The sequence below is a fragment of the Conger conger genome, chromosome 11 (genome assembly GCF_963514075.1).
Source record: "Conger conger chromosome 11, fConCon1.1, whole genome shotgun sequence".
Classification (NCBI taxonomy): Eukaryota; Metazoa; Chordata; class Actinopteri; order Anguilliformes; family Congridae; genus Conger; species Conger conger.
The window spans coordinates 6055364-6320700 of record NC_083770.1 but is presented as its reverse complement, the minus strand read 5'-3'; the positions used below and the strand labels follow the sequence as shown (position 1 = coordinate 6320700).

General features: G+C 42.7%; 7 protein-coding genes across 11 annotated transcripts; 4 read left to right on the top strand and 3 right to left on the bottom strand.

The window, feature by feature from the left end:
* Positions 1-32478: 32478 nt before the first annotated feature.
* Positions 32479-97736, top strand: LOC133140507 (NACHT, LRR and PYD domains-containing protein 3-like; the record flags this gene model as incomplete). The annotated part of the gene is made up of 16 exons (XM_061260509.1): positions 32479-32588; positions 32951-32963; positions 41755-41858; positions 49599-50150; positions 50358-51003; positions 59196-59532; positions 60405-61885; positions 62015-62340; positions 72426-72686; positions 76379-76483; positions 80023-80283; positions 83234-83407; positions 94642-94803; positions 95129-95175; positions 95374-95444; positions 97713-97736. Coding segments are annotated over 16 exons (4674 nt in total), but the record flags the coding sequence as incomplete, so codon positions are not given.
* A 3717-nt stretch (positions 97737-101453) lies between these two features.
* On the bottom strand, positions 101454-146327 carry snrnp200 (small nuclear ribonucleoprotein 200 (U5)). Its single transcript, XM_061260314.1, has 45 exons — positions 146048-146327; positions 143433-143596; positions 142628-142799; positions 141548-141740; positions 140337-140392; positions 138188-138286; positions 137665-137817; positions 136495-136594; positions 133124-133260; positions 131576-131656; positions 130588-130761; positions 130249-130386; positions 129758-129913; positions 128873-129043; positions 127666-127859; positions 126723-126846; positions 126182-126331; positions 124976-125086; positions 124371-124502; positions 123521-123709; positions 122852-123049; positions 122577-122729; positions 122037-122117; positions 121304-121387; positions 120491-120597; positions 120162-120280; positions 119568-119722; positions 118835-119024; positions 117215-117388; positions 116181-116341; positions 115765-115992; positions 115463-115654; positions 114293-114471; positions 112991-113142; positions 112115-112223; positions 111431-111539; positions 110912-111101; positions 110463-110627; positions 108747-108868; positions 108270-108413; positions 106803-106979; positions 106068-106228; positions 105168-105249; positions 103727-103819; positions 101454-102193 (listed from the first exon to the last, which is right to left on the bottom strand). Exons 1-45 carry the CDS (start codon positions 146090-146092, stop codon positions 102044-102046), a joined length of 6414 nt encoding a protein of 2137 aa, XP_061116298.1. The 5' UTR covers positions 146093-146327; the 3' UTR covers positions 101454-102043.
* Positions 146328-155828: 9501 nt separating this feature from the next.
* Positions 155829-180542, bottom strand: LOC133140506 (sodium-dependent phosphate transporter 1-B-like). The gene is made up of 10 exons (XM_061260508.1): positions 180191-180542; positions 179330-179470; positions 176588-176673; positions 169093-169189; positions 168210-168329; positions 165761-165946; positions 158332-158827; positions 157095-157280; positions 156069-156153; positions 155829-155984 (listed from the first exon to the last, which is right to left on the bottom strand). The coding sequence occupies exons 1-10, from the start codon at positions 180540-180542 to the stop codon at positions 155829-155831; spliced, it is 1905 nt and encodes a 634-aa protein (XP_061116492.1).
* Positions 180543-186939: 6397 nt separating this feature from the next.
* Positions 186940-195815, bottom strand: ppil3 (peptidylprolyl isomerase (cyclophilin)-like 3). Its single transcript, XM_061259329.1, has 6 exons — positions 195679-195815; positions 195310-195384; positions 195144-195237; positions 191524-191591; positions 187470-187588; positions 186940-187206 (listed from the first exon to the last, which is right to left on the bottom strand). The coding sequence occupies exons 1-6, from the start codon at positions 195679-195681 to the stop codon at positions 187080-187082; spliced, it is 486 nt and encodes a 161-aa protein (XP_061115313.1). The 5' UTR covers positions 195682-195815; the 3' UTR covers positions 186940-187079.
* Positions 195816-196056: 241 nt separating this feature from the next.
* On the top strand, positions 196057-208574 carry entr1 (endosome associated trafficking regulator 1). 3 transcript variants are annotated; one of them, XM_061259326.1, is made up of 8 exons: positions 196058-196241; positions 197454-197578; positions 199140-199562; positions 202046-202119; positions 202347-202458; positions 203227-203289; positions 205662-205801; positions 208260-208574. In XM_061259326.1, exons 1-8 carry the CDS (start codon positions 196196-196198, stop codon positions 208351-208353), a joined length of 1077 nt encoding a protein of 358 aa, XP_061115310.1. In that variant the 5' UTR covers positions 196058-196195; the 3' UTR covers positions 208354-208574. The 3 variants fall into 3 exon arrangements, with proteins under 3 accessions (XP_061115312.1, XP_061115310.1, XP_061115311.1); XM_061259327.1 differs by having other exon boundaries at positions 196101-196241; positions 197501-197578; XM_061259328.1 differs by lacking the exons at positions 205662-205801; positions 208260-208574 and adding an exon at positions 203709-203821 and having other exon boundaries at positions 196057-196241.
* A 23161-nt stretch (positions 208575-231735) lies between these two features.
* Positions 231736-235824, top strand: LOC133141314 (glycine N-acyltransferase-like protein 3). Its single transcript, XM_061261834.1, has 5 exons — positions 231736-231810; positions 234394-234501; positions 234650-234770; positions 234885-235017; positions 235274-235824. The coding sequence occupies exons 1-5, from the start codon at positions 231736-231738 to the stop codon at positions 235671-235673; spliced, it is 837 nt and encodes a 278-aa protein (XP_061117818.1). The 3' UTR covers positions 235674-235824.
* A 17765-nt stretch (positions 235825-253589) lies between these two features.
* LOC133141058 (glycine N-acyltransferase-like protein 3) lies at positions 253590-259911 on the top strand. 3 transcript variants are annotated; one of them, XM_061261435.1, is made up of 7 exons: positions 253628-253647; positions 253742-253852; positions 255255-255359; positions 257794-257901; positions 258051-258171; positions 258295-258427; positions 258683-259911. In XM_061261435.1, the coding sequence occupies exons 3-7, from the start codon at positions 255285-255287 to the stop codon at positions 259080-259082; spliced, it is 837 nt and encodes a 278-aa protein (XP_061117419.1). In that variant the 5' UTR covers positions 253628-253647; positions 253742-253852; positions 255255-255284; the 3' UTR covers positions 259083-259911. The 3 variants fall into 3 exon arrangements, with proteins under 3 accessions (XP_061117418.1, XP_061117419.1, XP_061117420.1); XM_061261434.1 differs by lacking the exon at positions 253742-253852 and having other exon boundaries at positions 253590-253647; XM_061261436.1 differs by lacking the exons at positions 253628-253647; positions 253742-253852 and having other exon boundaries at positions 255255-255364.
* The last annotated feature ends 5426 nt before the right edge of the window (positions 259912-265337 follow it).

The following is a 265337-nucleotide window of genomic DNA, read 5'->3' as shown; positions in this document are numbered from 1 at the left end:
TGTGTGTGTGTGTGTGTGTGCGCGCGCATGTGTGTGGGTGTGTGTGAGTGTGTCTGTGTGTGTGAGTGTGTGTGTGTGTGTATGTGTGTATGTGTGTGTGTGCGTGTGTTGTGAGATCCCAGGTCAAAAAACAGGCAGCAAAAGGGTTTAAGTGCAAAAACTGAGGTTAATTTATTTTCACAAAAACAGTGAAGGGCAAGGGGCGATGAGAAAGAACAAAAAACACAGCCGTTTCAAAGCTTCTGGCTGGTGGGTTCCCGGTCTCTAAACTTCCCTTGGCTTAGGGGCACAGCAGTACTCCAGGCCAGTGGCAAACTAAATGAAAAATCGCAAAAAGTTAGCACAGACACAGAATTCACCCCATAACGCACCCCTCCCAGCTCTGGAGAATCCCTGTGTTTAAAGCCCTTGGCCTCATCACTCAACGCAGCCCATCTGGGCTTGAGGGGGTGTGGCCAGGAGCAGTTCACCATCACCAGGTGTGCCTTGTTGGGTCCTGATGAGCTTCAATTATTCAATTATTGTCCTCTAAACTGGTTCTCCGTTTCCCTTCAGGGTCCTAAAGCCCTCCAGCAACTCAGTAGGGAAATACCTTCCCTCAATCACCAGACCCAGAGGTATTCTCCAGCGTCAGGCCCTTGATGAGGGCCAGGTTGGCCCAGTGGTACCCTGAGGGCACCTCGGGGTGCCACTGTGTGTACTTACAGCAGTGTGAGTGTGTGTGTCTGCGTGTGTGTGTATGTATGCGCGTGTGCGTGCGTGCGTTTGCGTGTGTGTGAGTGTGTGTGTGAGAGAGAGACTTTACCAAAACATCTCTCACACACATAATGAGGTGAATATTAAAAATATTTAATTTTAATTAATTAATCTCAGTAATGTCTCTGGTGTGCAGATGGCTGTCGGCTCACACTGGATCCAAACACAGCACACAGAGAGCTGTCTCTGTCTGAGGGGAACAGGAAGGTGACACACATGGGGGAGAGAGGAGCCATATCCTGATCATCCAGAGAGATTTGAGTCACAGGTTATGTGCAGAGAGAGTGTGTGTGAGCGCTGTTACTGGGAGGCTGAGTTCAGTGTGTCTGAGAGGGGAGGGGTTTCTATAGCAGTGACAGATAAAGGAATCAGCAGGAAAGGAGAGGCACACACACACACTTCACTCAACACACACACACACCCCTCTGTGCTGGGTTTGGAGTGTGGTGGGCCTCCTCAGTGTCCCTCTGCCAACAGGAGTAGACACATACACACTTCACTCAACACTCACACAACCACACACACACACACACACACATACACATACATACACACATACACACACACCTCCACCCCAAACACACACACCCACATCTCCACCCCAAACACACACACACACACACACACACGCACACTTCCACCCCACACACACACCTCCACACCACACATACACACACACACACACACACCCCTCCACCCCCATATACATACACAGACCTCCACCGCACACACACACATACACACACATACACACACACCCACACACCCCCATATACACACACTCTCATGCACATACACACACACACCTCCACCCCACACATACCCTCAAACACACATACACACACACACACACACACACACTTCACTCAACACACACCCCTCTGGGTTTAATGTGTAGGGGGGGGGGGGGGGGGCTGCTCAGATAGATAGATAGATAGATAGATAGATAGATACTTTATTCATCCCGAGGGAAATGTTAGTAGCTCAGTGTCCCTCTGCCAACTGGAGTAGAGACACAAACACACACACACACACACACGCACCTCCACCCCACACATGCACACATACACACACACACCAATCCACCCCACACATGCACACGTACACACACACACACTCATACACACATGCACACACACACTGAGTGCAGTGTATCTGAGTGGAGAGAGGTTTCTATAGCAGTGATATATAAAGGAATCAGCAGGAAAGGAAAGGCTGATGACTGTTGGTTTGGATGGAATAAAAACTCCTGGAGTCTGAGGTGCGATAAACACAGATACGCTGTCTGTCACAATTATAACCACACACCCCTACCTGCCCCCCCCCCCCCCCCTCCCCCTACCGCAGAGCAGGAGTGTGTGATGATGATGCTGATACAGGAGTGCGTGTGTACAGGGTAGGAGTGTGTGTGGACTGTCCAGCTGGCACTCTGTCCTTCTACAGCGTCTCTGACACACCCACACACACACACACACACACCTGTCTGTGCTGGGTTTGGAGTGTATGACATGCTGAGGAAATATTTTTGTCACTTTTCCTCCTCGTCCCTTTTACGTGGGTGAAGTTGTTTTGGCAGCAATGATGTTATTTATTTATTTATTTATTTATTTATTTATTTATTTTTGCACAATAGCAAAGACAGACAACAAAAAAGAGATTATCACAGTTTAAAATGTGCAAGGTGAGACATGAAACCCTACTGGGCTTATATGGGAGCCTCACCCAAGAGACACAATGGTCAGAAACCATTGCATACAAATTATAGAAAAAAGAACTACAAAATTAACTATTATTTAAAGCAATCAAAGATAATTATAATTGAGAACAATAACTCAATATACAATATTTATACAGAATATAAAATGAAGAAAGAGATAAAGAGAGAGAAAGAAAGAAAGTGTGAAAGCATGAAAGAAAGAAAGAAAAATACATATAAGATACACAATACAAAATAAAAGCAATAATAAAGTAAAACAATAAAGTAAAACAACCAGTCCCACCAGAATTATGCGGGTTATGCGGGTTTGTTGTTTATATCGGGTAATTGATTCCAAAGACAAGGACCCTGATATCGCAAAGTAAATTGACCAAGAGTAGTTCTAAAGAAAGCAGTATGGAGATCAGAAGACTGTCTTGTGGCATAACTGTGGACTTGGTTGTTGGAAAAGAATATATTACAGAAACTAGGAGGCAAGAGATTCATTCGTTGCTGGAAAATAAATAAGCAGACTTGATACACATTTATATCATAAACATTCATAATTGCAAGTTTTTGGAACAGAGGTTTCGAGCTAGCCCGTGGTTCAGAAAAAGTAGCTATTCTAACAAATCGCCTATGTAATGTAAAAAGGTGTTTAAGGTTTGATCTGTAGGTGCTTGCCTGTACTACATTACAATAGGAAAGAAAAGGATAAACTAAGGTGTAATATAGAGAAATAAGAATTTTTCTAGGTAAGACGTGTCTTATCCTGCTGATGATACCAATATTCTTGGCAACTTTGTTAGAAGATGTTGAAGAAGCACTCAGAGTCAATAGTTGTTCATTGCAAATCTTTAGTTTAAAATAAAACTGATTAATCTGGGGAACCTGTGTGCTCTGTGCAAGAAGCTTCAAGAGACCAGAGAATTCCAAAGTAACAGTAGGAAATATCCTAGTCCTTATACAATATAGCTAACCATTTGTCATATAAAACCACATTGTCTCTCTTAACCCGCCTTAATATTTTCTGTCACTCTATGAAAGCTGAGCTGTCTTAACCTTTCACCTCTATAATGACGAGGCAAATTGGCTGGTGATCACTAACTCAAAACATTTATCTGCAAAGACACACATTGCTTGACCTGCATCACTGAGTCTAAACAGGTCATATCCAATGGCATGGTTTTTAAACACCTGATTAAGTGTTCTCTGTACTTTCATTAAACAAACTGTACTTTGCAGCTCGATGTGTTTGAACAGACACACAGTTCTAATTTCTCATGCTGACTGATTCACTTATTCTCAATTCTAACCATTTCACAGTTTTAATAAAAGCATTTAAATCAAACTTCATCATTATTCTAAACATTCCTGGTTTTCAATAAGAACATTTTGATTAAACTTCAATAGTGTCCCTATGCCAACTGGAGTAGACACATACATACACATTATTTTTTATATTTTAATAAAATCATATTGTATATAGTCATGGTGTATTTATATATATTAGGTGCTTAAAACATGAGTATGAGATTAAGAGTGTGAAAAGATGGTAAAAGGCTTTTGAGGTAATAATTCTGTCTCCTGTATCTGCATCTTTGTATAAAAGAAGCCAGTAGCAAACTTCTCAAGTTAACTGCATTTTACTAGTTTTTACAGTCGATTTCATTCATTTTCACAAGAGTTCCATTGTGCAAAGTCATTAATGTGAACAGTAATGGATTGAGTTTCCTTATTTACTGTGTTATGATTGCTTTGTTTGAACCTGTTCCTGTAAAATCTGTTTGTGATTAAACTTGAATGATAAAAACATTTAACAGCTTGCTGTTATTTATTACTGCATGGACTCCTGTGCTACAGTAGTACTTATTTCATATTTTGTATGGGATTATGTTTGGGCTCAATATGAGTAGTGTTATGTTCCTGTTATCTGTCTGTCAGTTTATCATTGTTTATTATCGTTATTCTAATTTATTATTTTTCATATTCATGTCTGGTGTTCTGTTTACATTCATTAGTCTTTGCACTCGTTTTCCCCTGTGATGTCTGAGTTTGCAATTCAGGTGTTTACGGTAGTTCCGGAGTTCAACCTTCCTTCCAATCTTGCATTCCTTACTTCCGACTTCACTAGTTAATGTTGTTAAGCACTATTCTCACTAACAACTACTCATTTAGATATTGCACAGTACTAATAATATTAATACACTTACTGTCTGTCCAACAAACTTACAGTCACTTAATTTGGGTAGTTTAGATTTAATCACATAACTAATTTACTAACGCATCTCCTGTTTCAATTCTGTCCCTATTATTATTACTTACTTAGTTTCAGTGAAGTATTTGCACCTGTCTCTCCGTATCTCTGCATCTCCTGATTCTGTTTATTTACCTGATGTTTGTTTATACCGCCCTCACTCCCATGCCCTGCCTAGTTTGTCTCATTCCCTGTGTATTTATACCTGTCCTTTTCAATTGCACCTGCTAGTTCGCCTAGTCCCGAACCCTTGAATTCCTTCCCCCCAGTTCTAGCCCCCTTGTTCCCGAGCCCTTGCCCTTGTGGCATTCTGTCTTGTTTCGTTGATTTTTGTATCTGTATTTCTGTTCATGACCCCTGCCTGCTTTTTGGACTCTTCTTTTGGATCAGCCTTTGTATTTTTGTCTGTGTGGACTGACCCCCTGGTTTTTGAACTTTGCCTGTTTGTGATTACGCTCTGTCTGCCCCTTCCTCTGCCATTAAACCTGACATTTTCTACAGCCCTGCGTCTGCTTCTGGTTCCTTTGGTCGCTCTGAAAGAAATGCTTTTCCTGTAGGTTTGAACCTGGATCTGCTGCACATCAGTTTAATGGCTTAGACCTCTAAGCCAAAATCAAGGCATAAGTGTGGTTTGCATGACATCCAGTCTGAGATGTTCCTGAGACCCTACAGTTCTCATTTATTCAGACTCATTTCTAGTAGCTGTAGTCACACAATGCAGATTCATTCCAGTATTTTACAATTGCTTTAACTAGTGAGCCAGTTCTCTCTCACAGGGCAGATGCATTACAGTATTTTACGATTGCTTTAACTAGTGAGCCAGTTCTCTCTCACAGGGCAGAATGCGACACGCAGGGCAGCCTGTGTCATCAGCTGGAGTGCTTCAATTTAATTGGTTGCCTGCTTCAACTGCATGTCCGAAAAGCCAATCAGATGAAGCGTTGCTTCCAGCTGCTCCAATCATCTGTCTTGTGGGTCCCCGGGCCCCTGAGCACCCACAGGGTCGACCCCTCTGCTGGAGGGGCGCCAGGGGGGCAGCAGAGCTGGCCTTCTGGATGAGTTTGAGCCTCTTTGTGTCCCTGGAGTGGAGGCTCCCAGCCCAGTACACACAGCTGTAGAACAGGACACCTGTTCAGCCACAATCATCTGCTAGAACATGGCCAGCATCCTGCCAACCAAATGACACCTCCATCTTCATACTAAATTCATTAAAAACTAAACCATGCGCCATACCAGAAACTGGCAATGGCCAAAAGTACCACTATCAGATCTGTGGGTCGTGTTGGAATACTGGAAACACAAAGTGGATGCATTCCGCCATCTGGTGGCTTTGTGGCGCTATTGCAAGGGACTGAACCCCAGGTTGAGATTAATGGCAGAAGCTGAAGGTTCTCTAGAATTCACTGAATAGATAAAGTGAATAACAGTGCTGTATCAATTTATAGATTGCACTTGTATTGCAATATTAGGGACAAACTCCACAATAGCTGTTATCCACTTATCCCTGGTTATGGGTATGCATTTTGCCCTTTAGTTGTACGTTGCTCTGGATAAGAGCGTCTGCCAAATGCCACTAATGTAATGTAATGTAATGTAATGTAGCTGGGGCTTTAATAAGGCCAAACTAAAGTTTACACAAAACACACTACCTGAAAACTGAAATATACCTTGCTCTATTTTGGAGTCTTTCACTTTCAGTTGCCTGCCTAAGCCTGGATCACTAAGTGATTTGCCTGGGCAGGTTTTTTCAAGCAACATTCAGAAACAAAAACACAACAAGTGTACCAAGAGCACAAGTGTACCAAGTCCCATAGCATATATTAATCATAATTTAATTTAACAGACATTTAATGTTTTCACAGCTGTCTTATTTCTTCATTCACCATGATAGTGGCTTTCACAGTCCTTAAATCCAGTCCAGTTTCACAAACATCCAGGCCACGTCTTTGGTCATGCAGGGTCAGTTCAGCAATCTGTTCCTCCACCAAAACAGGTCAAGTTCTAATCTGGCCATAAAACCCCATTCCCCTGTTCTGTGTTCATCTTCATCTCCTGCATTTCATTCTTATTCTGGTTACCTGTTACCAAGATGCCAGTGCGAGACGTTAAATACTGTGAGTACCATGATCCACTGAATGTACACTGGAAATTACATAGTGGACCTTATCGTCGAGTCAACTTTATTATTCCACAATAGGGAAATGAATTTGCTTCAACACAGCAATACAAAATGAAACCAAAAGCATTGACATACAAACCCAAAGAGGAAATACATTCAGCTCCATCACACAAAGTAATATAATCCATCATACCTGGGAAATAAGAAAGCATTACTGGGCTTCGACTAATGTTGCTCTGTGTGAGAGCTCATTACACAGATGGACCCCAGCTGGGATAAAGGAGACCACATAGCGTTTAGTCCTTCTCCTGTGCTGCAGGAGCCCCCACTGTCCCTATGGCTGTGCCTGCTCAGCTGGCTCCAGTCACCAACAATCTGTGTGACCTTATTTTCCATGAGTTTAACATCCAGCTCCTCAACAGAGATCTGCTCTACACCAACAACCTGACTAGCCAGTCACACTACTCGCTCCAGTTTGGTCTGGTCTTGTGCTCTCATGTTTCAAAACAAACTTATGAGGCCAAACCATTAGATACTTCAGAGAACCAATTCATAAAATGGTTCCATTATAGTCTCCTTAAAAAATTACAAACGCTGTTGACTGTGCAGGTGAATTTTAGTTGGTTACGATCTGCAGCCCAAGGTACTTGTACACAGTCACCCTCTCCTCTGGTTCCCCTCTAATGGCTGTGGGTGGGTAAACTGTTTACTAACAACGCCATTATTGAAAAGCTCCCGTCCTGTTCCTTATTATCTGAGCCTGACCTGTTGGGATCTCCTTAAAAGCAAATCCACACTCCACAGAATAAGGTTGCTGTTCACTTGCAGCTCAGTCCGTTTCTTGGGCAATATATGAGACTGGATTGTGTGGAAAGCACAAGTACAATTTTATCCAGAATACAATATGCACCAGGGGAATACCCTCTACACATGCAGAGCATTCTCCAAAGACTCAGTAAGCTGTCTCAGTGTTCAAAGTAGTTTCTAAGCATCACGCCACATATGGTCACATCTCACAAGCATGGCTCTGTCTGCGGTCACACACGCATGTAACATCAGTCAATACATACAGAAACACAGAAACATACACTTCCCTTCACTACCATAAGCCTCCGGGCAGCTGTACTCTGCAGAACACAGTCTGAAGTCCTATAATCACAGCAGGTTTCCTCCGGAATCTACAGGAACTGAGGCAGTGCAATGAGAGAATGGGCAGCTGTTCACAATGCAACTAAAATAGGCATGAAACCTGTTTTTTAATCAATCAAACATTGTCTGTAAAACACTTTAGTTTACAGCCCGATCTACTACAATTATTAAGACATGATATTTCGAGTCATGAGAATTACTGTTGGAAAAGTAATGGATTGCATTATTTTAAACGGCCACTAGATGGTGCTGGAAGTTCTGTTTGACTGGCGTTTCCTCGCTTAAACCAGAATCTAATGTTTGGGTTGTTACAGAGACAATGAACAAAATCTGCATAGCAATGCATCCAACAGTAATAATCATTCCTGCAGAGTTCTGAGAGCTGGACTTCTCAGCTTTCACTGAATGGACTACAGCAGCATTCTCTGGTCAGAATCAGAATCTCTTTATTTGCCAAGTAGTTTTTACATACAAGGAATTTTCTGTGGTTTGTAGGTGCATACAGACATCATAAAGAATAATACTAAAGTAGAAACATAGATATGAAAAAGTAGAATGTAAATATAAATAAAAATAAAAATTTACAATACAGGATGATTCTGAAGCAGGGCATGTGAAATATTATTAAAGTGCAAAATCTAAAGTCTATGGGGGCGGGATAAGAGTCTGTGACAATGGGGGGTCCTGGACCTTGTTGATGTTGATGACAGGGAGACAGTATGTTGATGTAATGTGTCTATGGGGTGGAGTAAGAGTCTGTGACAATGGGGGGGGCCCCAGGCCTTGTTGATGAGGCCAGCTGCAGATGAGAAGAAACTGTTTTGGTTCTGATGGACCGCAGCCTCCTGCCAGAGGGGAGTGTTTCTAATAGTCTGTGTCCGGGGTGAGAGGGGTCGGCCACAATCCTTCCTGGACGCCTCAGGGTCCTGGAGGCATACAGGTCCTGAAGAGATGGCAGATTGCAGCCAATCACCTTCTCTGCAGACCGGATGATATGCTGCAGTCAGCCCTTGTCCCTGGCAGTGGCAGCAGCATAACAGATGGTGATGGAGGAGTGAGGATGGACTCGATTATGGCGGTGTAGAAGTGCACCATCATTGTCTTTGGCAGGTTGAACTTCTTCCCACTTGAGGTCCTGGGAGATGATGGTTCCCAGAAATCAGCAGGACTCCACAATGTCAACAGGTGAGTCTCTCAAGGTGTAATGACGGGGACTGGCAGAGAACCAGGAGCGACTAAGGATAATACCTTATAAGCAGACACGCTAACGTGTTCGCCACAAAATCCTGGGACATAAGGGAACAGGGAGAAAACAAATACAGAGGGAGACCTCTCCCGGAACAGGAAGGGGAACAGACCCCAACCCGGAGACAAACTCTGACCAAACCAGAGGACAAGCCCAAAACTGTGAGGGAGCAGGGGCGGGAGACCAAGAGCGACCACAAGAGGGATCACAAAGTTACCAACGATAAGTTGGATAATCACTGAAATAACTAAGGAATATAATAACCGAAAAAGGGAACCAAACTCCCCGGCGATTCGCCAACTGAAAATCTGACAAACTAGAGCGGTCAGGAAATAAAAAAAGAGATTTCCGAATGGCAGTCTCGAACGGCTCAATTTTAGCAGCCAACTATGCTACTCACTCCTCTCAACGGAGGCAAACCTAAACACCAAAAAATAGGGAAGGTTCACGGGAACCAACCAAGCCAGGAGCAACAATATAGGTCCCTATATTTATAATTAATTTCTCATTTCTAAGACAATTCAGTCTTTCAAAACCTCTCTATCTGTCTATCTACCTCTAGACTTCCATACCGGCTCAGTGCATGTGTCAAGATGCAACACTAAAGCTCAGAGCAGTGCCAGGAAGAGATTTAAATGCATGCACCTCACTGCAATCGGCCATGATTACACCCGCATTCCACATGCGGGAGGCAATTTTCCTGCTGAACCTGGCCGGCACACCCTCTAGAGCAGGGGTCGGCAACCCTGGTCCTGGAGAGCCGCAGGGTGTGCTGCCTTTCGTCTCCACCTTAAAATAAGCAAGCGACTCAGACCCAAGAAACCAGGTGAGGTGAGTTAACTGTGTAATCAACGGCTTTCATTGATCAATTAATGCCAAGCAACAACGAAAGCCAGCACACCCTGCGGCTCTCCAGGACCAGGGTTGCCGACCCCTGCTCTAGAGGTCTAGAATAGGAAATACTGGATCTCCAGAAGTAGACAGTGAAAACCATGACAAAAACGGCTAAAAGAAAATAAAAGTGGGCAAACAGGGCAAACAACCCAACCAAAATAAGTGCTAGGAGACGAGCACTGAAACCCCAGACCGCGTGCTTTACCAGCTTGGTGCAAGGGCAAACGGTTGACACCAAAGCACCGACAGACTGCCAGCAACTACTTTAAATACCCTCAGGAGGTAGGCTCCCCTGGCACTAATGAGGACCAGCTGAAAATAATGAACCCCTGCCCCTTGGTGGCCACAACCAGTCACTACCTCCCAACCCTGGGGGCGGGTGGGGCTGGGTTCTTTCTGAAGTTTACAACTATCTCCACTGTCTTCACAGCGTTGAGCTTCAAGTTGTTCTGACCGCACCAGATCAATCTCCAACCTGTAGGTGGATTTCAGGAGCTTGACAGACTGGTGACTGGAAGTGCAGCTGTTGGTGTACAGGGAGAAGAGCAGAGGGGAAAGAATGCAGCCTTGGGGGGAACCGGTGCTGATGGTTCGGGAGTCAGAGATATGTTTTCCCAGCTTCACGTGCTGCCTCCTGTCAGACAGGAAGTCTGTAATCCACCTGCAGGCGGAATCAGGCACGCTCAGCTGGGAGAGCTCGTCCTGTAGCAGAGTTGGCATTATTGTGTTGAAGGCAGAGCTCAAATCCACAAACAGGACCCTGGCATAGGTTCCAAGTGGAGAGCCATGTTTACTGCATCGTCTACAGACCTGTTGGCTCTGTAGGCAAACTACAGGGGGTCCAGGAGCGGGTCTGTGATGGATTTGAGGTGGGACAGCACAAGGCGCTCAAAAGACTTCATCACCACAGAGGTCAGGGCGAAGGGTCTGTAATGATTGAATGATGATGTAATGATGAAAGTCATTACATCCTTGGGTTTTTGGGGACTGGGATGATGGTGGTCTTGAAGCAATCTGGCACGTGGCAAGTCTCCAGTGAGGTGTTAGAAATGTCTGTGAACACCAGAGACAGCTGATCAGCACAGTGCTTCAGGGTGGATGGAGAGACTGGCCCGACTGCTTTGCGGGGGTTCTGCCTCTTGAAAATCCTGTTGACATCTCTTTCCAGTAAGGACAGAGGTGTCTCTGAGGTGAGTAGCTGTGGAGTGGGCCAGGCTCCTGCTGTGATGGAGGAGGTGGGGGAGGAGGGGGGCTGGAGCTGGAGCTGGTGGCTGGGTCAGTGGGGATGGTGTCAGGACTGTCCCATTGACCTTCAAAGCGACAGTAGAACTCATTCAGGTTCTTGGCCAGGCGTGAATTGTTCATGGAGTGGGGAGTTTTTGTTTTGTAATTAGTGAAATTCTGAACCCTTTCCAGACAGATTTAGAGTCATTGGCTGAGAACTGGTGTTCTAGCTTCTCTGAGTACAACCGTTTAGCATCTCAAACCTCTCACACCTGAGTGTGACAGTGCAGAGTGGGGGACGGCATGATAAGCACTGCTTGCTGTGGTGTAACAGTGATCCAGAATGTTATTCTCTCTGGTCGGGCATTTAATAAACTGTCTGTATTTGGGGAGTTCATGGCAGAGGTTTCCTTTGTTAAAGTCACCGAGGACAATAACTAAAGAGTCCGGGCTTGTCCGCTCCACACACAGTATCTGAGCGGCAAACATGCGCTGTGCCTCCTGCACGTTAGCCTGCGGTGGAATGTAAACACCGACCAGTATGAATGAAACAATCTCACGGGGGAGTAGAAGGGTTTGCAGTTAATGAAAACAGATTCCAGATCAGGAGAGCAGTGTTGTAGGATCACTGTGACGTTGTTACACCAGCCACTATTAATGTAAAAGCACACACCTCCGCCTTTCGTTTTGCCAGAAAGTTCTGTGTCACGATCTGCTCTGAAGAGTTGGAAGCCAGGCAGCTGCAGCGCAGAATCCACACAGCCAAGTCTCCGTGAAGCACAAAACAGAAGATGAAGAAAAGTCTCTGTTTTTATCCAACAGTAGCTGAAGTTCATCCAGTTTGTTTCCCAGTGAACGCACGTTAGAGATAAATATTCCAGGTAACGCTGTGTGACATCAATGTTGGCGGAGACGCACAAGCACACCAGCGTGTCTTCCTCTCCTCCGGCGTTTCACTGTATGTACAAAGGTGAGCGCACCTTTGACCACAATGTTCAGTAGTTCCACAGATGTGGCGATGAAAGTGGGAAATAAATCCGTAGGGGTTGTGGCCCTGATGTTCATGAGCTCTTCTCTGGTGTACCAGCTCCCAGAATTGTCGTAAAACACTGAATTAACATACAAAACAAGGCAATATAATGCCACACCGAGGCGACCGTCCATGGCACCATCTTGACATCACAGACATCAGAATTCTTCCCAAGTCATAGCATTGTGAGACTTTGGTGTCCAAAAACAGAAAAAGCTTTTGAACCTGGCAGAAGCAGGTGACATACTGGTGCACACAGGCACTAACCCCCTGAGGGCCCCGCAGGAGAGAGGGGCAGAGCCACTCACACCTTCCCCTCCTCCAAAGCCATCGCCTCCACCGTCCTGCCCAGGACACGTTTCCACCCTCAGACAATCCCACAGATCAGTGCTGCCATTTCCCCTGGATGTGCCCTCGTGCCGAACCTCCACCTGCACAGACCCACAGACCCAGATCAGCACAGACCCACAGACCCAGAGCACCAGCAGCACAGATTGTTATGTGTCCAGACCATACTCTCCAGCGTTTATTTCTGATTGATTTCTGTTACGACGCATTTTGTCTTAGACTTCCATCTCTTGCTTTATCCTTCTGTTTTGTTTTGACGCGTAGTTTATTGACCTGTTTTGGCTCATCAACTTTCGCTTCTGGATTCTGTTTTTGTTTGGCTTGCCCGTTTGTTATTGACCCTTTGCCTGTGACTTTGACTTCGTTTTGGATTATCCTTGTTATCTCTGTTTGCTGGTGTACTGACCCTCTGCCTGGACTATCATTAACGAACTGCCTATTCCCTGCTGATTCTGTTCGCTGGCTATTGACCTTTGCTTCTATACTCTGCTATCAAGTTAATAAAAACTCTGAACTTACTCCTGCGGTCTCGCTACCTATTGTACATAAAACTGTTGTGTACACACAAAAAATGGCTTAAAATGTGTATATGGTGGGGTGTCTTGGTGGCGCAGCCTGTAGAGCACTGACCGCATGCTCATTGCAAGCGGCGACGTCGGCGGTTCGAATCCAACCATCCGACATTTGTCGCATGTCTTCCCCTCTCTCTCGCTCCCATTCTTCCTGTCTCTCTATACTATATACTGTCCAATAAAGCTGAAAAAGGCCTAAAAAATATCTTAATAAAAAAAAAATGTGCATACGGCAGTTTTTATGAAAAAAAATTACTTGATGAGGAACTGCACATGCGTACATTACGGAAACTTTGACCCATTTTGGAGGCAGAGGGAAATAGCGACTCTGCAGACAAAGTAGTGAAATAAAGAATATGTGTTCAAATGACAATTTAAATGATATAGCCTGCGAGTGAGCGGAAAATACATTCCTGAGGAATTGTTTTGTTACCAATAAAGCACCTAACCTTAACACATAACCACAACCTTTTAAAATTAATTTTCATAATGGACTTGGGGCATTAATTACTCCACAACTGCTTGATTCAAAGTGTTAAGCAATTCCACTCATTGTGAAATGGTTATAAAAGGGTTGGGTGATGACCATGCGTAACGATGCACAATGGCTGCTTTAGCACTTTTGGAGGACTTTACCAATGGCAGGCTTCGGATGGAGAGGAATTTCAGGGACCACAAGTATTTTTAGGCCCATGATGATAACTGGTTCATGAGACGATTTTGATTCTCAAGAGCAATTCTGTTTTGTTCTGAATTGTGTGCTGAACTGGGCCCAACATTAGAGTGATCAACCTCCAGAAACTGGCCAATACCAGTCCATCTACAGATTTTGACCACTCTTGGGTTTCTGGAAACCGGCACGTTCCAGAGGGAATTGGGGGACAGGTTGGGGAATTCACAACCCTCACTGAGCCTCATGATGCCATCCGAGTGGGAATGACCCGGCCATGCCTGCGGTTTCCCTACAGTGCGGGGGAACAGGCCAACATCAAAGCACAATTTGCAGCGACGTCCGCTTTCCCAAATGTAATGGATGCGGTCGACTGCACTCATACTGCAATAAGGGCACCACACCAGGACGAGTTTGCTTTTGTGAATCCCCCACCCCCCTTCAATTAGCCTGATGACCCTGACCCTGACCCTCACCCACAAGACTATCAGCCAAATGCTGAGCTCTGCAACTGCCTGTGGATGGGATGTGTGGCCTGTGAAACAATGGGTAGGCTGCCATGCATGCTATAACATTTTTACTTCTTTGAGAGAGGAGCTAATTCCAGACAATACTGTTCTTATCTCTCTCAGCTCCACAGTGGTGTAATTGTACAGGTTTGTGTCTGTAGCAGCACAATATTGTTCTTATTTCTCTCAGCTCCACAGTGGTGTAATTGTACGGGTTTGTGTCTGTACACAGTGGTGTAATTGTACGGGTTTGTGTCTGTAGCAGCACAATACTGTTCTTATTTCTCTCAGCTCCACAGTGGTGTAATTGTACGGGTTTGTGTCTGTACACAGTGGTGTAATTGTACGGGTTTGTGTCTGTACACAGTGGTGTAATTGTACGGGTTTGTGTCTGTAGCAGCATCAGTCAGGGCGTGGTCACTGGTGACGGCACGTGGCGCACGGGGCTGGCTGAAGGGACGGGGCGCATTGGAGTCGCTGGAGTCAACTTTGCTCTCTGACATTGCCTACATAGGGATTATCAAGGACATTTCTATGCTTATCAATATTAATTAAAGGTGTTTATTTAACCATTTATGGCTAATTGAAAGAGTGAACTAGGTGGTGTTGGGCTCGTACGGGTAATTCAAAGTTGTTTTGGGATTTATAAAAGGAAATTGTGCACTGGCAGGTGTACGCAAGGTTTTATAAATCAGAATATTTTTTGTTGTACATACATTTCCTCATTTCTACGTACGCTAACATTTAGTGTAGATTCCTTGCAGAGTTTTATAAATGAGGCCCCTGGTCTGAGTGGAATTTCCTTGCTGAAACCATAATCTAATGTTTGGGCTGTTAGAGACAATGAACACAACCTGCATAGTAATGCAGTAAGCAGTAATAATAATTTCTGAGAGCTGGCCTTCTAATAGCTTGTAACTTACAGCAGCTGGATTACAGCAACTTTCTCAGGTCAGACCATCACAGACATCAGAATGAAGGTTGGCTGTTGAAATTCTGTTGCACTATGAGTATTGTAAAATAGTCATATGGGAATCATAAATGGTTGGATATTTTCACTTGTGAGCAAGAACATGGACTCTGACTCTGATTCTGAATGGACCATCTATGTTGTGTAAAAGTATAGATTTGGTGTGGGTTTATAAACATCAGTAGACAAAACTAGTATCATTCATTTGTCCACTGAATCATAAATGACTTTCTCATTGACTCTGACCAGTGAGATCTGATTCCCCAGTGTACCTCTGTCCATTGTAACATCAATCAAACAATGGGCACTGGTGCACAATGCATAGTTACAGGCCAAATATGTATCCTTTGGTTACAGCTCATACAGACATGATACCATGTCTGCTGATGAGATTTGTGTGCTCAATCATTCTATTTCATTATACCTGGCTGTATATTAAACACCTTTTTGACAAAACATTGTCTATAATAATGTTGATGAATTTATCAAGTTGGAAATTCAGTTGATTATCCATTGAGTACAACTGTGGCTGTTTGTAATCAATTCAATTTTTATCCATTAATTCTGGCGATGACCTGACGTATAACTCAGAAAGGTCAATAACATCTGCCCAGCATCAAGGACAAGTGACTGAAAGAGAATGAGAATTAGTCTTGTTACCTTTGGCAGGGTTTGGAGGTGATGACTTCATACAAAGTGAGATCAGGCGTGTTGCTGACAGTGACGAGGCCTTGCCAGACCAGCTGAACTCGTTCTACGCCCGTTCTGATGCCAAGAACAGCACAAACTTATTCAAAATTACACTTAAAAAAAGATCTTAAGACCTTACTTAAGAATGCAATCACTCTCCGCTTAGAAATAGTAGTCAGTAAAACATATTTATCAACTCACTCAAACTTTCTCTCAGATAAGTAATATTCTCAAGAGTAATTCTTAAGTGTGTTTTTAAGAAATCACTGGTGCCTCAAATGAACCGATTACAATGAGGTCATCAATCATTAAAATTGCAAAGAGGAAGAACCAATCTGTTGGGAAATCTGTTCTCTTGATATGTTGATAATGTTTGGCTTAAATCCAAAAATGGATTCAAAAAACAAACAAATGGACAGTGAAGGAAACTGTGGTGTTGGTGGAAGAGGTTGAAACAAAAAAGATATAAGTGAAGGAAAATAAAGCCCCACACTTAGGAGTAGATGAGAGAGAAAATGAGGCATGGAGGCAGATCGCTAATAATTTAGACGCCTGCTTCACCTGTGCAATTCGAAAGCATAAACACATTCTTCAAATGTCGAGTTCAAAACATTTATAGATGCAATTGTATAGGACCTGTTTATCCAGTACGTGAGATGAAACAACAAGAGCCCATGTTCAGAGCAGGAATATAGTTAGGTGTGTATGCTTTCGTGATGAAATGAGGAAGTCATGAGAGAAAAAGCAGGATGGCTGTCAGATTGTGTTTACTGTACTCGATTTGACTGTCTTTGTTAAACTAAGTATTTCAAACACCATTTTAAAGACGGATGAGAAAGAAGCCGGAGTAAAAGAAGGAATGAAATTAAATAAAATAACGGAGTAAGTAAGTGTGGATTGGGATGGAGAGAACAGAAACTTGAGGTGAAGGGGTGTATGGAGGAATGGGAATCTGTAGATATAATCGCAATTACGCGCTTAATTCAATAAAACTGAAAACTTCCCATTTATTGTATTAACGTATTTTGATATTTTAAATAGTACAGGCGAGGCTACATTTTGACAGTGATACGACTCCGGCTGGTGTAACAGCAAAACAGTCCGAACATTTTTCCAAATAGTAGCCTATCGAACAGACATTTTGCAATAAAATCAGACGTTAATCCAGAGTAAATGCAATAGTATATTTATTGGTCTAATGGCTCAGGAAAATATTCTGACTTGGAGTAAATAAAGTGACAGTGAATTCAGTTAGTAACTGAATTGATGTGTCGATGTTTATAAAACAACCGTCCATAGCCTATTTAATTAGCAATTCAGGTGGTCGTTTTGTGGGAATTGTTTTCTTTTACACTAAAATGTATTCATAAACTTGTTGAGTAGCCTAATAAAGAATTCAGACGCATTTGGAACAAATGTATCGTTTGAATGACAAGCCAGGTGGCTCTTGACCAAAACGTATGATGGTTTATTTTACCAGCTTAGGTTCTCACGAAAATTACTTCCAACTGCCACGGAACACGGGCAGCAAGCACAGTGTATATTTGTTAAGTGGGATGTATATGGGTCAAGGCAATTCTTTACGTGCCAATGTGCAGTTGAAAAACATCCTAAAGTAAAGCTTGTTTTGTCTAATGTTTTATTATAATCCTATATGAAACGTGCTGATAGTAGGGTTGCCACCCCAGTCCTGTAAAAATCCTGGACACATAAGAAGCTGGCAAACGGAGTAAGCCGGACTGTCAATCGCGCTCGAGGGTGCGTGAGGCTAAAGGAATGTGGTGCGCAACTACCTGGTGCTTGGTGCCAATTCCTCTTTCATTACAAAAATAAAGTGTGTAATTCGTGAAGGTTAAGAACGTCTCTGTTCCATTTCTTACATTACATTTAGGAACGAACACTGGATACGCTGTCTACATTTCATTAAGCAATACTAATGCATGCAACCCTCGAAAATACTTCCGGGACATTTCGTTTCATTATTTTTTCCAGGACAGACAACAAAACTCCGAGACAGTCCCGGAGAATCCAGGACGGGTGATATCAATATCAAAATGTGGGTAGCATGGGATACATAGGGCACCAAACAGCCGTATATCTTACGTAGCCTGCTGTCTGACAGCAAGAGATCAGCCGACGTTCGCTCGCTACCTGGCATATATACGCAGTATTGTAACTTAACTGAGCTAACGTCATGTAGCTGCTATGTAGTTAGCTAGCTGTCTAAGCCAACGAAGATAGATCAACAAGTTAACGTTTGTTGGTTAACGGGGCAGGTTACAAGCGGTTGCAATTTTATCATTCTCCATAGAGAAGAAGGCTGTAAATTCAAACATTGTCACGTGTTGCTTACTTAGGGGGTGGTTCCACATGCAGCACAGAGCATGTTTTCAAACAGTGTAATATTTTAAATGTATTTTTCAGCCTCAACATGCATTTACTACCTTTCAACTACAACTACTTCTTTTTTTTTCTTCTTTTTTTTTTTTTTTTTTACAAATATAAAGACTCTAATCTGGCTCCATATATTGAACGCCTTAATTTAATTGGGACTAATTATACGATTGAATGTGCGGTTACCACACATGCATGTATTAATTATGATGCCGATTGATATTGTCGGCGCCTTAAACGATAAACACGAAATGGCTCGATGTTGCTACTACAGTGGTTGCCGCTTTGCTCCTGAATGGCATGATCCCTGGACTAGAGTGAGTCGTGTTCTCATAATCATTGGTTTTAATATTTATTCAGTCGAGTGGATGTAAGGGTTTCACGTTTAGTGTTTTTCCTCTTATTATTGTCTGTTGGATTGGGAAGTGTATTATCTCAGTTTGATCTGTCCCTGTAGGTAAACTGTAGGCCTGAGGCTTGTTGAAGGCATCAGGGTGGGCTGCAGGGACTGTAGTGGTATTAACCTGGTTATACCCCATGTCATTTTTGGTGTTGTATTGCCCCTTTGCTGAGTTGCAGTGATGCCTACTTTTATTGTTATACCTATCTGCTGTACCTCATTTAGGCAGTGCTCCAATTGTGGGTCACTAAATTATCTCTTCTTATAATTCCCCCTCACATCGTGTGTGCACTGTATGTGGCTATTTACACGAGTGTGTACTATTCCCCCTGGTTTTGTACTATTGCCCCTGGTTACATACTATTCCTCCTGGTTATGTACTATTGCCCCTGGTTATGTACTATTCCCCCTGGTTATGTACTATAGCCCCTGGTTACTATTCCCCCTGGTTATGTACTATAGCCCCTGGTTACTATTCCCCCTGGTTACGTACCATTCCCCCTGGTTATGTACTGTTGCCCCTGGTTACGTACTATTCCCCATTCCCCCTGGTTGCGTATTATTCCCCCTGGTTACCTTGGCCTTGGTGTATAACTTGGTGCTCTTTTGCCCCTGCAGTGTAGCTTGGTATCCCCTACAGTGTGTCCCCTGCCTCTCTCCTGTCCTGGGGCCTTAATGCTGAATTGTGTTTCTTGGTTGTTGAGCTCAGACTGCTGTGCATATTGGAATAATTAATACTATATAGCAGTGGATGGGTTGTCCCCCCTCAGTTGGGAAGCCACAATTAATCCACTACTATTGAAGTGTTGTGTTGTGTGCACCCCAGCCCTCTGGGCATATACCTCCTGGTCTAGTGATGAGTTTCTGTATCTGCTAACTCCTGATCATTTTTAAACCGCAAATGAAAGGCTTATTGCTTTCTACTACAAAATTAAGTCATTTATATTTATGTACGCCTGCCTCTGGTTTTCTCCAGAATGCCCCCGTAATGTCACATGTCAACAAAGATGGAACACTTTGACTGCAGCATTTTTACAATGTCAGGATGTTGTTGACGGCAGGTTACAAAATGGTTTTCCAAATAACGTTCAGGCTAACAGTTCCTTTACTATCATAAACGTGCAATTTCTCAATAGAATATAAGTTAGCTTTAAACACAAGGATGTAACATGTTGATGTTATGAGGCCATTGTCAATCCAGGCATGTCAATCAACAAGCGTTGGTGGTGGTAGTGGAGGGACTTGTCAATCCCTGTTTAGCCAGATTCTCATTGTATACACATTGCACTGAACCCTGCTTCAATATGGTAAGGGAAATAATCGTGGTATAATGCACTTCTTATGCAAACGTGGTCATGTTGGGGGAATAAATTATGAATGGATACTGAAGGAAAACTCATGGACTAGTCAGGTCAGCTGCTATTGTCTTAATGTTAGCTAGCTAGCTTCCTTCTTGACCAATGAGCAATCGGTCATATATTTAGCCGGCTTGGCAACCTTAGCTAATTAGATTTTAGCAAGTGATCTATTCTAATTTGTTAATGTGAGATTATCTGAATGCATGACACATTTGGTATGAATTAATTGTCACCAAACTGTTAAGATGATGGCACATCTCCTCTATTTTATGACGGAAGTGGGGGTGCAGGGGGTGGCGATCCAGTGCCCCTGATCACAGCACTAAATGTTAAGCAGTTACAGTGGGTTCCATGATGAATATGTACTAAAAATAATAGTTATTGACATAAACTAGTGTAATGTATGTATTACATTTCTCAAATATTTCTCCAAAAAACAGGTTCCGCAATGATTGCCACACCTGGTTTAATACTTGTGCAAAGACCCCTGGCAAACATGACAGCCTTTTTCTATTGAAGGTTAGAGATCACATATGGAAGGTTTTTTGACCAGTCCCCTTTTCAGAATCCTTGATAACATTGGGTTTGCCCTTATGGACCCTCTCTTTAGTTCAGACCACAGGTTTTAAGTCTGGAGACTGAGATGGCCATTGCAGAACATGGATGCTGTTTTTACTAAACCATTTCTGTGTGGATTTGTATGTATGTTTTGAGTCATTGTCCCGCTGGGAAATCTACCTACAGCCTCAGCAACAAGATTTTCTGGTACTTTGTTGAATTCATTGTGCCATTGATCTTAAATAGGGCCCCTGGACCACTGGCAGCAAAACATTTCCAAAGGATCTCAGATCCATATTTGACAGTAGGACTGAATGAATGTATGAATTCATTTTACCTCCATACATATCGATGGTGTGTATGGCCAAAACGTTCAATTTTAGTCTCATCCGACCATAGCATTGTATTCCAGGCATAATTCCAATGAGGTTGGGCAAACTCCAGATGCTTGTGCTCAGTATGGGCTGTCTTCATGACACCCTTCAAAAGAGTTTGTTGGTATGGAGATGCCATGTTATGCAGTGGTGGCTGGTGGTGATACTGGATGGGGGTCTAAAAACTAAAAGTCTAATACCTATCAATAACTCACGGTCAAGCATCGCATTTCAATATATGCCATTTCATCAATACTTTTATTCAAAGCACCTTACAGTACAGTGAGCTCATATAAATTTCAGGATGGCTGGCACCAGTGGGAATTAAATCCATAACTTTGTCTGTCATCTCAGTTTGCACAGCCACAAATATTGCCTTTGATATTTCATCAGCCAGTTATTTCCCATAAACAGCCAACATAGCTAAGTGTAACTTAGTGACTGATCTGTTAAACAAGTGGTCAGCTTACTGGCAATCTAAACAAAGAGTACTGGTCAACCAAGCCTTGAAACTTGTAAACTTGCTAACTTGTTTCCTCCATGAAATTTTATACAACACACAATTTGTGACAGTGGGTGGTGTCATGACCACCCGGCTCAAGTGGACACACATAATGGGGAGACCACACCGTTTGTACCGTTTCAAACAAGATTATTTATTAAAGCACAATGTACAAGCTAAAGCATAGCTCGAGCAAACCAGTTGATATCAAAAGTCAGTAAATGGGAAGCAAGAAAAGGCAAATCAAAAGTGTGGTGAAGATCAGTGAAATGTATATGTAGTGCAAAGAGGCCAAAAATGGCAAAAAGGATCAAAAAGGTGCTGCAGCCAGCCTCCGTGAAGCAATGGTGCTGGAGCTGAGCAGAGCAGAGCCAAAGAGACCGAACAACTGGCAGGAGATGTTTTTAAGCAGTCCCGCCAATTAGCTGCTGGCTAGCCCAGATGGCCCAAAACCAGACAGCTCCCCCTTCAGACTGGAGGGAGAGAGACCGCCCAAACTTAATCTGTCAAAGGTGGGGTGAGCACACCCAGCACGGCAAAGCCGGGCGTGACATCGGTCTTATCTTTACTTTACTCAATACGGAGTAGCTATCTTCTAGGGATGCTCCAATCTAGATATTTGGGGCTGATATCGATATCTGATTATTTTCCTCAGGATCGGCTGATACCGATACTGATTTTTAAAAAGAACGTGTTTACTCCCTGCTACTAACTGTACCAGCTGTGTCTTCTTCAAATGGTCTCACCCACATTACTGTACCCATATGATGACACCGTCCTTGCATGGACTTGTGGCTTAGATGAAGGTTACCCATTATTTAACACTCATTAAACTCCAAATAGGCCCTCCAAATATTATTATCAGATATATACATCAATATGCAGTATATCAGACATGCTAAGTGACATTTTTAATAATAACTCTCTTTTAATTAAAACAAGAAGAAATCAAAGAGACTTGTACTGTAAAATATAGTAACAATCTTGCCTTCTAGACCTGATGTCTAGATATGGTATTACAATTGGGACATTTCATACATTCTCTATATGAAAACATTTTCAATGAAATGTGCAAAAAAAAAAAAAAAATGTGCAAGGCTATGTAAATGCTACAAATGTGAAAATGAATGCCTGACCCAGTCCCACATAGCCTACTCGAAAGGCTTGAAACCTTCGCTTTGGCTACTGTTCACTAAGCATAGAGGGCAAATTCACCTTTATGAATATGAGCATCCCTGCATTCATTGAAGACAATCTATTTCTTTTCTCATCACTAATATGTGCTGCTGTGTTAAACAGACGCTCGCTGTTAACACTCGTGCAAAGTGCGCCATGGAACAAGCTGCTTCAGCAAGCGCTGGGAAACGGCCAGAAGGCGGTGCGCTTCCTGCGATCAGTGCCTCACAGAGATACAGATTCAGATTCAATGTCGCTGAATCTCTTTCTGACAGCTTCCAACAGTGTTTCTGTAGCCGTCTTCACACCCTGGTCAGTGTCAGAACTTCTCTCGAGCAGATGCCATGATGGCTGGAATAACATCAGCTGCCCAGGCTGTTGATGAACTGATGTCTCGTGTAAGCTCCTTGAATGGTGTGAGGAGGAACACTATATATTCCATAAGTTTCCACAGGCTGGTGGTGTAGGTGCATGGCAAGGTGTAGTCTGCTGCATAGGACAGCAACCCATGTTTTTGCTTGAGTAAGCTTTTTCTTAAGCTGCACATCGTTTGGTCCTCAATCTCTTTATTTTGAGTTTTTCCTCCAAAGATATCTAAGAAAATAGATGAATTGCGGAGTACATAGTCCATTGTGTTCATATTTGTGGCCGCCATTTTATTAATTTGCTGCTATTCACACGCCTCCAATGGATAAGAAATTGAAGGGGCGCACAGACCTTCAGACTGTAAGGGGCTGAATACGTGTAGCCCAATTGGATAACAAATCCTGTCACTATATGAAAAGCACGTCACACACTTGCTGACCAAGACACTTACTGAACAAGTCCTTCAGGGGGGTGTTCTCTTGGTGATTCATCAATGGGCATCTCACTGGCCCAAAACCACTGTCGGTAGGTTTCAGTGCTGATGTCACATTTCTTCACCACTGCCTCTTTTAACAGGTCATAGTCCTTAGTGCTGCTAGGACTCAGGGCAACAAACACACGCTGGGCTTTTCCAGTATAAAACTAACTGACCAGTCCTCTCTGGGCCATTTATAGACCTCTGCCAGCCTCTCAGAGGTATGTAGTTAAAAAGGGTTCTATGTCCTCAGAGTCTTCCAACTTTGCCACTTTCAGCTCATGGCTCCACACATCTCTGTCTCTGGGTCTTATAGATTTTCCCTGAGGAGAGGTAGGGAAGTGTTAGCCACACATCTCTGCCTTTGGGTGTTTGCTAGGTAACTATTTGCCTAACTAGGTGGTAGCTAACCAACTAAGCAAAAGTTACCATGCTGAACTGAGAAAGTTGCTGATATATTTTACTGCAGTCTCCACTGGTGGATGAATTGCTTGCTTTCTTCTAGCTAGCTTGCTAGCTAGCATGGTGCTGAAGTGTAAGCCATCTTGGCATACTTGTTTGGTCTTCCATCTTGTTACATTTAGATTTTTATTGACTTTATTTTTCATTCGATATCATACATTATCAAAATACCCAACCCGCGTGGGCTTATAAACAGCCCAGATAGCAACTGACTCTGAACCAGATCCATGCCGGTACTGGCTGACTTTGGTCCAGAATCGGGGCCTGGAGTCAACCCGACCCAGAGTCGCTTGCTGTCTGGGAGGGGTGTATGCTGGACTTATGGCTGCATTATGAAAATGTCATCCCACATGGGCTTATAAGTGTATACTGGAGCCCAGAGTGTTGTAGGGGGCATGGGGAACCAAGGAAAAAAGATTGCCTGCACGACTGATGGCAATAGGACAGACAATGCGAAATTGAAGTGTAAAAAATGTAAATGTCAACATTTGCCCATACTATATCTACACAAAGGTCTTAGGCCATTTATAATGTTGGAGAAACACATTTTGTCAGCTTAGTTGTCTTTCCATATTACTGTCATTCCTGAATACAAATCACAAAATAGTAGACTTCATTCAGTCTACTAAATGAATCTAAAATGTACTTTTGCCTATTGACACTAATTTTTAAAAGCACAGTAAATACAATTTATCCTACAGTGCACAAATTCTGTTTCTGTTCTTGGTCTCTTCTAACCTCTCCTCTCAAGTCCTGCAGCCTCCTCTCTCTTTCTCTCCACATCTCTAGTGCTCCCATGCATAGTGGTAACACAAAAACATTAATAATGAACAATGATTAAGAATACCTTTCAAACACACATACCCAAATGCACCTATAATCACCTGTCAATTCCTAGCTACTTTTGTACAGTAGTGTGCAATAAATTGGGCACTCCTGGTCAAAAAAACCTTTTACAATTAATATCTAAGTGAACAGAAGCAAACCTGACCTTTAAATGGTTCAATGTTAAACAGGACACATTTCTAAAGCAAGATTACTTTTTATTTACATTTTTTACAGTTTCAAAATAATAAAAAAGGAAAAAGGCCCTGTGCAGAGGTTTGGGAACCCTTTTAGTTAGTGCTTTTTAACTCCTCCTGTAGCCAGTCTTTCCATTATTTTTCCCCATTATTCCTGGGAGAACACCTTTAGTTTTTTAATATTCTTCGGCCACCTCGGAAGAGATCTCTCCACAGATTTTCAATAATATTTTATTGAAATCATTTTCAATAAAAGTCTGAGTGGTGGCCATTCCAAAACCTTCATCCGTCTTTCCTGGAGGTAATTTGTTGTAATGGTTTGCCTTGCTTAGTTGGGCATTATCTCTTGGGGCTGTGTGAGGGCACTCCCGTCACATATGTCCTGTCATGTCTCCCTTGTGTAGCCAGTTATCTCTGCACGAGGAGTGGTTAATCGCAAGCAGGTGTTTTTCATCTATATACAGTGCTCATGAGTACACCCCCTTCGAAAAGTAACATTTTAAACAATATCTCAATGAACACAAAAACAATTTCCAAAATGTTGACAAGACTAAGTTTTATTTAACATCTGTTTAACTTATAACATGAAAGTTAGGTTAATAATATAACTTAGAGAACAAAATTTTTTGTTTTACTCAAATTAGGGTGATGCAAAAATGAATACACCCCACTGAAAGTCTCTGGAGCAAAGCTAAATTTTAGCCTACAAATGTCTAATTTAACAATAATCAACCACAGGTGAGTCTAATTATTCATTACACAGGTGTCCAGCAGACTGTTGACTATAAAAGGGTGTTACTTCCCTTCCCATTTCATGTTGTTGGCAATGGCACCACATGGAAGAGAAATGTCGAGAGACCTGAGAAAGAAAATAATTTCTTTACACCGCAAAGGCAAAGGCAAAGGCAAAGGCGAAGGCTACAAGAAGATCAGCAAAGCTTTACTTATCAGTCAGAATGCTATAGCAAAAGTGATACAAAAATTTTAAAAAGATGGAACTGCAGGCCGTCCATGGAAGTTACCACCTCGACCGCAGCGTCTTCTGATGAGAAGGGTCGAAGAAAATCGGCATGCAAGTTCACTGTAGTTATCTAAGGAAGTAGAAAGCCAAACTGGGGTGACTATTTCTCGTGACACAATACGGCGTACACTGCAGAGGAATGGCATGCGTGGGTGCCGTCCACGAAGGAAGCCTCTCCTAAAGCCCAGGCACAAAAAAGCCCGCCTAGAGTTTGCCAGGGCCCATGCTGACAAAGATGAAGACTACTGGGACTCTATACTCTGGAGTGATGAGACCAAGATAAATGTTTTTGGAACTGATGGCTTCAAAACTGTATGGTGTCGTAAAGGTGAGGAATACAAAGAAAAATGCATGGTGCCTACAGTGAAACATGGTGGTGGCAGTGTCCTTATGTGGGGTTGCATGAGTGCTGCGGCTGCATTTCATTCATGACATGAATTCACAGATGTATTGCTCTATACTGAAAGAGAAGATGCTACCATCACTCCGTGCCCTTGGTCGTCATGCACTTTTCCAACATGACAATGATCCTAAACGCACATCTAAGGCCACTGTTGGATTTCTGAAGAAGAACAGGGTGAAAGTGATTCAGTGGCCAAGTGTGTCTCCTGATCTGAACCCAATTGAACACCTGTGGGGAATTCTGAAGAGACATGTTGAGCATCACTCTCCATCCAGTCTCTAAAAGAGGTCATTCTTAAGAATGGAAAAAGATCGATGTAGCAAAATGTTGTCAACTTGTTCATTCCATGCCTAGAAGACTTGGTGCTGTCATTAAAAATCATGGGGGCCATACAAAGTACTAGATGTAGTAGTTTTTGTTGTGGGGTGTACTCATTTTTGCATCGCCCTTATTTGAGTAAAACTGAAAAATGTGGAATCTAAGTTATATTATTAACCTTACTTTCATGTTATAAGTTAAACAGATGATATATTAAACTTGGTCTTGTCAACATTTTGGAAATTGTTTTTGTGTTCATTGAGATATTGTTTAAAATGTTACTTTTCAAAGGGGGTGTACTCATTTATGCTGAGCACTGTAAGTCAGGTCTTTGTGAGACTTGGTGCTTTTGTGTTACACTTCACTTTCTGCCATTCACAAAGCCGGTAAAGAGAGTCAGGAGACTGGAATGTTTTTAAAATTAAAAGGATTCCAGGAACCTCCTTAGTTAGGGCTGGCAAAGATTTTGGGGAACCTGTTGGCAGTTCCTAGTTTAGGGTCTGTCTGTCTGACATTTCGGCAGTTTGATATCTCTCTAAAATCTCCTCTCGCCTGGTCATCAGCTCATTTCAATGTTTGAAGAGCTGGAGGCAGAGTCGGCTTGTGAATGTTGTTCGTCTCACTCTTTAGTTATGCAATATGCCAGGTATATGGTAGTGGAAAGAAGGGAATGTTTTGAAGTAAAAGTAATCCTGGATATTCCAGTAGCTAGGGAACCAAGTTATGGAGTGCCGTTCTTTACCAATTTGGTTGGTTCCTAGCCTGGCATTTCAGCAGCGTGGTCTCTGCGTGAAATTCTTTCGCTGTTATGCCTTCTAGTTCAGCTGAAGGTGGAGTCTGACTTGCGCAGTTACTTATTATTTGATAGTTGTTTCCGCTCCAGCACGGGCTGCCCTTAAATAGACAATCACGTTGTCTTCCTGTTGCTACACACCTAGGATGTGCACTCCTGGGATTACTAGAGGAGTGCAAGGCGGACGGTTATTTGGTTGATGTGTCCGAAGTTGCCTGCTTTATTTCAGTTTTCTTATTCTGGCTCCATTCTTTCAGGGTGACTTTATGTTGGCAGTTTGCCATGAAACCTTTCCCGGATTTTTATTGCACTTTATTACTAGTGGTTACCTCACGGTCTGTGAGTAAATTAAAGATCCCCTTCAAAGTCGCAAGACTGCACTCCTTCACATTTCACAAAAGCTCCCCTTCACGGTCGCGCTTGGTCCTCCAAACCCACACCCTTATATTCATGGTCTCTCTGATGACACTGTGGCTTTTATCATGGTGCACATACAGACTATTAATACACATAACTATTGAATAACTATATAGCGCTGGTTGGCACTTCCATTCAAAATAGCACATTTTGAACCTCAGTATCTATTGTACACATAGTAGCTAGCTAGATTACATTGCATATCACATTGACAGGGTAGCAGCCGCCAGTCTCACTGACTGTCCAAAGTTGCAAGCATTCGACTTGTGAAAAAGTGTCAGATACAGTAAAGCCAGGGCAGCCAAAAAGGGGCCAGCTAGGTTGCCGTACATAAACATTTCATCTAAATCCCCAGCTATGCTAGTTTATTTGGCTAGTCATACACACCAACAAAGTGAATTCACTTATATATAATTTTACTTACTATAATTAGGCTTTTAAGAAGTTATACTTTGCTAGCTCGTTGATATGGGATATTTCTCATTAACGTTACACATAACTCGCTTGGTTTTCCTCCTACCTCTCTGGTCGCTCCTACCAGGTGACTTGGAGGGGCGCAGTCTCCGACCCTCAACCCCTACGAACTGGAGTCCCGCAGGGCTCGGTTCTTGGGCCTCTCCTCTTGTCGCTATACACCATGTCTCTTGGTTCTGTTATCTCTTCCCACGGCTTTTCTTATCACTCCTACGCTGATGACACCCAACTCTTCATTTCCTTCCCCCCCGACACCCAAATCACCACACGGATCTCTGCCTGCTTGGCTGATATCTCTGTGTGGATGACTTCCCATCACCTGAAGCTCAACCTTGCCAAAACTGAGCTTCTCTACATCCCTGCTAAGTCCTCTCCGTCAATCGACCTCTCATTGACTGTTGAGGACTTTGTAGTTTCCTCCTCCCGTACGGCAAAGAATCTTGGGGTGACTCTTGATAACTGCCTCACCCTGGCTCCACAAGTATCCTCCACTGCCAGAACCTGCAGGTTCTTTCTCTATAATATACGCTGTATCCGTCATCTCCTGACTGAGAAAGCCACCCAGCTCCTAGTCCAGGCGCTCGTCATTTCCCGCCTGGATTACTGCAACTCCCTCCTAGCCGGTCTCCCAGCGTGTGCCATCAAGCCCCTCCAGCTGGTCCAGAATGCTGCAGCCCGCCTGATCACCAATCAGCCCAGGTCGGCTCATGTCACCCCGCTTCTCATTGGCCTCCACTGGCTTCCCATTGCCGCACGCATCCGTTTCAAGGCCCTAGTGTTGGCATTTCAGGCTGCTAAGGGGACTGCCCCACCTTACATACAATCCCTGATCACTCCCTACTCCCCAGCTAGACCACTCCGGTCTGCCAGCTCTGGTCGCCTTACGGTTCCCTCTCTACGAGCACCTGGCGGTCGAGCTGCACGTTCACGCCTGTTTTCCGTTCTGGTTCCTCAGTGGTGGAATGACCTGCCTACCACTGTCAGAACAGCAGAATCCCTCCCCCTATTTCGACGCAGACTCAAAACCCACCTTTTCAAACTCTACCTTAGTCCTCCCTCCTGATTTCCCCTGCCCCTCCTTTCTGATATCCCTATCCTTGTCTAACCCCCCCCAAAAAAAAAAAAAAAAAAAATTCTGATGACAACTACGTTTAGAACAGCATTTCCTGTGTATTTTGCTAGTTTCTGGATGTGATGCTCTGACTTATGGTAGAACCTATGCACTTGTACGTCGCTTTGGATTAAAAGCGTCTGCCAAATGACTAAAATGTAAATGTAAACATACAATCTCGCTAGGAAAGGAAATTTAATATGCAAATACCATGTTGATGGCAGACAGCTGGTGTCTCCTTAAGATTTGACTGAAGAAATGAGTTTCAGACAGCAGAATTATTGTTGAAATTGAAAAGAATGACTCTAACTATACTTTTAAATCATGCATTGTTATGTTCGTCAAACTAACAAACTAACATTTACTAGTTTTGGGTGTTTGTCATTTCATCACGTAACTAATTTACTAACGCATCTCCTGTTTCAATTCTGTTCTGTAACTCCGCCTCCCTATTCTATCACTGATTACTTGCTTAGTTTCAGCGAAGTGTTCGCACCTGTCTCTCCTGATTCTGTGCAATTGTCTACTCCGTAGTCCGGAGCCGTTTGTATTACATATGTCTCTTTTTGAATCCAGTCCGCGTTTTCGTTTCCCCCTCGTCATTGTATTATTACCCTTTCTTGTGTCTCACCCAATGTTTATACCTGTCCTTTTCAGTTGCACCTTGCTAGTTCATCATATTCTGCTTTTTCGAGTCCCAAGCTCTTTTACTCCCTTACCCCTGTGGCATTTTGTCTTGTTGATTTGTTTCCTGGATTCTTGTGTATGACCCCTGCCTGCTTCCCTGGACTCTTCTTTGGTTTTTGTGGATCTCTGAACCTCTGCCTTATTTGGACTGAGCTCCCGGTTTTTGATTATCCACCTGCAATTATACCTGCCATTTTTCGGCACCCCTGTCTGCTTTTGGTTCCTCTGTACCCCCAGCCGTGACAAATTAGGGCTTTCAATTCCTCACTATTTGCCATTTCAGAATTATTTCCCCTATTACTCCAAAGCGATTTGTGAGAAATGAAGGTAAAGGATTACATCTATGAAGGAACACTTATTTCATGAAATAAGAGCATCTCTTTTGGTTTATGACACGGTGCATTATCATGCTGGAAGTAGCCATTAGAATACGGGCACATTGTGGCCATGAAGGGATGCACATGGTCAACAACAATACTTAAATAGGTTGTGGCATTCAAGTGATGGTTGATTGGTATTAACAGGCCCAAAGCCTGCCAAGAAAACATCCGCCTCAAGGTTTGATGTGTTGTGCATTCTGAGATGCTTTTCTGCTCACCACAATTTGAGTGGTTATCTGAGTTACTGTAGCCTTTCTGTCAGCTCAAGCCAGTCCAGCCATTCTCCATTGAGCTCTCTCATCAACAGGGAATTTCCATCCGCAGAACTGCAGCTCACTGGATGTTTTTTGTTTTTCGCATGAATAAGTAGATGCACAGATGTTATTATTATTTATTTTATGATTTTTTCCGAATTTTCCCCTTTTTTCTCCCAATTTGATAGCCAATTGTACCCCGTGTAATTCAATTAGAGCTAGTATTAGCTACACCGCCCCCACACCCCGTCCCTCGGCGGCCCTACGAGAGCGACACGCCTTCTTCAAGCCCACACTGCTTTGGTTTACAGTAGCCTACCAAAATACTGTAGCGGCAGTCACCACAGGTATAAGGAAATGGTCAATGCATTACAATAGTACATAAATGATCATCCACACAGGGGTTCGTTTTTGTTTGCTGAGGCTTGTGAGTCGGTTCAGACTGGCCAAACACCTCGCATGGCTCTGTGCAAGGACAGGGAAAATGTACCCAATGGCCAATGCGTTCCTCCAGCGAACATGACTCTGACGCTACCCTGTGGCTGATGTGCTTCATTTGTCTTTTCTACCTCCTGTTTAATGTCAAACCATTTTGGTTTTACCTGTTACAGAGTGCATGGAGCTTCAGGCAGCATTAACAACAGCTATGTCTTTGGTTTTACCTGTTAGAGAGTGCATGGAGCTTCAGGCAGCATTAACAACAGCTATGTCTTTGGTTTTACCTGTTAGAGAGTGCATGGAGCTTCAGGCAGCATTAACAACAGCTATGAGGAACCACATTTTCTTCCAGAGTGCTCACCGCACACTCGCTGAGGTGGAGAGGGAGAGAACAACGTTTGTACCAATTGAATCAGGGATGATTAGGTGTGAGGTTGAAAGAGCCAGATTAGGAATTTAACCAGGACACCGGAGAACCCCCGAGTCTTTGCGAAGTGTCATGGGATCTTTAATGACCAGAGTCAGGACCTCGGTTTAACATTTCATATGAAAGACGGCATTTCCTCAACGACAGTGTCCCCATCACTGCACTGGGACATTACTGTTCATTCGACCAGAGGGACAATCGCCCCTGACTAGCCAAAACCAACAAGTTTAAACCGGTCTCCCTTCCAAGTACTAACCAAGCACCCTTAGCTTCAGTCATTTGGCAGGAGCAGGGTGCATGATGGTCCAGCTGCTGGCACTGCAGTATGACAGTGATTGACAGTTCTGTTTAATTACACTTGAGTGTGACTGTCAGCTGTAGGTGGATGTTATGTGCTGTTTGATTATAGTGAAATGTCACTGGCACCTTTCAGGTATATGTGAGGTGTATTATGTCATATTCCGATTTGCTGTGAGTTAGAGCTGCAGTAAGAGGATGAGTTTAACTGGTAGCTCTGTCTCCATGTTTTGTTCACAGGGTCCGGGTAGAAAGAGCAGGGTCACCTGTACCCAGCTGTCTGTCCATGAAGAGTGATCATTCAATGGGTCCTCCACTAGACTTCAGAGGAGAGTTCACAAGTGATCAAAGGTAATGAAATGGGTATAAATTGACACAACTGTTTAATTAAACGTCAAGGTCACAGACAACTTTCAGGTGTAGGTGCATGTTTTATTTTTAGATGTGTTGTGAGTTACAGCTACAGTGAGAGGATGAGTTTAAAGGTACATTAGGTTTATTTTGGACTTCTTACAGTCAAGAGAGGAATTGCAGAAACAAACACCCTGAAACCACAACACTGTTTATCACACGCCTTCTCTGTGAATGCGCTGACGTTAAAATGCCATTGGCTGAAGCAATTGGAACCAATGTTCTACCAATGAGCTTGAAAAACTGTACAGCTATACAATATTTTGGACGGCCCAACTGTATATTTTGAAACCCGAATTTAGGGACAGGCAGCGGGTGAGTCAGCATGCCAGTGGGCCTTTTTCAATGATAGGAGGGGATTTACAATGGACGTCCACCACGAATGACGTCTAACTTGGTTCAGCCAATCCCGTAATGGCGGGAGCAATAAACGGTCCCGTATAAGAGCAAGACACGTTCTTGGGATCTCTCTTCTGCTTCTTCTGCTTCTTCTGCCTCTTCTGCTTCTTCTCTTCGACGCAGCCTTTGTGGCCATTCGCTTCAGCTCATCTGCTCCGAGACTCGGACAGAGGCTGAATGCTGCACAGCGCACTACCAGGCCTACGGACACACCCAGTTACCTCGCGGTAACTTCGTGGCCTATAGCGAGTGGAAACTGGTGTACGCGGAACGCTACATCAGTTTACCCCTGCAAAGCTCACCAAAGAACAACAGCAACAAACTTTTCCACCCGGAAAAGGGACCAACGAACATCCTTCCAGCAACCGAGCGGACCAGACGACAACACTCGGCTAAGACGCCCCAGCCTGCGCATCTCTCCAGGACACACAGCACCATCGCGGCTCCTACAAGGACAGCACGTCTTTTGGATCCAATGCGTATGGACTCAGTAAGAGAACAAACATTCAGGCATAGCCAGTGTTTAGTTTAGTTTAGTCTTAACTGTTTTTGTGAATCTGTGTTTCCATATTTGCCGTCTTATCATTGGAATGTATTTTGTTAGCTATATATGTACGTGAATTGATCCGCCGTCTTTTGCGCATATATAGAGTAAACTACGCAAGTAGTCTTCTCACAGCTAACAATACCTAACACGCCCAGAACTCTAGCTTACCCAAGCTAGCTACTCCCACTTTTACCTTTCCTTTGTTCAAGCGACACACACACGCACACACACACCCAACTAAATTTCCTTACTAACTTCCCGTTAGTTTATCTGTTCTGTGTTTTACGTTTGTTTAATAAATATATTTTATTAAACCCCGGTGTCCGTTTTGGAATCACATAGACATGAGAGCCGAGTTAAAGCAGTCTTTCGAAGAACTTCCAACCTTTAGGTTATTGGTACGTTTAATCATTACATTACATTACATTACATTATTGGCATTTGGAAGACGCTCTTATCCAGAGCGACGTACAACAAAGTGCATATCCATAACCAGGGATAAGTTTGCTGAAAGACCCTAGAGGGAAGTACAATTTGAACTGCTACCTGTACAACAAAGATAAGGACGAGGGCCATTTATTTATTTTTTTTTATTTTATTTTTTTTAAACAAGAAACAAACAAACAGAGCAAACAGGCTGCTTACCTAGCCAACTAAAAAATACCGATACACAAAGCAAGTCACAGAGACGACAATTAAGGTTCACAGGGAGGTAGGGAGGGATGGGGAGAGGTGCTGCTTGAAGAGGTGTGTCTTCAGCTTGCGTTTGAAGGTGGGGAGAGATTCTACAGTTCTGACCTCAACGGGGAGTTCGTTCCACCACCGTGGAGCCAGAACAGACAGCAGTCGTGAGCGTGAGGTGGAGGTTCGGAGAGGGGGAGGTGCCAAGCAGCTTGTGGAGGCTGAACGAAGAGGTCTGGCAGGGGTGTAGGGTCTGATGATTTTTTGTAGATAAGCTGGGGAAGACCCCTTAACTGCTTGGAAGGCTAGCACCAATGTTTTGAATTTGATGCGAGCCATGACAGGCAGCCAGTGGAGGGTAGTAAGCAGGGGGGTGACGTGCGAGTATTTGGGAAGGTTGAAGACCAGACGAGCTGCTGCATTCTGGATAAGTTGGAGGGGTCTGATGGCGGATGCTGGGAGGCCAGCCAAAAGGGAATTGCAGTAGTCCAGGCGGGACAGAACCATCGCTTGGACCAGGAGCTGGGTCGAGTAGGGGGTGAGAAAGGGGCGGATTCTCCGTATGTTGTATAGGAAGAACCTGCAAGACCGGGTCACCGCCGCAATGTTCTCGGAAAGGGACAGTCTGCTGTCCATCACCACACCGAGGTTCCTTGCACTGGGTGACGGCGTGAGTGTGGTATCGCCGAGGGAAATGGAGAGATCCAGATGGGGAGAGGTATTAGTAGGGATGAATATCATTTCAGTCTTGCCTGGGTTGAGCTTTAGATGGTGGTTGTCCATCCAGCTCTGGATGTCCCTCAGGCAAGCAGAGATACGGGCTGAAACCTGCGTATCAGACGGTGGGAACGAGACGAAGAGTTGGGTATCGTCCGCGTAGCAGTGATAGGATAGCCCATGTGTAGTGATCGCAGGGCCAAGGGAGCGAGTGTAAAGAGAAAAAAGAAGCGGGCCTAGGACTGAGCCCTGGGGAACTCCTGTGGCGAGGGGCCGAGGTGTCGATACCGAACCAGCCCAGGCAACCTGGAAGGAGCGACCAGAGAGGTAGGACTCAATCCAGTCCAGGGCTGTGCCACAGATGCCCGTTGCTGATGGAGTGATCCACAGTGTCGAATAATATTGGTTATTTTAATTATTAATTAAAATACTAAATTTGTGGTTAGATATTTCTGATAATAGTAATTTTATGAGACTGATTACTTTTTGCAGTTATACTGCTACACAACGTTTAACTGGCGCCCCGGTTTCGTAGAGAGAAAAATCCCTGCGTTATTTGGCGGCCCGTGCGAGGACCCTACATAATTTGGAGTCCCGTGCGAGGACCCCTACATATTTTGGCGCCCCGTGTGAGGAAGACTAGCTTTGGCTCAAATTCCATGTGTTGTGACTTCATAACGAATTCCCCTCCATATTTGGAGTCTGCATGAGAAAGACGAGCTTTGGCTCCTGTCACGTGACTCCAGAACGAATTCTCGGCATTCTTTCTCAGCTAAATTGCCACAAGTGCAATTTTCTGAAAAGACCACTAGATGTCACCCTTGTACCATTTTTGAAAGCATGCATCAGCCGCTTTCTCAATATACTGCCCCCTCGTGTAACATTGTGGCATTACATTCATAATCTTACACGGTAGTTTGTTGATTGGAATTTACCTTCCGGTATAATACGTATTATCAACAATAGTATTACTAGCCGCACTGTATTATTAATTATAATTACTTTGTCAAAGTAATTTTAATAATTAATTGAATGTTACTTTTAAATTCTAAATTCATTGTAATTTCAATCTCTGGTATTTAGGATTAATGTGATGAGCATCACAGTTCCTATTTTACGGTCTGAATATCCGCCATATGTTCGGTCATTTTGCTGTTGTTGCATTGCAGTACCGCTAGTGCAACTCGAGTCCCTGTGTGATGCTACAGCTACCTTGTACTATAGTTAGAGAATAATCAAAGAGCGTTTTAAATTCTTTTTCCTTCATCACAACTTGTATGTTGGATTGTGATATTGGGAAACAATTCATTGCCAACTGTTTGGAGCTCAAGGCCCTTGTCAAATTGTTAACTTCAAGAGTACCCTCTTAAGTTACTGATTTAGCTTTTAGCTTTATTTGGCTTGAGATATGGAACCCATATCTATTGATGAGTACCTTTCCTTTTTAGCCCATGGTTTAGCACCTGGCTACATAGCTTTCCTGAATCAGATGAACCTCACTGATTGTAGGAAAGAAATGTTCTCACTTATTAACGAGAAAGGTCACTCCCCCACCCAGTCAAAAGACCCAATTCTAAGTTGCCTGGTCTTGAATTTTACAGATTAGTCTTGCTCTTCAGAGCAACAAAAACTTAGAATCAGAGATGGCATACCTCAAAGGACAACACACCAGTGTTTTACTTGAGCTTCAAACTGTTGGCAAGAAGGCAGTACAATACTTGCGTGATCTGCATTCAGCCGAATCAGATCTTAGTTCCTACAGAGAGGAATTATTTCAGTTGAAAAGTGGATGCCACAAGCTACCACATCCACTCTCTTCTGTAAGCCTGCTTTCTCAGGCTTGCCCAACTCCAGCTTCTCCTGCTTCCTCCTTACACCACAAGGCGGGGGAAGGGGGGTCACAAATTGATTCGGGTTTGTCAGATCCCGGTTCCACAGCTTGCTCTGATGGAGACTCGTCAGTCTCCTCAGATTGCAGTGCTGTTGACCACCCATGCAATGGTTTGCCCACCTCTTCCCTGGAGAGGGAAAGGGGGGACTCCATCCCAACGGTGGTCCATCTCCGCAAGGGAGAAACAGTCAGGCAAGTACAGGACTCCACCTTCCATGCCCACCCCTCTCGTGAGGAGGTCAGGGAACCCTCCCGTGGACACGGTAGAGGAGATCTAACGTTATTAATTGGGCACACAAAAAGCAACACTAATCCCGCTAGCTTTCCCTTTATAACTGAGAGGATAGGTGACAGCTCTGTACAGTACACTGACAGCGACAATTCATCTTCTGCCAACCATTGTGAGAATGACAGTTTTGTAGCTCCACCCCCTAAACCAAACTGAGGACGTCGAGCTCCGCATGAAACGCATTCACATTCAAATGTAATTTCAGGCTCTCCTTCTCCAAACAGGCAGACTAGTGCAACTTCACATGGTCTTCGCTTTGAGGAGCTAGAGGCCATGGCGAAGTATGTCCACACATTTGACCCCAAGGACTCCGAATTTAACATTCAGAGTTACTTGAGAGAAGTTGACTACTGTCTCTCGGATCTGCCCAGGGCAACCGATCGAGAAAAGGTACGACTTGTATGGAAAACCTCTACCAGAGAGATCCATACATTTATGGAACAACTTCCACCACAGGTTCGTTCCAGCTATCCCAAGGTTTGTGAAGCGTTGGTAGCTGAGTACCTGCCACGGTTTGATCAGGCCACAGCCATGATCAAATCTGTGGAGGTTAAACATAGCCGTACAGAACGACCAAAAGACTTTTACCAACGACTTAAACATGCATTTTTCCAGGGCAGAAACGGACCAGGCTTAGATGAAGATCAAGCCTTCAAATCCCTTTTTGTGCACAACCTGCACCCCTGCGTCCGAACTCATGTTTCACTGTTTTCAAGGGGCCAACACTCAGCCCTTGAATTAAGAAATGAAGCCCAAATGGTCTGGGACACTTTAAGGATTGTGCCCAGGAACGAGGTATTGGAAACAGCTAAGCACGTTGTTCCAACCAAGCCTGCCGGCACTTCCCAAGTTGCCCCATTAAAGTTTAATGGCTCAAAACAACGGCATGTGAGTAAGTTCCCGGTTAAGAGCCACCGTGGTCGCTTCTCACACTCTGATTCCAGCCGGAATTGGAGAGAAGACCGACCCGGTAGGCCCAAGCCTCAGAGTCACCAGCATGTCTCTGATAGGGAAGATACCTTGTCTGAAGAGAGCTTCTTCAGTTCCTCTGAGGACAACTAAAGCCTCTAACCTTTGTTCAGTAGTGTGTATGCCTTGAGTAACCACTCCAAAGAGCTATCTGGTCTTGTTCAACCTCCATCAAAAGACTGAATAAGACTGATCTATAGCCGTGGTCTCCTCACAGGCAGACTCCCAGCTGAAGCTTTGACCACTTTCTTTTGCACACCTTTCCTACCAAAGGGGGGAGGTAAAATATACTGGTAGTTTATAGCAGCCACTTAGATTTGCATGTAGCAGCAGCAAACGCAGATCGTAAGTAGGTACTGTAGAGTTAAATCCGACACCTGTTATAACTCATAAACGTTCATTGCTTCTTTCTACACCTACTGAACCATCATAAAGTATTGCATGTAGAAACTACAGTGTAATCTTTACAAGTATATTGCCACACCCCAGTGTGCCTTACTCCACCTCTTCCCCAAGCAAGACAAGACCACTTGTGAGCTTACTACATCATTTAGAAATGAGACCACCTCTCCATTTCCTTCCTGATGACACAGCCATAAGGTTAAGCTTGGATACAGAAAGCTGCCCTAATTTGAAAATGTCCCCACATATTTCAGATGACAACCCTCGTCAGCAACCTGACTGGAGGGACTAGAACAATTGGTCAGTCTGAACAAGACTTCCAAAAAGGCTACAGCCTCTCCATCCTAGACCCCTACATCATCTGAACATTTTCATGGCTGGGTCATTCCTGTTGGTGCTCCACCTTCTGGACACCATCCAATAACTAACAAAACACCTGAACTAACAAAACGACTAACCCTTTCACCAAGGTTTCTTATGTTTTGTGACAATGTATTCACTGTTCGACCTTAGTGTTTCACATTGTTTGTATCACGTGTTTTAGACCAGTTTAGTTAATTGTTGATAAATGCCTGGATGTTTGTCAGTCAATTGTGAACTGTGTTACCGACCCAATGTACTTGACCTGTGGACTGTGAACTGACTTTTATGCTCTCAAGGAACACTGGCTTCAGCCGCATCCTGAGACCACAGGGGGGATGTAGGGACTACAACTTCCACATTCCCACAGGAAAATTCTGCGACGTCCACCACGAATGACGTCTAACTTGGTTCAGCCAATCCCGTAATGGCGGGAGCAATAAACGGTCCCGTATAAGAGCAAGACACGTTCTTGGGATCTCTCTTCTGCTTCTTCTGCCTCTTCTGCTTCTTCTGCCTCTTCTGCTTCTTCTCTTCGACGCAGCCTTTGTGGCCATTCGCTTCAGCTCATCTGCTCCGAGACTCGGACAGAGGCTGAATGCTGCACAGCGCACTACCAGGCCTACAGACACACCCAGTTACCTCGCGGTAACTTCGTGGCCTATAGCGAGTGGAAACTGGTGTACGCGGAACGCTACATCAGTTTACCCCTGCAAAGCTCACCAAAGAACAACGAACTTTTCAACCCGGAAAAGGGACCAACGAACATCCTTCCAGCAACCGAGCGGACCAGACGACAACGCGCGGCTAAGACGCCCCAGCCTGCGTATCTCTCCAGGACACACATTCACAGCACCATCGCGGCTCCTACAAGGACAGCACGTCTTTTGGATCCAATGCGTATGGACTCAGTAAGAGAACAAACATTCAGGCATAGCCAGTGTTTAGTTTAGTCTTAACTGTTTTTGTGAATCTGTGTTTCCATATTTGCCGTCTTATCATTGGAATGTATTTTGTTAGCTATATATGTACATGAATTGATTCGCCGTCTTTTGCGCATATATAGAGTAAACTACGCAAGTAGTCTTCTCACAGCTAACAATAACTAACACACCCAGAACTCTAGCTTACCCAAGCCAGCTACTCCAACTTTTACCTTTCCTTTGTTCAAGCAACACGCGCGCTCGCGCGCGCCACACACACACACACACACACATACCCAACTAAATTTCCTTACTAACTTCCTGTTAGTTTATCTGTTCTGTGTTTTACGTTTGTTTAATAAATATATTTTATTAAACCCCGGTGTCCGTTTTGGAATCACATAGACATGAGAGCCGAGTTAAAGCAGTCTTTCGAAGAACTTCCAACCTTCAGGTTATCGGTACGTTTAATCATTAATATTGGTTATTTTAATTATTAATTAAAATACTAAATTTGTGGTTAGATATTTCTGATAATAGTAATTTTAAGAGACTGATTACTTTTTGCAGTTATACTGCTACACAACGTTTAACTGGCGCCCCGGTTTCGTAGAGAGTAAAATCCCTGCGTTATTTGGCGGCCCGTGCGAGGACCCTACATAATTTGGAGTCCCGTGCGAGGACCCCTACACTTGTAACAATGTTTTAACATTTTACATTTACATTTTAGTCATTTGGCAGACGCTTTTAATCCAAAGCGACTTACAAGTGCATAGGTTCTACCATAAGTAGGGGCGGCCTGTAGCGTAGTGGTTAAGGTAAATGACTGGGACAGGCAAGGTTGGGGGTTCGAATCCCGGTGTAGCCACAATAAGATCCGCACAGCCGTTGGGCCCTTGAGCAAGGCCCTTAACCCTGCATTGCCCCAGGGGAGGATTGTCTCCTGCTTAGTCTAATCAACTGTACGTCGCTCTGGATAAGAGCGTCTGCCAAATGCCAATAATGTAATGTAATGTAATAAGTCAAAGCATCACATCCAGAACTAGCAAAATACACATGAAATGCTGTTCTAAACATAGTTGTCATCATAAGTGCATTTTCTTTTTTCTTTTTTTTTTGGGGGGTGGGGGGGATTAGACAAGGATAGGGATATCAGAAAGGAGGGGCAGGGGAAATCAGGAGGGAGGACTAAGGTAGAGTTTGACAAGGTGGGTTTTGAGTCTGCGTCGAAATAGAGGGAGGGATTCTGCTGTTCTGACAGTGGTAGGCAAGTCATTCCACCACTGAGGAACCAGAACGGAAAACAGGCGTGAACGTGCAGGTAGAGAGGGGACCATAAGGCGACCAGAGCTGGCAGACCGGAGTGGTCTAGCTGGGGAGTAGGGAGTGATCAGGGATTGTATGTAAGGTGGGGCAGTCCCCTTAGCAGCCTGAAATGCCAGCACTAGGGCCTTGAAACGGATGCGTGTGGCAATAGGAAGCCAGTGGAGGCCAATGAGAAGCGGGGTGACATGAGCCGACCTGGGCTGACTGGTGATCAGGCGGGCTGCAGCATTCTGGACCAGCTGGAGGGGCTTGATGGCACACGCTGGGAGACCGGCTAGGAGGGAGTTGCAGTAATCCAGGCGGGAAATGACGAGCGCCTGGACTAGGAGCTGGGTGGCTTTCTCCGTCAGGAGATGACGGATACGGCGTATATTATACAGAAAGAACCTGCAGGTTCTGGCAGTGGAGGATACTTGTGGAGCCAGGGTGAGGCAGTTATCAAGAGTCACCCCAAGATTCTTTGCCGTACGGGAGGAAACATACAAATCTTACCTATTGTACTGTTAACTGGAAGATGTGTCTCCATGTGCTGAGTTAGAGCTGCAGTAAGAGGGTGAGTTTAACTGGAAGCTCTGTCTCCATGTTTTGTTCACAGGGTCCAGGTAGAAAGAGCAGGGTCACCTGTGCCTAGCTGTCTGTCCATGAAGAGTGATCATTCAATGGGTCCTCCACTAGACTTCAGAGGAACATTCACAAGTGATCAAAGGTAATGAAATCGCTATAAATTGACACAACTGTTTAATTACAGGTCAAGGTCACGGACAACTTTCAGATGTAGGTGGATGTTTTATTTTTAGATGTGTTGTGAGTTACAGCTGCAGTGAGAGGATGAGTTTAAAGGTACATTAGGTTTATTTTGGACTTCTTACAGTCAAGAGAGGAATTGCAGAAACAAACACCCTGAAACCACAACACTGTTTATCACACGCCTTCTCTGTGAATGCGCTGATGTTAAAATGCCATTGGCTGAAGCAATTAGAACCAATTTTCTACCAATGAGCTTGAAAAACTGTACAGCTATACAATATTTTCGTACAGACTGACGGCCCATCAACTGTATATTTTGAAACCCGAGTCAGCATGCCAGTGGGCCTTTTTCAATGATAGGAGGGGATTTACAATGGTCTTGTAACAATGTTTTAACATACAAATCTTACCTATTGTACTGTTAACTGGAAAATGTGTCTCCATGTGCTGTGAGTTAGAGCTGCAGTAAGAGGATGAGTTTAACTGGAAGATCTGTCTCCATGTTTTGTTCACAGAGCCCAGGTAGAAAGAGCAGGGTCACCTGTGCCCAGCTGTCTGTCTATGAAGAGTGATCATTCAATGGGTCCTCCACTAGACTTCAGAGGAATGTTCACAAGTGATCAAAGGTAATAACAATGGTCTTGTAACAATGTTTTAACATACAAATCTTACCTATTGTACTGTTAACTGGATGCTCTGTCTCCATGTTTTGTTCACAGGATTCTGGAGTCTCTGGAATCCAGCTCTTTAGAAGAGAAGAGTTCAGAAAAATTATCTGCCCCAATACAGGTGTGAGATCTTCCCCATAATTTCATTATTTTGAATCCATTATTGAATTCAAACATACACTCAGTGAGCACTTTTTAACATATTAATTATACTTTGACCAGTCTGGCCATTCACCTTGGACCTCTCTTGTAAACAAGGTATTTCTGCCCACAGAACTGGTGCTCAGAGTGCTTTTTTTCCACACCATTTACTGTAGACTGTAGACTTTTGTGCCTGAAAATCCCAGGAGATCAGCAGTTTCTGAGATACTCAAACCACCCTGTCTGGCACCTACACTCATTGCATTGCACTGCTGCCTCACAATTGGCTGATTAGATTACTAAGTAGGTGTTCCCAATCAAGTCCTTAGTGAGTGTATATCATGAATATTTTCTTAAATGCCTTTTTTGCACTTAACATTAACATATTCAACACAAAAACTATGTTTAAAGTGAGAGATAAAGTCACAATGGTGGCAAAAGGAAAGAAAGACCCCTAAAAAAAAACCCAAAGCACCAAGAACATTATCTTGACCTATGCACTGACAAGGCTTCCAACACACAGTGCATTACCACATATACCTATATATGTGGTATATCTTCTGTACCACATACAGAAGGTATACTTAGCTAAGAATGTTTCAGGAAAGACACTGAAACGTGGTAGAGCCAAAGGTAGAGCTTAAGGTATAACTTAAGAACGATGCAGCGTTAAGGCTTAGAGAAACACAGCCCTATTTGGTTGTTGATTCAAAGAGAATATTTGTTTGAATCCTCAGTAGCCTGCTCAGTGGTACATCTTGTTTGAAGCAGACCACCAGAGTTACAGTACCCATAGCAGGTATTAATGCATCGTGTGTTGGAAGCCTTGTTAGTACATAGGTCAATATAATGTTCTTGTTTCTCAGACTTTTTTTTACCGGAAGGTAATGTGATCATATCTATATAAACAGCGGTTGCCCTGACCAATGATATCTTGTGTTATCAGAAAGTAAACCATTCAGCATCTGCATTTTACAATATTCTACTTGCGTACTCTGCTATTTTTGTCATAATAATTGAACTATTAATGACTAATACGATTTGTATTTGACCATTTAAAAAGAAAAGAGAACCGTAAGTAGTTTAAGACTGTTGCCTATAAAACACATAATGGCCCTTACACGTAAACGTCACAGCAGCAAGAGCTTCAGTGAAGTAGCCAACAAGCCTTGCACCCCTTGAACCACATAGCTACCGTTTGGCTTGTGCCATTGTCGTGAGCCACGGACCCCTTGCCGAGCTCAGACCTCACGTTCCCACGAGCAGTACCTCACAATGAGGTGTCTCGGGGACGAACTCAAGTACTCCGAACGTCCTGGAGCCCTGGTAAGTTCTACTGAACTTCCAGCCCAGTCTCGAAGTGAAGGGTGTGATGCAAATCTGGTAATCGATGTCCTGTATTCAATGTATTCCTCTAAAGACTCTTTATCACCTATGATTATAGTAAGATATACTTTATTATAATCAATCAAAAGAATAGAGTTATACAGATTACAGTGTACATATCATCTTTTGCAGTTTGCTAATCACATGCAAGTTACATATACCCCTCTTAGCTCTTTCTAAATTACCTTTCCACCACGATGTTTAAAAATCAAGGTACACCCTTCCTATATCCATCCTCTTTGGCCTTAGCCTTATCCTATATCTCCCCCTTCTTGACGTTTAAAAAGAAACTATTCCTAGAATATTATATTTATCTAAATATGATAATTTCTCTACATTTTTCTACTTTATATAGTACCCTAATGAGAAATAAAAGATATATAAAAGTAAACTTATAATATGTTACTTTTCCTACTTCTACAAGTAATATAGATTATAATTACCACTCCAGCTTGGTTATAATTGTTCTGCGTGGCTCTTTCTTCACCAGCTCGTAGATATCTTCTGAAGCCAAATTCTGGGATCCTACTCTAAGGTCTAAAAGCTTATCCCTTATATATCTTTTTTGCATACAAAAGTGTACCTTTTTTGATAAGAAATGCCCCCATTATGTCAAGCGGGAAGACATTTATCTCTTATATAACCTGTTTTTTAATGACCATATTAATTATTTCTGTTTTTCCAATTGTCATTTTCTCATACCTCAAAAGAACTGTCCCCAATATTTTATTTCATGGGCCCCTCTGGTTTGGGAATTTCCACCATCTTGATATACGAGTGGAAAAACACTAGCCCTTATGTTGTTTTTAATGAACCTATTCATCACTGGTGTCTGTGTCAGTTTCATAATCTCTCCTTGACTTCCTCCAAACTTTGATCTCATGCAAGCCAGACGTTAAAGCCTGCCACCATCTCAACACCCTCTTCAGGTGCCCCTTTTTGTGGCGCCTTAAGGGATCTACAAAGGACATCCAGCCAATAGCTGAGTGTAAATCATCCGCCATTAATCATTAATTTTCTTTCGGTATTGACATCCCTTCCGTTTTCCTTATTTTTGTTTTTCTTTAGCCAGGCATTGTGCCCCTCCCCTGTAGGGTTGGGGTATTCTCAGTCAGAACTTTAACCTTGCTCCTTAAAACCCTAAATCTAAGTCCCCCAACTTCAGACTCCTCTACTGACAAGTATGGCTGCTCATTCTCTGAACCACATATTTTTCTTCTTACGGGCGTTCTTACTACCACCTCGATGGCGTGTGCGAGGGGTTAACAATGCATTCCTTTCTAACCCATCCCCCGTCAATCTCTCATCAGGGGGGCCTAGGGCCGGGTCCTCGACACCATTGCAAGTGGAAATTTAAAAGTTTGTTTTAAACCAAGTAGTTAGCTAGGTCACTAAGCTAGCGCAAAAAGAGAAGAGATGAAAGAGATGCATGCGCTTTACTTGCTACCCAAGACCATGTAAATATTATGATACCAACTACAACACATGCTAGATGCCAAAAGCTGATCGGCTTAGAAACACATTCAGTTATTTCCCCAGTGTCTGTCTGTCTGTCTCTGTCTGTCTGCCTGTGCTATTATTTCCATAGGGTCAGTCGCAGTTGCTGTAGCTTCTCCAGTCAGCACCTTTTAAACGACAAAATTATCCTCAAAATATTTGCTTGGTTGAAACGCAAAATAAATTTGAATCTGTATTTTTTTTTTCTGCATATATAATGCAGAATACTGCATTACTGTGACCACTGATATAAAGATATATCAGTAAATATAGTGTGTTACATACACCAATCAGCCACAACATTAAACCCACCTGCTTAAACCAGTTTCTTCATGACTAGAAATTATTTAAACTGTATTTATTTACATTAATGGCATTTGGCAGACGCTCTTATCCAGAGCGATGTCCAGTTGATTGGACAAAGGAGACAATCTTCCCCTGTATAAACTTGTCTCTGAACACTTAATATTTAATTATGATATGTGTACTTATAGAAGCAGATAATCATGAGTGAATTGCATTCAAAAGTTAAATTTTTTAATGAAAATGGAAATCTTGTTAGCTCATTGGGCCAGGGGGTGAATTGTTTTATTTAAATATCTTGTTACATAGTGGTGTTCATTATCACGTCAGGTGCTCCAGGACATGTAGAATCTTAAAGAAATAAAGACCACCCGCCATATTTAAAAATGCATCCACCTTATCCTACCTGTTCTGTCCTTCTTACAACGCTTTTTGCAATCTGACAGGCAGCTTAACTTCCCTAAATCACCATACTGGACGAAGATGACCGTTCAACTTCTTTAATGATGATACTAGAGTTGGGGTAAAACTGAGACAAAATATACAAGAAGTATTTGTCATAGTTCTTAAACGTACAGTAAATGCACCAAATGCTACAGTAAGCTAATCAACAATGCTACTGAACTAGCTACAGACTCCTGGGAAATATCTGCATCGAATAAGTAAATAGTAATTCCTTTAAACTATAAATATTCTATACACAGTGATAGAAGAACATTTTGTCAACTTAAAACATAAGTTAAAAATGCTCGTATAGAGCGTGAAAGAAGCAGATGGACCCATATTCAACTACAACTGAAAGCATGTCCTTAATGTGTTTTTTGGAAGCATTCTGATGACCTCATCAACAGGTGACAATCACAGTTCAGTTAAGGGCAACACTACAGTTCCCCACAGAACCACAGGGGGGAGACTAACTGAAGTGTAAGGAATCCAGTAGGCAATAGCTCACTATCTATCCTATCAGTTTCACCCTTCTTCCCTCCATTGGAATTACATGGCACTGCATGTGGTGAAACTTCTGTAGGGTTGCGTGAGCATATTAAGTTTTTTCTTTCCAGCTTGCCATAGCAAAATTGCCCAAAGTAAAACATAATTATTATTTTTTTATTTTTTTAAACAAGGATAAAAACAAGAAAGTCTGACTTTTTTCATTGTGATCGAAGGTCTGTTGTTTTTTTCATTTACTAATGGTTTAGGTTCGGACTTGGGGAGCTTGACCACAAGATCACATCAATAGCTTGCCACGTGATCAACCAACCATGGGTGACAAAGTTAGGCTAACTTTACTGTTCAAAGTAGCTAACATTACAGCATGATTGAAGACAGTTACTAGCTAGCTCTGCCTATCTTGCTAGCTATGATAGCTATCCATGTAATTAATGTAGCAGCGGGCAGTGAAAGAGAATGAACTGGGAAGATGTCATGCCTCATGCCAGGATGTGCTAGCTGTTGATAGCTGCACATCTGGAGGTAACGTAAGGCAATGTTGTTTTGTAAGCTTGGCGGTGACAGTCTGCTGCTGTTTTAATGTATATGCTTTACAGGACTTAATAACACAGCTAGCTAGCTAGAAGTACCATTGTAGCTAAATTGTCCTATTTATCATTACATAGTTAGCTAGCTGACGCAATTAGCTATTAATGTTAACTTTACTTTACCACCAAGCCAATATAGACTAGCTAGCTAAGCATAGAAGCATAGAGCTAGCTAGCTATCCAAACAAGACACAACGACATTCTAGACATTTGATGGCTAGAATAGCTCCAGAGTAACCAGAGATGCTGTTTTTGTGGTGTAAAGTGTGTTACCCATTGATCCAGGGTCAGACATACTGTTCCTTAGTTATTTAGGAAAATCAGATCCTAGAGCAGCAGGGCAACATAAGCCTGAAGTATAGATAGGTAGCTAGGTAAGTAACATATTAGTTGGGGTAACAAATATATTGTGGCTGTTGCGCTAGACATTTTTCAGCAGAAGTCTATCGTGTATCAGTCGCCAAAGTGGTTAGATAGCTCACCTCGTTATTCATGGAGAAAAAACAACAGACCGCCATCTTTTTTCTTTTGGTCTCGGAACACTCGCTGACCATTTATTTTTTCCCCTTTGCGCATGCTCATAATACCATCCCTTTTAAACAGTGCACGCAGGCGTGCTCTAATGATGATGAGTAGGCTATTCCACATGACTTTGCTCTCATATTGTCAAATATGTTTAACACTCCCACTCAAAGACATGTTTATAGTGGTATACAAAAACAAAACAAAAATACAAAAATAAAACTTTTGGCATAATGGCAGTATTCTAAAACCTGTACATCTGCCTGCCAGTTTACATTACTCTCCAAACAAATACCCTTTGAACCTCTCAAATTTAGCCTTCGTCACCGGCTTGGTAAGGACATCAGCAACCATATCTGCAGTGGAGCAGTATTCTATAGATATTTTCCCTTCTGCGTGTGCAGACCGTACAAAGTGATACTATATATCAACATGTTTGCTTCTGTCTGCATATTGGTTTCTTAGATAAAGCTATCGCCCCCTGGTTGTCCTCATATATTTTAACTGGTGCATGCTTGTTACTACTGTCTATTCCCTTTAATAGCTGTACAAGGTACATACTCTCTTGAGTAGTGGCCGCTAGTGCCATATACTCAGCTTTGCACTGTTGTCTGTTTCCTACTCTTCCATGATATAACTGGACCATTGTCAGTTCAGCTGAAACAATATCCAGTTGTGCTTCTTCTATCACACTGATCAGATGCCCAATCAGCATCACTGTATCTCTTAAGCTGTAGGCTTTCCTCACATTTATGGTCGTTTAGTTCTTGATCTATAGTACCCTTTAAATACCTCAGTAGGTGTTTTACTGTCGCCCCAATGCTGTTACTTTGGTTCTGCTAGGTGCTGTGACAGTTTACTCACCACCCAGCTCAGGTCGGGTCGAGTACATATCATAATGTATATCAAGCTACCTACTATTTCTCTGTATCCTGTTGAGTCAACAACCTCACCCTCACTGTCAAAGTCTAAGTTTTGCTCACATGGGATGGACCTCGGTTTGCATTCAGACATTCCAAACCTTGTTAACATTTTCTCTGTGTCTCTTTTGGGTCATTCTGATCTCTCCCTCACTCTGTCTAAAATCAATTCCCAAGTGTTTAAGTGGACCCAAATCTTTCATCTTAAACCTTCTCTTCAACATTTCCTTTACATCACTCAGTGAGGCGTTGTTACTTGCTGCTATGATTAAGTCATCTACCCATACTAACAGAATCACCTTCTCACTCTCAGATTCTCTGCTGTAGACACAATGATCAGAATCATTTTGTATAAAACCATTTTCTGTAAGGTGATCATGCAGTAACATGTTCCAGTTACGTCCGGACTGTTTTAAACCATACAATGACTTATTGAGTTTACACACTAAGTGTTCTCCTGTTTTTACCTTGACCTCAAAACCTTCCAGTTGTTCCACATATACCTCACAGTCCATCGGAGCATGGAGTAGGGTACAGCCACCTGCATCAATGCTCTGACAGAGGTCATGTTAGCTGTCGGTGAAAAAGTCTCTTTGTAGTCAATCCCTTCCACTTGACCATACCCCTTTGCCACATATCTGGCTTTACAAGTCTCTGATCCATCTGGGCTCTCTTTCACTGCATATACCCAGCGACCTCCCACTGCTTGTTTGCCCCTTGGCAGTGTGGTGAAAGTGAAAGTCTTGTTCTCTGTCAAAGAGTTCATCTCCTCTTTCATCGCGTCAGCCCACATTTTTGACTTCTTAGAGTCCATAGCCTCTCTAAATGTTTTAGGTACAGTCTATGAGGTCCCAATTTCAACAGTGGAGAAACTGGAAAGAGGAGTCACCGGCTACATTAAGAAGTGGCTCGGAGTCCCACAGTGCCTTTCCACCATAGGCCTCTACGGAGATTGTGCCCTCAAACTGCCTCTCACTAGTCTCACAGAGGAGTTCAAGTGCGCTAAAGTGAGACTTCAGATGACACTGAATGAATCCCGAGACGCAGTAGTGAGTAACAACGCACCGACCTTGGCAGCAGGCCGCAAATGGAGACCAGCCAGAGCAGTGGAGGAGGCAACAACAGCTCTCAGACATGCGGACATCGTGGGACATGTTCAGCAAGGAAGAGGAGGCCTCGGGTTAACAAGTAACTGCCCAGCTTGGAACAGAGCCACAGCTCCAGAACGGAGGAAGATGGTGGTGGAGGAAGTAGGCCACCAGGAGGAAGCCGCAAGGTGGGCTAAGGCGGTCTCCCTTGTTAAACAGGGACAGTGGACACGGTGGGAGAGTGTGGAGAGGAGGAAGATCAGCTGGAAGGATTTATGGGACATGGAAGCGAGACGAATTAGCTTTATCATCAGAGCTACATATGACGTCCTTCCAACACCAGTGAATCTTCAGCAATGGATGGGTGAAGATCCAGGATGTGCCCTCTGCTCCAGGCCAGCCTCCCTCAAACACATACTTGCAGGGTGTAAAGTCAGCCTCACCCAGGGACGTTACACCTGGCGTCACAACCAAGTCCTAAAGAGCCTTGCCTCCACCCTGGAAAACAAACGAGTCGCCACCAACTCCCTGCCACTATCAGCATCTGACCCCCGGCAAACAACCATCTTTGTCCGTGAGGGGGCTAAGGTAATCAGGAGCAGCTCCACACCACTGGAGCAAGGCCAGCTTCGCTTAGCCTGCGATTGGAAGATGCTGGTGGATGTTGGCCGGCAGCTCGTATTTCCTCCAGAGATTGCAACCACCACCCTGAGGCCTGACATGGTACTCTGGTCCCCTTCTCGCAGGAAGGTCTTCATCATTGAGCTTACTGTACCCTGGGAGGACTCCGTGGACGAGGCTTATGAGCGGAAACATCTACGCTATGCCGAGCTAGCTGCTGAAGCACAACATCGCGGCTGGAACACTGAAGTCCGCCCTGTGGAAGTGGGGTGCAGAGGGTTTGTGGCAACATCTACCACCAGATTGCTCAGAGACCTGGGAGTGAGAGGCCAGAGCCAGCGCCTAGCCATCAAGGCCTTGTCGGAGGCAGCAGAGAGAAGCAGCCAGTGGCTGTGGATGAAGAGGCAAGACCCCTGCTGGGCCCCGAAGTAGCAGGCCAGGTTGACATAGAGGGGGGTGCTTCTGGGACGCCAGAAGTCACTGTTGAGCCCTCCGGAGGCGTCGTGGGCTCATCAACGAAACGTTGAGGAAGGAGGGTGCCCACTTGAAAACTCCTCTGTGTCAACCTTCCATTGTCATCAAGTCTACTCTCTTGGTAAGTGCTTGAGTTGGCACATAAAGGATATTTACATCTTGTCCTGTGTTTTGAAATCATAAACCACTCTGTAAAAATAATTTACATTTTCACTCTCATTATTACACTCCACTTTACACTGGTAATCCTTTAAATATTCTGGAGCCTTTCTTTGTCTAGTGGGATACCTCTGCATACTTTCTCCCTGTTCTCTCTTAATACCATCTGTCTGGGTCGGACTTGCCTCGGTAGTCTCAACACGGGACTCTTTACACACCTTAGGCGGTCCCTGATCCTGGTGATTTGATGGTGTATCACCATAACACTCAATGTCATCCTCCATGTCATAATCTGTCTGAGTCTGGTTATCTGCGCTACCTTTGGTGATGAATTTCACCAGCCTATGTTTTAGGACTTTTCCTGTCTCAGGATAATACACATTATATGCTGGACTATATTCATCATAGCCTACAAATATTCCTTTTTCACACCTAGAATCCAGCTTCTTTTTGTCCTGCTTATATACATAGCATTCAGATCCAAATATCTTCATGTTAGATAGGTTAGGTGTTTTGCCTGTGAAAACACGGTAAGGTGTCTGCTCTAATCGTTTACTGTAACACCTGTTGCGGATCTGAGCCGCTGTCTGTACAGCGTATGTCCATAGTTGCTTTGGGAGGTTATTCTCCAATAGCATACATTTTGACATTTCAAATAGGGTTCTCCACCCTCTTTCAGCTGTTCTCATGCCTTATCCCATTACTTCTAAGTGAAGACTGGAACTCCTGCCCGGTAAATTCTGTACCTTTATCAGATCTTATACATTTTACCTTTCCATGTGGAGCTACGTCTGCTATGAATTTCTCAGTAGCTGTTGTGGTATAATTCTTTGCTTTGATAAAATAGGGAAAAACCATGCCACTATAATCATCAGTAAATGCTGTTGCATACTGGGAACCATCTTTATCAGCTGGTTCTATTGGACCACATAGGTCTGTATGAACTAGCTCTAGCACTGTCATAGCTTTAGCGTCTGCCTGTCTGTTTCTATTCTGCGTAAACTTTCCCTGTGTGCATATTTCACAGTTTTGATTAGACTTTTCATGTTTCCCTTTTATTGACATTCCTTTTTATTGATTTTCCTTTATTGTCTCCCCTCATTTTCGCCATCCCGGTCACTTTGGTTCCGTCAGCAAGCTCGATCAAGTGGTCCTCTGGTCTGAAACTTTTGTCAACTGTCTTGAACTTTGTGGCGTCGTTGACCATATGTGTTGTGGCGCCACAGTCGACCATGAGACCTTTCCTATTTCCATTTTGTGTCGGACAGTCACTCAACTTGAAAAAACAGAACGCAGGCTCTGCCTCCGCACCATCCGCTTTCTTGACCTGGTCGCGTCCTCGTCCCCGACCGCGCCCTCTTCCTCGCTGTGGTGTGTCCCATCTGCGTTCCTCCCGTCTCCCCTGGAATCCGTCAGGACACGTTCTGGCCATGTGTCCTTTCTTACCGCACGTGTAGCATTCGACGTCAGCAAGGTCCATTTTCCTTCCTCTTCCTCGCCCACATGCTCTCGTTGCCCCGCTAGTCTTCATCAGATTGTCTTCCTCTACTTTCACGTCACTCGTCCTGTATCTCTCAGTGCTCTCATAACTTCGCAATTTACTTTTAAATTCACCGAACGTTACAATGTCATTGGTTTGGGTAACATGCACAACGAATGGCTTAAATGAGTCCGGTAGCCCCTTTACTACCATGGCTATCTGCAACCCATCGCTAATTTGTTCGTCGGCTCTTCTCAATGATGTGAAAATAGTCTCTGCCCAAATAATGTAATCTGTAATCGTTTCATTACTAGCTTTGTGGAGTGAGGAAAGTTTACAGTACAAACTCACCACGCGAGGTTTGTCCTTCCCAGCATAGTGTTCGCGAATAATTTCAAGTGCTTTTCTCCCGTCTCGTTTTGCGTCCCTCATTACCAACGATAAACTTTTGTTATCTAGGCATTGCACTAACTCCGCGTATGCCTCTCCATTCCTTGCTTCATCCTCTGCGAGGGCTTCTTCGTCTTCCTCGTCTATCTTTGGGTCTTCCAGGATAACTTTCCTAAGACCGCACAACTCCATATGCGCCAGAAACCTTGTTTCCCAAAGTTCGTAGTTTTTCTCATCGCCGTCGAATAATTATCTAAACCACCTTTGGCCTGCATGACTGGGCCCATAACCTGTTGCGCTAGATATTGTTCAGCAGAAGTCTATCGTGTATCAGTCGCCAAAGTGGTTAGTTAGCTCACCTTGTTATTCACGGAGAAAAACCAACAGACCGGCATCTTTTTTTCTTTTGGTCTAGGAACACTCGCTGACCATTTATTTTTCCCCTTTGCGCATGCTCATAATACCATCCCTTTTAAACAGTGCACGCAGGCACGCTCTAATAATGATGCATAGGCTATTCAACATGACTTTGCTCTCATATTGTCAAATATGTTTAACAGTGGCAATGCGGGTTCACCCGTAGCTAGCATCGGCTAAAAAGAAGGCATGTGGAATGTTCAAACCGAAAAAACGGCAAGGTTTATTGCCCTTAATTTAACACACTAAACTGGGTTGGGGGGGGGTGTCCAAAACAATAAACGGGGTTCATCTGACAGCTCTCAGACTCAGCTAGTATCTGTTAATTTGAGCACAGAAGATGCAGACTCGCTTAATACAAAATAACTGCCAATCACAGAGCTGCCCTCGGCCATATGAGCTTGCCAGACAGAACTTGGTTGGCCACCTAGAGCGGGCGGGGAGTACAAGAACTGAACCGAGGACATTCCTACCCCCATTCAATACCCATTAAGACCCCCACACACTGTCCATATCCTGCATGTCCTCCTGGGTCGCTACAATACATTTATTTAAGCTGACTATCTTAATTATAGCTTTGTACAGTTGTATCGCTAGCGACTAGTAACTAACAAGATAGTTAGCTATCAATAGCTAATGTTAGCGGCGCTAACTGCCATCCTGAAAGCGGTCAGAAATGGCCTGTCATGACAACGACTGGGTCCCATTAGCCGGAAAGTGCCTACTCCTTAACTCCACTGCCACCCACCTCCACACTGTCCCATTTTTCATAAAGGAATGAAATGGCTAAAACCCTGCCCTCCTCCACTCCCCCAGCATATTGTACAACGTATCTTTCAGCAGAAGTCTTTACAAATTTCGGGGTGACATCATCATGCTCACACCCACATAGGCTACTTTGAAAACCCAACCCACAAAATCTAGAAAGGGGAAATGGCAGGGTTGCAACTTGAATTCCCCATGAAAAAATATTTAGCCAAATGTTTGTGTCGTTATTATCATGCATATCATCCTACCCAGATTGTGAAATGTCAGTTTGTTTCTGTGGGTCATATGCAACAAACAAATTTGGTAATTTAAAGCAGGGAAGTGGGTTTATGTCTTTTATTGCAGTCACTGGTGTAGCGGTATCAAACTCTGTTCGTCAATCACCAGTCCATTTTACCAAGTGTCCCTGACGTTGCTGCAGCACTAAAATGGTTTTAAGATGGCTTTTCCCTGTAGTAATGTGATCCAACGCGTTCGCAATCTAGATTCAAATGATGTGATACCACATTTTCTTTCATTGCTGCTAATTGGGCTACGAATAGGCAGCTACATAGTTTAGCCTATGTGGATTGCAGAATATAGGACATTTTAACAATCCACACCTGGCAAATGCTGAGAGACAAGGTAGCCTATACGTGCGACAATACAGATTTCAGAACTTTCTCATACTTGTCAGTTCTGGAGATGGTTTTTGATGTCCCCAGTGAACAGAATAGGCTACTGATAACCAGTGCACCTTCCCCTGTTAAGGTCAGGTGCTCGTAAAAGATAGCATGGGCTACAACATACTGTACGCCTACCAAAACAAACTTGGAAATAAAAACGGACACAGGATAACCGTGTTTTACTTTCGTAATGGAATTTGCCATTTGAGCTCAGGCTTGTTTTTTTCATTCTGTGATGCACATAATGAAGCGATTAGAATGCATCAATGTAATTCACTCCTATAGCATCTCATAAGACAACTCCCCCTTGGTTTTCTTTATTTAGGCAATTCTTTTATTTTTTCTACCTTTATTTAACCAGGAATACCCAATTTATCGAAATCCTTTTTGCAAGGGGACCTGAAAACGGGTCAGCTTGAAAATTCAAGCACTTGTTAGCCTGTTGTTGCTACAGTTGTCCATCCATCCATCCATTATCTGAACCCGCTTATCCTGAACAGGGTCGCAGGGGGGCTGCGACCCTCTACTGGTTGTAGAAAAAACAAAACCAGCGTGACTGTTAACAAGCAGGGCAGTTAGTTATTTAAGTAGCTTACGTAATTCATGCATGGATGACTTTATTCAACCAACAGTTTCCAAATGGCATATTTACATTTACATTTTACATTTTTGTCATTTGGCAGACGCTTTTAATCCAAAGCGATTTACAAGTGCATAGATTATTCCACAAGTTAAAGCATCACATAGGGATTTTACTCTCTACGAAACCGGGGAGCTAATTAATGTTATGCAGCAGTATAACTGCAAAAAGTAATCAGTCTCATAAAATTACGAGTAGTATTTTAATTAATAACTAAAACAACCAATATTAATGATTAAACATACCGATAACCTGAAGGTTGGAAGTTCTTCGAAAGACTGCTTTAACTCGGCTCTCAAAACAGACACCGGGTTTAATAAAATATATTTATTAAACAAACGTACAAACACAGAACAGATAAACTAACGGGAAGTTAGTAGGGCAAGTTAGTTGGGTATGTGAGCGTGTGCGCGCGCGAGCGCGTGTGTCCTTTGAACAAAGGAAAGGTAAAAGTGGGAGTATTAGTGTTAGCTGGGGAAAGAGACCACTTGCTTAGTTTTACTCTAATTACATACGCGAAAGACGGCGAATCAATTCAGGTATATATGTGGCTAACAAAAATACATTCAAACGGTAACACAGACAAATAGAAAAACACATTCACAATATCAGTCAAAACTAAGCTAAACACTGGCTATGAATGTTTGTTGTTGAGTCTTACTGAGTCCATACGCATGCTGAATCCAAAAGACGTGCTGTCCTTGTAGGAGCTGCGATGGTGCGGTGAATAATGTCCCGGAGAGGTGCGCAGAGCTGGGATGTTCCCGTGGGCTGCGCGTTGTCGTCTTGTCCGTTCGGTTCTAGAAAAATGTGTCCGCTGGTTCCTTTTCCGTGTGTAAAAGTTTGTTGCTGTTGTTCGTTGGTGAGCTTTGCAGGAGGAAACTGATGTAGCGGTCCGCGTGGTGCACATAGAGAGGGAACCATGAGGCGACCAGAGCTGGCAGACCGGAGTGGTCTAGCTAAGAAGTAGGGAGTGATTAAGGATTGTATGTAAGGTGGGGCAGTCCCCTTAGCAGCCTGAAATGCCAACCCTAGGGCCTTGAATCGGAATGCGTGCAGCAATAGGAAGCCATTGGAAGCCAATTAGGAGCGGGATGACATGAGCCGACCTGGGCTGACCGGTGATCAGGCGGGCTGCAGCATTCTGGACCAGCTGGAGGGGGTTGATGGCACAAGCTGAGAGACCGGCTAGGAGGGAGTTGCAGTAATCCAGGCGGGAAATGACGAGCGCCTGGACTAGGAGCTGGGTGGCTTTCTCCATTAGGAGATGACGGATACGGCATATATTGTAGAGGAGGAGGATACAGTGGTGGATACTTGTGGAGCCAGGGTGAGGCAGTTATCAAGAGTCGCCCCAAGATTCTTTGCCGTATGGTAGGAGGAAACTACAGGGTAGGGAGAAGGAATTGCGAATGTCATCAACCGTCTGTGAGGGGAAGAAGGAGACAAAGTCACCAGGTGTGAGTGATGAGGGAGGTGGGGGGGAGGGGGGGCCAGAAGGGAGGAGAAGGTTGAAAACAGTTTGCGGGGATAAGAGGCGACCGCGTAAATTTTCGAATGAAAGAAGGAAGATTTAGCTAGAGAGACAGAGGAATGGAAAAATGATAGCAGGGCATGGAAGGAAGCTATATCACTGGGGAGACAGGACCTTTTCCATTTTCTCTCCGCTGCCCGCAGTTTGGTTCAGACAGCTCATAGAGCATCAGAAAGCCAAGGACTGGGGGCGAGGCCTGAGCTTGTGTGGGGACACAGAGAGTCAAAGGAAGATGAGAGGGAGGACATGAGGGTTGTAGCAGCATCGTCGGAAGACAGTCAAGAGAAAGACTCTGTGGATGGTAGGGAGAAGAGGATTGTAGATGAGAGGGTGGAGGTAGACAGGTGGCGTAGGTTCCACCGACAGGTGACAGTGGATGGTGGGAGAGCTGTTTTGGTAGACTGGAGAGAAAGGTAGACTGGGTGGACTCTGAGTTGAGGCTGAAGTCACCCAGGAGGATCAGGGGAGTGCCATTGACTGGTGAGGAGCTAAGGAGGATGTCCATCTCATCCAAGAAGCTCCCCAGAGGACCCGGGGGAAAATAAACAACAATAATAAAGAGTTTGCACAGGAAAGTAACAGAAACTGCATGAAATTCAAAAGAGGAGAAGGATGAGGAGAAGACACAAGATCTCCATGAGGATGAGATTAGGAGACCTGTGCCACCTCCTCTGCCAGAGGATCTGGGTGTGTGGGGAAAAAGAGAAGGCAGAGGAAAGGGCAGCTGGCTGTGTTCTCTGATGAGAGCCACGTATTTATTACCAATACATGAGTTACAGATGTTACAGTGGGAAATAATTGTTTACAATGCGAACAGTCGCGATAACTGACATATGAAGCACCATATGGCATAGGCTTCACTCATGTATACAGAAATGTTTCTGCATTAGCGTAAGTATGTTGAGATGCAACCGACAATAGCCAAGAACATAAAACTGTTACAGTACACAGTGTTGAGATCAGACACATTGGGATTCTGGGACTAGCCAATGGAGCTGGTCTAACTGGTCAACCAGCTGTTTCAAAACCTAGCTCAAGGTGTCTTTTTCAGCATGGTTATGTAATGTTATACAAGCGACGAGAAAACAATGATATGGACCAGGTCTCGTTTTGTTGTAGCCTATCGAGATCGCAAAGTAAGCCTTTGAACTACACACAAGCTAAATGACACAAAGTCTTTGCTGATTGACGTCACTCTCATTCTGCCATTTTGTTGACTCGGTATCGCTCTGGCAATGTATGTTCCGTGAGGCGCGTGGCTCGCAGTTGCGCCTTGTCTTACATTGTAGAGTTCACTGGCTAACAGACAAGCTAACTTTTCACGATTCATTTTCAACGCGGCCTCGTTCGGAGAAATTTTAATCACAACTGTAGCACATGAAAACCTTTTTTTTTAGAAAAGGCTGATTTGTCTGAAACTGTAAAACGCTTTAAAAAGATTGTAGAAGGAAAAAAAAAACCTTATGAAAATGCTAATATTTTCACTATTAAACAGATTTTTATGACATTTTCAGGATTCGTTGGAATAGCTCATTTAACTTACCAAAAGATTTTTCATGTATATATAGGTCCCAGAACGGCGAAACTACAAGGCTGACGATTTTCCTGTTTTGCATGCAAGTGTGTTTCAGACTCCTTTTGCTGGTCTCAAACACAGAGTAAGCCTCCAAACAGAGCCTTTTAAACGAGAAGCATTCAGTTCACCATGAGCATTTACTGAATGCATTGCACAGAGCAATTCTATTCTTAGCAAAGGAATGATTTATCATACTTCATATCTCTACAAAGCCTTCAAACAGGAACAAAAGCTGCACTTCAAATATGAGCGTTTGGCACTTCTGCGCGTTTGTTGTCTTAAATTATCTGTCCCTTTTCTGGTCATCAAAAGCATATGACACACAAGGCAATGGTTGTGGTGCATTGAGCGTTCATTACACACTGATACAGCACACCTCATCATGTGTTTATTTCACACACTGATACAGCACACCTCTTCGTGTGTTTATTTCACACACTGATACAGCACACCTCTTCATGTGTTTATTTCACACTGATACAGCACACCTCTTCATGTGTTTATTTCAGTCTCTCCTGCACACTCTGGTGGAGCTGAAGAGGAATGGAAAGTTTAAACTGTTTCAGAGTCATCTGAATCAGGACTGCCCAGAATGCTTTAAGACTCTGTCTGAAGAACCTTCTGTGCTGGAGAAGTTCATGAAGATGAAGGAATCCTTCAAGTGTCATCAAAGCCATGATTACTCAGAATGCAGTGAGAGAGAGCAGGAGGATCCTGAGGTCCTGTACATTGTTGAGAAGATGCTGGAGACCTGTGGCAGTGAGAGGTCTCTGAAGATCACACTCCACATCCTGAGGAACATGAAGCAGAAGGATCTTGCTGACTCACTGGAGAAAGAGCAGCACAGTAAGTTTTCTCTCATTGCTACTGTGTGTCCATTAGAGTACTGGCATGAGTTTAGCAAACAGATCTCCCAGTGCAATGTTCTGATTTATAGAATTCACACACTCATGATAATGCTTTACCTTGATAATCTTGTATCTAGAAAACACCATGAACAACATGTTCACAAAGGCATTTAAGTGAAATTATAGCCTCAAGTAGTCATTACAAGGGCCAGCAAATGCACGGAAGATTAAATGTATCTGAAGGGGATTCAATGCAAGGACTTTCTGCTCAAAAGTCAGTAACTAAAGCACTGTCCCATCAGACAGACTGCCTTGAGTTTGTGCAGTAACTAAAGCACTCTGCCATCAGACAGACTGTCCTGAGTTTGTGCAGTGACTAAAGCACTGTCTCATAACTAAAGCACTGTCCCATCAGACAGACCCTGAGTTCATATTCAGGGCAGAATAGATTTTTAAATGACAATGTAACCTTTGAAGACGGTATTTACCACAAGGATCCACAGCACAAACCTGAGAAATTACATGGAAAAGGACAATTGAAACCATTGTCAGTTTTCATGTTTTCATGTTTATCGTATAAGTGCAACAGTATGTACTTTTTGCTATTATGTATTATATTATTTGTGATTGATTATCATTGAGAGGTCTGTAATACTGTGAGAGGTGTGTGTTACACTGTTAAAGGTATGTAACATTGTGATGTGAGTAAAACACTGTGAAAACTAACTGCACAAGCTTTTTCTTTTTAATCTGTTATTGAATGGGAAATGTTAATCTTATTTTAAACATAATTATATTTTATTTATATATATATATATATATATATATATATATATGTATATTTCCTACATGTATATTTCCTCTCTTCAGATGAATCCATTAAAAGAGCCCAGCAGGAACTGAAAACTCATCTGAAGAAGAAGTTTGAATGCATATTTGAAGGTTCAGCAACGCAGGGCCACTCGACCCTCCTCAATGAGATCTATACAGAGCTCTACATCACAGAGGGGGGAAGTGAGGGGGTGAATAATGAGCACGAGGTCAGACAGATTGAGATGGCATCCAAGAGACAAACCACCCAGGAGACTCCAATCCTCTGCAATGACATCTTTAAGCCTTTACCTGGACAAGAGAAACGCATCAGAACTGTGCTTACAAAGGGCATCGCTGGCATTGGGAAAACTGTCTCTGTGCAGAAGTTCATTCTGGATTGGGCAGAAGGAAAAGCCAATCAGGATGTTGATTTCATGTTCACTCTTCCTTTCCGAGATCTGAATCTGAAGAAGGAAAGAGCATTCAGTCTGATGCAACTTCTGCAGCACTACTTTCCACAACTGAAAGAGATCCAAAGTGTTGAAGGTGATGAAGTGAACATTGTGTTTATCTTCGATGGCCTGGATGAGTGTCGACTTCCTCTACATTTCCAAAGCAATGAGATCTGCTGTGATATAACAGAGTCATCATCAGTGGATGTGCTGCTGACCAACCTCATTAAGGGGAATCTGCTTCCCTCTGCTCTCCTCTGGATCACCTCCCGACCTGCAGCAACCAATCAGATCCCTCCTGAGTGCATCCACCAGGTGACAGAGGTACGAGGGTTCAATGAACTGCAGAAGGAGGAGTACTTCAGAAAGAGAATCAGAGCTCAGAGCCAGGCAAGCAGAATTATCTCACACATACAGTCATCCAGGAGTCTCTACATCATGTGTCACATACCAGTCTTCTGCTGGATTTCTGCTACTGTTCTGGAGACAATGTTGGGTAAAGTAGATAGTGGAGATCTGCCCAAAACTCTGACTGAAATGTACACACACTTCCTGCTCATTCAGACTAATGTGAAGAATCTGAAGTATCGTGGCTCTGATGAAACAAACCCAAAGACGTCAGCATCAGATACAGAAATCATCCTGAAACTGGGGCAGCTGGCTTTTGTACAGCTGGAAAAGGGCAATCTGATATTCTATGAAGAGGACCTGAGAGACAGTGGCATTGATGTCAGTGAAGCTTCAGTGTACTCTGGGGTGTGCACAGAGATCTTTAAAGAGGAGCGTGGGTTGGATCAGGAGAAGGTCTACTGCTTTGTGCATCTGAGCATTCAGGAGTATCTGGCTGCTTTGTTTGTGTTTCATTCATGTGTACATGAGAAGAGAAATGTGCTCAGAGCAGAAGAATCAAAACCTCACCGTGACAGAGTGCAGCTGTCTGAGTTACATGAGACTGCAGTGTATCAGGCCTTATGGAGTGAGAATGGACACCTGGACCTTTTCCTCCGATTCCTTCTCGGCCTCTCTCTGGACTCCATTAAGACCCTCTTAGGAGGACTACTGACACAGACAGGAAACAGATCCCCTGTACCAGACCACCATACACAGACAGAAAGAAGATCTGATGGAGGAAGATGGAGGAAGATAACAAAACTTTTTAAGAGAAAATGGGCACAGACAGGAAGCAGATCCCCTGTACCAGACCACCATACACAGACAGAAAGCAGATCAGAGAGCATTGAGAAAACAGTCCATTGCATTAAGACAAACATCAAATCTGTATCTTCAGCAGAGAGGACCATCAATCTGTTCCACTGTCTCAATGAACTGAATGACAACTCTCTAGTGGAGGAAATCCAGAATTCCCTGAGATCAGGAAAGCTTTCTGATAAAAAGCTGGAACCACACCAATGTTCAGCTCTGGCCTTTGTGTTACTGATGTCAGAGGAGATCCTGGATGAGTTTGACTCTCAGACCTACACCACATCAGCAGCAGGCCATCAGAGATTGGTACCAGTAGTCAGGAACTGCAGGAAGGCCATGTGAGTATTATGTAATTATTCATGTATAAAATTGATAGCATATTTTCATACTTTATCATTCTAGTCAGAATAAAGTGCAATACAATTGTCAGGCAACTGAACATTTGATTATAATTTCTGTGCCCTCGTTTAATGTGCTGAATCCAGAACATAAGCAGTATGAAGTGCAAAAACGCTTTACTTATATATTTTATTTTATTTTCATTATTATTTCCATACACAAAGGCAAACAATATACTAAGTATCTGCGTCAAATTGACCCAGAATGCATGTTCCTTTACCTTCACTCGGTAAATAGTGTTGCAGTCGAGAGATTATGCCACACAAAATTATTCTCAACAAAAATATTTATTCACAAGTTTGACAAAATATCTGTACTATAGTAAAACCAAGACAAATGCAAGCGTTTACAGTAAAGCAAAACAATGATACAGCACTGTAAATTGGAGGTGGTCAAGCTGTAATCTGTAAAACAAAAAGAATAAAACAAATTTAAGACATTTCCTCCAGCTTTTTGCTGCCCATCCACTCACTCCTCTGCTGGGCCACAACTGTTCATCAACATCACAGCAGCTGATATTTTCCCTTGCCATGCAACGTTGGAAATATATGCCACTGACATCCCCTGCAAGCTTCCGGTGTGATGTCCTTACACCCAGCATCCATGGCTTCTAGCAAGGACATCTGGGTATGAGGCTGGCGGTCATACACTTTCCATCTCCATGCTGAAAATAATTCCTCAATTGGATTGAGGAACGGTGAATAGGGTGGGAGGAACAGAATTGCCATCCTTGGATGGGCATCAAACCACTCCCTGATGAGAACAGATCGGTGAAAGCTGACATTGTCCCAAATGACTACATACACTGGCAAGTCAGCCCTCACCAACCCCCTCTCATCCTCAGCAATGAGACTGGCATAAAGGACCTCCAAGAAAGCCAGGAGACGCTGGGTGTTGTAGGGCCCAACGAGGGGGATGTGGGAAATGACACCATTTTCTGACCTATACGATTTCTGCCACGTTGTCTAACTTTTGTTAAACTGAAGCCTGCCTCATCAACATATACAAATGTGTTTCATTCACCTCCAACTCCATTACTCTCTGCAAAAATACAAAAACATATAGTTTAGAAAACCATGCTACTTGAGTCCAGTAAAGTACACAAAATGTACCTACAGTACATCCAAAATGTTGGTTATATATTATAAAAAGAAGGTATTTATGGAACGTTACTGTACAATAGTAAGACATTACAGTAGAGTACATTCATGAGGCCTTACCTGTACCTACTGGTGCCTGAGATTCTCCACCCGGTCACTATTCTTTTCAAAAGTGATAATGGGTTTCTCCTCAACACCCGTTCTATTGTGGAAAGGCTCAGTGTGTTGAAGTTCCCAAATATGCCATTATCTTCCATCACAGCACTCTGAATTTCTCTGAGTCTAATGGCATTATTTACCCTCACCATGTTGACCATTTCATTTTCCTGTTCAGGTGTGAAAACATTTCTTCTTCCCCCAGCATGGGGTAGTGTTTCAGTTCTATAAATGCAAACAATACAGTAAGAATTGATAAACAAATTAAATGTAATGTAAATTCTCAAATTTAACAGGCGTATATGTAAAGAAATATGTAGCATGATCACGTACCTGTTTTCAATCCTAAATGTCCGGATTATTGAGGCCACTGAGTGTCGCCAGAGATTGGGCTGGACCCTCTGACCAGCCTCGGCAATGGTTAGGCCATGGTTAAGTACATGGTCCACAATTGTAGCCGTAGGTCATTCAAAATTCTTTGCCTTCCCGCGCCTCTTGCCTTCCTCTCGCACGACCACCACTTGCCAGACGTCCTTGCTCTTCTCCCTCCATTTTTCATCCAGCCACAAGTGCGAGTGATGGCATTCAAATAAGAAATGGTAAAATCCATTTTGATGAGGGACGTAATCAATTGATTTTTGTGTCAATTACTGATATTTGGGTTTACTATTTCGCAGAAATGTACTTTACGTTAGCATTTTGTGTGAAAGCAATCAAAAATGATGTAGTGTTTTGAACAACACAGTGCTCAGTTTGGTTGACCACTGGACATGTGACATTTCATATTTATTTTTCCTGAAAATGTATAACTAATAAGTAATAAAATGAAAATCCAGAAACGACACAGCTGGATACAAACATAGTCAAGGGCAAGTCTGACTTGCAGCCAGAATTTGACTCTGTTTGTTCTCCTTTTAAGAGCCACTCAGAACAGGCAAACCAGATGCGAGACTCAGATGGAGGTTTCTTTGTAATAAAAGTCTCTATTACCAGATAGCAGGTCAGACAGGCGAGGTTCAAAAGCCAGCAAACAGATACAGCAGGGATCAAGCAGCTCATGATAGATAGTCCAGGTAATAGGTCACATTTCCAGCAAACGGATGTATCAATGGTAATCCAAAGAATTGTAGCGGTCACAGGCAATGGGTCGAAAACAAACGGGATAATCAAACAGAAACACAAACCAGAAACAAAAGTCGAGAAACAGAAACGGGTCAAAAACTACGGATGGAAATCAGACAGAAGGAATAAGCTAAACTCGGAGGTCAGGTATGAAACAGGTCGTAACGGGTATCAATCAGAAAACGCTGGAAAGAATGGAATAAACAAATGGCTTTAAATAACACAGGTAATGAGAGGGAATGGGAATCAGGTGGGGAAACAATCAGGAAGTGAAACAGGTGAAACAAATGATTGAAGTGAAATGAACAATTTCGCAATTTCCTACCAGTTTGCGACCAATTTATTCATTGTTTCAGAGGATAGATGGACAATTATGTGCCATGTGCGACGGGTGCGTGAGGGGTTGTTCCCAAAATGCACGACTCAGACAACAGAGATGTAATAAAGTCCCGTCAGGGCTTTATTCAGGGAATGTGCCATGAGTGTAGTCGAAAAACAAGCAAAGTTCATACACGTGAAATCCAGCCAACAACCAAAGTACACTGCCGTACACCATGCAAAAAGTCCAGTAGCTAGGAAAGCTGTCAGCGGGGCAGGAGTACAGGCGGATGGCAGGCAGGCTCGTGGTCGATGACAGCGCAAGAGTCAAGACCGAAGTCCGCTCCGCGGGGCAAAAGCACAAAGACAACAGGCAAAGTCATGGTACAGGCAGGCAATGGTGAACAAAACAGAAGTCAATAAACTCTGGTCAATAAACAGGCTTGGATCAAAACGGGTAGACAATGGCTTGCCAAAACCACTAAACTGTGCACTGAGAAACAGGAGGCAACAATTTCACAAAGACTTTTTTTTTTTCCAGAATCAGAATCATCTATCCATCCATCCATTGTCACCCGCTTATCCGGAGTCGGGTCGCGGTGGCAGCAGGCTAAGCTGGGTATTCCAGGCGTCCCTTTCCCCAGCAACGCATTCCAGCTCCTCCTGGGGGATCCCGAGGCGCTCCCAGGCCAGGAGAGATATATAATCTCTCCAGCGGGTTCTGGGTCTACCTCGGGGTCTCCACCCAGTTGGACGAGCCCGGAAATCCTCCAAAGGGAGGCGCCTGGGAGGCATCCTAATCAGATGCCCGAACCACCTCACGTTCCACCACTTTCGATGTGAAGGAGCAGCGGCTCTACTCCGAGCTCCCTCCGGATGTCCAAGTTCCTCACCCTATCTCTAAGGCTGAGCTTGGCCACCCTAAGGAGGAAGCTAATTTCGGCCGCTTGTATAGGCGATCTCGTTCTTTCGGTCCCTACCCAAAACTCATGACCATAGGTAAGGGTTGGGACGTAGATCGACCGGTAAATCGAGAGCTTCGCCTTCCGGCTCAGCTCCCTCTTCACCACGACGGTTCGGTGCAACGCCCGCATTACTGCTGATGCCGCATCGATCCGCCTGTCGATCTCTCGCACTCTTCTACCCTCACTCGTGAACAAGACCCCGATAACTCCTTCACTTGGGGCAATGACTCATTCCCAACCTGGAGGGAGCAATCCACCGTTTTCCTTAAGAGAACAATGGCCTCGGACTTGGAGGTGCTGACTCTCATCCTGGCCGCTTCACACTTGGCTGCAAACTGCTCCAGTGCGTGCTGAAGGTCATGGTCCGATGAAGCCAGCAGAACCATGTCATCCGCAAAAAGCAGAGACGCAATTCTGAGGTCACCAAACCGGACACTCTCCTCACCTTGGCTGCACCTTGAGATCCTGTCCATGAATATCACAAACAGGACCCGTGACAAGGGGCAACCTTGGTGGAGTCCAACACCCACTGGAAACGTGCTTGACTTTGTGCCTAGGATGCGGACACAGCTCTCACTTTGATTATACAGGAACCAGATGGCTCGTAACCACTCCTTCATCTCTTTCTCTCTTCCACTCTCCTCTAACACCCATCCATCTCTCCCACCATCCACTGTCACCTGTTGACGGAACCTACGCCACCTGTCTTCCTCCACCCTCTCATCTACAATCCTCTCCTCCCTTCCATCTGCGGAGTCTTTCTCTCGACTGTCTACCAATGATGCGGCTACAACTCTCATGTCCTCCCTCTCATCTTCCTTTGACTCTCTGTGTCCCCTCACCACCAAACTAGCTCGGGCCTCCCCCCCCAGTCCTTGGCTTTCTGATGCTCTACGAGCTGTCCGAACCGAACTGCGGGCGGCGGAGAGAAAATGGAAAAGGTCCTGTCTCCCCAGTGATATAGCTTCCTTCCATGCCCTCTTATCATCTTTCCATTCCTCTGTCTCTCTAGCTAAATCTTCCTTCTTTCACTCGAAAATTAACGCGGCCGCCTCTAATCCCCGCAAACTGTTTTCAACTTTCTCCTCTCTTCTGGCCCCCCCTCCCCCCCCACCCCCCTCATCACTCACACCTGATGACTTTGTCTCCTTCTTTGAAAAGAAGGTCGATGCTATTCGCAATTCCTTCTCCCAACCCTCCACCCCTGCTGACCCGCCTACCCTCCCCAACTCCCTAACCTCCTTTTCTCCCCTCTCTGACGCCGACACACTGAAACTCCTTACTTCCCACCGCCCGACCACCTGTCCTCTTGACCCCATCCCCTCTCCCCTCCTACAATCTATATCTGAGGACATTCTCCCTTTTCTCTCCTCTCTAATCAACACCTCCCTCTCTTCCGGCACCATGCCCTCTTCCCTGAAGAGGGCCAGAGTCACTCCCCTCCTCAAAAAACCTACTCTTGATCCCTCTGCCCTGAACAACTACCGGCCTGTCTCTCTTCTTCCCTTTCTCGCTAAAACCCTGGAACGGGCGGTCTGCTCCCAACTGTCCACTTATCTTCTCCACAACAATCTCCATGACCCCAACCAGTCTGGCTTCAAGAGTGGCCACTCCACTGAAACCGCCCTGCTCGCGGTCACTGAGGCACTCCACTCTGCTAAAGCAAAATCCCTCTCCTCTGTCCTCATCTTCCTCGACCTGTCAGCCGCCTTCGATACAGTCAACCATGAGATTCTGCTCTCATCGCTGTCTGGGATGGGTGTCACAGGTTCTGCACTCGCTTGGTTTTCCTCCTACCTCTCTGGTCGCTCCTACCAGGTGACTTGGAGGGGCGCACTCTCCGACCCTCAACCCCTACGAACTGGAGTCCCGCAGGGCTCGGTTCTTGGGCCTCTCCTCTTCTCGCTATACACCATGTCCCTTGGTTCTGTTATCTCTTCCCACGGCTTCTCTTATCACTCCTACGCTGATGACACCCAACTCTTCATTTCCTTCCCCCCCGACACCCAAATCACCACACAGATCTCTGCCTGCTTGGCTGATATCTCTGCGTGGATGACTTCCCATCACCTGAAGCTCAACCTTGCCAAAACTGAGCTTCTCTACATCCCTGCTAAGTCCTCTCCGTCAATCGACCTCTCACTGACTGTGGAGGACTTTGTAGTTTCCTCCTCCCGTACGGCAAAGAATCTTGGGGTGACTCTTGATAACTGCCTCTCCCTGGCTCCACAAGTATCCTCCACTGCCAGAACCTGCAGGTTCTTTCTGTATAATATACGCCGCATCCGTCATCTCCTGACGGAGAAAGCCACCCAGCTCCTAGTCCAGGCGCTCGTCATTTCCCGCCTGGATTACTGCAACTCCCTCCTAGCCGGTCTCCCAGCGTGCGCCATCAAGCCCCTCCAGCTGGTCCAGAATGCTGCAGCCCGCTTGATCACCAGTCAGCCCAGGTCGGCTCATGTCACCCCGCTTCTCATTGGCCTCCACTGGCTTCCTATTGCCGCACGCATCCGATTCAAGGCCCTAGTGTTGGCATTTCAGGCTGCTAAGGGGACTGCCCCACATTACATACAATCCCTGATCACTCCCTACTCCCCAGCTAGACCACTCCGGTCTGCCTGCTCTGGTCGCCTTACGGTTCCCTCTCTACGGGCACCTGGCGGTCGAGCTGCACGTTCACGCCTGTTTTCCGTTCTGGTTCCTCAGTGGTGGAATGACTTGCCTACCACTGTCAGGACAGCAGAATCCCTCCCCCTATTTCGACGCAGACTCAAAACACACCTCTTCAAACTCTACCTTAGTCCTCCCTCCTGATTTACCCCGCCCCCCCCTTCTGATACCCCTATCCCTGTCTAAAAAAAATAAAAATAAAAAAAAATAAAAAAATTTCCACTTATGATGACGACTATATGTTTAGAACAGCAGTCCAGGTGTATTTTCCTAGTTCTGGATGTGATGCTTTGACTTGTGGTAGAACCTATGCACTTGTAAGTCGCTTTGGATTAAAAGCGTCTGCCAAATGACAAAAATGTAAATGTAAAATGTAAAATGTAACAACGGCCCCGGTGCCCTATACTCCCGCAGTACACCCCACAGTGTTCCCCGGGGGACACGGTTGAAAGCCTTCTCTAAGTCCACAGAGCACATATGTGGACTGGATGGGCAAACTCCCATGACCCCGCCAACAACCCCAACAAGGTAAAGAGCTGGTCCACTGTTCCACGACCAGGACGGAAGCCACATTGCTCCGCCTGAATCCGAGGTTCGACCGTCGGTCGGAGCCTCCTTTCCAGCACCCTAGAGTAAGCTTTCCCGGGGAGGCTGAGGAGTGTGATACACCGATAATTGGAGCACACCCTCTGGTCCCCCTTCTTGAAAATGGGGACCACCACCCCGGTCTGCCACTCTGCAGGTACTGCAGTTCTCCTCCCCTGCTGAAAACAGCCTGAGACAAGCCATGCTTTCCCTTTCTGAGTTGTCGGATGGTTTGCCAGAACTTCCTCGAGGCCAACCGAAAGTTTCTCCCCCTTCTCCATAGCCTCCCCGAACTCCTCCAATACCCGTGTTTTTGCTCCAGCGACTGCCGAAGCCGCAGCCCTTCTGGCCACCCGGTACCTGTCTGCTGCTTCAGGGGACCCCCGGGCCAGCCAAACCCGAAAGGCCTCCTTCTTCAGTTTCACAGCCTCCCTCTTGGGTTCTTGGGTTGCCGCCCCGACAGGCACCGATGACCTTCTGGCCACAGCTCCTACTTTCCGCCTATGCTATGGAGGCTTTGAACATGGCCCACTCGGACTCCATGTCCCCAGCCTCCCCCGGGATGCGTTAGAACTTCCTACGGAGGTGCGAGTTGAAGACCTCGCGGACGGGGGCCTCCGCCAGACATTCCCAGTTCACCCTCACTACACGTTTGGGTTTACAGGGTCTGTCCGGCAGCCTCCCCGGCCACTTGATCCAACTCACCACCAGGTGGTGATCAGTTGACAGCTCTCCTCCTCTCTTCACCCGAGTGTCCAAGACATACGGCAGCAGGTCTGATGATACGACCACAAAGTCGATCATCGATCTTTGCCCTAAGGTGCTCTGGTACCAAGTACACTTATGAGCTACCCTATGCTCAAACATGGTGTTTGTTATCGACAATCCATGACCAGCACAGAAGTCCAATAACAAGACCAGATCAGGCAGGCCATTCCTCCCAATCACCCCCTTCCAGGTCACTCCGTCATTGCCCACGTGAGCATTGAAGTCGCCCAGCAGAACTATGGAGTCTCCAGGTGGCACCCTTTCCAGGATGCCGCCCAGTGACTCCAAGAAGGCCGGATACTCTGAACTGCCGTTTGGTGCATAAGCACAAACGACAGTCAGAGCTTTCCCCCCAGTGACACGCAGTCGCAGAGAGGCGACCCTCTCGTTCCCCGGGTAGAACTCCAACACAGTGGCGCTCAGCCGGTGGCTTGTGAGTATCCCCACACCCGCCCGGCGCCTCTCACCCTGAGCAACTCCTGAAAAGAACAGAGTCCAGCCCCTCTCCAGGAGTTTGGTTCCGGAACCAGTGCTGTGCGTGGAGGTGAGCCCAACTATATCTAGTTGGTACCGCTCTGCCTCCCGTACTAGCTCCGGTTCCTTCCCCACCAGAGAGGTGACATTCCACGTCCCCTGATCCAGTCTGCGACGCCGAGAATCAGCACGCCCGGATCCCTGCTTTTGCCTACTGCCCGCTTGGCAAAGCACCCGACTCTGATGCCGACCCCTGCAGGTGGTGAGCCCACAGGGCGGCGACCCCACGTGACCAATTCAGGCTGTGCCCGGCTGGGCCCCATGGGATAAGGCCCGGCCACCAGACGCTTGCCGACGAGCTCCCCTCCCGGGTCTGGCTCCAGAAGAGGGCCCCGGTTTCCCTTTTCTGGGCGAGGTATCTCTGTCCTTGTGAGGCCGTATCATGGAGTCTTTGAATCGCTCTTAGTCTGGCCCCTCCCCCGGGACCAATTTGCCTTGGGTGACCCTACTGGGGGCTAGCTAGTGCCCCCGACAACATAGCTCCCAGGATCACCGGGACACACAAACCCCTCCACCACGTTAAGGTGGCGATTCCTTGGAGAGGAGAATCAGAATCAGAATCAGAATTCACTTTATTCGCCATGTAGTTTTTACATACAAGGAATAGAAACAGATATGAAGATGAGGTGGAATGTAATGTAGACTATAAATAAAAAATAAAAATAAATATTTACAATACAACATGATGCTGAAGCGGGGTGTGAGAAGTATTATTAAAGTGCAAAATATAAAATATAAAGTCTATGGGGGCGGGATAAGAGTCTGACAATGAGGGGTCCCGGGCCTAGTTGACATTAATCACAGGGAGACAGTGCGTTGATGTAACGTGTCTGTGGCGGTTGTAATGGTTCTGTGACAGTGGGGGGGTCCCCCGGGCCTTGTTGATGAGGCCAGCTGCAGATGGGTAGAAAGACTTGACATGAAACTGAGCTTATATGCAGGTGTAGACAGGTGTAGGCAATTAGCTTGAGAGCAGCATGAGAATGGAAATCAGATGTGGAGGATTGACAAGTTAACAAGATAATTAGTAATCGTTAGTAATAAACCTATCCTGCCCTAGCGTTAGTAAATTAGTAAATGACATCTCGACAGCTAAATGATGTCTTGTATATGAACCAGCTACAACTGCAGACTGCAAGTGTATCCTAAAGATTGTACTGTGCTCAAGTTCAGGAGTGAACCAATGTAATTTCTAGAGCTGCCAGAAAGATAAATTAAGGTAAGTGGTTGGAACAAAAACCAGCTCCCAGACCGGCCCTCCAGGACAGGAGGTGTGCACTCCTGGTTTGGAGTCTGTTATTGGCGTTTGTCAATACGAGGACCAGAATTGCGGCAATTAAAAGTCAAGGAAGCCATTAAAAACAACCTCAACGAAGGCAGAGAAATAAGAAGAAAAAAAACAGTCAAAGCCATGGGTGAAGCAATAGGCTTACATCAAACAGTTATAGTTTCAGGAGGTAGATGAATGTATCTGATATTTTATTGTTATGATGCAGATACCTTTTAACGGCACAGTCCATAGTATTGTTGTGCATATTTATGTAGGGTGCCAATAATTCTGGAGCCCACAGGATATGAGCATGTTGTGTGTATGTCAGTCTGCGTTTAGCTGTGTTAGCTTGCAATGCTGTGGGAAGTTTGTCACAGAAAACCCTGTCCACTGAAAGATGTGTGTTATATTTTACATCTTACCTTTAGCTGTGCCAAACAATATTGCAAACTAACTCACTGCCTATTCTGAAAGATGTTATCTTTTACATCTTACCTAACCTTTTAATACTATAATATATTCATTTTTCTTTACAGACTGAACAGCTGTGCCTTAACAGAAGAGTCCTGTAAAGTTGTGACCTCAGCTCTCCAGTCATCAAACTCACCCCTGAGAGATCTGGACCTCAGCTACAATAACCTGGGAGATGCAGGAGTGAAGTTGCTCTGTGCTGGACTGATGGGTCCAAACTGTAAACTACAGAGACTGGACCTCAGCAACAATAACCTGGGAGATGCAGGAGTGAAGCTGCTCTGTGCTGGATTGATGAGTCCAAACTGTCAACTAGAGAGACTGGGGTGAGTAGTGCAGTACAACCTTAACTAAATAGAATGAGTGATTATGGCTCTATGCAGTGAAATGATAAAAAGCTCTTTCTCTCTCAGTTTACTACTCTGTCCATCAGCATTCTTTCTTTGTCCATATTAGTCTGATCCCTCTCTTCTTACTACTCTATCTAAAACCCCATGAGTCTTAGGGTTGCCAGGTTTGTGGTTCCTGACCCAAATGTATGGTTTCAGTGGAGTCTGTAGTATCAGGGCACAGGTGATGACTGGATGCTGGATGTCTGATTGATGTGATGAAAACTGACCATTACATTAATGCTCTTATCCAGAGCAACATACAGTTGATTAGACTAAAGAGGAGACAATCCTCCCCTGGAGCAATACAGGGTTTTGGGCCTTGCTCAGGGGCCCAACGGCTGTGCGGCTACACCGGGATTAGAACCACCAACCTTGCGTGTCCCAGTCATTTGGCTTAACCACTACACTACAGGCCGCCCTGCAGAGTAAAATGTTTCAGGTCTGTCACACATTGCAATCGTCATCCATCTCCACTATTCACTATATGCTATGAACTCATATCAAATCCTTCATTTTACCCCACTCTCTGATGAAAGGGAGCTGTACTCCTCACAATACACAGTACATTTCCACCAACAGAAAAGGACTTTTCTGCTGACTTCTGAGTCGTCGGATGGTTTGCCAGAACTTCCTCGAGGCCAACCGAAAGTCCTTCTCCATAGCCTCCCCGAACTCCTCCAATACCCGTGTTTTTGCTCCAGCGACTGCCGAAGCCGCAGCCCTTCTGGCCACCCGGGACCTGCCTGCTGCTTCAGGGGACCCGCGGGCTAGCCAAACCTGAAAGGCCTCCTTCTTCAGTTTCACGGCCTCGCTCTTGGGTTCTTGGGTTGCCGCCCCGACAGGCACCGATGACCTTCTGGCCACAGCTTCTACTTTCCGCCTGTGCTATGGAGGCTTTGAACATGGCCCACTCGGACTCCATGTCCCCAGCCTCCCCCGGGATGCGTTAGAAGTTCCTCCGGAGGTGCGAGTTGAAGACCTCGCGGACGGGGGCCTCCGCCAGACATTCCCAGTTCACCCTCACTACACGTTTGGGTTTACAGGGTCTGTCCGGCAGCCTCCCCGGCCACTTGATCCAACTCACCACCAGGTGGTGATCAGTTGACAGCTCTGCTCCTCTCTTCACCCGAGTGTCCAAGACATACGGCCACAGGTCTGATGATATGACCACAAAGTCGATCATCGATCTTTGCCCTTAGGTGCTCTGGTACCAAGTACACTTATGAGCTACCCTATGCTCGAACATGGTGTTTGTTATCGACAATCCATGACCAGCACAGAAGTCCAATAACAAGACACCACTCGGGTTAAGATCAAGCAGGCCATTCCTCCCAATCACCCCCTTCCAGGTCACTCCGTCATTGCCCACGTGAGCATTGAAGTCGCCCAGCAGAACTATAGAGTCTCCAGGTGGCACCCTTTCCAGGATGCCGCCCAGTGACTCCAAGAAGGCCGGATACTCTGAACTGCCGTTTGGTGCATAAGCAAAAACGACAGTCAGAGCTTTCCCCCTAGTGACACGCAGTCGCAGAGAGGCGACCCTCTCGTTTCCCGGGTAGAACTCCAACACAGTGGCGCTCAGCCGGTGGCTTGTGAGTATCCCCACACCCGCCCGGCGCCTCTCACCCTGAGCAACTCCTGAAAAGAACAGAGTCCAGCCCCTCTCCAGGAGTTTGGTTCCGGAACCAGTGCTGTGCGTGGAGGTGAGCCCAACTATATCTAGTTGGTACCCCTCTGCCTCCCGCACTAGCTCCGGTTCCTTCCCCACCAGAGAGGTGACATTCCACGTCCCCTGATCCAGTCTGCGACGCCGAGAATCAGCACGCCCGGATCCCTGCTTTTGCCTACTGCCCGCTTGGCAAAGCACCCGACTCTGATGCCGACCCCTGCAGGTGGTGAGCCCACAGGGCGGCGAGCCCACGTGACCAATTCAGGCTGTGCCCGGCTGGGCCCCATGGGATAAGGCCCGGCCACCAGACGCTTGCCGACGAGCTCCCCTCCCGGGTCTGGCTCCAGAAGGGGGCCCCGGTTTCCCTTTTCCAGGCGAGGTATCTCTGTCCTTGTGAGGCCGTATCATGGAGTCTTTGAATCGCTCTTAGTCTGGCCCCTCCCCCGGGACCAATTTGCCTTGGGTGACCCTACTGGGGGCTAACGCTAGTGCCCCCGACAACATAGCTCCCAGGATCACCAGGACACACAAACCCCTCCACCACGTTAAGGTGGCGATTCCTTGGAGAGGAGAATCAGAATCAGAATTCACTTTATTCGCCATGTAGTTTTTACGTACAAGGAATAGAAACAGATATGAAGATGAGGTGGAATGTAATGTAGAATATAAATAAAAAATAAAAAGAATAAATATTTACAATACAACATGATGCTGAAGCAGGGTGTGAGAAGTATTATTAAAGTGCAAAATATAAAATATAAAGTCTATGGGGGCGGGATAAGAGTCTGACAATGAGGGGTCCCGGGCCTAGTTGACATTAATCACAGGGAGACAGTGCGTTGATGTAACGTGTCTGTGACGGTTGTAACGGTTCTGTGACAGTGGGGGGGTCCCCCGGGCCTTGTTGATGAGGCCAGCTGCAGATGGGTAGAAAGACTTGACATGAAACTGAGCTTATATGCAGGTGTAGACAGGTGTAGGCAATTAGCTTGAGAGCAGCATGAGAATGGAAATCAGATGTGGAGGATTGACAAGTTAACAAGATAATTAGTAATCGTTAGTAATAACCTATCCTGCCCTAGCGTTAGTAAATGAGTAAAAGACATCTTGACAGCTAAATGATGTCTTGTATATGAACCAGCTACAACTGCAGACTGCAAGTGTATCCTAAAGATTGTACTGTGCTCAAGTACAGGAGTGAACCAATGTAATTTCTAGAGCTGCCAGAAAGATAAATTCAGGTAAGTGGTTGGAACAAAAACCAGCTCGCAGACCGGCCCTCCAGGACCGGAGGTGTGCACTCCTGCTTTGGAGTCTGTTATTGGCGTTTGTCAACACGAGGACCAGAATTGCGGCAATTAAAGTCAAGGAAGCCATTAAAAACAACCTCAAGGAAGGCATACAAAGCCATGGGTGAAGCAATAGGCTTACATCAAACAGTTATAGTTTCAGGAGGTAGATGAATGTATCTGATATTTTATTGTTATGATGCAGATACCTTTTAACGGCACAGTCTACAGTATTGTGCATATTTATGTAGGGTGCCAATAATTCTGGAGCCCACAGGATATGAGCATGTTGTGTGTATGTCAGTCTGCGTTTAGCTGTGTTAGCTTGCAATGCTGTGGGAAGTTTGTCACAGAAAACCCTGTCCACTGAAAGATGTGTGTTATATTTTACATCTTACCTTTAGCTGTGCCAAACAACATTGCAAACTAACTCACTGCCTATTCTGAAAGATGTTATCTTTTACATCTTACCTAACCTTTTAATACTATAATATATTCATTTTTCTTTACAGACTGAACAGCTGTGCCTTAACAGAGGAGTCCTGTAAAGTTGTGACCTCAGCTCTCCAGTCATCAAACTCATCCCTGAGAGATCTGGACCTCAGCTACAATAACCTGGGAGATGCAGGAGTGAAGTTGCTCTGTGCTGGACTGATGGGTCCAAACTGTAAACTACAGAGACTGGACCTCAGCAACAATAACCTGGGAGATGCAGGAGTGAAGCTGCTCTGTGCTGGATTGATGAGTCCAAACTGTCAACTAGAGAGACTGGGGTGAGTAGTGCAGTGCAACCTTAACTAAATAGAATGAGTGATTATGGCTCTATACAGTGAAATGATAAAAAGCTCTTTCTCTCTCAGTTTACTACTCTGTCCATCAGCATTCTTTCTTTGTCCACATTAGTCTCATCCCTCTCTTCTTACTACTCTATCTAAAACCCCATGAGTCTTAGGGTTGCCAGGTTTGTGGTTCCTGACCAGAGTGTAAGGTTTCAGTGGAGTCTGTCGTATCAGGGCACAGGTGATGACTGGATGCTGGATGTCTGATTCATGTGGTAAAAAACTGACTTGCATTACATTAATGATCTTATCCAGAGCAACATACAGTTGATTAGACTAAAGAGGAGACAATCCTCCCCTGGAGCAATACAGGGTTTTGGGCCTTGCTCAAGGGCCCAACGGCTGTGCGGCTACACCGGGATTAGAACCACCAACCTAGCGTGTCCCAGTCATTTGGCTTAACCACTACACTACAGGCCGCCCTGCAGAGTAAAATGTTTCAGGTCTGTCACACATTGCAATCGTCATCCATCTCCACTATTCACTACATGCTATGAACTCATATCAAATCCTTAATTTTACCCCACTCTCTGATGAAAGGGAGCTGTACTCCTCACAATACAGTACATTTCCACCAACAGAAAAGGACTTTTCTGCTGACTTCTGAGTCGACGGATGGTTTGCCAGAACTTCCTCGAGACCAACCGAAAGTCCTTCTCCAGAGCCTCCCCGAACTCCTCCAATACCCGTGTTTTTGCTCCGGCGACTGCCGAAGCCGCAGCCCTTCTGGCCACCCGGTACCTGTCTGCTGCTTCAGGGGACCCCCGGGCCAGCCAAACCCGAAAGGCCTCCTTCTTCAGTTTCACAGCCTCCCTCTTGGGTTCTTGGGTTGCCGCCCCGACAGGCACCGATGACCTTCTGGCCACAGCTCCTACTTTCCGCCTATGCTATGGAGGCTTTGAACATGGCCCACTCGGACTCCATGTCCCCAGCCTCCCCCGGGATGCGTTAGAACTTCCTACGGAGGTGCGAGTTCAAGACCTCGCGGACGGGGGCCTCCGCCAGACATTCCCAGTTCACCCTCACTACACGTTTGGGTTTACAGGGTCTGTCCGGCAGCCTCCCCGGCCACTTGATCCAACTCACCACCAGGTGGTGATCAGTTGACAGCTCTCCTCCTCTCTTCACCCGAGTGTCCAAGACATACGGCAGCAGGTCTGATGATACGACCACAAAGTCGATCATCGATCTTTGCCCTAAGGTGCTCTGGTACCAAGTACACTTATGAGCTACCCTATGCTCAAACATGGTGTTTGTTATCGACAATCCATGACCAGCACAGAAGTCCAATAACAAGACACCACTCGGGTTAAGATCAGGCAGGCCATTCCTCCCAATCACCCCCTTCCAGGTCACTCCGTCATTGCCCACGTGAGCATTGCAGTCGCCCAGCAGAACTATGGAGTCTCCAGGTGGCACCCTTTCCAGGATGCCGCCCAGTGACTCCAAGAAGGCCGGATACTCTGAACTGCCGTTTGGTGCATAAGCAAAAACGACAGTCAGAGCTTTCCCCCCAGTGACACGCAGTCGCAGAGAGGCGACCCTCTCGTTCCCCGGGTAGAACTCCAACACAGTGGCGCTCAGCCGGTGGCTTGTGAGTATCCCCACACCCGCCCGGCGCCTCTCACCCTGAGCAACTCCTGAAAAGAACAGAGTCCAGCCCCTCTCCAGGAGTTTGGTTCCGGAACCAGTGCTGTGCGTGGAGGTGAGCCCAACTATATCTAGTTGGTACCGCTCTGCCTCCCGTACTAGCTCCGGTTCCTTCCCCACCAGAGAGGTGACATTCCACGTCCCCTGATCCAGTCTGCGACGCCGAGAATCAGCACGCCCGGATCCCTGCTTTTGCCTACTGCCCGCTTGGCAAAGCACCCGACTCTGATGCCGACCCCTGCAGGTGGTGAGCCCACAGGGCGGCGAGCCCACGTGACCAATTCAGGCTGTGCCCGGCTGGGCCCCATGGGATAAGGCCCGGCCACCAGACGCTTGCCGACGAGCTCCCCTCCCGGGTCTGGCTCCAGAAGGGGGCCCCGGTTTCCCTTTTCCAGGCGAGGTATCTCTGTCCTTGTGAGGCCGTATCATGGAGTCTTTGAATCGCTCTTAGTCTGGCCCCTCCCCCGGGACCAATTTGCCTTGGGTGACCCTACTGGGGGCTAACGCTAGTGCCCCCGACAACATAGCTCCCAGGATCACCAGGACACACAAACCCCTCCACCACGTTAAGGTGGCGATTCCTTGGAGAGGAGAATCAGAATCAGAATTCACTTTATTCGCCATGTAGTTTTTACGTACAAGGAATAGAAACAGATATGAAGATGAGGTGGAATGTAATGTAGAATATAAATAAAAAATAAAAAGAATAAATATTTACAATACAACATGATGCTGAAGCAGGGTGTGAGAAGTATTATTAAAGTGCAAAATATAAAATATAAAGTCTATGGGGGCGGGATAAGAGTCTGACAATGAGGGGTCCCGGGCCTAGTTGACATTAATCACAGGGAGACAGTGCGTTGATGTAACGTGTCTGTGACGGTTGTAACGGTTCTGTGACAGTGGGGGGGTCCCCCGGGCCTTGTTGATGAGGCCAGCTGCAGATGGGTAGAAAGACTTGACATGAAACTGAGCTTATATGCAGGTGTAGACAGGTGTAGGCAATTAGCTTGAGAGCAGCATGAGAATGGAAATCAGATGTGGAGGATTGACAAGTTAACAAGATAATTAGTAATCGTTAGTAATAAACCTATCCTGCCCTAGCGTTAGTAAATTAGTAAATGACATCTTGACAGCTAAATGATGTCTTGTAGATGAACCAGCTACAACTGCAGACTGCAAGTGTATCCTAAAGATTGTACTGTGCTCAAGTACAGGAGTGAACCAATGTAATTTCTAGAGCTGCCAGAAAGATAAATTAAGGTAAGTGGTTGGAACAAAAACCAGCTCGCAGACCGGCCCTCCAGGACCGGAGGTGTGCACTCCTGCTTTGGAGTCTGTTATTGGTGTTTGTCAACACGAGGACCAGAATTGCGGCAATTAAAGTCAAGGAAGCCATTAAAAACAACCTCAAGGAAGGCAGTCAAAGCCATGGGTGAAGCAATAGGCTTACATCAAGCAGTTATAGTTTCAGGAGGTAGATGAATGTATCTGATATTTTATTGTTATGATGCAGATACCTTTTAACGGCACAGTCTACAGTATTGTGCATATTTATGTAGGGTGCCAATAATTCTGGAGCCCACAGGATATGAGCATGTTGTGTGTATGTCAGTCTGCCTTTAGCTGTGTTAGCTTGCAATGCTGTGGGACGTTTGTCACAGAAAACCCTGTCCACTGAAAGATGTGTGTTATATTTTACATCTTACCTTTAGCTGTGCCAAACAACATTGCAAACTAACTCACTGCCTATTCTGAAAGATGTTATCTTTTACATCTTACCTAACCTTTTAATACTATAATATATTCATTTTTCTTTACAGACTGAACAGCTGTGCCTTAACAGAGGAGTCCTGTAAAGTTGTGACCTCAGCTCTCCAGTCATCAAACTCATCCCTGAGAGATCTGGACCTCAGCTACAATAACCTGGGAGATGCAGGAGTGAAGTTGCTCTGTGCTGGACTGATGGGTCCAAACTGTAAACTACAGAGACTGGACCTCAGCAACAATAACCTGGGAGATGCAGGAGTGAAGCTGCTCTGTGCTGGATTGATGAGTCCAAACTGTCAACTAGAGAGACTGGGGTGAGTAGTGCAGTGCAACCTTAACTAAATAGAATGAGTGATTATGGCTCTATACAGTGAAATGATAAAAAGCTCTTTCTCTCTCAGTTTACTACTCTGTCCATCAGCATTCTTTCTTTGTCCACATTAGTCTCATCCCTCTCTTCTTACTACTCTATCTAAAACCCCATGAGTCTTAGGGTTGCCAGGTTTGTGGTTCCTGACCAGAGTGTAAGGTTTCAGTGGAGTCTGTCGTATCAGGGCACAGGTGATGACTGGATGCTGGATGTCTGATCGATGTGGTAAAAAACTGACTTGCATTACATTAATGATCTTATCCAGAGCAACATACAGTTGATTAGACTAAAGAGGAGACAATCCTCCCCTGGAGCAATACAGGGTTTTGGGCCTTGCTCAAGGGCCCAACGGCTGTGCGGCTACACCGGGATTAGAACTACCAACCTTGCGTGTCCCAGTCATTTGGCTTAACCACTACACTACAGGCCGCCCTGCAGAATAAAATGTTTCAGGTCTGTCACACATTGCAATCGTCATCCATCTCCACTATTCACTATATGCTATGAACTCATATCAAATCCTTAATTTTACCCCACTCTCTGATGAAAGGGAGCTGTACTCCTCACAATACAGTACATTTCCACCTACAGAACAGGACCTTTCTCCTGACTGTAAAGAGCTCATTCCCACCTTCAGAACAGGACTTTTCTGCTGACTATGAAAAGCTCATTCCCACCTACAGAACAGGACTTTTCTGCTGACTGTGAGGAGCTCATTCCCACCTTCGGAACAGGACTTTTCTGCAGACTATAAAAAGCTCATTCCCACCTACAGAACAGGGAAGAGAGTGATTATACTAGGCAAACTAATGTATTTCATATTTCTTAGCTAAATGACTCTCACTCCGCTACTCCATCGGCCCAGGTGTCCACTACTGAGTCCAGTCTCTAAACCGCCTGGGATACCAGCCAGAACCGATGAGTCCTTCCCAAGAATGTATTTGACCATTTTCGTGGACTCTGATAAATCGGCTGGGGGCGGTGCACTTCCTATCCGTGCCACCTGGGTTAGAATAATGAATTAATTAATATAGTTTTCCCCATTTTGGAAAACAAAATTGTGAATGGACACAACGCTCGTCAATGAGAGTTCTTATCACAAGTGTTCCGTTTTTCTGCGGTGATCATAGCCTGCAAAGTTTCTTAGGTCACCCCCACAATCGATCAAGCGTGCCAACGACATGCATGCAAGAATATTTTTCTTTTTCTTTCAAACTAAACTCGAAATTCGTCTTTCAAAGGTTTTTCTTGGCATTAAATCAATTGACGTGTCTTATTTTAAGATGAGTCAGAGTGTATGCATGCTGTTTGGTTGTCCGGGCTAATTGGAGTTTTACGTTTACTGGGTGACATATTCGTATCAAAGTGGTACTTAGTTAACCCAAGTAGAGGCATCGCTCAACGTAGTTATGGTTTTGATGTAACTCATTAAATTAAGCCCTAGTGAGCTTCAACATCTGGCACATTCAATAAACCCAGGGCCATATTACAGATCATGGTTACATATGTGAGAGCTTTCAGTATCTGGTCTTGATTCAATGTGTTTGATTGCCTTTGGAAGTTTGTCAACCTGAGGACCTGAGTTGTGCCAATTTTTACCAACTCCTTAAGTCTCACCTTGTGGGATTTTGCATTCATTTAAAAAATCTAACATGAACTCCTGCCGGGATCCAGGAGTTGTATGTTCATGTCCTACTGGTCCTCAAAACATTATTTGAACTCTCTAGTGCTGTGGTTAGAAAGCTATTAACATTTTTATTTAATTGACAACCACTTTTCAGACGGTCCATAAATATGAGCAGTCCGAGTCACAAAAATCAAGATTTTTTGCGAACATATAAATATTACTAAATAAATAAATAATGGGCTTTATGTTGGAAGGTCCCTCGTCATAACACACTTATCCTGCGATGTGTTATCTAACAGTAATATCGAAGTTATATTTCATAATATTAAAGGTGCGATGAGAAATCAAACAGCGTTGTGCTGCGTTCTCTGAGCTACCCTGATTACGAGACGGTCATTTTGATGTTTTTCTGTTTTGTTGAAGAGCTATTTAAGTCGGAAAATGACATTTCGAACATAAAACTAACCTTACCGCGCAAAATTGGGGAAGGTTGAAAAGGCTTATGGGCCAGTTTCAAATAAGGTCTTACAGTTTAGAATAAAATAAATAGGTAAAAAAATTTGAAATTAAAGCGAATTTTACCTTCATATGAATGTATTTTTAATGGAACTTTATTTTATTTTATGTTGAAGTTCTTCCTGAACAGTCGTTCAGTATTGCTAACGTCAGCTACTAGCAATAATGTATCCGCACTCCACTAACGTTAGCTATGCAACGCTATTGCAATAATGTATCCTCACTGCACTAACGTTAGCTAGCTTGCTACTTTACGTTACACCTGAAAACACCGACACAAAAGTAATTTGTCTTTGCTGCAGACGTTTATCTGGACACTCATAATGTCCTTCTGAGATGACAACGTTAAGTTAATTTCAGTTTGATAGCGGTGATCTAAACGCAGAGTAATATTAAAAGATGTGTGAACATCGTGGATATTGGCACGGCTGGAACGCAAACTGTGATTATATAAACAGTTTCTTGTGTTTGCAGATGAAATTCATGTTCGAAATCAGATTCTGTCAAATATGATTATGATATGGAAAAGGTTTGGTAACTGAATCCTTGCAATAGGCTCCCAACCTTGATTTTTGGTGGAACAGTCAGAATAATTTCTTAATGTAATTTACACAACATCCCTGTTTTTGTATGTACCGCCCAGGGATGCATAGGCAAATGGGAAGTTACATATGCATCAACTGCCAAGGTGAACATTATTACAATCAGCAGTGAATTTTAATGTTTGTGTGTGTGTGTGGTTTCTCCACAGGCTGGGTTGGTGTAATCTCACAGAGGGCTGCTGTCATGTTCTGGCCTCAGTCTTGTGTTCTCCTCACTCAGAGCTGAGTGATCTGGAGCTCAGAGACAACGAGCTGCAGGATTCAGGTGTGAGAGCGCTCTCTGCTGGACTGGAGGACCCACACTGTAAACTGCAGAGACTGGGGTGAGTACAAACACAAACCCTTTAGTCAGGGTTGTAAATGTCTTTTTTTTTTTTAAAGGGCAATAAAAGTGAAATCCATGGGCGTTTTCAAAATAAATGGGGGCAATTTACATAGTAGCATTTGAGCTTTTAAAAAAATAGTTGTAGTGACCAACTAGTATCATGTGCAATTGGCATCAATAAAAGTCAAAACTACTGGCAGAGGAGGAGGAGACTGTGTTCTCACAGAATTTTTGATCAAGAAGCGATCCATAGTACCTATGAGATGGGCAATGCAATGATCACATTTGTTCTATGATGGGGATTATGTAGGTGCACACATTTCCTTTACATTTTCTTTTCCAACTATAAATAACACAAGAAGAATAAGATAATTCTATATTACAGTATAAAATAGGCTATAATATTAAGTAATATAGTAAAATCATTATATTCTATATCAATAATTATGGCTTTGTGTTTGTCACCGAACTGACGTATCCCGTGATTCCTGTGCAAACATCACATTACATTTTAATCAGCATACACTTTTATCCAAAGCGCCGTACAAAACGAGTGCAAATCAAGGTCATAGAACAAACAACAGAACAGGTCCGATAAGGTGCAATTTGCATAGGATCGGTTATAAAGCCATAAACATAAGTCTAGTTCGTAAGGTAGATAGAACAGGTCTGTAAGTAATATGGTCAGGAACTACAGTACTGGGAGAAATATACATATGAAAGTCCTAGATTAAAGTAGATAACACAACATGAGGCTAAAGTCTTGAGACTGGTGAAGATAAGTGACAATAGATTAGCGGACTCCCGCAGAGGAGTCAAGGTACAGTGTGAAGTGGTGAGTCTTCAGAATGTGGTAGAAAATGGGCAGTGAGTGAGCAGTTATAGCAATGGGGAGGTTGTTCCACCACTGGGGAGCTAGAGTAGAGAAGCTCCGCAGTTGGGACAAGCGAGAGCCATTCACTCAGCTGGGAGGATGAGCAAGTCGGGCTGACATTCGGACATTTGGACATTCCCCGGCTGTGTCCAACACTCCGACCCGTATGTTGCATGAATTCCTGGAAGTATCCACTGTAATGTTCCAAATTGGGGATGATTTAGCAGCTAGTCACAGATGAGTTAGTCACTGTCCAGTCAAAAACTTCAGAGTTTAGGGGGCAGTCTATAGCCTCGTATCTAAGGTGCTTGCAGTAAGATCAGTGCTGCTGTTGAGCCCTTGAGCAAGGCCTTCAACCCCACATTGATCCATCGGGGATTGGCCATTTTACTGACATTTATCTTGGCTTTTGTGAATGGGATTCAGTGTTTCCCCCAGGATTTTATGAAACTTATGAGGGGACCATGGACTGCTTTGGGAGTGTGGTTTTACTCTCTTGTAAAACTTCCAATCCTAAACCCCATGCTGATATATCAGCTTATAAAACGCGTGAGCCTACTCTTGAGCCATCAAGTAAATTGAGTAAAAGCTGTCACGTGTTGTACAGGTTTATGAAAAGCATTCGGATTCCCTCTCCAAAACTATTGCACTGCATGTTATACACCAATTAGCCACATCATTAAAACCACCTTCTTAAACCAGTGTTTTCATGATTAAAAATGCCAAAAATCTAATCTAGAACAATGAGACCTGTTACTCCATGCGTATTGCTTTTTCTTTGGATTAAGTTCACACCATATATCTATGAGATCAAGAGATTTGGGAAAATCTGATATCAGAGATTGCCACTCATCAGGGACAGCGTTAAAGTCACCTGCGACAATTACTTTGTCTGTTGAATATACATTCTTCCAATCATCAATCATTGTACCTAAATTAGAAAACAATCTCTTATTTTTGGTCCGGTTATTAAAACCATATATATTTACTAAAATATACTTGCAGTCGTTGAGTACATTACATTACATTATTGGCATTTGGCAGACGCTCTTATCCAGAGCGACGTACAAAAAAGTGCATACCCATAACCAGGGATAAGTGCGCTGAAAGACCCTAGAGGGAAGTACAATTTCAATTGCTACCCGTACAACAAAGAGAATTTTTTAGATTTTAAAATTTTTTTTTTATTTTAAACAACAAATAAACAAACAAACAACAAAGCAAAAATGACCAAACTTAACTATCCAAAAACTGCTTACCTAGCCAACTAAAAATACCGAAACACAACATAAATCACAAAGACAACAATTAAGGTTCACAGGGAGGTAGGGAGGGATGGGGAGAGGTGCTGCTTGAAGAGGTGCGTCTTCAGTTTGCGCTTGAAGGTGGGGAGAGACCTTCTACAGTTCTGACCTCAACGGGGAGTTCGTTCCACCACCTTGGAGCCAGAACAGACAGTAGTCATGAGCGTGAGGTGGAGGTTCGGAGAGGGGGAGGTGCCAAGCGGCCTATGGAGGCTGAACGAAGAGGTCTGGCAGGGGCGTAGGGTCTGATGATTTTTTGTAGGTAAGCTGGGGAAGACCCCTTAACTGCTTGGAAGGCTAGCACCAATGTTTTGAATTTGATGCGAGCCATGACAGGCAGCCAGTGGAGGGAAGTAAGCAGGGGGATGACGTGTGAGGACGGGGATTTTGGAGAAGGATTCGAGAGGGGGGAGTGAGGCGGTGACAGTGGTGGCAAAGGAAGAGGGTGAGAGGGAGTGGAGGTTATGGCGGGCTGAGGAAGTGTGGGTGGGAGGAGGGGGAGGAGGATGGGGAGGAAGAGGGAGGGAGAATGAGATGAAGTGGTGATCAGATGTATGCAGAGGGGTAACTGTGAAATCGGAGCATGAGCAGTTCCTCACAAAGACAAGGTCTAGGACATTGCCCGCCTTGTGGGTTGGAGGAGAGTGTTGCAGGGAGAGGCCGAAGGAGTGGAGTAGCGGTAGGAAGGCAGCAGCCTGGGAGGCTTCAAGGTGGATGTTGAAGTCTCCTAGGAGAATCAGTCAGCTCCATCCTCAGGGAAGGAGCTGAGAAGGGTGTCTAGCTCATCAAGGAAGTTTCCCAGGGGCCCTGGAGGACGGTAGATAACTGCAATGAAAAGGTTAGTAGGGTAGGATACTGCAACAGAATGGAATTCAAAAGTGGATATGGACAGGTCAGAGAGGGGGAGAACAGAGAATTTCCATGAGGGGGAAATTAAAAGACCAGTACCACCGCCACGGCCGGAAGGCTGGGGAGTGTGCGAGAAGGAGAAGGAGGATGAGAGGGCAGCGGGAGTGGCGGTGTTGTCAGGTGTGATCCAGGTCTCCATTAGGGCAAGGAATTGTAGGGACTGGAGGGAGGCATATGAGGGGGTGAAGTCAGCCTTCCGAGTGGCAGACTGGCAGTTCCAGAGTCCCCGTGACAGCAAAGTCCTCACAGGGGGTCAGCGGGGGGTAGCTGAGGTTCGAGGGGTTCCGACGCCGTGGAGGCCCACGTCGCAGGGGGTGTCTTCGAGGGAGAGAGCAGACTGGGATGGGGTGAAACATAACATCACAAACTGGGACGGAGCGACGCTAGCTGACACGCCTATTTGAATCGCCTACAATTGCTCACAAGCAATACCAAATCAAAGCTAATCTACTGACAAATTCCACAGCTATTTAAGACAAATGTTCAATCACTCTACAGGTATGCAACTAGTAGAAGTGATTAACAGCAACAGAGACAAACAAACTGGCTCAAGCCCTAACCCCTGCTGTTCAAATTAGCAATTTAAAATCAAACGTTACCGCGTCTAGAGAAAAGTCCGCAGCGATACTAGAACACCTGGTGAGAATGATGCACCAAAGACCATACCTGCCTTTCGCCCCAATGTATGCTGGGATAGGCTCCAGCCCCCTATGACCCTGTTCAGGATAAGCGGGTTAGGATAATGAATGAATGATATCTATAATAGGCCCAAGTTACAAAAGCGCTGAGTGTAAAGTGGCCTGTAAAGTGTTGTTGTCATGTAGGACAAGGCATCGTTCCATAACATAAGGTTTTTTTGAATAAAGCAAAACGTAGGCCTAGGCTATAGGCCTACCTCGGGCAGTTTTGGCAAGGAGAGAAAACGGTGAATTTCTTCAGTATGATTCGCAGATGTTCATGCTTGCACCTCGTTTGCATGTACCATAAAGCCAATCATCAAATCGGTATGGAACAGTTGGGATAGCGAACAATAACGCTGAAGACGTTGCCTATGGAAAGTAAACATAAAAGCAGAAGTAAATGAACGCAACCACATGAATGAATAATATGGCAAGCGATCAATGTTATAGGCCACTGATAGTAGTGTAGGGGAAACACTGTTTCGCAAGACAATATGGGCAACAGTTTATTTTGTTAAAATTATTTTGAACCAATTTACTCATTTCCGACACAGAACAGTATAGAACATTCCATGAAAGTGATCTTCATTGGAACAGAAAGAAAATCGGATATTGTTTTTACCGGCGGACGAGTTTTAAAGAAGAGAAGAACATACGGAATGATGCAGATGTAAGTTCACATTAGCACATTATCTTTTAGTTGCGCTTATTATACTTATGTTCGCGCATAGCCAGCTATTTTCAAGCCACACTGCACTGTACTTATAGAAGCGGATTTATTGCCTTCCCTCTTGAGGTTAGATAAACAGCGTTTTTGTTCTGCATGTTGTTGATGGTCGGGTGCGTGCAAAATTGCAAACACAATACTTTTGGGGATAACCAACTTGAATTTGGCCTTTCTATAGTGTAAAAAGTCAAAAAGGGCTGTGACAATGACATCAAATGCATTAATTTGTGTAGTCTAGGCTGTTCCTTCAACAAAGAAGAATGTGGAGGACCGACAGGAAAAACAACAGGACTCGGCTAGACTTTTCTCATGTTTACACACAATGGGCCTCATTTATCAATATTTTCATAAATCTGTGTCTATATTTATGGAACTAACAAATTCTGATTGATTTATCAAATGCCTAGACAGTTTTTTTTATATAAACGTGTGTATGTTGATTAATACCAATCAATTGTAAACAGAAACTGTGCACCAAACTGGTGCCTCTAAAATACCTTATGAGGAATTCAATTTCAGGCAATTTAAAGAGATGGCCAGGGAAAGATGAAAGACACTCGATCTGTCTTTTGAAATTTTGTGTAAGCATACTAACATGAAAACATAATGTAGCTAATTGGCTTACTTTTGTTTATATTGGCTACATAAACTGCGTATGTGCCACATAGGACAGGAATAAAGAGGAATGGAGCTGGTGGAAAATGTTGTGCGGTGTCGTAGGTGCTGTATACACACCGGAGCCGTGCTGCGTGCAGAGTGAAATGGGTGTAAGCAGTAGAATGTCAGGGCCGGGGAAGACTAAAGCTTGGCAAGATATTGCTGTTTTATTTTATCTTGATTACAGTAGCCTAAACACAGGTTTCACATCTATTACTCATTATTACTCAACTACAGTCATGTGGCAAGTTAGCTTGCAAAGTTAAAAATACCTTCACATATTTCTATGACTTTTATGGAAATTTTGTGAACAGCTTTTGTCGGCCAACAGGTGTGAGAAATATCGCGACTTGAACTCAGCAGAGGGCACTGTTGACTGGAATGGTTAAGTGTCCATATTCTAATACAGTGTGGATGCATCATGATGCATCATGTTTATTGAGATTAGATTGTAATGTCTCACATGTTATAACCATATTTGTGCTTGTTATACATGTATATAATGCTACCAGGTTAGATAATTATCCATTTCAGAACCACATCTTCAACTGAAAGTGTGTGCTAACTGTGTGGCAGTGATAAATAAAGTGTTGAGGATTCAGTGGCATCCTCTTGTGTTTCTAACCGGACACGTTGCAGTGGGACAGCATGTCTAACCACTTTTAAGAGATAGTGGTGATGTCCTTAAGCCACTACAACAGTTTTTATGTAAACATCCACAGGACAATATGGCTTTACAACAGAGAAAGTGATCATGAAAAAATCAAATGGAAAATAAGAAATGACAGATTCAATAGTTGGGGCCTTATTGAAGCTTATTGAATCTTATTATTCTTATCTGAATAATGACTATTTACATTTCTTGCATGTCTTGTTTCTGCTTAAACTAGTGCTAGGGTTAATATGTATAAAATCGCCATGCTCCACCTCGATGTGGCCAATAATATGTTGTCCGGTCTCCCGTTGCACAAGATGTGGCTTTAGACGATCTCACACTCCTTAGTGGAAATGTCTGTATCTCGCGATTTGAACAGATGTCTTTTTCTGTGATCACCCCAATGAACTGGGCACAGGCAGTTTCATTGCTGTAGGTTGGGTTTACATTTAACCCGTTCCTTGATGATGTGGGACTTAAACTTAGTAAACGGTAGCTCTTCTTTGGCTATATTATAAGCAGTGTTAAATTGTATTATCATTTCTGGCGCTGCGGGGAGGGGGGCTCCTCTGCCAGCCACGCACCTGTCACGCCCAGGACGTGATTCTTGGAGATATTGTGCTTTATTAACATTTCAATTCGGAACGTCGATGCTCCGACAGCAAAAGTTCCCAGCAATGCTTTGACCGCACTCTTTGCAATAAATGCAATGCATATGTTGGCCATTTTATCATGTCTGAGCCACGGAAATTGGACAGGCCATTCTTTGCGAAAGGCAGAGTATATTTTGGACTTTTTGTATGTGGTCTGCTCTGGCTCTGGCTCAGAGTCAGTTGAAGATGTGACAGGGGAGACAGGTTTTGGAGCAGTTACCTCCACCGATGATGTTGGGTCTGGGCTGGGCGTTTCAGGGCCGGGGTGTAACGGGCACCGCAGTCACACAGAGACAGACCTGCTAAATGTCAGGCAGACAGATTTTTGGTTGCATGTCACACTCTGGAGGACTGTCTAAGCTATGACAGGTACGCCTTATTTATAGCAAACTTTGTTTACGTGTTTTATGGAATTCATATTCAACTCCAATTAAGCATGAATTAATTAGGATTACCCAAATTAATCATCACCCATTTTAATGTTGAATCCAGTTTTTGAAATGATGAATAATTTGAATTTTTAATTGGCTTATTAAAATAATTTTTCCACTGCAAATGAAAATAAAATATGAATGAATGGATGGAACAATAAAACCACAAAACATGCTTTAGAACTGTGTGCTTTCATTTCCACACACCATACGAACAGCTGAGAGCATTTATGGAATCCGTTTGGATCCTGAAAGCCTTGATATTATTTGTGTAAATGCATTTCCGAATGATCTACAGTGTTTAGTTTGTTTGGCTCACGTTTGATAAATAAGGCAACACAAATATACAAGACATGAAGCATGAGAAGGAGTCATTTTGCAGGGTCATTTTTTTCTAGTGGCGGCGTGGATGGTGCAGTGGGTAGCACTGCCGCCTCACAGCAAGGAGGTCCTGGGTTCGAATCCCCGTCGGCCGGGGCCTCTCTGTGCGGAGTTTGCATGTTCTCCCCGTGTCTGCGTGGGTTTCCTCCCACAGTCCAAAGACATGCAGGTTAGGCTGATTGGAGAGTCTAAATTGCCTGTAGGTGTGAGTGAATGGTGCGTGTGCCGTGCGATGGACTGGCGACCTGTCCAGGGTGTATTCCTGCCTTTCGCCCAATGTATGCTGGGATAGGCTCCAGCCCCCCTGCTACCCTGATCAGGATAAGCGGGTTCAGATAATGGATGGATGGATGGATGGATGGATTTTTTTCTAGTTATTTCACCCATTTTGATAAATGAACAATTGTAAATTCCATTTCAGAGAACATATTCTTCTCCATAAACATTTTTACAGTACATAATCCAGAATATCACAGTTCACCCTAATCAAGCCCTTCTCCATTTAGAAAGCATTAAAAGGTTGAATGACTGATTTAAAACAAATATTTTAAAGAAACAGAATTTTGTGTTGAGAGTTACGAGTTAACTTCTTTTCACCTGCAGTTGGAGTAATTTAAAATGAGTGTTAAACTGCGGCATTCCACAGGGAGTCCTTCTCCCATGGAATTCTGTGGGTTTCCGCAGTAAGTTTTATTCGATATACTGTAGATGGCGCGAGTCTACCACAATCAGTCACTGAATAGTCCAAGGTCTGAGACGCCTGGAAGGCAGTGGCTTTTAGAACTAGAGGCAGATTGGCAAACCTGCAAGCTCAGTAATGAAGCTACAGTTAGATTTGATACAAATACATGAAAGAACAATGAAGTGCACAAATTCCTACAGTTGTCCATGGTAAACTGTCAAAATTAAAAGTAGCCTGCAGTAGGATTTGTCTAGCCTACTGTATGCCTACTAAATTGTGAGCATTTTAAGCATAGCCTATTGCCAAATGTGAAACATGTTTAAATCCACAGGCCTCTATCGATATATTTTAGACTACTCATAAGTATTTGTTCCAAGCAGAGGCATAGGATTTTGACTTAGAAGCATGGGGGAAACATATTTTCATCTAGGGGTTATGCTATTGGGAGAGCAGGATGTGAGAATATCTCAAAGTGGAAATCTATACTCTTGGTTTTGTAATTGCTAGCCTGTATTGAGTTTTAGGTGGACATGGTTTTGTAATAGGAGTTAGCCAGCATGCAATTAAATGGCTAAAATAGTTTGTATGAAGCTAGTTAAAGAGAAATAAATTATTTGCTTACTGAACTCAGCAGATGGACACACTGCGCAATCTATCAAAACATTATTGTAGTTGTAGCCTGGATATTTGCATTAGTGGTGCATATAAATTAGTGCTCGACTTTCACATATCTGCTGGAACAAACTACTCAAAGCCTATGTGGTGGTGGTTTCCTTCTATTGGAAACTTAGAGCTTTTAATCCCTTTAATCCTTTTTTCATAAATTCGTTTTTACATTTTTCAATCACTACTGTTACGACCAGGCCCCTTTGGCTTGTCGCAACACAAAAATGGGAAAACATTTATAAAAATAGATTAATTTATTAACAAAGGGACCAAAACAAGCAATATGGGCAGCATGGAACCCTGGTGGTAGCTGTTCTTACCAAGTTCCTCCCTCAGGAGTCTTCATATAGGGTTCCCCACAGGTGCCTCCAATCCTGCAATCAGAGTTAAAACCACCCAACACACCACTCATTCTACTAGGGGCAGACTAGAGTCCTAGGGACGTAACACCCCCACCCTTAAATGATGACTCCAGTCACCAAACACTGACATGGGGCTCCAAGGAGTCTCATACACCAGGCTCTGGGGCAGAGTCACACACACACAGACCAGGGGCAGAGTCACACACAAAGACCAGGTGCAGAGTCACACACAGACTCTCCCAGTCAAACCAAAGACTTTGGGGACAGGGACAGGCAAGACGGGCCACACTCACCCCCAGACTCCAACCAACCTCCAGTCCCAATGACCCAATCAGCCAAATAACTCACATGATCGGTCATTCACAGCCACACGCCGTGATACAAACAAGCCAACAAATGTTCCTGACCTGTAGCATTCCTGCCGTGTGCTCGCTCCACTGAACCAGCACTACAAGTAAATATCACTCCGGCAAAGGCAGCATCAAGACGTTTTTATTAACCATTTTACACCAGTGGTAGTTAAATGGAGTTGATCCTCCACAGCTCAAATGCATGGACAATTTGCCAATTAAGCAAGGACTTGCCCTTCCCACCCGGAAACTGAACTACAACTCAAACCTAGACAAAGCACAAATGTCTATACCACATAGGCAAGTCCATAAATTCAACAGCTGCCGCAAATTAACCAAACGATAACAGCACTGCAAACATTTAACAACCAAAACAGCAGAATTTAGCAAAAATGTTACAATACTTACCAAACAGGGTTCTCTCCATGCCTCAATCTGCCCAAGCTCATAAACACAACAACCAGCCTCTCTGTAACACCACTCCATAGCTTAACCTTGCCAAAACTGAGCTTCTCTACATCCCTGCTAAGTCCTCTCCGACAGTCGACCTCTCACTGACTGTTGATGACTTTGTAGTTTCCTCCTCCCGTACGGCAAAGAATCTTGGGGTGACTCTTGATAACTGCCTCACTCTGGCTCCACAAGTATCCTCCACTGCCAGAACCTGCAGGTTTTCCTGTACAATATACGCCGTATCCGTCATCTCCTAACTGAGAAAGCCACCCAGCTCCTAGTCCAGGCGCTCGTCATTTCCCGCCTGGATTACTGCAACTCCCTCCTAGCCGGTCTCCCAGCTTGTACTATCAAGCGCCCCCACCCTCCTATTGCCGCACGCATCCGATTCAAGGCCCTAGTGTTGGCTTTTCAGGCTGCTAAGGGGACTGCCCCACCTTACATACAATCCTTGATCACTCCCTACTCCCCAGCTAGACCACTCCAGCTGCCAGCTCTGGTCGCATTATGGTTCCTTCTCTATGAGCACCTGGTGGTCGAGCTGCACGTTCACGCCTGTTTTCCGTTCTGGTTCCTCAGGGGTGGAATGACTTGCCTACCACTGTCAGGACAGCATAATCCCTGCCCCTATTTCGACGCAAACTAAAAACACACCTTTTCAAACTGCACCTTAGTCCTCCCTCCTGAGTTCCCCTGCCCCCCTTTCTGATATCCCTATCCCTATTGTCTAACCCCAAAAAAAAGAAAAGAAATTGCACTTATGATGACTATATGTTTAGAACAACACTTCATGTTTTACTAGTTATGGATGTGATGCTTTAACTTGTGGAAGAACCTATGGACTTGTAGATCGCTTTAGATTAAAAGCGTCTGCCAAATGACAAAAATGTAAAATGTAAATGTAAACAGGTGACACCAATTAAATGGTTTATATGTGCTGTAAGATGTGTGACACACACAGCTCTGTTAATTTATATATTAATGTGTAGAATTTGAATAATATCATATTGGAATGGTTTTTGGTTCAGTCAGGCCCCAGTCAGCCTCACAGACAGGCCCACAGAGAGCCCCAATGCCAGCCTCACAGAGAGGCCCAATGCCAGCCTCACAGAGAGCCCCAATGCCAGCCCCACAGAGAGCCCCAATGCCAGCCCCACAGAGAGCCCCAATGCCAGCCCCACAGAGAGCCTCCATGCAGTGCAGAGATAGAGGAGGAAGACCAAGCCCTAATAAACAAATCAGTTCAAATTGACACAACATCAGTTCCCAGCTCCCGAGAGGAATTTTGCAGGGCATTGGTGTCTTTTGACATGGACTGGTTAGAGTCAGAGTCTGACATGGATGACTGACTATATATAATCCTAATAGATTAATTTGTACATTGTCATATTAGTTTACATGTTAGTTTATGTGAATGTGCTGTAAGGTGTGTGTTCTTCTCTCTGCAGGCTGTCAGGCTGTAGAGTCACACAGAGAGGCTGTGATTCTCTGGCTTCAGCTCTGTGTTCAAACCCCTCACACCTGAGAGAGCTGGACCTGAGATACAATCACCCAGGAGACTCAGGAGTGAGAGCGCTGTCTGCTGCTAAACTGGACACACTCACACTGCTGTAAGTACACACACACACACACACACACTCACACTCACACTGCCACACTGACACTCACACTAACACACACACACTCACTCACACACTCACACTGCTGTAAGTACACACACACTCACACTGCTGTATGTACACACACACTCACACTGCTGTAAGTACATACACACACACACACTTACGCTGCTGTAAGTACACACACACTCACACTGCTGTAAGTACACACACACACACACTCACACTGCTGTAAGCACACACGCACACACACTGCTGTAAGTACACACACACACACACACACACACACACTCACACTGTTCTGTGTTTCTTACAGTGTGGAACATGGAGGAGAGAACAGGATCAAACCAGGACCCAGGAAATGTGAGTCATGCAGAACACTTTCTATAGATACACACTGTACTGTGTATGTATGTGTGCTTGTGTGTGTGTGTGAGAGAGAGAGAGAGAGAGAGAGAGAGAGAGAGAGAGAGAGAGACTTTACCAAAACATCTCTCACACACATAATGAGGTGAATATTACGAAATGATAATTAATCTCAGAAATGTCTCTGGTGTGCAGACGGCTGTCGGCTCACACTGGATCCAAACACAGTGCACAGAGAGCTGTCTCTGTCCGAGGGGAACAGGAAGGTGACACACACGCCAAGGAGACAGAAGCCATATTCTTATCATCCAGAGAGATTTGAGTACTGGGAGCAGGTTATGTGCAGAGAGAGTGTGTGTGAGCGCTGTTACTGGGAGGCTGAGTGCAGTGTGTCTGAGGGGGGAGGGGTTTCTATAGCAGTGACATATAAAGCAATCAACAGGAAAGAAGAAACTGCTGACTGTGGGTTTGGATTGAATAAAAACTCCTGGAGTCTGTGGTGCGATAAATACAGATACGTTGTCTATCACAATGATAACCCCACACACCTACCTGCCCCCCCCTCCCCCTATCGCAGAGCAGGAGTGTGTGTGTACAGGGTAGGAGTGTGTGTGGACCATTCGGCTGCCACTCTGTCCTTCTACAGCGTCTCTGACTCTGACACACTGACCCTCCTGCACACATTCCACACACACTTCACTCAACACACACCCCTCTGTGCTGGGTTTTATGTGTGGTGGGGCAGCTCAGTGTCCCTCTGCCAACTGGAGTAGAGAGACACACACTCACACACCTCCACCCCACATACACACACTCTCATGCACACACACACCCCTCTACCCCACACATGCACACATACACACACTTATACACACACACACCCGTCTGTGCTGGGTTTGGAGTGTATGATATGTTGAGGAAATATATTTGTTGCTTTTACTCCTCGTCCCTTTTTACGTGGGTGAAGTTGTTTTGGCAGCAATGATGTTGAAGAAGCACTCAGAGTCAATGGTTGTTCATTGCAAATCTTTAGTTTAAAATAAAACAGATTAATCTGGGGAATCTGTGTGCTCCGTGCAAGAAGCTTCAAGAGACCAGAGAATTCCAAAGTAACAGTAGGAAGTATCCTAGTCTTTATACAATATAGCTAACCAATCATTTGTCATATAACATCACATGGTAATAATTCTGTCTCCTGTATCTGCATCTTTGTATAAAAGAAGCCAGTGGCAAACTTCTCAAGTTAACTGCATTTTACTACTACATTTTACTACTAGTTTTTACAGTCAATTTCATTCATTTTCACAAGAGTTCCATTGTGCAAAGTCGTTAATGTGAACAGTAATGGATTGAGTTTCCTTATTTACTGTGTTATGATTGCTTTGTTTGAACCTGTTCCTGTAAAATCTGTTTGTGATTAAACCTGAATTATAAAAACATCTTGCTGTTATTTATTACTGCATGGACTCCTGTGCTACAGTAGTACTTATTTCATATTTTGTATGGGATTATGTGTGGGCTCAATATGTGTTGTGTTATGTTCCTGTTATCTGTCTGTTAGTTTATCATTGTTTATTATCGTTATTCTTGTAATTTAATATTTTTCATATCCATGGCTGGTGTTCTGTTTACATTCATTAGTCTTTGCACTCGTCTTCCCTTGTGATGTCTGAGTCTGAATGTTTACTAGCGCAGTCACTCCCCTGTCTGCGTGCTCCACTATGCGGGTGTTTACGGTAGTTCCGGGGTTCAACCTTCCTTACAATCTTGCATTCCTTACGTCCGGTTCTTTCACAAGTTAATGTTGTAAAGCACTATTCTTACTAACAACTACTAATTTAGATATTGTACAGTACTAATAACGTTAATACACTTAGTGTCTGTCTAACTAACAAACTTACAGTCACTTAATTTGGGTAGATTAGATTTAATCACATAACTAATTTACTAACGCATCTCCAGTTTCAATTCTGTCTGCTTGCGTAGTTTCAGCAAAGTATTCACACCTGTCTCTCCGTATCTCTACATCTCCTGATTCTGTGCAATTGTCTACTCCCTAATCTGGAGCCGTTTGTATTACGTGTGTGTCTTTGTGAATCCAGTCCGTGTTTTTGTTTCCCCCTTGTTATTGTATCATTACCCTTTCATGCGTCTCACCTGATGTTTATTTCTCAGACCACCCTCACGCCTAGTTTGTCTCATTCCCCTGTGTATTTCTACCTGTCCTTTTCAGTTGCACCTTGCTAGTTTGTCAAGTCCCGAGCCCTTGAATTTGTTCCCCCCAGTTCTAGCCCCCTTGTTCCCGAGCCCTTGCCCTTGTGGCATTCTGTCTTGTTTTGTTGATTTTTGTATCTGTATTTCTGTTCATGATCCCTGCCTGCTTTTTGGACTCTTCTTTTGGATCAGCCTTATTACTTTCGCCTGTGTGGACTGACCCCCTGGTTTTTGAACTTTGCCTGTTTGTGATTACGCTCTGTCTGCCCTGTCCTCTGCCATTAAACATGCCATTTTCTACACCCCTGTGTCTGCTTCAGGTTCCACTGTCCCCCCCAGCATGACAAGTACATCAGGATGGGGCTAAAATATGCACAGTTTACTTAATGACATTCATCTACAGTAGTGTAAATTAACTACTGTATAAGATGCACAAGTTATTGCTTCTATTACTGCAGTGTAACCACTAGTCAATACATTTTGTACAGTCACTGCTGGTCTACTGAGCAGGTATGTTTGGTCGCTCTGAAAGAAATGCTTTTCCTGTAGGTTTGAACCTGGATCTGCTGCACATAAGTTGAATGGATTAGACCTCTAAACCAAAGTCAAGGCATAAGTGTGGTTTGCATAACATCCAGTCTGAGGTGTTCTCATTTTTTTCAGACTCATTTCTAGTAGCTGTAATCACGCAATGCAGATTCATTAGAGTATTTTACAATTGCTTTAACTAGAGAGCCAGTGTTATTGGACTCACTTGTATTATGTACCCAGGGGGGCAGCAGAGCTGGCCTTCTGGATGAGTTTGAGCCTCTTTGTGTTCCTGGAGTGGAGGCTCCCAGCCCAGTACACACAGCTGTAGAACAGGACACCTGTTCAGCCACAATCATCTGCTAGAACATGGCCAGCATCCTGCCAACAAAATGACACCTCCATCTTCATACTAAATAGAAAAACTAAACCATGCACCATACCAGAAACTTGCAATGGCCAAAAGTACCACTATCAGATCTGTGGGTCGTGTTGGAATACTGGAAACACAAAGTGGATGCATTTCGCCATCTGGTGGCTTTATGGCGCTATTGCAAGGGACTGAACTCGAGGTTGAGATTCATGGCAGAAGCTGAAGGTTCTCTTTAATTCACTGAATAGATAAAGTGAATTACAGTGCTGTATCGATTTATAGATTGCACTTGTATTGCAATATTAGGGACACAAACTCCACAATAGTGCTTAGCTGTTATCCACTTATCCCTGGTTATGGGTATGCATTTTGCCCTTTAGTTGTACGTCACTCTGGATAAGAGCATCTGCCAAATGCCACTAATGTAATGTAATGTAATGTAATGTAATGTAGCTGGGGCTTTAATAAGGCCAAACTAAAAATTACACAAAACACACAATCTGAAAAGTGAAATAATCCTTGCTCCATTTTGGAGTTCATTTCACTTTCAGTTCCCTGCCTAAGCCTGGATCAAAGTGATTTGCCTGGGCAGGTTTTATCAAGCGACATTCAGAAACAACTGTACCAAGACAACTGTGCCATAACATACATTAATCATAATGACATATTTAACAGACATTTAATGTTTTCACAGCCGTCAACCTGTTTCAAACAACTGAATGTACACTGGAAATTACATAGTGGGCCTTTTTCATCAAGTCAACTTAATTATCCCACAATGGGGAAATGAATTTGCCTGAACACTACAATACAAAATGAAACCAAAAGCATTAACACACAAACACAAAGAGCAAATACATTCAGCTCGAGCACAAAACACAAACTAATACAGTACATCATACCTGGGAAATAAGAAAGCATTACTGGGCTATGACTAATGTTGCTGTGTGAGAGCTAATACCTGCTAATACCTCTCCTCATCTGGATCTCTCCATTTCCCTCGGGGATACCACACTCACGCCATCACCCAGTGCAAGAAACCTTGGCGTGGTGATGGACAGCAGACTGTCCCTTTCCGATAACATTGCGGCGGTGACCCGGTCTTGCAGGTTCTTCCTATACAACATACGGAGAATCCGCCCCTTTCTCACCCCCTACTCGACCCAGCTCCTGGTCCAAGCGATGGTTCTATCCCGCCTGGACTACTGCAATTCCCTCTTGGCTGACCTCCCAGCGTCTGCCATCAGACCCCTCCAACTTATCCAGAATGCAGCAGCTCGTCTGGTCTTCAACCTTCCCAAATACTCACACGTCACCCCCCTGCTTACTTCCCTCCACTGGCTGCCTGTCATGGCTCGCATCAAATTCAAAACATTGGTGCTAGCCTTCCAAGGAGTTAAGGGGTCTTCCCCAGCTTATCTACAAACAATCATCAGACCCTACACCCCTGCCAGACCTCTTCGTTCAGCCTCCACAGGCCGCTTGGCACCTCCCCCTCTCAGAACCTCCACCTCACGCTCACGACTACGGTCTGTTCTGGCTCCACGGTGGTGGAACGAACTCCCTGTTGAGGTCAGAACTGAAGAATCTCTCCCCACCTTCAAGCGCAAGCTGAAGACACACCTCTTCAAGCAGCACCTCTCCCCATCCCTCCCTACCTCCCTGTGAACCTTAATTGTCTCTGTGACTTGCTTTGTGTATCGGTATTTTTAGTTAGCTAGGTAAGCAGTGTTTGGATAGTGAACTTTGGTCACTTTTGCTCTGTTGTTTGTTTCTTTGTTCAAAAAAAAAAAAAGGCCCTCGTCCTTATCTTTGTTGTACAGGTAGCAGTTGAAATTGTACTTCCCTCTAGGGTCTTTCAGCGAACTTATCCCTGGTTATGGGTATGCACTTTGTTGTACGTCACTCTGGATAAGAGCGTCTGCCAAATGCCAATAATGTAATGTAATGAGAGCTCATTATACAGACGGACCGTGGCTGGGATAAAGGAGACCGCATTGCGTTTAGTCCTTCTCCTGTGCTGCACTGTCCCTATGGCTGTGCCTGCTCAGCTGGCTCCAGTCAATCCGTGTGACCTTATTTTCCATGAGTTTAACATCCAGCTCCTCAACAGAGATCTGCTCTACGCCAACAACCCGACTAGCCAGTCACACTACTCGCTCCAGTTTGGTCTGATCTTGTGCTCTCATGTTTCAAAACAAACTTATGAGGCCAAACCATTAGATACTTCAGAGAACCAATTCATAAAATGGTTCCATTATATGAAATAAAAGCATGAATTAACATTTCTGCATCATGCTTGGTTAAAAATGGCCACACTTTGGCAATATTTCTTAGATGAAAAAATGCTACTTTAGTCACCTTGTATTTGTACTTTTGTACTTTAGTCACCCATTGACTGATTCCAGACAGACAGGTGGTTAGGGAGCATAGAGCGCTTGAATCATTCGGCTCAATTGAGATGTACAATTGTGTCGTCGGCATAACTATGAAAATTGACGTTATGCTTTCTAATAATATCACCCAAAGGTAAGGTATATAGTAAAAAAAGAAGAGGGCCAAGACAACTTCCCTGCGCAACACCAAAGGCCATGTTGTAATTCTCTGACACATTGTCTCCTGGACTAACATAGCATTTTCTCTCTACGAAATATGTTCAAAACCAGTCCAGACCATTTTCAGACAGGCCAACCCAGTTTTCATTCATTCATTCATTATCCTAACCTGCTTATCCTGAGCAGGGGGGCTGGAGCCTATCCCAGCATACATTGGGCGAAAGGCAGGAATACACCCTGGACAGGTCGCCAGTCCATCGCAGGGCACACCCAACATTCACTCACACACTCATACCTATGGGCAATTTAGACTGTCCAATCAGCCTAACCTGCATGTCTTTGGACTGTGGGAGGAAACCGGAGTACCCGGAGGAAACCCACGCAGACACGGGGAGAACATGCAAATTCCGCAGAGAGGCCCCGGCCGACAGGGATTCAAGCCCAGGACCACCTTGCTGTGAGGCAGCAGTGCTACCCACTGCACCATCCGTGCTGCCTCACTTGTATTATGTAAAATAATATTATAATAACACTTTTTTGCTCTTGGGTCTCTGGAGGTTAATGCACATTGCTGCAAATTTATTGTGAAAACATCACACTTGACATTTATTTCAATTCTTTATTAGAGCTGACAATAACAGAACAATATTACAATATATTCCATAATGAATGTTTTAAAGTAGCCTTTGAAAACAACAATTCTATCTTCTTAAGCAAAGCATTATCTATTTTATCTTGACAACACCAATACAATATTGTAGAAAAATGTTCCCACCTAATGAAATCTAAAAGAATGCCAGGACAAAGTGGTTCAGAGAACAACAAATAAAAAACAGCTGGTTAAACTTTTTAAAGGTTTTTGCCTTTTGGCCAATCACATTGAGAATCCAGCCTGGTTTTGTACGGAAAACGAGTTGTCACATTTACTTGCTGCAACTCCACTGCGAATGTGAGAAAATCACAGGGAAATTTGCTAAAGACATTTTTCTTACGAAATAACAGATCAAGCGCAGATTCCAACCTGTACTGAAGGAGATTTAGGTCGTCCCATCTCTTAATTTGTGAAAAGGCATACGTTTGACATAATACAAAAACGTTGGTGGGTATGAAGGACGAACAACAGTAAAGGGGCCATCCTAAAGTCCAGCGTTTTTCGGTGAAACCCAGCCTGACCCAGAGGCTGAACTTTCCCAGCTCAGTCCGAGTCGCTGTCTCCCTCACTCTCCGCTTCCTTCACGTCCACGCTGAATTTGTACTCCTGGTCACACCCCATATACGCATCACTCATGAAGTACAGCGTGTAATTGTGAACCCCTTGTGCTGGTGCCACAAAGTCCAGCTTCACCTGGTGTGGAAAAGATGGAAACCATATTGTCAGTTTAAAAAATTGGACACAGATTTGTGAACTATATATATACATGGGCGACATTGGCTCAGGCGGTAAGAGCAGTCGTCTGGCAGTCGGCATGGCGACATGGCTCAGGCAGTAAGAGCAGTCGTTTGGCAGTCAAGGGTTGCCGGTTCGATCCCCCGCCTGGGCTGTGTCAAAGTGTTCCTGAGCAAGACACCTAACCCCCGAATGCTCCTGACGAGCTGGTTGGTACCTTGCATGGCAGCCAGTCGCCGTTGGTGTGTGAGTGTGTATGAACGGGTGAATGAAAAGCATGAATTGTACAAGTGCTTTGGATAAAGGTGCAATATAAATGCTAGCCATTTACCCATTTATACAATGATTTTTCCCAAGGAAATGTTAAAACAATGGGTGAGGATTAGAATATCAAATTTGATCTTAATTGGAATATGAAGGAGCAACGCATTAACGGCTTCTGATTTGCATTCGTTTTCACATTTTCTTCACATCAAGTAGGATGTGCCCTGCATTACTACTATGAATAAATAAATAAGTAATCTGAATTGTGAAATGGTTTGCATATTAAGTGTTCATGAATATCTGTTACCTGTCTAAAATAAAATGCTGCAACATTTGACTGCAAAATCTAAAGCTGAATGCATTCTCTTCTTGATTAACTCAGATGGCCCACAGTGTTATAGAGCAGCGGTCTCCACACTGGGTCCTAGAGAACCCCTGTGTATTCTGGTTTTCAATCCAACCACAATAGTCATCTAAAATTGAAACAAGCTGTTCATCTTTCTTAATTAGGCATTTCATATTTAGATGGCTTATTTACCTGAAACCACATTATTTCAGAAATAGCCTTGCAATTTCATTAATAATAAAACGACCATGTTCATATTGTGCTTAGCTTACTGCACCATCTTGCAAACAATTACACAAAAACTTTTAAGAGTGAGGATAATCAACAGGCTCCTAATTACGTAGTTTAGCACACTGCAATTGTTGCTATATCAACGCAATGCAGGTTTGCCTGGTCATCATTTGCTTTGCCTTCGAATTCTTCATTATCTTCCAAATGGTTAGTTTTGGTGGCCAGGTGTCTACACTTTCACCAATTAGGAGCTTAAGGATTCACCTTAGTCTTTCATTTTATCAGTTAACAATAACTTACCACTATTTATGCAAATTATCAGCAAAATGTATGAAATGTTAGCAATATAGCACAAACAACACAATAGGAACATGGGACTTATCCATACAACTTAGAGCCCAATTTCTTTTGGTCACAATGTCTCAAAACACTGCTGACGTCCCCTCCCAATTATGTACATAATGAACTGAAGGAGAGGGGGGGGGGGAATATATAGTTAATGATATGCTGAGGTTACTAGTGTCGTTCACTAGAAGTAGGAATACAGACAATAGCTATTACATTGTGCAGTCAGTTACTTTTTTACTACTGAGCGTCATAATAACATAATAACACCAGTATGTTACAGTTCCCATCTGAGGCAGATTTACCTTGGCTTTCTGCTGCAGTGTGAGTCTCTTAATGGAAATCAGACTGTTGGATTTGGGGTCTCCGATCACCACCCACCAGCCTTCCTCACGTTTCTGTCCCAACACAAGCACACAAAACAATATACAACAAGCACCACCAAAAACAAAGCAGATTTCAGCACGGGGTATATCATCCGTACAAGCCATCAGCAGGAAAAACAACTAAAAGGCTCTTGATGACACTGTACCTTAACATCAGTGCTAATACGGTGAACAATTTAATAGCACACACAGAAGCAGTAAAACAACAGTTACATTTCCAAAAGTGATGGAACCCATTAGGCATGTGTGCTGCATTTCCTGACAGGTATAGAGGGAGAAGATTACAAACTGACAATTAGAAAAATAATGATAATAAATGTTCCAGTTTATTTTGGTAGGACTGTTTTTTGTCCCGTATTTCTATTTTTGGACGTATTTCTCCACATTATAATGGCTCCCTTGACTTTCATCAGCGGAGTGTTTGTCCTCATAATTGACAAACATCAGTTACTAACATAAAAATGTAGGTGCAAACACAAAAAAAGTTGTTATTTATTGGCCCTTTAGTTTATTTTATATAAAGTTGGTTCTTTGTTTTGCAATGAAATACTGAGAGCCCCAGCCACGGTCCAGCCCCCACTCACTGAGACCCGTCCCCAGCAGTAGCTGAACTTCACAATATTTTGAAGCCCGATTTCTCAAAACTATAACGCATAATTTAACAAACCATATCTCTAAAACAGATTGGTCAATCCCAACAAGTAATAACTAATTTTGTAGCTCTGACCTTCTAGTGCCATATAATTCCACAGTTAATTACATCAGGAAAGCCATGATTTCATAGTATTGCTAGAGCATTTGGACGTCATTGTTTTTGCATCCCCAGTAATTTGGTTTTCTATTATTGGTCATAATCTTGACAGCCCTATCCTACCCTATTTTGATGGGGAAATGTTTCCTTTTGAAACCCCTGCACATGCACATACAGTATAGCCGTAGTATGCATTCTGTTTGGGACTGGAGGCCTTGAGAAAGACTGGGTTTCATTACATTACAGGCGTTTAGCAGACGCGCTTATCCAGAGCGACGTACAACCAAGTGCAGATCAAACACAAGTACAAGTGCGAAGAGGACCTGAGAGCACGGTACAGTTCCGAGTCCTAGTGTAAACATACAGATACAATCAGAACCCTTGAAGAATACATTAACTTCTACTAGCATACCACGGTTGGCAGCTAGAATACCCAGAGTAAAACAATACAATACAATATCTGATACAATACAACAATATCTATACATGACTATATATAAGTGCCATTATAATCGATGGCATGCACAAGGCTAATCATGGTGCTGAGGTAGGGAGGGAAAGGTTAATGACCGTAGTACAAGATAAGCAGATTGATTATTGGATCAGTACCTGAGGAAACAGAGGAGCGATTACGGGGCCCGTCACTTCCTCTTCTCTCTCCAGCTGCACCAGAACCAGAACTGGTCCACCACTGCGGACGAAAGTTTCAAGATATCAGAGAGAATCACGGACACACACAGCAGATTCACCTGAGTCAAAAAGTCCAAAAATCAGTAAGTGGAATAAACTGTCATCCAAGCCCTTTCCGTCAACCCCACTTCATGGATTCCCACCTGAGATACAGTACCCGTTTCCGATTGGCCGACAGGGGATTTTCGTGAAGAAAATGGTACGAGCATGTTGCATTTGTTTCTTTTGATTTCTTAAAATAACTTTTGAAATTCTAAGCCCAAACACTTAGGAAAACTCATTGCCTTTACGGTGTTGAGCAATTGTATTTACTGTGTTGATTCATTGCATTTATGGTGTCGGCTGTGCTCTCGTGTTAATTAGATAACACCGTCTTATTTATTCTGGTCGGTGGTGGGTTGGGGGCTTCCATCTCAAGACAAAAATAAATAAATTCCCCACCAAATATAACTCCAAGAAACACATGGCTTTTTGGGAATCACTGGCTGTTGACAGAGCATATGGCTGCCACAGTGATATGAAATGAACCAGTCAAGCAGAATTATCCTGACCTGCATATCCACAAATTGTTCATGTGGCAGTTCAGAACATGATTCTCTGCTGTAATTCCCACTGGAACAGTACGGGTAAACTGGTGACGTTCCCACAGGAACAGTACGGGTTCAGTGGTGACGTTCCCACTGGAACAGTACGGGTACAGTGGTGACGTTCCCACTGGAACAGTACGGGTACAGTGGTGACGTTCCCACTGGAACAGTACGGGTAAAGTGGTGAAGTTCGCTGATCCTGCCTCGATACAAGCCGCCTGTCCCTGCTCACCTCTTAATACCCTCCTTCTCAGCCACCTCGTAGGACAGTTCGATATTGGGGTAGCGGTTGCAGAATCGTGCCACATCAGCCATCTGTGCATCAGAGAGCTGGAGCAGCCCAGTGCGTTCTTCATCCTCCATTTCCATGATGTCAAAGATGCTCTCGACGCCCTGTGAGACAGAGAACACCATTTCTTGTAGCATCTACTGCACATCTGGCAGCAGCATGACGGTTTGAAGTACAAACAAAATTATTCTAAAATGACTACAAATGAGAAGTAAAAGCCTAATTAAGATTAATGAACCTTTAAAAAAATTTTTTTTATCATGATAATCAGAAACATGTGTAGCACATTATACTTTCCAGACTATGGTAAATTAACTTGTGCGGGAGCAGGTACTTTCCCTAAGAGGTAAACCTATCCGTTTGACGTCTAGCTAAACCCGCCGTCATATGAGCAAACCCCCAAGGGGCAAATGCAGTTGGTATTAAAGGTAAGGGAACTTGTTTCCTAGTTATTGTAAGTTACGCCCAAAACACCTATTAGTTAAGTCCAGCCCTTTTGGACCTTTTGTCTTACTTTGCGCTTGAGCAATCGGCTGTGGAACTAGCAAAGGTGTGCCTGACCACGCCCTAAACGGATTTCGCATTCTGGCTTCGGTCAGCATTCTGCCATAACCATTTATTAATTGCTTTCTTTTTATTAAAAATGACTTGAGGTCGCAACCAGTGGTCTGCTCTTACCTTGTCAGTGCAACGTTTGATATGTTCAGAGGTGAAATAGGGCAGCTGCTTGAGGTAGGAGTCCTTGGACCACATGGCTTGCGTGACCATCTGTGCCAGCTCCATGGCGGCCAGTGCTGGGCTTAACCACCCGTTGCTGGACAGCACATCCACACAGGCCTGGATCAGACGGACAGCCTGCGGCGGGGAGGAAAGACTAACAATCACGCCCAAATGCAAGACTTCTGCGCTGACACTAATTCACAGGTGGACACTGCATGCGGTGGGAAAATGCAGAATGCAGAAATCAGAATTGAGCATTCAGCCAATAAAGACGCTTTGTCTTTATTAAAGCAGAAGAGTGGATTAAAATTCCTCCACAGCGATGTGAGATGCTGATATAGAATTATAACAGTGTTGGGTTGCAATTATTGCTGCTTAAGGTGGTGAAACCAGTTATTACATTTAAGGGGCAAATTCCTTTTCACAGGGGTGACATGGATATTTCATAACGTATTTCATGAAACATTTCATAAAAATAAAATAAAAACACTAACATTACATTTTGTTTAAAGATCTAAAACCTTTTAGTGTACAGCACTGTAGATTTAACTTTGACATAACTATTCTGTGTAGATGAATCTAAAACCTGCTAGTTTGTAAAACTGAAAAAACAGGTAATTGATCTCATCCGAACACAAACAATTTAGATCATATGGCACAGGGTACTCATGATGGTATGCTGAATATGGCTCCATGTCACAAATACAAAATTTGGCTAGGGCAGAAATAAAGTTTGTTTAGTTTATGAAACTTGTCGGCAGAAGTGGAGTTATTCAACATATTCTATTTAATTATTTCAAGATAAAAATGTGTTGGTGTTACTTTTACACTGAAAAAGGTTTACACCATAACGGCAGAAAAAAAAAACATGACTTATCAAAAGACAAAGACAACTTTCCAGTTTTGAAACAAACACTTATATTGTACTGGTATTGGAAGTAAAAACAGGTTCAATTATCTTAAATGTTCATTTTGCGAAACCAATATTTCTTAAACCAGAAAATGGTAATTTTCTTATATAAACATACTATTCAAATTATAACTTTGAATTATGCGCTTCAATCAGTTTTTGTGTCAATTTAAGAAATATATACAACAAAACGATCAATTCTGATCTGGACATTTGATTACTTTCTGAAGTTTGTTCGCTAGTTTCTAGCTCATGTTTGGATTTGCCACTTAATTAAGTGGAGCCGGTTAAAATTATGAAAATGTTCTTTTACTGAATCAAACAAGTTAGATTTACAAACTTTGCCAAGAAGACTAGTACACTGTGAGGCACAAGAGAAAGCTCTTAGATGATTTGCAACAAGACATAATTATTTGACGCTCATTACTCAAGTAAAAGAAAAAAGAAAACAAAATGAGAGCAATGGTGTAGACAGGAATTGTGACCCAGTGAACCAGCGCCACCCTGGTTCCCACCTTGCTCAGGATTTCCTCCGTGTCGGACTGCAGTTCAGCGCTCAGCTGCATGCGTGAGAGGTGGGCCTGCAGCAGCAGGTTGGTCTTCACGTGCGGGTCGTTGAATTTGGGGTTGTTCAGTTTGTGCGGCACCTTTTGGGCCAACTGTGAAACAAAAAAAAAACACATCATGGTTATATCAGATATCCTGAACGATATTCTGGAAGGAAAGCGACTGAATCTTATATTCAACAGTGGTGTGAAAATGTACGCATGCATCCGTCTTTTGGGGTAGGGAAGCTGCCTATTTTTAGGTTGGTAAAAAGGACAGGTCACTGAATTAGAAAAATAAAACTATAAATGCTTAATTTAGTATATTTTCAAATACGTTTTAAACGCCAAAAATATTACCAACATGAAAATAATCCTATATAATCCTAATATTCAGGATATTTGTACATAAGCAAACTAATTAAAATGGGACTGTGTGAGCATCACCTGGCGGAGCAGTGTGTCTTCATGGTGCCTGATGGGAATGTTCTTGTATTCGGCAGCATTGGAGATGATCTCAATCAAACCACGGATCTTTGTCTTGGCATTCAGGGACATGCTGAACAACTCTGGAAAGCAAGCACATTATTTTTTAGTTTTTTTCATCTGAATGAAGCTGCCAACGCTGGTACTGCACACAATTCCTAACATTTTTGGGGTATTTTACAATAAAATTGTGAGAATGTTTGAAAATTACAAGTCAGCAGGAAAAAAAAAAAGGCAAAGCGAAGGCTCAGGAAAAAAATTATGTTGTTTTAGTATTTAACTCAAAGTGCATTCAATCACTTACGCTGGTATAGATATGAAATTAATACTTAAGCCAGTAAGCACCAAATCAAAGCTTCATAAGTTGTCACAACGCAGTAGCCTACAGCGAGCTCATTTATCTATCAAGACAAACACCATTTAGAAAATGAGCAGATTTATACTATGACAGATGATAGCTAGCTAACGCTTGTCGGGTTTCACAGGCCCATTTCATATCCCGAACATAACTGCTAACAGCGTGATTGTATGCATCTACTGACTTGTACGCCTGGTTTTTATTTGGCGTTCATGCTGGGTTTCCGGCCAAGATGTACACAGATATACGCAAAAAACAATGTTTTGCTTCTCTGCCAATTTTATGCAGAAATATTGTGAGAATTGGATACAATTGTAAGTAATGCAAATCACAAAGAATGCAGGGATTGGTTGAATATACATTCATTCCTGGAGGGACTTTCCTATGCACATTACATAACCTGGCGGATTGCCCGGCACTTTTCGCTTCCTTAAAGGCACATAGGTCTTTTGTGTTAAAACATTGTTACAAGACCATTGTAAATCCCTTCATATCATTGGAAATGGCTCACTGACATGTTGACTCACCCTCTGCCAGTGTTTATGGTCCTTAAATTTGGATTTCAAAATATGCAGTTGACAGGCCAGCACACCAAAACATTGTATAGCTGTACAATAATTCAAGCTCACTGGTTGAAAATTGGTTCTAATTGCCATAGCCAATGGCGTTTCAACGTCAGTGCGTTCACAGAGAAGGGTGAGGGATAAACAGTGCTGTGGTTTGAGTGTGTTTGTTGCTGCAATTCCTCTCTTGACCGCTAGAAGTCCAAAATGACCCATTGTACCTTTAATTTGGAATTGTCCGTCAATTCGCGACAGGATAATTTGAATTTCTAAAGTTCACTTCTGTCGGTGGTGTACATTGCTGATTTGTGGGAGACTCCGGACCACAGGTATCAGTGAGCAGGTGCCAAATTTAGGGAGACTCCCAGACCTTCCAGTAGAGGTGGAATGCCTTGCCACGTCATATCGGCCAAAAAGGTCATGCCAAAAGTAACCTGAACTGAATGATGTGGTGGTTGCAATTTGCTCATATATCAGCTCTGAAGAAAGGGAGTATGAAGTGTAAGTCCAATTGTGCAATTCTAGTTATTTTGATTCCATATCAGTACTTACCTCATTTAGGATTCATCATGGGTGAATACAAATCACTCACCGACGGTGGTGTAGTTTAATGTGCAAATATGAGTCACTAACTGACGGTGGTGTAGTTTAATGGGTGAATATGGGTCACTCAGCAATGGTGGTGTAGTTTAATGGGTGAATACAGGTCACTCAGCGATGGTGGTGTAGTTTAATGCCTGAATACGAGTCACTCACCGATGGTGGTGTAGTTGATGTAGTAATATGCAGCAATCATGCCCAGGTTGAGTGGTGCAACATCCATCTCGTCTTCAATGCTGATGCACTTTGACTGCTCAAGGTCATGTAGTGTGTTTTCCACCAGCTCGGACAGATGGTCAGAAAGATGCCGGTGAGACATGCCTATGCAAGAAGAGCATACAAAATATTAGGCATGAGGAGCGAGAGTAGATCATTTTGTGATGGCCTGAAAATAGGGCCCTAAATGCATATTAAAGATCTTTATGTACTGCATGCATTTCTAATACTTGAAAGCTGGCTAATATCATGTGACACGTAACAGAATCCTTATCACTTTGACCAATACAATCACAATCAAATCTGACAGCTTCACAATCTATAATTTAATACCAAATAAAATGTTCTGCATTTCCATGTTCGACAAACAGAACGCATGACCCGCTCACCTTGGAGGTTGTAGTAGTTGGGGTTTTGGGTCATGCGGCGGTACAAGAAGGTCCAGGTCAGGTAGTCTACTGCATCTTGCTTGTTCTCCACGGTCTTGGTGACGATCTCCGCATTGAAGTGGTCATGCAAGCAGTGGTCCAGGTGAGACTCCACTGGCAGGGGCTCATAGAGGAACTTCTTAAAGAAATCCTGAAAAATAGTGCGACATTTTAAATGTGCATAATGCGTACATTTTTCTGAAAATAGCTGCACAAGGAAAGAAAATGTAAAATACTGCATATTGTGTTTAAAAATAATGAATACTTACTGATCATATAAAAAAAAAAAAAAAGAAATTCCAAGAAAAGTGATGTGTGGCATCCATTATACCGTTAATCAATATATACTGCCGAAATTAAAGAGTGAAACTGAATTTGAGTATTAAACAGAACAGCTGCTGCAGTAGCTGATAACGCACGTTACACTTCCTGTATGAACTCGGATGAAGTGAAGAAAACAGAAAAAAACGATCTTGTTACCTTCTTGGAGCCCTGACACATGATGACACAACGCCCTTCGTCGTCCAGCAGGGGGCGATTGGCCTTACCCACCATCTGGAGCACATCGTAAATGGGGTAATCCACGTAGCTGTGTGTGAATTACCATAACACAATCAGATATCGTCTAAAAATATATTATACACAGCAGAGTGCCTAGGTCATAATAAATACATTTAAACGTGGAAATCCGTAGCTACTCTCGGTTTGCCAACGCAGTTGCCAACCATTCAAAGGCAACAACGAAACCACTGTACAAAAATAAATAAAGCTGGATATTTGTCATTGAATACGGGATTTCAACAAAGCAGATTTGTTGAAAAGAAAACACATCATTAAATATTTTCTGTAGTTTGGTGTAGTTCCCCGGGAAGCAAATTTTGACAATTTTAACAGATATATTCAGTGCTTTGTGCTTTTGTAATGCATCCAACCATAAATGCCATGCACTGTATCAACTTGCTTGAGCCCACACTAGAACAGAAGTGAAAGCCCTTGTGTGTTGTAGCAGTTTATTTAAAGTGTTTGAAATCACACATTCCAATGCATAAGTGTGTTATTCGAGAGATAATATCATTGGGAATGAATATGATTGCAAGTGTTCTACTTCTAATGAGTATGAATAATTTCTCCTCATAATCGCAACATGTCCACTGAGGTACTTACGCATGGATCTTGCCATTGTAGTACTGTGTATCCATGACGACCACCAGGTGAGCAGAAATATTTGTTCCCCAGCAGAGTGACCGTGAAGCCACCACCACCTGCACGGCACCTAGTGTCAGACAGAGCAGCAACACAGCGTAAGACTCGAGCATTAATGTCATATATGCACAACTGAAAACTTCTACTGAACACCAGAGTAGTGGTTGACTCCAATTCATTCCCAAAATTGGAATTCCCAATAGTAGCTGGACAACGTACCCATAGCGACAGCAACTTCCGTCACCCAGGGCGAGGAAAAATAACACTTTTACGTCCAAGCTGACGTCTGGCCTACTGTGACTCCCTGGCTTGTTCATATAAAATACTTTTGTGTCTCGGATCACAGTACAGTAAAATTCAGTACTGGATTACAGACCCAATTATTTTATGTCATTTGTGTTTTTAAAATTATTCACCAGCTAGCCGACACACAAGAACACCATTAACCCCTGAAACGGAGTATAAGGTATGAAGCGCACATCTCTCATCATTATCTACCAACACACAGAAAAACATCTCAGAGGTGCTGTGGTGGAACCTCCTGGAGTTGGCCAGGAATGGCCCATTACTTTTCGCCAAGCAATTGAGGTGCTTAAGCCAGAGTGGAGAAGCACGTCTTTGTGCATTGTGTCTTCTTCTGTTATTCTGTCAGTTGATGTAGAGGCAATTAATCACTACCATAGTAATCATGTATTTTTTTCATGGACTTTGGAAAATGGCGAAAGTTTAATATTCTTCAGTTATGGCCCTACCTGACAATGCTTGTCCTCCAACATTTAGGTGAATCTCTATTACGATACGCAAAATGCCTTCGATTGCATTCGACTTTTCCCTTACCAGAGTTGAAAAGCTGTTCCACAATTCTCCTTTCAGTGGCAGACAGGCCCTCGTGCAAGTACCCCACCCCATTGGCGAGAGTTTCTCTCAAGGTGCTATCAGTCACTTTCTCCAGGAAGGGAGCCAGGTCCTTCTCAGTGCAGTGCAGGAACCTGACATAACAAAACAGTCACAGACAAAAACACTGAGCATCCATAAGAGAATATTAAGCAATGTATGCGGCCAGAATATAGGATACAGAATATCCGACCACTGTACTAATAAAATAAGTAAAATCAATAGTGTATTTTGGATCAGAGTGAGGGTATTGTGCTTTGAGGAATGAAACTGCTAAAGCAGAATCTCTGAATTATTAGCCCCTCGGGAATGTGAAGTGAAATTATACCAATTTTAATTCCAATTACAATTTATTGGAATGATTACTTGGATTACTGTAAAAACGTATTTTTGAAAATAATGTAATGACTATTAACCAAGTTGGAAGTCACACGTGAAAATTGTTTTTCTATGTAGCATATGCAGATGTGCTTGGTAGCTAACATGTAACCAGTACAACTTCCACTGCTGCTAGCACTCTGAATAAATGTACCTGATGTTAACAAATGTTATTTCTACACAATCGCACACAATTCATGGATGCCTGCTCAGTTGGAAGTCACTCAAGTGGTTCAAAAAATCTGCATATTGAGTTGGCAACAGACTGCCCAGAATTCGTCATTTTCATAAGAAGTAATTAAGCCACCAAAGATGAAAATATACAATGGTTTTCTCTGTGGGCTTGCGTACCCGCAAAGAATCAGCTACATAGGAAACATGTTTAACAACAGACTACATGTTCAACTTGTTATTCAAGACCACTGTAGTAATGATATTGAAGATTATAAAAATATGACATTTATTTTTGATGAAAATGTTCGCCCTCCAATTATTTCACGTTTCTTATTGATAATAAAAAAGCGTTTAGGCAGAATCAAATTTCAAAGCTAGGTTTTGCACAGGGCAGATAAAAGTAGATATTCACAATAATGCATACTAAAGAAATTCACCAGATATTGCACTCTTTACGGTTTAATTACAGAATATCCCGCATGAAAATCATGATGAAGCTCCATTAAGCTGCTGTTTCTGGGCCATGCTCTGTTTTCAGAAGCCAATCAGCAAATATATTATTTAAAAATATGGGAAACTGTGGGAAGGGTTAGGCAACATGGGTAGATCCCTGGGCCATCAGCTATGCTGCAAAGCAAATAGGATCATTTCTATTCCACTAAATGAACAGTACATTCCAGTAAAGCCTCTCACCTCTGAGGAACGACGTCTGCTGCACAGAAAGTCAGAATATCGATGGCAGTGAGACGCGTCTGCCGGCGAGACGGCACAAACACCACGACAGGCTTGGAGGGGGAGTGCTTCATGACGGCGTGGTACACAGGCTTAGCCATGGACAGCAGCCGGGTCTGAGTGTGACTCACGTTGAAGCCCTGCCACAATACAATCAGTCCACAGATAGGGGGGGGAAACGACAAAATTCAGATGGGACACAAAACACAGAGGCAACAAAAACACACACAAAAAAAACACACCATACAACATTAGGAATATGAGAGATCTTCCCTCGTCAGCGGAAACTATTAATTTGCAGGTTTTTCAGGAAGCAACCAAAGTTTGGATGTCGCTCCGCTTACTATAGAGTACCAAAGTCTTATGTGAAAACCATTCTGTCAGGGAGGTGGGTCTGTATCATTTATGATATTTAGTTATATTTGATAGTGGATGGATGGATGGATGTTTTGAGGAGCTCAGATTGTCTCTGGAGATGCAGCATGACACATGTGACAGCACAGATACAATACAGAGGAAATACAGCATGCATATTGCAGTGGGATATGTAGTCATTTCAAAGCGCGGAAATTGTAGGTGGGCTTGTACTTTCGGCCTCTTTGGATAAATTAGTACTTTTCCAGCGTCAGTTTATGCTTGGCCACCATGAGTAAAAAGCCTGGACACATTTTTGTATTTCAAGTGATTAAAAAAAGTCAATGGGACTGTTGAAGGGGAGAATTTCTTTATGACCCAGGGGACTTGGATAATCTATTGCATAAACTTGTGTTTAAATACCTCTTTGTTTCTGAATACACATTCAGAGCAGACTTGTGTTGTTATTCAGAAGATAATCAAGAAAACAAGCTTATTAATACTACAGAGAGACTGAATAAAGCACTGAATTAAGCCTGCCTCCACTACACCACTTTGCAAGCTGTTCTACACATTGACAACTGTTTACAGAAATATTTCCTGCAGAGAGTGTGGGGTTGTCATTGTTAGAGCAATTGACAGTCAACATTTCCCATTTCACTAGGCGCTCCTGCCTCAGGAGATCTGCTGGGCAGTGGGAAAGGCGTCCTACTCTGGATTTACTGCGTTTACAGTCGCGTGGGTGTCCACACACGTTCTACGTCTCTCCTCACACACCTGGATGTGCATCTCCAGGGGCACGGGCCGAACGTTGGGGTGGAAGTTGAAAGTGGCCGTGGTGCTGCAGCCCAACCAGTGAGCGACGTCCTTGGCGTTGGAGAGGGACGAGCTCAGCGCCACGATGCGAATGGGCCTCTCGATCTGGGAGGAGATGTACCGCATCCTGGAGCAGATCACTTCCAGCACGGGCTGCAAGGGCAGGACGGACAAAGGGAGAGAGGAAAAAGGTTTGCACACTTGCGTATACACACAATTTTTAAAATATCAGAATGACTTCAAATATAACCGTCTCGGCATACCCCGTTCTCGCCCCCTATGAGGTGCGTCTCGTCCACGATGAAGAGGCTGACGTTCTGAACGTTCTTCCTCTGTTTCCAGCGCCGAGACAGGATGTCCCACTTGTCAGGAGTGCTGACGATGATGTCGCCCTTCCCCAGGAGCTTCAGATCAGTGCTGGTCTCCCCCGTCAGCAGGACCACCTTCTTATTCAGGGCATTCTGAAACTTCTGGTGCCAGTCCACAAACACCTGAGGGGGTGAGGGGAGGAGGCAGGGGAGCGGGAGAAATTTAAGAGGGAACAGAAAAGTGTCCGGGATAGCACAGGGAATGAATCAAGGTGGGCGACCGACCAAGGAAATTGTTGGGAATTACTTTGGTATTTCCACCAAACTGCACACAATATAGCACTGCTCCGCCCCTGATGACATGGGCTTACCTGCTCAGCCAAAGCCTCCATGGGCGTGATGTAGACACAGCGGCCCTCTGCGTTGTGCAGAAGCATCCGCAGAATGGCGAACTCGGCACAGATGGTCTTCCCGCTGCCCGTGGGAGCGCCCACAAACACATTGTCATCGCTGTTGTACACAGCGTTGAACACTAGAGGGAAACAAAGCGGAGGAGTTAAAGTTATAATAGGGTGCCTATGGGCCAGAGGTGCTTAGCCCATTAGAAGCTGAAATGAAAAGATGATAGTAGTCCAGTTCATGCTGTGATTGAAACTCTAGTACAATTACAAGAACGTGCCCATATACAGTACTGTGCAAGTTTTAGGCAAGTGTGAAAAAATGGTGTAAAGTAAGAATGCTTTCAAAAATAGAAATGTTAATAGTTTGTTTTTATCAATCAAGAAAGTGAGTGAACAGAAGAAAAATCGAAATGTAATCAATATTTGGCATGACCACCCTTTTGCCTTCAAACCAGCATCAATTCTTCTAGGTACACTTGCACAAAGTCAGGGATTTTGTCGGCATATAGTCAGGTGTGTGATTAACCAATTATACCAAACAGGAGCTAATGATCATCAATTTAATATGTAGGTTGAAACACAATCATTAACTGAAACAGAAACAGCTGTGTAGGAGGGTTAAAACTGGGTGAGGAACAGCCAAACTGCTTCCAAGGTGAGGTTGCTGAAGACAATTTAATGTCAAAAGTCATACACCATGGCAAGACTGAGCACAGCAACAGGACACAAAGTAGTTATACTGTTATACACAATTCCTGCCCACATCCACACTCTGCTGCACCTCGTATGATTAGTCAGCAAAAAAGCAAAGATTAAAACAAAAAGAAGGAATACGATAAAGAAGGAGTTAAAGCCTGCCCGTGACCTCTCTTTGGCCCAACCCTCGGGACATTTAGGACGCCGGTCCTGGAGGACCTCAGCTGCCTTCCAGACACATACAGCCGCTCTGTCTGCTACAATACCTACCTGAACAAGCCCGAGTGGGCCCCGCCCCGCTCACTCACCCTGTGTCTGGATGGGGTTGAAGAAGGGGAACTTGTCCTGGTAAAGGCTTTCGAAGGCAGAGTTCCTGAGGGCGGAGACGGGCAGGGGCTGCAGGTCCAGCAGCTCCGTGGGCGGAGGGTACTTCTCCGGCAGGATCAAGTGACGGAACGACACAGGCAGCTGGGTCTCACAGGCTGAGAGGAAAACAAAAGGTTATCCTTCTCTGTTTCTGTGTATATATCCCCCTCCTGCATGGAAAACACTGCATTTTAACTGATGGGAAGCTTGCTCAAACTTTTGTGATTATTTTCATACATTTCAACTTTCCGATTTTCATAGCAAGGTAAAGTTGTTCAATTGATCAACAATGTAGAATGATTGGATGTTGGACCAGAATTCAGCCTGAGTGACGGGAAGCATTTGTGAGACCAAAATATTTTGGTCAAATACAAAGGAAATCATAGCCTGTATCTCTTTTTTTTTTTTTTTTTGGAAACGTAAAAAGTGTTTTTATATGCAAGCACTACTTTCTATCAAGTTATACCAAATGAGAAACAAAGATGATTCTATGGAATTGCTGCGGTAAAAGTCAATTAACATCAACTGACACATCAGCTGTCTCCCATATTGGGACTTATAGAGTGCAGCCTTGTTCAAGCATTTAAATGTAGAAGAATATTTTGATAATGTTAGTCATCACAAACCATAATGGAAAATACCCAACTTTTAAGTAGTTAATGAACTTAGAAAAAGCGTAATTTCATTAGCTGCTGAATTGGGGGAATAAATTGAGTATTTCTTTACTGCGTTACTGGAAGGGATAGGAATCAATCCCGGGCTCTATCAAGAAAGCGGTTCTAAACTGGTCAAAAATGGAGAATTGATACTATTCTAACACTATCGATTCACTCATCAATCCTGTGTTTGTCTCATTGTATTTCTTCTATTGGTTTATAAATTAAACAAAATGAGAGATGGGTTTCTCTGTGAGCAGGGCTGACGGGTGTTTTGATTTTCCAAGACATTTCACAAGATTGCGCCCAATGAGAAAGTTCCCAGCAGCAGCTTTAAGCATAACATATAAAATATTTTTAGCAATCTCCTGTACATAACATACAAATGCATAAAATGCAAATTTGAAGCATAATTCAAAATACAGAAATACACTCAGTGAGCACTTTATTAGGTATTTATTCATTTTTTAGACTTCTACTACTGTAGCCTATGCATTGTGTATTCAAAGATGCTCTTCTGCATACCACTGTGTAATGTGTGCTTATTTGCGTTACTGCCACCTTCTGGTCAGCTTTGACCAGTCTGGCTCTTCTCTGACCTTTCTCATTAACAAGGCATTTGTGACTGTTGAACTGCTGCTCACTGGATTTTTTTTTCACCATTATTTGCAAACTCTAGAGACTAGCGTGCGTGAAAATCGCAGGAGAACTGCTGCCACACAGTTGGCCGATTAGACAATCGCATGAATAAGCAGCTGTAAGAAAGTTAAAAAAAAAATCCTAATAAAGTGCTCGGTGAGTGTATATGCTATGCAATGCGATTGAGAATAACAGTCTTATCTGAAACAAACTGCAGCTGGTTCTGACTGAAAGGCTGCAATGACTGCAGAGCCTGTGGTGACTCACAGAGCCATCGGTCTGACGCCACGCGGATGAAGTACTGTGGAGGCAGCGGCTCGAACACGGGGACGAAGAAGGTGACCAGGTGCTCGTCCTGAGCGTATTTCGCCTTGAGAAGAAAATACTCATGGTGGAGAATGACCTCGCTGTCTACATCTTCAACTAAGATCCAGAAGGCCTCAGAAGAACCATGAACCTGCAAGGGAGAATGAGAGGTTTCTCACGTTAGGACACGCATAGAAATGAACGACTGCCCTTAGCAAATTGTAACTCTGTATCACAGTAAAATGGAGTATGAAATCAGCAGTTACTTGTCAATGGAAAATGCTTATGAAGCATGGAGCAACAATATTGTTGAATGATGCTAGTGGTAATTATGTTGTTACCATGTAGCTGGATTTGTTTAGAGACCTTAGAACAGGGATGTTTACTCAATTCCCAGGGGGCCACAGTGTTTTTGTGGTTTCCTTTCAATCAGCTGACAATTGAGTCAATTAGCCAATCCATGGCTTGAATGAACCACAGGTGCTGAGAACAACCCAAAAAGCAGCAAACCAGGACTGGAGTTTGACACCTGTGCCTTATGGTATATAATATATGGACAGCCTACTCATATTACCCTTCCGTATATTACTTGGTGCATTACGGATATCGGGTTACATATTCACAGTTGATTAGCCAAATCGGTTACATGTACTTTCATTTCGATTATAGATTACAATGTATGCAGTGAACAGACCTTGTCGTCCCATTGGAAATCTGGTGTGATGGTGAGTTCCACTTTGAGCGTGGATCGAGTGATGGGCTGCAGGTGAACGGCCAGGTCCAGCTTAGGAAACTGGTGCACATACTTGTGGATGGTCTTCCCCATCTTAGGCATGCGGATCAACTCACCTGTAGGATAAAGTTAAAAACCGAAATTGACTTTGTGAACAAAGCCTTGGCATCCATGGCTTAAAGGTACAATAGGTAAGATTTTGGTGTTAAAACTTTGTTACAAGACCATTGTAGATCCCTTCCTATCGTTTAAAAAGGTTCACTGACTGACATGTTGACTCACCCTCTGCCTGTGCTTATAGCCCTTAAATTTGGGTTTCAAAATATACAGCTGACGGCCCGAAACACTGTACCAAAAACATTGTACAATAATTCAAGCTCAATGGTTGAAAATTGGTTCTAATTGCCACAGCCAATGGCGTTTCAATGTTGTGGTTAGAAGGTGTTTGTTGCTGCTATTCCTCTCTTGACCGTTAGAAGTCCCAAATGACCTACTGAACCTTTAAATGACTTGAATATGAAAGAAGCCAGGGGAGTGAAAATGCCACGTCCTCACCGATTTCATTATGATTGAGGTCATAGAGACGCTCGAACGGAAAGTTCTTCTTCTCAATTTTCTTAATGACTTCCTCTGGAAGCTTCCGAAACTGACGGAGGGGAGACATGGACTGCCACCTGGGAAGAGAGACAAAATAACAGGAAGCTTTTTGAAAAGGGAGTTACCCAATATTAAGATTCTCTTAGAAATTGTCCATGAGGAATAAGCATATAAGCAATAAGTCTTTAACAGGCACCCAGCAGCCTAAACACACCCATATTTCAGTATCAACAGAGAAGACACACACAGATGCACATAGGGAAGAATATGCTAGGCGGGTGACGTACATTCTCTTGTCGATCATCTTGCAGAGATTCATGGTCTTGTCAGTCAGCTGCGCCCAGCCTCTGCTCAGCACAATCTCAAATATCGCCCGCATCAGACGCCCAGCACTCTGGAGAGAGATCCAATAAACTACTGTTCAGCAGAAGAATACATTTACCATAAAAAAATTTTCCATTAAAAATGCATTAATTTCAAGTTTTTCTTGTCTTTCTTTTGTGAAATTTTGAAAGATAAATGTGGTAACCGTTGAATAAAAGCGTTATGGAACTCAAAGCTGTGGTATGTCGTGGATGTTGGCACAGCCAGGGGGTGTAACGGCACTCCGCATTGTGCCGTGCCTAACCACCCCGCTAGCTAGGAATGAGTTCCATACTGTATCAGCATAATTTACAGCTGAATCTACCCCCAAGTCCCATGGAGATCCATTCAGATGCAAAGAGTTTTATTATCGCTTGTAGGACAACCTGAAAATAAGATTCTGATGACGTCGATGGGTCACAGACATCAAGAAGTCATGGCATGCAAAGGATATGCAACAAAGTACTAAACAAGACTACTTTCATTTACATAACATTGCTATGTCCCAAACATTATGGTGCACTGAAATGTATAAACACTGCCGTAATTTCTACATGGTGAAACCAAAATGAACAAAAATGCCCTTTATTAAAATCTGACAATGTGCACTTTAACCATATTAGAAATCTCTAATTATGGAGTACAGAGGCAAATAAATAAATGATGGGCGTTTGTCCCACACATTATGGAGGGCACTGCATATGTATCAGTGCATGTTAAGACAAAGGGAGCTCTACCTGGGTGACGTAGACCATGTCGGCCATCAGCGCAAACCCCTCCAGCTTGAGCTGAGAGATGTAGGCCTGAAGTAACACATTAATCTGCAAAAAAAAAAAAAAAAGTGTTTGCTTTAAACACACAAACGGACCGCTAACTTTCAGCTCTTGTCCATATGTTTATATGCCTTTTTTTATGCCTACTTACGAAACAAAAACAAACTGAGAAAGTAATAATTGATAATACATAAAAATATAGAAATAGCATTAACAAAATGATTAAAGCTATACAAAAGACCACAATACTACACAAGCGTAGATTATTGTGCAAGTGTAACCAGCAACAGCAGTAGTCATTTTAATAGTATCCATCTAGTAAGACATACACTCATGAAAACACCCTGAATTAAACTAAAATCAAATAGTTGTAAAGGTAGAGTCAATATAGTTATTTTTTGCTATATACTGAAGCGATATACATGCATATATTTTAGCATTTTAAATGGCTGTTTGTGTGTTATCACTAGAAAGGCTGGCATCTTTTTCACTACCTAGCAAATACAGAAAATACACCATATATATACATAGCAACAGCCAAGAGACACAATTTGAACAGAATGCCCATTGTTAAAATTTAGAGGGCCAGCGAGGTAAAGCAAATCAGTTTTAATTGCGGTATGTTGCTGTAAGCGACTCCTAGTCATCACATTGCAGTACTCCTAGGTCAGAGCTCGTGCTCCTAACAGTAGACTACCTTGGCGCTGGGCTCCTCGATGCTTTCCTTCACAGGTATTGGAACTCTCTCCAGCAACTTCTGTAGTTCCAGTTTCTCTTCCTGGAAGAGAGTCATAGGAGGGGGCAGTTTCATGCACACTGAATTTGTATTTGCATGAATTACAAGCAGTTTTGTGTGAGACAACCAACCACACATTAGCCTACAAGGTGTTCTTAGGACGACATTCATGAGGGTATTATAACAGGGCAACCACCATATACTGAAAACAGGTACGAGGCGCAGTGTTCACAAATGTACAAACATTCTACTATCTTTCTGTCACAAATTTATATTTTCCCATCAACTTGTGGGAATAAACTAGCATGCACATTCTCCAGAACACATGCAGACAGGCAGTTATTTGTGAAAACTGCCACAGGTTGTAAAGCCACAAATTATTTTTCGATTATCAGAGAGCAAATGTTAACATTCCTACATTTCAAGCAGTTCACTATTTTAGTGTTTGAAGCGACCATTTGGCAAGTAACTTAAGCAGAACACTGTAGACACAGTACACACCTCACGAACAGTGATATTCCTGAATTCAGAAGAGAGGGAGAAGACTCGGAACAGCTCGATTTCACTGAGAGTGGGCTTCAGCAGCTGGTTGTAGGTCTGAACAGAGTCGTGCGTGATGTAGAAATGACTGGCAATCCTACCAAGGTCAGTCACCTGCATGGTCACATAAAGAAATTGCAGTTCAACGGCAACACATCATTTCTTTATTTGCCGTGTTGCTGGTGAAGACGTCACTAAGGGACGGTTACGGCACCGGAGGTGCGCTGCCACTGTACCTGGAAGCTTCCGGTTCTTTTGTCGTACTTGATGAGGCTGTTCTTGTCCAGCACGTTGGCGGCCGTGTGGACCAGGTCCAGCCTGCGCCGCTCCAGCAGGGCGTCGGCGCCGCGCTCGTCGTGCGACACGCTGTACAGGGTGGGGTTGCGCAGCATGCGCACGTACAGGTAGGTGTAGCCCAGCCAGTTCACCGCGTCCTGGGGAGGGAGGGGGGAGGCGGGGGAGCAGGAACATTAACGGGAAGCAGGAGACAGGGTGGGAGAGTGAGGGAACAACCGAAAATGATAGGAGACGTCCAGTTTTAAATTGAGCACCATTTACCCTGATTTTGTGTCAAACACGACCCGTGATTATTCCTCGAGAAAGAGAGACATGTTTTATGCCCAATGTGAACTGTATATGGAAAATCTCACACTGACACAGGTCCTGTCGTAGAAGAGGACCATCTCGGTGTTTTCAAGAGCAGGCTAGATAAGATTCTAGATGCCATCAAGCTTTCAGGAAGACTACGCAGTTGGTATAGTTTAGTGGTAGGAAAAGCCTAGCACTGCTGGGCCTGTTCTCATCATTATTCTATGTCAAGTGTATCAGCTTTGGAACTTATACAGAAATCAAAGCATTCAAAAGAGCACAGTAAGATTCTGCTCCAACGGAGACGGGATGTGTACCTGGACGTTCTGCACATTGCCCAGCACGATCTCAGCATTGAGCATGTCGGGCAGCTTCCCCACCATCTGGCTCTCAATGGGCAGCTGCTGGTTCAGCAAGGACAGGTAGTACTGGAGCTCCCCGTGAGACGTGATCAAAATGCCCTCACCCTTCGTATCGTACTGAGGACGGCCGGCTCGCCCGAGCATCTGTGATCATGGGGGGGGGGGGGGGGGGGGGGGTGAGAGAGCGTCAGTCAGGGGGAACCCTGAGATAGGGTGGGTCTACAGAGCAGGAGGGGAGAAGGGTTAACATGCACACTGAGGGGCCGCAACTCAAAAGATTTTGGGGTCCAATTAATCGACTTATTTAATTCTCAGAGGACACAGAGAACAAACCCTCATTTACAACGGTGCCATGATTACAAAATACATTCAAAGAACAATAATAAAGAGTAATTCTTTTAAAACAAAATACTAAATGAAAAATAATATTCAAAAAATATTTCAACAATGACCTGCAATGGCCAACCATGCCCGGAGGTGCACGCATCCTTGTCAGCTGTTGAAAGTTCAGACAAATGGCTGAACTTTCAACAGCTATTTTGTATTTTGTCTTTTTCTAGTAAAAGACAAAATAAGAATTACATTACGACTGATTCACAACCCCCTGAGGTTAGCCTACTAGTTGTATGTTGTGCTGGAACTTTCAGGGGCTCCGTACTTAGTCCATTTTGAGAAACTACTGGGAACTAAACGTTAATGTTCAAAATGCTGCACGTACACACAACACCCGCACACACCACACATGCACGTGCACACACACCACGCACGGACATGCACGCACGCCCACCACACGGCTCATACCAACCTGCAAGATGTCCAGAGCTCCTAACTCTGTCCACCGACCCTTCTCTGGACTGTAAACTTGCGTGCCCTTAATGATAACTGTGTGCGCTGGAAGGTTCACACCCCAGGCCAAAGTGGCTGTGGACACCAACACCTAAAATCAAACAAGGGGGAAAAAGTGCCAGAAATATGGTTTAATGTTTAGATTAGTGTTTACATTAATGTTTCGAGAGTCGCCTGTCTCTCGCTGTGGTGATGGAGGGGGAGAGTCTTCCACTTCCAAGCTCAAACCTTCAGAATCTATGGCAACTACACTTCTGTCACTGTCCCTGTCAACACATCTGGCTGACCACAGCAGGCAGAGGGGGGATTCAGTTGGGGGAAAATGTTTATTTATTTATTTATTTTATTTTTATTTTTTTTTAATATATATTTGCAAATGGTTTGTGGGACTTTTAAATACTAAAACCAGGAAGATGACAAAGATAATGAATAATTCACATGCATTACTAAGCTTTTGAAAATCAATTGAAAAGTTAGTTTTCTCCCAGAGTAGCAATACCGCCAACTTCTTCTGAAAGGAAGCAGAAACCGGCCACAGGACAGAGTTCAAAAGGGCAAACTAACCTGGATGTGGCGGTCAGCAAAAAGGTCCTCAACCAAGGTCCGGTCAACTCGTGTCATCCCAGCGTGATGAATGGCGAAACCGTACGGCAGCAAATCTTTCAGCTCGAGGTTCTAAGGGGGAAGAAAGATACAGTTTGGCACTTGGCTCCAGGATTCCTGACAATTGGGTTCTATGGGGAGACCTTTTTGGATCACTTAGGCCTATAGTTAAACTCCGTATTCCAGCACATTTGATGTGAAATAAAACCATGAAATCCAATGTGCTGGACAACACAGCCAAAAGAACAAACTGTACCACTGTCCAAATACTTACAGACCTCACTGTACATAATCAGTTTGAATGTACAAATCGCAAAAGGGAATTTAGGTTCATCATGAGCGCTATCTCAAGAGATAGACAGGAGTTAGCGCAAATATCTGACTAAAAGATAACATTAGACACCCCAGCTTTAATTATTTCGCTAACAACTAGCAAAAACGATGCAGGAGGCCATTTTAACAGATATGGCAAGCTATGTGGTTTTGCCCTTGCTGTACAGGATCCAGCATGTTACTTTCGGAAGAGTCGGTGTGACTGGCGGCTACTTTGTGCCTGCCTGTGTGCGGCAGCGCAATTATTCTCACCTTATTGAGATCAATGGAATTATTCATTCCAGCTGGCTTGAGTCATAAGTTAACATTATCTCTCCCATGTTAAGTCTATGGACAATTCATTGTCAGAATTTCAGAATTATGGGATTCAAATGTAAAAGCCTACAGTCATGAAAGTATAAAGTTTAACCTATTGTTTGCTAATGTATAAATAGTTATAAGAAGTTAATTTCAAGCTTAATCAATGGATTTGTTTGCCAATTCATGTAAACAACTCCATTAGTTAACATCAATTAATGTACCTTTTTGTAAAGTGCTCATTTTTAGGGGGCATCCACAACAAGCCCATGGCAACTGTGGTCCAACTGAGAAATGGCATTGAGGTTTAACAGTGGTGGTATCGAGGTTCAAATGTAGTTGTTCTATACTGGGAAGACTGGTAATGAGTGAGCCCTTCATCTTGACCGTGCACTGCTTCAGTCCTGACTGGTAATGAGTGAGTCCTTCAACCTGACCATGCACTTCTTCAGTCCTGACTGGTAATGGGTGAGCCCTTCAACCTGACCGTGCACTGCTTCAGTCCTGACTGGTAATGAGTGAGCCCTTCATCCTCACCTTGCACTGTTCTGCCTCAGTCCTGAGGACCTCTGTGGAGGCAGACCCCTCCCGGAGGAAGAGGCCCAGGGTGTCCTTCTCCAGACACATGTCCCGAATAGCTCTCGCAGTCTTTCCAGTCTCCTTTCTGGAGTGTACGAACACTAGAACCTGGAAGAGATTAATTACTGCATCACTAATACTTAATCTCAACCGCGAAGCCCACTTGCTTTTCAAAATAATCTAATTTCAGGCATGCACCGTGTGATTTTGCAAAGATATTCTCATGATATGTCCCAATCTAGTTCCCACATTGCAGGGACATCATGAGCATTATCGCTCGGTGTGAGAAGGTCTACAACTTGTAATTAATCGTCTCAGCTTTCTCCATACTTTCAATAGCAGTTTTCCAGGTTCTTCACAGGAATGTGATGCAAAACAGTGGAAACTGTAAACAATCAGGCAATTTCAATGAATTCACTTCAGGGAACAGTGAAAACATCCAGTGCAGTCAGGCCTGCCAGCAGGCCGTAGAGCTGCATCACTACAGAGGGGGAGTTACCTGGTTCTTGCCAGCATGTTCCATGATCTTCTCATAGACAATTTCATTCATAATTTGGAAGCGCTTGATGGCCTTCTTCTCAGTGATACCAACGTATGTCTGCTCCAAGGGCACAGGGCGAAAGCTTGACAAAACAAGGAAGAAATTAAGCAGAACAGTCAGAATTATGGTAAACGCACAAACAGCACAATAACACTGCTTATATAACTAATAATTGTTCCAATATCAATGGGGCTTTGGCAGCTTCAATACTGATGATAAATTAATGCAGAAATGCTATTGCAGAAAAGGATTGCAATGCATTACATTTCAAAATTCGATATAAAAAAATGCAAAAATTTCTGTTTTTAAAAGTTTGTTCAAAATTCTTTGATTGTGGACCCCTTCAGTACCACCAGGAGGAATCTACCAATACATGCCATTTCAGTTTGGATTATTCAGTATGGCAAAACTATTGCACGTAAAACACAACCTGGAAAACGCAATAAAAAAATGAATGGAAGGATTCATAGAAAAGATGGTTTTATTATTCGGCCCAAGTACTGGAACCCGATGTTTTTGTTCCAATTTCGAGGTGTCCAAGTACGCAGTGCCGGAACACTTGTGTTTGTTCTTAAAATCTTTATGACCTAAAAGTGTTTGCACAGCAAATTAACTGCAAATCATAGAGCAACCATACTTAGCAGCTAGGCTCCTATGGTTGCCCAGGCCACAGCAGAAACCAAATTTTATATATATATATATATATATATATATATATATATATATATATATATAAATAAATAAATAAACAAAATGTATTTTGGATCTAGGCGTGTATTCTGTGACATGCCAGGGGCTGCAGTAATTTCAGGCAGATATGCATCCTGCCATAAAGCTGCTATAGATATCGTTTACATTGGATATTTTGGCGTTGACGGGAGCCTGGGGCTCCGTTGCGGACCTGTTGTCGAAGTAGAAGAGGCCGCGGGCGGGGTCCACCCGCAGGCAGGCCGCCACGTCCTCGTAGTTGGGCAGAGTGGCGCTCAGGCCCAGCAGACGCACGTCCTCCTGGGTGAGCTCCACGTTCCGGATGGTTCTGGCCACCAGGGACTCCAGCACGGGCCCGCGGTCATCGTGCAGGAGGTGAATCTCGTCCTGGGGGCAGAAGGTGTACGGGATAAATGTTCATTTTTTGACTTATTCAGTTCATTTTTTTTTTTACCAGGGACAGCGCTCATTAATCAACATTTTCAGTTTCCACATCAATGTAAATGTGTCAGTTAGCTAATAAGCTCATTTTCATCTGTAGACCCTAACCTGCATGTTTTTGGACTGTGGGAGGAAACCCACTCAGACACAGGGAGAACTCCACACAGAAAGGCCCGGGGCGGGGCTCAAACCCAGGACCTTCTTATCGTGAGGCAACAGTGCTACCCACTGCGCCACCAAGTTGTAAATACATACATTTGCAACTGTGCCTCAGCTTCTGATATATATACATCTAAACTTATATATTTTTAAATAACACAAACATGAACATGTCCATTATCACATTTAGCAGCTTTTCATAATATTGTTAAACTCTGAAGAACATCTGGCTGAACAAAATGATAAGGGTTGTGCATGTACCACGGAAGGCCTTCATTTTCCTTTATGGAGGGGGGATGCAAGTTAGGGTCGATATTTTAAAAGCATTGACAATTATCACAGGTGAAATCTGAATGTTGAAATCTCATTGTTGCTAGTGGGACTGCAATAACTGACATTTTATTACTTTATTACTCAATTTAATATAGATAGGTTATGCACATTGGCTACAGTCTACAAAAAATAAATCAGATCTGCCCTGGAGATTATCACAATCTCATCGCAATTAAGAGATGACAGATTGTTTTTCCTCTGTCAGCTAGACAGAAGACAAGTCCTGGAGATCAACACGATTTGGCCGGTTTCTGTTGCTACTCAATGAATGAAAGCTGCTCGACAGACCCAACTCACTTCACCGCCCAGACCAGAGAAGGTCACTGCAAGTGATAAAGCAAGCCCTGCAGATCTCCAGGACCTAGCTTGATGAACGGTGCGGTTAAGACACTTCTGTATTCTAGGTTAGAAGACGGTTTTCAGCAGGGGTCGAAAAGGAAGCGTAACGCCATGAGGGGGGTACTCACGATGATGATGAGGCGCACCAGCTGGGTGTAGGTCCGCTCCCCACCTTTGCGTGTGATGATGTCCCACTTTTCCGGAGTGCAGACGATCACCTGGGTGGCATTGATCTCCTCCTTACACAGCTGGTGATCTCCCGTCAGCTCGGCCACGGTGATCCCGTAACTAGCCAGACGCTGGGGGATGGCAAGAATAACAGACACAAGAGATCCATATTCTCACTCCAGAAAGCCATTTAAAAGACTGTCCCTTCAGGTTTTCTTTTTACCATCAGAGGTTTTGAAATCATTGCCTCTAAGGTTGGGGCAGCTGTGATCACATTGCATGTATTGCTCAAGTCAAAAGGAGTTAACACAACCTATGTGAAAACAAACTTAAACATGACACATTCCACAAGTTCAATGTGGTTACGTCTTATTTACTGAATTTACCATATGTGGCATGTTTAAGCATCCTGCCAGTTAGTACATAGTAATACCTCCTTTGGCAGAAATGAGAGCTTATTCTAGCCAGCTAACAGTCATTCTATTCTTGCTTTAGGAGTTTCTCTATCTCTTCCCAGCAGAACGACTCTATTCTTATATGGGCTAGCATTGCATTGCATCTGAGAACTGACCACAGAAATGCAATAATACTCAAGTCTGGGAACTGGGAAGGCCATTCCAAAACTTTTGTTCCTTGAAGTACTTCATGGCTGATTCGGGTATGTTTTGTATGTGAGTGAAGACTGCTTAACCAGGTTCAAGCTAAATAAATTTGGCATTGTGCCCATGGCGGAAAATGTGTATTAGAGGCAACATTTCCATACATCATTCAAGTGCTTCAGAGTTACAGCGACTCTGATTCTTCACCTCACCTGAAGATAACACAAGGCACTCAATCGCCCTCACCTTGCTGAAGCTTCCCACCATTTCCTGCACAAGTGAGCGCATGGGTGCTATATAGATAATCTTGAAGTCATCCACATTTATGGTGCCATCCAGATTGATGTGCTTTCCAATTTCCCGCAGCATGGCCATGAGTGCAACGTTGGTCTTTCCTGCCCCCTATAGACAGATCACAAATTGAGGAAAGTGAATGAGTGACAAGCAAGAGAGTGAGATACCAAGGAGTTGGTGGCATGCTATTGACTGAATATGACAAAGGCTTTAACATAATGCAACTTAGAAATGAGAATTACTCATGCAGGGTAACTTCGGGAAAAGAGGCACCAAGAAGCGAAGAAGATTAACTGAACAATACAAGACTCCATTCCACCCCCCTTCAAAGCTTCACAATGGCTACATTACCATGTAAACTAGACAATTCAAAATATGAACCAAATTGTCAACGTGATTGGCAGCAGTGTTGTATTACTGTTCCACTTCAAGGTATAACTTACTGTGGGAGCGCACACCAAGAGGTTCTCATCCGTCTCCATGGAAGTTTTGAATAGTTTGCTCTGAATGCGATTGAGAGTCTTGAATCCTTCAAATGCAGCTTGTGCATATTTGGGCAGCTTCTCGATTGCTACCAGCACCTAACGGAGGGGTAATATTGATTATTAGACTGTCATAAAAGAAAATGATAAAACAATATGTCAATACATGAAAGAACCCGTCACCTGTCCCAGACCATTTTTAAGATTATCTCCAAGAGGAAAATGCACAGAGCACGGTATTATATTCAAAGGCCAGGACAATAATAGACAGGCACACATGAATAGAAATGAAAGACGAACCTCATCGTCTCCAAAAGGTTTTGGCTTGAGAGCAGGAACATGCACCTCCTCGTAACCTTTGCGTTGTTTCCGGAAGGAGCCGTCGGGCAACTGACAGCGCTTGTTGGCCATGAAGTGGCTGCCTTGAGTGAACGCCAGGTCTTCTAAATCCAGCAACTGCCGAGGAGCCAGAGACTGGAGAAGGAAATAATGAATAAACAACTGGGCAGCACCGAACGGACAAAACTAACGCAGTAACAACATTCTGCAAACTAAAGGTATCCTATGCAATTATTTTCGATAACTAAATTTTCTTTTTGATACCTTTTATCATTGGCAGTTTTTATGCAATAGCAAGCAGATTGGCACACTTGGATCCTCATGTTGACAAACACCAATAACAGACTCCAAAGGCAATTCAACCCTCAAATCAAGACTTGAAACTGAAAGCTCTGATAGCTGCACTAAGGAAGCGATTGAATACACCTGACTAATCACAAACAGCTGAAAAGCAATCTATTCAGTTACTTTTGGGCTCTGAAAATGGGGGGACTAAGTAAAAAATAAAAATAAAATAAAATAAAAAAAGATGCACTTCCAACATGGATAACTCGATATGGCTGTAAAAACCCACAAATTAAAGGTGACCGTATTTAATCTCACATTCATAGTTTCATTTCAGATTCAATGGGCTGGGGCACAGAGGCAAAACCACAGCAGAACTTGTACCAAGGTCCAAATACTTCACTGCACATGTGTACACCTGCAGAAGATTTGCTCCAACGTACATTTAAAAATAATAACATCACTTTGAAAGTTTCTAAAACCTGAAAAATTAAATAAATTAAAAGAAATTGGACAGCTATTCACTCACCCAGCAACCTTGAGTATGGATCACTATTAATGTTATTTAGGTTTCCATAGATGTCTGTGTGCAATCAACCTTAGACAGAAGGTGCATATGTATTGGTGCATATGTGAATGCCCGTGTTCCCATGAAAGACCTCACCTCTCCGTGGTCTAGGTCCATGGCCTCCAGGTCATTGTCCAAACGAGACTTCCTCACCCTCTCCCTGCGGGATCTCTCCTCCTGTACGTACATTGTTATTGTTATTTGTATGAAACATAAAATGCATATCAGTGCTGGCTTGATCACATCTGTGCAGTGCAAACTGGATCTTCCAACACGCCAGAAGGAAGAAATGCAAACATGAAGGAGCCAATTCATGATAAGGCAGTGACACTATTGATTTGAACATTTTTATTTCACTACCTTTCTGTCCAAACAATTGATCCTTCAAAAAGTGAAAAAAAGAAAAGCGTCTAAAACTGTCATTCAGGTTTGGCCTTTTACCTGATAAATTTGTGGTTGAGATATTAGTGGATGTAATTTCTGACAAATTGCACCTGTTCATACCTCAACCATGAATTTTAAAGCAGTTGCTTTCATAAAGTGGGCAACAAGTTGATATATTGAAACTTCAGCTTTGGATCCACACAAAGATGGATCCACACAAAGACGGAACGGAAGTCTGTTTTATCAGGTTCTAGCGAAGGTGCCCCCACACCGTGCCAGTTTGACTCAATCACTACTCAAATCCCATCTCAAAACACACCTGTTCAAACTGGCCTACTCTCTGTAACTCTCACTGCATTGTGTGTTCCCCCCTCTTTATTCTTAGGGTTACTGTTTTACCTTCTTGCCTCGTCTTGTTTACGTCATATACACATTACACTGTTTTTAAATTGTATCTTAATTTGATAGGCTGTTTTTATTGTATTATTTTATCCATTGTAAGGTTCGACTGTGGGTGTCTTGAAAGGCGTCTGAAATACAATGTATTATTATTATTATTATTATTATTAATGATAATAATAATAATAATAATATCAAGAAGAGTAATCATATTGCAGCAAAATTATCTGGACACTACTCAGGGGGAAAACAGGGGGGGAACTGCCCCTTCAACAATACCAAAATAATTTGAAGTATTTGCTGCCATAGCTGAAATAGTTCAAATCTCAATTTACTACAATATGTTTATTGTAAGCAAAGGCCAATTCATGTTGCTGCCTTGCTGCCAGTTGAATGAACAACAATTTACTAATATGAATAATATATATATATTTTTAACCTCCTAAGACCTAGCGTACACATGCGTGGACTCCACATTTTGGGCTGTACAACCATAATACTTAATTCTCAAGACCGAGAGTCCACATATGTGGACATCATTTTTCTCAAAAACTACATCATGTCAAAAGATGATGCTTAGTTTTTATACTTATCAGGTCCCAATAAGCCCAAATAGCAAAGAGAAATTAAAAATGCATACCAAAAAAGAGTGCGGGTCTTAGGAGGTTAAGGGCACTCGTTACAGAGACTAACTAGCTTATTAGCTAGATACAGTAAGTATGATTTTGAGCTTCATGGCTGAAGTTACAAACAAGCAAATGTTCAGATGAAGCATTGATTAACAATATAAAATACTTGCCTAATTTTAATTTAATGGGTTGTAATAACAACATTTGTTATTACACATTACCAAAAACTCACACGAATTATGTCCTCCTTCTCGGTCTCCTGCAACTGGTAGAGTACTTTGGACAAATCTTGATCAGCCTCCATCTTTCCCATGATCCTTTCCTTCTCTGCTTCACTCTGGGCACTAGCCAACATAGTGCAGTACTGGACTGTTTATAGAGAAAAAGCACAAGGATGAGTAGTGAAAACACAATGACAAATCCGACTGACACCACAAAACAAGCTCAAGTATGGATTATTTTAAGTTTTCTTTTTAAATTGGGTGACCTCCGATGATACACATTTAGTTTTTCAATGACTTCCCAATACTGTTAAATATTATCAAGCTAGAATAATGGGCAGGCTAAATAATATCCAAATGCTCACATGATCTTGACACACACACACAAGTTTGTTCACACATTTGGACACTAATCTTCATTTCAATACTAGTATCAGATAAAGGTAATTAAGTTAAAAAGAGTTCAATAAGAATGCTTTCAAAAATAGAAATGTTACTAGTTTATTTTTATCAATTAACAAAATGCATAAACAGAAGAAAAATCTAAATCAAATCAATATTTGGTGTGACCACCCTTTGCCTTCAAAACAGCATCAATTCTTCTAGGTATACTTGCACACAGTTTTTGAAGGAACTCGGCAGGTAGGTTGTTCCAAACATCCTGGAGAAATAGCCACAGTTCTTCGGTGGATTTAGGCAGCCTCAAATGCTCGTCTCTTCATGTAATCTCAGACAGACTCGATGATGTTGAGATCAGGGCTCTGTGGGGGCCATACCATCACTTCCAGGATTCCTTGTTCTTCTGAACGCTGAAGATAGTTCTTAATGACATTGGCTGTATGTTTGAGGTCGTTGTTCTGCTGCAGAATAAATTTGGGGCCAAGCAGATGCCTCTCTGACGGTATTGCATGATGGATAAGTATCTGCCTGTACTTCTAAGCATTGAGGAGACCATTAATTCTGACCAAATACCCAACTCCATTAGAAGAAATACAGGCCCAAACTTGCAAGGAACCTCCACCATGCTTCACTGTTGCCTGCAGACACTCATTCTTGTACCCCTCTCCGGCCCTTCGGCGAACAAACTGCCTTCTGCTACAGCCAAATATTGAACATTTAGACTCATCAGTCCAAAGAAACTGCTGCCATTTTTCTGCACCCAGTTCCTGTATTTTAGTGCATAGTTGAGTCGCTTGGCCTTGTTTCCACGTCAGAGGTATGGCTTTTTGGCCACAATTCTTCCATGAGAGCACTTCTGACCAGACTTCTCCACACAGTAGATGGGTGTACCTGGGATCCACTGGTTACTGGCAATTGTGAGCTGATGGCACTGCTGGACATCTTCCGATTGCGAAGGGAAGTAAGCATGATGTATCTTCCATCTGCTGCACTAAGTTTCCTTGGCTGACCACTGCATCTACGGTCCTCAACGTTCCCCGTTTCTTTGTGCTTCTTCAGCAGAGCTTGGACAGCACATCTGGAAACCCCTGTCTGCCAGGAAATTTCTGCCTGGGAGAGACCTTGCTGATGCAGTATAACAACCTTGTGTCTTGTTGCTGTGCTCAGTCTTGCCATGGTGCATGACTGACATTAAACGTTCTTCAGCAACCACTCCTTCAAAGTAAAGATTTTTCTTCTGTTCACTCACTTTGCATTTTGTTAATTGATAAAAAATAAACCAATAACATTTCTATTTTTGAAAGCATTCTTACTTTACAGCATTTTTTCCACACCTGCCTAAAACTTTTTTCTGAACTTTTTTTAGTACTATATATGGTCAAACAACCATGTTCCTAAGAGAACATTATGATGTGTTCCTCTCATTATTTAATCGGATGATTAAGATTTTGTGGTATTGGAAATGTGCCCTAATTTTTACAGTTTTTTAATCCGGAGATGGACAGGTAGTGTCTAATTACAGACCCATCAGCATTTTGCCTGTTCTTTCAAAGGTGCTGAAAAAGAATTCTTACCATACAACTCACAAACTACCCTGAAAGTCAACATCAAACAATTTCCAATTTGGATTACAAAAGAAACGCTCAACTTTATCCTCCACTTTGCTCTTCACTGAACACATCCATACAGCTCGTAACAATGACAAATGACCGTATCCATATTCATAGACTTCAGGAAAGCTTTTGACACTGAACCACACACTCCTCAGGTAAAAACTACAACATTTTAACATTTCATCTGCTGCTACCACTTTCATCACACCTTGCTTTTTCTTCTGTATATCTTTTGATTTCCCGGATACTTGCCAAACTCACACTGCCTTCTGTTTGCTGATGATACAGTTATATACACATCTGATGAGACCCCAACACAAATCACGACAAAGCTCAACAGTGACCTGAACACTCTCCACTCCTGGCTCAAACATAATCAAATCTGACTTTAAATGTGAAGAAAACGGAATGCATGTTTTTCCACTCTCCAAGCAAGCAGTTCTCTACACCTGATCCCATCAGCATAGCAAATGAACCCCTAGAAGTTACTCATCAGTACAAATCTAGGCCTCACTCTTGACACTCACCTGACTTAAACCGCATATTAACAAACTCACAAAATAGCTCAATTGAAAAAGTAACAAAAAAAAATCAACAGCCCTATTTTCAAGAATTCAGCCTTTCAGGCTCATATACCTACCTAAACTCAATCATTCTTTCTTTTATCGCTTACTGCCCATCAGTCTGGTCTTTAACCACAAACGATACCCTGGATCCAATTATTCGGTCTTTTAAAGCCCATAAAATACACTCATCTGCAACACCACGGACACAACATCGTATAGTACTGCAGAACTCCCTCAGTTTTGAAAAATTGCACGTTATCAGCCATGAAACCATTTCATCAAATTCAAAATTAGCTTTTGCCTTAAACAGTCTGCACTCTTCTACCCACTCACTCATCTGATAGGAAGTCGCAAGTTACAGATCCAAAACCCAGCAAAATAACCCAATCTCAAGTTTTAAAAACAATTGTGGCAAAAAATCATTCTTCAATCAGAACACTCCCTCCCATTATCCCTCAGAACATTCACATTCAATAGATACTATCAGTAATCTAAAATATGCACATCTCCTGCCCAATCAATCATGCAACCACTAGTCAACTGTCCATCTATCAAATTAAATAATATACATATACTTTTTCCTTTTCTCTCGATGTTCTTCATCCGTTTTCCATATATATATATATATATATATATATACATTCTATCATTTTACTCTTCACTCTCTCCCTTTGATTATTTTGCTATAACTCTATTTTCTTATTTCCTTCCTTGTTCCTAATTCACATGAAGAACATATTGTCTGAGTTGGGCCCAAGACTATGTTTCATTGTTTTTATAAATAAATAACTGACGGGTACTCACTCATGCGTCGATGCTGCCGGAGAATCTTTATGAAGTCAAAGGTGTTAAAGCCAAGCAGCAGAACCAGCTGATTCTCACACTCCCTGTCATCACTGGCAGTCTGGGCAAAAGAAATTGACAGTAAAATTAGCATGCAAATTTCAATAAATTATTTTGCAAATGGGTTTTCGGCATTTTTGCCAGTAAGCAGTGAGGTGTGATTTCATGGTCACATCTGGTTCGTTTGTTGGTTCATCACGGTTTTTCTAAATAACGCATCAGCAGAGAAACACACACAACCAGCTTGACGGTCTTACTAATGGTGAGAAAAACTGAACTATGCATTGGTCTGTAGTACTAACAGTTCAACTGCAAGTTAAAAACAAGCACATTGTAAACTTGTTGCCCCATTACTTGACACCAGATGAATACAGAATACAGCTTTTAATGGATAATGGACAAACAGCAGACTAACATGAAGTGAGGAGAATTGCACAACACTGTTCTGAAAAAAGTCAACAAACAGAAAAGGAACTTCTGCCTACTTAGTAGTTTACATCACAGCTAACGTCATTACCTTCATTTAGCAGATAGCCCAACTCAGAATAGCTTAAACTATAAAAATATATTAACAGTTTGAATTGAAGGATACTGATTTGGTGTAACATATATTCACTGGTTTTGGTGCTTTCATCATTTTTAGCAAAGCATACGAAATCCACTTCACTAGAGCGGTTGTAGAAGCTAATATCGTCACCTGTTTACTTTTCTAAAGCCTAATAATAAAATGAAAGCAGTTTGCCTGATTAAGATAACGCTTTTGTTTGGTTTTTGTCAGGAAATCGCTGTAAGAAAACTAAAACTGATTAGTAGCACACCAAGAGGGCAACCACTCTTCAAAGTAAGAGTTGTGCCCATTAGTCGTTTAGCAGATGCTTGATATGCAGCCTGTAGTGTGTGGTTAAGGTAAATAACTGGTACCCACAAGGTCGGTGGTTCGATCCCTTAACCCTGCATTGCTCCAGGGGAGGATTGTCTCCCGCTTAATCTAATCAACTGTACGTCGCTCTGGATAAGAGCATCTGCCAAATGCCATTAATGTAATATAATGTAATGTAGCAGTCTGTATGTTTTATTTGCTGACAGACAGTCTTCAGTGGTGCTGTAGATGGAGCTCTTGTACGTTCTGACCTTGAGAATCTCCAGGACCTCGTCAGCTTTCTTCTGCGAGACGATGGCATCGTCATAGAAACGGCTGAGCTGCCTCTGCAGCCAGAACGCATCGATATCACGGGGATGCAGGTCTTTCTTCTTGGCCGTCATCACATCACCTGCAGCACCGAGCTGGAAGGCAGAGGGAAAGGGAGGCATTTCAAAACTCTTTCAGAACAGTATTTTCCAGTCCTCAACACATCATTAGGTGGCACTGCTGGACATCAGAACTGGCTCAAGTGGTCAGAGTTCCCGAGTCAGTCAGCAGTGATGTTGAGCAGCAGTACGCAAAACCCATGTTGACCCGTGACATTTAACCAAACATTAACAAACACAATAAACAAAACTTTCAAACTAGGCATTGCAGGTCAAATATGAGTCAAGATACAGCAACTGCATTGCTTATTTCTCACCTCAAATGTTTTCAGAAATGTATTTTAGTTTAGGAGGAATAAGAGAAAGTTTATCAATGATCCACCATATTATAATGATTTGACCTTACATTTGCCGTGAGGGTGCAGCCAACATCTGCCTCCACTCCTTCACTGTCCTCATCCGATCCCTCGTCACGAACCTCTCCAAACTGGTCCTCGTCACCTTCCTATCGGGTGGCCAGGACATAAGCCAGGCAGACACCAACCAAGACATGGAATCAGTTTACTGCATTGAGAATGTACACTGTCAGCCCAGGCCTGCTCAAACTCTGTCCCTCCAGCACACTGGTTTTCCTCCCAACCATGACTGCCACAGTAACATCGTTATTTTTATTTTATTTTTTTACTACACTTAATTGTAGATTTACCTTTTCTATGGCTTATTAGATTTACCCAACAACATACAGTGGGCTCCAGAATTATTGGCACGCCTGGCAATGCACAAAAAATACTTAAAATACTAAAATTCCAAAAATACTATGCTTTTGTTTCAATGTAACCAACCAGACACTCATCAAACATTCATGAAATTATTATTTTCTTTTTTAAATAAAATTCACTAAAACCAGGTGTGCCAATAATTAAGATTCTCTGCGTTTAGTAAACAACTTATTTATACATTTTGGTTTCACCATGCAGTATTCACAGCAACTTTTATACGTAGCCCCCCAATTGCAATGTTTAAGACAAATGAACATAATGTCAAATAAAATAGTCATGTTAAACTATAGTTTTGTAGTTGGTTGCATATCCACTGCATACCATGACTTCCTGATGTTTGCGACCTATCAACATCATCAGTCTGGATATTTTATTTTCAGGTTGTCCTATAAGTGATAGTAAAACTCGGATACAGTATGGAATACATTTGTTTGCTAAATGGCTTAAATTCATCAAGGGTCCAAAGTATCAAACCAGCCTCAACCAATTGTGCTGCTACTAGATATACAGTAGATACTTCAAGGGTTGCTTCTCGTGAATAATTATTTCATTGAGTTCAACAGGAAAATTAGTCAGGAGAAATTACTATGTACATTTTTAGTATCAACAGCATATCTGGCAGCAGCACGATGGTTGAGGCTCATTTGATATATTGGACCCTTGGACACAAATGTACAACAACCTGAAAATATGATATCCAGACTCTGGTGATTTTGATAGGTCACAGACTTCAGGAAGTCATGCCATTAAAACAATATGAATATTTATTTCTTTCATAATATTTACATGTTAATTTGTCTCAAACATTGAAATGCAGGGCTATGTATAAAAAGTACTGCAAGTACTATATGGTGAAGCCAATATGTACAAAAATATCATTTACACCGTTTGAATTGTTTGATTACAAACAGAAGATAAAACATTAGAAACATGACTTTTTAGCACATTGTCAGTGTAGGGATGCCAATAATTCTGGAGCCCACTGTGATTTTGATTGGGCAATTTGTGGGAAAAGGGGAAGAACTTATATTTCTAAACTGATTACATTACAGATTTACAAGTGAAATCTCTTATACCAGCACTCTGAAACTAAACCATTTGTGAGAAATTAGTTCAGAGAAAAAGCAAATGCAACTAACCAAACTTGTTAAAAAATAGGTTCAAAGACAAAATGACAGAATACAGACTTTGTGCTTGAACAAGAGATGATACTCAGTGAGCAGTTTATTAGGTAGAACTGAACACCAGCTGGCTAATGCAAATATTTAATCAGCCAATAATGTGGTAGCAACTGAATGCAGACGCATGCAGACATGGTCAAGAGGTTCAGCTGTTTTTCAGACGAAATGTCAGAATGGGGATGAAATATGACCTAGGTAACTTTGACCTAGGAATGACTGTTGGTGACAGACAGGGTGGTTCAAGTAGCATAGAAACTGCTGATCTCCTGGGATTTTCACACACAAAAGTCCCTAGAGTTTGCAGGGAATGGAGCGAAAGAAAAAAACATCCAGTGAGCGTTGTTAATGAGAGGTCAGAGGAGAATGGCCAGACTGGTCAAAGCAGACAGCAAGGTGACAGTAACACAAATAACCACACACTGCAACATTGGTATGCATAAGCTCATCTCTGAAGTCTAAAAAATAAGTGTAATAAATACCTAATAAAGGGGATTTATTGTATAGTGTATATGGTCCTAATGAAACCAGCATAAACTGGGGAGCCCAGAAACAAGTTCGTTTTTCATTGATAAAGCAGTGGAATGCATGAACTCACCTCCTCATCAGATTCAAACTGCACATTCACACCATACGTTTCATCAATGTTATCATCTGTGAAAAAATATTCAGATAAGGTTCCGATTAAACAGAGCATAGATCCAAGGACATCCATAAACAAAATCGGCGCAAATGGGAATTGTTTGATCATAAATTTAAGCTTGTGGAGTACAGAGCAAAAGAAAATGTCTTTGCCCCAAATATTGCCTCACTACACATATACAAAAAATTCAAAACCTGCAATGCAGCTCAATAAGCATTGGTACTTAATCACTGCACTTATTTTTTTTATTAGATATTTTTTATATCTAATAATATCTAAGTATTGCACTGAAGTGTATAATGTGAAATGGCATGTTCAATATTTTTGTCTAGTCAAATATATTATTTAAAAGTTGACTTCATTGCTTTTAATGGGTTTCAAATGGAACCTAAATCTGGCTACACGTTCAGAACAGAGATTGTGCACAGTCGCAAGGTGACAATGCTGTCCACATCATAACTGACAGGATCAGGTCATTTCATAATTTTAGTTTTAGGAATATGTGAAAATGTTTTAACATGCAACAATCATTCTTCTGCAGAAAAAATGCAAAAAGGTCACCTAAATAAATAGAACAAACACAAAATGCGGCATTTTTTCCAAAGTACAGAGGTTTTAGGTAGCGGTTAGGATGCACCATTAACAGTTGCACCAGACGCCTAGCATTTATCCACTCCAAGCACACTTGGTGTGCACCAAGCTAAAAAGATCCTGCTTTGCCCCTCAGGACTCGGTTCCCAACTCCCAGCATCCCAAATAAAGGGAACGATGGGCTACTCATCTGACTACAGTTCCCTATAACAGGAATGGACTGCCAGGCTGCCTCCTTGCCATTATTCAAGCATACATTCAAAACGCTGAATAGCACTCAGGCCTTGATAATATCTAACATTGGCTCTCAACTCCTGTCCATTCCTCCTGAGAGCAAGTGGTGGATATATGGGTGTCGTTTTCATCATGCATCCTTGATTGCTTTGCTTCATTACTTGGTAATCAATTCAATAGTCCATTCAACAATATCAATGCAAATGGAAAGGCTTCCCAAAAACCTGCCAATTCTCGGTTAAACAACGAGATGAGCCATCTGCTACCTTTACACTTTTAGTTTGAAAACACTTTTTGACTGAGCCAATCGACGGTAATGTTTTTCTTGCCCCTTTCCATACCCATGTTCTGCAGTTCCTTGTCCCCGCCGTAGTCTGTGATCTTCTTCCCCAGGTTGACCAGCACGTGATAGCGGGTGTCGTCCGCCGGGCCCAGCAGCTGCTCCACCTCGCGCCGGCGCTCCTTGTCCCGCATCCTGTCGTTCTTCAGCACCGCCAGGACCTCATCTGCCGCGCCACACAGAATGTCCCTGGGCTGGGGGGGGGGGTTAAGGGCCGCACGTCAAGAGACGATCGAAAACATCACACGCCTTGCTGAGACACACACAGCGATTGAAAACGGATTTTCAACCAAACATTATTCAGGAGAAACGACCCTTGAAGAATAGGACCCTGACTATACAGAGCCATTTAGTCAAAAATGCGTTCCATACCGTTTCATTTACATCTGAGTCTAGTCCCATCCCCCAATTCCCATTCAGATCACTTCGAAAGCAAAGAGGTTTTAGTATTTTGTGTAAAATAACCTTAACAGTCTGGTTGATGGGTCACAGACATCATGGCATGCAAAACGTATGCAACCATGTACAAAAGACTTTTTTTTTTTTTTATCATGTCATTTCGTCCCAAACATTTAAATGCATAATACATGGCACATTTCTGTTTTATTAATTATGAGGGAAGTTTGGTTCCACATCATGGAATGCAGGGTCACGTCCACAATTGCATCACCTTTGAGTAATTGAGTAAGAAATGAAAATGTTACAATTGTGACAGATCTCTCCTACGCTATTTAATTGAGGGAAGGAAGCTTCTGTATTATTCCAAGGGGCCACAGTAATGTCAAAAATCTAAATGTTGTCTTACGTTTGTCTGGAGATTGTTAGTGCAATAACCAACATAGGCATATTCAAGAAACAATTATTTTTATTTGTTAACCAATTATTGTTCAAGTCAAGAAACACATTGGTAAATTTTATTTTATTTGCGTATGCTTTTGTGTGTATACCTTCAGACTTAACTGTCAAATTTTCCAAGCCTCCTCCTTGCGCCTCCTATTTTTTTTTTATGTAACCCAGAGCTCCACATTTTCACTTTAATATAAATATGAAAAGGTGATTTTCTTTATTTCCCCCAACTGACCTGATCCCCAAGGGCTGCCTGGATGAAGCTCAGAAGAACTTCATAAGTCTCCCTGGTCTCCTTGGTCTTGGGCTTGTACACGATGCCCACCATTTCATCGATGCCCTCCGACAGCAGCGTGAAGCCCTTCATCTTGTTAATGTCATGTCGGTCTTCATCCCTTTTGCGTCTCCTAAGCAGGAGAAAAGGTTTAAATAAGTCAGTTAAATCTCAATTGGTAGCCTGGACATTTAAGGGGAGGTGACATTCAGCAAAAACTTGAAATGTGAACAGGCTATTTTATGAGGGTCTAAATTTGTTTTGCCAAGAGCCCAATTTAGAGGCATCATTATATATAAAAATTTGTGTACCTCCCAAATCATGTGCAAGCAAATAACAATTCGCTGGTGAGCATGTACACTTAAGTCTTCTACTGCTGTAGCCTATCCACTTAGGGGTTTGACGTGGAGTGTGTTCAGAGATGCTCTTCTGCATACCAGTTATTTGCATCACTGTCACCTTCCTCTCAGCTTCGAACGGTCTGGCCATCCTCTGACCTCACTCATTAACAATGCGTTTTTGCCTGCAGAACAACTGCTCACTGGATGATTTTTGTTTTTCCACACCATTCTCTGAAAACTCTAGAGACTGCTGTGAGTGAAAATCAACAGTGAGAACAAACAAAAAAAACCCTGCTGTGATCATTTTCTGTATTAAAATGATCCAACTTCAGAAATGCATTTGTAGAAATCATTTGCATTTCACTATACCATCATCTCACAAACCCATTCTCCAACAAAAAAACAAAACAAACAAAAAAACTTACTTTGCTCTTCTCTCCTCCAACATTTGGGGCTTAGTCCTCTGAGACTTGTCCCCCATTTTGGTGCCCTCCAGTTTCCCAACCAGAGACAGCACTTCCCCCGTGGGTTCATCACGTCGAGTTCGATCAATCAGCGATCGATCTGCTTGCAAGACCAAGTTGGAATTCTAAATATGACGAATGAACAGTATTACAATAAAGGCATTGGACATACAGCACACTTAAAGGACAGCATGTAGGCCTAGACCAGTTAAGTCCCATCCATCTGAAAACCTAAACGCCATTGTGTGAATCAGAGGGGAAAAGAGCACGGCCACTCTGGATAATGAAATTTGGCAGACAAATTAAGTGAAAGAAGCATTAATGACATGCAGTGCCCTCCATAATGTATTGAACAAAGACCCATTATGTCATAATTTACCACCGATTTGCCACAACTTTAGATTTGGAATCACACACTTAACATGTGGTTAAAATGCACATACATTTTGGTTTCACCATGTGGAAATTAAAGTGGTGTTTATACATCCATCCACCCGCCCATTTCAGGGCACCATAATATGAGACACTTGGCTTCACAAGTAATTGTAATAGCTCAGGTATGTTTAATGGCCACCTTAATGCAGGTATATGAGTGCTTTTAGCACCTTGTCTTTCTTCTCGTCTTTCGATCACTTTTGGAAACTATCATTGCTGTTTATCAACATGAGGACCAAAGTTGAGCCATTATGAGTCTGAGAAACAAGAATAAAATGGTTCGAGCCTTTAAACTTACCAAAACCAACAGTTTGGAACAGAATTAAGCTGAAAGAGAGCTTACTAATGATGGTTATTTATTGTTGGCTACTATCTGAACCCAACTGAGCATGCCTTCCATATGCGGAAGGAGACTAGCCCCAGAAACAAGCATAAGCTAAAGATGGCTGCAATACAGGCCTGGCAGAGCATCACCAGAAGAAGACACCCAACAACTGGCGATGTCCATGAATCACAGACTTCAAGCAGTCATTGCATGCAAAGGAAATGCAACAACATATGAACAACATCGCTATGTCCCAAACATTATGTTGCCCTGAAATGAGGGGAACTACATACATGTATAATAAATAATGATGGGTCTTTGTCCCAAACATTATGGAGGGCACTGTATGTTCCTGTAAATTGAGGCCCTGTTTCAACTAATCAAAACATGAAAAAGCAATACAGTATTAACTAAATCTTTTGTACATATGTAGGCCTATTATGTATTTTTTTATGTAAGAAGTTTCATATTGATTGGTAAAGTTCTACCTTCTACTTAGTTGATCATATAACACTTTTTGGGCATTTGTTGCCAAGACATAACTTTGGCATAGTATATATATTTTTTTATAAATTATCTACTAGACTTCAAGTGGTGCTGTAGTAAGCCATCAAATATAGAAAAGAAATTGCTAAGTGGCATGATTTAGGCTGGCATTAATGAACGAGCACAACTTGTTTTCTGAGCAGTAGCCTAGAATGAAAAAGTTCAAAACCCGAAAGTAGACATAAAATTGTGTCAGACTACATGTTTTCAGGCGTTTCCCTGCTTCCATGCCAAAGATATAGTGTTCCAAAATCGACAAACACCCCAATTTCCAGTAGCGGGTGACTTGGGGAATTAAGAGCCAATATCTCGAGAACAACAAATCCAATGAGTCTAATGCTTGGGATGTCCTTTATTGAATATATAAAGAACATTTACACAAAGTGAACTCCCACATACCATCCTATAATCCTTGTTTCAATGTGTGTGTAACCTACAACAAATTTCAGTCACAGTAGCCTGTAAAAGTGGGTTTGTTTGCTCAGGCCGTGCATTTTGTCGGCGTTTACACCAGGATAAATGGGTCATATACTAACCTATGACATTGATGCTGGTTGTTAATGCTAATCCAACATGTTAAAATGTTGTACACATGTGGGCAGGTTGCATGTGAACCAGTAAATGTACAGTATGACCTGTTTCACACGGTGGACTTTATGGTGCACTGTAAATTAAGACAACATTTCACTTCTTTGCCTGCATTTTGTACATTTACAGCCAATAAGGTATTATGCATGCGATTACGCAGGTGCACATCTGGCTACACAGCTATTATTAGCTATATTTGCTATACAGATTGCAATTTGCCAAACAAACCGCCGAATAACATTAAGACCAACTTCACTGCGCAGCATCTAACAGCGTTGCGTTTCTACAAGATTTAAAAGGAGACATTTACCAGTAACTTTACTGGCTATGCAGTACGTGGACTACCATTATCTAACTTCGACAAAATGAGAAGTCCGAAAAAATATACAAGAAGCGACCGATTTTCCACACGACCTACAAGCAAAACTTTGACTGACATGTAAACAATTAGCCAACGAGCCAAATCTGTAACTGTATTAAGACCAATTTAACAAAAAAGCGTGGTAGGCGGCCATCTTGCAAATTCGCAGCTTGTATTCTTCCCTCTCAAATTTAATGTAGCAAACGTCACGTAAAAAAACAAGCCCTTAGATGCGTCATGTTGCCAATTCTTGAAATAGCTATACTGCCTTGAGAAATATACACTAACGTTACGTTTTATGCGTCGCTAATAAACACTTACCGCTTTGTATTCATACTGCAAACTTCTTGCAGTAACATCCGCCATCTCTTCAAAGCAGTCGCAACTGATTCACAAAAGCCGAATGTCTTATAAAGTTCGATGTGCAGTTAACAGAGCTATTAACCTCTCTATTATTAATCGAGAAATCCGATAGGGAACACAAATCCGCTTATTAACAAATTACTGAGAGGTAAACATACACATCTAAGTCTACTGCCAATGTAACATCGGCAGCGTTGGCCGTACGTATGAGCACTATCCCATGAGTCCGTTCCTCGGAGAACAGATTGCCACTTGGTTATTTCACTTCCGCTTCCGGGTTAAGTGTGTAGCAACCATAGACATATAGCGACTAGCAAGAAAGCAGATCGGTTGCGGGAATTTGAAAGGGTGCCTTCAAGTGCGGGAATTTGAAAGGGTGCATTCAAGTTATTTTTGGTGTCAACAACAAAACAAGGTGGATATGACAGAGAATTCTACATTTGGACAGAAGAAGGGTTTTAGCTGGGGGTTTAGGAAAGAGGTTATTTTTTCTTTTTTTTCTTAAAGAAGCAAACTAAAAGAGAAGCAGTAAAACATTCAGTAGGTGGCGATAATGCACCATACCTGGTCTTTCACCCGCCATAATACTAATAGAAGAACTGTATGGCGCGTCCCATTAGTCGAAAAGTGTGCACTTTCACTCCACTACCACCCTGTGCCCCAGAAACTGACCTTTGTGGACTCCCTCCCTCCACTGTCCCATTTTGTAGAAGAACAAAACGGCTAAAACCCTCTGCGTAGTGTACAAAGATGCATGTTTCAGCGGAAGTCTTTCCACATTTCTGGGTGACTTCATGCTCACACCTACATACTATGAAAACCCAACCCACAAAATTGGGCACTGTCTAGATCCAGAAAGTGGAGATGGCAGGGAACTTGAATTCCCCTAATTATGCAAAATATTTAGTAAAATTTGTGTGTCATTATTATCACGCATATCATCCTACCCGGATTGCAAACTGTCTGTTTTTGTTTGTTTTTGTGACTAATATCCTACAAACAAATTCGGCAATTTAAAACATTGAAGCTAGTTTATATATGTGTTTGTACATAAAACCAGCACGACTCTCAATAAGCATGGCAGCTAGCATTATTTCAGCAGCCTACGTAAACATGCATGGATTCATTTAAGCAACCGACCGTTTAAAATGACATTAACTGCTACATTACAAGGTGTTCAGATGGGACACATTGGGATTCTGGGATTACAGTAAATAGTTATAGTTTGTATAGATTTTTACTTTGATCCAATGTTACTTTAATTAATTAGTGTCTTGAGGTGAACCACAATGTCAGGTTAGAGTTTCTACAGGCTACCATGCAACTTGTGCTTGAAGGGATTTTGTGGCTTTAAATGGGCTGACCAGGTGTAGGATCTGTAATTGGCTATGGGAATATGTGGGGGCTCCGCAAAATATTAAAAATAAAAAAATAAAATAATAATAATAAAAAAAATATATATATAAATAATAATAATAATAATAATAATAATAATAATAATAAGCTTGTGTAGCTATAAATAGTAAATATTACAGCTACCGAGTAACAAAGAGATATTTTTGTATGTACATGCATTTCAGATATATTCAATTGCATTGTTGTCAAAGATAGCTAAATGGGCTACACAATAGAGGAAAAAGACAGAAACGTGTCAATATTTTTAAAAATAGTTTCAACCATAGTAATTACGTTTTACTGTGGGAAACATAATCTGTTGTTATAGATATATATACCTTTTTACTCTCCAGTTCTCCAGTTTCTAAACACTGTCTAAAAATACTTGCCAGTGGTTTAAATATGATCTCACTTAACTCTTGGGAATATACCACTGGGGCCTGCTGCCTTATTTGCCTTTAGTTTTTGTAATTCATCTAGTATTTGTTTATCCCCTGTCTCAATATCGGTTAAAACATTCTTAGTATTGAATATTCCTTCCAGCCTATTAGTAACCTCCTCCCTGGTAAACCCCTCAACAAAGTAGCCATTTAAGGCATCAGCAATATCTTTACTCTTGCACCTTGTGCAATTTGCCTTGCAAATAGCCTTTTGGCTAAACTTTGTTCTTTTTTAACCTTCACAACCTTTAAGAACACAATATTCACTCTTACTCTTATACATAGCTTTACTCATCCACTGTGGAGAGACTTTTTTCAACATACATTTCTGCACCTTTGGAATGAATTTACACTGCACATCTATAACCCTTCTGAACTTGCACCACTTTTCATTCAAAGTCCAGCAATCAAGAACTTGCTCCCAGTCTACATTACTTAAATTTTATCGCATCTTTCTAAAGTTGGCACACCAAAAATCTTAGACTTAGATCATTAGATCATTCCACAACACTTACTGTGGAATGATCACTTGTCCCAAGTGATTCATGCCAGTAAGCCTTTTTCAATGATAGGAAGGGATTAACAATGGTCTTGTAACAATGTTTGAACACAAAGATCTTACCTATTGTACCTTATAAATGCATATGCATTAAGGACATAACGCATCTTGCGATGACTCGGCTAGATCACACACATACTGTGGTTCTAGCCTCATGGGCCAGTTTGATACATACAACGCATGTTTCCTGGACAGAATGCATCATATGTGCACATGAAAATCGTTGCAAAAGGCTTCGTAAAATCTGGCCCTTAATGTGCAAATGGCCTTTGAGCTCATGTCCCTGGTTCCTTTATTTTTTTAGCTGTCAAGTCCCAGATAGTAGAGGCTATTTAAAATACACTTTCTTTCTACTTTCCAGAAGTAGGTTTATGTGCGATTCGCAAGAGACTAATTTTCATGAAACGCGTTTTGATAAGATATTGCGATCTGCGAGTGAAAATCCTCACAAATCGCTTTCGTGAAACGAGCCCCTGGCCAAAGTGGCTAGAGTAAAGGACTGGCCTGTCCCCCTATGGACCTTTCTGGGCCTGGTGTCCTTCTACTGGCAGTTTGTAAGAAGACTTTGCCACCAGTGCAAACCTGCTGCACCGCCTCACAGACAAAGGCCACCAGGATGGTGAGAATGGGTGAGTGCCTAATTCAGCCTCTCTGAACCATAACGGAAATATTGCGTCACCCGAATAATGGAAAGCCCTGCGCCGCTTCAGGCCGTACCTCTACGGAAGACGTTCTCCGATGCGGACTGACAGGAGGAGGGCGGCCAGGCATGCCCCAGAGTGGTCACCCTCCAGGCTGACGATGACACTGAGCCGTACCTGGGCCTCGACGGAACGCAGCTGCAACAGGTGGAGCACAGTGATCCGCTGCTGTCTCATGTTCAAGAATGGCTGGAGGTGGGGAGGCGGAAAGGGTGGGCTGAGATGTCGGCACCTGATAAAAAGATTAAGGAGTGTTACTCCCAGTGGGCCATGGGCTGCTACATCGTAAGTGGACAGCGCCTGGGGCCGGTTCAGGGAGGAGCTCCACGGTGACCTGGGGCGAAACTTTGAGGCCCAGGCGCTCCAGGATGTCTGGACCTGTGTGGGCGTCAAGAAAACCTGAACTACCCCCCTCCATCCGTAGGGTGATGGTTTAGTAGAACTATTCAACCGTACCCTAGCCACTCAACTGGGTATCCTGCCTAGTTGTCACCAACACGACTGGGACCACCATCTCCCTCTGGTGCTGTGGGCGTACAGAATAGCTGTACAGGAATCCACACAGTGTTCTCCTTCGGTCGGAAGCTGCGAACCATAAACGTTTTTTGTGACTGTTTTTCTGGTAAATGGAATTCTCCTTCTTTGTCTGTCTGGGTGTATCTTGAAATTGCAATATGTAACCTGTGTGTAGTTGCTATTTTGTAAGGTTCCTAATAATGAAATATTGTTACTAAGAGATCTTCTCTGATTTACCAAACTCAGCTGGTCACAATCCTCATCATGGGCTTGCTAAGGTGTAGGTAATATTGCTCTCTGTGTGAGCACTGAAGAAAGCAATGCGCTGAAACAGTTCCTCTTGCTCTTACATGTCTTGAAGATTTAAACATAAAATATATATTTTATATTCTGATGCCGTTTTCTTCAGTGTGGGGACAGCGCTTCTCCACATTTTCAAGCTCATATATTTTGGCTCCACACACCTTGTTTGACTGAGCGCAACTATACTCACCTCTTCACTTGGTTTTTGTCCTGACATGCAGTGTGAATTGTGTTACCTTATATACACAAATGTGTGCCTTTCTAAACTGTCCAATCAATTTAATTTACCACAGGTGGACTCCAATCATATAATTCTCAATTATAATTAAATTAAACAGGATGCGCCTGACCACAATTTGGATTGCTACAACAAAGGCTCTAAATACTTATTTAACGGAAAGATTTCAAGTTGTGCAAAAAGTGAAAGGGTCTGAATACATTCTGAAGCCACTGTAGACACTGTATATACCTCGGATGGTACTCTTCAAGAATGCAGTAGTGGTTCCAGAAATCAGTTTGATTTAAATGTTTTATGGATTTTTAAATAGTGTCATGTATTGAAATGAACAATGATGATGGTGGAGTTTGCCATCCCATAATAGCTCATTCCTACAGTAAAAATACTGGTCCAAGCGATGGTTCTGTCCCGCCTGGACTACTGCAATTCCCTCTTGGCTGGCCTCCCAGCGTCTGCCATCAGACCCCTCCAACTCATCCAGAATGCAGCAGCTCGTCTGGTCTTCAACCTTCCCAAATACTCACACGTCACCCCCCTGCTTACTTCCCTCCACTGGCTGCCTGTCATGGCTCGCATCAAATTCAAAACATTGGTGCTAGCCTTCCAAGCAGTTAAAGGGTCTTCCCCAGCTTATCTGCAAAAAATCATCATACCCTACACCCCTGCCAGACCTCTTCGTTCAGCCTCCACAGGCCGCTTGGCACCTCCCCCTCTCAGAACCTCCACCTCACGCTCACGACTACTGTCTGTTCTGGCTCCACGGTGGTGGAACGAACTCCCCGTTGAGGTCAGAACTATAGAATCTCTCCCCACCTTCAAGCGCAAGCTGAAGACACACCTCTTCAAGCAGCACCTCTCCCCATCCCTCGCTACCTCCCTGTGAACCTTAATTGTTGTCTCTGTGACTTGCTTTGTGTATCGGTATTTTTAGTTGACTAGGTAAGCAGTGTTTGGATAGTTAACTTTGGTCACTTTTGCACGTTTGTTTGTTCAAAAAAAAAAAAAAAAAAAAAAAAAAATGGCCCTTGTCCTTATCTTTGTTGTACAGGTAGCAGTTGAAATTGTACTTCCCTCTAGGGTCTTTCAGCAAACTTATCCCTGGTTATGGGTATGCACTTTGTTGTACGTCGCTCTGGATAAGAGCGTCTGCCAAATGCCATTAATGTAATGTAATGTAATGTACATAGAATCAGTGACTTCTGGAGAGACGTTTTCAGAACTTTAGTGGTGCTTGCTGAAAACATATTAATTTACATTTTTTATGGATTTGAATTGAATGGCGACTATGACGGAATATGCCATCCAATAATTCCACATTCCTACAATATAAATACACAACATCGATGGTCCTCTTCCAGAATGTACTGGTGAGTCCTGAAAAATGGTTTACATTTTTTTATGGATTGAAATACTCAAACCCATACAAAACTCTTTTTGAAACTTTTAGAATAATGTTGGTGTAGCAAGTTTTAAAAGATCCTGTGCTTAATTTTCTTAAGAACTGACTGGACACTGTTGTGTTGACAGTGTGATTCCTGCCGGGTGGTGAGACCGTGTTTTTTCCCTTTAAAATTACAGAAATTATCTCAGATGGCTTCAACAGAATGAATATGATGGAAAACCTTGTGGTGACAGAAAACTTTAATCCATGTCTTTTGACATCAATTGTAAAAAATAAATGAATAAATAAATAAATAAATAAAAACCTGCCACACTATCGACATGATTGCACTGTACATCTGTTGTGCTCAGGTTTGTTGATATTGCATGCAGACTATGCACAATAGGCCAATGTACATACAGTACTCTACCGATACCAAGTATTGTGCTGTAAGTGCTGTAAGTGCTGTAATGGCCTAGTAGTATCCGTGCACCCCTAGTTGGCTGTAGTGTTTCCAAAGGACTCTTCATGGACCAAGGACCCCATGTGGTCAATTGGGAATGAGGACTACTTCTCCAATGCAATGAAAGTGTATGTTAAACTGCTGGACTACAAAGTGAAAAGCAGCAGCAGGCGATGAGAGAATGCATTGAGTGAGTGGTTGTCTGCACTCTTGAATATTGTAGAGGTGGTTACAGCAGTGAATCTGGCTTATGAATATAACTGGCCAAAAAAGGGAAGACCAGGATAAATATGTGATTAAAACTTAAAATTGAACTCCAAGTATTCTGTGCAAAGTTTATGTTAAATAACGGTAAAGTTGCTATCCATTAATAATTCTTTATTGCTCCTGAATTTAATTCTTTCACTGGATTACATTATTTCCTTACATTTTAAATTCACACAAAAATATACAAAATGATATGTGGATCAGATGACATAAAATGCGTTAAAGTATGGATTGATTATTGAAGTGACTGAAAAGCTAGATCTGTGATTAGCTTCAAACTACATTGAATGGCATTTTTATGATATATATTAAGCATTAGCAAAATTAAATCAAATATTAAATATATTCCTATGTGGGGATTGAATGGGTGGAGTTCAATTTACAACTCTCAATATATGACATTGGTGCTAGCCTTCCAAGCAGTTAAAGGGTCTTCCCCAGCTTATCTACAAAAAATCATCAGACCCTACACCCCTGCCAGACCTCTTTGTTCAGCCTCCACAGGCCGCTTGGCACCTCCCCCTCTCCGAACCTCCACCTCACGCTCACGAATACTGTCTGTTCTGGCTCCACGGTGGTGGAACGAACTCCCCGTTGAGGTCAGAACTGTAGAATCTCTCCCCACCTTCAAGCGCAAGCTGAAGACACACCTCTTCAAGCAGCCCCTCTCCCCATCCCTCCCTACCTCCCTGTGAACCTTAATTGTTGTCTCTGTGACTTGCTTTGTGTATCGGTATTTTTAGTTGGCTAGGTAAGCAGTGTTTGGATAGTTAACTTTGGTCACTTTTGCTCTGTTTCTTTGTTCTCAAAAAAAAAAAAAAAAGGCCCTCGTCCTTATCTTTGTTGTACAGGTAGCAGTTGAAATTGTACTTCCCTCTAGGGTCTTTCAGCGAACTTATCCCTGGTTATGGGTATGCACTTTGTTGTACGTCGCTCTGGATAAGAGCGTCTGCCAAATGCCAATAATGTAATGTAATGACTCTTTGAGCTATTTGGCTTAGGTACCTTGATGACATCAAGAGTTCCCTGACCTAATGGCCAATACATGTTCTGGTTTCACTGCATATCTCCTCCCATAGTTTCATGAGATCAAAGATTTTCTATAGATAGATTTGTAGCACAAGCATAGTGGCAGCATTATCCCTCCCAGTCTCTCCCAGTGGATGTGTAGTGGATACATCCCTCTGTGATAATTCATGTTTTTTGTTTAATTTTTTTTAATTCAGCCACTTTGCAGTCACTTTAACAATGTCACAAGAATTATACAGAGAATCAGGAAAAAAATGAAATAAAATTCATATTTTATTATCCAGGCAAACAATTCAATGTCAGTTTGTTTGAATACATAGGATATCCACTAAACAGTCCCCACTTTGAAACCACTTGTAATTCGGAATTTACCTTTCAATTCTACACGTCTATCAAATATAATATTAATTATAATTCAAATCAAATATAATTCATATTATATCTTAATGATGATTTACCACTTCCAGTTTAATTCATCGTGAAATCCACTGCAAATCAAGCATTTTACAACAAGTTATAATGATTGTAAGCATCAAGAATACATATTCATTAAATCCTGAAACAAACACGAGTGGAATTAGTATTACAGACTGAGGCAACTATTCCACAAAGCACCAGCACTCATTTAATATGAAATATGATTTAATATGAAATTTTTAGCATTTTTAGGTTCACAGTATAACATTAATTTGGGGCGACATGGCTCAGGCAGTAAGAGCAGTCGTCTGGCAGTCGGGGGGTTGCCGGTTCGATCCCCCACCCGGGCTGTGTCGAAGTGTCACTGAGCAAGACACCTAACCCCCATTGGTGTGTGAGTGTGTGTATGAATGGGTGAATGAGAAGCATCAATTGTACAGCGCTTTGGATAAAGGCGCTATATAAATGCCAACCATTTACCATTTAATTTGAAAGACATTTTCAAAAGTGATGGGGGCAGAACATAGATCTGGGGGTGTCAACGAGCTGCATAATGTAGGCATGAGCTTCAGGAGGGTGGCGTGAATGGTAGTGTGCATAACAAATAAATTAAGTTCTGAAATTGTAGGCTATGGCACAGTCTCATTTCTAAAGTATATAAAGGGACAGAATTGTATAAGGTTATATGTATAAGCATAGCGTGTCACCGTGTTCCCCTTCCACTAGAAGTTAACCTCTGTACAATTATATTTTTTCTCCTGAGGAATGTGCTTCATGATTATGGTTGCTTATTGACTATCTGATTGATGTGAATTGAACCAATATTTATAGAGAAAACAACAAATAACTACATAACGTCCCTCTGTTCGGAAGACTGTGTAAACTAGGGTTGCCACATGTTCTGGTTTTCCCGGGATTGTTCTCTTTTTTGAACGACTGCCCCGGAAAATGACTACTCTTTCCCGGGATACAAATTTATATATATAAATGTCAGAGTTCCAAATAAAACCGGATTCTTCTACTGCTATCCAGTTTTTTCCTCTTTACATCCAATCCCATGTCCTTAACAGGTAAAAATGAGTAGAACACAAGGACGATTGGCCATATGGCGATACTTCTTCACAGAGTGCATCTACGTCAGGACAAATAGAGGTAAGAAAGGCAATAGGGAGTCCTACAACTGTTAACATAGTATATTTGCAAATGTGGTTTAACACCCCGCGTCGCGAGATAGTCAATAAGCAACAATAATAATAATTAGGATAGGAGAAAAAACTACCATGGTATGGATATTAACTTCTGGTGGAAACGGCCGCTTCTCCGTTTTCTGTTCGGAACAAGATGGGTTTACATTAGCCAAATCGGGAAGGAATGTTTTGAGAGAGGTCGCTTGAGTGGGTGGGGCTTAGGAACGGTCAATGAACATCAACTGCAAAGCTACAGCTGGTGCACCAGCAAAGAAAACGTGGAGGACCAACAGGAAATGTGACTGTAAATTTTATATTTAAAAGTGTTTTTTTCTTCATATTTTCTCATTGTGACGTGCAATAGATTTATAGCCGAATGATAGAGTGTATTTGAAGATTCCAAATCAGCGCTTATCTAATTTTTGACCAGTTTTGTAAGTATTCTGTAAAGCTAAGAACTGCGCGATGTTACCCCCTTTACCACACGGTGTGCAAGATGGTTTTGCTAAGCACAACAGAATTGTAAAAATGATGAATAAATAAAACTAAATGCTGCTGTTTAAAGTGGCAAATTGTTCCCTCGATTACAAGAGTGAATTTAAACAAAATAGTAAATCAGTTTAAAATATTTAAATTCACTTGGATTATTTCCTAAAACAAATTTTCTAATTTGGCTACTCAATGTTAAAATGAGATTTTACTTACAGTACTACTGTATGACCACCTAATTACCATACAATGTATGAGTGAAATTGCAACTTCCTTAAAGGAAAACAGATGATCTCACTGTAAAAGTGATATTGCATGGTGATTTCTGGGAGAGAAGGTGCCCCACCAAGGCTTTCAAATAATGACATAGTAGAAAAGGGACATAATGGCAGCACTGATGACACCAGAAATAGGTACTGTCACAAACCAAGCTATAAAGATGTTGCGGAACAGAAGCCAGTCAACTGCCTTCTTGGAGCGCAACCAGCCGACAGCCACGACTGAACCCACCTGTTTACACACATCATGGGAAGTAAGAACACTTCATACAACACCAAAAACATCAATGTTCAACAACTGACAGTGTCATGTTACCTTGCAATGAGTGGTGCTGACAGGAAGGCCAATGTTGGAGGCAATAACCACTGTCACTGCCGAGGCCAGTTCAATGCTGAAACCGCTAGGTGGGAACACATCAAAAAAGAACAGGGTGAAAACCATGACTTAATTTCTTTTTTTTAAATTGAATGAACAAATTCAAGTTGGTACATAATAAACTGTCATTGGGAGCTGAACTCCCTCCAACTTGTCCACATTTCCCATGCACAATCTATGTATGCATCAGTACATAGATGAGATGTTCCATATTTTCACTGTTGGCATTAGCATAAACACAATTTATGTCCTTAAATCATTGATATGAAATTAATAAGATGCATTAATGTACTGACTCGATGGTAAAAAAAAGAAAGAAGGGTTTAGGTTTTTGAAAAATAATGTTACAGAGATGTGTATAATGACTTTAATGACAATGTTAGTGATAATATAAATTTAAATGAGCAAAATATAAATGAGCATATGGGCTATATCCAATGGAGGCAGCCAAGCAGGCTATGATTTTGTGTTTAGAAATGGCGTTGTCTGTAATTATGTTATACGAACACAGCAGTAAAACTTTACTTGTTTGCAATTAATATTAAACAATTAAAATAAATAAACCAGCTTCACTGCAAACAAATCGAGAAACAGAAATATATCAATATAAAATATGACTCAAATCAGAGTTTAAAATATAATAAAAGTTAACGTAAGGCAAGGCCAACTAACAGTGAACAGTTGAGAAAAAGAATAATACAAATAAAGAATAAGAATACACAGTGACCACTTTATTGTACGTGTACACCAGCTTGTTAATGCAAATATTTAATCAGCCAATCATGTGGCAGTAACTAAATGCATAAAAGCATGCAGTCGCGGTCAAGAGGTTCAGTTGCTTTTCAGGTCAAATTTCAGAACAGGGAAGAAATGTGATCTAAGCGACTTTGACCGTGGAATGACTGTTGGTGCCAGACAGGGTGGTTGAGTATCCATTGTTTTGGAAAAGGCACAGGGTAGAGGTACCTGGAAGGAGTGATGGGGGTCAGGTCCTTGCCCATAGTCTGAATGACCCTGCGTCCCCAAACCCAGAGCCCAGCACAGATGCCTATTCCTCCATACAGCAGCAGCCAGATGGGTGTGGGAGTATTAGAGATCACCTTCCCTGTGTCGTACACCAGCCAGAGGGCTATCAGGGGTCCAATAGCATTACTGAGGCAAAGAAAACAGAGAGTTCAAACCATCAATTAATTAATCTAAAGAGAATAGTTGACTCCACTGGAAACACAATTCAATAGATGAAGAAAGTTTAGATTAAGAAGTTTCTAATCATATTGGCATGTGTTACACTCCCTTGCTCTGAAGTTCCTACATGCCTGAGGCTGGCTCCTACAGATGCAACCAGCAGGCCGTATGTATGCCGATAACCAGCTGGCCGTATGTATCCTTCACAGTCTTTATGTTTGCGCTGATCAACTGCCAGATTTTGCACACGTGTGGTCAAGGAATTTATAATTCAGAAAACAGTTATCAGTAATAGCAAAATAAAGAAGAACTCACCTACCTTGTTTTTTTTTTTGTTTGCAGCACTTAATTTTCATAATTTATGTATAACAAAATGAAAGTTTGTTAGTATTATAAATGGTAGAAGTGTCTTGCTTCATTTTAAGTACTTGGGCACAATCATTGATCAGATCCTAACTTTTAATGAGAACTGTTTTAAATTAGGAAACTGAGGAGCTTTGGTGTTTGACAACACATACTTGAAATGGTATACAGAAGGCTGGCATTGTATCATTTAACAGTATAACATGTCATGAAGCATTATGAAGTGCTTATGACATTGTCATGAAAGCATTATAAGTGAAGCATCAAATGTGTTACCAAAGAGTTTTATGAGCTGATGCTGAAGGTTTAACCATTATACTGCCATCACAAAGCCAGCATTTTTCTCCTTTACAAATGAGATCAGCCATTTCTGAGATACTCAAACCACCCTGTCTGCCATCAAAGTCACTTAGATCAAATTTTCCCCCCCATTCTGATGGTCGATGTGAACATTAACTGAAGCTCCTGACCTGTATCTACATGATTCTATGCATTGCACTGCTGCCACACGATTGGCTGATAAGATAATTGCATGAAGAAGTAGGTTTTGTTCCTAATGAAGTGCTCAGTGAGTGTAATTGTAAATCATTAATTATAATATTTATATGACTAATTATAATAAAATAAATACCAGCACCTATGATCATCTGTTTACCTGACGTCATTGCCTCCATGAGCAAAGGAACCAAAACAGGCAGTGAGGATCTGAAGGAACTGAAAGAGTAGAGAGACTTCTGGCCGGTCGATCTCCAACGCATCCTCTTCCAGTGAAAGCTCACTGCTAGTTTCATGACTTGCATCCATCACCACCTCACCATCATCCAGTGGCCTACTGTCAGTCACTGTGCTGAAGTACCTGGTATAATTGTCTGCACACATTTGCTTCCTCTCCTTATCTCCATCCTCACCAGGCTTGAGATCTCCATCCATCAGCTTGAAGTCATTGTGCATGCCAGTGATAGTCAAGGTGTACGAAGTGTAGCTGTTGTTGCGGCGGATGGCTCGGTCTCCCTCACCCATGCAGTCACCCACCTTGGCCAGGTGCAACTTGTGCAGCAAGTCTTTGTACAGGCCGGAGTCCTTATGGACGGTGTGGTATTGGGTGGGAAGTTCATTACTATTGCTGAACTGGACCTGGTCCTTGCTGTGGACTGCAGGTGAAAATCAGAAAAAAGAGTATTATCAAGGACAGTAGATATATAACACAGATAGTTCTGTCAAAAAGCTAAAGTATTGCATTTTAGGACCCATCTACTTGATGCAAATTATTTTCAAAAGTATAATAAGACCAGAACTGCAGCTGGAGAACATACTAATTATTAGTATTATTGTTATTATTACTATTATTATTATTATTATTATTATTATTATTATTATATGTGTACAGCCATTATTTGGCTTTTCTTTATGCCATAGAATGCACAGCTACAAAAGGCATAAGCCCTATCTTTGTGTGCAGTGACAGGAAAAAGAAAGGCAACCCAAATAGTAATGGAATAATGTGAACTTGCATGGACTTTTTGTTATTCTTCACACTCTTCACACATGTAAGGTGTTAAATTCTTAAACGGATTTGGCGAATTACACAGGCACATTTTTTTTCAGGTTCAGTTGTCCTAGTGAAACAAAGTAGCATTGGTAGAAATGAGCTAAAGGAAAATTCTGCATGGATAACTCACCTAGAGTTTTCAATGTATTTAGCAGCTTGGCAGGGCCCTGATCACAATTTAGTCTGAGCTGTTACTGAGGCAGCAGTCTTCAGCCGAAACCTCAGCACATAAGCCACAATGTGAAATGGTCAGACCAGGCGTCAGCAGACACACAAGCTAAGAATAAGCTGACCTTGTTCTCCTCCAGCGACATGAGCAGTGTGTGATTGGGCAGCCTGTAGCGTAGTGGTTACGGTAAATGACTGGGACAGGCGAGGTCGGTGGTTCAAATCCTGGTGTAGCCACAATAAGATCTGCACAGCCAGTGCAAGGCCCTTAACCCTGCATTGCTCCAGAGGAGGATTGTCTCCTGCTAATCAATTGTATGTCGCTCTGGATAAGAGCGTCTGCCAAATGCCAATAATATAATGTAATGAGTCAGGTGTCTGCCATTTTCTCCTGACCTCGCAGGAAGGGCTTATTGGTTAGATTTTTTATCAATTCACATCACTGCCCTGGGTTATCAGTTCCAGAAGAGACATTAATTTTCCCATTGGCTTTTATGGCTTTTATGCCATTGACAGATATAACAAACAAGGGTATCATACCAGCTTCTCGTAAGACAGATTGTGTTTAGATGACGGCCTCAGAGAGGAACATTGCCATTGTTTGTTGTTATAGTTTCTAAGAATGCTGCTGTCAAAGTCAGAGATGCCCTAATCTAGGCCTGCAATCGTTGGGCCCTACCTCCTGCAGAGTTGCCACTGGGGAGACCACAGAATACATGGTATTAATGAGGTGTCAGGGCTTTTCTCTTTCCACACTTTAAGTTTGAATGCAAACTTTGTAACATTCAATTGAAATTATTAATCGTTTACATTGTTTATATAGCTAATAATGGTTGAAACTGGACAAACGCATTCAATTTGGCTTTATTATACGGGATATGAAGGTGGAGATTGTGACTTCCCAGAATGAACAATTATTTGTCTACAAATATCACCTCTGTTGTTCGAAGCAGAAATAAAAAGGTTTTTTTTTTTTAAAGGTATTCAATATCTAAGTAGGATTACCTTTCATGTTTTGTCTCATTCAAAAGAGGCTAAAACCATGACTCTTCTGATAATACTATAATGATGCTTAGCATTTCTTTCAACAATATAACAATATAAGGTCACATTAATGAGTACATTGTTCCCTAGTTCTTGCCATAAAGCAGTATGACCCCCCCCCCCCTCCCCCTTCCTTCCACACTTTAACACATTACCCAATTAAGGCAAGCATCCTCTAGGTATTTTAGATGGCCGCAGAAACAAGGTTTTGTGTTAGAATTTGGATCCTTTCCTTTTTCCTTTTTATTTTGCGTGGTGGTTCCTTGGTTGTTCTTGCTTGTTTAAATCAAGAAACCATGCAAATTTCAAAATAGATGGAACAGATGGATACTTTCAGATGGAATGGGTACTTAAACAAAGTGTTGCATATCCACGCATTCTTTGTGACATTTTCCATCAGAACAACAGGACCCATACCAGTAGCAAGACCAAGGAGAGTCTTTATTATAAACTTGGCAAAGTATACAGGCGGAGGTCTATAGCCAGGAAACAGAATCAGTCAGGAATAGGCCGTTTGTAGTTAAGTGTCCAGGCAGAGGGTCAATACACCAGCAAACAGAGATAGCAGAGATAATCCAAAACAAAGTCAAGGTCACAGGCAAAGGGTTGATAACTAGCAGGCAAACCAAACAAAAACAGAATCCAGAAACAGAAGTGGAAAAGCCTAGGATAAACTGTGGTTCCAAAGAAAGACGGGTAAAGCAAAAGGTGGAAGTCGGAGATAAAACAGGTCGTAACAGAAATCAATCAGATATAAACACCGGCGAGTATGGTTGGGACACATAACAATCTGGTGATGACCTAGACTAACAAAGGGGTTTTTATACATAGGTAACGAGAGGGAAATGGCAATCAGGTGTGGGAAACAATCAGGAAGTGGGAGACAGGTGAAACAAATGATAGGGAATGAATGAGCTGACAGACTACGGTGCGCACAGACGGTAACAATGAACGGAAACGCTTAGCACTTACACAAAACAGATGACGAAAAACATAGAATCTGACGATTTTCGTCCCCTCATATTTTAGTCAGAAGAATATAGTGGATGAATTCATCATCGTCATTGTTTCTGTGAAGCATTTCATATTTTCGTTGTCGTCTTCGTCATCAAAAAGCCCGTCGTCAGTGTTGGCAGGTCAAAACACGACTCATTTTTGGCTTTTTTGTTCTTTGCCATTGTCGTCTTTTTTTACTATTGTTTTCAATGGGATCAGCTGAATGTTTCCCCCAAAGTGGGGTGTGGCATTCACAATGATGCTTCAGTGGGATATCCGCTCTGGTCTATTGCATCTGTTCAATGTAGGAGCGCTTATTACGGTGGTCCAAAATTGCATTTTATGAAAACATGCTCCAAATCAAGAAATGATGCATATTTCAAAACGCATATGAAAAGCTAAAGCAAATGCAACACGTAAACATGCTGCAAGACAAGAAACATAATGCAAAATGCCAAAGCAAATGTAAAAAGGAAACGTGTCGCATGTTCAGAAATTATTTAAATCGGACGATTCATCTTCTAAAGGGAAAGCACAAACAAAAAGGGAATCATGCTTCAAATTGCAAAATCAGAGCTGATACAGCGGAAGTGGTCCACGACAAGGGGAATCGCACAACAAGTTGTGCATGTTGATCCAACAGGTTGCTCTGCCTATCACATAATTAGATGATTGAATTGATAATTTATATGTTTGAACATAATTACCAAATTAAATCAAATAAATATATTTTCCATGTTGGTTAAGTGAGGTGTTTTAACTGTTGACACTTGTGTTTGGTATTCAGAGTGCTAGACATTTAAACAAGGGTGTTGACGGTTAAAAACCCTGGATTCATAAACTGCTGTTTTAAAACACAGTGTACATAATTCCTTGCTACCCCGACATTGAACAGAGGCGTGGAACTTGACATGCAAGGTCTGAGTGCGAACAATAGCGGTAAAATTAGGCTCTGTCTATATTTACATTTACATTTTAATAATTTGGCAGACGCTTTTAATCAAAAGTGACTTACAAGTGCATAGGTTCTTCCATAAGTTAAAGCAACACATCCATAACTAGTAAAATACACATGAAGTGCTGTTCTAAACATAGTCATCATAAGTGCCATTTTTTTGGGGGGGTTAGACAAGAGGGATAGGGATATCAGAAGGGGGGGGGGGGGTGAGGAGGTAGGACTAAGGTACAGTTTGAAAAGGTGTGCTTTTAGTCTGCATCGAAATAGGGGGAAGGTTTCTGCTGTCCTGACAATGGTAGGCAAGTCATTCCACCCCTGAGGAACCAAAATGGAAAATAGGCGTGAACGTGCAGCTCGACCGCCAGGTGCTCATAGTGAGGGAACCATCACACGACCAGAGCTGGCAGACCAGAGTGGTCTAGCTGGGGAGTAAGGAGTGATCAAGGATTGGATGTAAGGTGGGGCAGTCCCCTTAGCAGCCTGAAATGCCAACACTAGGGCCTTGAATCAGATGCGTGTGGCAATAGGAAGCCAGTGGAGGCCAATGAGAAGCGGGGTGACGTGTGCCGACCTGGGCTGACTGGTGGTCAGGCGGCCTGCTGCATTCTGGACCAGCTGGAGGGGCTTGATGGCACAAGCTGGGAGACCAGCTAGGAGGGAGTTTCAGTAATCCAGTCGGGAAATGACGAGCGCCTGGACTAGGAGCTGGGTGGCTTTCTCCATCAGGAGATGACGGATACGGCATATATTGTAGAGGAAGAACCTGCAGGTTCTGGCAGTGCAGGATACTTGTGGAGCCAGGGTGAGGCTGTTATCAAGAGTGACCCCAAGATTCTTTGCCATATGGGAGGAGGAAACTACAAAGTCCTCAACAGTCAGTGAGAGGTTGATTGTCGGAGAGGACTTAGCAGGGATGTAGAGCTCAGTCTTGGCATGGTTAAGCTTCAGGTGGTGGGAAGTCATCCACGAAGAGATATCAACCAAGCAGGCAGAGATCTGTGTGGTGACCTGGGTATTGGGGGGGGGGAGGAAAGAAAGAGTTGGGTGTCATCAGCGTAAGAATGGTAAGAAAAGCCATGGGAAGAGATAACAGAACCAAGAGACAAGGTATATAGAGAGAAGAGGAGAGGACCAAGAACTGAGCCCTGTGGGACTCCAGTTTGTAGGGGGGGAGGGTCAGAGACTGAGCCCCTCCAATTCACCTCGTAGGAATGAGGTAGGAGGAAAACCAAGCAAGTACAGATCCTGTGACAGCCACCCCAGTCAGCGATGAGAGCAGAATCTCATGGTTGACTGTATCAAAGGCGGCCGACAGGTCGAGGAAGATGAGGACAGAGGAGAGGGATTTGGCTTAATCAGAGTGGAGTGCCTCAGTGACTGCAAGCAGGGCGGTCTCAGTGGAGTGGCCACTCTTGAACCCGGACTGGTTGAGATCGTGGAGATTATTCTGGAGAAGATAAGTGGACAGTTGGGAGCAGACCACCCGTTCCAGGGTTTTAGAAAGAAAGGGAAGAAGAGAGACAGGCCGGTAGTTGTTCAGAGCAGAGGGGTCAAGAGTAGGTTTTTCAAGCAGGGCAGTGACTCTGGCCCTCTTCAGGGAAGAGGGCATGGTGCCGGAAGAGAGGGAGGTGTTGATTAGAGAGGAGAGTAAAGGGAGAATGTCATTAGAGATAGATTGTAGAAGGGATGGGGTCAAGAGGACAGGTGGTTGGGCGATGGGATGTATGGAGTTTCAAAGTGTCGAAGTCAGAGAGGGGAGAAAAGGACGATAGGGAGTTGGGGAAGGTAGGAGGGTCAGCAGGGGGAGAGGGTGGGGAGAAGGAATTGCGAATGGCATCGACCTTTTTTTCAAAGAGGGAGACAAAGTCATCAGGTGTTGATGAGGGAGGTGGGGGGGGGGGCAAAAGGTTGAAAACAGTTTGCAGGAATTAGACCAAATGCCAAATGACTAAAATGTAAAATGTAAATTAGAGGCAGCTGCGTTAAGAGTGAAAGAAGGAAGATTTAGCTAGGGAGACAGAGGAATAGAAAGATGATAGGAGGGCATGGAAGGACCTTTTCCATTTTCTCTCCGCTGCCCGCAGTTTGGTTCAGACAGCTCATAGAGCATCAGAAAGCCAAGGACTGGGGTGGAGGCCCGGGCTAATTTGGTGGTGAGGGGACACATAGAGTCAAAGGAAGGTGAGAGGGAGGACATGAGGGTTGTAGCAGCATCGTCGGGAGACAGTCGAGAGAAAGACTCTGCAGATGGTAGGGAGGAGAGGATTGTAGAGGAGAGGGTGGAGGTAGACAGGTGGCGTAGGTTCCACCGACAGGTGACAGTGCCATAGAACATATAGCTATATGCCATATTGCCATAAACGACTGAATTGCTAGTTTAAAAACTGCAATAAATGAGGTACAAAAAATGACACTCCGTTTTGAATGTAGGCTCATTACTCACAAGCAAGCAATGCATCTTTAATGCTTTAATCATTTTTCTTCTCTTTCGTTACCCTATTTCAGAAAGAAATTCAAAATGCATTCATTTGTAAGGGACTGAGTGCCTCGGGATGTGCATACAATGCTGCACATGTCCCAACACTGGCTCCTCCTACATAGCCAGGTTCCTCCAGAGATGTCTTCCCACTGGGAAGTTTTTTTTTTGTTTTTTTTATGCTAGCTTTTGGAGTGGTTCAGGCTTGGCTTTTTTTTTTTGTACAGTTTTGTATTCCCACTGTAAAGTGTATTTGTGACTGTGTTTGTGTAAAAAGCAATATACAAATAAAATTGAAATGAAATAAACAGAAATGTGGTTGGTGTTAGATATGTAACTAATTTTAACATAGGACATACATTAGAATAAATGGTAACACTTTACAATAAGGTCAGATGAATTAGCATGAACTAATGTAGTTGTTAATAATCTAATTTGTGAAACATAATATTCTTTGTTTATGTATTTGTACAACATGAAAACATGCTAACAACTACATTAGCTCAAGCCAATTCATATTGGAATGAGAAAACCAGTTAATCTGTAAATGCTAATTGTACATTTATCCTCTGGGTTGCTAATTTATAAATATTAATGTAGCTAATATGTTAGTTAGGAGTTAATGAATACATTAACTAATGAAAAGTGAATTTCATGCTTAATTAATGCATTTGTAAGTCATGAATTCATGTTAACAACTATATTAGTTAATGCTAATTAATGTGACCTCAATCAGCCAAATTCATGCATTCAAAGATTATGCTTCTATATTATTTTAATGAATTGAAACACAAAAACATGTTTCGATAATAACATGGATTAAAAGTAATGCAAGACTTGAAGCAAGCCTAAGAGGTATTGGATAAAAGGAGATTTACCATTGAGATTAGTACCATCCAAGTCTTTGCTGTCCTTATCATCCACATCCTCAGTCTCTCCAATGTCAAAAGTAATTTTTCCATCCTCAGGAGGAGGTAGCTGTACAGGGAAATAGGTTGCAATATGTGGCTCATCAGACACAGCATTCAGGGTGTTCTTCTGCATCAGTAGACCCTCAGAGGGACTGGACTTGATCATCTCTGAAAGGAAAAAGAAAAAATGAACAAGCCATTTTGCTGAAATACATGGTGGAACTAAAAACTTTCATTCTAATACAATTATTCTTTAAGTGTCTTATAAAGAAACTATGCTAGGATAAATACATAAATAAAATACAATGAATAAATAAATAAATGCATTTCTACTAATTTAAGATGTGACACTTTTTGTGATCTGCCACTTTCATTTTCATTTACCGTAAAACTTCTTCTAATAGCCCAGGCTTTTATGTATTTGAACACCGATGCGCACCCGGCCTTTAATAGAGACAGGCTATTATTAGACACAGGCGTGTCTAAAGGCTGTGTTCATACTCCACACAGAGCCTTATTTTACATGCAACCCTATGGGAAAAAGAAAAAGGCGGACACCTTTTTAAAAAGAAAATAACTAAAAGGAGACTCAATTTCAGCAATAATCACATAAAACTATGGCATTAATGTATCAAAAAGAATTTGATTTATTAGCCTACCCATATAATTTCATACAGAATGTATGCAAAATGATTTACATTACACAAACGCATGGATAAGAGAGTCAAATAAATACCGTACGTGATTCAAATGTATCTGCACTCTTAAAATTCTGACAGTCAATTCACCACGTGGACCCTAAACGCAAGAGTCAGCCCCGCAGCGCATCATTTAAACAGCAAGGCACAGAGGAGAAGAGGAGACGAGTATCAAGACACCAATAGTCTACCTTATAAAGGATGAAAGCCCGAAAAAGTTTTTTCCTCTGTGCAGGCGCCATTGCGATCTAACTCATTCTCTGGGCGATCAGCAAATGTTACGTTGCAATGCAAGTGAAAAAAAAACAAAAAACGGTAAACATTCTCACTCCCAACTGCTGTTTGACCCGGCTTCTAATTGAGACCGGCGTTTATTTGACAAAACATAATGCCATACCCTGCTTATATTAGGGACAGGCATCTATATGGGACTTGGCTTTTAATTGAAGTTTTACAGTATGTTTACTCTCTGTGCACCCCGTAGTTTTCCCCATTTTCTGAACCATTGCCTGGACTTTCGTTTTTTGAACTGCCTGATCTCTGATATATCTATTTGGTGGAAATTGACCCTTGCCTGTTTGATGTTAATCAATCACCCTTGCCTGCAAAGTTAATAAAGACTCTGACATTAACTCTTGGGTTCACTGTTCTGGTGCCTGACACTAGTCCTATGAAAGTGTCAGTATCTCAAAAACTATTTACTGCACACACATGGTTGAAGACTTAAATTAAAGAGGCTTGCATCATTCAGGAATCTGAGACAGAACAAATATGTCAGACCATGTACATAGTGTACACAAAAGATACATTACAATACAAAGAAATTACAAAAACATTTTTTTTATAGTTTAGCGCTGAATATCTCAATGTATAAGTCAAAGACCAATCCATAACTACTTTAAATGTATAAACTTGATGTAAACTTGTGTACAAAATTTACTAAAAATATTTACAAGCATTCAAATTTCATTTTCCCAAAACTGCACCCATTGCTAGGGGAACCAATAGCAGACTCAGGGGTGATGAGAAAATGCTAGGTTTAATTGAGGCAGATGAAGGGGCAGACAGAACATAATCCAGACCAAAGAGTACAAAAACAAGATCCAAAAACGCAAAGTCCAAAACCAGGCAGACGTCAAAAAACAGGTAACCAAAACTATGAACAACCAGACAGAATGACACAAGGACAAAGGTGCGGTTTTGTTTGCCGTCTGATTATTTGGTTATTTAGACTTTTTTCCAGCCGCCTTCATCAACTTCGTTTTTGCCTAGCCCTTTTTGTACTTCAGCCTGTGATTTTCGGATCATTGACTCCTGCTTTGTTTTTTGACCATTCTTTTTCATCTCGATTCTAGGATTGTTTGAACTCTGATTACCTGACTTGAAATTGGACTGAATAAAGACAACGTTTTTGCATACTCCCTGGTCTGCGTCTGGGTCCTCTGAATGGTACCTCACACAGTTAGTGGTGAATTAAGGAAATGGGGGGGCACAAATATATACTTCACTAATCAGCTGTTTTATACATTTTATAAGAAAAAACTTAATATAAAGAAATTGGGGACCAAACAATGTGCAGCTTAAATAACTAATCAACAGTCAACTCATTGATTTTATGGTGTCACAACTGTATAATGAGTCCAGTGATTTGAATAATCGAATGCCTACAGGCTGAAATAATTTGCCATGTTATATAAACCTGGTTATATTTTATAATGGAACAGGAAACTTACTCTCAATCTTCTTCCTGAGGTGTGGACAGACAGTAAACCATACCACAATGGCTGTGAGGAAAGCAAAGGCGAATGAGATGAGTAGTGTGCCCCACCAGGGAATTCTGTCAAACCCCAGCACTGCAAATGCAACAGAAGAAGAGACAAACCATTGGCTTTGCACTTGCAATAATTCTTAAAATGCAAACATTTATTTTGGCAGATATTTCAGTGCAGTAGAAAAATAGTGGTTTGTTGAGAAATGGAGAGCTTATTTCCCATCTGCAGTGTAGTAGAGACCTGATTTGACCCATAATTTATTGACAGCATCTTGCCCAACTGTGTTAAAGTTTATTAAAGTTTATTAAAGAGCAGCCAAATTGAATTATAGCCTGTAACAGGCAAAGCAGTCATTTGTCACAAGATTACCCATAATCCATAGTGCTTTAGGGTTTGTTTTTCATAGAATCACCATGAGGTGGCAAATGTGAGCACTCTACTACTGTCGTAAGCCCACCGTTGCCAGCGTGATGGACTTTTACCCACATATAAGAACAAGAGACTTTTGTCTTTTTTCATTAGCCCCAGGTCTCCCTTCAATGCCAGATAGATTGGAATGCGACAATGGCGCCATCTAGCGGCAAAAGGTAATGCCTGGAAAACCGAACCGAATGCCCACCAGAACCATGACATAAATGGTATATCCTGTTACCATAGTGATTGAAAATTGCACTGTTAAAAACGGCCTGGTCCGTTCAGATGCAATCACCAAAAATTCTATTTTACATTTCACCTAGATTTGGCTCTATGCCACACTGGCCTCCCCTATTTTTAATAGTTGTTAAGAATGACATCACAAAAAGTTATCTTCTTAGCTACAGCAAGGAGAGAATTCTATACTTACTTGGAGCACCAGTAAACATGATGGAGAAGAGGTTTATTCCCATGGTAACAGCATAGAAGACGGGTAGGGCCTTCAGGCCATTAGGCAGAGGATTGTCCTGTAGAAAGTAATGGTTCAATCAGTGATGGACAAAACTGAACCCTAAATCAAAATGTATCATGACATATAAGTGAGTGATGTGTAATTAATACTTCAGAAAGATTTATGTGTCAAAAAAAAACCAAAAAAAAAAAACAGGATTACTATTGTTAGTATTTATTTCCAGATTTTTTCCTTTAACACACAAACTATCAGTCTGTTTCTTAATTTTACTTAGTATCTCCAAGTATGTGGTTTTTAAATTCTGGGCTCAGTGGTTGTTCCAATGTTGTTACTTTCAGTAGCTACTGAATTAATTAATCAATGAATGAACAACGAAGACACTATAAAGCTCATATACAATGACACATGCAGGAGTGAGATCAATACCCACATATACCAATCTCTACAGCCAATAATGTGACAGCAACTGAATGCATAAAACCATGCAGACATGGTCAGAGGTTCAGCTGTTTTTCAGACCAAATGTCAGAATGGGGAAGAAATGTGATCTAAGTGACTCTGACCGTGGAATGATTGTTGGTGCCAGACAGGGTGGTTTGAATATCTCAGAAACTGCTGATCTCAGATTTTCACGCACAGTAGTCTCTAGACTGCAAAGAATATTGTGAAAAATAAAAAACATGCATTGAGCAGAAGTTCTGCTGGCAAAAATGCCTTGATAATGAGAGATGTCAGAGGAGAAGGGCCAGACTGGGTGACAGGAAGGTGGGATTTACGCATATAAATTCACCAGTCTCCATATACAATGGGAGCAATAATTATTTGATCCCTTGCTGATTTTGTAGGTTTGCCCACTTGGAAAGAATGGAACGGTGTAGAATTTTAATCATAGGTACATTTTAATATTGAGAGACAGAATATCACAAAATAATCCACAATAACAACATCATATACATTTTATAAATTTAATATCATATTTTCACATTAAATAAGTATTTGATCCATAGAACAATAGGACTTAATACTTGGTGGAGAAACCTTTGTTGGCAAGCACAGAGGTCAGACGTTTGTTGTAGTTTTTCACCAGGTTTGCACAGATCTTGGGAGGGATTTTGGTCCACTCCTCTTTGTAGATCCTCTCCAAATCCTTAAAGTTCCGAGGCTGTCGCTTGGCAACTCGAAGCTTCAGCTCCCTCCACAGATTTTCGATGGGATTTAGGTCTGGAGACTGCCTATGCCACTCCAGGACCTTAATATGCTTCTTTTTGAGCCACTCCTTTGTTGCCTTGGCCGTATGTTTTGGGTCATTGTCATGTTGGAAGACCCATCCACGACCCATTTTCAGTGCTCTCACTGAGGGAAGGAGGTTGTCGCCCAAAATGTCCTAGTACATGGCCCCATTCATCCTCCCCTCGATACGGTGAAGTCGTCCTGTCCCCTTAGCTGAGAAACACCCCCAAAGCATAAGGTTTCCACCATCCATGCTTCACAGTGGGGATGGTGTTCTTGGGGTTGTACTCAGCATTTCTCTTCCTCCAAACACGGCGAGTCGAGTTGATGCCAAATAGCTCTATTTTGGTCTCATCTGACCACATCACCTTCTCCAAGCCTCCTCTGGATCATCCAGGTGTTCTTTGGCAAACGGGCCTGTACATGTGCCTTCTTCAGCAGAAGAACCTTGCGCGTGCAGCAGGATTTTAATCCTTCACGGTGTAGTGTGTTACTGATGGTTCTCTTCGTGACTGTGGTCCCAACTGCCTTCAGGTCCTTAACAAGCTCCTCCTGTCTAGTACTGGGCTGATCCCTGACCTTTCTCATGATCATTGATATCCCACGAGGCGAGATCTTGCGTAGAGCCCCAGACCGAGGGAGATTGGCGGTGACTTTGTGTTTCTTCCATTTTCGAATAATTGCTCCAACAGTTGTTAACTTCTCACCAACTTCTCACCAAAACTATACTATACTATACTTTTATTTCAATACATTTACTCTCATGTTTAAATTTTTTTATGTACTAATCTCATTATTGGCACCCCTAACAATTATTGTTAATAAAATCAAGTGGAATTGACAATTAATTTAGTCAATCTTAAGTCTAAAATGATATTGAGTCAATCCATCACTTCACTAGAGTATAGAAATTAGGTAGCAAGCATGCAAAATCCACCATCAGCATGGGAAAAGCCAAAGGACTGTCAATTCAGAAGACACAGATGGTAAATGACCATCATAGACCAAGTCGGGTAATGGGTACAAAAGCATACATAAACAGTTAAACATACAACAGCACTGTTATGTACCACTTCAACAATTATAAGTAAAACCTATGGAATTGTTGCAAATTGCCAGGAAGAGGACACAAGTGCATATTATCCCCATGGACGGTAATCCCGTGTTCACACTACGGGCAAGTTGGTTGATGGGTCGCTCAAGTGTATTAGGCTGAGGGAGGAGCAAGAGCTTCCCGCTGATTCCTCATTGTGATCTTGTGCAGCTACACATTTTCTGTTGAAGTGAAGAACGGCAATACACAATTTGAGCTCTGTATATCTTTCACTGCAGCAAACTTGTTTTGCGTTGTACAAACCCTTCACATGAAAGCAATCTTTATAATATGTCGCTTGTAACCAGAGCTGCCGACTCTCACACTTTTGCCGTGAGACTGATACTTTCAGGTTCTCGCCGTCACATTGTGATTTTTTACAGAGAGGGAAATTTACTGCTCAATGAGCAGTTACACAACATCCCACCCTATCGAACGACTTGCCGGTTATGTCGATTGGCAGTGGCAGTATTATAAGTGGTGCAGCAGGTCCAATGGCACCAGGGCCCCTGGTCTAGGAGGGCCCATGTCTCTCTGTGTGTTATATCAGTACGTCTGTTTTTTTACAGGTCTTTATATTTTAACAACTCACTGGAAAATAGCACGACAATGTTTGTTTAAACAGTGGTGTGTGTTTGTATATCCTTAAATAAGCGAACTCATCGGCGAAACCTTGCAGGTAAGATATCAAGCTAGATATAACGTTAGCCTACTGTACTTTCTCAGGAGAAAATTTGGCTGCATTTGGCTGAAAAATGAAAGTTTTCTAGCAACTAGGACGTAGTCATGCTATATCCAGGTAAACCTGGCATAATGTTATTCATTCCAATTACCAAGCAAGCTAACGTTAGTAGCCTAGCATAACCTAGGCAAACATAAATTGGTGGACTGGTTTTCTGCTGTAAACTCAGTGTTCCACCAATGTTAAGTCAGGGGGCCGTTCTTAAAAACCTTATGATATAGAAAGTATAAATTGTATCGCTTAACAAAGAGGAAGCAACCAAATAGGTAATAGAAATATACTGGGTTTTTTTTTAATATTAAAGATAAAACAAAAGCTAAGAAAGTAACTGATACTGAAACATGAGTAGCATAGGCTTAAGCTTCACATGAATGGCATTCGGCAGACGCTCTTATCTGCGTAGACTGAGCAGATCCTCCCCTGGAGCAATGCAGGGTTAAGGGCCTTGCTCAAGGGCCCAATGGCTGTACAGATCTTATTGTGGCTACACCAGGGATTAAACCACCAACCTTGCGGGTCCCAGTCATGTAACTCAACCACTATGCTACAGGCCGCTTTAGTTATGTAAACATTCCTGTTGATCCATGGTTCTGACTTGATTAATACAAAAGTTCTAAAGTATCACAAACATTGTAGCCTGTGTTCCAATAACGAAAGTTACTCATGAGCCAAAGCAAATCCAAAGTATTGCTTGTAAAATATCTGTCTAATATTGTGTGTGTGTGTGTGTGTGTGTGTGTGTGTGTGTGTGTATTTGCATGTGCGTGCCTGTGTCTTGGTTGACATTTATTGTCAGAGGCGGGGCCCAGAAAATTTTTTTGTGGCCACCACTGCCGATCAGCCTCACTATTCTCTTTAAGTCCTTCTGCGTATGCCGCCTTTTTTTTGGCGCTCAGGTGGGGGGAATCATATTCCTCCCTCCTAGCCGGTCTCCCAGCTTGTGCCATCAAGCCCCTCCAGCTGGTTCAGAATGCCGCAGCCCGCCTGACTCATGTCACCCCACTCTTCATTGCCCGCAACTAGCTGCCTATTGCTGCTTCAAGTCGCTAGTGTTGGCATTCCAGGCTGCTAAGGGGAATGCCCCACTATACATACCTGAAGTACCTAGCTTTGACTTCACACTTGGTAAAACTGATCCTTGGGATTTTTCAGCTCACTGGTTAGCTCGAATGTGAGGAGGTATATGATGCATAAATGCATTAAAAGCAAGCTTACCAGTGAGAAAGTGATCCAAACAAATTTTTCTGGTGTAAGATCTTGCCTACTTGTATTGCAAATCCACCTTGCTCTTCTTTCTATTGACAACCATCAATTTTCTCATCCCTAGTGGGTAATAATCTTTGGCAAACAAAAAAACCTCTCTCCCAATCCGCTCGATTTGAGGCAGCATAAACTGCGCAGAAATTAACCACAAGGAATCTGTGTTGTCACTGTATTTATATGCTTTGTCATTGACCTGAGATTTAAAAAACATTGAAAAATACATTGAGTTCTATGGGCAGCTTGTCCTCCAACATAGCAGATGAGTCGAGGTCACATGGTTTGTGATGTGTATTTAGAATGATCCATAATCCAAAACACAAAATTAAGTCCACATCTAATTGACTGAAGAGAGATAAAGTTTTGGAGTGGTCCAGATCAAGACAAAGTCCTGACTACAGGACTGAGTACAGATGCTGTGACAGGACCTGAAAATAGCAGCTCATGCTCTGAAACCGACCAATTTGTCTTTATTAACCCTTTTAGTCCATCCATCCATCCATCATCACCCGCTTATCCGGAGTCGGGTCGCGGTGGCAGTAGGCAAAGCCGGGTATTCCAGGCATCCCTCTCCCCAGCAACGCATTCTAGCTCCTCCTGGGGGATCCCGAGGCGTTCCCTGGCCAGGAGAGATATATAATCTCTCCAGCGGGCTCTGGGTCTCCCTCGGGGTCTCCGCCCAGTTGAACGAGCCCGGAAAACCTCCAAAGGGAGGCGCCCGGGAGGCATCCTGATCAGATGCCCGAACCACCTCAATTGGCTCCTTTCGACGCGAAGGAGCAGCGGCTCTACTCCGAGCTCCCTCCGGATGTCCGAGCTCCTCACCCTATCTCTAAGGCTGAGCCCGGCCACCCTACGGAGGAAGCTCATTTCGCCCGCATTACTGCTGATGCTGCACTGATCCGCCTGTCGATCTCACGCTCCCTTCTACCCTCACTCGTGAACAAGACCCCAAGATACTTGAACTCCTTCACTTGGGGCAAAGACTCGTTCCCAACCCGGAGGGAGCAATCCACCGTTTTCCGGCAGAGAACCATGGCCTCGGACTTGGAGATGCAGACTCTCATCCCGGCCGCTTCACACTCGGCTGCAAACCGCTCCAGTGCGTGCTGAAGGTCACGGTCCGATGAAGCCAGCAGAACCACATCATCCGCAAAAAGCAGAGATGCGATTCTGAGGTCACCAAACCGGACACTCTCCTCACCTCGGCTGCGCCTTGAGATCCTGTCCGTGAATACCACAAACAGGACCGGTGACAAGGGGCAACATTGGCCGAGTCCAACACCCACAGGAAACGTGCTTGACTTTGTGCCGAGAATGCGGACACAGCTCTCACTTGGTTATACAGGGACCTGATGGCTCGTAACAACGGCCCCGGTACCCCATACTCCCGCAGTACACCCCACAGGGTTCCCCGGGGGACACGGTCAAAAGCCTTCTCCAAGTCCACAAAGCACATGTGGACTGGATGGGCAAACTCCCATGACCCCGCCAGCAACCCTGCCAAAGTAAAGAGCTGGTCCACTGTTCCACGGCCAGGACGGAAGCCACATTGCTCCTCCTGAATCTGAGGTTCGACCGTCGGTTGGAGCCTCCTTTCCAGCACCCTAGAGTAAGCTTTCCCAGGGAGGCTGAGGAGTGTGATACCCCGGTAATTGGAGCACACCCTCCGGTCCCCCTTCTTGAAAATGGGGACCACCACCCCGGTCTGCCACTCTACAGGTACTGTCCCCGACCTCCACGCGACACTGAAGAGGCGTGTCAGCCAAGACAGCCCAACAATGTCCAGAGCCTTCAGCATCTCAGGGCGAATCTCATCTACACCCGGCAACTTGCCACTGAGGAGCTTTTTGACTACCTCAGCAACTTCCGCCAGGGATATAGGTGCAGATTCCCCCGAGTCTTCGGGCTCTGCCTCTTCCACAGAGGACGTGTTGTTCGGGTTCAGGAGCTCCTCGAAGTGCTCTTTCCACCGCCTGACAATATCCCCAGTCCGGGTCAGCAGTTCTCCTCCCCTGCTGAAAACAGCCTGAGACAAGCCCTGCTTTCCCTTTCTGAGTCGTCGAATGGTTTGACTGAACTTCCTCGAGGCCAACCGAAAGTCCTTCTCCATAGCCTCCCCAAACACCTCCCATACCCGGGTTTTTGCTTCAGCGACTGCCGAAGCCGCAGCCCTTCTGGCCATCCAATACCTGTCTGCTGCTTCAGGGGACCCTCGGGCCAGCCAAGCCCGAAAGGCCTCCTTCTTCAGCTTGACGGCCTCCCTCACCGCTGGTGTCCACCAGCGGGTTCTTGGGTTGCCGCCCCGACAGGCACCGATGACCTACTGGCCACAGCTCCTGCTTGCCGCCTCTGCAATGGAGGCTTTGAACATGGTCCACTCGGACTCCATGTCCCCAGCTTCCCCCGGGATGCGTGAGAAGTTCCACCCTTTCAGTCCCACACCCAATATGAAGAGCCTCCACAGAAATTCCAGGGGTTTTGGCTTTGGTTGAGAAAATTGTGAAACTTAGTAGGGTTTTATAAGGGGCTCAAATAAAAATTATAGCAGTAACTCTGATTGGTTGAAAGGGTATAAGGTTGAGAGGGCACTCTTGGCATTAACAGGTCTGTAGAACAAGAGACCCAGATGCGAGACCAAGGCGGTTTTATTATAAAATCAAACAGACTATACGCGGAAGTCAGGGACAAAACAGGTCGTAACAGAAGTCAGTCAGGCAACCCTGGAAAGTATGGAGTTGACACATAACAATCTGACAGGGAACTACCAAAACAGACGTTTATATAGGGAGATAATGAGGGGAAATAGCAATCAGGTGTGCATACAATCCAGGAAGTGAAGGTCAAAATTCCTCAGCAGTGAAAAGACTGATATCAAATGAAAGTGTGGTTTGGTTTTCACAGGGGTGACACTGATAACTTTTTTCATTCATTCAATGAAACAAGTGTTTACACAGTTTCCCTTTGTCTAATAAACATTTTGTTTAAAGATCTGAAATGAATCAGCGTGAGAAATATACAATAATACAGGAAACCAGATAGGGGGCAACTACGTTTTCACAGCACTGTAGATATCTAGACAAAGAAAAAAGCATAAAAAACAATGTAAGTGGATATGTATTCCTTACCTTGTTTAAAATGAACTTACGAACAAAGTAAAACAGAACAGCAGACATAATTCCGGAGAGAAGAGGAGAAAGGAACCATGATGTCACTGGAAGAAAATGCAAAGAAAGTCTCATTCTTGTGTGAATTACTATGCTAGACACATCCACTGGAATAATTTTAGCTCTCATTCCCTATGTCCAAATTTTGTGCAAACTGCATGACACTGTGGGCTCTATTTTGGGGACACAATTAAAGGCAGTCAGTAAACAGTGGGAAAACACTATCATATATCGTATTGGAATCAGTTTTGTTATTTTAGAAATACTAAAGGCCAGATTTACAAAAGGCCAGGAAGTCGCAGTGCAAAAACTTTTTGCTATATTACGGCTCTGTTGCAGTCACAGGTACCAAAATAGTAACTGTTTTTTACGGAGATTAGTTCAAATCAAATAAAGCAAACACCCTAATGCACAATTATGTGGTAGGAGACACCGAGAAAAAGGCATGTGGAGCAACCAGACACAATTGACAAGTGAACCACAAGAAAAATAAAACAAGTAGTGGCCAGTGAGAGAGAAACATTTGTGACATCACATACAAAATTAATTAATTACGTATAAGAAAACAAACAAGAGAGGACGTAAAGGTTAGACAGTATGAGACAGCGTACATGGGCAAATGACAACTAAGCAAAGACTATTAATGCTAATATAGCAACAGATGGAGAAATTCCTGCAAAATTACATTTTATTTGTATCATGCATTTACAGAGGACTGTCAGAAAGAGAAGAGTAAAATGAGCATGCTGTGGGAGTGGTGTTATTTCCATTTTGTATAGGCTCTCTGGAACACAACAAGCTCACGTTCAAGGTTATCTTACCAGTAACCATAATGCAATTGCTAAGTCTGTGTGTACCCCCCACTTATGAGTAAAAAAAACTACAGTTCTGTAGTTCTGCTCATGATAACAGCCGGCTAGGTTTATGGTATTGAAGTGACGACTGAGAAACATTTTAACTAATGGCATTACGTTTCCAATGGTGTATAGTTTGTTAGGGTTGCATAAAACAACACAGAATTTATTTTCCTGCATTATGAAAGCGTAGCATTTTCAATATGCACAAGACTGTTACACTTTGGCGAAAAGTGTTCTTGAGACTTTATGCCAAAAAAGCTTGTCGTTTCACAACAAAAAAATATTTTTGAAATTTTTGCCACGTCTGAGTTTTGCAAGGAATCTCTCGTCTGAGTTAATATTTCTGAGGCAGATAGTGAAAACACCTTTGACTCCACAATAGAGAGTATTTTTGGTGACATGACCCCTTGTTATATTGGTGAGTATCTAAATACATTCTCAAAATATTTTATTATTATTCAGTATGCTTAGAAATAAAGAGCAAGCTTGCTTGTGAATGATACACAGCATGTGAAATTGAGGAATGTGTTTGACGTGTTGACAGGGGTTGGATGCAATCAATATATTAATATACAAGATGTTATTATTGTGATTATTGTACTCATGTTTTACAATATTGTCAACCTGAGAGGACAAGGAGAGGAAGGTTGAGAGGGAGAGGTAGTGGAAGGGCGACAGGTGGGGGCAAAGTTTTTCCAGGATAAAACTAATTTTATAGTTTAGTGAGCAAAATACAATATTTTACACTTGATAGAACCCATAATATAATTTAGTTTGCATGTGTGCATTTGGTGTCTCCAAACGTCCTTTTTGGAAAACTGCCTGGACATGGTTTCGAAAAAACAATACAGAATGCTCATTTATGGTAATATTGTCATCAAATGAGAAAGGGGATTTGTCCAGTGTTTCGCGACTGGACAATAATCTGTATCATTTTCAGTGAGAAAAAAAGGTTCCACTTCCACTGTGTTTGAGATTCTGTAAATGTGTTTTATTAATAAGTTGAGTAATTCTTGGACTCTTTGAAAACAAACCCGAAAGGGTTACCTTTCCGAAGAGAATAGTAACCATTTGATTTTTGGTATGTCATTGTCAATCTTGTGTTAAGAAAAGGGGCGATAATTAACATATAACATCTGTGGAGAGAGCTAAAGATGGCAATTCACAGATGCTTCCCATCCAATCTGACAGTGCTTGAAAACATCTGCCAGGAATGATGGGATAAACTGCCCAAATCCAGGTGTGCAAAGCTTGTGGAGACTTACCCAAGAAGTCTCAAAGCTGAAAATTTTGCCAAAGGGGCTACAACAAAGTACTGAATTAAGGGTCTGAATACTTGTGTAAGATTTGAAAGATTTCAGTTTTTGATTTTTAATAAATTAGCAGAAATGTGAAAAAACATGTATTCACTTAATTCATTATGGGTTATTGAGTGTAAATCGATGGGCAACAATGCCAGTTTTGTCAATTTAAAGTGACATTTACAACACAATAAAGTGTGCAAAAAAGTGCTCTGAACACTTTCTGAAACCACTGTATTTGTGTAAAGGATTTAGTTTTTGTGTATTTTCTCCTACATTGTTCAGTTTTGTCAAACGTCATTTCTATCATTTAGGTGTACATAAACACAATTATTGTATTCAGTATTGTAAATGGTACAGGTGTCTTGCTTAATTTAAGTTATTTATCAAGTCTCCATGATGCACACATCTACAGAAAGGGCTGACTGTGGAAAAAAAACCCCATCAGGCTAGGATTCTGTACTCATCTTAGTTCTAAAAGTATTTGGTGTTGAGTACATTTGGTGTTGAGTACATTAACACATTTGCAGAGATAAATTACTCACCAATCCTGACAAGCTCCAGCCACTTCACTCCATGATGACCATTGACTATCAAGGAAAAACCAATGGTAGCTCCCACAATGCAGTGTGTTCCAGATATAGGGAGCTTCAGAAAAGAAGCAAACAACTGCCATACAGCTGAGCCTGAAGGAGGAACACGTGTACTCTGTCATTTGTTTGATTGATTTTATTTTGAGTAAAATAATACATACACCATGGCATTAAAATTCGGGCAAGAGGATGGCACAAAAGAGCATTAGCAACACATTTCTCATGCAATCATCTTGTCTAGAACCACAAACATCATATGATATAGAACAGACATTAAAAATATTTTCATTTAAAGGTACAATAGGTAATTTTGGACTCCTAAGGGTCATGCACTGTTTTGGAAAGCTGACAGTGACAAACGCAACAGAGTCTGCCATCTTTTCGTGGTGGTCTAGTAAGAAAATGTTTGCCGAACAGGTGACTTGATTGTTGACTTTATTGTGCTACACATCACTATTTATAGTTTTGTCTTTTTTAAGTTTTAACTTTAGCCATTGGCTATGGCAATTAGAACCAATGAGCTCAAATTATCGTATGTTCTGGTACTGTATATTTTCAAACCCAAATGTCAGGACTATAAACACAGGCAGAGGGTGAGTCAACATCTCAGTGAGCCTTTTTGAATAATAGGAAGGGATTTGCAATGTGTTAAGACAAAAATCTTACCTATTGTGCCTTTAAAACATTCCAGTAGTTTATACAAACTTTGATACAACTTTGAATTTGATACAAACTCATACAACTTTTTGCCTCAATAACATTTCCTGAACTGGTATGAGCACTTGAAATAATGCATGAACATTCTTCACTCACCGAACATGGCACTGATGGAGCCTGCCATCAGCACAGGTTCTGACCCATTGTACATGCGGACATCGATGATACCCTGGCGAATGGTCTCACTGACTTTTGCACCGAGCAGCATGGAGCCAATTGTTTCAAATATTGTAGCCAGAATACAAGCCTGCTTCAAGGTAACGACCCCAGAGCCCACAGCTGTCCCAAAGGAGTTAGCCACATCATTGGCACCCACTGAAAATGCCAGAATGAAGGCAATGACGAAGCCTAAGACAAGCAGCCAAAGGTAGCTAGACATGGATGACTGGGTGTCCATTGCCAGAGGAGTGGCTGCCGCCATATAAGCCAGAGTTGTTGTTGATTCCATTGGTTCAGTGTTCAGAATTAACAGCAATGAAACAAATCTCTGTGTATGCTACTTTTTCTGCCCCAGGTTTCTTTGGCTTTGGATATTTCTGCAGCCTGGGTTGACATGCATTATGTAAGCTTTTTGGGTAAATGGTGCTGCAATCTGAAAGACAGGAAAAAAAAAAAATTAGTTCTCGTTTGGAATGTATAATGATAAGCGCTGAAAGGAGGAACCAATGTCCACCTAAAGAAACAGTACAGTATAACCCTGAGTCATACTGCAGCTTCTCATGAAACATCTCAACAGATAGGACAATTAGGGACACCACATGTAGATAAGAACTATGTAACCTTTTGCAGGTTTTGCTTATAAAAACTTTACAATTATTACTCTTTTAAGTGCCCAGTCATGGCAGCTAATCAAAAATTAATGTTATCAGTCATTAATAACACCAGACATACAGAAAGCATATTGAAACCACATATGGGCAGGTAATTAATTACAAGGTTGCTTTTGGTGTTATTGTGCCAATTTGCTGTAGCTAGCTTCACCTGTGGGTATTTAGTTTGGTTTTATTTATTAGCACAATAAGACAACAATAGAAGTACAAGGCAAAGAATAAAACAAATTGTGCAGGTGAGATAAAAACACCATGGGGGATTATAAAGGCATCTCACCCAAACAAATTATGCAAGCCATAATAAAACAAAAATGAAACAAGTCATTATAATGTAACATCAGATAAAATAATACATGATAAAAAAATAAAATAAAATAAAAATTATATATATATATATATATATATATATATATATAAAACATTTGTTAAAAACTAAATTCAAAGATTTAAGTGGTGTCTGCTTGTTGGTTTCTCAGTGTGTATCTGATCAAGCGTTGTTTACATAAACTGGGCTCATCCGTTCACACTGTCCGCTGACCTATTATCACGTTTTTTACATGTCTATCTTTATCCCTTTGTATTTTATTCGATTTGATTATTTAATTTGATTCTCGATTCAAAGGTGCAACTGCATTACTGATACTGGTCAGAGGAGCTTGCATGTGAGCTCATTGTGTTCCAGAGCCTATACAAAACATACATAATAGCATTCCAAGTACTTTTGTAGAAGTATGCTTCTCTCGCTACGCATGTTACAAAATAAGGAACTTGTAGGTAGGCAATCCGCTGGCTGTCATCCAATAAAGCCAGCAATACCCCTTTTCAAGCTCCACAAACACATGGCCATTTTAACTACAGTTCCCATCTACGCATTCACACCACCATGGCTACGCCCGTGGCCCGTCTGCCAGTGGTGATGTACTGTTCCTGTACCACAGTATTAATTGGAGAAATCCGAAGATTTCGATCACTTCGTCTTCACCAGACAATAGAAGAGAACTTAGCTTCAATAAGTTAGGCCTGAATCTCGTAGCTTGATCAATTACTTTCATTCAGCCTTGCAAGAAGCATCCACTGAGGGAGCTCACCACAACTACTGATAATCGGTACCCTTATTGAAACCAACGCGCACTCACATATACATTACTTTTTTATTAAAATAAATGAAAAGAGAACTCACCAAATAAGAGACTTTTTGAGGATTATGAGAATTCTTGTTCCACTCACACAAAAGTAGGTCGCATTGGCTGGCGTGTTATAACTTGTGTTTCGAACAAGACCTTTCAAGCACAGGTAATCTAAAATTATCTTAATTGAGTTAATTAACCCAGAATTTCATCTATAGTATACCAGTATGTAGATATGCTTATTTCATCCATACAATCAGAAAATGTCCCTTACTTAAACTATATTTGCCAGTTCCAAAGCAAACTCAAGGAGGAGCAGTTAGAGCATGTTCACACTCCTGCCCCAATGACTGACTATTAGTGTTTGCTTCTCATAGTTTTATGTCTGGGGAAATAATAATTCACCCCTTCTGTGTCAGAGTTGTCATGAGATTAACTTTTTTGCATACGCTGCAAGAACATTTGTTGTTCATGAACGTCTTTCACTAATAATTTACTGCAGAGGATGTTAACCAAGCCATAACGGGGTACTTCCACTGTAGTGTCTCAAGACTCCCATTCTAAATTACACAAAGCTAATCATGAGCACAATAATTCATTAGATAATTGAAGACAAGTGCCCATTTGTACCAACCATGGGGCTTGTGATGAGGAGTGAATGTTTACCGTAATTGTAATGAAAAATAAGCAAGTCTTTCATTTTGTGGGCTTGTTTCTGGAAATTTTGTTTGCTCACATTTACCAAGAGTTGATGCATCTTGAATATATAATCACAGAGTGCTTTTTATGGAAATCTGTTTTTGTAGTTGTATGTTTAGCCTGCAAGTTGTATGATGGAAGTTTTTGAAGCAGGAGAGTCATTAAAATACATATGGCACGATGCGACCCAAAGCCCATCATAAAATGAGGTGGGAAAATACCACTTTACCAGTAAGCCATAGAAAATGTTTAGCTTTTATTCACTGTAAGACCGTAGACTTGCATCTTATCTAGATGATTGTTTAAACACCTAAAAGTTGGTACAGAAGGGGAACTATCTCCATGTTTCATTAAGACAACCTCAAATAAAACGATTATTGACTGATATCATTTTTTAGTAACTCAGGGGTATTCAACATCAGTTCGGGGGACCCCTGGGTGTGCTGGGTTTCATTCCAAACACAATTACAATCCCAGACTTTTAACATGCAGTTCATTTTTCTTGATTGTGCTTTTCAAGTTTAGAGGGATTATTTATCTTCTCAAGCCACATTATGTCAGTAATAGCTATTCTTACCATGAAGTTTAGAAGTCCCATGTTCACATTGTACTTACGAACAACTGCAGAGGTTACAAAATGATTTACCAGATCAAGTTAAAGCATGAGGTGAATCAAAATTGGTGAATGCATGGACTTATGGCCACTAGAACTAACAATTTGATAGTTAATGCAGAGTTCAAAGACAGAGCATATGATAACAAGCCAAACCTGCACTGTGTTAATAAGGTAAAAAAAAAAAAGAATTGAAACAACCTATTGATTTCCTTCAGTCCTGAATTTCATTTGCATTGATAAAAAGTTTGCCTTTTTTATGCAGTTGTTTTCAACATAGCACAAGCACAATGTGAATATAGGACTTTTATACTTGGCATGCATAGCTATTTCTAACAATGTGGCTTAAGAGGGTAAATAATCCCTCAGAAATATAACATGAAAGACACTGGCATCGACGTAAAATTAATGTTCAGAAATCTATTAAAAAATTATAAGTGGTGAGATCTGCTTTGTTATGCACGGTCTACGTTGTTTAGGAAAAAGCTTTCATAAACACTCAAGAGTATGATTACATGCATGTCTTACATACGTCTTCTACTTGACCACGGTTATGCATGACCTCTATTGCCTAGCTGTCATTGCCATTGTTTTACAAATGGGTTTAGTGAAAACCAGTTCTCAGCAAGTTGAGTTAACTCCAGTTAGTTATTCATTAACATTTTCGGAAGGCTGTAAGCATTTTAGTTTTGAACACCTTTTATGGATATTGCACTATAAACAGCACACCAGACCTGGTATCCTTCCCAACAGTGGACCAGGGGAAGGTACCTGAGATCATGTCATGCAGTTCTGTAATGTTTTTCTGAACAGAGGGAGAGAACAGCCTGAGGACTGGTTACAACCAGCTACAGTAATGTGCTGCCGTTCAATAATGAATGGCAGGTGTTAGGTAGTTGTCAGGGGGGGGCGTCAGTATAATCCAACATCTTGCCAAGCAACAAGATTCTTCATAAAATAAGAAATTTGGAAACGACTTTGTCTTTGAGGATACAATTGGTTTATATGTTGGCCTAGGTAGTTTACACTGGTGTATATGCACGTTTTAACTAGAGCAAACTGGCTAGAAAACGTATGTGATGTTGAGTAGCATGAATTTAATGTCATTTAAGGTTTTCCTACCATCATAAATCAATAGAAAACAAACTGACTTCAAGGGTTAACAAAATGTCTCACACATGATCGCACTTCACAATCACAGACATGCATTTACATTTTTGCCATACTATGCAGGGTTTCCATCCATCCATCCATCATCTTAACCCGCTTATCCTGAACAGGGTCGCAGGGCGCTGGAGCCTATCCCAGCATACATTGGTGAAAGGCAGGAATACACCCTGGACAGGTCGCCAGTCCATCGCAGGGCACACACCATTCACTCACACACTCATACCCACGGGCAATTTAGACTCTCCAATCAGCCTAACCTGCATGTCTTTGGATTGTGGGAGGAAACCGGAGTACCCGGAGGAAACCCACGCGAACATGGGGAGAACATGCAAACTCCGCACAGAGAGGCCCCGGCCGAACCCAGGACCTCCTTGCTGTGAGGCGGCAGTGCTACCCGTGCCGCCGCTATGCAGGAATTTCACCTTGAAAATATTGTAAAACAAACACAAACATCCTCAGTCCGAACACTGAGTTCACCTCTGCCCAATAGCCAGCTTCTGCACTTTTTAAAATTTGTTCTAAAAACTCCTTGGGCCACTTCTGGGCCACTTCTGGGCATGGGCCTTTTTTGTTTTTGTACTGTATCTGAAAAGCATGTGTCCAAGACACTGAGCACGTTCTATGATCCAAAAGAAGGAGGGCAAGAGGAGTCTTGTAAACATTGTCAAACAAATTGTTAAATGTCAGTTTCTATGAAGCTAAATATTTTCATAACACTACTCCTAACGAGAACACGGTTGATTAGAGCTATTGTAGCTAACATTACCTAACCTAGCAAGCGATAAACTATCACATTAGCTGTTCTGAAGATTTATTGAAATTAACCTTTGTGTTAATGGCCTTTGCAAGACCAATATGGAGTATGTTGGGACAATGTTGTAGCACAATCTTACCTAGCAAGCTGTATAATGAAGACAAATATTTGGCAACAACGTTCATGCATATCTTGCAATGTATCCTTGCTAGCAACTCTAGTTTTGTAGAATTGCAATGTGGCTAATAGCTAGCCAGCTAAAGCCTGGCATTCTGACATTAAGAACAGTAACGACAAGCTAACGCCAGATGTTGCTCTCACTCCCTGTGGTCATGTTTTTATTGTTTTAATGTTTATTACAGCCATGCCACAACACTTGAACTTGCATTCACTTGGTAATAATTTAAGATCAATGCTTAAACTATGTCATTAACAACATGTGTTCTTAAAAGACTACTTTGGTATTTTTAAACCGGATCTTAGCGGTTTAGGGTTAAGAAGAGGGGGAGGAATAGCTTTAAATGCAACCGGATGTTTACTGAAACAAAATTGGCTTTACATGTGTCGAGGAAAATGAATAAATAAGAGTTCAGAAGGAGTGCTGTGATAAGGCACTCTTTAGTACATACAGCATGGAGCATGGTGCATTCTCTGAAACAAAGCAGCAAGCTCTCTGATATTAGTACTCCATATGCTTATCACTTTCTACATTCTAGCCATGTGCATATTCGTCATGTTCCTGCCAAAATCAAATCTTGTGTCCGAGTCACTAAACGGGCACGGAATGTGGAGAAGATCAGAAAAATAGTCACAATAATACCATCTGTAATACTAATATATTCATTGGAGCTGACTATATACCACATAAGGAACTTAAATACACTGGCAGAACCAATTTTGAGGCTGTTCTGTAAATAGTTGGTTGGCTCCCTTGTTCCTCTGCCAGTTCTAGCCTATGCCTTTCCCCCTGTGACTTCCATATGGATTGGCACCATGCCAAGTTTTTCTTTAGAAATAAAAGCTAGTCTTTGTAAGACAGTTCCTGTTTATCTACAACCTTCGCCGCTGTGCTGAAAGGACTCTCGCCATCCACCCAGAGGTGGGCTCGTGCTGCTTCAGCGAGTGACAACTAAGTGACAGACAACTGATGCTAAAGGGTTAACTCGCTTTACTGACTTTGCGCCGGCTTGCTTTTCATATATGCTGTATTCTTTGACATGATAATGATGTTTAACTGTCTAATGAGGTTTGTGGTATTAAAATGTCGTTGTTGCATACTGCAATTCCATTGTCTTTTTTGGACACCTTGTAGAACTACCAGACCAGTGCAGCAATTTTAGCGAGCTTCTTTCGCAACGTGCAGAGAAATGTCGGACATATTTTGCGTTATCCGATCGGCTCTTCTCATCGGCTTTTATAGTGAGCTCCGTTCAAAACATTTAGAGGGAATATTCGCTGATAATGATGACGCCCGCCTGACGTATATTCCCCACATAAGTGGAGCCTAGTGTAAGTACACAGAGGTATATTCCCCACATAAGTGGCACCCTGTGTAAATCAAGGTATTTCCCTCACAACTGGCTCCGTTACCTCAATGTGATTGTGTTGTTAAGATACCACAGTAAAATACCAAGAACATGTCACTTTCAAAGTTAGGAACATATATAATAGTAATATTTTATTAAAATTATTATTATTATTATTTTTTGTAATACATTTTTGGCATTATATTTGGAATGTTATTCCTTCACTCCAAATGCTGGACCGTCCTTGCAGAAACATGTTTTCTAGTCTAGCCAGCAAATGGGTTGGCATGGAGGGTCACGTCCTTTATGTGGACATCAGTCAAAGGCCGAAACGTCTTCTCGTTAACAGGGAGTTTCTCCAGTTCATCAAGCGTCTCCAAGCCATCTATAATCCTAAAAGGACATACAAGGTCAATTTTGTCATTTTTCAGATTTGCATATGAACAACATTCCACATCCTGTGGGCCACAGTGTCTGCAGGTATTTGCTCTTACCATCCGCCACACGATTTCACCAATTTGCTTATTATCTGAACCAAAGAGGTAAAATAATGAATTCAATCAGGTGGTGTAGCACACGGTAGGAGAGAATACCTGCATCCTGCAGCCCGCAGGAGTTGAACTGCGTTAGACATTTGAATAATCTTGATTACTTACTTTCCAAAAACAGTGTATTTCATATCCAGATGGGGCTGCTTGCCATAGGTGAAGAAAAACTGGGAAGCATTGGTGTTGGGGCCATTGTTTGCCATGGAAACCACGCCTCGAACATTATGCTGTTGAAACACACAGAATGATAATAAAAAATTTGGGCATCTCTGGTCAAAAAGCCTTTTACAATTAATATCTTGGTGAACAGATGCAGTTAAACATGAGACCTTTCTGCTAATTTTAAAGCAAGATTGCTTTTTATTTTCATTTTTTACGGTTTATAAATCATAAAAAAGGAAAAGGGCCCAGTGCAAAAGTTTGGGAACCCTTTTGTATTATTCTTTGTTACTTTTTAAAAAGATGATTACTAAGGCCCAGACATAGGTGATTTCTGAAGTAACTCTATGCCTTCTAAAGTATCCAACTGCAGAAACATTATTAGAAAATAAAAGACGAATGGAACAGTTGAAGTCAATGCAGGGTCTGGAAGACTAACAAACTGTTCAGATAGGGTGGCCTGAGACCTGGTGAGAAATGCTCAGAAGAACCCACACATCACTGCAAAAGAGCTGCAAAAAAAGAGTAGCTGTAACAGGTCTAGCTGTTCACAGGACAACAATACAATGTACTTTAAACAACAAAGACACACATGGCAGGCTTGCCAGAAAGAAGCCTTTCGTACCTCAACAAAATTAAGCATTTAAAAAATATATAAAATAAAAAATATCGTCAAGCCAGAAAGAATGTGACAAATAGCTTGCATTATGGATGTGACGCAAAAAGACAGGTATTTTGGGGAGACCATACACTTTTATACACAATTATGAAGTTTCAGAAAACTCTGTCTAATGCAGAAAGTTTGATATCCATGTAATGTAGGAGGCTTGGCTGAGCATAAAAATATCAATTTAGAAAATATTGATATCTTCGTCTTGATTTTTATGAGGAGATATCAGTGTTATGGTGACGCCATAAAAAAGTTTAATTTGGAAGTTTATTTTTTCCCCAATTGGAGAGCAGCAATATAGAGGCCATTTAACCTTTATTTATGCATGGTAAGTTGACAGAACGCATGCTCTTCTGCAGCAATGCCCTGTTAATGCCCCCCTAAGTAGTCGCCTAATGTGCATGTCTTTGTACTGTGGGAGGAAACCAGAGTACCTGGAGAAAACCCACAGACACTGGGAGAACATACAAACTCCACAGACACAGGGAGAACATACAAACTCCACACAGATAAGGGAGAACATGCAAACTCCACACAGACACAGAGAGAACAGGCAAACTCCACACAGACACAGAGAGAACAGGCAAACTCCACACAGACACAGAGAGAACAGGCAAACTCCACACAGACACGGGGAGAACATGCAAACTCCACACAGACACAGGGAGAACATACAAACTCCACACAGATAAGGGAGAACATGCAAACTCAAAACAGACACGGAAGGAACATACAAACGCCACAGAGATAAGGGGAGAACATACAAATGCCACAGAGACAAGGGGAGAACAGGCAAACTCCACACAGACACGGGGAGAACATGCAAACTCCACACAGACACAGGGTGAACATGCAAACTCCACACAGACACGGGGTGAACATGCAAACTCCACACAGAAAGGCCCAGTAATAAGAATCAGAAGGCAACATTACAATTTGCAAAGAAGTACAGAGATAAGCCACAAAAGTTCTGGAACAAAGTTTTATGGACTGATGAGACCAAGATTAACCTGCCAAAGTGATGGAAAGGCCGAAGTGTGGAGAAAGAAGGGATCTGCTCATGATCCAAAACATACAAGCTTATTTGTGAAGCAAGGTGGAGGAAGTGTCATGGCTTGGGCTTGCATGGCTGCTTCTGCAGTGGGCTCACTAATCTTTATTGATGATGTAACTCATGATGGTAGCAGCAGAATGAATTCAGAAATCTATAAAAAGATTTGGTCTGCCAACTTATCGAGAAATGTGTCCAAACTAATTGGGAGGAACTTCATCATGCAGCAAGGCAATGACCCAAAACACACTGCCAACACAACAAAGGACTTCATTAGGGAGAAAAAGTGGAAAGTTTTAGACTAGCAGTTTATCACATGAAACTTCCACATAATAACAATGACTGTCCACAACACGTTAATTTCCGGTTAAACTGATATTTGAAACACAATAATCATGATTTCCGGAAATAAAATTTTCAGTTGTCCTCCCTACAATGTTTAATTCATCGCCTAAAAAGTGCCAATGATAAAAAGTATCAAAAAGAAAATGTATTTATATCTATTTTTTCATTACATACAGTGCATCCGGAAAGTATTCACAGCGCTTCACTTTTCCCACATTTTGTTATGTTACAGCCTTATTCCAAAATGGAATAAATGCATTTTTTTCCTCAGAATTCTACACACTACACACTAATGACAACATAAAAGAGGTATTTTTGAAATTTTTGCAAATTTATTAAAAATAAAAAACTAAGAAATCACATGTACATAAGTATTCACAGCCTTTGCCATGAAGCTCAAAATTGAGCTCAGGTGCATCCTGTTTCCACTGAACCTTGAGATGTTTCTACAGCTTAATTGGAGTCCACCTGTGGTAAATTCAGTTGATTGGACATGATTTGGAAAGGCACACACCTGTCTATATAAGGTCCCACAGTTGACAGTGCATGTCGGAGCACAAACCAAGCATGAAGTCAAAAGGAATTGTCTGTAGACCTCCGAGACAGGATTGTCTCGAGGCACAAATCTGGGGAAGGGTACAGAAAAATTTCTGCTGCTTTGAAGGTCCCAATGAGCACAGTGGCCTCCATCATCTGTAAATGGAAGAAGTTCAGAACCACCAGGACTCTTCCTAGAGCTGGCCGCCCGTCTAAACTGAGCAATCGGGGGAGAAGGGCCTTAGTCAGGGAGGTGACCAAGAACCCGATGGTCACTCTGTTAGAGCTCCAGCGTTCCTCTGTGGGGAGAGGAGAACCTTCCAGAAGGACAACCATCTCTGCAGCAATCCACCAATCAGGCCTGTATGGTAGAGTGGCCAGACGGAAGCCACTCCTTAGTAAAAGGCACATGGCAGCCCGCCTGGAGTTTGCCAAAAGGTACCTGAAAGACTCTCAGACCATGAGAAACAAAATTCTCTGGTCTGATGAGACACAGATTGAACTCTTTGGCGTGAATGCCAGGCGTCATGTTTGGAGGAAACCAGGCACCGCTCATCACCCGGCCAATACCATCCCTACAGTGAAGCATGGTGGTGGAAGCATCATGCTGTGGGGATGTTTTTCAGCGGCAGGAACTGGATGAAAGACAGGTATTTCCTGGATGAAAACCTGCTCCAGAGCACTCTTGACCTCAGACTGGGGCGACGGTTCATCTTTCAGCAGGATAACGACCCTAAGCACACAGCCAAGATATCAAAGGAGTGGCTTCAGGACAACTCTGTGAATGTCCTTGAGTGGCCCAGCCAGAGCCCAGACTTGAATCCGATTGAACATCTCTGGAGAGATCTGAAAATGGCTGTGCACCGACGCTCCCCATCCAACCTAATGGAGCTTGAGAGGTGCTGCAAAAAGGAATGGGCAAAACTGCCCAAAGATAGGTTTGCCAAGCTTGTGGCATCATATTCAAAAAGACTTGAGGTGCATCAACAAATAATTGAGCAAAGGCTGTGAATACTTATGTACATGTGATTTCTTAGCTTTTTATTTTTAATAAATTTGCAAAAAAATAATAATAAAAAAAATAAAAAAATAAAAAAACTTCTTTCATGTTGTCATTATGGGGTGTTGTGTGTAGAATTATGAGGACAAAAATGAATTTATTCCATTTTGGAATAAGGCTGTAACATAACAAAATGTGGGAAAAGTGAAGCGCTGTGAATACTTTCCGGATGCACTGTAAAACTTTCAGCAAAAGCCATTTTCCATTTTGAATGCTTCAGCACAATATCTAGATTTTATTACACAATAAATATGTGCCTCTTATGCCATCTTAAATTGTTATTGAGCATCTTCTTCCAGCAGATGTATTTTTAAACGCAGTGCCCCAGAGACATACTTGCCTTAAGATGTTCATTGAATTCATCGTCAAATTTTCTGCCCCAGACACTTGTCCCTCCTTTTCCTGTACCTAAATGTAGAAATACATTTTGTTATTAGTAAGAAGCCTGTCATAAGAACGTACAAAGACAAAACTCCTAACTTTGAAGGACAGAATAATATTTAATTATGAAAATACTGTTCAACTTACAAAAGAAGCCAGACCAAACTAGGGTTTTACCTGTACTGTATGTAATAGAAGATAAACTACAGTATTTCTGAAGATTATATTCATATATTCAAACTCATCTGAGAAGTAGTTTACAGAGTGAAGAATAATCTTGAAAATCTCTTGGGTTTGACTGGTCACTGTAATTTGTCACATTCATTTGTATTGTACACTGCATGGGTGTATAGTATAAGCATGCATAAGTGATGCACATGTACAAAAGGTCAACATGTTTTGAGACAACCATCTTGAGGCCATTCTGGGTAAACTGCATAATAGAGAAGATCTTTATGTACATTAGGAAATGTAAAAACATGGTGCTGTACTGGAGATGGAAGACATGAAAATGTTCCCAAAGCATGACAAACAGACCAAATTCAATACAAATGCAATAGCCATACTATTTCTTTCACATGGCCAAAGCAGGGGCAACAGTTGATAATTGCATTGTTTTACCAACCAACAGTAATTCCAGTGTCCAAGCAACAGGAACCAGCTGCACAAAATGGTGCCAGCTGCACAAATCTCTAGACCTGGTTCAGCAGGTATGACTACCCAAGCGGTAGCCATATAAATAAATCTTATTCTGTGTTCTGCCTTTATTTTCAGTAATTGAGAAAAGTAAGATAAATACAATGCAAAGGTGGCATGTTACATTACATTACATTACATTATTGGCATTTGGCAGACGCTCTTATCCAGAGCGACGTACAACAAAGTGCATACCCATAACCAGGGATAAGTTCGCTGAAAGACCCTAGAGGTAAGTACAATTTCAACTGCTACCTGTACAACAAAGATAAGGACAAGGGCCATTTTTTTTTTTTTTTTTTTTGAACAAACAAACAAACAGAGCAAAAGTCACCAAAGTTAACTATCCAAACACTGCTTACCTAGCCAACTAAAATACTGATACACAAGTCACAGAGACAACAATTAAGGTTCACAGGGAGGTAGGGAGGGATGGGGAGAGGTGCTGTTTGAAGAGGTGTGTCTTCAGCTTGCGCTTGAAGGTGGGGAGGGATTCTATAGTTCTGACCTCAACGGGGAGTTCGTTCCACCACCGTGGAGCCAGAACAGACAGTAGTCGTGAGCGTGAGGTGGAGGTTCTGAGAGGGGGAGGTGCCAAGCGGCCTGTGGAGGCTGAACGAAGAGGTCTGGCAGGGGTGTAGGGTCTGATGATTTTTTGCAGATAAGCTGGGGAAGACCCTTTAACTGCTTGGAAGGCTAGCACCAATGTTTTGAATTTGATGCGAGCCATGACAGGCAGCCAGTGGAGGGAAGTAAGCAGGGGGGTGACGTGTGAGTATTTGGGAAGGTTGAAGACCAGACGAGCTGCTGCATTCTGGATGAGTTGGAGGGGTCTGATGGCAGACGCTGGGAGGCCAGCCAAGAGGGAATTGCAGTAGTCCAGGCGGGACAGAACCATCGCTTGGACCAGGAGCTGGGTCGAGTAGGGGGTGAGAAAGGGGCGGATTCTCCGTATGTTGTATAGGAACCAATAACTATAAGATTTAATATTCTAAAAGAGCCCATGAAAGTGTTGAAGGACATGAAATGTGAAAATATGTTTAACTTCTTATTCCCCATTATACAAAGGTCTGGGTGAATGCTTGATTCCAACTGGATGCAACTAACGACTATTTTGACAGTCAAATAATCTATCGATTACTGAAACTAATATTTGACTATTTGGATTATGAATCGCACAATTACTAAATGCTTCTTATTTAGTCATCAGCCTTTAAATTTAGCTTGAGGTTGTCCGTAAGTATTTGGACAGTGGTACAATTTCCGTTCTTTTGCCTCTGTGCCCCAGCACAGTGGATTTGAAATGGAACAATGAGGTAAAAGTGCAGACTGCATATTTAGATCGGGTGATCCGCGTAGGAATTACATCCTCTGCTACATACTCGCTCCATTTTAGCGGACCGAAAGTAATTTGACTTCTCAGCTGTTTATCAATAGTGCATTCAATCACTTCCTTGGTGCAGGTATAAGAAAGCCTTCAGTATCTAGTCTTGATTCTAGGCTTCTGATTGCTATTGGATCAACTGTTTGGAACATCATAAAGAAGAAAGAGAGCGTTGGTGAACTCAGTAATTGCAAAGGGACTGGCGGGCCAAGGAAGACCTCCACAGCTGATGACAGAATAATTCTCTCCATAATAAAAAACCCCTGTCTGACTGAGAAACACTCTTCAGGAGTTAAGGTGTGGCTTTCTCAATGACCACTGTCTGCAGAAGACTTCATGAACAGAAATACAGTGGCTACACAGAAAGATGCAAACCACTGGTTAGGCATACAAAAACAGGATGACCAGGCCACAGTTCGCCAAGAAGTACTTAAAAGAGCAACCACAGTTCTGGAAAAAGGTCTTGTGGACAGATGAGATGAACAGTAACTTACATCAGAGTGATGGCAAGTAAGTATGGAAAGTATGGAGGAGAGAAGCAACTGCCCAAGATCCAAAGCATACCACCTCATCTGTGAAACACGGTGGTGGGGGTGTTATGGTCTGGGCAAGTATGGCTGCAGAAGGTACAGGCTCACTTATCTTCTGCTTCTGCTGATTGCTCAGTTTCTGCTGATGATAGCAGCAAAATGAATTCTGAAGTGTATAGACACATCGTATCTGCTCATGTTCCAAATACACTAAAGCAACAAAGGAGTTTTTCAAAGCCAAAAAACGGTCAGTTCTTGAGTGGCCAATTCAATCACCCCATCTGAACCCAGCTGAGCATGCCTTTCATATGCTGAAGAGAAAAGGGGACTAGCCCCGAAACAAGCATGAGCTAAAAAAGGCTGCAATAGATGCCTGGCAGAGCATCACCAGAGAAGACACCCAGCAACTGGTGTTGTTCATGAATCACAGTGAAATGGCACCACTGTCCAAATATTTACGGACCGCAATGTCTATAGCAAAAACAAAAAAATTCACTCTACCGCTACCTTAGGAAGGCACTGTGTAACTGAAAAGGCAACTGAATTACTGGTAACCATAGCATGTTTACTCTATTAACCAAAATGGCAAAAGAGTAACCATAGCATGTTTACTCTATTAACCAAAATGGCAAAAGTAAACCTATAACCTAAAGTTTAACTTGATCACCTACAAACATAACATCTCCATGGTGCATTTAAAGTCCAATTTCATAAAATGCCCATACCTGCTTGCTGTATCTACCGACCCAGTTAACCCCCATCATGCAATGTACACATCATAACCTGCCATACATCTGTCCCCCCTCTTCATACAATAAGCTAACGATACCACACACAGCAAAACAGTTATCAAACGTCGTAGTTCCGAATGAAAAGTGCATTCAAATGTCAGAGGAAACTCAACCTGGACGCAAATTGCTTTTAACACAAAATAAAGTGTGACGACTTAACTTAGCGAATTTGCATTACCTGTGGGGTCCCCCGTTTGCACCATGAAGCCTTTGATGTTCCGGTGAAAAATGCAGCCATTGTAGAATCCGCTGGCACACAAGGCGAGGAAATTCTGCAAAATTGGATGTTACAGATACTGTACAAAGAAACATACTTTGAATAACAGCCCATACATGACCCTCACCTCGCACGTCTTGGGAGTCTTTTCGCAGAAAAGCTCAATTTTCACATCTCCCAGGTCTGTGTGCAAAGTAACTGCCTGGGAAAAGAAAACCGTGCAAACAGATCAAAATGAGATAGCCGGTTAGCTGGTTGTCTAGCAATGGGCATGATTTATTTATAGAAGGTTATACAAACTTGCATTCTAGTTTTATCTAGCCACCTAGATATGTTAAACGAAAGGGGTAATTAGCTAACGTTATTTGGCGGATTCCAATCGTTATCACAGTAAGGCTCAAGAACATTAAATAGTGATTATACTAGAGTTATATAGTAAACGATACATATCCTGATTTCAAAGTAAATGTTAAATTATTATTTTTATTTATTTTACCATTCTCCACAACACAATTGACGAAAACAATAACAGTGAATGCCAGTCAAGAGAACCGCGTGGACATAGAAAACGGTTTAACTTCCAGTGTAATCCAAAATAAAGAATTTCAAAATAAAGGCGCAATATTTTTTTTTCCATTTACTGTAGAGAAAAGCTGAAATCAAAATTCACATTTTCCTCAATTAAGTCAATTCTTCGTAACTATAAGAACACGTCTTACTGCGTACGTATATTCAAATATATATATAAAATTGTAATACTTATTTTCCATCGGTTTCGAGGAAAATTTGATTTCACGAGTCCAGTCCACACTCCGGATCAGTTGGTGGCGGTAATGTTCAGAGAGGAGGATATATTCACTTTTCTGTTATGACCCATCGTTAAACACTACTAAAGAAGAAAAGGAACTCTGTATGCCAGTCTCACACACGTCTGTAAAGTCACGGATACTGATGCGTTTTTCTTCACGGAAGGGAATGAGTAAACATACGAATTAAAAAGTAAAAGTTCCAGAATGGCGAAACGCACAAGCTCGAGGAAAATTCTAATAATTGAAGATGGTATGTTAGGCTACATCATTCAGACCCAAATGCATTACAGTACAGTGAGAAGTGATGCTCTTCAAGAGTTTCTAGGACTGTGGGAGTTTGGTGTACATGACATTTATGGCCTAATGGGAGGCCAATGCATTTTTTTTACATTTTAAACGTTTATTAGCTACAAGTTGATCACTATCCAATGTGTGCCCACTCTTATCATTTGGCAAGTGCATGCGCAATGCATGTAGCGTTATTATAAAACTTATTACCGCGAAGAATCCCTGACTTCACTTGTTTACATTCTGGACAGATGTGCCTGCAAGCGAATCGCTACCTTCGTTTTCGTCGCAGCACTTTCGGCCCGCGCTATCGTAAAAATGTCTCCTTTCCGTAGAGTGCTTGACCCGAATGTAGACGTCGACACGGCGGCAATCACAATGCAATCCGTAAGTATTTGGACAGTGACACATTTTTTTTTCTCTATACTCCACAAACAACCAGTTGAAATAAAGCAATCACTTAACATCCATATTGGATGAACCATTTAGAAATTACAGCCCTTTTTAGACATAGACCCCGCATTTTAGGGGATCAAAAGTAATTGAACAAACGAACACCAACTTAAATCATAGGGATAGGCATTTTCAGACTTTTCTTGGTTTGGTTAACTGGCGACATTTACAGAGTGAAAACAACAAGAAAATGTGTCACTGTGCAAATACTTACTGACTACACAGTATACCCATGGTTCAGTGGGGATTGCTAAGGGCTGACCTATCAGCCATTTTCTTCTTGCCTTACAATGTTCATAAATCCCTGTTTTCCTGTATTGGCACATGATTCCAACCAATAAACTCAGCAACAGCTTTGTTTAATCTTATAACACTTATAACACTTATAACACTTAGAACAAGCTGTCTGGACTGTTTGTACGCTGGTGGAAGGGATGGCTACCCTGAACAGGGTGGATAGAGATTCTGCTGGTTGTGGTTTCTGTGGGGTTGGTTAGATAGGTATAGTTGCTGATAAAAAGGATATATAAAATATATAGATCCTCTGAGACCGTGCTATATAGATCCTCTCCTTACCCTTTTCTCTCCATCTGAGGTTGTGAAGCTCATGGGTCAACCTGAACAATTTCATATTGTTATTGTTTTTATATTGTCATTTTATATTATCAGCACATACTATACTTGTCATACTGCCTGGTAATGACTGTTGTGCTTTATTCAGGTGAACATGAAGAAGATCCAGATGATCTAAATCCTTTTTCCTTCAAGGAGTTTGTCCGAAGCAAGAACCTGTCTTCCGTCTGTAGTGGAGCTGTAGAAGAACAGAGAAGCCATCAGGCACTGAAGGTGGAGAATATTACATCACACATTTTTTTTTGCACAGAAACAGAGGGGTCTCTAGAATGTAGGCATTTTACAGGCTTATGTTTCCTATTTTTCTTCAGTTTTCCCTTCAGGCAGTCTTGGTGTATTAAGATGAGTGAGACAGCATTTTAGACATGGTATCCTGCATGGTTTAATGCAGGGTCTAAATATGTTCTAAAATGACTGGCAGTTTGGAGGGATAGCACTTTAATCTGATTATCTTTTAGTGAGTTCATTTGTAATAACTATACAGAATGCAGTGAACACAAAATTAGTAAATCCTCTCAGATCCTCCCACTGTCTTTCTAGTAGACATGGCAAGGTTGGTCCCGATTAAAAATGATTTTCTATTTGAACAACAACTCTATTGGAAAATCAAGGGAACTAATATGGGAGCTACAATGGCACCTGACTATGCAAACTTATACCTTGGGTAAGTTGAATATCGTAATTTCTCTGAGCATTTGCTTTTGTGGCGAAGATATAGCTCATGAAGCTACTGTATAATCATTTGACCATTGTCAAAAAAACCTTCTTCAGTCATTTTAAAGACTACTTTTTCTCCTTTGAGTGGCACGATTAGAGATATTACATCAACATTTTTTAGGATCTTTCTCTTCTTGTTTATTCAAGAGGTCAGAACCTGTGGGATAAATTGGTTCTTGCTGACACGTTTGTAGAGAAGGCTCATACCGGCACCCTTGATCCAGCAATTGTCACTTTTTTGTCCAAGATGTTGTTTGTCTCTACTACAGACCTTACAAACACTTTACTCATCCCTTTACATTAAAGAAATATAAGATTCAACAATTGATAACATGTTAATCTACCCTTACGATTTATATCTTTGGATGCTTTTGTCCTTTATTTTTCTGTTGACAAAACATCCCGCCCTTTACACAAAATAATTATTGAGCATAGTAGTGTCTTAACTTGACAAGATTAAAAAAATCTCCTATATTTCAACACTTCAAACAGACAAGTCATAGCATCTCAGATTTTCTATTGCTTAATTCAACTATACTGCATGTATACATTTGCCAGTTACTGGCAAATACTTTCTCAAGTATTTGTCGGATTTTTTTTGTAATTCTCTGTAATTACCAATAAGCAATTGGTAAATAGTTGATTGACTTTGTCAATGTAATTATTTCTAAAAACTGTTTAATACCTTGATGAATATTGTCTTCCAGCTTGAGATGACACACCCAAATTGACACCTCTATTTAAGTGCTCGTCAGTGGTCTGAGTGAGACCCAAACATTTGTTCACTTAGTTTATTTAAATTTTTATGCTTATTTTTTAGCACTTTTTTCTTTTTGTACACACTTGTGTTTAGCAATGTGTGACCTGTGATAAATCAGTGCCTTCACTGATTAACGGATGTATTTGTTATTGCAGTGTGTGACTAGCATTTCCTTAGCTCTGTTCTTAGCTCTACACACCTGCAGTAGTACCTAATTTCCTTTGTGATGACTGAGCGCAACAACGTTTTCTTGTTTTTGTACACCAAATAATAAAGAAGCAAATTTTTGCCTTTCAGAAAACTGGAAGTGAAAGTGTACAGGTGGATGAGGAAGTCTATTCCTCTCTGAAGCACTGTGCCCCTACCCTACTAGATCCCTTCCTTATTGACTCTGCACCATTCCAAAAGTCCCCTGGCGACGAGAGAACGGAATGGAGAGAGAGCTATGAGCCATCAAGCATTCAGGAAACACATGAATTTGAACTGTGTGAGACCATGGATAGTAAATGTACTGACCCACCATGTGTATCCACTGAGGAAGGGAGGGACACAACAATTTTGGCACAGGTATTACAGGTAGACCGAGAATACTTCCAAGACGCCTGTGAACCCAAGAGGAGCCTCACTGCTCATGCCAGAGACCAGGAGACGCCAATAGATGACATCTCTTGCCAGACCAAGCAATGTAGTACAACGACTGGGAGCAGGGACCAACAAAAGGTGATTGATTTGAATATTATAGCGTGTTTTTTGAGCACAATATCAAAATAATATGCTTTATATTCTCTTTTGTTGAAAAATTATTTGAGTCCTCGGACACGCTATAAGTCTGGGCTGAGTACAGCATTATCTGGATCTGTAACTTTTCGACCAACTGTGTTATCTGTATCTGTATCCGTGTCTGTATCCGTATCCATGTCTGTATCCGTGTTCATGTCCGTGTCCGCATCTGTGCCTATGTCTCTGTCCTTATTCAGAAGTGTGTGGCTTAACCCAGAAGTGGGCCAAGTTTTGTCCGGAAGATGTTTGATAAGTCCCAACATTTAGTAGGATTTAGTAGGAGACTAAACTCCTTGTGGCCTTGCTGGTGGACATAGCTAGCACAACACCTGGGGCCTCATTTATAACCATTGCGTATGCCAGAAAAAGGGCTTGTAATTTGCGTACGCCATTTTCTAAGCATGAATTGGGATTTATATATATATTTTTTTAATTTACGAGGAAATTGGCGTACGTTTGTGGAAACTTTGGTTCCATGCATACGCACATTATGGAGGCAGAGGGAAATAGCGCCTCTGCAGTAGTGAAATAGAGAAAATACACTCACCGAGCACTTTATTACACCTAGTTATTCTTGCGATTTTCTAATCAGCCAATTGTGTGGCAGCAGTGCAATGCATACAATCATGTAGATACGGGTCAGGAGCTTCAGTTAATGTTCACATCAACCATCATAATGGGGAAAATGCAACAAGAAACGCCTTGTTAATGAGACACGTCAGAGGAGAATTGCCAGACTGATCAAATCTGACAGGAAGGTGACAGTCAGATTATAGCCTAATTGCCCAATTAAAGATTCACATTTACATTGACATCGCGCAGTGTAACCTCACATTTACAGCAGTCTGTAGGCTAGTTAAATTCCTGTAGTTTACGTTCAGGCATGCTGATGGATCGCGTGTCATTTTTAAAAATGCATCGGTTAAAATAAGAATTCTTCATGTTTTAATCCCTCTGCCCTATGGCTTATGATTGCTTGTCTTGAAATCTGTAAATATGCTGTTGTTAAGAATTTTCTGACGCAGTTGTGCACTCCGTTGGGAGTGCAATATTTGCCTGATATAATATGATAACACTGAGTCTATTTTACCACATTTATAGTGCATCCGCAAAGTATTCACAGCACTTCACTTTTCCCACATTTTGTTATGTTAAAGCCTTATTCCAAAATGGAATAAATTCATTTTCTTCCTCAAAATTCTACGCACAACAACCCATAATGACAACATGAAATAAGTTTTGCAAATTTATTAAAAAGAAAAAACTAAGAAATCACATGTACATAAGTATTCACAGCCTTTGCTCAATACTTTATTGATGCACCTTTGGCAGCAATTACAGCCTCAAGTCTTTTTGAATATGATGCCACAAGCTTGGCACACCTATCTTTGGGCAGTTTCGCCCATTCCTCTTTGCATCACCTCTCAAGCTCCATCAGGTTGGATGGGGAGCGTCGGTGCACAGCCATTTTCAGATCTCTCCAGAGATGTTCAATCGGATTCAAGTCTGGGCTCTGGCTGGGCCACTCATCTCCTTTGATATCGTGGCTGTGTGGTTAGGGTCGTTGTCCTGCTGAAAGATGAACCGTCGCCCCAGTCTGAGGTCAAGAGCGCTCTGGAGTAGGTTTTCATCCAGGATGTCTCTGTACATTGCTGCATTCATCTTTCCCTCAATCCTGACTAGTCTCCCAGTTCCTGCCACTGAAAAACATCCCCACAGCATGGTATGGTATTGGCCAGGTGATGAGCGGTGCCTGGTTTCCTCCAAACATGACGGCTGGCATTCACGCCAAAGAGTTCAATCTTTGTCTCATCAGACCAGAGGATTTTGTTTCTCATGGTCTGAGAGTCCTTCAGGTGCCTTTTGGCAAACTCCAGGCGGGCTGCCATGTGCCTTTTACTAAGGAGTGGCTTCCGTCTGGCCACTCTACCATACAGGCCTGATTGGTGGATTGCTGCAGAGATGGTTGTCCTTCTGGAAGGTTCTCTTCTCCTCACAGAGGAATGCTGGAGCTCTGACAGAGTGACCAATCAGGTTCTTGGTCACCTCCCTGACTAGGGCCCTTCTCCCACGATTGCTCAGTTTAGACGGGCGGCCAGCTCTAGGAAGAGTTCTGGTGGTTCCGAACTTCTTCCATTTACGGATGATGGAGGACACTGTGCTCATTGCTTCTCATTCACCCATTCATACACACACCAATGGCGATTGGCTGCCATGCAAGGCAACCAACCAGCTCACCATGGTGGGATCGAACCGGCAACCCTCCGATTGCCAGGCGACTGCCAGACTCTTACCGCCTGAGCCAATGCTAATGCTGCCAATGTGTTCCCTGATATAAAATGTATTTCCACTTTAAACTAATTGTATGAATATAATGTTTTCACTCAACAGCTAATATCTTTTCATTTGTGTTCATACTTCAGCTCAGAGAGGAGAATGCACAGCTTAGGAATCATGTTAAGGAGCTGCTGAAGAAGTCTCAGTCTGATGATCAAAGGTCGGTGGAATGAGGCAAGCCAAGTATGAGTAAATATTTGGCCGTCTATTTGGAATAATTACTTGGGTGACAAGAGAGGCATCTGAGTTGAATGAGTGGCAGCAGTGTTGCCTCTCACTCAAGTAATGCATCTAATCTGTATCTTGAACAACATTTAAACAGGTGAGCTAACAAAGCAACATTCATAATTACTAAAAGCAAAAGTCCAATGTGTCTATGGCCAACAGGATCAAAGACCTGAAAGAGCAGCTGCATGAACAGAAGGCGAAGGAGGAGAGAGAGGCCCTGGCACTGGAGACCATGGTGCAGTCTGTGGAACAGAACCTGCAGAAAATGACCGTATGTACTTGTATGCCTCTCCAACCAAGCAATGGAGCTGTAAACCAAAGATGTGAACCAAAAAATGTTTTTATGGACAATATGCTTTACAGACAAGCAAGCACTGAGAGAGAGCTTAGTTCTTCTGAATGGTGGCTTAGACAATTACATTTTTAAAATGAATAACAATGACTGACTTGGGGCGTTTTATTATATGGGTGAAAATTTGTTTAGTTTTCATACTTTATTGAAATTTGGGTTGATTGTTCAATGCTTTTACACCATATAAATGACACACCATCTGTCGAAGCAGGATATAAACTAATTTGACATTTTGCATGGAAAATCTTTTCAACAGTCCTTGCTTGTGAACTTTTACCTTGAAGTAACCCCCTAGAAGAATTTAAAAGCGAAAATCCATATGTTCCCTTACATGAAAAACTAGATGAAAATTGGATTTTACACCTGAGAATTTATTGGAGTTGGCACTTTAATAATTTCCTTTGGCATTTTCTGGTCTTTAGATATTTTTAGAAACGAAGAGGGCCCATGAGAGGCCAGGTTTCAAATGCTGAAGTACCAAAATTCTCTGGCACCAAATGAAAAAATTGGTCCAAATGAAAAAAACCAATTTTTTCCTTTACCTTAAATCTAGCAAAATCCCTGATGTAGGGTCATGTTTCCAGATTTTCACTCTGATAATAGCCTCACTTGTGAGAACATAGTCACAATTAAACATTTAAATTAAACATTAATCATTGTTTTCTTGCTTTATTTTAACCCCCCCAGAAACGAGCTGTGAAAGCTGAAACCAATGCCTCAAAACTTAAGGAAGAACTTCTTCAGCTGCAGGTATATATTTTTCTGCTGTAATCAATTTTGAATAGTTTCAACAATTTCTGTGGTTGTTTCTGAGACATTACACATTAAGCATATTGCACTGAGGATGACCAAATAAAATTATGATTGGAAGGAAATGAGGAAGGCCGACTTTATGTATATATGCATATACAGTGGGCTCCAGAATTATATGTGCACATAGGGTGCTGTAATATAAAAAAATAATAGTTATTGGCATAAGCTTTATTTTACAACATGAATAAATAGTGAGCTTCATAAATGATTCAATGGAATCAAACCAGAGTTTGTGATAAGGTTGAAAACGCATTTGGAAGGATTTTTGTCCATTCCTCCATCCAGAACTTTTCAGAATTATTGATATCCTTGGGATACTTCGAGAGTTCAGACCACAGGTTTTTCATGGAATTTAGGTCAAGAGACTGAGACGGCCATTTTGATGGATGTTGTCCTGCTGTACAATCTACCTATGACCATGTCTCAGCTTCCTCATGATGGCAACCAGATTTTCAGCCAAGATTTCCTGGTACTTTGTTGAATTCATTGTTCCATTGTTTGTAAATACTGCCCCTGGACCACTGGCAGCAAATCGTCTCCAAAACATCAATGACCCACCGCCATATTTGCCAATAGGTGTTTTCCGAAAAATTAGATGACTAAATAAAAAACATTGAATCATGAGAGTAAATGTATTGGAAGTATATTGTTTTCCTGTATGTTTAAACATAAAATATAGATCATTATCCATGTTGTTATTTTATAGAGCCTTTTTTCTAAATTTTTATTAAGGGTGCCAATAATTCTGGAGCCCACTGTATTTGGACAGCTGGTACAATTTATTTTGCCTCTGTAGTCCAGCATAGGGATGCCACTGAATAATCAACGATGATTTGCTGTTAAGAATTTGATCGATCAAATTTAATAATTTGGGGTATATAAATTGTGTTGTGTTTTGGTGAAGTTCAGTTATAATTCAATTTCTACACAAGGTGGCGCACTGCCAGCTGCCAGCTGTTTTGCCATAGGTAGCAGTTGCTAAGAATGGCTTTATATGTTTTCTTGACAATTAATTGATGATTGTTTATTAATGTTAGCATTAATGTTAAAGTTCAAGTATGGACTCTACTAAAGTAATCCAGGAAGACTGAAACAGAATCCAGTGAGCAAATTAAGTAGAACTAAATGTAAAGTTCTACACATGGGAAATAAAAATATAGGGCAGGATTACTTTATGGGGGGTACAAAATTGTATAGCGCTCAAGTTGAAAAATACTTGGGGGTCATAGTTGACCAAACCCTTTCGGGTTTTAGTCAATGTGCGGTAGCAGTAAAAAAGGTCAATAGGATGCTAGGATACATTGCCAGGAGTATTAAGTACAAGTACAAGAAAGTTATACTCACCTTATACAATACTCTTGTTAGATCACACTTGGAGTACTGTGTGCAGCTCTGGAGACCGCACTATAAGAAAGATATAGAGGCACTGGAAAAGATTCAGGCAACCAGATTGATTCCATGTATAAAAGAAAAGAGTTTTGAGGATAGACTTAGGATGCTTAATCTCTTTATGCTAATCAATGCTTATTAAAAGGAAGCTTAGGGGAGATTTGATTGAGGCTTTTAAATTCATTAAACAAAGGGAATTATAGGGGATTCTTCAGGGTGAGTTTGGTTAGCAGAACCAGAGGGCACAAATGGAAAATGGAGAAATTCCGTACAGATGTTAGGCAGTATTTTGTTCACACAGCGAGTGGTCAATGTGTGGAATAGCTTGCCGGTACACGGTAGTGGAGGCAGAGACATTGGGAGTTTTCAAGACCAGGCTTGATATAGTGTTGGATTTTATTTAGCTTTTAGGCCGTAGGTAAACTTAGGGGTAGGAAAAGGGGAGCATTGCTGGGCTGAATGGCCTGTTCGTCATTACCTTACGTTATATTATGTTATATATGTGGTATTTACTTCTGGAAACAGACGTTGCAGCCTGAAAAGCAAGCTATCATGATGAAAAAGGACACACTGCTGCCCCCTACTGTTGGAACTTGGCAAATATTGACGGCAGCTATGGATTAGAGTGCTCACATTTGGCACCTGGTGGTGGTTGTGTGAACAACAAGTAAGTTACTGTGGAGAAACCAGAAAATATATGCTCATTTGCTGGCACATCTCCCGAGCCAGTGCCAAATGAAATACAAAACCACTGTGAATGAGTCTCCACAGGACGACATTCATATAAACCGCTTATATCAGCAGAATATCTCCACTGGTGTCGTTTCAAAGCCCATTTGTAGGACATTTAACTTGCGCTTTAGAACCACAACTCATGTTATGTTGTAAAATACTTCAAAGCCAAAATGTTCTTTTCTCAGGACCAATTGGAAGTGTACCGCAGTGGAAATGAGAGACTCCGAGCTGCGGAAACAACTGCTTTGAACACCATGAAACAAAATGCTCAGGTTGCATCAGAATATCTCAGCAAAGCTGCCAACAATGCACAGATGTCTATCAGGTGAATTGCAAATGGCTTATTTCCAAAATGGTTGTAAATAGGTGAAGAATTTGCCCTGTGTCCAGGCTGTGCTGTACAGTAACCGTTGTGAGCTCGGTGTCATTGATGGGACCCCAACTCACTACCATGATTAGCCTTAGACTGTAATGGCACTTATGTATAGATATTGTTACTTAGGTGTTATTGTTTTTATTGGCTGTTGTATTGTTGTATTCTAGCTGCCAACTGTGGTGTGCTAGTTTGAAAGTTTGTACTCTTCAAGGGTTCTGATTTTCTGTATGTTTACACGAGGACTCAGAACTGTACTGTCCTCTCAGGTCCTCTTAGCACTTGTTCTTGTGTTTGATTTGCACTTTGTTGTACGTCGCTCTGGATAAGAGCGTCTGCTAAATGCCATGTAATGTAATGTTGGCATGGTTCTGCTTGAGATCTGATCAGCTGAATTAGGCTATGACTGGTGTAGGTGTCGGTTCATAAAATAATGTACAGTGATTGTTTGGGACAAAGTCATATATTTTTTTATTGATCTGGCTTTATGCTCCACAATTTGTATATAATTTGTAATCAAACAATTCACAAGGTTAAAGTACACACATTCTCAGTTTTTATTTAAGGGTATTTTTATATATTTTGTTTTTACCATGTAGAAATTGCAGCAGTTTTTATACGTAGTCCCCCATTTCACGGCACTTTTATGATTGGGACAAATGGCCTTACAGGTTTTTCTGATGAGTCAGGTGTGTTCAGTTGCTTCTGTAGTGCTTAGAGAACTTTCAGAATCTAGTCTTCATTCTAGGCTTTTGATTGGCTTTTCTGCCTGAAGTCCAGTTGATGAAAGTCAGTGAAGCCATTGTGAGGCTGGGAAATAAAAGAAAAACACACTCAAACCTTAGGTGTACAAAAATCAAGTGTTTGGAATATCATAAGAAGAAAGAGAGCCCTAGTGAGCTCAGTAATCGCAAAGGGCCTGGTAGGCCAAGGAGGGCCTCTACAGGTGATGATCCAGACAGGCATGGCTGTGTCAGTGACTTCTGTCCACAGACGATTCAACCAACCAAACTACAATGGCTACACTGAAAGATGCAAACCAAAACAGAATGACCAGATTACAGTTGGCTATCTAAAAGAGCCTGCAGAGTTATGGGGAAAATGTCTTTTGGACAGATAAGACAGAAATCAGAGTTTTAAAAACAGCAGAGTGTAGAGGCCAAAAGGAACTCCCCAAGACATTATGGATTTCTTATTGCCCTGAGTAGAGATTTCCACTGGGGCAGCTGTTTTATTCAGGAGATTATACAGACTGTAGTTGCTAAATTCATTTTTCTCTTATTTACATATTATTTGCATGTTGTAAATGTAATGCATTTTATGTGTGATGTAGCCAATATGAATCATTTGGTCCATTCTAGCTGTTAAAAATGTAAACTAAATGGTGAGAAATTGGTTAATGTCTCTTTCAGAAAGCATATGCAGTTGAATAAGAAAAAGAGCAATGGAGCTGCACAGTTTTTTAAACTAAAGTTTCCCCTCATACATGCAAACATTGGAAGCTACAAGTGTCAAAATGACAATTTACAGTGCTGGTTTCATCTTTCAGAGTGGCTTCGACAATGTGATGTCTAATGTTGTAAATCTGACTTCTCCTTTTCCTGGGGATTTGGAATTTCATGCAGGAATGGTCACAAAAGAGGCCTGGGTTTTACAGTTTATGGAGCTGGGTTTAGACACTTGGGGTCAGTGTGCTTCGCCATGGGTTTAAACCTCTAGACCACAGGTCTGCATACCAACTTGAGCAGATATCCAAAGCTGTGGACTAAGATTTAGCTATTCCAGTTGAACTGGAGATATGTGGTATAGAGGTTTAAACCTGTGGTTTCCAGCAAAGCACAGGTAGGTGGAGGTTTTTGGTTTTGGATATCTAGTTTCGTGAAAAAAATCCTTTTACCCACTATATTTCAATTTATTTGGTACAAAGTTTGTTTAGTAATCCGTGTTTTCCTTTGCTGATTCAAGTACTTTTCCTTTAATAAATGGCAACAAGCCACATTTTTTCTCTCTCTCTCTCTCTCTCTCTCTCTCTCTCTCTCTCTCTCTCTCTCTCTCTCTCTCTCTCTCTCTCTCTCTCTGCCTCTCCCTCTCTCTCCCTCTCTCCCTCCTCTCTCCCTCCTCTCCCCGTTTTTGTGTCTGTTCATCACTGGTGCCGGGGCCTTGGCATCACAGAGGCCATATCGATGACGAACTTTATGAACACGCAAAAGTTTGTTTGGGACTTTCCACATTTTTAGGTGATTTTCACCTCCCCTGTGGAATGGCCGAGTTCAAGACATGTATCTGAAGCTCGTGAGAAATAATATATGGGGGATGAAAACTTTCTATAAAGTAATCATTTTATTTTTTTTATTTTTTGTTCAGTACCTGATGTAATGAGAATACCTGCCTTTCTTGTTTCTCTTCACAGGCAGTTGCTCTCAGAAGCAGAGACACTCAGTCTGGTTTCAAAGATGCTGTGTTCCATGGATAAGATATCTCGGATGGACCCTGAGGACTGCTGATCTCAACTAAAGCTCAGCGAGTGTTTTTAGGTTATTTTAAACGATATACTGAACGGAATTCAGCCGATGTCAATTCAGCAACTGACTGAATATGAGCAGGCAAACTAATTCAGTAATCATATGGTGATTTAACATTCATTTGATTGACACAACAAAGAGAAACTTTTCACACGTGTAACCCAAAGTTGAGCCCTTAAAATAAAAGTTCTGTGCTTACCATCCTTCATGTACTTTAAAGGCAGTGAATAATGAATGGTAAATGGCACTACCTCGTCACTGTGGCTGCTGTTACATCTACCCGAGCCCCCCATTCTCTGAAACTAGTGCAAAAGGTTTTTTAACATACATGGGCTTTACCTACATTTTTACCCAGCTGGCTCATCCTATTGAGCCACTGTTTAAAGGAGTAACTTGGTGGTTGAATGTGACAATTGCCAGTTGTCTTTAGGCAACAACAAAACAAATGTGCATAATTTTTTATTATTCAGTCTGGGTGTGGTCCATTAGCTATGATTGTCAGACCGTGCTCCCACTATCCACACATTGTTTGCTCCATAATGTCACCTTATGAAAGCACTCTAAATGAAGCTAACGTTGAGCATTGTCTTGCCTGGAGGCCAGTGGCGCAACTATGGGTCACGAGTTATAGGGGAGGGATAAGGAGAGTCGTTATCCTCGTGTGATGCACTTTGAGGAGAACATTCTCAATCGGTTGAAAATAGTGTAATACGGGGTGTCTCGGTGGCGCAGCCTGCAGAGCACTGACCGCATGCTCATTGTGAGCCGCGACGTCAACGGTTCGAATCCGACCGTCTGACAATTTGTTGCATGTCTTTCCCTCTCTCTCGCCCCCATTCTTCCTGTCTCTATATACTGTCCAATAAAGCTGAAAAAGGCCTAAAGAATATCTTAAAAAAAAAAAAAGAAAGAAAGAAAATAGGGTAATACATTTAAAACGCTTACTTCTCCAAAACTAAAGAACGGACATACAGTCAGGTCCATAAATATTGGGACAGACACAATTCTCCTCTCTTTGGCTCTATACACCACCACAATGGATTTGAAATGAAACGAACAAGATGTGCTTTAACTGCAGACTTACAGCTTTAATTTGAGGGCATTTACATCCAAATCAGGTGAACGGTGTAGGAATTACAACAGTTTGTATATGTGCCTCCCACTTTTTAAGGGACCAAAAGTAATGGGACAAACTAACAATCATAAATCAAACTTTCACTTTTTAATACTTGGTTGCAAATCCTTTGCAGTCAATTACAGCCTGAAGTCTGGAACGCATAGACATCACCAGACGCTGGGTTTCATCCCTGGTGATGCTCTGCCAGGCCTCTACTGCAACTGTCTTCAGTTCCTGCTTGTTCTTGGGGCATTTTCCCTTCAGTTTTGTCTTCAGCAAGTGAAATGCATGTTCAATCGGATTCAGGTCAGGTGATTGACTTGGCCATTGCATAACATTCCACTTCTTTGCCTTAAAAAACTCTTTGGTTGCTTTCGCAGTATGCTTCGGGTCATTGTCCATCTGCACTGTGAAGCGCCGTCCAATGAGTTCTGAAGCATTTGGCTGAATATGAGCAGATAATATTGCCTGAAACACTTCAGAATTCATCCTGCTGCTTTTGTCAGCAGTCACATCATCAATAAATGCAAGGGAACCAGTTCCATTGGCAGCCATCCAAGCCCACGCCATGACACTACCACCACCCATGCTTCACTGATGAGGTGGTATGTTTTGGATCATGAGCAGTTCCTTTCCTTCTCCATACTCTTCTCTTCCCATCATTCTGGTACAAGTTGATCTTTGTCTCATCTGTCCATAGTATGTTGTTCCAGAACTGTAAAGGCTTTTTTAGATGTTGTTTGGCAAACTCTAATCTGGTCTTCCTGTTTTTGAGGCTCACCAATGGTTTACATCTTGTGGTGAACCCTCTGTATTCACTCTGGTGAAGTCTTCTCTTGATTGTTGACTTTGACACACATACACCTACCTCCTGGAGAGTGTTCTTGATCTGGCCAACTGTTGTGAAGGGGTTTTTCTTCACCAGGGAAATAATTCTTCTGTCATCCACCACAGTTGTTTTCAGTGGTCTTCCGGGTCTTTTGGGGTTGCTGAGCTCACCGGTGCGTTCTTTCATTTTAAGAATGTTCCAAACAGTTGATTTGGCCACACCTAATGTTTTTGCCATCTCTCTGATGGGTTTGTTTTGATTTTTCAGCCTAATGATGGCTTGCTTCACTGATAGTGACAGCTCTTTGGATCTCATATTGAGAGTTGACAGCAACAGATTCCAAATGCAAATAGCACACTTGAAATGAACTCTAGACCTTTTATTTGCTCCTTGTAAATGAGATAATGAGGGAATAACACACACCTGGCCATGGAACAGCTGAGCAGCCAATTGTCCCATTACTTTTGGTCCCTTAAAAAGTGGGAGGCACATATAGAAACTGTTGTAATTCCTACACCGTTCACCTGATTTGGATGTAAATACCAAAATGTCATTGAAAAAGGCTCACTGACTCACCTTCTGCCTGTGTTTATAGTCCTTAAATTCTGGTTTCAAAATATATATATGTTGACGGGCCGTCACTCTGAATTATTGCACAGCTGTACAATAATTCAAGCTCATTGGTTGAAAAATGGTTCTAACTGCCACATCGTGCAGTATATAAATAATGTTGTGCAGCACAACAGTTCATAAAGTCACCTGTTCTGCGAACATTTTCTTACTAGAACACTACGAAAAGACGGCAGGCTCTGTCGCGTTTGTCACTGTGAACTTTCAAAAACATGTTGTGTGCATGTTGTGGTTTGAGGGTGTTTAAATACCTTTAATACTTTCATTGTTTTCCTTCAATGCCCTATTGTGCAAATTGCATATGAAAACCTAGAAAGTGTGACCAACCCCCATGTTACTCCTTTAACCCTCCTAACTTTTGACACATAGTGTGTCGCCTTCTTATTGTCTCCCAAATTACTAGCCTTTTATCCATAAATATGAAAAACATGTGAGAAACATCTCAGTTTAGAGCCTAAGGAACAGTAAGTGAAAGATTGGCACCTGTATGGGAAAGTGCCACCAGAATCATTCACAAAGAAATCAAAGAAAAAACATTAAATGCTTGTATATTGTTTTACATTTTAAACAGTTACAGAGGGTCAAAATAACACTGCACAACACATTTGGTACAGCATTATGTTTTACCATTTAATCCCACCAAATTAGAAAAATCATTCAGTATTAATAGAAAAAAGGGTTAACTGGTTTTTAAGAGAGGTCAAACACTGAGTGGGTTCAAATTGACCTGAAACTAAAAATAGGAGGGTTATATGCCACCCATTGATGACATGCGAGACTCCTGCCCCTTTTACTGATGTTTGTTATCCCAAACAGCTCCAACACTGTAGAAACACAGTAGAACTGAAAGTATAGACAGACAAAGAAAAAGAACATTAATTTGTTCGTAGATTCATCCATAGAAAAATAGCCTATGTGACTTCCACTGTAGCTAATGCAGACCACTTTTGCCTGCTTTTCAACCAATGGCGGGGTTAACTTGAATAGTCCTCTTGAGGAAATGGTAGGCGTGGCCTGTAGTGTAGTGGTTAAGGTAAATGACTGGGTGGTGGTTCTAATCCGGTGTAGCCACAATAAGATCCGCACAGCTGTTGGGCCCTTGAGCAAGGCCGTTAACCCTGCATTGCTCCAGGGGAGGATTGTCTCCTGCTTAGTCTAATGAACTGTACGTCGCTCTGGATAAGAGTGTCTGCCAAATGCCAATAATGTAATGTAATGAGGAAATCCTAAATACTTCACAGTCCAAAATACTTTACATTTGAACACAATCTTCAACTATGCACTCTTTCGCATGGTGAATGAAAAGATGGACAAGCATGAAGTGACAAGACGATAAGCAATAACCGGAAACTCAATCACACAAAGAAAAAATAATGAGTGACCCCAAGTGGTCAGTGGCTGCAATTACAGGTTAAGTGCATAGTATGGCCGTATGGTATGATATTACATCCACACCATGCCCCGTAGCGTGACGCACAATTGGCTCTAGAGTTGCTCAGGAAATAGAGGTTTCATTCAGCAGGGATGAGTGTTCAGTGTTTCATCACCAGTTAGCCCCCTCTGGCCAATCCGGTGCCTGTAAGTTTGGGTGTTGAGCTGCACATGATGCGTCTTCCTTTCAAACTGACTTCGCAAACGGTCGACATGATACGACATGCTTCAGAGGGAGGTCACTCTTGTCTGTGCTCTTCCAAATCGATAGCGAAGGTTGCTGTAATAGCACTGACTTCAATAGCAAATAGCCTGGGAGACCACAGAAGACCAGTGTAGAGCTTGTGGATGACAGGATACTGTATATTGTTCGGTACAGATGAGGTTATATACATTCTTCTAGCTCGGTCTGCGGAAGATCTGTCTCCCGAGTTAAATACTGTGCCTTGAAAAAGTATTTTTCCCCTTCCTCCTTTTCTCTTATTTTGTATTTTTCACACAGAATGGTTTCAGAGCTTTGTAACCTTGATTAAAATGTAATATTCGGAAAAGGGAACCGGAGTAAACACAAAACGCAAATGTTTAATTTCTTCCATGAAAAAAGCAGCAATTTGATATCAGTCTTTTACAGGACCGTGGAGGTATTTCATCCCACTATTCTTTGCAGAACAAAATGTGGTTAATGATAGTATTTGGTAGAAAACAATGATCAAAACATATTTTGCAGTTGTGTAATTACTTTGTTTTTTCACATTGATACAAAATAATGTATTCTGATATTTCTGATATGACTTGTATGTTCTTGTAAATTGAAGATGTGTTTGAACTGGCCTATTATACATTTTGAAGGACATAGTTTCATTTTGGTTGGAAACTTTATACCTTCCCATATACTTTATAGATGTTTTAATATCTATCACTTTTTGGACCCAACTTTGGCATTGTATAGTTTTTTAATAAAAGATCTATTTAACTTCATTTTGTTTGTGGCTGTTCTTAGCAAAGATATTTATTTACTGGTATCATTTACATACACCAAATTATTTTATTATTATTATTATTTTTTGCACAATTCTTTGCAAACTCTTGAGACTAGTGTGCGTGAAAATCCCAGGAGATCCGCAGTTTCTGAGATACTTGAACCATCATGTCTGCCACCAACAATCATTCCACGGTCAAAGTCACTTAGATCAAATTTTTTCCCCATTTGGTGGTTGAAGTGAATATTAACTGAAGCTCCTGACTTGTATCTACATGATTGTATGCATTGCACTGCTGCTACATAATTGGCTGATTAGATAATCGCATGAATTAGTAGGTGTAATAAAGTAAAAATGTTCCTAATAAAGTGCTTGTGAGCGTGTGTATATATGTATATATATATTCCTATGAGGACAGTTTTTCCTCGTAGGCTAATTATAGCCAATCAGGCAGTGTCACCTCTTCTGCAGTACGTTAGCCAGAAACTATTAAACTAAGCCTCGGATCCCTGGAGGGAACTCTGTCGAACAATCAGCCCTGGCAAAGACGAAACAAGACAGATGGAGCAGAGGTGCCCTCCTTCCTACCCCAACAGCTTCAAACTTCAGGCCGGCATGGTGGATGCACCAGAAATGTTGGATGGTCGGGATAATCAGGAGTCAGTTGATGCGGCTGATGGATGGAATGGAGACGATGCCAATATAACAGTCGTTGCCCAAATTATGTGTGGCATGTTGACGGGTATGACAAACAAAACCTTATGAAATATGTATCAGGAAAATGATCTGGCTAGAAGCATATAAAACCAACAATGAGCCCTGAGTAATCGCAGGCTATTTCATAACTGATGTCACCAACAACAACAGATTTCCACAAAGAGTAGGGCGGAAAACACCCACATTGTAGCAATGCAAAAGTTTCTGCGAAACACTTTGAATGAGGATGGCACAGATTGTGTCACTCTCTGTCCAAGTACTGGAAATCAAAGAATTGAACATTGTTGGGCCACCTTGAGAGTCGCATTCAGTTCTGGATGGACCATTTTGAACGGCTGAGAGATGGTGGACACTTTGCTGACACCTTCAATGACACATTGACACCTTCTCTGATTAAGTTTTGTTTCTAAAATACTATACAAATGTGAATAACAAGGGTTAAATAAATCTATACAATTTTTACATCCCCTTTACACTGTATACGTTTCCTTTTTGTAGTAGGAGCTTGAAGTGTTGACTGCATGGAACAACCACAGAATAAGGCCAACCCACAATCCCCAGACTCCCAGTGGTCGACCTTCAATCATGTATTCTGTCCCCAGCCTATATGGAGCTCAGAGTTATTTCCAGACAGTTGACCAAATTAAACTGGAAATCTTGTCGTGGGGACTGTTGTTTAAAGGACTACCCTTGTGATGAGGATGTCTTTCATTATGGCTGAGCAATGTTGGATGACGTTTATGAAATTGCAGACCTTTACCTAAGACTACGTGCAGTTATCATTAATGAGCTGAACCATAATGAAAAATGAGGCTCCAAACTCACCATGCCAGGTTAATCAGTAAAAAATGAAATTGATGAACTGCCCAATTTAGAGATTAATTTACTTGTTAAAGTTTTTATTTAGGTATTTGTTCACCAAATGTTAGTAAAACATTGTCTAATTTGAATATGTGTTGTCATTAATCAGTCATTATTATCTTTATCTGTGGAAACACACTTATCAGTTCAGTTCAGTTCAGTTTATTCTTTGTCCCAAATGGGCAATTTGTTTGCAGCAGGACCACACACATACCACACAACAATAGGCATAACACAATACAGACAGACAGACAGATTCTGCACAAGAAGCATAATAAATAGTTCAGTTGTGATAAATATTGGCAGCGCATTAAAAACTGAGTCATTTAAAATCAAGATACAGTTTCAATAAATATAAGGTAGATATAAAAAGAGGTAGTGGATTGGGGTATGGGGTCATTAAGTGGACAAGGCTATCTTCTTCTGTTGTGTGCATTCAGTGCTTGAATAGAGAGAGGGATAAAGGAATGTTTGTACCTCTCTTTTAAAGCAATGGGAGTTTTAAATCGTAAGCCAGATGGCAACAACATGTATTCTGTATACAGAGGATGACTTGTATCTTGATAGATATTCATGGCTTTGTTAAACAGCTGCTTGTTGAAATACTCAGTAGGACTATTGAACTTCACTCCCACTATCTTATTGGCCACATTCACAATTTTAGAAAGTGCATTCTTGTCTTTGATAGTGACGTTTCCATACCAGCAGATACTGGAGAACGTCAGGACAGACTCAATAAAAGCTCGATAGAACAGTGTCATCAATGTTTTATCCACCTGAAACTTTGCAAGTTTCCTGAGAGCAGAGAGTCTTTGTTGTCCTCTCTTGCACACAGAAGTGGTGTTCAAGTCGAACTTAAGCCGGTCATCAATCAAGGTGCCCAGATACTTATAACATGATACCATATCAACATCCTGCCCCTTGATTACACTATGCACTGGAGCAGGGGGGAGGCGTCTGAAGTCTATAGACATGTCCTTAGTTTTACTGATGTTAAGATGCAAAAAGGTATCTTCACACCAGGGGCCTAATTTATAAAACTGTGCTTAGGATTCACGTCAAAAGGTTGCGTAAGCATGAAACCTAGGACGTGCGTACGCAAAAAAATATTCTGATTTATAAAACAGTGCATACGCACATCCCACGCCAGTTTTCCTTTATAAATCACAATCAACTCTAAATGTGGCGCAACTTTGCCAGCTTCATGTCCCGCCCACAGTTGCCTATAAATAGGCAGTGAAACACCCCTAATGAATATGCATTTCACAAAGACGACAATGGCAAACGCTGAAAAGAAGGCCAAGAAAAGGGATTTCAGCCATTTGATTTCCTCTGAAAAGCTACAGGTGTGGGAATTATCCTGATTGATTGTAAATGACGAACAGTTCTGCACAACGAATGTGATGATGACGATGATAATAATAATACACGTTATTTGTCTAGCACCATTGAAAACACAGTTACAAAATTAAGAGATAAAACGAACAATTTTTTTTAACAATAAACACATCATAAAACATAATATATGAATATGATAACAATATATGAAACTATGCTCGTATCTGCCCGACTGACGCATTGTAAACGGCATCAGTGCAGCGCAATTTGTCCGACTGTTCACCATATTATTTATGAGAATACATTTAATAACATGAAGTATTGTTTAACAATTCTTCTACATATTTGAGGGATTTTACAACAACATCTCCGTTTATATTTATCATCCTAAATCATATTTTTTGGGCACTCCAGGGAGCATCAATCAAACAGCTGTTTGTTTATTCGTTGTAAGAGAGGCTTTTATCCGTTTTTGCAAATTAACTCTTCGTATATGATACGTGAGAGGTAATATTTCATTACATTACATTACATTGCATGGCATTTAGCAGACGCTCTTATCCAGAGCGACGTACAACAAAGTGCAAATTAAACACAAGAACAAGTGCAAAGAGGACCTGAGAGGACAGTATAGTTCCGAGTCCTAGTGTAAACATGCAGAAAATCAGAACCCTTTAAGAGTACAATCAACAACAATGAATTTCGATTTATTTTACACAGTGGCATCTGTTGTATATCATTTTCGACTTCTCTCGTCGCCAAATGTTGTGTTGCACTTAGGAAGGGAGAGAACCCGTATAGCGAGATTCAACAACACAACACTTTAATAAGCATAGCAGGGACAAAGCACGTCCTTACAGCAGCCATACCCAGCCACAACTCCCGGCAAATCTTTATACCTTTTTACATCCTGTTTCACTTCCCGTTTTCCTGGTCTTACGCCACGAGCATTAAAGGCACAGTTTCTCATTTCTCCAGTTAATGTGCGTACGCATGGGTCAGAGTTTCCGTGGAGGACCGCACATTTTCCCGTCAAGTTCGTTTTTTATAAATGCCAAAGTTTGCTTAGAAAGTGGCGTACGCATTCTTTTGTGCCTACGCAACATTTATAAATGAGGCCCCAGGACACAAAGTCATCAATGACAGGGCCATGCTCATTCTCATGAGTATTCAACAAACTGACGATTACAGAGTCATCAGCAAATTTTATAATGTACCTGTTGTCATGTTGGCTAAGGCAGTCATTGGTATACAGAATGTACAACAGGGGGGAGAGGACACACCCCTGAGGTGAGCCGGTGGACTTCTTCTTCTTTCGTATATCGTCAGATGGCCAACTCAGTGTCATGCAGCCACGCCCCCGTCTCCGGTCCTAAGTCGAAAAGGCCAGCTTCTGAGGGTGGGCTGTATAGGGGGCAGCCGGTGATTATATGCTCGGCAGTCTGTTCAGGCTCGCCACACTCACATGCCGCACTGTCCGATAGGCCCCACTTCTTGAGAGATGACTTGAAGCGTCCGACGCCAGAGCGCAGACGGTTCAGTGAGGTCCATAGATGGCGTGGCATGTCTTCTCCTTTTACACCGCCTCCTGGGTCCCGGATGTATCGTTGGATGCGGGAGGGCCCAGCCGTCTCCCACGTCTGTTTCCAGGATGCTGCCAGCCAGGCGTCTCTGGACAAGTCCTCAGGGATAGACTGTAGCATCTCTTGTACTGTCTTGTTGTAGGGATGGCAAGACTTAAGCCTGCATGGTGGTGCTGGTGTTGTTGTGGCTTTGTGTAGGATGTGCCAGTCATGCTTCTGGGCCTTTCTTGCCAGGGCGAGGGTAGCCGCATCCTGTCGGAGACTGGCTGGGGCGATTCCAGCTAGGACTGGCAGGTAGGACACAGGGGTGGGTTTCAGACAACCAGTAACTATACGGAGGGCGCTGTTGATGACAGTATCTACCTTGTTCACATGTGGACTTCTGCTCCAGGCTGGGGCGCAGTATTCTGCTACAGGTAAGACCAGGGCTTGCGTGGATATGCGTAGGGTCTGGGGGGAAGCTCCCCAAGTCGAACCCGCCAGGCGGCGGATGAGCGAGACCCTTGCTGTTGTCTTGGCCTTCACTTCATCCAGGTGTTGCTTGTAGGACAGTGTCCGGTCCAAGCATACGCCGAGGTACTTGGGGGCTTGCTGGAACTCCAGGCGGTTGTTGCCAACATGCACGTCCAGTTCCCTTCTTGCTTCCCGATTGTTAAGGTGGTAAGCTGCAGACACTGTCTTGCCCATGCTGAGCTGAAGGTGCCACTTCTGGAGGTAGTCTGCCAGGATGCCCATGTCTCGGTTGAGGCCATCTTCCATCGTCTTCCATGTTGGGCGTCGAAGCATGATGGCCAAGTCGTCCGCATAGCCATACTTGGTAGATGTTGTATCCGGCAGATCGTGAATGTATATGTTGAACAACATTGGTGAGAGGACGGAGCCTTGCGGGACACCGTTCTTCAACTTTCTGAGCCTGCTGGTCTGGCCATCGCTGGTCTGTAGGATGAAGCTACGGTTCGATAGCATCTCCATGATGAACCTCACCATGTGCCGGTCCGGGATTGTCCTCAACAGTTTCAGATGTAGTCCACGGTGCCACACGGTGTCATAGGCGGCTGTCAGGTCCAGGAATACTACTCCAGCTTTTTCGTTATCCTGAAAGCTGTCCTCGATGTCCTGAGTGAGTAGCGTTACCTGATCCACTGTTGACCTGCCTCGGGGGAAGCCGGCTTGTTCCGATGGGAGTTGTGGGTCCACCACTGGCTCGATGCGGCTGTGAATCAGCCTCTCCAGGATCTTATATGGGACACAGAGCAGAGAGATGGGCCCGTAGGACTTCCGGTCTTCGGCGGGTTTGTTCGGCTTTGGCAAGGCTATGACGGAAGCATGGCGCCAGGTCTTTGGGAGCTTGGACCTCCGGAAGCATGATGAGAAGAACGAGCATAGCCAGTAAGATGTTCTTTCACTTTGGTGTATGACAAACTCTGGGTGGATATTGTCTCGACCTGGTGACTTGCCCGGCTTCAGTTTGTTGATTGCTGCACTTAGTTTGGCTACTGTGAAGTCTCCTGAGAGGTTAGCATTGACGCTGGCTGCCCTGGAGAGAGACGATACCTCACACAAGGTCAATTGTGTGACGTTTCTGTCAGCATCAGGGAAGCGACCATTTTTCAGCAGCTGGGAAGCAATGGCATCTGCTGTCACTGGACACCTGCAGGGGGTTGTTTTTCTCCCTGAAAGCAGGTTGATGGTCTGCCACGCCTTCCGGCTAGAGTGGGTGAAGTCGATAGCTTCCACTACCTCAGTCCACCTGGCCCTTCGGGTGTCGTCCAGCTTCTGCAGTAGGGTTGTTGCTGTTGCGTCCATTTCTTCCCTGGAGCTTGCCTGCTGGTGTTGGCGCAGCAGGCAGCTGCACTCCTCATCCCAGCCTGGGATGTAGTTCTTATTGTAGCCACGTGGGATGTTGTGCTTTGCTGCCCTTAGGAGGACTTCACAGTAGGCGGCGTATGCAGCATCCACATCAGCTGCTTCTGGGTCCAGGAGACCAGCAGTTCTTCTTTCTGTTTCCGCCATTAACTGCCGCCAGTTCGCTAGCCGGTGGACGATGTTAGAGTACTGGACAGCACATTATTCACCCTCACCCTCTGAACTCTCTGCGTAAGGAAGTCAAGTAGCCAACCAGTCAGGCTTGGATCAAAGCTAAAGTTGCTCAGTAATTTCTCAGTTAGCAGGTGGGGTTGGATGGTATTAAATGCTGAGGAGAAATCAACAAAGAGCAACCTAGCATGATTCCCACTCTTCTCCAGATGTTTATAGAGAAGATTAAGTAGAGTGATGGTAGCATCCTGCACCCCCCTCTTGGCCCTATAGGCGAACTGAAAAGGATCCAAGAGGGGTTCCACCTTAACTAGGAGCTCAGCTTTAATCAACTTCTCAAAGGATTTTGCAACAAGGGATGTGAGGTCAACCGGCCTGAAATCATTAAGGGTTTGGGGGCGACTGACCTTGGCAACAGGCACCACTACAGACTGCTTCCATAGAGATGGCACCCTCTGCTGGAAGAGTGACAAACTGAATATGTGATGAAAGATAGGGCCTAACTGTTCGGCACACACTTTTAGCATGCAGCCACTTATGTTATCTGGGCCAGGGCTTTTTTTCGGTCTGCAGTGTTTAAAGCACCTAACAACACTATACTCATTGAAACTAGGGATAAACGGGGGGGATGCCAGGAGACTCCTCTTGAGTTCAGAATGTCTGTTGCTGAAGTCATGTGTGTCAATTCTGACATAGAACCTGTTGAGATCCTCTGCCAGTACTGAGTCAGATTTGTTGTTAAATTCTAACTTTCTCTTTCCCCTTTCCTTAAGCCCTACAATAGTCTTCATACTATCCCAGGCTGAACCCAGGTTGTTCATTTTGAGTTGTGTTTCTAATTTATCTTTATACTTAAGTTTGCCTGCCCTGATTTCCCATTTTATATCTTTTTGAAGTTTGTGCAATACCTGCAAGTTACCCTCCTTAAAGGCTCTTTTCTTTTCACGCAAAAGACCCATGAGAGACTTAGAAACCCACGGTTTACTGTTGGGGTATACTTTCAAGGCCTTAGTTGGAATAACAATATCCTCACAGTAGACACCCAACTACTGGTAACATCAGTCAATTCATCAATATCAGAGCATGAGTCCTTAAACATATCCCAATCTGTGCAGTCCAAACACCCCTGAAGAGACAGGCAAGCATCCTCTGACCAGTCCTTAATATATACAGTCTGTACCTTGCCCCTCTTAAGAGCAGTTTGATATGAGGGGATGAGGTGTACACTCTGAAGGAGTCTTATTAAACATCTAAATGTAAATGGGAATGCTTCATAAAATAATACACAACTGTTCGTAATATCAACTGGCTGAGGCACTAAACTATGTTCATGACCCATAAATTACTCTCCAAAATTGTATTTATGTCATACCTAAAATATCGTAAGCAAAGCTATCATAACATGTATGCCCCACAGGCCTTATCTACAAAGCCTTGTTTGTAAAGTCAGTGGAATCGTGCCTAACGCCCCAAGCCACTGTTGTGCCACAAGAATTTCCTAATAAGTCTACGAGAATGTAGAAGAAGGGGAGGAGAGCAGATCAATCAGAAGCAAGTAAACAACTTTGGTACACCACGATGGGACCAGACCGTGCCCAGAAGGAAAGGAGGAGCAGAGGCCATCACAAGCATATATAAAGAGAGTGTGCCAGGTGGATCGTTGGGCTATTCTGAGGACACCATGGCTTTTGTGACTGGATTACATTGAATGGAATAGACGCCTATTATTCAATACTTTGCTGCAAGACTCCTGATTATAAGATAGACTGAATTTGGACTAACTCTTGTCGTCTTCGGGGAACCACGACAGCTTTCAGTCTCTGAAAAAGCTTGGCATGTCTTCCTGCCTCCTACAATACCCCATCACTGCCAATCGGACTCCATAAGAAGGCAAGTAGTTCAGCTGCTCATCTGTCATTAACTGCAACCAGAGATGGGGACTCGAGTCATTTGATCACTTGTGAACAGAAATAAATTATTTTTCCATTTTAAAACACCTGGTGTATTGCAATCTCAAATCATAATATTACAAAGATCGTTGTATCGCTCTTGGTTAAAGGGGGTATACCCTTTTGGTAGCTGAGTGAACATGGAAACTGAACAGAAAAATATCAAACCGCCATTACATTTAAAATCAGACAACACTTTTACATTACATTATTACATTAATGGAATTTGGCAGACGCTCTTATCCAGAGCGACGTACAACGACGTACAACAAAGTGCATACCCATAACCAGGGATAAGTTATGGGTAAGTGCGCTGAAAGACCCTAGAGGGAAGTACAATTTCAACTGCTACCTGTACAACAAAGATAAAGACCAGGGCCTATTTGATTTTTTTATATATTTTTTTACGAACAAATAAACAAACAAACAACAAAGCAAAAGTGACCAAACTTAACTATCCAAACACTGCTTACCTAGCCAACTGAAAATACCGATACACAAAGTAAATCACGAAGACAACAATTAAGGTTCACAGGGAGGTATGGAGGGACAGGGAGAGGTGCTGCTTGAAGACTTTGTTTCCATACAATTTCACACCCTTCTAATGAATAGTCACTGATAAATTACTCCAACTATGGATACAGTACTACTTCCTTATTGTGGCTACATCGGGGATCGAACCACCGACCTTGCGGGTCCGAGTCATGTACCTTAACCACAAAACTACAGGCCGCCCTGCAATAAAAATCTTTCATTTTAAAAATGGTTGTTCAATCACAGCTCTCCGTTGAGAAAAGCTGTAGTCCCACTAAGTAAACATTTACTTATTGGGACTAAAATAAAAATAAAAATACTTAATGTAACAGTGAAATTGAATTCGGCCTCTAGTTTATCAGTAATTTTAATCAGAATTGGGGGAATCATTATCTTTGTAGTCAACAGCAAGGGGGAGGGGCTCATTTGGATTCTGACTAAAACAGTGAGCCCATGTAACTAAAGGGAACACCTCAACAAAATACATTATAACACTGCTTACAGGTGAATTTGTAATTTCACCATAAGACTTTCAAAATGGTAATTTAGAAAAGTAAAGCTCTGAGGATAAACAAATATCCCCACACATGATTTCATATCATTGGAGATACCACAAAACATTTCAGAATGTTTTCTATAGATAAGATGGGATAACCCATAAGTAGTTATTTAAAACTACTGCTAATTTGCAATCAGGTTGCACAGGTAGTCCAGCTGCTCCAGGATGGCACATCCATACGTGCGGTCGCAAGAAGGTTTGCTGTGTCTCCCAGCACAGTCTCAAGAGCATGGAGGAGATACCAGGAGACCGGCCATTTCACAAGGAGAGCTGGGAAGGGCCGTAGAAGGGCATCAACCCAGTAGCAGGACTGGTATCTGCTTTGTGTGAGAAGGAACAGGAGGAGCACTGCCAGAGCCCTACAAAATGTCCTCCAGCAGGCTACTGGTGTCCATGTTTCTGACCAAACTGCCAGAAACATTACATTACATTACATTATTGGCATTTGGCAGACACTCTTATCCAGAGCGATGTACAGTTGATGAGCAGGAGACAATCCTCCCCTGGAGTAATGCAGGGTTAAGGGCCTTGCTCAAGGGTCCAACGGCTATGCGGATCTTATTGCGGCTACCCCGGGATTGAAACCACCGACCTTGCCTGTCCCAGTCATTTACCTTAACCACTACGCTACCTTAACCACTGCGCCACTACGCTACAGACTCCATGAGGGTGGCATGAGGGCCCGACATCCTCTTGTGGGACCTGTGCTCACAGCCCAGTATTGTGTACTTGATTGGCATTCACAAGAGACCACCAGAATTGGCAGGTCCACCATTGGACCATGTAATCTAGTTGATATAAAAATGAATAAAGTGCATGAATGTAAGCTCCATAAATGGGCTCTATCCCTTTAAACCTCTAAAACTCGACTGTGGGTAGTGACTTCATGTGAGTGCAACACCAGGGCGTCTGCAGAAAGCTATACAGGCTATAGCGGAAAGACAGAAGAACTCAGGGCAGTATTAGAAAATTCAGTAGGTTTATAAATGTGGTAAATATTAATTACTCTGTATGAATCCTGTAAAATACACTATCTTGTCACTTATATCTATAAAAGGTGTTGTAGTAAGATGATGAAAAATGAGTTATTTTCAAATTATTGATCGCATATAGAAAAAACCTTTAACTGTTAAGACTGTTGGTTGGCATGATATGCTAGGTACGAAACCTATGTTTTTTCTTGTTACGCTGGTTAGAGAAAGTTAGAGAATCTTGTAATGATGTGGATTAGGTTACGGTCCACATAACAGTAAAAGTAATTGTAAGTGTTGTTTTATTCATGTACATGTGTGTACAAAGACTATTGGGGACGGTTATATTGCTAGCCATGTAAGAGGAGGCCATCATCCCATGTAAAAAAAATGCATCGTAAGTCCACAAGCAGTCAATTGAGGGAAGCAGGGGCAGGCTTAAACCTGTAGAGATTAGGCGTTTCTGTGGGCATGTCCACTCTTGCCGACTGGATGAGAGGATTGCTCCTCCTACCCAACAATCAATAGGAGGGCGGATTTCCTTACATTTTCACCCTGGGGCCATGGCATGGATTGAGGCGTGGCTCAAATAAAATTTTTCTGTCTGGGTTGTTTTTTTTGTTTTGCACAAAATGGAGTGGCACGGCTTAATGAGGTTTTTCTTTTTTAAACAATAGGATTAATGTTATCTATGAAACAGGAAAGAGACTCAGCCTTACAACTCAGGATTTAGGGTTTATTACCCCCTTAAATTGTCCGATACAACAGCCTACGTGTACGTTTCAGATAAACAGCTTAAAACATACAGTACTGTGCAAACGTACACCTGTATAATATTCTGTACAGATAAGATTCTTTAAAAAGTTATTCAATGAAAGGTCCTAAATAAATGAACTATACATTTTACATTACATTTGAGTAATTTGGCAGAATACTTCAAAACTGAATCAAATCAATATTTTTTGTCACCACCCTTTGGCGTTAAAACTGCATCACTTCTCTGAGATATAGAACTGCAGGACAGCGTTGGCTAAGACAATTAGCAGGGAGGTTGTTCCAAGCATGTTGGAGAACTTGCTACAGTTCTTCTGCAGACTTTGGTTGGGTCCTTGCTTCTGATCTCAGACAGTCTTGATCAAGTTTTTATGTAAAAAGTAGTAAATTGCTAATATGTAGTATATGTAGCTAATAGTAATATGCTACTTTTTAAAATTCATTCATTATCCTAACCCGCTTATCCTTAATATTTAAGGATAAATGCTTCTATTTTGAGTATTGTTAATGCATGCATTCACCTGCATCATGCCACTTAATAATAATAGTAATATAAGATAAGCCATCCTAGTTAATAGTGTTTGAGCCTCCTCAAAGTGAGGAGTGAATTGGTGATCCTAGTGAGCAGGCTGTCCATGGTCCTGCAGTTTCCCCAACACTGACTGAGAGGGGTCATAGGAGCTGTCTTAGCCTGATCGAAGGTGGGCAGCTGACCAGACCCGACTCTCACACCATTCTGCATATTTGCCAGCTAAGATAATATGTTTTGTCTATTATGTAGCCCTATGTTCTAAAACCAGTCTAAATCAAATAGTCATCGTGAAACCAGACTTGACATGGTCAGTTTTGGAAATGCTAGCTGATGAGAGCAGACATTCTAAAACTGATAAGACTTTCTTCAAAACCGCCCTTTCTCATCTCAAGTCGGCTGTTTGATGTAAACTGGGCTTTTAGAACATCAATCAGGGCGATGACAGCACAGTCAAAGGTGTCTGAAAGAATATCCATGTCTAATGATCGGGGGGATCCTTCCCTCTACATATGGAATATGTAACAGTGTGGATAGATAGTTTTGGTATGGAAAGGAACTGTGAATAAGAACATTTTTATATTTTGTCCTTTAGGTTTATGGATAGCTGTTTGGTATGAATAGAAATAGACCACATACACTAGAGTTTGTTGTGGACTGCTGGCCTAATTTTAAAACCGTCATTTGTCGACCGCACCCAAAGCTGAATAGGAAATCAAAGAATTGAACATTGGTGGGCCACCTTGAGAGTCGCATTCAGTTCTGGATGGACCATTTTGAACGGCTGAGAGATGGTGGACACTTTGCTGACACCTTCAATGACACATTGACACCTTCTCTGATTAAGTTTTGTTTCTAAAATACTATACAAATGTGAATAACAAGGGTTAAATAAATCTATACAATTTTTACATCCCCTTTACACTGTATACGTTTCCTTTTTGTAGTAGGAGCTTGAAGTGTTGACTGCATGGAACAACCACAGAATAAGGCCAACCCACAATCCCCAGACTCCCAGTGGTCGACCTTCAATCATGTATTCTGTCCCCAGCCTATATGGAGCTCAGAGTTATTTGCAGACAGTTGACCAAATTAAACTAGAAATCTTGTTGTGGGGATTGCTGTTTAAAGGACTACCCTTGTGATGAGGATGTCATTAATTATGGCTGAGCAGAACCTTGCAAAGTTGAATGATGTTTATGAAATGACAGACTTTTACCTAAGACTACGTGCAATTATCATTAATGAGCTGAACCATAATGAAAAATGAGGCTCCAAATTCACCATGCCAGGTTAATCAGTAAAAAATGAAATTGATGAACTGCCCAATTTAGAGATTAATTTACTTGTTTAGGTTTTTTATGAAGGTATTTGTTCACCAAATGTTAGTAAAACATTGTCTAATTTGAATATGTATTGTCATCAATCAGTCTTTATTATCTTTATCTGTGGAAACACACTTATCTGAAGGAGTCTTATTAATCATCTAAATGTAAATGGGAATGCTTCATAAAATAATACACTGTTAATAATAAACTGTTCGCAATATCAACAGGCTGAGGCACTAAACTGTGTTCATGACCCTTACATTACTCTCCAAAATTGTATTTATTTCATACCTAAAATATTGTAAGCTAAGCTATCATAACATGTATGCCCCACAGGCCTTCTCTAGAAAGCCTTGTTTGTAAAGTCAGTGGAATCGTGCCTATTGTCTGCGTTTCCCGAAGCCTTCTTAACGCTATGTCATTTGTACGTTATACCTTAAGCTCTACCTTAGTAAGTGGTACTTTCATAAGGTTGGTCTGAACCACTGTTAGCTATACCTTATCGATGCTGTCAGCGCACTCTGCTAGTGGCCACCACTGTTGCCATCCATTACCTTCCTGCACAGGAACTGTGGGAGGAAACCGGAGTACCCGGAGGAAACCCGCGCGAACACGGGGAGAACATGCAAACTCCACACAGAGAGGCCCCGGCCGACCGGGATTGGCACCCAGGACCTCCTTGCTGTGAGGCAGCAGTGCAACCCACTGCACCATCCGTGCCGCCCGAAGCCACTGTTGTGCCACAAGAATTTCCTAATAAGTCTACGAGAAGAAGGGGAGGAGAGCAGACCGATCAGAAGCAAGTAAACAACTTTGGTACACCACGATGGGACCAGACTGTGCCCAGAAGGAAAGGAGGAGCAGAGGCCATCACAAGCATATATAAAGAGAGTGTGCCAGGTGGATCGTTGGGCTATTCTGAGGACACCATGGCTTTTGTGACTGGATTACATTGAATGGAATAGACGCCTATTATTCAATACTTTGCTGCAAGACTCCTGATTAAAGGATAGACTGAATTTGGACTAACTCTTGTCGTCTTCGGGGAACCACGACAGCCTTCAGTCTCTGAAAAAGCTTGACATGTCTTCCTGCCTCCTACAATACCCCATCACTGCCAAGCGGACTCCATAAGAAGGCAAGTATTTCCTCATTTGATGACTTGTCATTTGATGACTTGTGAACATCTCCGCCTAGAAATAAATTATTTTTCGATTTTAAAACACCTGGTGTATTGCAATCTCAAATCATAATATTACACAGATCGTTGTATCGCTCTTGGTTAAGGGGGGTATACCCTTTTGGTAGCTGAGTGAACATGGAAACTGAACAGAAAAATATCAAACCGCCATTACATTTAAAATCAGACAAGATTTTGTTTCCATATAATTTCACACCCTTCTAATGAATAGTCACTGATAAATTACTCCAACTATGCATACAGTACAACTTCCTTATTGTGGCTACATCGAAGATCGAACCACCGACCTTGCGGGTCCCAGTCATGTACCTTAACCACTACACTACAGGCCGCCCCGCAATAAAAATCTTTCATTTGAAAAATGGTTGTTCAATCACAGCTCTCCGTTGAGAAAAGCTGTAGTCCCACTAAGTAAACATTTACTTATTGGGACTAAAATTAAAAAAATATATAAATACTTAATGTAACAGTGAAATTGAATTCGGCCTCTAGTTTATCAGTAATTTAAATCAGAATTGGGGGAATCATTATCTTTGTAGTCAACAGCAAGGGGGAGGGGCTCATTTGGATTCTGACTAAAACAGTGAGCCCATGTAACTAAAGGGAACACCTCAACAAAATACATTATAACACTGCTTACAGGTGAATTTGTAATTTCACCATAAGACTTTCAAAATGGTAACTGAGAAAAGTAAAGCTCTGAGGATAAATAAATATCCCCACACATGATTTCATATCATTGGAGATACCACAAAACATTTCAGAATGTTTTCTATAGATAAGATGGGATAACCCTAACCCTAACTAATTTATCATAGTCTCCATCAACTGGTATTTTCTCCTATTGCTCATTTTATTCACTATATTTGTTCACGTCGCGGCGACGCGGACTGTAAGAACTGTGATTGGTCCGCTTCATAGCATTGCATTATGCATTTCCAGCAACTCCGGCATTGATCAGTTTCAGTCACCTGTGATGTGTCCAAACCCGAAATCAGTTGACTTGATGCCTCGTTGCCAGATTAGTAATCTGTCCTTCAAAAAAAGGCGATTTCGCAGGTGTGTTCGCAGCACGCGATTGAAACGCACTTGAAGGCAGAAAGTTGTCAGAATGAAAGTAAAGTGATTACGTGATGCGTAAATTACAAGCAATTTAGCTGCTTAGCTCACGGAGGCTTAACATGTTACATACGTTATTTCAGTATGTCAAGCAATTAAAATGTTGTTTATAAAGTATAACTAAAACAAAATATCGAGCTCATTGTGTACTTGTGCTTGTGGACAAGCTCTTTTACAGTTACTTTGTGAACTCCGCCGCTGTTTTCAGTCGCCATTAATTTAACGGAAATAAGATCTATACACTGAATCACAAATGATTATGGGATATAATGACAACGAAAACTAGCGTTTTGGCGGTTTAATTGCAGGCGACGCAGACGCCCCAACGCACAAGTATAAATGCTCTCAACGGCGTAGGGGCTACGCGCAGGGTACTCCATAGCCTCTGCGTAGACTCGACGCAGAAGTATAAATTAGGCTTTAGCCATACCATATCGATTGTCAGGTCACTCCACTAGTGGCCACCACTGTTACCACTGCAAGCCTCTGAAATCAGCTGTTGCTCTTACACTGCTCAAAAAAATTAAGGGAACACTTAATCATCACAGTGTAGCACCAAGTCAGTTAGACTTCAGGGATATCAATCGGTCCATTTAGGACAGGGGTCTCCAACCCTGGTCCTGGAGAGCTACTGGGTCTGCTGGTTTTTGTTTTCACCTTAAAATCAGCACCTGTTGAGACCCAGGTAACCAGGTGAGGTGAGTTAATTAATTAAATTAGAGCAGTTGATTATAGTTAATTGCAGGGTAAGAACGAAAAACAGCAGACCCAGTAGCTCTCCAGGACCAGGAATTTCACTTGCTTTGGTGCAAATGAAAGTGACAACAGGTGCAATGGAGATGCAAAAGCAAGACAACCCCCAAAAAGGTGAGGCATGTGGTGGCCACAGACAATTGCTCTGTCCTTATCCTTCCTGACTGATTCTTCTGCTAGTGTCCTTGTCACAACTGGCAGCATAAGGCGGTACCTGCAGCGCAATCAGGTTGCACAGGTAGTCCAGCTACTCCAGGATGCAGTCACCAGAAGGTTTGCTGTGTCTCCCAGCACAGTCTCAAGAGCATGGAGGAGATACCAGGAGACCGGCCATTTCACAAGGAGAGCTGGAAAGGGCCGTAGAAGGGCATCAACCCAGTAGCAGGACTGGTATCTGCTCCTTTGTGTGAGAAGGAACAGGAGGAGCACTGCCAGAGCCCTACAAAATGACCTCCAGCAGGCTACTGGTGTGCATGTTTCTGACCTAACTGCCGGAAACATTACATTACTGGCATTTGGCAGACACTCTTATCCAGAGCAACGTACAGTTGATGAGCAGGAGACAATCCTCCCCTGGAGCAATGCAGGGTTAAGGGCCTTGCTCAAGGGTCCAACAGCTATACGGATCTTATTGCGGCTACACCGGGATTCGAACCACCGACCTTGCCTGTCTCAGTCATTTACCTTAACCACTACGCTACCTTAACCACTGCGCCACTACGCTACAGACTCCATGAGGGTGGCATGAGGGCCCAACGTCCTCTAGTGGGACCTGTGCTCACAGCCCAGCACTGTGCACTCGATTGGCTTTCACGAGAGACCACCAGAATTGGCAGGTCCACCATTGGACCATGTAATCTAGTTGATATAAAAATGAATAAAGTGCATGAATGTAAGCTCCATAAACGGGCTCTATCCCTTTAAACCTCTAAAACTCGACTGTGAGTAGTGACGTCATGTGAGTGCAAAACCTAGAAGGAGTCTGCAGAAAGCTATACAGGCTATAGCGGAAAGACAGAAGAACTCAGGGCAGTATTAGAAAATCCAGTAAGTTTATAAATGTGGCAAATATTAATTACTCTGTATGAATCCTGTAAAATACACTATCTTGTCACTTTAAATATCTATCAAAGGTGTTGTAGTAAGATGAAAAAAATGTGTTCTTTTCCAATTATTGATTGCATATAGAAAAAACCTTTAAGACTGTTAAGACTGTTGGTTGGCATGATATGCTAGGTACGAAACCTATGTATTTTCTTGTTACGCTGGTTAGAGAAAGTTAGAGAATCTTGTAATGATGTGGATTAGGTTACGGTCCACATAACAGTGATTGAGTGTTGTTTTATTCATGTACATGTGTGTACAAAGACTATTGGGGACGGTTATATTGCTAGCCATGTAAGAGGAGGCCATCATCCCATGTAAAAAAAATGCATCGTAAGTCCACAAGCAGTCAATTGAGGGAAGCAGGGGCAGGCTTAACCCTGCAGAGATTAGGCGTTTCTGTGGGCATGTCCACTCTTGCCAACTGGATGAGAGGATCGCTCCTCCTACCCATTAATCAATAGGAGGGCGGATTTCCTTACATTTTCACCCTGGGGCCATGGCATGGATTGAGGCGTGGCCTCATATCTGGGTTGCTTTTTTTGTTTTGCACAAAATGGAGCCAACCGGGATTCAAACCCAGGACCTCCTTGCTGTGAGGAGGCAGTGCTACCCACTGCACCATCCATGCCACCCACTTTTTAAAATTTAATACAAAAATGTTTCTGTAAAATTTAATCTTTTGGAAAATGAATATTTTCTTTTATACTAACACACACACAAAAAAAAACATGTACATAATAAAGTCTAGGGTGCCTAATACTTCTGCACAATACTGTAAATGAAACTTCATCATTTTGCCTGTCCCAGCCCACTATGACTAAACTTTAAAATACATTAAAATCCTTACATATTATTATTGTATAAACATATTATTTTGTAATATTGGGTGATTTCATATCTCATACCTGAAACATGTTTTTTCATGAGTAATTCCTTAAAGATTATTTTTTGGAAATGTTGTTAATATTGGCCATGCTTCTTTTCTAGGTTTTTAGCTGGTTATTGTGTCTTGAAAAGATGAAGATTTTAAATAAGGCTGCATTACAACAAGCAGAAAAGGTTCTGCTGTCACACTTACCAAAAAGCTTCATGGTAAGGTATACAAGTATCCTCAGTGGTGAAAATGGCTTTTTTTGTGATTAAATAATTAATTCTTTAAAATAATTGTATTGAGCCAATTTGAAACAAATTTATGTCAATATTTTATAATTGTACTGTGTATTCAGTCATTAAGTTCTTAATATTTAAGGATAAATGTTTCTATTTTGAGTATTGTTAATGCATGCATTCACCTGCATCATGCCACTTAATAAAAATAGTAATATAGGATAAGCCATCCTAGTTAATAGTGTTTGAGCCTGCTGTATGAAGCATGCAGTCCAAACTTTTGGACTGTAGACTGTGGTTGTATAGTGTGTTGATACCCCAGTTACATATTCCATATGTAGAGGGAAGGATCCCCCGTGGTCATTAGACGGGGATATTCTTTATGACACACCGGCTGTCCCAGCCACGCCCTGATTAATGCTTTATAAAGCACCCGTATCACTGAACAGTATCACTGAACATTGAGCATAGGCCTTTGTAGATCAACTCCTCCACCTTGAATACGGTGGACAAATGCTTCCATTTCGATGGGCTGTTGCACACTGGAGTCTTAAAATACCATTGGAAGAAACAAAGGCTTAAGACAAAGCACTACTGCTGCACCATCTGGGAGGAATGACAGCAATCCATGGATTGGCAGAGCCTGTAATTCCCCATTCTCCTAGCTGATCTCATTGGCAATAGGACGGCAGTCTTGCAGGAAACCCAATTCAAGTCCGCCGACTCCATGGGCTCAAATGGAGCCTGCTGCAGTGCTCCTAGGACCTTGTCCATGTCCAAGGAGGGAACTGCGGGCCTCCTAGCATGAGTCTGGAGTCTGAGAACACCCTTAAGAAAGCACGTAATCAGGCTACCGCAGTCTTCAAAACACTACTGGTCCCCAACCCAGCAAGCTTTGATAGCTGCAACTATAGCCCCAAGGGTAACAGGAGATTTACCTGCTTCAATCTGTTCCTAAAGGAACACCAAAACCCGCTGGGCTGAGACAGAGGGTCCCGGTGGTGTGTTCCACACCAAGATGGAAACACTTGCCACCTATAGGAGTAGGCCATCCTAGTTGATAGTGCTTGAGCCTGCTGGGTGGTCTTCAACACAGACCCCGGTAACCCCAAGCTAAAAGCCCAGTCCTCTCAGGGGACAGACATAGAGTTAGAGCCCCTGGGGAAATGGGTGGAACAGAATCCCTCCTGCCTGAGACCACAGGTCTCTCCAGACCATCCAGGAAGGCCAGGTTGGAGCTACCCGGATCACTCTTACATCCTCTATCCACAGCCTCTGATGAACGGGTCTGAGAAGGCAGAATAGAGGGAAGGCATAAAGCAGTCTTGGAGGCAGTTGATGTGTTGGAAGCTAACAAATCGTGCCAGATCTTCTGCACCACCTGGGGATGAAGTCTCCAGTCCCCATGGTAACCAATCCACCAACCAAACCAATCCACAGCAATATTCAGGGGACCTGGCACATGAACTGCCTCAAAGATTTCCAGAATGGCCAGATCCGCAGCCCGTATGCTAGCTTTCATTAAGTGCGCATGGCTGCTCTGCCTCTTGATATATGCAGCAGTCACTGTGCTGTCTGTCATGACCAGTGCATGGTAGCCCTGTAAGTGTGGCAGAAAATGATGGAGAGCAAGAAAAACTCAAAAACATTTATGTGCTGAGATGCCCAGTTTCCTGCCCAATGGCTGGACATCCCCACCCCGTGTGCACTGCACCTCAGCTCTGATCTGCAGGGACCTCAGGGGGGAGACTGCCAGCCCCAGGTGGCACCTTTGCACAGGGGGCATGTGCAGAAGGGTCAGTTGGATCACCCACATTGATCAACTGGCGCACCTGAGAGCTAGACCTGGATGCAGACTAGCATCCTGTTTGGGGACAACAAAGTAGCCAGAATAGAACCTCTGATTACTCCTGCCCGCAGTACTTCCCTATGCTTGGGGGCTGACAGTGTGGAAAAGGTGGCCACCATGTCAGGGATGAGGCAGAACTGTAAGAGATAACCCTGGGTCCTGATGGAAAGGACCCACGGACTCCCTCAAGTGAGGAGTGAATTGGTGATCCTAGTGAGCAGGCTGTCCATGGTCCCGCAGTTTCCCCAACACTGACTGAGAGGGGTAATATGAGCTGTCTTAACCTGATCTAAGGAGGGCAGCTGACCAGACCCGACTCTCACACCATTCTGCATATTTGCCAGCTAAGATAATATGTTTTGCCTATTATGTAGCCCTATGTTCTAAAACCAGTCTAAATCAAATAGTCATCGTGAAACCAGACTTGACATGGTCAGTTTTGGAAATGCGAGCTGATGAGAGCAGACATTCTAAAACTGCTAAGACTTTCTTCAAAACCACCCTTTCTCATCTCAAGTCGGCTGTTTGATGTAAACTGGGCTTTGTAGAGAATTAATCAGGGTGATGACAGCACAGTCAAAGCTGTCTGACAGAATATCCATGTCTAATGATCAGGGGGGATCCTTCCCTCTACATATGGAATCTGTAACAGTGTGGATACATAGTTTTGGTATGGAAAGGAACTGTGAATAAGAACATTTTTGTATTTTGTCCTTTAGGTTTATGGATATCTGTTTGGTATGAATAGAAATAGACCACATACACTAGAGTTTGTTGTGGACTGCTGGCCTAATTTTAAAACCATCATTTGTCGACCGCACCCAAAGGTGAATATATATTGCATGCATGTGTCCCGCCGCTTATTCTCTTTGTCAAGTCAATTTATTACCTTTACTCTATATGTAATCAATATGAATTCACATTACATGTGTCCATTGTCTGAGTAACTGATTATTTTTTTCATGGCATGCACAGATTGAAAATTCCCTGCTTTATACTAAGGAATTGACTTTCTTCAGTACTGATGAGAAGGATCTTAAGAGAATGTTGATGGAAGACAACGTCTTAGACTGGAATAAATACTTCAAAATTGGGGGTACATAATTATATTCTTTTTTAACCTTTCTAGTCATTGCAACGATATTATTACTTTTATTATTAGTGGCTGCAATGGTATAATTTAATTATAGGATTGTGTTCCTTTCCTGAGGGATTGACATCCGTCATGGAACCATGTTGAAGGCTATCTCCGCTGCAAAAGGAGTCACATTGAGACAGGGTCCGATTGCTCATATCTTGGAATTACAAGGCCCAAGTCTCCTTCCTCAACTGAAACTGAGCAGGTACATTTGGGAAAATGGGGGAACCGTCTTTGGATCTTCAAGTTTGGAAAGTTTGAGTGGAAGCCACCTTGTATTTTCCACTGGTGTTTTTGTTGAGATATTCATGAAACTGAGTGTCTTCTCATTAGCACAGAGCACTCACTGTTAATGGGGGGTCAAGTCTCAGCTGAAGTTTACCTGACCATCAAAGTGAAATAGCCATAGTGGTCTTGATGTGTTTGAACAGCTCTTTGTCTGAACATGTCCTTTCCTGCAGAGATGTGGAGGCCAGGATCTCCTCCCTGAATGAATCCCATGTCGGTTTGGTGAATAAAACCTGGAAATTCGGAGGTGATGAAAAAGGTTTCCAACTAATCAAACATCTGATAAGCCACTTCCCCACATGTTGCATCACTGATGAAGAAGGCCGTCCAGTTTCCTGGCTGCTGCTGTATGATTACTGTGCCATGGGGCTGTTGTACACCGTGCCAGAGTACAGGGAGAGGGGCTATGCCGAGATCCTGACATACACCATGGCAGCAAGGCTCCATGCCCAAGGTTTCCCTATGTACTGCAACATTGAGGAGGGGAACCAGGTCTCCTATAGGCTCGCTAAGAAAATGGGCTTCACTGAAGACCCCTCCTTCAGGGCCACCTACTATGAGTTCAACTACTAAACCAGTATTTCTTCTTAGGAACATTACAACTGAACTCACCACCAAGGTGACTTTACTAATATACAATCAGTGAGCACTTTATTAGGTAGACCTGTACACCAGCTTGTTAGTGCAAATAAGAGCATACAGACATGGTCAAGAGGTTCAGCTGTTTCAGACCAAATGACAGAATGGGGAAGAAATTATCTCAGTGATTTTTGGTGCCAGACAGAATTTGGGCAGCTGTTCCAACATCCAGTGAGCAGCTGTTCTGTGGACAAATACACCTTGTTAAACACCTTGAGATAGGTCAGAGGAGAAGGGCTGGTCAAAACTGACAAAAAGGTGACAGCAAATTACCACACATTACACTGCATGGCATGCAACTCTGGTTCAGAGCATCTTTGAACACACAATGCTTCAAACTAACATCTAGGTGGATTGGTGACAGCAATAGAAGACCAATAAGTCTAATAAATACCTCATAAAGTGCTCACTGAGTGTACCTCTTTTATGTAGTTGTTTGCAATATAGCACTGTCTGTGATTTATTAGTGTTTGACTTGCAGTTACTCAGCCTGTCCTTCAAAGTTAGTCAGCCTGTTCTAAATAAGTTAGTTTTTAGGATCTGAAATTCTCCAATTCTCAACCAATGAGCACAAAAATTACACTCAGCCTTAAGTAAAATAAGTTTCAGTTTTTTTGCCATTCAAACGAAAGTAAAAATAAGTGTACAGTGTTCTTCACAATGCTCAATCAATAAAGAACCACGTTCTTTCTTTGTCATGTTCTTCACTGTCTTAAAAAGAGTGGTGATGGCTGGTAGTGACCTGTGGTCTGATTTGCAGCTTTTCTCTGCACCACACATTAGATACACTTGGCCGGCCCTTCTGACCCCTATGCTGGGTTCGATTCCAAATTGGATGCTTTCTTCCGAGTTTGAGTTATGAAATTATGAAAGGGGAGGGAACGATTGTATTCCTTTGCTCCCTTGTTGTTCCCCCCTCTCTCCCTCCAAGGGTATAAGATGCTTTCAGCAAGAAGGGATGTCTGTTGATCTATCCTCCCTTGCGTGCTTGTTGCATGTCACAAATTTAGTCAGGCAAGACGGGAAGGGAATGTTTTTGCCTGCATTTTTCCTCCCTGCCCAGCAAGGGTCTGAATCCAGGCTTCCTGGAATGGAAAATTCAATCATGCAATATTCCCTGCATGAAGAAGCGAGGAGATCAAAAAATCAGTGCACTTTCAAATTGAAGAGGCAATATTTTAGTTCAGGAGGTTTGGGAATAATTCATGAGTGCATGTTGAGGAATGGGATGGAGGGATTATCCTGAGGTGAAGAATGAGTGATTGGAGTGAGCCCCTGGACTTTCCACCACTGTTCACGGTCGGCAGAACCCCCTGTTGTGTTCTGGCACTTCTGGCACCATGTGTCACGCATGGCAGGAGACTTGAAGGACACCTGTCAGACACGGGAAGAGTAACTTGTCTAGACCCCCTCTATTGAGCACCAGCCATGGATTATGTGGAAAACATGTCTGACCTCTCCCCCTACTGATGTTGGTGATAAACTGTGTTACATGACAAAACATCTTGCTAAGCACAAAGTACAACACCCAATGCATGCTTTGCCTGCCTGCCAAAGTATACTACATGGCTGCCAATGAGGTTAGCCTGAAAAAGTAGTTTGAAGACACACCCCTAGAACTCTTCTTATAGCCTATGGACCGTAGATCGGTAGTCGAAAAATCCATTCATTCATTCATTCATTCATTATCCTAACCAGCTTATCCTGAACAGGATCACAGGGGGCTGGAGCCTATCCCAGCATACACTGGGCGAAAGGCAGGAATACACCCTGGACAGGTCGCCAGTCCATCGCAGGGCACACAACACCATTCACTCATACACTCATACCTACAGGCAATTTAGACTGTCCAATCAGCCTAACCTGCATATCTTTGGACTGTGGGAGGAAACCGGAGTAACCAGAGGAAACCCACGCAAACACGGGGAGAACATGCAAACTCCACACAGAGAGGCCCCGGCCGATGGGGATTTGAACCCAGGACCTCCTTGCTGTGAGGCGGCAGTGCTACCCACTACACCGTCTGTGCCGCCAGCCGAGAAATCTAGTTAAAATATTCTTTCAAATAACCAAGGAGTATTTTCCACTCTAAAGAAAATAGTTCACTTCAGTGAGAATTTAAGTGTTTTTTTATTTAGTTTTAGCAACAGTACATAGCTATGCTTGGAACCATGTGGTTTTATTTTCTTTAGTAAAACCTAAGAAATACTTGAAAAACTTATCAGTAGAATAGCGTGTTTAAAGTATTAAGTTACAGGTTTAATGGGGAATTAAAACTAGCCCATAATAGCTAAACTAGCCAATGCCGCCAGAATGGGTGGTGCTACTGGTGCTACAGAACCACTTGGGAAAAAGTTAGTGGTGCTATCATCACCCAAAGCACCGCCTAGAATTTCAACCACAAACACAAACTCTGAAATCTAATAGTCCTGAAATAAAGCATATTACTAATCATACTAAGATAACAGCAAGTTCAACACAATCACTAAACACAAAAACAATGTAATGTAACTGGTAGACATGACAAACCGTGGTGGTTTCCCCACTTAGTTACTGTTGCTATGTTGTCTAGCTGTTGTCATGAAAAAACGGTTCTCTCATAATTTATTGAAAATGGGAGGTTGTGGTTGTTACAGCAAGAGAAGTTTCAAATAACAGCATTTGTCACTTGAAATTGCCTGAATTTGTAGAACCATATAGTAGCTATCATATCCTATTTCTGTGTTGATCAAATTGTATTGTGACTCTTTTTATTGGTGTTAAAGAGCTCCATCTACTGACTGTTTAGTGTAAATTCACAAGGTCGATTGGTTGAAAAGGTGGTTTGGAGAGAGCACGCACACAGTTATCATAGTTAGCTAGCAGGGTAAAAAAAAAAGAAAAAAAAAAATGATAATAATAATTATCTACTCCTAGCTTCTTTCTCGCAAACCATTATAATTTTGAATACTTGTATGATGACAACAGGTTTTTTTTTTTCGCATTTGTGAATTTGAAGAGCTTATCAGGAGTTTTTCTCTGGCTGTTTAATACAAAGCAGTCCCAAAACATTAATGTCAATGAAGTAAACAATGTAATGATGACGTAGATGGGGGCGTGGTCACGCAACCACGCAGTCAGCGCCAGTAAGATTTGGGTCGTTCCAGTGCCTATGGTTTAGGTGATGTTTTATTGAAATTATGACAAGAAAATATGGACAAATTGATTTTCAAACAGATTCCTCTTATTTATGAGAAATAAGTCTGCAAATGCCGCAAAATACATATTTTTTGTACCCATTGCCCGACTTGTGATGATCAATTACCATCTGTGTCTTCTGAATTGCCAGTTCTTTGGCTTTTCCCATGCTGATGGTTTGCAAAGGGATTTTTGCACGCTCATTACCTAATTTATGTGCTCTAGTGAAACAGGAAGTGAGAGAAAACAATATAGTTTCTTTAAACTAAGAACTAAATTAAAGTAAAATTGTATTACCAATTTCACTTTGTTTTATTTCATTTACAATAATTGTTAAGGGTGCAAATAGCTAGAGAATACTAAATAAATGAAACATGAAAGTAAATGTATTGAAATAAAAATATAGTGTTCTTGTATGTTTTAACATAAAACATCGATCATTATCCATTTGTTTATTATATGCAGCCTTTTTTCTCAATTTCCTTCACCAATAATTCACTGTCTATCAGGATAACTAGAATAGATACTAAAACACTTGTTCCCGAAATAGTCATCCTTGATTCTTGACAGATATTATTTGCACCCAGTTATATAGCTATTTCATGAGTGAATGTCAACTCCAATTCCATATTTCTCCCCCTAGCGAGCCAGGTCAACTCCATTCACAATCTATGTGATAATTTGAAGTTAACATATTTACATAGCCTTCAAAGATAAACACTTGTTTGCTTTTCTCTCTAGATAGACACATAAAATAACAGCTTACAGGTGAGTACCTACAGATGAGTATAATTTACACGGTTTCCAATCGATAAGTGAACGAACAGGTGCGTGCAATGGAATGCAAAAGAATGCAGCTTTGGAGTAAAAAAAATAAATCTCAAGGACTGGTCTGACCCTACCCTAAATGGACTTGCACGATGCACTCTAGAATTTTACATTCTATCATTTTATTCTGGGCCATAAACCAGAATATTGCTTTGATGTTTATTTTATTTTAGCTATATTTCTTTACATTTAATTTTCACTGAGCTCATGAATTATACCTGAATTATGCCTCATTTTAATGTGGTCAATCTGTGAACTGGCGTTAGTGTATAGAGCCGATTACGCCAAGGACACTCATTGGTGGGGAAAAAGCTTTATTCTGTAGCGCTCTGGGAAGGAAGGTTCCCACTCATTTCATTGTGTACATTAGTTACCAAAGCAGCACCAGGGAATGGTAATAGCCATCTATTGGTTTCTTAGCAAAGCACATCCCACAAATTACACACATTAAGCCAAAGTATGGCTACTATTACAAGGTATATAAGGTATTCACTGTTCAATTGAAAATACAGATAACTGTCAAAATAAACAAATAAAACACTGTAAATGAAGGGAACAATACATATGTGCTCCCACACAGGTGTAGTGTATACACACAGGTACACAACTTCTGGGTAGGCTCAGCTAGCTGCCCATTATTCTGGCTACCATGAATAGATACATTTATTTTGAAAGAGTGGTATTGTACATAAAATGAGTAAAGTGCTAAAAAAACTAAAACAGCCAGTGTTTTACTGAGCCGCTGAAAAAGTAATATGGTCAGACGAATCATCCTTTCAACCTATTCCCTACAAGCGGACAAGTGGAGGTGTGCTGTACCTGACATGTATGGACTTATGTTTGTTTTCCACAATGAAGGGTTCTGTATAATGGCTGTACAGTGGTGTGAAAAAGTGTTTGCCCCCTTCCTGATTTCTTATTTTTTTGCATGTTTGTCACACTTAAATGTTTCAAATCATCAAACAAATTTAAATATTAGTCAAAGACAACACAAGTAAACACAAAATGCAGTTTTTAAATGAAGGTTTTTATTATTAAGGGAGAAAAAAAATCCAAACCTACATTGCCCTGTGTGAAAAATTGATTGCCCCCCCTGTTAAAACATAACTTAACTGTGGTTTATCAAACCTGAGTTCAATTTCTCTAGCCACACCCAGGCCTGATTACTGCCATACCTGTTCTCAAACAAGAAATCACTTAAATAGGACCTGCCTGACAAAGTGAAGTGGACCAAATGATCCTCAAAAGCTAGACATCATGCCGAGATCTAAAGAAATTCAGGAACAAATGGGACAGAAAGTAATTGAGATCTCTCAGTCTGGAAAAGGTTATAAAGCCATTTCTAAAGCTTTGGGACTCCAGCGAACCACAGTGAGAGCCATTATCCACAAATGGCGAAAACATGGAACAGCGGTGAACCTTCCCAGGAGTGGCCGGCCGACCAAAATTACATTACCCCAAGAGCGCAGTGACAACTCATTCAAAAGGTCACAAAAGACCCCACAACAACATCCAAAGAGCTGCAGGCCTCACTTGCCTCAGTTAAGGTCAGTGTTCATGACTCCACCATAAGAAAGAGACTGGGCAAAAATGGCCTGCATGGCAGAGTTCCAAGACAAAAACCACTGCTGAGCAAAAAGAACATTAAGGCTCGTCTCAATTTTGCCAGAAAACATCTTGATGTTCCCCAAGACTTTTGGGAAAATACTCTGTGGTCTGACGAGACAAAAGTTGAACTTTTTGGAAGGTGTGTGTCCCATTACATCTGGCGTAAAAGTAACACCGCATTTCAGAAAAAGAACATCATACCAACAGTAAAATATGGTGGTGGTAGTGTGATGGTCTGGGGCTGTTTTGCTGCTTCAGGACCTGGAAGACTTGCTGTGATAAATGGAACCATGAATTCGGCTGTCTACCAAAAAATCCTGAAGGAGAATGTCCGGCCATCTGTTCGTGAACTCAAGCTGAAACGAACTTGGGTTCTGCAGCAGGACAATGATCCAAAACACACCAGCAAGTCCACCTCTGAATGGCTGAAGAAAAACAAAATGAAGACTTTGGAGTGGCCTAGTCAAAGTCCTGACCTGAATCCTATTGAGATGCTGTGGCATGACCTTAAAAAGGCGGTTCATGCTCGAAAACCCTCCAATGTGGCTGAATTACAACAATTCTGCAAAGATGAGTGGGCCAAAATTCCTCCACAGCGCTGTTGATCTAACAGAAGGTGAGTGGGGTGGATAGTAATGCACATCCACAGCCACGGTGGTGACCCCCAGGGAAACGCAGTGAGACAGCAGCAGGGGTGCAGCGCTGTGGGAGATGTTGACGCTGTGCTGGATGAGCACGTCACAGGATTCGGCAGTCTGCAGGGTCAGGAATGTGTGAATCCCCTCGTCCTGGCTGGCCCGGATGCTGGGGCTGGAATGGGTGTAGGCGTCCTGGCATTGTCCACACTCCCCATCCGCACAATAATCTCCGTCCTGGACATTGGGATGGGACAAAGTACGAGTGATTTCTCATTTCCAATGAGACACAATTGTTTTATTTATTTAATGTTCATTCGAGTAGGGATAATGTCAAGAGACAGCATCATTACTGCCTGTTTACACTAGGTTCATGCGACTGATGTTCTGCATACAGAAATTATAGCTATGGCTAGTTTCCAACTCCCGTCCCTAGTTAGGCCTTTTTATGAAAAGAAAAGAAAAATATTAATTGTTTTATGAGCCAGGATGGCAGATCAGTTTTTTCAGTGGGAAGAAAGGCTTATGGTGATTGTTGGCTTGCCCTATGCCCTGAGGGATGGGAAATGAGTGATAAACTTGCACCACTGGTAGCTTTTTTGTGTGTTATCACCGTTTGCTCCCATCTGTTGTTGTCACAGGTACCCCAATAGGGGTGATGAGTAATTCCCACTTGTGTCCTTGGGGAAAATCCATCTACCCCGACTTCACGAGAAGCAGTTGTCTGATGGAGGCACACATCGTATATGGTAGACCATCAAAAATAAAATGCAACGCAAAGTATTTGTTCCTGCATGACATTAAAATAGAACATACTCTCATATAGTAAAGCCTGTTCTATTTCTTTATTAGCTTCACTTTAAGCTCTATGGGAATTGGATTTTATCCAATCTCGAGACTGAAAAACGATCTATGCAACGCCATCTTGATGGCCAATCAGGGCAAAGATGCGCTTTAGCGACCGAATTTACATACGGTGGCTATATAAGCGACATCGCAGGCCGTCATTCTTTCTTCTCTAATTTTCAGCGCAAGGTTAGCAACCTAGCTGGAGACTTACGTTTCTACCACGCCGAAGTTCTTCGTCTGCGAGCAGAAACGCGCCGCTGTGAGGAAGGAGCTTTTTTTCCCGACTCAAAGGCTCTCGCTAGACGACGTCGAGCTCGAAGATTCGCCATGAAGCAGTGCCAAGGGTGCGACGCAGCCGTGGAGGGTACGGACCCTCACACTTCTTGCGTTATGTGTCTCGGCGAGACCCATGCTCTCGCGGCCTTAACTAAGGTGACCTGCACCGCCTGCGCTGCACTCGGGGCGCAGGAGCTACTGCGCCGGGGAAGCATGCACCGCAAAGACGCCAGTTGGGCTGACTTCCCGGAGCCTTTTGCCATGCACTCTCAGGAGGACAGACCGAACCTGCGCGATGGCAGGGTTCCGTCTGACACGGCCCATCTGGAAGAGGCGCTCCTAACCCTCGCTAACAGCTCTGGGGACGAGGACGACGACCTCCTTCTCCACTCTAGTGATCAGGAGATGCTTCCAGACGACAATTTGGAGCCTTCCGGCTCTGTCGCTATCCCAACGGCGACGGGTGAGTTGGAGCACCACCCCTCCCTGTTGAAAGACTTTCCGGTCGTGATGAAAGCGGCGGCGACCAGAGCGGAGCTCCCCTGGCCCCCTCCTCCTGCAGCGCCTGTAAACCAGCTGAACTCCCTGAAGCGGACAAGGTCCCCCTCCTTGATGCCCCAGTCTCTCTCGACGGTCTCTTCGGTCCAGCGGTGACCGAAGCGATAGCGAGGTTTAAGCGACTGGATGAGGAGAGGCCCACTCTGCAGAAGCACCTGCCTCTTGCTTCAGATGCGAGACGCCAGGATCGCTGTTCGTGGTCTAAGACTCGCCGCACTCCTGTGTCGTCAGCCCGGCGCTCAACTGAGGAGCAGCCCGGTGGCCGTAGAGACGCTACCACTATTGCTAGCGGCAAGGCTTGGACGAAGCCGTTTAACCCTGCTGCACCCAGGGCTCACCCGCCTCAATCGGAAGCCCAGAAGCGTTCCTGAATCTCCGCGGGAGAGTGTCATAGAGGCGATCCGGTCGAGTGGACCGGACACCCCTCCTGTATCACTGACTTTACTAGCGCCTACTCGGGAGCGAGTTTCGCCCTTACAGTCACAAAGCACACTCCCCCTATTGTTACACAAACATTTCCCTTGCCCTCTGCCTCAAAGCTGGCATCAGCGCTTGGTGATTTCCCAGTCAAAAGGGGCCTTTTTCCCCGACATTCAGGCAGTATTGGAGTCCTCGCCGGCTCAGAATCGAAGCCGGCCAGGACACTACGTCGGCCTATCACAGATAAACACCAGGTCGCTGGCTTGAATTCGACCCCGCCCCCACTTAAGAGCAGGGCTTCTGCAAATTCAGAAGCCTGTGGTACAGTCTGCACTGCTTTCAACCAGGTCCGCGTTCAACCTTTGTGCTTGGACTCGGAAGTGCAAGCTGACGCCATGGCTCAGTACTGTAATCAGAGCGGGCTACGCGTTACAGTTCGCTGTCCCCCCTCCTCCTTTTGTAGGAGTAAGGGAAACGAATATGCCCCTGCATCTAAACAGCGCACTTTCCCAAGAGATAGAGACTCTCTTGGCAAAAAGCGCGATCCGCCTAGTCCCCAAACACGACGAAATGCGAGGGTTTTATTCCCTTTATTTCCTCGTTCCAAAGAAAGACGGCGGTGTGAGACCAATACTGGACCTGCGAGCTCTGAACCGTCATTTGGTGAAACGACGTTTTCAGATGCTAAGCGCGTAATGAGCTCAATCAGCCAAAGGGACTGGTTCACGCTTGTAGATTTAAAAGACGCTTACTTCCATGTGAACATTGTACAGCGCCATTGGCAGTACCTTCGTTTCGCTTTTCTGGGAAAAGCGTACAAATTTACCAAACTCCCATTCGGTCTGTCCCTGGCACCCCGCACCTTCGAAATGGTGGCGCAGGCTGCTATCGCCCCGTTGCGACAACAGGGCATACGTATTTTAACGTATCTGGACGACTGGCTTGTGTTAGCCCCTTCCAGGGAGTTGGCTGCGAAACACACAGAGATGCTGATAACCCACATTGAAGGATTGGGTTTCACCATCAATCGCGACAAGAGTGTTTTCACCCCGAGCCAGTGTGTTCAGTACCTAGGGCTCCGGCTGAACTCATTGTCAATGACGGCGCGTCTCTCTCTAGAGAGAATTGCTTCCCTGAGAGACCACGCTTGCCGACTTCTCCCAGGTCGCTGCATCAGTGGAATCACGATTATGCGCCTGTTGGGTTTAATGGCGGCAGCAATCGCCGTGGTTCTGTTGGGATTGCTACGCATGAGACCGGTGCAATTCTGGCTCAAGCGAATGCATTTCGATCCAATGAGAGACCGCGTAAAGCTGTTTCGCATTCTGCAGTCGGTTGTGAGAGCACTCTCACACTGGCGAAATGGGCGAATGCTGAGTGTCGGTGTACCAATGGGCGCTATCTCCACTCATGTCCCTGTATACACAGACGCCTCCACCAAGGGGTGGGGGGCGGTCTGCAATGGAATGATGGCGAGCGGGTTGTGGAACCCTCCTCTGCCTCCTATCAATGTGCTGGAGATCACAGCAGTATGGCTTGCATTACAATGTTTCGAACCCCTTCTTCGGGGCAGACACGTTCTAATCAGAAGCGACAACAAAGCGACAGTCGCTTACCTAAACCGACAGGGCGGCACCAAATGTCCACATCTACACCGGCTGGCGGTGAGGATCTGGACTTGGGCATACCCACGAGTTCGCTCCTTACGGGCGCTCTATGTCCCGGGGCAGCTGAACTGCGGCGCAGACCTCTTGTCTCGGGGCGGTCCCTCCCCCCTAGAGTGGTGTCTTCACCCACTCGTGGTAGCGGAGGTGTGGTCACGCTTTGGGAAAGCGAGAGTGGATTTATTCGCCTCCCGACAGAATGCGCATTGCCCATTATGGTTTGCGATGACAGCAACCGGCTCGCCCCCACTGGGAGTGGACACGCTAGCCCATCGCTGGCCCAAGGGCCTCCTCTATGCCTTCCCTCCCTTTGGTCTGGTACCGCAGGTACTAGCCAAAGCGAGAGAGGAGAGGAAACCCCTGATTTTGATCGCGCCAGATTGGCCGCACAAACAGTGGATGGCCGATGTAGCCCTGCTGCTGACCGGCGTCCCGTGGCGACTTCCCCAGCGCTGGGACCTCCTGTCACAGGGGGCGGGGACCATTTTTCATCCCCACCCAAGCAGGCTGCGCCTCACGGGTTGGCCCCTGTTAGGAGCAGGCTCATGAACATGGGATTGAGCGAGGCAGCTGTAAATACTATACAGCATGCTCGCGCTATCTCAACTACAACTCGAACGCTCTCAGGACCCCCCGGTGTGCCCTGTATCCGTAGTGCTCAACTTTGTGCAGAGCCTACTTGATAAGGGGTTATCTTTGTCCACGTTAAGGGGGTATGTCTTCGCAATTTCTGCGTGCCATACTGGCTATAGTGGCTCTACGGTGGCTGCCCACCCCCTGGTAAAGCGTTTTATCCAGGGCGTCCGGCGTCTGAAACCCGTGGCCCCACCCCGTGTTCCGCAGTGGGACTTAACGGTGGTACTAAAAGCCTTGTGTAGCCCTCCTTTCGAACTGCTGGAGAGCGTTGAGTGGAGAGCTTTGTCCCTTAAGGTGGCGCTGCTTACTGCGCTAGTTTCTGCTAAGCGGGTAAGCGATTTATGCGCCTTGTCTGTGCACCCGGACTGTCTCTCCTTTTCAGGATCTGACAGAGTTGTGCTGAGACCGAACCCTGCGTTTACCCCGAAGGTTATCACCACGTCCTTCCGCTCACGGGTATTGGACCTGGTGGCTTTCAAGCCCCCTCCTTATGACGATGAGGAGGATGCTATGCTGCATAAACTTTGCCCAGTGCGTGCTCTGTCGATATACGTACGACGTTCGCAGCCTATTCGACAAGCAGATCAGCTGTTTGTCTGTTATGGTGCTGCTGCTAAGGGAAAACCTGTTACGGCACAGAGATTTTCCCATTGGCTTACTGACGCAATCAACTGGGCGTATGAGTGTATGGGCTTGCCCCCTCTGTCGGAGGTTCGCGCCCACTCTACTCGAGGCATGGCAGCTTCTCGGGCACTTTTTAAAGGGGTCAGTGTGCAGGACATTTGTACAGCGGCGTCATGGAGTTCGCCATGCGCCTTTGTATGTTTCTATCTGCTGGATGCATCGACACCGTCGGTTGCGCATGCAGTCCTGAGCTCAGCGTCCAGTCGGACGTAGCTGCTGCTCAAACACATTATGTGCGACGCCTCTACGCGGTGGCTAGAGGCGTGCATGTTTATATTGACCATCTCCCGGCTTGGGTATTCGGTAGCTGGTTTACATGAACCGAGCGCTGGGGATGGTTGTGGCTCCTCGGTTTATACAGTCCCCCTTTTTTCATGCATGAAAAAGGGCTGGCTATTGAGGGGAGCCCCTCTTGATTGGCTATCACTGCCATTGCCTGTTGTTTTGCATCAGGGGGCTGATGTTGACGACAGGGCGTGGGCTATAGGGTTCCCATAGAGCTTAAAGTGAAGCTAATAAAGAAATAGAACTTCCGGGTACAGCGGTACCCATTGTTCTATGAGTTATTAGCGAGCTTTAAGCTTCACAGGCCCTGTCTCTTTCCTTCGCTGAAACTTTGTCTCGAAGAAAGAATGACGGCCTGCGATGTCGCTTATATAGCCACCGTATGTAAATTTGGTCGCTAAAGCGCATCTTTGCCCTGATTGGCCATCAAGATGGCATTGCGTAGATCGTTTTTCAGTCTCGAGATTGGATAAAATCCAATTCCCATAGAGCTTAAAGCTCGCTAATAACTCATAGAACAATGGGTACCGCTGTGCCCAGAAGTTTTGCATGCAAATGTATGTGAAACAATGTTTCCAGTGTTATTAGTTCGCTGGTTAGCGCAAATCATCTCTCAAAGTTATCTTTTCTGCACAAAAGTAAAATGTAAAAAAGATACTGTGGTGGCCCGACCAGGGATCGGTACACCACTGGGGTAGAACGGCCCGTGCGCCGGCGTCAAGAAGCTGATTGACTCTGAATATTGTCCTATCAAAGAGAACGGCACCTTGGACAGAGACCGGGAGGAGAATCAGCACCATGGCCAGCGACCCCCGGGGCGAGACGGGTGCGGCCTCATGCCGCACGTGAATAAACATTTTAATTGAACAGGCACAGCTGAACCGAGTTCGGGAAGGAGAAGCGGCGTCTTCAAAAGGAGACCACAAACGCAACACGGGGCTCATGGCGGAGGAGGAGAGATCCGGAGCCAGAGTATACGCATAGGTGGACTAAACCTAGACGGGATTGACGAACTGCGAGAGAGCCCATGCCCATGCCCATGCCCATGCCCATGCCCATGCCCATGCCCATGGAGGAAACCCCCCCCCCGCGGACGAACCCTCTAAGTCCCGGATTCACGTGAGCAGACCATTCCCACAATACGCTCACTAACCTCTCACTCTCTAAGCCTAGACGGGATAAAAGGCGGACGACTAGGCGAGGAGGGAAGGCTTCAGAGGCCAGGACACCGCCGGGACGGAACGACCTAAAGGCGGATAAAAGACGGACGAACGTGGCTACGTGAATGCCGGTTTCTTTTGTGTTTTCCAATATCGGAGTTCCTAATTTTTTGGACACTTTTTTTCCGTTTTTCCTTTGTTCTTTTTTCAAAAGAAAGCACTTGTCAGTGCTGGACTTGTGAAGTGCCCTGCCGACACGTGGGGAAAATAAAAATAAGTATTTTCACCCATTTTACGCTCTCTCGCTCTCTCTTAACCAGCGGGTCACTACAATACCTAAACACGTGTGCAACCATTCGGAAAAAATATACCATTTAAGCCAAACTTGTTCAGATTAGCCACCAATGTAGCTAGACTGGAGCACAGGTAAGGAGTTAACGAGTGGTATATTTCCGTATAGTGCAGTGCAGAATGTGGACAGTTCATGTGGTTATACACTTGCCACGTAAACACCACCAGTTTTTCAGGGTCAGCCATGTTTTCTGTTTACATTTGGTGTTGTGCACCTGGAATGCTGGGAGGTGGGAAGTTGGGAAATTCCATGCTCCGACAGTGAACGGAATGATCGCATTTGGTCATACACACACAGGTGTGTGCCTTTGCATACTATGTCCAATCAATTCAATTTGCCACAGTTGGACTCCAATCAAATGAATTAAGACATCTCAGCGATAATTAAAGCAAACGGGATGCACCTGACCACAACATGGAATGCCACAACAAAGGGTTTTAATACTTATATAAATGAGAGAAAATGTCCATCCATCCATTATCTGAACCCGCTTATCCTGATCAGGGTTGCAGGGGGGCTGGAGCCTATCCCAGCATACGTTGGGCGAAAGGCAGGAATACACCCTGGACAGGTCGCCAGTCTATCGCAGGGCACACACACCATTCACTCACACACTCATACCTATGGGCAATTTAGACTCTCCTATCAGCCTAACGTGCATGTCTTTGGACTGTGGGAGGAAACCGGAGCACCCGGAGGAAACCCACACAGACACGGGGAGAACATGCAAACTTCGCACAGAGAGGCCTCGGCCGACAGGGATTCGAACCCAGGACCTCCTTGCTGTGAGGCGGCAGTGCTACCCACTGCACCATCCGTGCTGCCCCAATGAGAGAAAATGTTTTGATTTTTAATCCATTTGCAAAAAATTCACTTTGTCATTTTGAGTTATTGAGTGTAGATTGATGGGCAAAAATGGCTATTTTATCCATTTCAAATTAAACCTACATCACAATAAAGTGTGCAAAAAGTGAACGGGTCTGCATACTTTCTGAAGCCACTGAAGGCCAAACAATAGGCTTACCAAAACAAACTGTTTGGAACATCATTGAGCACTGGTGTATCTTCGGGATCTTGCTGTGGGATGAAGCACCATCCAATGAGTTTGGAGGCATTTAAACTTAAGGAACTTGAGCAGAATTCAATTCATTGTGGTTTTTTCAGATGAGGCCATAACTCTGATACAAGTCAATCTTGATTTCATCTGAACACAAGACCTTTTTCCAGAACTTTTTTGCATCTTGCAATGTATCCTCTGTAGTTCTGTTTGTGAAGTCTTCTGTGGACAGTAGTCACTAAGACATCCACAACTGCCCCCAGAAGAATGTTTCTGATCAGTTGGTCAGGTGATTGGGAGTTTTGCTTCATTATGGTGAGAATACTATGTCCATCACCGTAGAAATCTTCCTTGACCTCTCTGCAGATCACCAGTACTCTCTGTCTTCTTAATGATGTTTGGTTTGTGTTTTCCATTTCAGTTCTCATTTGTCTTCTCCTGTTATGTCTGCTTTTGAATGTTTACCAGCCGAGTCACTCACCCTGTCTGCGTGTCCCACTATTCGGGTGTTTACGGTATTTTCGGGTTTTCAAGAAATTCCTGCTTTTTCTTGGTAGTTAAATGTTGTAAAGCATGATTCTTACTAACTACTACTAATCTAGGTTTTGTACAGTACTAATCCGATTAATACACTTACTGTCTGTCTGACTAACTAACTAACTAACTAACTAACAATCACTTTTACTGGGTAGTTTAGAAATATTCATGTAACTAAGTCACAAACGCAATCTCTTAGTATTTCTGCACTGTTCTGTAACTCCGCCTCCCTATGCTATCCCTAATTACTCATTTCGTTTCAGCGAAGTGTTCGCACCCGTCTCTAACTATAACTATGCAAATGTCTACTCCCTAACCCGGAGCCGTATGTTTTACATGTTGGTTACGTGCATCCAGTCCGCGTTTTCGTCTCCCCTCTATAATTATGTTACTACCCCATTATGTTTCCCCACCTGTTGTCTATTTGTTTAGCCCACCTTTTCCCCAGCCCCGCCTAGATTGTTACCTTCCCTCATGTATTTAAACCTCAGTCTCTGCATTGTTCCTTGTCAGAACGTTGATCAGTCTTAGTGCCGAATACTTCGTAAGCCTAATTCTTGATATTCTTGATAGACACCCCTTTGCCTTTTGATTTCCGAGCCTGCCTTGCCTTTTTGTTTTGTTTGCCTTTCTACTTTTCTGGTTTTTGACATTCTGCTTTGTTTTCTGATTTCGATTTTTGCCTTCGCCCTTCTGTACTTTAGCCTTTAGATTTTCTGGATTTTTGACCCCCTCGCCTGTTTTTGACTATTCTTTTGCCTTTTGTGGGAACACCCCAGCTTTGCGCCCCTCTCCAGGACATCATTCACATTACCATCGCCGCTTCTGCAAGGACAGCAGTCTTTTGGATCCAGCAATGCGTATGGACTCAGTAAGACTAAACAAGCATTTGCAGGCATAGCCAGTGTTAGCTTAGTCTTAACTAATATTGTGAATCTGTATTTTTCCATTTGTCTTTGTGTTACCGTCGAATTCATTCTGTTAGCCGTACATGTATGTGAATTGATTCGCCTTCTTTCGCGCATATATAGACTAAACTATGCAAGTAGGCACAGCTAACAGTAATACTCTTTTATACACCCAGAACTCTAGCTTACCCAAGCTAACTACTCCCACCACACACACATTCCTAATATACCTTACCCTACTAACTTCCCTTAGTTTAACCCCATATCTGTTCTGTGTTTGTACGTTTGTTTAATTAATATATTTTATTAAACCCGGTGTATGTTTTGACGTCACAGACATTAGAGCCGAGTTAAAGCAGTCTTTCAAAGAACTTCCAACCTTCAGGTTATCGGTATGTTTTAATCCTTGATATTGGCGCCCCGGTTTCGTAGAGTAAAATCCGTACATTATTTGGCGGCCTGTGTGAGACCCTACAACTACTAGAAAAGAATGCAGTGAGTCTATGTCCCCTAAAATTATACCAACCAACATGGCTCATGGAATAAATTGTATTAGTTACAACACTGTTCTGAATTTCATGACATACAGTGGCGTGACAACCCATGCACATAAAACAACATAACCTACTACAAATTCTGGAAAAAAACATTCAGATCTATGGAGAAAAAAAAGATCCTATCCAGACTGAATCCACTGACCTGTGAGTCTTTTTTTGGTTCAGGATCTGGCCTGGCTCTGGTTGTTTGGTCCAGGGTTGGCTGGTCCTGCTTGGTTGAGGTGTCAGAGGAGGGTTGATAGATGGTAAGAGGACTGTGGTTCTTGTACTGGGGTGCTGCTCAGTTACAACAACCACATCATTTTCAAATGCCCTGGACGAGAGTGAATACACTGATTGCCATCTGAGCGTGTGTATGAATGGGTGAACGAGAAGCATCAATTGTACAGGGCTTTGGATAAAGGCGCTATATGAATGCCAATCATTTACAAACAAATTGTATGTAAATATATATGTAACATTTGTATTTTATTACACAAACATTAAAAATAAAAGTAACTTAATAGAATCACAATATTCTTGTTGCATTCACATTGTTCAGTATGGAAACAGAAATGCTCATCTGTAGAAAGAGCCCTTTTACTTTCCCTTCCTGAAACATCATCTTCATGACAGAATTAAATATGGCTTGATTGAAATGTATGTGTGGTTTTGAAACTTTCTTGTTGTCATTTTGATAGATTTAAGAGTGGCAAGTCTCCCCTGCATGGCAAATAAAATAAAACTAATGTGGGTTCAGAAATAGTTATGCGACAGTGATTTAGACAAGTTCCAGCAGAAATATTAAGATCAGAGCAGAGGAATTCAAAATGCTGGTGTTAATGGCAAAGTAAATATTGTTAGAGTGAGATGGGAAATTAGCCCTTGGGAATCCAGGCCTTTCTCCCTCTTTTTCAGTGGATGTTTGATACTTAGTATATGTAGGCCTATAAGGCACTATCAAGTGTTGCATATGTTTTTGTTCAGTACAAACTTGCCAGTTCTGTTATTTTGTCATTGATACCTGATAGCATACTGTATGAATAGCAAATGGACACAAATGCAAAGAAAAGTGAAAAACAGAAATTTAATATATTTACCAAAAATGCAGCACTGGCTTTGAAAAGCAGTCAGCAAAAAAACCCTGTATTGTATTTCAGTATGAGCTTTTCACAAAGCCAGAGAGGGCCTGCACACCTTGGTAGAGTTTTTTTGCAGGTGCAGCTTTTTTTGAGGTTAAACTTTTGAAAAAGTAAGGAAAAAGCGCAACACTGCTACTTTAGAGTCACCACTTTATTGGCAGATGTGCTGACGTTTCGGCACGAGGCCTTCATCAGAGTAACTTTGCCAGAAAATGGAGAGCTTCATTTATAGACATACAATAGGTAACACCCAATAGGGAGTCCCAACCAATGATTCAATCATTGATGTGAAAAGACATTAGGACATAAGGGCAATACATACATTGTTGAAAAAAGTCTTTACATCAATCACAAATTTACATCTCCAACTGTTAAGTTTGATGGACATGGTTATTTTTTTTTCTCAGTGTTTGAATAGAAAAAAGTATACAGATTTGCAGTCATGGAAAAATAAAACACATTGGTTCATGTGCAGCCAGTGGGACTTTAGGACCCAGGGGCGAATAGTAAGGGCTTAAATGACGAGGTGTGCATAGGGGCAGGATTCTTGCGTCATCAGTCAGCTGCTTAGCAAGGGGAGCGGAGTGGAAAGTGCGGTAAGTTGGAATTGTTTGGCATGCTGTTATACTAGGCCAGCATTAGCTGCCTTATAATAGAGTACGACGCTTATAAGTATGTGGGTTCTTGTAGATCACCGACGGACGAAGACAATCCGAGCATTGGCGTTCCGTGTGTTAAAGGGTGTGCATGTGCAGTCACCGGTAACTGAAGTACGGTGGAATTTTGTTGGGTTTAACGAGGGTAGGTACGCTTCCCATAAAGTGTGTGGTTTTTATGTGAGCCTTGGGATGGGCCGCAATGTGATTTTGCTATAGTTGGTTTCGTGGAATTTGCAGGTAAATAGAACGATTCTTAAATCTCCGCTAGTGATTCCCTCTTAATCGCAGTAAGGGGTGTATAATAAACAAAGCATTGAAGCGGTGCCCTGCTGTGCGCGCTGAGAATATTTATCTTGAATGTCTTTCAACAGATCGTGTTGGTGTTAAGAATGTTTGCCTAATTGCTACTGGTTGCGCGTCGTTTTTGCCATTTTGTTTGGACAGCTAGCCACTGTTTTCCCACATGTGAAGTTTGTATATGTTTATTTATTTATATCATGTCTATGAAAATAAGCTCTTTTAATCATTGATGGTTTTACTATTGACACAACTTGTTGTGTTTGGGCAGTGTGAAATACCAAGGGTGGCTGTACTATTGTAATCAACCATTATATGGGGGCAGTGTGCAATATCAAGTCTGGGACAAGGGGAGGTGCCAGTGGGCAGGTGTAATTTGGACAATTGTCTATCTAACTGATTCTTGGCACTTCATGCACTTTACTTGTTACTACATTACTTGTTCTAAATCTTAATTGGGCTTTGCTTGGGTTCTCATATTTAGTGGGCAGGGCTCGATGCTCAATGTGTTACGGGGACCACCCGTGTGGTGTGATTACGATTGGTGTGCATTGACCAAGCCTTTTATGGTTAACATGGTGTCACCTTGGTTGCGGTGCTTGGGGTGTTGAGTCACTGGGGAGCCCTGTACTTATTGTGGATCAAAAGTGGGTTGCCTGTCAATATTGAGCACTGGGGTGCTGCCCAACATTATTTATTGGTATCTTTCATATAAACTTGTGTTTATGCATGTACCCCTAATACACTGCTGTAAGTAAAGGTTGGTCCTCTACCCAACAAATATTTTAATTACTCTGAACGAATGTTATAAATAAGGTATTACTGTATTGCTTTTGATACATCAGCCTCCAATCGTTTCATTCATTTGAATAACACTAGCGTGGGGAGGGATATTTACTGTAGAGTATCAGTGGGTTCTCCCGTCCCCGCCAAATAGATGGGAGTGGCGTAATTATAACACATGGTGGTATAATGGAACTGGGTTATTGTAGCTAATGGCCACATACTTCGTAAAGTCTAGGGTGCCTAATACTTCTGCACAATACTGTAAATGAAACTTCATCATTTTGCCTGTCCCAGCCCACTATGACTAAACTTTAAATTACATTAGAATCCTTACAAAAACATATTATTTTGTAATATTGTGTGATTTCATAACTCATACCTGAAACATGTTTTTCCATGAGTAATTCCTTAAAGATTATTTTTTGGAAATGTTGTTAATATAGGCCATGCTTCTTTTCTAGGTTTTTAGCTGGATATCGTGTCTTGAAAAGATGAAGATTTTAAATAAGGCTGTATTACAACAAGCAGAAAAGGTTCTGCAGTCACACTTACCGAAAAGCTTCATGGTGAGGTATACATTTTTACATAATAGTAATATAGGATAAGCCATCCTAGTTAATAGTGTTTGAGCCTGCTGTATGAAGCATGCAGTCCAAACTTTTGGACTGTAGACTGTGGTTGTATAGTGTGTTGATACCCCAGTTACATATTCCATATGTAGAGGGAAGGATCCCCCCCGGTCATTAGACAGGGATATTCTTTATGACACACCGGCTGTCCCAGCCACGCCCTGATTAATGCTTTATAAAGCACCCGTATCACTGTATCACAGTATCACTGAACATTGAGCATAGGCCTTTGTAGATCAATTCCTCCACCTTGAATACGGTGGACAAATGCTTCCATTTCGATGGGCTGTTGCACACTGGAGTCTTAAAATACCATTGGAAGAAACAAAGGCTTAAGACAAAGCACTACCGCTGCACCATCTGGGAGGAATGACAGCAATCCATGGATTGGCGGAGCCTGTAATTCCCCATTCTCCTAGCTGATCTCATTGGCAATAGGACGGCAGTCTTGCAGGAAACCCAATTCAAGTCTGCCGACTCCATGGGCTCAAATGGAGCCTGCTGCAGTGCTCCTAGGACCTTGTCCAAGTCCATGGAGGGAACTGCGAGCCTCCTAGCATGAGCCTGGAGTCTGAGAACACCCTTAAGAAAGCACGTAATCAGGCTGCTGCAGTCTTCGAAACACTACTGGTCCCCAACCCAGCAAGCTTTGATAGCTGCAACTATAGCCCCAAGGGTAACAGGAGATTTACCTGCTTCAAGCTGTTCCTAAAGGAACACCAAAACCCGCTGGGCTGAGACAGAGGGTCCCGGTGGTGTGTTCCACACCAAGATGGAAACACTTGCCACCTATAGGAGTAGGCCATCCTAGTTGATAGTGCTTGAGCCTGCTGGGTGGTCTTCAACACAGACCCCGGTAACCCCAAGCTAAAAGCCCAGTCCTCTCAGGGGCCAGACATGGAGTTAGAGCCCCTGGGGAAATGGGTGGAACAGAATCCCTCCTGCCTGAGGCCACAGGTCTCTCCAGACCGGAATATACCACAGGATCCCATCCAGGAAGGCCAGGTTGGAGCTACCAGGATCACTCTTGCATCCTGTATCCACAGCCTCTGATGAACGGGTCTGAGAAGGCAGAATAGAGGGAAGGCATGAAGCAGTCTTGGAGGCAGTTGATGTGTTGAAAGCTAACAAGTCGTGCCAGATCTTCTGCACCACCTGGGGATGAAGTCTCCGGTCCCCATGGTAACCAATCCACCAACCAAACCAATCCACAGCAATATTCAGGGGACCTGGCACATGAACTGCCTCAAAGATTTCCAGAATGGCCAGATCCACAGCCCGTATGCTAGCTTTCATTAAGTGCGCATGGCTGCTCTGCCTCTTGATATATGCAGCAGTCACTGTGCTGTCTGTCATCACCAGTGCATGGTAGCCCTGTAAGTGTGGCAGAAAATGATGGAGAGCAAGAAAAACTCAAAAACATTTATGTGCTGAGATGCCCAATGGCTGGACACCCCCACCCCGTGTGCACTGCACCTCAGCTCTGATCTGCAGGGACTTCAGGGGGGATACTCCCAGCCCCAGGTGGCACCTTTGCACAGGGGGCATGTGCAGAAGGGTGAGTTGGATCACCTGGACCAAATGGATGTCCTTGAGATCCACTTTGGTGAACCAGTAGCCCACATTGATCAACTGGCGCACCTGAGAGCTAGACCTGGATGCAGACTAGCATCCTGTTTTGGGACAACAAAGTAGCCAGAATAGAACCTCTGATTACTCCTGCCCGTAGTACTTCCCTATGCTTGGGGGCTGACCGTGTGGAAAAGGTAGCCACCATGTCAGGGATGAGGCAGAACTGTAAGAGATAACCCTGGGTCCTGATGGAAAGGACCCAGGGACTCCCTCAAGTGAGGAGTGAATTGGTGATCCTAGTGAGCAGGCTGTCCATGGTCCTGCAGTTTCCCCAACACTGACAGAGGGGTAATATGAGCTGTCTTAACCTGATCTAAGGAGGGCAGCTGACCAGACCCGACTCTCACACCATTCTGCATATTTGCCAGCTAAGATAATGTTTTATGTTATGTAGCCCTATGTTCTAAAACCAGTCTAAATCAAATGGTCATCATGAAACCAGACTTGACATGGTCAGTTTTGGAAATGCTAGCTGATGAGCGCAGACATTCTAAAACTGTTAAGACTTTCTTCAAAACCGCCCTTTCTCGTCTCAAGTCGGCTGTTTGATGTAAACTGGGCTTTATAGAGCATTAATCAGGGTGCTGACAGCACAGTCAAAGGTGTCTGAAAGAATATCCATGTCTAATGATCAGGGGGGATCCTTCCCTCTACATATGGAATCTGTAACAGTGTGGATAGGTAGTTTTGGTATGGAAAGGAACTGTGAATAAGAACATTTTTGTATTTTGTCCTTTAGGTTTATGGATATCTGTTTGGTATGAATAGAAATAGACCACATACACTAGAGTTTGTTGTGGACTGCTGGCCTAATTTTAAAACCATCATTTGTCGACCGAACCCAAAGGTGAATATGTATTGCATGCATGTGTTCCGTCACTTTTTCTCTTTGTCAAGTCAATTTATTACCTTTACTCAATATGTAATCAATATGAATTCACATTACATGTGTCCATTGTCTGAGTAACTGATTATTTTTTTTAATGGCATGAACAGATAGAAAATTCCCTGCTTTATACTAAGGAATTGACTTTCTTCAGTACTGATGAGAAGGATCTTAAGAGAATGTTGATGGAAGACAACGTCTTAGACTGGAATAAATACTTCAAAATTGGGGGTACATAATTATACTCTTTATTCTTTTTTTTAACCTTTCTAGTCATTGCAACGATATTATTAGTTTTATTATTAGTGGCTGCAATGGTATCATTTAATTATGGGATTGTGTTCCTTTCCTGAGGGATTGACATCCGTCATGGCACCATGTTGAAGGCCATCTCCGCTGCAAAAGGAGTCACATTGAGACAGGGTACGATTGATCATATCTTGGAATTACAAGACCCAAGTCTCCTTCCTCAACTGAAACTGAGCAGGTACATTTGGGAAAATGGGGGGAACCGTCTTTGGATCTTCAAGTTTGGAAAGTTTGAGTGGAAGCCACCTTGTATTTTCCACTGGTGTTTTTGTTGAGATATTCATGGAACTGAGTGTCTTCTCATTAGCACAGAGCACTCCCTGTTAATGGGGGGTCAAGTCTCAGCTGAAGTTTACCTGACCATCAAAGTGAAATAGCCATAGTGGTCTTGATGTGTTTGAACAGCTCTGTCTGAACATGTTCTTTCCCGCAGAGATGTGGAGGCCAGGATCTCCTCCCTGAATGAATCCCATGTCGGTTTGGTGAATAAAACCTGGAAATTCGGAGGTGATGAAAAAGGTTTCCAACTAATCAAACATCTGATAAGCCACTTTCCCACATGTTGCATCACTGATGAAGAAGGCCGTCCAGTTTCCTGGCTGCTGCTGTGTGATTACTGTGCCACTGGGCTGTTGTACACTGTGCCAGAGTACAGGGAGAGGGGCTATGCCAAGATCCTGATGAGCACCATGGCAGCAAGGCTCCATGCCCAGGGTTTCCCTATGTACTGCAACATCGAGGAGGGGAACCAGGTCTCCTACAGGCTTGTTAAGAAAATGGGCTTGACTGAAGACCCCTCTTTCAGGGCCACCTGCTATGAGTTCAACTACTAAACCAGTATTTCTTCTTAGGAACATTACAACTGAACTCACCACCAAGGTGACTTTACTAATATACAATCAGTGAGCACTTTATTAGGTAGACCTGTACACCAGCTTGTTGGTGCAAATAAGAGCATACAGACATGGTCAAGAGGTTCAGCTGTTTCAGACTGTCATTGGTTCAGACCAAATGACAGAATGGGGAAGAAATTATCTCAGTGACTTTGACAGTGGAATGATTTTTGGTGCCAGACAGAGTTTGGGCAGCTGTTCCAACATCCAGTGAGCAGCTGTTCTGCGGACAAAAACATCTTGTTAATGAGATAGGTCAGAGGAGAAGGGCTAGTCAAAACTGACAAGAAGGTGACAGAAATGCAAATGACCACACATTACAACTGCATGGCATGCAACTCTGGTTCAGAGCATCTTTGAACACACAATGCTTCAAACTAACATCTAGGTGGATTGGTGACAGCAATAGAAGACCAATAAGTCTAATAAATACCTCATAAAGTGCTCACTGAGTGTACCTCTTTTATGTAGTTGTTTGCAATAGAGCACTGTCTGTGATTTATTAGTGCTTGACTCGCGGTTACTCAGCCTGTCCTTCAAAGTTACTCAGCCTGTCCTTCAACAATTTGAAGGTTACTTCAAATTGTTGAATTCTAAATAAGTTAGAGTTCAGGATATGAAATTCCCCAATTCTCAACCAATGAGCACAACAATTACACTCAGCCTTAAGTAAAATAAGTTTCAGTTTTTTTGCCATTCAAACTAAAGTCAAATTAAGTGTACAGTGTTCTTCACAAAGCTCAATCAATAAAGAACCACGTTCTTTCTTTGTCATGTTCTTCACTGTCTTAAAAAGAGTGGTGATGGCTGGTAGTGACCTGTGGTCTGATTTGCAGCTTTTCTCTGCACCACACATTAGACACACTTGGCCGGCCCTTCGGACCCCTATGCTGGGTTCGATTCCAAATTGGATGCTTTCTTCCGAGTTTGAGTTCTGAAATTATGAAAGGGGAGGGAACGATTGTATTCCTTTGCTCCCTTGTTGTTCCTCCCTCCCTCCCTCCAAGGGTATGAGATGCTTTCAGCAAGAAGGGATGTCTGTTGATCTATCCTCCCTTGCGTGCTTGTTGCATGTCACAAATTTAGTCAGGAAAAGACGGGCAAGACGGGAAGGGAATGTTTTTGCCCTCATTTTTCCTCCCTGCCCAGCAAGGGTCTGAATCCAGGCTTCCTGGAATGGAAAATTCAATCATGCAATATTCCCTGCATGAAGAAGCGAGGAGATCAAAAAAACAGTGCACTTTCAAATTGAAGAGGCAATATTTTTTGTAGGAGTTCAGGAGGTTTGGGAATAATTCATGAGTACATGTTGAGGAATGGGAGGGGGGATTATCCCGAGGTGAAGAATGAGTGATTGGAATGAGCCCCTGGACTTTCCACCACTGTTCACGGTCGGCAGAACCCCCTGTTGTGTTCTGGCACTTCTGGCACCATGTGTCAAGCATGGCAGGAGACTTGAAGGACACCTGTCAGACACAGGAAGAGTAACTTGAGTAACCCCCTCTATTGAGCACCAGCCATGGATTATGTGGATAACATGTCTGACCTCTCCCCCTACTGATGTTTGTGATAAACTGTGTTACATGACAAAACATCTTGCTAAGCACGAAGTGCAACACCCAATGCATGCTTGCCAAAGTATGCTACCTGACTGCCAATGAGGTTAGCCTGAAAAAGTAGTCTGAAGACACACCCCTAGAACTCTTCTTATAGCCTATGGGCCGTAGATCGGTAGTCGAAAAATCCATTCATTCATTCATTCATTCATTCATTCATTCATTCATTATCCTAACCCGCTTATCCTGAACAGGGTCACAGGGGGCTGGAGCCTATCCCAGCATATATTGGGCGAAAGGCAGGAATACACCCAGGTCGCCTGTCCATCGTAGGGCACACACACCATTCACTCACACATTCATACCTACAGGCAATTTAGACTGTCCAATCAGCCTAACCTGCATGTCTTTGGACTGTGGGAGGAAACCCACGCAAACACGGGGAGAACATGCAAACTCCACACAGAGAGGCCCCGGCCGATGGGGATTTGAACCCAGGACCTCCTTGCTGTGAGGCGGCAGTGCTACTCACTGCACCGTCCATGCCGCCAGCTGAGAAATCTAGTTAAAATATTCTTTCAAATAACCAAGGAGTATTTTCCACTCTAAAGAAAATTGTTCAGTTCAGTGAGCAATACCATTCTATACAATGAATAATTTAAGTGTTTTTTTATTTAGTTTGAGCAACAGTACATGGCTATGCTTGGAACCATCTGGTTTTATTTTGTTGAGTAAAACCCGAGAAATACTTGAAAAACATATTCAGTAGAATAGCGTGTTTAAAGTATTAAGTTACAGGTTTAATGAGGAATTAAAACTAGCCCATAATAGCTAAACTAGCCAATGCCGCCAGAATGGGTGGTGCTACTGGTGCTACAGAACCACTTGGGAAAAAGTTAGTGGTGCTATCATCACCCAAAGCACCGCCTAGAATTTCAACCACAAACACAAACTCGAAAATCTAATAGTCCTTAAATAAAGCCTATTACTAATCATACTAAGATAACAGCAAGTTCAACACAATCACTAAACACAAAAACAACGTAATGTAACTGATAGACATGACAAACCGTGGTGGTTTCCCCTCTTAGTTACTGTTGCTATGTTGTCTAGCTGTTGTCATGAAAAAACGGTTCTCTCATAATTTATTGAAAATTGGAGGTTGTGGTTGTTACAGCAAGAGAAGTTTCAAATAACTTGAAATTGCCTGAATTTGTACAACCATATAGTAGCTATCATATCCTATTTCTGTGTTGATCATATTGTGACTCTTTTTATTGGTGTTAAAGAGCTCCATCTACTGACTGTTTAGTGTAAATTCACAAGGTCGATTGGTTGAAAGGTTGGTTTGGAGAGAGCACGCAAACCGATATCATAGTTAGCTAGCAGGGTAAAAAAAAAAATAATAATAATGAAAATAATGATCTACTCCTAGCTTCTTTCTCGCAAACCATTATAATTTTGAAGACTTGTATGATGACAACAGGTTTTTTTAATCGCATTTGTGAATTTGAAGAGCTTATGAGTTTTTCTCTGGCTGTTTAATACAAAGCAGTCCCAAAACATTAATGTCAAGGAAGTAAACGATGTAATGACGTCAATCCATGATGACGTAGATGGGGGCGTGGTCACTCAACCACGCAGTCAGCGCCAGTAAGATTTGGGTCGTTCCGGCGCCTATGGTTTAGGTGATGTTTTATTGAAATTATGACAAGAAAATATGGACAAATTGATTTTCAAACAGATTATTTATGAGGAATATGTCTGCAAATGCCGCAAAATACATATTTTTAGTACCCATTGCCCGACTTGTGATGGTCAATTACCATCTGTGTCTTCTGAATTGCCAGTTCTTTGGCTTTTCCCATGCTGATGGTTTGCAAAGGGATTTTTCACACTCATTACCAAATTCATGTACTCTAGTGATACAGGAAGTGAGAGAAAACAATATAGTTTCTTTAAACTAAGATGAACTAAATGAAAGTAAAATTGTATTACCAATTTCACTTTGTTTTATTTTATTTACAATAATTGTTCAGGGTGCAAATAACTAGAGAATACTAAATAAATGAAACCTGAAAGTAAATGTATTGAAATAAAAATATAGTGTTATTGTGTGAAACATAGATCATTATCCATTTGTTTATTATATGCAGCCTTTTTTCTCAAATTCCTTCGCCAATAATTCACTGTCTATAAGGATAACTAGAATAGATACTAAAACACTGACCGAAATAGTCATCCTTGATTCTTGACAGATATTATTTGCACCCAGTTATATAGCTATTTCATGAGTGAATGTCATCTCCAATTCCATATTTCTCCCCCTAGCGAGCCAGGTGAACTGCATTCACAATCTATGTGATCATTTGAAGTTAACATATTTACATAGCCTTCAAAGATAAACACTTGTTTGCTTTTCTCTCTAGATAGATATAGGAAGTAACAGCTTACAGGTGAGTACCTACAGATGAGTATAATTTACACGGTTTCCAATCGATAAGTGAACGAACAGGTGCTTGCAATGGAATGCAAAGGAATGCAGCTTTGGTGTAAAAAAAAAAAAAAAAATGGGACTGGTCTGACCATACCCTAAATGGACTTGCATGCTGCACTATAGAATTTTACATTCTATCATTTTATTCTGGGCCATATGCCAGAATATTGCTTTGATGTTTATTTTATTTTAGCTATATTTCTTTACATTTAATTTTCACTGAGCTCATGAATTATGCCTCATTTTAATGTGGTCAATCTGTAAACTGGCGTTAGTGTATAGAGCCGATTACGCCAAGGACACTCATTGGTGGGGAAAAAGCTTTATTCTGTAGCACTCTGGGAAGGAAGCTTCCCATTCATTTCATTGTGTACATTAGTTACCAAAGCAGCACCAGGGAATGGTAATAGCCACCTATTGGTTTCTTAGCAAAGCACATCCCACAAATTACACACATTAAGCCAAAGTGTGGCTACTATTACAAGGTATATAAGGTATTCACTGTTCAATTGAAAATACAGATAACTGTCAAAATAAACAAAACACTGTAAATGAAGGGAACAAAACATATGTGCTCCCACACAGGTGTAGTGTATACACACAGGTACACAACTTCTGGGTAGGCTCAGCTAGCTGCGCTTGAATTCTGGCTACCATGAATAGATACATTTATTTTGAAAGAGTGGTATTGTACATAAAATGAGTAAAGAGCTAAAAAAACAAAACCAGCCAGTGTTTTACTGAGCCGCTGAAAGAGTAATATGGTCAGACGAATCATCCTTTCAACCTATTCCCTACAAGCGGACGAATGGAGGTGTGCTGTATAATGGCTGTACAGTGGTGTGAAAAAGTGTTTGCCCCCTTCCTGACCTTTTTTTTTTTTCATGTTTGTCACACTTCAATGTTTCAGATCATCAAACAAATTTAAATATTAGTCAAACACAAAATGCAGTTTTTAAATGAAGGTTTTTATTATTAAGGGAGAAAATCCAAACCTACATGGCCCTGTGTGAAAAAGTGATTGCCCCCCCTGTTAAAACATCACTTAACTGTGGTTTATCAAACCTGAGTTCAATTTCTCTAGCCACACCTGTTCTCAATCAAGAAATCACTTAAATAGGACCTGCCTGACAAAGTGAAGTAGACCAAATGATCCTCAAAAGCTAGACATCATGCCGCGATCTAAAGAAATTCAGGAACAAATGAGAAAGAAAGTAATTGAGATCTATCACTCTGGAAAAGGTTATAAAGCCATTTCTAAAGCTTTGGGACTCCAGCGAACCACAGTGAGAGCCATTATCCACAAATGGCTTCCCAGGAGTGGCCGGCCGACCAAAATTACCCCAAGAGCGCAGCGACGACTCATCCAAGAGGTCACAAAAGACAACAACATCCAAAGAACTGCAGGCCTCACTTGCCTCAGTTAAGGTCAGTGTTCATGACTCCACCATAAGAAAGAGACTGGGCCAAAATGGCCTGCATGGCAGAATTCCAAGACGAAAACGACTGCTGAGCAAAAAGAACATTAAGGCTCGTCTCAATTTTGCCAGAAAACATCTTGATGTTCCCCAAGACTTTTGAACTCTGTGGTCTGACGAGACAAAAGTTGAACTTATTGGAAGGTGTGTGTCCCATTACATCTGGCGTAAAAGTAACACCGCATTTCAGAAAAAGAACATCATGCCGAAAGTAAAATATGGTGGTGGTAGTGTGATGGTCTGGGGTGCTGCTTCAGGACCTGGAAGACTTGCTGTGATAAATGGAACCATGAATTCTGCTGTCTACCAAAAAATCCTGAAGGAGAATGTCCGGCCATCTGTTTGTGACCTCAAGCTGAAACAAACTTGGGTTCTGAAGCAGGACAATGATCCAAAACACACGAGCAGGTCCACCTCTGAATGGCTGAAGAAAAACAAAATGAAGACTTTGGAGTGGCCTAGTCAAAGTCCCGACCTGAATCCTATTGAGATGCTGTGGCATGACCTTAAAAAGGAGGTTCATGCTCGAAAACCCTCCAATGTGGCTGAATTACAACAATTCTGCAAAGATGAGTGGGCCAAAATTCCTCCACAGCACTGTAAGAGACTCATTGCAAGTTATCGCAAACGCTTGATTGCAGTTGTTGCTGCTAAGGGTGGCCCA

Coding starts and splice junctions, on each gene's coding strand:
- LOC133140506 (XM_061260508.1), bottom strand. CDS start 180,542: ATGGAATCAACAACAACTCTGGCTTATATGGCGGCAGCCACTCCTCTG. Junction 157,281..158,331: donor CATGGAGGCAATGACGTCAG/GTAAACAGATGA, acceptor TCTTTGCCTCAG/TAATGCTATTGGACCCCTGA. Junction 155,985..156,068: donor TCAGCACCACTCATTGCAAG/GTAACATGACAC, acceptor GTGTGTAAACAG/GTGGGTTCAGTCGTGGCTGT.
- LOC133141314 (XM_061261834.1), top strand. CDS start 231,736: ATGAAGATTTTAAATAAGGCTGCATTACAACAAGCAGAAAAGGTTCTG. Junction 231,811..234,393: donor ACTTACCAAAAAGCTTCATG/GTAAGGTATACA, acceptor TTTGTCCTTTAG/GTTTATGGATATCTGTTTGG. Junction 235,018..235,273: donor CCTCAACTGAAACTGAGCAG/GTACATTTGGGA, acceptor CCTTTCCTGCAG/AGATGTGGAGGCCAGGATCT.
- entr1 (XM_061259326.1), top strand. CDS start 196,196: ATGGCGAAACGCACAAGCTCGAGGAAAATTCTAATAATTGAAGATG. Junction 202,120..202,346: donor TCTCAGTCTGATGATCAAAG/GTCGGTGGAATG, acceptor TATGGCCAACAG/GATCAAAGACCTGAAAGAGC. Junction 202,459..203,226: donor AGAACCTGCAGAAAATGACC/GTATGTACTTGT, acceptor TAACCCCCCCAG/AAACGAGCTGTGAAAGCTGA.
- ppil3 (XM_061259329.1), bottom strand. Junction 191,592..195,143: donor GCAAACGGGGGACCCCACAG/GTAATGCAAATT, acceptor TTCTACATTTAG/GTACAGGAAAAGGAGGGACA. Junction 187,589..191,523: donor AATTCAATGAACATCTTAAG/GCAAGTATGTCT, acceptor GTGTTTCAACAG/CATAATGTTCGAGGCGTGGT.
- LOC133141058 (XM_061261434.1), top strand. CDS start 255,285: ATGAAGATTTTAAATAAGGCTGTATTACAACAAGCAGAAAAGGTTCTG. Junction 255,360..257,793: donor ACTTACCGAAAAGCTTCATG/GTGAGGTATACA, acceptor TTTGTCCTTTAG/GTTTATGGATATCTGTTTGG. Junction 258,172..258,294: donor TAAATACTTCAAAATTGGGG/GTACATAATTAT, acceptor TCCTTTCCTGAG/GGATTGACATCCGTCATGGC.
- snrnp200 (XM_061260314.1), bottom strand. CDS start 146,092: ATGGCGGATGTTACTGCAAGAAGTTTGCAGTATGAATACAAAGCG. Junction 133,261..136,494: donor CCGGCAGCATCGACGCATGA/GTGAGTACCCGT, acceptor CTCTATAAACAG/TCCAGTACTGCACTATGTTG. Junction 105,250..106,067: donor GAGAAGGAGGGTATTAAGAG/GTGAGCAGGGAC, acceptor TTTCGTCCGCAG/TGGTGGACCAGTTCTGGTTC.